This window comes from Centruroides vittatus, unplaced genomic scaffold, assembly GCF_030686945.1.
Source record: "Centruroides vittatus isolate TY-2023 unplaced genomic scaffold, ASM3068694v2 contig_990, whole genome shotgun sequence".
NCBI lineage: Eukaryota > Metazoa > Arthropoda > Arachnida > Scorpiones > Buthidae > Centruroides > Centruroides vittatus.
In genome coordinates, this window is record NW_027122659.1 from 1,055,614 (window position 1) to 1,343,971 (window position 288,358).

General features: G+C 31.7%; 5 protein-coding genes and 2 long non-coding RNA genes across 10 annotated transcripts; 3 read left to right on the forward strand and 4 right to left on the reverse strand.

The window, feature by feature from the left end:
• Nucleotides 1–25,124: 25,124 nt before the first annotated feature.
• On the forward strand, nucleotides 25,125–26,717 carry LOC136986069 (uncharacterized). Its single transcript, XR_010882423.1, has 2 exons — nucleotides 25,125–25,641; nucleotides 25,745–26,717. It is a non-coding gene; the product is annotated as an uncharacterized lncRNA (long non-coding RNA).
• A 553-nt stretch (nucleotides 26,718–27,270) lies between these two features.
• On the reverse strand, nucleotides 27,271–33,813 carry LOC136986068 (uncharacterized). The gene is made up of 3 exons (XM_067283524.1): nucleotides 33,600–33,813; nucleotides 27,505–27,682; nucleotides 27,271–27,426 (listed from the first exon to the last, which is right to left on the reverse strand). Exons 1-3 carry the CDS (start codon nucleotides 33,751–33,753, stop codon nucleotides 27,309–27,311), a joined length of 450 nt encoding a protein of 149 aa, XP_067139625.1. The 5' UTR covers nucleotides 33,754–33,813; the 3' UTR covers nucleotides 27,271–27,308.
• A 4,414-nt stretch (nucleotides 33,814–38,227) lies between these two features.
• On the forward strand, nucleotides 38,228–165,801 carry LOC136986091 (protein phosphatase PP2A 55 kDa regulatory subunit-like). Of its 3 annotated transcripts, none has more exons than XM_067283554.1 (10): nucleotides 38,228–38,530; nucleotides 90,412–90,477; nucleotides 110,879–110,976; nucleotides 118,146–118,311; nucleotides 128,743–129,033; nucleotides 137,077–137,241; nucleotides 141,573–141,834; nucleotides 157,598–157,721; nucleotides 159,792–159,972; nucleotides 165,153–165,801. In XM_067283554.1, the coding sequence occupies exons 1-9, from the start codon at nucleotides 38,461–38,463 to the stop codon at nucleotides 159,942–159,944; spliced, it is 1,395 nt and encodes a 464-aa protein (XP_067139655.1). In that variant the 5' UTR covers nucleotides 38,228–38,460; the 3' UTR covers nucleotides 159,945–159,972; nucleotides 165,153–165,801. The 3 variants fall into 3 exon arrangements, with proteins under 3 accessions (XP_067139655.1, XP_067139656.1, XP_067139657.1); XM_067283555.1 differs by lacking the exon at nucleotides 165,153–165,801 and adding an exon at nucleotides 164,992–165,092; XM_067283556.1 differs by lacking the exon at nucleotides 38,228–38,530 and adding an exon at nucleotides 90,089–90,280.
• A 15,357-nt stretch (nucleotides 165,802–181,158) lies between these two features.
• On the reverse strand, nucleotides 181,159–213,485 carry LOC136986087 (protein Skeletor, isoforms B/C-like). The gene is made up of 16 exons (XM_067283548.1): nucleotides 213,325–213,485; nucleotides 207,612–207,752; nucleotides 206,263–206,335; nucleotides 197,651–197,759; nucleotides 195,994–196,159; nucleotides 195,062–195,134; nucleotides 194,801–194,975; nucleotides 194,619–194,724; nucleotides 185,916–186,052; nucleotides 185,683–185,821; nucleotides 185,337–185,447; nucleotides 185,042–185,224; nucleotides 183,730–183,923; nucleotides 183,443–183,503; nucleotides 181,517–181,689; nucleotides 181,159–181,417 (listed from the first exon to the last, which is right to left on the reverse strand). Exons 1-16 carry the CDS (start codon nucleotides 213,377–213,379, stop codon nucleotides 181,277–181,279), a joined length of 2,037 nt encoding a protein of 678 aa, XP_067139649.1. The 5' UTR covers nucleotides 213,380–213,485; the 3' UTR covers nucleotides 181,159–181,276.
• Nucleotides 213,486–218,838: 5,353 nt separating this feature from the next.
• Nucleotides 218,839–237,566, forward strand: LOC136986093 (mitoferrin-2-like). Its single transcript, XM_067283559.1, has 4 exons — nucleotides 218,839–219,066; nucleotides 228,387–228,612; nucleotides 229,081–229,137; nucleotides 236,347–237,566. The coding sequence occupies exons 1-4, from the start codon at nucleotides 218,950–218,952 to the stop codon at nucleotides 236,877–236,879; spliced, it is 933 nt and encodes a 310-aa protein (XP_067139660.1). The 5' UTR covers nucleotides 218,839–218,949; the 3' UTR covers nucleotides 236,880–237,566.
• A 24,439-nt stretch (nucleotides 237,567–262,005) lies between these two features.
• LOC136986098 (uncharacterized protein PF3D7_1120000-like) lies at nucleotides 262,006–274,498 on the reverse strand. The gene is made up of 8 exons (XM_067283562.1): nucleotides 274,428–274,498; nucleotides 273,427–273,489; nucleotides 268,170–268,232; nucleotides 266,830–266,898; nucleotides 263,430–263,492; nucleotides 262,316–262,402; nucleotides 262,124–262,210; nucleotides 262,006–262,080 (listed from the first exon to the last, which is right to left on the reverse strand). The coding sequence occupies exons 4-8, from the start codon at nucleotides 266,833–266,835 to the stop codon at nucleotides 262,006–262,008; spliced, it is 318 nt and encodes a 105-aa protein (XP_067139663.1). The 5' UTR covers nucleotides 266,836–266,898; nucleotides 268,170–268,232; nucleotides 273,427–273,489; nucleotides 274,428–274,498.
• A 93-nt stretch (nucleotides 274,499–274,591) lies between these two features.
• Nucleotides 274,592–276,903, reverse strand: LOC136986105 (uncharacterized). Of its 2 annotated transcripts, none has more exons than XR_010882431.1 (4): nucleotides 276,868–276,903; nucleotides 274,946–275,036; nucleotides 274,824–274,871; nucleotides 274,592–274,648 (listed from the first exon to the last, which is right to left on the reverse strand). It is a non-coding gene; the product is annotated as an uncharacterized lncRNA (long non-coding RNA). The 2 variants fall into 2 exon arrangements; XR_010882430.1 differs by having other exon boundaries at nucleotides 274,593–274,648; nucleotides 274,815–274,871.
• Nucleotides 276,904–288,358: the final 11,455 nt, after the last annotated feature.

Consider the following 288,358-nt stretch of genomic DNA (forward strand, 5'->3'; position numbering starts at 1 on the left):
AAAGAATACTTTCCGTATTTGTTAACTACGATTTTATTTCTGAATTAATAATTCAGAATCAGTTTAATCTTCGAAAATCTTTTGTAGATTACAATTTATTATATAAAATCTGAATTTTATATTTTTGTTTAATAGTTCTTGTAACTGATATACGCCTTTTGAAGTAAAATTATTATATGAAAAACAATTTTACATTTAAATTCTTGATTAAGTTGAATTTTATTTTAATCCTCTAATTCAGCGTTTTCCAAACTTTTGACATCTGTGTACCCTTTGTAAAATTTTCTTAATGCTGAGTACCCCTCGTCAAAAAAATTGCATATACTTTAAATCAAAAATTAAAGATAACGAGGATATTCCATTTCTACATGCTGCTGCAATTGAAAAATCGAAACAGCCAAAATAGAAGACTATGTGGAAAATATTGTTCCTAGATATAGCGATATGGACTTTAGGTCTCATTTTCGTCTTTCTAGAAGCACTGTCAAAGTAAGTCTCTGCTAAAAATTGTTAGTTGTAGTAACTAAGCTACAGAAAAATTGGTTTATTCGGCATTTTTAGCTTTTTATTAATACTAAAGCACATAACAAACCTTTCCTGTTAGAAAAATCGCACAAAAGTTAAAAATACACACGAGCACATTGTAACAATTCAATGTGTAGATACTGGAGGTTTTTGTGTGACACTGTTGTCTTGACCATAGGATGGAGGAATACACAGAATCACAGCACCCGGCGAAACCGCTAAGAAGTAACGAAGTTTTTTATTATTTTTCTATGTTTGTAATCGAAAAAAGTAAACTGCTTGTTGACCAGAAACAGCCGAAGCACGGTGCAGCGTATACCCCCACTAAACTCTTCCCGTACCCCTGGGGGTACGTGTACCACACTTTGGGAAACACTACTCTAATTTAAGTAATGTTTAAATTTCAATACCTTGCTATATATACTATTTTAATACGTTTCTTGTTTTTAATTTTAGTGTTTGTTTTATATTAATTATTAAGTGGCATATCCAGCGGCATACCCAGGATCTGAATTAGAGGGGCAACTCATTAGTTTCGAGGAAGTGGGGAGGGAGAGAGAGATTTCACGACAGATGGCTCTAGTCTAGTCACAATATTCATTATTCAACCTGATACTAAAACGGTAAGTGTGCTGTGTGTCTGTGTGTCAATACTACACTTTAATTTTTCTTCTAGGGAGAGGCAGCTGCCCCTCTCTGCCCTTCGCTGGGTACGCCCTTGGGCATATCCCATCAAAGTAAACCGAAACCAAACTCGGTGCGAGCCTAGCCGAACCTACGATGATACGGTAAAAAGGCCCTGTAGTGATCGCACGGCGAAAAAAGTCAAAAATAAAAAAGATGCAAAACAATGTTTTATTTTTCTGTCTACTTCATAAATGCTGTGGCACAGAACAATTTAATTTTTTCGACTTTTTCGGCCGTTCTAAATTTTTAAGACACCAGTTACTTGTCTTTCTACACATTTAAGGCCTAGTACGTCGACGGAAACGTAAGCTAAAAATTGCGTTCGATGGTCTTTCTGCATCAAATTTACCGACAAACGAAAACAGAAGTACGAAAAATCAAAAAGATATGCCATCTGCTATCTATGATTTGCCTGATAAAAATGGTGCTGGAGAAAATTTGTGTCGTATTTATGGCATGCTAACTTCCAGAAATGTTATTGTCTCGGGCACGTTATTTCCATCATTACTAATCGGGCTTCCCATTGATCTAATTTTTACCCTTCCACTTTCTGCGACGGAAAAAGTTGAAAATTTTTAACATTGTATTCTATCGGCTTCGATGATAAACGTTTTAAGTTTCCGTCGTCCGTTTCTGCATGCGAATACTAGGCCTAACAGGGCTTTTTTGTCCTTCTCGTTATGGGTTTGACTAGGCTCTTAATACAACCGGTCGGATGGAATAGAACGGACCCGACAGATCCAGTACAGTAATTCGTTTGAGTTACCTTAATTAACTTAAAATATCAGCAAACAACATGTTTGAATAATATAATTAACTGAATATCCACGTGTTGAATTTGTAATTAACGTTCAAAAAATTTCTCTTTTCAAAAAGATATTATATATTCTCACGACACGCAAATTTTAGAAGGAAAAAAAAAACGTGAGTGTTAAACAGCAGAATTTTAATCATGCTTTTTAAATTAAAAAAAATGAATTAAAAACTATAAAATTTCTGTAAAATATAATAGCGTAGGCCTACAACGAAAAGAATTGAAGTTACATAAACAGTGAAAATGGTAATTCGTCTTTGGATTCGAACATAAAGCGTTTTAGAAAAACATAACTATCGAATATTTTGTGGAAAACATAAAAATATTTTCGGCATTTATTTAAAAAAAAAAAAAAAAAAAAACTTCTTAGCTAAGTCAAAACTTTATTTCTAACTACTTTAAGCTATGAAATCAGATAAATATATATGGATATATTTTTATGTTAATTTTTAAACTCTGTAGTAGTTTTGTTTTTATTTTTTATTTTCAAGAAACATTTAATGTAATTTGTTTGGGTAATAATTTAATCATTTATTTTCATAAGAAAACAAACACTATTACTTGTGTTTGTTAATTTCCTTTATTTTTTTTACGTGTAATAAATAAAAGTTATTGTGAACTTGTTTAAACATCAAATACTTTTTGTTGAAATCACAATGCAATAATTATAATAGTTTCGAGCAATCGAATCGGTCTAAAGCACGTATTTCTCAAAAGCATTCATTTAATGATTTTGAGAATGTTTTGATGATCCCGGAACCAAGAGATTCGTCAAAACGAATGGAAAATTATTCCGTAAAATTCTATCTAGTTTTAAAAAAATTAGCGATTTATATAAATTGTCACAATGATTTTTATTTTGCATATTTGTTTTATTACAACGAGCATCTTTAATTTTATTTGGGCATTACTAGTTTAAGGCAACGCGACACTTACGACCAATTACCAGTTTTCAGTGGTTTCATCCTCTCGACCACTAGCGAGCTCGAGAGGTTCTTTCTAATCATATCCATTGTGGATTTGGCCAGGCCTACAATAGAGACTGCGGAATGGCAAAACACGGCACCCGACATATCCTGGACGCGATTTTTTTTTTTTTTTTTTTTTTTTTTAATATAACCACGATAAGCAAAATCACCGTCAGCTCTCACTGTGATTGGTTAAGGGTCGATTTACACACAACAGTGACGTGCCGGCACAGTGACCGTTTGGTGCAGTAAGCATCGATAAATATCACACATAGCCAATCAGAGTTTCATCTACGACACGTGATCTGTATTCTGTCAATCATACAAGTGTCGTAGATGAAACTCTGATTGGCTATGTGTGATATTTATCGATGCTTACTGCACCAAACGGTCGCTGTGCCGGCACGTCACTATTGTGTGCAAATCGATCCTAAAATCTGTTGTTAAAAAAAAGCTCGAACTTCCAATAAAAAGTTCTAAAACTTTTTAAATTTTTAAATAAATAATTTTCCTTCTTCGTTCACAATTGTATTTTTTCAAATGCATCATTTTTTGTTTGCAAGAAATCCGATATTATCGAAATGTTTACAATTTTTAAAATATGAGATTTATGTCGATTTTTATATAAACATTATGTTTATGTTTTAATTGGCAAAAAGTTTACAAAATTTTAAAGATTTAGGTTTAAAAATAAAAGCTATTTTCAATTTTGTGATTTTATACTTGCACATTTTATACATCCAATTAGCACTTTTACATAAATACAAAAATGTAACTTTCCCGAATAAAGGAAAAATGGCTTATAATTTACATTATTTTTACTAGGTTTTATATATTTTCCAGTATTTTTTTCATAATTATATAATTTTATAAAGAAATAAATGTCTATCAAGTTTTTATCTGGTATTTATATTTATAAAGGAAACATATTGACGAATTCTTTTGTATAAATTAGTGATATATATTTTCATATTTTATATACTTATTTGCTGTTTTTACTATCTATAACCAGTCGTATATATAAATTTAAGCACAAAATACCGATGTATACTACAATAATTAAGAATATTCGCTAACGGTAATTGTCTCGTTTCGCACGAACAATGTCTCTAGTCTAAAATAGGCGCTTCGGTCGTGGCGAGTTTTGACCAATGGCAGCGCCAGCGGACGGTACTTCCGCTTAATTCCTGTGGGTGCTCTCCCAGATTGACTTTTCGGTTCCCGAGCTAAAGCCTACCGTTCTGGGAAAAGCTTGATCCTCGATATTCATAAAAATTTACGGGAAATGAATAACGAAGTCCACTCTGAATAAACTATTAAAAAAAAAAAAAAAAATGCCCGATCCATTTTACCATCTGAAATCTCTTTATATAGGCTCTTTATATTATTAACTCAGGTATACATCAGCCAGATGGCCAAGCGGTTAGGGTGTCAGCCGTGACTCTCGGGAGACCCGGGATCGAAAATTTTCAGGAGTTTTTCGGGAGTGATCCGTCCGGATACTTTGACCCCATCCCTCGCGATCCGGTGCCCCATTGTGGGCCTGTCTCGAACCCACAACAGACTTGCTAATAAGACCCACCACACACAATTTTAAATTTTTTGCCGGGAAAATTACGCAACTTGTTACTAAATTTTTAAAAATGTTATTAAAACTTGTTGAAATTTTTCAGTTTTAAAAAATTTACTTTATAACAATCTCACTTAATTATTTTTAATAGATATTATTATAGTATTATTTATTGAATCTTTTCCCATCTATTTTCTTTCTCATTTCTTTCTTTCTAAAACGTATTATAGCGAAAGAATTGACGTTACCGAGCCACATGTTTTCAAATATCTCTTCAATAGCTCGTTACTAACAAACGTTTCTAACGAACTATCGAGTTCTTTTAAGGCTATTCTAGTTTATAATGAATAATAGTTCATATCAGCCCACAACGTATACTGATGTAATTTGAGTCTAAAGAAAATTGATGTTAAAAACAATTTAAAGTTTATTAGAATATATCAATATATTATATGTTTATTATAAATATTTGACGTGGCTCATAATATTAAGAAAACTTTCCTTTCACCAAATAATAAACAGAAGTTTCAGAGCATAAGTTATAGTGTACTTAGCTTATATGATGTCAGCCTTATACGGTCGAACCTCAATTTAACGCCCCCATTTCTTCGAATTTAACTTTCATATTAACATTATTTTTATTGTAATAGTAATTAGTCGAGAGTTTATTATGATCTACTTCTAAACCGTTAAATCTGAAGTTAAATTACCTCTAAAATAATTATCATAAAAAAATAAATAAATATTTATTAAGGCAATATTGTTTTTTATTTTAATCGTTCGAATTATTTTTAATGGCCTAATTTAAAATATAAGAAATTATAATTTAAAAAAATGAATCATTTTCTATTTCGAGTTTGGCAGTTGGCATTGAGAAAACTTGAAAAAAAAGGATGTGAAGGACTATAACAAACTTCCTGAGCGAAAAACTCGCTATTAAGCAACCTTTTATCCGGTTCGACCATGGGTATTGTATTTGTTCATAGCGGAAACAAATCAAAAACTGTGACAACAATAATACCAGATATTGTTACTTAAAATAAATAAAACCAACACTCTGTATACCGCATTTTAATATCAAAAAAATTACTTATAAGTTTGAAGAACTAGTCTTATAAATTAGTTAGTTAACTGATTTATGCGGCTATTTCTTCAAAAATTAGCAAATTATCTCTCACGTATAAAGTTTAAATTTATGCTATTTCCAGATATAGCCTATATATAATCGATTTGTATTATTTCCTTAATCAAAAGATTTCCTTCTGACAAATGATTTTAACTACACTTAATCGATTTCTAATTTAAACTGTACAGTTAAATGTTAATTAATGTAAATATAAAGCGATATAACGAAGCAGAAAATTTTATCACCATCCTCGCGCGGTCATTGTCGTTGTTGTAGGGAAACGGTAGGGAACTAAGAAAGCGTATTTCATCAGTCTGGCCAATTGCCTGATCAAATGCAAATACATTTCATCAGTCTGGTCAGACTGATGAAATGCATTTAGCAAACACCGGTTTGCCAATTTCTGATTTGTAACATTTGTGAAGAAACTGTTCTTCAATGATATATCTTTATGATGTGATGTAATAATAAATTTATTTATTTTTTCGTTACCATTTCAGGTGCAGAATTCGATGACTACTGTACGCACAGTATATCTAACGTTAAAAAGCTACATTAGAATAAAATAATTTGTTTAAAAAAAGTGATATAATATACGATTAATCGAAGAAAAGAAATGACCGAATAATTATACATTTAACCATCTGAAAAAAACTTGGAAAATGAAAATTTGTTAGAATTTCTATACATTAAAATACATTTCACAGTAAATTTGACAGTTGTTATTAAAAGTGCTAAATATTTTATTCGGTTTTGCGGCATTAAAATTTCTATAATCATTTTATAAAGCGTGTTTCATTATTACAATATAAATGTTGAAATTTCGATAGTTTACTGATTTGGATTTGTCTTTCTCTAATTATTTTACATTGCAGACGTTATATTAAACCTATATTTGCAAGAATTTTTTTTTTTAAATTAAATTGTTAAGGATAATGTAGTTGTATTCCAGTATTAATTAAGTCAACTTTAGCGGTTAGGGTTTTTCAATTTCGACAATTTTGTTTGGATTATAAACCCAACGACGTTTCAAAGGCAAATTAGCAATTATGAATCCTTTTAAATAAATTTGGAATTTTGAAAAAAAATATATTAAGTTTTACTTTTTAATATATTATTGGAATTTCTATTTAAAGGGTCAGCCTACCAGTCTGGGGTCCCGGAATCGAATCCGGACAAGCAAGCGCAGGAATCTTTCGGAAACCAGTCCCAAAAACATTCCTTTCCCGGATATGTCTGGCCTCGTCTCTTGCCACGTGGCCTCCCCCATTGTGGATCAGGAAGAATCCACAATGGGTATTATTTTAAAAAGGCTCTCAATGTCACAGGACCAAAATAGTCGAAAATAGAAAAAATCAAAAATTTAAAATAAATATCGCAAAGGAACACACGTAACAAATACAAAGTTGTATTTTCTTTTCGAAATATATTGTCAGAGCCGGCGTAAACTTTTGCGGGGCCAAGACAAAAACGCATTTAAAACGCAAAAGAATTTTGGGACCGAGCGAGATGGCTTAAATATACTAAATACGTCTTCACCCTAAATAGTCTGTGCTGAAATGGAGCTACCTCTTATAGGTCATCAAATACGGTACTGTACATGTACAGTACAATACATTTTATGCTTAGAGCGTAGTAAAATTACGATGAACCTTTTCGAAAATCGCGAAGACTTTTAAAGCGTGGAGCCGGGTTCCGGAAACGTGCTAAATCTTCCTTCCGCCTGCCTTGTATATTGTGTAGGTATATATGTATATACAGGAAATCCTCGTTAGTTCGAAATTCAAGGGTCGAAATAATCGTGACTTGGAATTATCCGAGATTTACATATTTCTGTGCAATATGCCAAATGCTACGTAATTAATGTAATTTATTAAAGTAACGGAGTACGGCTCCATATATAAAATGTTATTTTTGTTAGTTAATAATTAATAATAATATAAATAAACTGCAGGCGAACCTCACGTGTCTGGTGAGAACCTCACAGATCGCCAAGGTTTTATAAACAGTAAGGCAGAATTCCTCGAAATGTAATCCAAATTATTTTTAAAGTTGCCCAAAAAGTAGTAAGTTATTCAAATGTAGTAGCCTAGAGCCTACAAATATCTCAATCTGCTTCTTGTAGCTCAATCTTGCAATCCCGAAAACCAGCCGCATTTTATGAGATAAGAGGCGTTAGAGATAAGTAGTTCGTGCGTTAGGGACACCCAAAAATGTATTATTGTAAAAGCAAAGCCATTTTGACCAAATTTGAATTGTTCTTGGTCTATTGTTCTCTTATTGCGTGGAGGCACTTCAATCTAAACGAATGTGTTAAAACATACGCATATCACAGTTCGTTCAGAATTTTCATTTCGAATTTCGAAGTAGCCATATTTCGAACTAACCGAATTCCTTAAAGTGTAAATCTCTATATCCTTGGCCGGGACAAAAGTACTGTTAGGATCTAACGAGATTTCGAACTATCCGAGTTCGAAGTAACAAGGATTTCCTGTATTAAGTTTAAGTCTGAGTTGAGCTACAGTCCATCATTTCGACAGTCAGCTTGGCTCTTGTCTAGAGTCCAGAATTGCAGATCGGCTTGGATCGCCGCTCGCCTGTTACAACCTCAACTCGGCTCGGCATTTCTAAATAGTTACGCTAATTTCAGCTTTGCTGAACTCTATGTTTAAATATGTATACAAATCTCGTAGATCTTGTATAAATTTTGTAGATAAATCAAAATTTAGATCAACATTTTTAAGGTAAATCTAAAAAGATCTAACAGTTTTTTCTAAAAGACTGTCTTTTTTTAGATTTATCTACAAAATATTTTATGAACAGATTTATTCCTTATTACGAAGATACACGAATCGCTATTGTACAGTACGTTCCTTATACGCTAACCAGATAGCCACGAAGTTTCATATCATTACCAAATTGAAAGATTAAGATTCGAACCTGATTCAACCTTTACAATTTTTCGCGAAAATTTGGGTTATAGTATCATTCTCCATTCTTTATTTCTGTTAATCGATTCTATTGATTTTGCCTATAATGGACAGAAATGAGGTCAGTAATGGAGTTGGTGTTTTCTGGAGCCAATTGTTAAAAGTAATCCAATTCATACTTCTCCTATGTGCATAGAAACATGAGATTATTCAAGTATTATTAAAAATGAAATTCTATTGTGGTTTATGTACTGTACATTACAATAATAACCAACAAAGTTGCTTGTCGAGTTTTCCCTGTTATGTGCTAACAGAAGCGGTACATCATTCGATCAGTCAAAGTGATTTCTCTGCAAGTCGAAACTAATTTATTTATTTATAATAAATCTAAATAATTGCAGTTTTTAAATTTTTGACCAAATAAAATGAATACGTTTAGTAAAAATTTTATTTAAATTCTTATTTTCGGGATTCGTAATGTTATTTAATCAAAAGATTTTAAAATATTCTGAATAAATATTAATAAAATTACATAAGAATAATGCTTATAAACTACTAACTTTGAATTATTATTATTATTTTAACATGTTTTTCAGATAAAATAAAGAGAAAAATGAAACGTAATATTAAAATATAAGGGAAACTATTGATAAAACTGACACAAATTTACAGAACGTTTGATAAGCAATATTTCATTTCAAATTATATCGCTGTAAAATTAAATTAGTCGAGTAATTAAACTATCGTCAATGTCATTTGGTTTAGATTATTACCTGTTACCACTTCCCATTTCTTTAATTATCTCTCGTAACAGATAAAAATTATAAATTTAGTTCTAGCGAAACGTTTTAATTATTATTTAAAAAATATAATAAGGAATAATAATTTTACAGTTTCGAAAAATTAATATTTTATAAGCATTCTGTCTTTATTCATTATCTCTGTATTAGACTACATAAATACAGTAGTATAGTATTAAATGCTATTCGAACGACGTGACGAATGTAAATCGAATCGAACAAATTGTTAATTTATTTTCGTCCGTTTAATGTTGTACGATTTCAATAATATTAAACTTAATTAGTTAAATTTAGTAACAGTTCTGCAAACCCAAACCAATCTTTTCGGCTAAAGCGAAAATAAATTTGTTTTGACGATAAAGTACGATAAATATTTAAAAGTTATTTTTCGTATTTAGAATATTTCGTAGACTTTATCTCATTTCGTATTATGTCATTGTTAATATCAATTGATTATAAATCTTATCTTTTGCAAAGATTTATTTTTGATAAATCGCTCGTGATAGTAATGATTTATCACTTTCGATAATTTATCAAAAGATTTAAATTATAAAAATTAAAAAATAATAATTTTATTGTATTTTGATAACTTTAGAATAACGTAATTTTATTATCCTGTTTTCTGTCTCGTGCCGTTAGGTAACCCCATATTAGTGAAGAACATTCAAAACTAAATGGAATAAACTACATAGTACTGGTTCGCGTATGTTATTTTAGTATCTAGTGTAGTGGCGATTATGGAGTGTGCCGGTAGTCTCTAGCAGCTATACAATAATAGCGTAATATCTAAGTGGATCGGAAGCGGGAAGTGGCTTCGTCGCAAAACCAACCGTCATGTTACGAGGAGAAGAAAGTTTGTTTCGCTTTTGAACTGGACATTGGAAAAGAGAAGGTAAAGATAAAGAATAACATAAAAACGACATTGGGTTAAGTCTACTTAAAGGAGGCAGTTCAGCCGCATTTCCTGTAAAATGTTTCGTCCGTGTGTCTCTGGTTTCTGGAAAACCCTTCCATTTCATTTTTCCCAATTTCTACTTAGCCGATCTCCATAATTTTTTTAATTCTATGCAGAAAAAGTAGGCAAATCTCGAATAACCATTGAAAAATTTTTGTTGTATTTTCGAGTGTGGCACTCGATATATTTATCCGGCTTTCTCCTATGAGTACATTTTCGTGCATTATCTGATTTATCAACCACTTTTTTCCAATGGTGATCTCTTATAAAAATAACTGCAAATATAAAAACCATAAATTATTAATAATTGGAGAAATAGATATTGATTTGCTCAAAAACGACTCGATCAGTATTAGTGACCTAATTAATTTTTGTCTGGCAGAAAACCTTACAATTTTAGCAGACTTATTACTGCCCACTAGATTTGACAGTCGAACTCACTCGTTATTAGACAAAGGGCTAACTATTGCAAGTGAAGCTAAATTTTTGATCCACCAACATCTTGTCTCAGACCATCTTCCTTTACTCATCTTTATCCCCAATAGAAACGTAGATAAAGGTGGAAAAGTAATTATAAAACGCTTTACGAAATGCTTTACTTTCCTGTTTCTCCTGGAATTACTACTACACAAATGATTTTTCTGTGGGTGAACTGGCAGATTATTTGCTATCTATGTTGTTAATATTCATTGATAAATGTCTCCAAGTAAAACAGCTGGAAATAAAAGATACATTTAAAAAGAAAACTTTCTTAAAGAAAATCATGACGAATGAAACTCTGGAGAAAATAAAACGGAAAAAGTTACTATTCAAAGAGTTAAAAACGAAGATACCGTCAGATTCTTGAAAGAAAACTGTATAACATTGGTCTAAGAGGAATTCCTTTACAATGAATAATGCCATATTTATTAAATCGTAAATATGTAAAAGTGAATAAAGCATGCTCAAATAGTTTCTTATCTAAAACTGGAATCCCCCAAGGATCAATAGTAGCCCGTTGCTCTGCAATATTTATTTGAACGATCTATTCAAAGCTATGCCCAAAGTTAACATTATTGTACTCTACATGCAGACGGCATTGTTCAATAACGTCCTGGCAGCGCAACTTGAATTGAATAACATTCTATCTAAGCTAACTGATTAAAGAGTTCAAATATGCTAAAAGTAAATACAAATAAAACGAAATACCGCTGTTTTGCAAATAAAAATAAAAACAAATTCAAATAGAAATAAGCGAAAAGAAGATAAACAAACAGAGTAAACAACATAAGATAGCTCGAAATTCTGATAGATGACAAACTCAGGTATGATAAACAAGTTTAACTAACACCTTTGCTAAGTTCACAGGAATAACAACGAAAATTCAGAATTTTTTTACATTAATTAAACATTAATATTGTAAAGCATCTACATCACATATGTATTGAACCAAAAATCCAATATGGTAGTATTATCTGGGGAACCGCAAAAGATTATACCTTAAACCGATTTCAAGTACAGAAAAATCGACTTATAAGAGCCATATATAAACGGGATTGTTATGAAACCATTTTCATTTATTACCATCAAGAAAAAATAGACAATATAAAAGCTTTATACGTAAAACAAACCCTACTTTTTACTTTCAAACGAATGAAGATTAAAACGAACAAGTGTTACCTTCTTGCTTGATATAATAGAAAATTACTGCAGGGGGGAAAAAATATATAGTCAGTGACGAATTTACAATTACTTAAAACCTACTATAAAACTCTCAATAGGACAGACCGCTTCAATATTTTAAACGATAAAATATTGGGATTAGTTTTTAAAACGAATTACAGGAGATAACTAATCAAAAGAAGTTCAAAACAACCGTCAAAAACAATCCTCTCACTCATATTTTTATAAGGTAAATAGAAAAGAAAGAAGCAAAATTAACGAATTAATGAAGCATTAAGTTACAAACGATTTTTTCAAAAAAATGCAGGTGTTATTGTGAATTGATAAAACACAACGAATTATGAGATCTGTAATGTTAAAGGAATAGTCATAAAGGAAAAGAAAAAAGGAAAAAAATGCAACTAAACATCATATGCAACGGTTGTGTAATATATTAATAATTTCTTTGTTCTTGTTCTTTTTCTTTTTCTGTTCTGTTTATTAAAAGATACTTGTAAAAGGCCAACGGCCGTAGTGTCTCAATAAATACTAATAGTAATTGAAGTTTGTATGTTACGCGGATGTTACGCGTATGTTAATTTTTTGATTTTTAGAATTTTTTGAGATACGAAAACTTTCGGCTATGCGACGAGATTTAACGTCGAAAACTCTCTTGCGACGTATAAATGTTTTTGCCCAAAACCTGCCCAAGCCAATTATTTACGTTAACAATTGGTTTTTTAATAAGTGGAGCGATTTCTACAGGCAACGCCACTTTTCGCCGTTCTTCCGCATTTAACAAATAAAAATAAAGACGTAAATTTACATATACAACGAGCAATTATTTATTGTGAGATCGTCACAATGCCGGGCTGCAATTTTTAATCATATTTTAAATTTATTTAATTTAAAATATATACTCTCCACCTGAAATTAGTAGAGTCTTGTCCCCGTACACCAGACTCTTCCTTTAGCAACAGAGTCGTGCCGGTCGTCTATCCAATTCAAATATTTGAATTGAAATAACGTGACTTCCGGTTTTCATCGAAAGTTCATATACAGTTAATCGGGGCTTCCTGCTTTAATTTTTCCATATCTGGTCTCGGATTTCATCTATCTAATTTCATTCTCGAGATTAACCCACCACTGCAACATCATCAGAAAGAATGCATATGGCCATCTTGAAGTCTGTAAAATGTTAATTTGTAACACAGACTAAATGTTTTTATATGCAAGAGGAATTCAATTCAATATGAAGAAATCGTACGGTATTTCATTTTAAATTTGGATAAACAATAAAAATTAGCTGACGTTGAATTGGAAAAGCATTTAAGAAAATATAATAAATGGATTTTTAATGATATACAGTAAACAATGCGTAGTTTAAATACTAAAAGTATAGGGTATACATCGTCTATTAATCAACAAATTTATAACTATTATAATGTATAAACCCGGCAATACTTTTGTGAAGAAATGTGACACAAATGAATAATTATAAGTATATTTTTTCTATATATTATTTACTTGCAATGTGTTATTACTCTGTACTTTTTGTGCAATATCACGCTATCGTAAAATTTTGCAACACGAAGATAAAAACAGATTAACCTACAATTACCTGGCTAATATTCGAATTAAAAAACTTTTATGTGCCGAATATTCTTATTTTCTTTTAGTACAATTCGATCCATTTTCAAGTAATTAAGAGTCGGATATATTAAAATCCGAAAATAAAAACAAAAAAGCCGATTTCTTCACGATGTATATCATATTTTATAATGATTCTAGATTCTAGAATAATTTTACGATTAAATAATGGACGAAAACAAAAAGAACAATACTTAAAAAGTTCAATACATATTTATTTGTTAATTTTCTTTCATAATTTAAAGGAATTTTATGTAAATTTATCTGATTGGAATTATTTCTACACATAAATGTGATTCTCTTCGTTTTAATTTCATCGAAAATATATTCATTTCTTGATTCGATTGTAAAGAAAATTATCGCGCGAAAAATTATTCGTATTTAAATCTCTAAATGCTATTGGGAGGATGTAAATTTAAATTTATATTCGAATATAGAATTTAGGCCTTCGGATACATAAATATAAAACGAACTTATTAATGCATTATTTTAAAATTTTAAATTAAGTGCGTTTCAAAATACATTTCCGGATATTTATTAATTCACAGCATCGAGTAATACTGATAAATAAAGATAATATAATGCAAAATAGAAAAAATATGTGTTAATTCTTTTAAAATTTAATTTTTTTCGTATGTACTACCGGTACTTTGTCCAGTCATGTAATTTTTCTACATTTTTCTTCCGATTCTTCTCTTAGAAATATTGTTTTTTTTATCACCGATTTAAACAATTGTGTTTAATTTGATTTTAATTTCTTCGACTGGATTTCTTTTTCATACTTTATTTTACATTATTATTTTCACAATTCACTATTTAAAATATTTACAGTGATGTATTTCTACTAACCTATATATTTGTTCGAATTCTTGGCTTGCTGATTAGACTCTTAATGCTAATATAAATAAGCATTATGAATTAAAAAAAGATATTTTAATTCTTTTCATCCCGAGTTTTCACACTAATTTAACAGTTTTTTAAAATATATAATCTTTTTTTAATGACAATTTTCATTAAATAGAAATTTTTATAAGTGAAAATTCTCATATTTTATTTAAATTGCTATTTATTTATATTATTTTTGTGTAAATAAATAACATACAAGATCGAGAAACAATTTTTTACTCAATATAATCATTGAATAATTAATATGACATAAGTTAAACAAATTGCTTCGTTCTATATGCAAATCCAATAATGTAAGCCCGAATTGAATTGCACGGTGCATTAATAAAAAATGAAACTGATCAATACACTGTTCAAGAATTTTCTCATAATACTTAATTCTTTATTTTTAAATCTTGTTTATTTGTGTATAAATAAATCCTTAAAAAATAAAAAAAAATTGGATAAAATAAATTATTTCTGTACACAGAATTATATATCTAATATATTATACGATATGAGAATATTACAAATACGAAAACATTCAGTGATCAGGTCGTAGGTCAGAGGGTGTGTATGCCCCAGAACCATAAATAAATAAAGAACCCACGTGATAAATGCTTAATGATTATTTATGTGATTTTCTAACAGCTTTATAAAGACGAATAAGTTAAACATTCCGATTTATGTACAAAAGTGCTCCTGGATACGCTACTCGTTATTTTCATTAATGTGTAAAAATTAATGAAAATGGTGCACTGAAATTCACGTGCGAATTGAATTACGGACGTAATAGTAAAGAATTTTAAATATTAACTCATTTATATTAAATAACGTATAATTAAAAACAAAAAGTTCCTTCTATCTAGAGCTTTTCCGGATGGACTTATTGCATATTTCAGTCTTATTTGTAGTTAAATGTACTGTACAATTGCTAGAAAAATCTTTTGTAGTTTCTGATTTAATTATCTTGTCTTTACTTATTATTATTATTATTCATTTATTTTGTACGGTATACACGTGTTAATACATAAAATAAACTAAATAAAATCGAATAATATAATATTCTTAGAATTAATTTATATATTATTTTTCTCTTTTAAAATTTCGTATGAATTTATCCTATTTTCACCTAAGGCTGTGACCAAACACTGTGGGTGTAATCAAACACGCCCATGTAACTTTATACTTGAAATCCATACACCCTCAAAATGTAACAACCAAGTAAAATATTAAAAAATATAATACTTTAAATTTATTATAAATGTCATATTTATAAGAATTAATATGAAATATTTTAGGGTTTTTCCCTATTTGTTTTTAATAATTATCAATTTACAGCTTATATAAATCGAGAAAATGTAATTTAAAAAACCGAAATTCGTTAGTTTTTTAATCATTTTCTTAAATTTTACTTATTTTATTTATTGTGTATAATTCAATATTTTATTTTTATCTTTTCTATGATTACAACATCGATACCTGTTTTTAATTACCGCAGATTTTCCTGCGAATTGTCAATTATTTTTATTAGTTTAAAAATTAATTAAATTAAAAATAATAAAATTTGACTATTTCATTCAAATTACAACCATAGTTTCAGTGATATCTGGAATTTTGTTTGAACTGTCAATACAGTAGTTATATTTATTTACTCTTTATTTTCATTCAATTACTTAGAAATAATAAAAGTTTAATTTCAGTATAATATATAAAGTATACTTTCCCCCTTTTGAGGAGTACAGAGGATATGAATAATTGAATCTCTCCTCTCTGAGAGCACAAGATATTCAAGAATAAATTTTAAAAATCATATTAAATATACTTTAAAACAAAATAAAGTATAATAAATTTTCTCTACTTTGTATGGTATTTTCTTGTATTATAAAGCTTACAAAACAAAAATGTAACCAATGCAAAGAGAAATATTCATTCCACTCGCTGGACAGATAATGTGATTATATTGCCATCTATGAAGAAAAAATAGCAATAAAAATTAATAATCGTGCCAATTAAGAATTATTTTTAAAATAATTATTTCACGTTAATTATTTATTGTAGCTGTATAATCCTATTAAGTAACTTATTAGAATAGGAATTATACAATTGATTTATTACAATTATTATAAATTAATGAATGGAAATTTCGCGTTATAAAAGAAATCACTCCTGCAGTTAGTTATTATGAAAAAAAATCAATATATTTATTATATTATATATAGATTGTGTACAAAAATATTGTTTTATAATGTCATATGTTATCCTCTTTTATATTATAAAATTTTATAGAAACTTTTTTACACAGTTTTTATATAACTTGCACCACTTTCAATCACGTACAAGATGCTTCGAAGCATGAGATAATTTGTATGAATTTAGTTTCACGCGAAAGGAATTACGTTGATTATGCAGACGTATGGTAGGATAGTGAAAATGATCGACCGAAGCAACTCGGTAGATTTTATTATCTGAAATGTAAGGAAATGTACTAAAAATTGTCTGGGAAAGAAATGTCTACTGAAATGTCCAGGAAGAAAATGTCTGGAGAAATGTACAGGAAAAACACGCATAGAAAAAAATTGAAAGAAAGAAATGACCGAGAAAACATGGCCACGAAATAGATTACCAAAGAAGAAAAGTTTAGGAAAGAAATATCCAAAAATCTTTGAATATTTCTTAAATAAATAATTTCATTAAAAAATAAATGTCCGAAAGAGAAGTCTGGAGAAAAATGTTCGGGAGAAAATTTCTAAATACGAAATGTTTAGGAAAGAAATCTCTGAAGAAGAAATGTCCAAAAAAGAAATGTTTGAAGAAGAAATGCTTTTAAAAAATGTCTCAATGTTTACGGAAAAAAGTCCAGGAAAAATGTCTAAAAATTAAATGAAAAACTTTTCCCATGAAAAATTTCTGGAAAAAACCCTTAGAAAAAAGATATCAACGAACAAAATTTCCAGGAAGAAAATGTCTGGGAAGAGTCGTCCAGGGAAGAAAGTGTGCAGACAAAATGTCCAAAAAGAATTGTCTAAATCAGTATAGTTTAAAAAGAAATATCTAAAAAAGAAATTTTCAAGAAAGAAATGACTGAAAAAGAAAATTTAAGAAAGGAATGCCCGAGTAAAGAAATTGACTAAAAAACATTGTACTGTACAGGACAAAAAGGTCTGAAGAATGTGAAAGAACGTTTAAGAAAAAAATGTCAAACGAAGAAATCTCTGGAAAGAAATGTTTGGGGAGGAAATGTCCAAGAAAATAAACGTCTGAAAATGAAATGTTTAGAAAAGAAATAGCTACAGAAAAAGTGTTTTGGGAAAGAAATGTCCGAGGAAGAAAAATTTAAGAAAAAACTGACCAAAAAGAAATGTCCGGAAAAGAAATACGCAGGACAGTTCTGGAGAATTGACAGGCAACCTAATAGACACAGAGCAAATTTTCGTCAATTTTCGTAACTTTTTTCCTCATTAAAAGAATTTTTTCCGACTCATTCTCCGCTTTTTTCGGCCATTAAACTGCGGATGATTTCTGGCAACATTGCGACAAATATGACAGCTGAAGAACGGAAATGCGAGGAAATGAAATTATCGTCATATTTTTAGTTTTTCCCACGTTTTATTAAATAACTTCATTTCTAAATGCATTTTATGCGTAAAGTCGTAACCGATTATTTGTTATCGTTCTCCATATGTAATATTCTCTTTGTATAAGTTAAAATATTGGTCCCTCAAATTCACTAATTAAAAAATTTCCTTTATGCATATTACGGCCGAAAATCGATAGTTTTTGATTTCGACAGAGACTCGAAATACCACGAACCGTTGGCGCCAACCTTTTAAATATATTGGGCGGGCTGGAAACGAGACTAAATTGGCCATAAAGCTTTGAAAGAAAAATAAGTACAAATTAATCGGATCTGGTGTTAAGTTCAATGCCGTCCAAGTATTCTACTACATAAATGGTACTAAATTACAAATAAATAAATTTTTCCGTATTTCCGAATTATTGGATGAGCTCGAGCTTCGTGGGCCCATGTAAGATGGCGCCACATCCTGGAACGTTCGATAGTCGGCAATAGGGTTTCTCATTTCCCGGTGTTTTGCTTGTCCCGGGATTCCGGGATAAAAGAAAACTGTTTCCCGGAATTCCGGGAAATCCCGGGATAGAATTAATTATTTTTAAGATACAAAAAACATCTTAGAATCAAATGATATAATTATTTTTCATTTTTTAAAGTAATTTAATACGTTCTGCAACCTCCAGAATCATATTAATAATGCTGTATAAGATATTTGCTAATAATGCTGTGTAAGATATTTATTAAAAATTACCTTTGAATTACGTAGAAATTTTCACAAATAGAAAAAATTTATTAAAGTTTGCTGGAAATTGCATACAACAACAACAACAACAACAAAAAAAAAAAAAAAAAAAATTGCTTTGAATTGAGTTAAAAATTAAAAAAAAGAAGAACTTAGATCAAACTTCTAACTTAGAAGGTAATTTTCGTTTTTTAAATAAAACACAATACAAATTATTATTGTAAATTTTTATAATAAGATTTAAAAAAGCAAAGAAGGTCAATACTCCAATCACTCGATCCGGTTCTTATTTTAATAATGAAAAGTCCCGTTACCGAGAATGCCCTTTCTAATTCAATTGATGTGGATAGAATCGTCTTTAATGCATTTAAGAGAAGACAGATGTTATCTGTTTTTTCACCTGTAGCCTGGAAAATTTCTAGTTCATTTTCGAGATTGTAGTACTTATTTTGCTCTCTAGTATTCTTGATTTGTCTACCTCGACTGCTTTAATAGAAACATCATAGCCCAATAATTCGGCAGTTCGTCTGTCTTTAATAATCAGGTTTATGAAGAGAAACTTCATACTCGCAGACTTCGTACTCGTTTGTATCCTTGCCCAATTTGCACAACCTGGAGTTACGCAGTTATTGAAGCTACTGGGCATGGTTAAAAATTAAGACAGCATAAGCACAATTATTCCAGATATTACAGGTTCTGAACAGTAAAGAATTTTTAGAGTCATGCCACAAATAAGCTACGTATCGATTATTGACCATTTGTGACGTGCCATAACGAGCAAAAATTAAAAAACTAATAAGTAGGTTTAAAATTAATAAACACAAATGTATTCTGACAGTTTATGAGTTACTTATACTTTCTATTTGCAAACTTTCTTCAACCTTAACACAAAAAAAAAAAAAAAAAAAAAAAAAAAAAAAAGTGAATTTTTAAGAAATTTGCCCGATTTTCCGGGATATTTCTCGGGTTAAAAATCAACCGGGATTCCGGGATTCCGTTTGAGAAACCCTAGTCGACAAGTTGTCGCCTATGGATTCCACACTCGCGTGTTCGTGCTTGCTGGAGAGTTTTCAATTAGTTTTAATTTAGTTAGTTTTTATTTTCAATATAAACCACGACGACTTTCGAGCTAATTTTATTTTCATCTAAATAATGTATTTCGATATCCGAATCCTTTGCACATATGCCACGAAATGCCATTTAAAATGCTACAAAATTTACAATTATCGATATTTTACGACCCCAGTGACAAGGGGCCCCAAAAATTGAATTATTATCATAAATTTTTAATACTCTTTCATTATATATTTCATATGTATATATATAATATACATATGAAATATATAATGATGGGCTTTATAATAGTTCATATTTTTTTATTCACACCAAATAACGTTTCTGCCTATTGTTTAGTGCTACAATAGGCCTATTCTTATTATAACTTTTAGCATGCCCAAAAATTTTGGTCGATTCGCTCCTTTCTGGTAAGTGCTACCAGAGTCGATAGATATACTGGTCCTAGCGCGGCAAATAGCTCTAAAGCTACTAATTGGTTTAATAAATATTTCTGCCACTTCGGACGCTTCGATCACGTGTTGTCCGCAAGGTCTGTATAAGAAGGTCAGGACACGCTCCCGTGATTCTATGCGGTAGCGGCGATGTTGGGGCATATCGATAGAGATCACCACACGTGGTTCCTGCGTGAGTCGACTATTATAACGTATATACGTACTCAAAACGTTACACAATGGGTTATTCTGTGGCACCTAATTGTAAAAGTAAGTCTACCGACTTTCGATTGTTTAGATTTCCTGCAGATAAGCAGAGGAAAGCGAAATGGGTGCGGAACTGCAGACGGGATAAGTGGCAGCCAACTGAACATTCTAAACTATGTGAGGATAGTGTATATTATATATTTTTTTATAGGTATTGTTTTTGAGATGTATACGTGAGCTCACATTAAATTATTCGTTGTTCAGCTTCATTTCGAAGAATCTCAGTTTGAACTGTTAATCTCAACTTTTCCGTCTGTGAGATTACATATTTTTGCCAGAGATATGAACAGTACTTTGAATGTAAAAAAACTGTATAGAAGCAAAAGCTCATTTATGCGTACTTCTGCTGACTTCCAAAAATGGTGTTTTATTGTATTTGTATATTGTGTGTTTACAGAGAAAGAAGTTATGTCTCAGATGAGCTCTGTTAAAAATATCATCATATTGTGTTTAATATTATCTTTTTTGATTAGATTTTATGTAATTAGGAAAATATGACGTTTAAGCTTTTGTAAAGTAAGAAATGTTCATTAATTAAACGTTAGTCCAGTATTTATTTTTTAATGCATTAATATTGTATTGGTAAATGCTTTAAAATAAAATTTTGAATAACTTATGTCATTGCATTACTTTACGAAGTGCTTATATATGTAATTGCATCAGTTTTAGCACCTATTTAATTAGTTTCATTCTCGACAGCAAATGATGTGGATGATTGTTTCTTTTAAACTATTTGATCGAAAAGTTACATAAAATTGGGGTTGCATAATCATCCGAAATTATTATTATAATTTTAACTGGAAATTACTGGATTTATGCAATTTTAGTTTAATTAATGTCGTATAAAACTGACTGTTTGTACAAGTTTGCTTAAAACATGCGACTCAAAATACCCCAAAATGGCGGCTCAAGAAATAGGTCACGCGTGTCCTGACCTTCTTGTACAGACCTTGGTTGTCCGAAGTTTGGCTGGAGCATAGAGAGAGTCAGCTGTAAACATTCGAAATTTTTTTAATATATGAAACTTTCTCGTTTTTAACTCAGATATTTCTTTTGTCTTTATGAAAGGACTGCTTATAAATACTATTTTAATCTGGTTTTGAACATTATTTATTCGTAAATGCCGTTAATATTTATATTTCTATTAACTGTCACTTTCACGCTTTTAGACTTTAAATTGATTAGACCGTTTGTTTGTTGCTTACAATTTGTGTTCATATTTAAATATTTTTTAAGGAGTTTTCGTTAAGGGCAAGAAAACGTAGTCAAAAAATTTAAAGTTAAGCCTGTATATACGTTATTAATATGGGATGTCTTCGGGATTCCCGAGAACTCTCTGAAGCAGGAAGAAAAGAGAATGATGAGAATTTCATAATCTAATTATGGGAATATATAGAAATGCTAAACCATGTGTTAAGATAGGAGAGATTTAAAGTGTTACAAAAACAGAGATTTAGGATTTAGGGTGGCTTTGGAGTTTATCGAAGTTAAGCCCATATCTTTTTTTTATTTATTAATATTAGGTAAATTATTGTAGTTTGCAGTGAGAAAAGAGCTATATGTTATTCACAGTTTATATTGTGTTTATTAATGAGATAGAGAGAGATTAAAGTTAAGCCAAAAAAAACGTTAGGAACAGGTTAGAGAAGGGGATTAAAAGTCAGTAGATTTAGTTCTTGGATTTTAAATATAGGCTGTTAGAGGAAATTCCAACTATTTAGACAACATATTTAAGATATCTACAGACACATAATAACTTAGAGATGATTAGAGGATGATGAGTTAGAGGTTGACAAATAAAATAGGTAAATGTAGGATGACAAGAGTTCAGACAGTATTATTAGATATTGACAGTGATGGTGATTAGTGATGACATGGAGGCTAAAAGAAAGACATGTTAATGATATTTTAAACCTATATAAACAACAGATAGGTGTATAAATTATTTAAAAAATAGTTTATCTGGATTAAATTTCTATGGCTATTTAAATGTATCAAAGGATAAGATATGGTTTCCCTAATTGTCATACATATGTAATAAACCAAGACAGTAAAATGCAAATATACTTACTTATTTTACCATTATCTATTTATTAAACAGATATATTATACAAGAACATTATGTACAAAACTTTCATTCACAATATGTAGCAATATAACAGTTTTAAACATTATAAAAGAGTTTCTTGTCTTGAAAATTGTTGAAACTAATATCTCAAATACTATAGTAGAGATAACAGAGACTTATCACAATGGTACTGGTAGCATTAAAATGATAGAAGATTACATTCTGATGATAGAAGTGTCATTTTTATGTTACCAGTAGCAGGTTGATAAGTCTGTTATCTCTACTATAGTATTTGAGATATTAGTTTTTAACAGTTTTAAACAGATCTCTATTTAAAACATAGATAAATTAAATCGAAAATATAGCTATTTTTGATTTATCCACATTGTCATCTGTAATTTAAAATTATGTTATTAATTTTTTTTATAAACCAAATATACTTTTTCTTTCTTTATACACGTTATAAAATTTAAAAAATGTAATTACAAATAAGATTTTTTGACAGATCAGTGGAAAAAGTTACAAAAATGCTTGAAAACGGGAAAACTACCTACTAACCAAATAGATAAACTTCTAGCCGTAGAGCGATTCTCACGCCAGCTATCGGCAACCTGAGTCATTAACTGTACTTGAGAGGGCAGCGCAAGGACCAGTATATCTATCGACTCTGGTGCTACTTTATTTCAATGACTGATATAAAATAAAAAACACAATATGACAGCACGACTTATTTTCCATTTTCCATTTTTGCCTCTATTTTAAAGAATGCTTTTAATCTTTGGAGTCATATCAACCAGAACCATTTTTAATTTTTATTTTCGAGTTTGGCTTGTGGATACTGAATGGGATACTATCATGTCTACTCACGACTCGTGAAAAAATTGGGTTTGCTCGCCCGGACTTGATCTCTGATTTCCCGAGCGTTAGGCTGACGTCATAACGCTCCATTACGTCGAATTGATGCCGAAAAATTGCAAACTCGACTATAAAATTCAGTCAAAATGACTACCGTCGGGTCTCGTCCAATGACATTTCGAAGTGGTCGACAAAGTAAACGCAAAAGAATTGCGCTGCTTTCTATGCCATAGTTAAACTTTAGGAACGTATAGCTTTAATGTGCCTGTGCCGGGGTCTTACGTTGAAGAATGAAGTGTTTTCAAATCGCTCGGAATTCGAAGATTATAAAATACCTTGCCATAGATTCCCATAAATGATTGACAAACGAAGAATCCTCTATCAAAATGCGTAGAACAAATAAAAGTAAGGCTACTTGTCATAGATTTAAAGCATTTCCATTTTATTATTAAATTTGTAATAAATTGGATTTCGATTGAGGGTAAGATGCCATTTCCCTTTCGATTATTGTTCGTACATCCACATGCACAGCATAAAGTAGGCATTTGTGGTAAAGTTTGCTTTAATTTTCTGAAATCAGCTAATAAATTTAATGTATACTTTAGGCTCAATGCTGTGTTCTATGCCACATGAAGCGTGTTTTCACTATATCGAGTGACCTTACTACGTCACGTGAAGATACCTCGTTATTGTGAATATTTTATTTAACTAATATTAATACCTGATTTTAATATAGCTTCTATATAAAGTTTCTAATATTGAAAATTCGGTTTTTTAAATTATGTATTCAATAGTATAATTCACCAACCTGGAGCCACGTTTTCAAAATCCGTAAACTTCGGATCAAACTCATACAGATGGAAACTATGACGAAGCAAGGCAATCTATTGTTTTGACGGACACCGCGCTGGCCGAATTTAACTCCTCTAGACTTTTACCTTTGGAGGATATCTAAAGGACAAGGTTTACGTCAACGACTCACATACCGAAAGAGAACACCGGGAACGAGATTTCCGCAATAACTCCCGAAATTCCGAGAAAATATCATAAGAAGAGCACGTGTTCGCAAACAAGAAAGAGGAAGTCATCCGACGATATGGTTTTCCACTTTTTAATGTAAAAATATTTCAAGATTAAAGCTTTCGTTTGCCGTTTAGACGGTTCATTTGTTTTATTTCTTTCGACAATTACAAAGAAAACAAAGCCATCAGCTTATTTTGTATCACTCTGTATAAGATCAAATTGCAGAAAGTCGACTGTTTCATTAGATGAAAGTAATGACGACGAACGTTAAATTCTGTCTAAAACGGCAGGATTTAATGCACACTTTAGGTCGAAATTAATTTAATTTTAATGTCGTTTGGAATGTTTGTTTACTTCGCCTATAAATGGCATAACACGGATCCACTTGTCGCGCAACTCGCATTGAAATATCCCGTGTCGAGCGAATATTATTAGGCCGCGACTCCACTAGCCGTAAAACAGCCGTAAAACCCCTCGCCGTAAAAGCTTTTAATCACGTGACTTATTTGCGTTTGCGCTCGGATTGCGGTGTTTTTACGGCGACGGTGCTGCCCCAAGTGTCGAACGTAAATACTTCTTCGCACGTGAATTGGTGAAAATGAAAGTATCGTAGCTTGATCGTTCATATTTGTCAGTGTATAAAATAATTTAAAATGGATCAGATACAAGCTGATATGATGTTTCAACTTTTTTCTGGACAATTTTTGTTGCTTTCTGCACTCATGAAACGAAAGCAACGCAAGCATCGTTTTTGGGTGAGGCCTTTATTTCGGAATAGAAGTTCCTTAGGTTATCATAATACACTTATGCGTGAACTTCGTTTTCAAGACCAGGAATACTATTATGAGTAAGTAATAAATCAAAATTATCGCAAAATCTTATAATGCATAAAAGTTTTATTAGTAGTAACGTGAATTTTGTTGACAGTTTTTTAAGAATGACACCTGATCTCTTTGAAGTGTTATTACAACGAGTAGAAAATCATATAAGCAAGCAAAATACACGTTTCAGAGAAGCAATTTCAGCAAGAGAACGCTTGGGAATAACTTTAAGGTACATTTTATACGATTAGAAGCTAATCACTGACTAGCTTAATCTGTTTTGATTGGATTAACAGTTCATTTTAACCGTTCATTTTATCATGTATTTTTTCTAGATTTTTAGCATCAGGGGAAACATACAGAAGTTTGTCATTTGCCTTTAGAGTTGGAAGACAAACAATAGCAAAAATTGTTCCAGAAACTTGCCATGCTCTTTGGACTCACTTAAAATCAGACTGCATGCAATTTCCATCAACGCCAAATGAATGGAAAGGTATTGCAGAAAATTTTTTAAAAGCTTGGCAATTGCCACACTGCTGCGGTAGCATTGATGGGAAACACGTGTTGATGGTTTGTCCAAAAAATAGTGGAAGTTTAAACTTTAATTACAAAGGAACATTTAGTAATGTATTGCTAGCAGTGGCAGATGCCAATTATAAATTTTTGTATATAGACTATGGACACTATGGAAGTGAGAGTGATGGAGGAATATTTAGAAAAGTTCAATTTGGTCAAATGATGGAAACCTGTAGATTAAACTTGCCCAATGACAATTACCTGCCAAATTCTGAAATTATGTTTCCTTTTTATTTCATTGGTGATTAAGCTTTCCCACTTAAAAGAAATTTGATGCGACCATATCCCAGACGCTCAGCTATTAGCCGATCACAACGAGTCTATAACTATAGACTGTGTCGTGCTCGTCGAGTAGTGGAAAATGCTTTTGGAATTTTAAGCTCTCGTTTTCGAATCTTCAAACGACCCTTAACATACAGTGAAGATAACACAACAAAGATGGTATTGGCAGCTTGCATCTTACACAATTTTCTTATAAGAGAGTCAGCTTCTTACATTAATGCTGGAGATTGTGATTCAGAAGATGAACATGGCAATCTTATCCCAGGGAGGTGGAGAGCAACAGCTGATCAAATGAGAAGTTGCACACAGGTAGCAAGCAATATGTACTCTACTGAAGCAAGAGAATTGAGGAATAAATTAGCAGACTACCTATGTACCACTGGGTCTTGCCATAGGCAATAGACTACCATTTTTTTATTACTAAGTTTCAATAAAGAATTATTTTTATTACTCTTGTGTTTTAAAGACATTGTAACAAATATAGGTTTTCAAAAAAATTTATTAATATAACAAAATTAATTACATAAATAAATTACATTGATCTATTACATTACAATTTATTAATTATTAATTCACTCATTCTCTTCGTCGTTCACTGCATCAATTTCGAAAAGAATCTCTTGAATCCTTTTCATCGCTATTCGTTGGTTTTTGTTGCTCATTTTTTCCAGCATACTTTCAACAAATTCACAAAATGGTTTGATGTGTGATTTGTTTTTTTGTATTGTAGCATTGGCTTGCTGCATGGCTTCAGCAGACATTTTAAATATTGCTAATAGTTCTTCCATTTGTGGATCAGATGATTTTCTAATCCGTTTTAAATGTGAAGAAGTGCTGTAAAGTACAAAATATATATCACAAATGTATTAACACTGTACAAACAAAAAGCTTTAGAATAGTACAGACTGAATGTATATACAGTACCTGCTCTCTGAAGCTTCCATATGTAATTGTGATGATGAGATGATGATGATGCAGGCCTATAACAGGTAAAAAGCAGGAGTAGGTAAAAAGGCAATCAGTGAATAACTATTGGAGTGCTTACCTAGAAAGAAATGTTTCATTGTCACTGGGACATGAAAGTTCTACCGACTCAGCATAAACAGGCTCAATATCTTCTGGTGGATCTGCTGCTACCGGTGATATATTGTTGAGGGTTCTGTATTTATACAAAATTGCATATAAAAATTCTTGCTTCATCCATAAAATGTATTCTTTTTGAACCTAAAATACTTACTCTTCGTTTGTTTGTGGACAGCGCCTCATAAACCCATCTATAATATCATATAGGTACCATTGCGATACATATACAGCATCACTCCCACTTCCAGTACGTTTGCTATCTTCCACCTTTTTACACTCTCTCGTATATCGATCCCGTTGTGTTTTCCAGCGGCTTTCAGCACTGGTAGCATCTGTAACATAAAAAGTTTATAGAAGTGTTGTACAACTTCTTCACTATTCATTCAATCACATGCATTTTAAGCACTAAAATACAATACAAAAATATTCCATATCATACTCAATTAATTTATTGCTTGATACATTTCTGACAACATACACACATATTGTCGTTGATCCGGAAAAAGTGGAGAGACACACAGACGAAACACATTGTAGTGATTAAAACATCTTTAATTGATCAAGTGATTAATATACGTATAAGTCCCTGCACAACTGTGGAGAGTAAAGTTCGTTCGTGTCGACAGATCGCAGTCGGAATAAAGAAAAGGGTTGAAGACAAAGAACCATAAAACATTTTATGGTTATTGGGCAGGTCCCACAAGTAGGTCAAATTGGTTTGCGTCGGTTGTACTGACACCCCCCTTCAATTTGATATTACGGTGGATATTTTATGGGTCCAATACCCATGTCGGTGATGCACGATCGATGCTTGTTCGAAAACAATGGTTTCGTTAGGGCGTCGGCCGGCATCTCGCTGGTCTGTAGATATTTGATGTCTACGTCTTTGCGTTCGAGAGCCTCCCGGATGAAATGATGTCGTATCCCGATATGTTTTGTGCGAGTGTGAAAAATCGGGTTTCTGGCAAGTTTTTGGGCGCTCTGGTTGTCGTTGTATATCGTTACGGGATGATCTGGGCTTGAGTTAACATTGCAGAGAAGGTGTTTAAGATAGATTGCTTCCTTTGCTGCTTCGGTTAATCCGATGTATTCGGCTTCAGTTGAGCTGAGTGCGACGGTACGTTGTTTTCGTGATTCCCAGCTCACTGCTGCTCCTGCGAGCATGAACACATAGCCTGTGTAGCTACGTCGATCATTCGGACATGCTCCCCAATCGGCATCCACATAGCCTTCTAGTGGTTTACCTGTTTTTTTGAATGTGATTCCGTAGTCGGCAGTGCATTTGAGGTAGCGGAGCACTCGTTTTGCTGCTTGCCAGTGAGTCTGATTGTAGCAAGTGTTGAATTGGCTTAACATGCTGACGGTGTAAGCAATGTCAGGGCGAGTACCAACGGCGAGATACATAAGTGTGCCGATAAGGTTTTGGTACGGAATTTTTCTTCGCTCACTTTCAGAGAGGCTTTCTTCTACACTCGGTTTTAGCAGTTTGGAATTTCCGTCGAGTGGAGTAGCGATGGGTTTGCATTCTTCCATGCCGAAACGTTTTAAGATGTCTAGAATGTATTGCTTCTGAGACATGGTGATTTCTTTCTTCCCCTCCTTTTCGGTCTGGGAGAATTCGATACCCAGAGCCCAGTGAATTGGTCCCATGTCGCGTAATCTAAAAATAGTGCCGAGTTCAGATTTTATAGTATTGAGCTTCGTCTTGTCGTTGCATGCTATTATCAAGTCGTCTACATAAATAGCTACTATAGTGATGTACTGATCATTTTTTGCTATGTAAAGGCAAGGATCGACGGTGATGGGTTGGAATCCCAGTTTAGTTAATTGCGAGTCCAGTTTTTTTATACCACTGACGACCTGCTTGCTTTAGACCGTAGATGGCTCTATTTAATTTGCACACTTTGGGTTTTCCTTCTTTAAGTTGCTGTGACCATTTAATAGCTCGTTCTCGTACTGCTTGGAGTTCAGAGTGGTCGTTTATAATGTTCTCGAGTGTTTCATTCAGTTGGCTTGGAATTTTCATGAGGATGTTTTCTTCTATATCACCATTTAAGAATGCCGTCGTAACGTCGAGTTGGTGGACTTCTAAGTCGAGTTCGGCTGCCAGTGCCATGACTGTTCGAATGGAGCTGAGTCGGGCTACAGGAGCGAATGTTTCTTCGTAATCTATACCGCCTTTTTGAGTGTAGCCTTTGGCGACTAATCGTGCTTTGCGTCGCTCTAACGTTCCGTCGGAGTTGAACTTGTTTCGTAGAACGAGTCTGCAGCCGATCGGTTTTCTATTAGGTGGTATGTCAACGATATCCCAAGAATTATTTTCGAGTAATGAGCTGATTTCCTTCTTGATGGCTGCTTTCCATTCGTCAGCTTCGGAGCTGTGTATAGCTTGGTGTAGCGGAATTTCAGCAATACCAGCAAAGTGATGAGTGATGCAGACTTGCTCATCGTCTACTTTGTCATTGCCATCTTGTGGATTGATTGGGATCATGTGATATTGTTTCGAGGGTCTACCGCGACTTCTAGTTTTTAATTTGAGCGGTCGTCCCGGTCCTCTTCTCATAGGTGGTTGTTTTTCCCGCATCACAGGAGCTTCTGCCGTTTGCGTGTGGATGTTGGCAGGTTGATGTGGGGTATCAGTTCCTCTGTTATAAACTTCAGTTTGCTATCTCTATAGAGTTAGGTCGATTCGTAGTGGTGAGAGAGTTATGTTTTAAATGTGAATCGTTAATGAAGTCTTCGAAAATATCGGCATTTGAAATTTTTTTTGTGAACTTGACATCTCGAGATGTGGTTACGCTTTTTTCACCATCGAGGATGACACGATATGCTTTTGAGGTTTCAGAGTAACCTACAAATGTGCAAGATTGAGCACGTGGATCGAATTTGCCTTTATTGGGATTTTTGTTTAGAATGAAGGCATTTGTTCCGAAGGTATGAAAATGGCTGACATCAGGAATTTTTCTTTTGAATAATTCGTATGGAGTCTTGCCATCTATGCTTTGAGACGGGGATCGGTTGCGAATGTGATTGGCTGTAAAAATAGCTTCAGCCCAATAGGTGGTAGGAGTGTGTGCATGGATCATCATGCATCGTGCCATCTCCACCAGTGTTCGATTTTTGCGCTCGGCGACTCCATTTTGTTGTGGGGTCCTCGCAGTCGATGTTCGATGCGTGATTCCCTGTCGCTTCAGGAAGGTGCTCATTTCCTTGCTACAGTATTCGCCTCCATTGTCGCTCTGGATGGCTTTGATTTTTAGTCCAGTCTGATTTTCTAGGTAGGCTTTGACGTCTTTTAGCGTCTCAAACAGTTCATCTTTGGTCTTTAGGAAACGTACCTCAGTCCATCGAGTATAATCATCAATAAATGTAACAAAGTAAAGCGATCCTCCAAGAGATCTCTTCCGCATAGGTCCGCATATATCTGTATGATTGATTTCGAGTGGTCGGCTTGTCCGTTTGACATGGGGATGAGGAAAAGGTAAACGTGACATTTTTCCCGCAATGCATGTCTCACACGTATCAAGCAGATCTTCTTTGTCGAATTTGAGCCCAGTGACCCCTCCTCGATCCAACAATTTTCTTAGTGCGGTAGCATGAAGATGACCGAATCTGTCGTGCCAGATTCGTAATCCATTGACTGGAGATTTTTCTTGGGAAACGTAGATTCGATCGTTTCGAGGTAGTACGTAGTAGAGGTTGCCAATACGATCTGCCACTGTGACTGTTGTTCTCTTTGAGTCGATGACTCGTGCTTTGAACTTATCAAATATTACTTTATAGCCTTTGTCGGTTATTCTGGAGACTGATAACAGGTTTGTGCGAAGTGATGGCACATGGAGAGTGTTAAGTAGGTCAAACGATCGTTCCTGTGTACCAGTATCAACGTGAATTTGGGCCGTACCAACTGCATCGATGGATATGGTCTGATCATTAGCGAGATCCAATTTTGTGTTAGAGGTAGTTCGCAAGTCTGAAAATTTTCTTTGGTCAGAACACATGTGTGATGTGGCTCCGCTGTCGAGACACCAGGCATCATGTGTCATTCCAGTGTGAAAAGTAGACTCACGTGTGAAAAACGTTCCGCTTTCGACTTTGCTGGATCTCGGTTGGTTTTCTTGTCTCTTCTTTTTACGACAATCTCGTTCTCTGTGGCCAGGTTTTTTGCAAAAATTACATCGCAGTTTTGATCCTTGATAACGGACGGTAAGCGCATCATTGCTTTGTGATTCGCGGGAAGATCGTCCTTCATATTCCTCAAAGATCTTGACTTTTAGGATTTCGAGCTTCGGAAGGTCGTCTCTCGTTTCAATCGCAGTGCGAAAGGTGTCGAAACTGTTGGGTAAGCTGTATAGTAATAACACGGAGAGGAGTTCTTCGTTCACTATAATTCCTAAATCGGCCAGCTTGTCCGCAGTGTCAAGGAATTTGGCAATGTGATCGTGCAGATCTCCTCCTTCATGTAGCTTCGTGAGAATTAAGGTCTTTATTAAGGAGGCCTTTTTTGCTGGTCCCTGAGACTGGTAAATTGATTTGAGTTTGTCCCAAATTTCTCTCGATGTGCGGCAGTTTCGTATATGTTTTAGCTCGGGCGGACTTAACATTAATATCAGACTTGATCTTGCCTTACGGTCGTTTTTTGTCCAGGCGTCGTGTTCCGATCGAGACTCGGGATTACTGGCGATAATGGTGGGAGAAGGTACCGCTCCGTTAGCGTATTCCCACACGCCATCCCTTTCGAGTAAAGCTTCAGCTTGGAGACTCCACGTATCGTAGTTTTCTCGATTTAATAGCTCGACTTTAAATGAATTCATCATTTCGGACGCGAAGATCGATGGACGAAATAGTAAAGGCAAAAGATACGAACCAAGATGTTGAACAAGTTGAACCAAGATTAGGTTGTTCAGTTCAGTTTCGGAGTAGTGTTAGTGCCTGGGCCCATAACCTGTCGTTGATCCGGAAAAAGTGGAGAGACACACAGACGAAACACATTGTAGTGATTATAACATCTTTAATTGATCAAGTGATTAATATACGTATAAGTCCCTGCACAACTGTGGAGAGTAAAGTTCGTTCGTGTCGACAGATCGCAGTCGGAATAAAGAAAAGGGTTGAAGACAAAGAACCATAAAACATTTTATGGTTATTGGGCAGGTCCCACAAGTAAGTCAAATTGGTTTGCGTCGGTTGTACTGACACATATAATAAAATTTAATTTTAGAACAGAATAATTTAGTATATAAATTTAACTATAATTGTATAATTCCAGTGACATACTTGTATATAGGTAAACAAAAAGAAAATTAAAAACTTGTAAATAAACACATGGCATATAAACCATAATTAAATATAATCATCATAATTCAGCAGTTGTAAAACACTAAAACTTAAATCATTGTGAAATAATAAAAGAATATAGAATATATATCATATAGAAAAAATAATTGAAAGGAAAAAAACAATAAAAAGAAAATATGAATATTTGGAACTAATTGAATTACAGAAAAAGAATGAATAAACGTTCAGGCACAGTATAGCAAAAAACGTGTAAATATTTGAATCATATTAGTTGTCCAGATTATGATAGTTAAGAAGAAAAAGTATTAATGGATTTCTAATAAATTAAAGTTAGGATTGTATGTTCTCATGAAAAAAATGTGTTAATTTTTAAAATGAGAGTTTGTTTTGAATAATGAATTATTATATTAAAATAAAATCAATTAAAAAGTTTTTGGAAAAGAATCAATAAAAAAGAGAATTGTCACAAGAAGAAAAATGTAATAAAATAGAAAAAATATTTCAACATTTCATAATTAATTTTTTAAGAACTGTATACTTTATATCATTATTTAAGTAGATAATATAGAAATATTGTTAATAATAATAATTCACAACTGAAGAGGGACTGATAATCAAATAGAGCAATCTAAAATGCATATTGGATATTAATTAAATGAATTAAAACTTGTAATAATATAAAAAAAAAAAAATTCTCCGAAACGTCCAGCGTGATTAAATCCAAATTTTTATAATAAAATTCTCCCATTTAACGTAAGTAAAAACTTGTGTATGTACAGTACAATATAAAATTGTATATGTGATACATCTTTAAAAAGACAATGATTATTATGGTATATTCTAGGATTTTTTACTATAATTACAAATATAGTAAAAATAATATCTTTAATATCATATTATTAAGATACTATAGTTAGCATGCTAGGCTTAGATTTTTTAATATGTACTCACCTAAATTGTAAGATTTTCCTATGGTCGTCCATATCGCATGTTTCAGGCATACATTCTTGTAATCACGATGCCTCTTGTCGTATAAACATGGATATTTACGAATATTTTCGATAAATTTCTCCAAATCAATTCGAGGTCTTTTCGCAATAGCCATGTTAGAAAGTACACAAAAGCTCTTTTCCCGCAATTTTCGCCCGGTGTCATGATGACGTAGTTCCACTGACTTCTGATTGGTTGAAGGTACCGTTTTACGGTCGTATTCGCATCTGCTCAAATCGCTTTTACGTTAGTTTTACGACCTTCTCAGGCATAAAATATCTTGGTCACGTGGTTAAAAGCTTTTACGGCGAGGGGTTTTACGGCAGTTTTACGGCTAGTGGAGTCGCGGCCTTGAAGAAACTAAATTTCGCTGGGTAATTTGATCTTTCGTTGCTACTAACTAGAAATTCCCTAAATAATTAAATAAAAGAAAAAATATTTTAATATATTTCTAAAATTCCTAATAATTATTTTTCATTTTGTTTGTGCAAGGAGAGTTTTATTACAATTATCCACCATGTTTATTATAATTTGTTTATAGTTTTCGGGGACTTTAAAATTACGATTTAAAGAAAGAATTAACTCCAGATTAATCGCCATTTAAATTTTTAATCTCCCCTTTAATTGTAGCAACGATTCCAAAACAAATATATTTATAAATTAATATGCTGTATAAAGAAACGTTGATTTTCCTAATAATAAAACAAGCGAAGTGTATAAATAATCCATTGGTTTAAAAAGAATTTGTAGGATTATTAATTGAAAGATCGTTTCAAAATTTAGTTTATTTAATAGAAATTTTAATTATTTGCGAAAAGAGAAACTATTTTACGATTTTGTTGAAATAAAGTTATATTTTTTTATGCAGTATCAGAAAAGGAGCTGACATTTATTATTTATTGTTACGTAAGAAGAAAGAATGTAAAGCGTCATAGGAGGAGAGGGAAAGACGTATGTAATGACGTCAAAAATTTGTGTTACGTAACATTTGAATAACCCCCCTCGTGTCTCTAATGACGAAACTAATTACTTTTTTGATTTTTAATGGAGTTTAATTATTACTAAACGATGTCCTACGGACTCATTTATATAAATAATATATCAGAACTTTTTCTAAGCTTATTTATATCATTAAGAATCGAAAATAGACAAAATGGATAATCCAAATTCTACTTAACGAAAAAATTCTTAAATATGTTTATCAAACTTATATAAATTTAAAATTATTTTATTAAAGAGCGAGCTCATCCTTCCTCCTTTTTGCATTTAAAGAAGAAAGAGAAGGGATGAGATGAAAATTTAAGAAAAATTACATCAATCGAATTTATTGTCAATCAACATCACGGTATTTTAAATAATATATAAGAAATATTGTTTAAAAACAGAAAAATATTTTTTTATACGTCGGTCAATTTGAATATAGCTTTCCACTTTATATACATTTCGGTATAAAATAAAAAATGATGTTGGTATTAACCAAGAATTTATGTTCATCAAATCGAGTAATCGGAATTCTGACAGATTAATAGATAATAAGTTATATGTTATGTACTACAGTACTGTACGTGCGCTTATATTCGTGTGTAGAAGTGTATCTTCCAATAAAAAAAAATAGCTGGCAACGTTGTTGCTAGACTTTTCCGGCATTCTTTATTTGTTTTCATCCTTAATAATTGCTAACGTCACTTTTATGTTTTCGAATTGATTCGGGAGATATTAAGGAGGTGTGCCATATCTACCGAACCAATGGTTCGATTTTCCTGAAAATTTTTGAAAACGTTTCTCCCTAAAACACAAACCTTCCTGCGAAATTTCAGAAATTTACGACAAAAGGCACGGGAACTATTAAGCATAAAAATGGGTGAACAAAACCGTGCCTCCCACACACACTAACATCAATACACACAGAAAAAAACATTTCTTGACGTTTCGAGATCCCCCGAGTGCAAAAATGTAAAAATCTTGGAGGGGGTCATTTTTTGACCGATCGCCGTTATTTTATTTTCCCTCTGTTATATATCAGAGGCAGGGCCGGATTTTCCTATAGGCTAACTAGGCTTCAGCCTAGGGCTTGAAGATCAAGAGGGGCCTACATTCAAATTGTTAGCAAAATTAAAATTACACTATTCTAAAAACAGTGAACACTAAAACACTGAACCGAAAATAAAGAGAAATTCTACGCATATGACTAATAAACAAACTTAAAAATAGGAGGTGAAAGGGCCTCATAAGTGAAATAGCCTAGGGCCTCTTTTCATCAAATCCGGCCCTGATCAGAGGGTAAGTAAAATAATGACAATCGATCAAAAAATAACAGAGAAAAAAGACTCGTCTTTCCTTAAATTTGTTTAAAATAAACCTTATATTAAAATACAACTATTATTTTTTAAATATCCCGAATCGCACTAATTATGGAAGAACAACGGCGAAACAAATGACTGGAGAAATGCATTTATTTAAATAATATATTATGTAATTATTCATTCTTAAAACTGTATTTTGTTTATAAATTTATCGTTTAACGTTTAAAAACCAAAACACAACTGAATTAAAAATTTAATATTATTTAATATAAAGAGAATATTTTTAGTAACTTTCTTAAATTAATTTTTCGAGTTTTACGATTGGAATAACGTTATAAATTCGTAAATTATATATTCATTAAGAGGAAATAACGTAAAGATGTTTTAGGAACCATCAAAATGCCCCCGAAGATACCGAATGGAAGAATATAAGAAAAGAATAGTCACTTAACACAGAATATTTCTCTTATCTGGAAACGGTAAGTGAGATTCACAGCTTTTATTTGGATAGGATCTCGACTCCTAATATCAGTTTGCTCGGCCAATAAAAACGATTTTCTCTGGACAATGACGCACTAAATTCTTAAGTGTACCCGTAGTTTTTACTATGGATACGTGTGGCAATCTGTCATACTTCCGATCTCTTATCTCGTAATGTTAAATTCTTACGAATTACGTCATACAAAACGCAATAAAAGTTGGACTTTCTTATTCTTTCAATTAAATCGCTTTGAGCAAAATTATATAAATTTAAAGAATTTATTATCGTCTCGAAAATTTTATTACGTGGGAGCTCCTTAAATTCGCACGTAACGTTAAAGACCTTATTTAAACGGTAAAACGAGGGAATACGATGCCGTATCGCCAATTAAATCCGTATTTTCTATCATTTACGGCTGGAAAACTTTCGACTTTAGCACGGAGCCAAATAGCCGTTTGGCTTCCAATTAAGATCTATAAACCAGTCTGGAAAATCGACCCAAGGTCGGTTTAAACGTCCTTGAATACGTGCGCCATCTGTCGAGCCGCGGAGCCACTAAAACTAGACACTACTATTATAAATGAAAGAAAATAACCGTACTTAAAATCACAGTCGTGTAGTGTTCTATCGAATCTAATAATGGATTCGTTAATATAACTCCTTTCTAATATATCAAATTTTTAAAATAATATTAGGTTTTTTATTATTTTAGCAATAATTGAGTTAGAGAAAATTATTTTAATGTTAATTAAGCCCTTCTATCATCGATATTAAAGTCGAAATAATATATTTTACATTAACAATTTTACTGCGCACTAAAACGTTATAACGTTTACCAACGTTATTTAATTTTTTTTATAAAAATTTTTTAAGAAATTTGGCTTTTTATACAAAAAAATCTGGTCTGTTGCCTTCACCCAATGTGCCAGGCATAAATTGTTAGAGGAGACATTTTAAATTTGTTAGTAGTGCAGACGCACAGATGATTATATACTAACTCCAGTATCCATGGTAACCGTGCAGACTATCTTCCCAATCCACCTACTTTGACATTTCGCTTACCCCTCTGGGTAACAATACAAATTTATTGTTTGCAATATTTTTCAAATTGTCAATTGATAAATCCCCAATAAATAGCAATGCCCTAGTTTAATTTTAATCTTAAATATTATACTACGATAAAATGCTGATGCCGGTGATATTTTAAATTCTGCTGAATGTCAAATCCGGTATTGTACCGTTTCTTTTAAGAAGAACTTAAATATTTATTTTTCTCTGCAGAATATTTCTGTTTAGAAGTAAAGTGTGAATTGCAGGGGCAGGTTTATCTCTTTAAACTCGGATGCGATTTAAATTAATTTCTTTTATTAGCTGCGAACGCTATAAAAATATTAAGTGAAGCTACATTTAAAATTAAATAAATTTAATTGTTTAATTTGCATTTATTTTGCCACCGCTTTAAACAGATTTGTAAACATCTGACTCCTAATCCGATGATTCATCAGTACAGGTGCGGTTTGAATTTTTGTTTTCAACGCTTGCTGCTGTATTTTAATCATTATTTTTAAAATTTATTTTTGCAACTATTATTGTTATTTGAAAATAATTTAATTATTATTTTTCGGATTTAAAAAAAAATAAATTTCTCAATTTAATAATTACGAAAGACGAATACGTAAGCGCACGCAACAGTTACGACATAAGGAGCGCAATAAGAAGGTTGCCAAAATGCATTTTGCCGGAAGAAAGCTTCCTCTTCCGACTGTCTACTCCTCGCCACGTGAACGGAAACGGCTAAGGCGCAGGCGCAGAATATAGGTAGGTATCGCCATCAGACGGGTCACGAGTAACAGCTAGGCTTAAAGTCGTATCGTTTGTACGACTTCTCGATGGCGTCGTAACCTGTGCCGACCCTTCCGACCAGCGCATATAATTACGTTTTAAAATGGATGTCGCCAATTGGAAACGTAGGAGTGATTGACGTCGGTTGGAAATTGGCCACGTCGTGCTTACTTTTCTACTTCTCATGTGGTAGCCGATGACCGATTTAGTCAGGCAGACAAGCCTTACCCGATTAGGGTACATTATTAATAGTCTACCTAGAAAAGGTAAGTAGGGCGCACCGTTTTACTATTATTAATTCTAATTTCGTGTATATTAAATCGACTTTTAAATATATTCGAATGTATTAATTTACCGGCGTTAATTACCTGCGCGTTATATGCGGTATTAGGTGATTAATATTTTCTATAACACGGAGACGTGATTAAAACGCGCGTATCGAATTGCAAATTTATTAATTATTTTTCTTTTTTAATGATATGGAAGCATCAAGTGGTGATGTTGATTTGCAACGTTATTGATTCGTTTATTTTCCGCTTAATAAATCTTCCTGTGAAACCGTTTTGGAGTGGAAGACGAAAATAAAACCATATTTTCAAATTTCCACCGCGTAAAAAAAAAACCGGTAAAAAATTATTTAATGATTTATTCCATCACATAAAAACAATTAAGATGTTTTAATATGTAAATGTAGGTATTAAGCGTGCGTTAATTCTACTCGTTTAATACCTTTGCAACTTTATAGAAGAGGAGGTGGAATGAATTTGTAAATAACTTTTTACACCGATTTAATGTAAATTTAAAATGGATGGACGTTCGTGTCAAATTAAAATATTGCGTCATGCCACGCCATGCCATTTTCTTTTTTTCCTGCTTATTACGACACATTTAAACGTCTTGATCAATATTATACTCTAGCTTTATATAATATAGATCTGCCCATAGAAGATCTATTTTGTCAAAGACGTAGAATGAGCCTGGCTGATCGATATCTGCGAGATCCAGGACTTTTCTACTCACAAATCATTCTTTATGTAACGATAAGAATTGCAATCGTTTTATGTAACATTCATTGCCAGATAAATGGTTTCAGCTTAATATTCAAAATTCTTAAGATTCTTATTGATTCTACCACCATTAGAAATTTCATTTCCTTTTATCGATTGATAAAATAAAATATTTCCAATATATAATAATAATAATAATAACCGCACAATAACAACAATACTTATTGTTATGCGCGTTAACAATTACGTTTGTACGCCTTTATTATTATCGCCGACTTAATTTTGTATCGTTTAAATAGTAATAATACTTTTACGAGGATATAAAGATGGTTTCGAAGAATATATTCGTTTCATAAGTGAAATTTTAAAAAGTACAACCGAAAATTATTTAGTTATTCGAGTATTTTAAGTCTGTACTTAACATTAATTTCTGTATTTTCTTTTTTTGGACAATTTTTCCGGTAAATATATTGAAAAATTAAGAATTTATTGTAAGAAGTCTCATTTTATTTTAAATTCGTGTTTAAATTAATTTGATTAAAGCCGAAAACACGTAAACGTCTCGGCGTGTGCTATTTTTCTGACGTATAAATTTATTTTTATCTTGTCAGTATTTTTGTTTTCCAGATAATTTTACAATTTATTATTAATTCACTATACTATTTATTAATTAATTGGCTTTACCGATACCTTAACTACTAAAAGAGATCATTTAATTAAGAAAATTTTAATAAAATAAATATATCGAATCCGAATGTACCAATGTAAAATGAATGGAAGTCGGAGGATTTGTCGTTTAATTCTTTACATTAATTTAAGCTTCGTGGCCAAGTTAACTAAAATTAAATCATTTATAAAGTAAACGACTGTCGAAGGGATTATTTTGCCAAGTAGCAGCTTCAAAGAGTTCTATATTAAGATTATAACTAAGCGATAACTTATTTTAATGAAGAATTTCAAAATGGAGGAATTAAATATACGCCAGCGATTTGTAGGCCCACGTTTTTTTTAAATATAATAAGAGTTACACGTGGTACAGAATAAATTTTTAGTGATTAGAGATTTAGAGATTCGGCCGTTACACTATAACACAAACGATAACCAATCGTTATTGATTTCTCCACCGTCGATTACGGGTTAGACGTGCTGATAATAAAATAAATATATTACAAATTATATTATTTGGATTGTTAATAAAAATTCGTAAATTATTCCCTTATACAAAAGCAATTTTTGGATGCAATTAATCCGGCGCAGTTCGATAAATTCCCAAAGTTATATTTAAACGGTATTTTACTGGTAGAGAATTGGAGGAAGCTTAAATATATTTGTTTTAAACTCTGCCATTGGATGCCGGAAGGATTTGTTTTGCGGAGGAAACGATTAATTAAAGTGGAGCAGGGAGAGTATCTCCGAAATCTACTTACACCTCCAGCACTCGTCAGTCACGTCTTTAGCGCCTCTTAATAACACTCCTTCCGCATTTTTATAACTTTCTTTTCGTTTAGACTTTGGCACGTCGTCGAGAAATTTTATATTTTTCTCTAACCTTTAGGAATTTCGGGATTTTTGATACGCATCAAAATCAACGGACTTGATTCTTCTGCATCAAAAATCGAGAAATTAACACCGCAATCAAAAGTTTACGAGTAAATTTTTGAAAAAAAGACCGTATTTATTTTGCGGCGGGTCCATAACAATTTCACTAGGTTCGTTTATTTTCGAGTGTCCAAAATTCTCTCGGATCAATCCGATAATCGAAGTCGGCTTTCTATTATTAACGTCTGACGTCGGTCAATTTTTTCCCTTTCGCATCGAAGACATTTCCTATTTTCCCAAAATGTTAATCAATCAAATTACAAATTAATCTTCTTATTATTTTTTTAACTTTAATACTTTATAGGAATTCATCGGGCTACAATTTCCTACCTATAATAGACCTATAAATTCCCACTGTCGTCCGCTCGTCTTTCCTTAATCTCGGAGTGAGTTAGGTGAAAGACGAGACCAGATATGGAAACCTTAGAGGCAGTTAGTCCGACTAACTATATACAAACTTCGATGCAAACCGGAAGTTACGTTATTTCGATTCAAAACTTTCCCCGAAAGTAGTTAATACATGACCGGCAGGACTCCATTGTTAAAGGAAAAGTATGATGTACGGGGGCAAAACACTACAGTACTAACTTGAGATGGAGAGCATATATTTTAAATAAAATAAATTAAAAAGAAGTTTAAAAATTGCAGCCCGGCATTGTGAGGATATTACAATAAATAATTGCTCGTTGTGTATGTATTACTAATATATACAATAGTAATATATTATATTAGTAAATATTATCATTAACAAAATAATAGTCTAATCTTCGATATTAATTACATAGGGTTCGAAGTTATTGCATTTAACTATAAATTCGACCCGCCTTCTATAAAGACTTATATAATAATCGTTCTATCTTCTCGGGTGTTCGAGTGTTGACCCTTGCACTAAAATTTTTCATTAATACTCGACAAATGCATTTGGGGCCATCGGCCCCGTTCGGTGCCATAAATTAATAAATGCATGGAATTCTGCCCGCCAACAAATTCATCGATCTTTGATATTTTCATTGTTTCCAAACGAAATACCAGATGGATTATTTTATGGAACGAGTGTCGTATCGTAAAAGTAAAGATTATTTTTCTTTCCCACATACGATTCCATCGATTTATTTCAAAATGTTTTTAAAGCAGTTAATGCATTATTAATCCGAACGACAAAAGAATCATTTCGTTTTTTTTCTTCTAAATTCATAAAAATTTTATATATTTCGAACTTATTAAATGTTAGATTACCACGACGTTTCTGTCCGTATGGGGGTAGGCGATGGTGGAGAATGATTCACTACATCCGAAACACAATAACATTTAAAAATAACGGGAATAAGCCACTAGATAAAATATTCCACGAATTTTATTAACCGAAATTTCGATTTCGTCGCCTCTATTGGAGCCGTGGTAAAAAGAAATTTCGTGTTTAGATGTTATTACTAGGTTGACTAGTAATAACGTCTAAACACGTTGCTCGAGTATATAAAAAGTCTAAACACGTTGCTCGAGTATATAAAAAGTCTAAACACGTTGCTCGAGTATATAAAAAACATAGCGACGAGTTGCTTAACTTTCCCAGCCATATTTGGTGGCTCCATCTGTTATCATATTTTCTTAATTATTTTTATATTTTTAACTTATTATTTATTTATTATTTATCAATTATTTATTTTTTCCGTTTTGAAATATGAATTAGACCTCGATTGAAAGTATTATGAAACGGCAAAATGCTTAATTTTGAGGGTAGGGATGAGTTTTATAAAAAAAAAAAAAATTGTAAATGCTAATAAAGAGTAAAATCGTCATTAATTTCCACCCAACTGGAGATACACCCAACTCCTGTATCTCCCTACCCTCTGCACCTTTAATCACCAAAATTTAATGACATCGATCCCTCTAATATACAAATCACTCTGCAAAATTTCCGAAATTTTCGATAAAAAGCACGAGTTATTAAGCTTCAAAGAGGGTGAACAAAATCGTGCTCCCACACACATCCATACATCCATCCATACATCCATACATCCATACATACAGAAATTACCCGGAATTTTTTTTTTTTTTTTTTTTTTTTTTTTTTTTTTTTTTGCATTTCTCGACGTTTCAAAGTGTCCTAAGTCCAAAAATATGTCTTGGGGGGTCATTTTTTAACCGATGGCCATACTTTCCTTCCGTTATATACAACAGTCAGGAACATAACAGAAAAGAGAAGGTTTATATTTCTATTTAATTTTATTTTCTTATCGAATGCCGTTTCGTTTTAGCAATTTCTACTTCGTATTAATTTTTTTTTTAAATTTAATTTTTAGAGACGAACTACCGAAACGTATTAAATATTCACCGGAATAATATTTAAAATTGTTTACGTATTTTCGATATTAAATAAAATAAGTTGTTAGTTTATTTCGCCGTTCGATTTTTTTTATTTTATTATTATTATTTCTTTTTTACAGGATCATATCTTACCGTCGGCGCATTATTATATCACTAGTGTTTTGAGCTAACGCTAATTTTAATAATGAAATGCCTCTATTAATCCTGTAAACAAACTTCGTAATGAAATTATATATTTAAAATATTATAAACGAGAGTAAAACCTCGCTCTGGGCAAATAAAACATTATAAATATATAAAATTTGAATGTATCGTATAAATTAAAAAATTTAAATAAAATATGATAAGAGATGGCGCCACCAAAACTTTAAATGTTGCTGGGAAAGTTGAGCAACTCGTTGCTGGTTTATTTTTTATTACTTTTAATTCGTATGGATTGGGACGAAAAGAAACGTAAATTTCTCGCGCTATAAGTGTTTAATTAAATATCTTGCGGCTATTTATTCCATGATATTTCGTCCAGAAGTGTTCGTTCTGTTCCCCTATACAAGAAATGCGACAATTATTAATATTGAAATATTGAAATATTATACAAATACGTGTACTCATTAACCCTTTGACGTAGAGAAAATTTTATAAATAAAAAATGTAGCAACGAGTTGCATAGCTTTCCCGGCTATTACGAGATTCAAAAAATTAACTTTTATATTATTAATCATAATAATTAAAAATTGTAGGAGCATCCGTTACGACATTTTGTTATAAAAACGTTCTATATAATTATTATATAAGGGCAAAAAGCTTACTTTCCAGGATAGTGAAGAGCGAAAGTTGACTTAAAATAAGGAAGTGGAAGGCAGAAACTTCAAAAATTTTTTCGAACTTTACAACGACGTAAGGAACAAAAATAAATACAATAAGGTTTCCATATCTGGTCTCGTCTTTCATTTATCCTACTATGTTCTCGAGATTAAAGAAAGACAGACGGACGGACAGGCAGATGACGACAGTAGGAATTTATAGCTTTGCAATTTTTTTCAAATTGCAGCCCAATTATTTATTTTTTCCGTTTTGAAATATGAATTAGACCTCGATTGAAAGTAGTGGCAATCTTAGTAAAAGTTGTTAGGAATTCGGCTCCTGTGTGAGATACGAAGTGCATTAAATCCAATTCTCTTTATCGTATTTATTGCCGTATTTTTTATTGATCCAGATTGAAATACAGTAGAGCGTCGATAAGTGGAACGTCGATAAGTGGAATGGCCGGAAAGTGGAACGATTTTCAGTCGGACTGTGTCGTGCTGAATCGAATGTTTTTGATACTAAATTTACTTCTAAAGTATAATTTTCATGTTTTTTTATATTCTTTAATATATTTATTTTGTTTGTACAAAATGCAGAAATAATTTTTAACGATACGATAGCCTCGATGATTATTATAAAAATTTTCGTTAGGCTTAAAATCGACGAAAATTCAACACGAAGCGACACGCAACGGAGAAAAATTCAACAGGAAGCGATACGCAACGGAGAAAAATTTGAACATCGGACAGGTTAATGTATTTTTTCGTACAAAGTCGGAAACTGGAACAAATCATTAACTGGAAGGACCCCAGTCCCCAATTGGTTCCACTTTTCGACGCTCTACTGTATTTGTTTTCGGAATCCGATTCTCTTATGAATTTTTTGACTTAACAGAGAAAGAAACGTCATAAGAGGATCCGGATCCCAAAAGAAATTAGTTATTGACATTTGTTATAATTTATTTTTGTATTTTATTCGAACGGCATTTTCCGGAGAATTTTTATCTAATATATTTCCTTTTTTTTTTTTTTTTTTTTTTTTTTAACTCTTTCCGCCCTGTGGGCACTAAGAGGGCCTCTTTTAGTAGGCCCATTATGGGTTCGGCCAGGCCCACAATGGGGCGACCGGGTGGTGAGGGACGGGGCCCGACATATCCGAACGGACCACCCCCCGAAAAATTCCTGGGGATTATTCGACCCGTTCGGATTCGATCCCGGGTCCCCAGAGCGGTAGGCTGCTACCTTGACCGCTCGGCCATCCGGCCGTCTAATATATTTCCTTAGAATAGATTAAAGTATTTTCATTTTTACTAATTTCCCAATAAATTTTATGCTTGACTTTGTTCTTGAAGATGTCGCCGAATTCAATCTACAGTATTTAATTGTATAAGCCTATGTTTATAAGATAAAATTCTGATTTTTTTCCCTTCTTAATCGATTTAAATAAGGAATGAATTATATAAATTCGGTAAAATTACGGCAACTTTATTACTTAAAAGCGTGCCAATTATTTTTTAGTATATGTCAGCCCCTGTCCCTCACCACTCGCCCCCCACATTGTGGACCTGGCCGAACCCACAATAGTCTTGCTAAATGAGGCTCTCTTAGTGCCCACAGGGCGGAAAGAATTAAAAGAAAAAAAATTTTGTTTAGTACCTCTACATGGAATCGATATGTTTATAAAATGGCAGTAAAGGTTTTATTTAAATATCGTATTTTAACGGAAGAATTCGGAAAAATTATTAATCGAAAGTCACTAAATGTGCAGAAGTGTGTAGGAAGTTAAGATTAAAATGGCTTTTACACCGGGATCGTGCCGATATTTTTCTTTGTTGTATGTTACCAGTGACGTATCGGTGACGTAGACCGATCGTCGCCGATTTACACAGTTATGTTTTACAAGATACAATCAGATTTTGTATAAAATTATTCGACAAATGTATAATTGTCATTCTTCTTACTAGATTCTGGAGACGAATTTAATTTGTCGAGTGTAAATGAAGATTTACTTTATTTGAATGTTATCCGTGCGAGGGAGGGATTCGTTCCAAAAATATAGCGGCAGAACTCAATTTCGCTTAAGGTGCTTTAAACAACGCATTAAGTTTAAGAGCACGAGATTTCTGTTTGGTTGACCACGAAAATGGGGATAAATGTCACCAGTGGCGCATTATAGGTTCATGGGGCTCGGGCGAATTAGGGGGCCCCCATACACATCGAATCAAGTAAATAAAATATATTTTATTATTAGACTTCAGACATTTTTTAGGGGGGATATTTTTTTAATAAAAGATTGGTTTGGGGCCCGCAGGCAATTGCCTTTTTTGCCCGTAGTATGCCACTATAGTTAGATTTTAAAATATTAAAACTTACGAAGTTTTAAGAGAGAATTTCGGGGGTTGGCCACAAGCAAGGTTTTACTATAATTTATTTCAAAATTTGTTTAATTAAAAGATGCCTAAATAATAATAAATGCCAAATTAAGTCTACTTGTCGCGGAATACATTTTTACATATTAAAATATAATAAATAGCCTATTACGGAAATTTTAAAGTTACTTTCATTATAAAAAAAAAAAATCTTTATTTTAATCGATTTTGTTTAAAAGAATAATGCTACGTCCGTAAAACGTATTTCCAATTGGGATTCGGTTATAAAAGAATAAGTGTTTTGTTTTTAAACTGAAATATTTCAACTCATTCCTCTTATCTCTTAACGTCTTTCCTATTGGACAACGGTGCAGAGCTGCCAACAAAGACTTCCCAAAGTCACAGCAAGTGTCTAAACTAAATTAAATACTAATAAACAAAGGTTTAAAATTTTCAATTCGTTGCATTTCTTTTCGTTCTTTTCTTTTTCTTGCTTTTATCTATTTATTACTCTTTATATATTACTTATAGGCTATCATTTTTATTTTTATTATTTTTATTTAGATTTTTATATCGTCCTAATAATAATATAAAAGGTTCTTTATTATTAAAACTTACATGTATATACAAAATTATGTTTGGTAAAATTATATATAATATCGAATCAAGTAAATAAAATATATTTTATTATCTAAAAATTATTATTAAGAAATTATGCGAAGGAACAAAACGTATTCTCCTCGAATCTTGCATCTCAAATTTCATCCGCTTCTAATTAAGATAGAAGGCCGAAACTTCGAGGACACCTAAATCGAATTACAATGTATTTTAATGATGTTTTAGAGGGATGCCCCGCCCTCCCCAACCCGAAGCCCCCGTAAACGTAACTAAATGTAGAATTTAATCATCGTGCGTGTGTATAAATACTCGGTAACGATGTATATGGTGATCCCACTCCCAATGGCGAAAAACATGATCAATAAAAGATATTTTTATATATATATTTTAAAATATCCATGTATATAAGAGAGTAAATATCAGAAAATGTCAATCATAATCAATCGGAATTAGTTTCCTATATAGCACGTGATTTATATACTGCCAATCATTCGAGTCTAACGTCGCACTCCCGCAAACCGTAAATTCCACCATAATTTCTCTGTAGCTTCGAAGATTTAATGGACGATTTCGAGTATTTAAAGCGTTAAAGCGTATTTTTATTTAAAATTGCGTCGTGATCCGCATATATTTTGATAGTAATTATATATCCATTGAATATTTTCCCTACTTATAATACTTTCGCGTTTATGTTTGTTTGAGACGAAAACGAATCTCATTCCGAACGCTAACAATGGCGGTACATTACATACGGTTTCCTCACCTTACAGTTTTATGTTACTTTTTAAAATTTACTTTCTTAATTTTTAAAGTAATTTCTAATTAAAATTGTTATATTTATATAAATTTTTTATCCAAGTATACGTCTCGCGCGTAGACAATCAATACAATTAATTTTAAATTATTCATTGTTTTATAAACATGGAGGATTCCCGCGAATTACGTAACGCAGATAATTGTTACGACGTCTTACAAGCTTACGCGGCAACGTTAATGCTGGGTAACAGATTCATTTCTGTTTCGTAAGAGTTACGTAGCCAACCCCATTGTTTACGTCACCGTTTCCTACGTAATTAATAAAATAACGTAACGTTGGCTACCTCATTTTGGGTATTATTCCTTAGTACATTTAAGCCAGTGGATCTGGGATACGCGTTACGTAATTTAGGGGGTGGATATGTGCTACGCGTTACGTAACTCCATACTTGTTTTGATGGGTAGTTGAAAAGTATAAAAATCGAATTACGTAATTTATGGACGATTCCTAAAGAACTTTATAATTATTTAACTATAACGAAAACAAATGCAATCCACATTGAAACGTAAAAGAAATTTAATTCAGACTGTATCGTGTGTATATTTGCGGGCCGATAGTATTCAAATCATTTGGTTACTTCCAAGTTAAATTTATTTGATATAATAAATCACTTTTGTAAGAAAATTTATACATAAAAGCATACAAGTGCTTCGTTAACGACGGTAAATGTTTATTGCAGACAATTGAAAATACCATAGTTGCGTATCGTATAACAATTAGCCTAATAATTTCACGAAAATTGAAAAATATTGTAAGCCTATTTGAATTAATCAATTTGCATAGAAGTACAGAATAAGAACCCCAATTATAACGAGCTATTTATTTTACATACATCACAATCCGGGCTGCAATTTTTCGTCACAATGCTCTCGATTTTAATAGTGTCTTCCCCCGTACGTCATACTTTTTCTGTTAACAATGTAGACCTAACTCAGTTCGGGAAAAAATTTTGAATTGAAATAACGTGATTTCCGGTCCAAACCGGAAATTCGTATATAGTTAATCCGTAGGATTACCTGACGTCCCGTTTTGACCGGGATTGTCACGGTTTGATGATGATGTCCCTACCTCCCGGCATGTTTGTCATTTTGTCCCGGTTATTTAGTAACATTTTAAAAGTGCCGAATATACAAGAAGTAAAAATAGTGCAGCCTCAGGTAAAATGGCGTTTTGGCAACTAAATAATCCCATCTGTTAAACTCACTGTTGTCAATATAAACGTTTAGTATCTAGATCTAAGTAGTTTTAATGTTGTCTGGATGTTTCCCCAAAATTTATAGCCTATGACCTAATGAATTTAGATGTTTTGTTTTTACATTCGAATATTTTTTCACAAAATTTACAATAGCATGTAGCCTATGAGATCCAAATATTTTTATTTTATTTTTTAGATATTTTGTTTTAATTAATGGGAACACCTAAACTTACACTGGCCACGTCATTGTTGCGCATCTTAGTCCGGTTCAAATTGGTAGTCGGCATTTGCGATTATTTTGGAGTGTACATTAAATTAATTTAATCTTCAAAATGCCAAAAAGAGACAGTAAAAATACTGTTTCTTTTTGGCATTATTTTGAAGATTTTAATAGTGTCTTTCCCCCAGTACGTCATACTTTTCTTGTTAACTTGACCTGTTACTTTTACTCGTTGTTTTTTGTTAACAACTTTTCATGTAGCCTTTTCAATCATAGGTACTTATCCTAGTAGGCTTTATTTTCTGTTGTGAGTATCTTCTCAAAATTGTCCCGGTTTGAGAAAAAAATATTATGGTAAGCCTATTAATCGGGCCTCCTTTTCCTAAGGTTTCTGTAACCGGTCTCGACTTTCGTCTATCTAACTCCGTTCTCGAGATTAAGAAGGACAGATAGATCGACGCCAGTGGGAATTTATAGGTCTGCAATTTTTGAAAATCACAAAAATAATTTACAAATAAGAAATAAAACCACCGTAAATCAGTAAGGAAAAATTTTACATATTTTCCCGAATTTTTTGTTATATCAAAATACAAAAACTGCGTACAGATTTTCATTAATTAATTTAATTTCGGGAAGTATATTTAAAACACGGACTTCGAAACAATTATAAAACAATATTAAACGATAAAATTCGACATTTTATGTCTTTATATTACACAAACGAAACCTTTTAATTTCGTCATTAGCCCTTATCATTTCTACGAACAGCGTACATCAATGTAACAAGTAAAATCGATTAATACATTTTCTCGATTGTATTTTTTACTTACGATATTCTAAAAATAGATACATCTTACATACACCAGGGACATTGGAGGAGAATGCCGAGTAACATTACACGCTGAAAATACAGAATCTTTACTAATGGCAATACAACAATTCTTCATATTCCACCATTACGCCCATCGATTTTTATTTTTCGTTTCCAATCGATTAACGCAATAAATATGCATTGTTGTGATTTTTTAAGAGTATCTTAACTTAAAATTTAATTAAAAACTAATTAAGCTACAAATTAGATCTGTCAATTCTCTGGAGATGCCGATTAAAAAGTCTACTATGCTCCCGTAATCACATCCTCTACGTGTTCTTTAGAGCGTATAGGATGAGGTATATGTTCTAAAGAACATACAGGCCTTTAAATACTTCATAAGTTACAGATATATTGCATAATGTTCACAGAATTAAAATATCTTATAGTAGAATTTAGAAAATAAAAATTTAATCGTAATTTTACACCATAGTAGCTCGAAAGTTATTTATGTGTAATCAGCAGTTATTTTGTCACATTGTCACAATGCCGGGCTGCAACTTTTAATCATATTTTAAATTTATTTCGTTTAAAGTATATGCTCTCCATCCCAAATTAGTAGCATCTCTATCTCATACTTTTCCTATTAGCAACAGAGTCTTGGCGGTCATCTAACTCTTTTCGAGGAAGTTTTGAATTGAAATAACATGACTTCCAGTTAGCATCGGAAGTTTACATATAGTTAATCGAGGCCTTCTGTCCCGAATCTTTCCATATATGGTCTCGGATTTTATCTGTATAGAGATTAAGAAATGACGGACGGACGGACGGACGGACTACAGTGGAAATTTATAGGTCTGCATTTTTTTTCAAATTGCAGCCCAAATATGACGAAGACGAGCGTATAAATGTAGAATAACGTAGAAATATCCATTTTGACGGAGTCCAATTTAAAATAAGGTTAATTTAAGTTGGATAAAACCCCGAAATGATGGTGGTTTGGCGTCATTTTTTCCCGCATTTGCCATATAAAGTTGGTCGAATATTGAATAAAATAGAAGAAATAAAAATAAAGAAAGGAGATAAAAATTAATTATTTATATTCTCTTACTTCTTATTTATCATTTTGATAGTAAGAATTAATAATTAAGCCATCCGAAATAAATAATTTAATGTTCCGAATCGGTCTAGTTAAAGAGTAATCATATCTAAACAACAGGCCTAATTAATTCGTAATCTCCCGGGCCCAATCTTTCTAAATCGAATATTCCAGGAAAAATATTACTTGTATATTTTTCAACTGTAAAACTCCGTTTTATTATTATTACAATCAGTAATTCGCTTTTTATTCTTTTTCCCTCTAGAAAAAGTGGAAGATGCGTGTAAAGTCTCCATCTAAAACTATCCATTAATAATCATAATTTTAATTTTCGTTTTTTATATCGGTGACTGCAGAATCTCCGTATATAATTTACTGTTTATAATTCAGATAAAATAAATCTGTATTAAAATTAAACAGTCAATATTATCAAAATCGTCGGGTGAAAGGAATTCTCTTTTTCTCGAGTAATTCTTCCAAATTAAATATTCGTCTTTCATTTTTACTCTCCCGACTTTTGTATATAACAGAGGGAAAGTATGGCCACCGGCCAAAAAATGACCACCAAATATTTTTACGTTTTTGGACTCTGGTCCCTTTAAAACGTCGAAAAATGCAAAAAAAAAAAAAAAAAAAAAAAAAAAAAATTTGGAGGGTAATTTCTGTATGTATGGATGTTAGTGTGTGGAGGGCCACGATTTTGTTCACCTTGTTTCACGCTTATAACTCCCGTGCTTTTTTCGAAAATTTCTGAAATTTTGCGGGGAGGTTTGTTTATTTGGGAGATTGATGCTATTAAATTTTGGTGATTAAGGGTCGAGGGGATGGGGAGATAATGAGGTTCGTGTGTATCTCCAGTAAGGTCGGAATTAATGTCGATTTCACTGGTTATTAGCATTAACAATTCTTTACAAAATCCGTTTAAATTAAGCTTTTTGCCATTTTATAGTAGTTAAAAATGTAAACATTTTAAAAGCAAAATATGATAACAGATGGCGGCACTAAACGTCGCCGGGAAAGTTAAGCAACTCGTTGCTGGATCTTTTTATAATTTCGTGACAGATTTGTATTTTTTTTTTTTTTTCAATCATATTTCATTTTCTCATTTTCCTTTACTTCTAGCTCTATAAATGCATTACGGAGTGACAAGCCATCAAAGTTGTAAAGTGTATCTACGAAAAGGAGTAACTAAAAAGAACCGTAAGAATAAGTTTAAATTTAATTTCTCATTTATGCGTTATTACGTTTTCACCTGTTTTGGTGGTTCCTAAAGAATGATTTGATCGAATTCACCTTTGGTATGAAAGCTAAATAAATCGTTATTATTAAGTACACACGTGACTCCTTAGGTGTTGGTGTGTAGAGGAGAACTGGTGTGAAGAAACTAATGGTTTCTACACACCAGTTCTCTCGGACAGATGTGTTACGTAGAAGTGTTTGCGCAAAATATATGTGGTTGTAAGTAGTGCCGTCTTCTATGGCGTACGGGTATCGATTCTATCGAGCTCTAAGTCCTTCGGATGTTGTTCTAGATCCCTCGGAATGACTCCTAATGCTACAACGTAATTGGAACTGTCCTCTTTTCCCGCAATCGTTCGATTTGTGCTCCTTATACTTAGTGACTTTCTCTAATTCTTTCTCCTCCTCCCTGCACTGCTACGTCTATAACTCGTAAATTTATTTTTCCTATTAACGTAATGTCTGGGGTGTTGCCAGTCGAATGTTTACGCGTCGGTCCTGAATATTTCCTCATTTTCCACAATATTCCTGCCGAGTCTGGATGCAAAGATTCCATTAAATCGTTGCTTCTACTTTTTACACAGTTGCCAGATGATCTGTGCAATCTTCTTGAAGAAGCTTACGTCGTATCTATTGTTGGGCTACAATTTGAAAAAAAATATTGTAGACCTACGAGCGGTTATTTATTGTGAGACCGTCACAATGCCGGGTTGAAACTTTTAATTGTATTTTTAATTTATTCCATTTAAAATATACGCTCTCCATCTCAAATTAGTAGTGTCTTTCCCCCATACATCATACTTGACCTTTAACAATGGAGACGTGCCGATCATCTATCTAACACCTTTCGGAGGAAATTCTTCCCCACGTGTTTTCAATTAACAAATAACACGTATTACATTTATTAAGCCATTTTGTATTTGCGTAGTTTATCTGAATGAGGGTAGATTTGTGTGCCATTTTATTAAACTACGTTCGTTTTAGAAGATTAAATAAAATTTTTTCCAAAGATTCTAACACCAGTTCGGTGTTAGAAGATTCCCCGAAATTATGGACGAAGTAATACGAAAAAATAATTATAAAATTATAATGCCAATTAAACTTATCGGTGATCGTTGCCGTAAATTATTCATTTCTAATGCAGTTTCGTATTTACGTGCAGTTAGAATAAATTTTTCCGCCACGTTTATTATTAATCCTAATTAATACATCGGATAAATCGAAATGTTTATATTTTATTAAATTAATATAACTGTATAATTATACCGTATTTATAGAATTAGGGGTATGGACTCCCCGAGGTCGAGTGAATTTTGAAAGGGGTCGATGGAACTCGAGGGGCCAATTGGATCGATGAAAAATTCAGATACCTGTTGTACTTTTGGAGAATTTCAGAATTTTCAAATTAGAATAACAATCGCGTGGGAAATTCGTTAATTGATTTAATAATTTACCAGATACATTACGAAAATCTCGGGAAATCAAATAAAAATTTGAAGGGGGTCGTTCGAAAAGAGTACAAGAAAATGGTTGGTTCCCCTGACGTAGAATTACGATTACAATTACGTTTAGTTTAATTACGAATAGAGAACATTTAAAGAGAAAAAACTACGAAATTTGATATAAATTTTAAGAAATAAATTGATTCGATGGAGCAATTTGCTCTCAAATTTTTCCAATTTATGTCACACGAAAAATAATTTACAAATAAATAGTCCAAATGCCAATAAAGCAAATTCTCTAATATTTTTTCAATACGACGAACAGAAATCCGTTTATATCGTTTATTTGTCCATTTATTTGTAAATACTACAATAACCGTCTTTTAACGAAATTCCCCGCAACGGATCATAAAGAAAACGGTAATCATTTATTCAAATTCTATAAAATAAACCGTTTAATAATAAATTCATATTTTACTCGTTAAAATTATGTCTTCGTGTACAGTATTCAGCTAATGCGTAACCAGAACGAATTAATCGATAATTAACGATTTATGGGTTGTATTTCGATTGGCGGTGTCTTCGATCCGGGACAGAACCTTTTTTGGGGGAAAAATGCTACGTTTGCGCGGCAGTTGGTACCAGCGAAAGGTTACGCACGCGTTCGACGGGCGGCTAACACTTCATTTGCATATGAAAATGCATCCGCGGACGAATAATTTACCGTATTATAAACATTTATTCTTTGGTTAATACGCCGGATTCGACTTTTTCCCCGTACAGTACATGCAAATGTCTAAATTTGCATATAAAATGCGCGCATTTTCTCACTTTTGCATTTTTTTTTCTCGTTTTATTAATAAAAAATTATCGTCTTTTTAACGATTTACAACACTTTCTGTTTATTCTTTGGACGTTTTTGGCTAGAAAATAATTCGATTTAATGATTTTTATTCAGTTATTATTAAATAGATTATTAATAAACTACCGGCATACCTGTTTGGTATACCGTTGCAGATTGTTTGAACTGAGCAAAACATTAAATTAAATTTTTAAAAAATCAATAATTTGAACGTAGAATGGCCAAAAAATGAACATTTTTATAAGCGTTAATTTCACGAAATTTTTGGCCATTTTTTATTAATCACGTGTATTTTATTCGTGACGTTTTCGGTTATTTTTACTTTACAGAAAATTAATTTTTAATCTTATCTATAACACAACTAAACGCGTCGTCATTCATTGTAATAAGCCGTTTAAATTATTTAGGAACAACGGAATTCTAACGAGATATTACAAGTTAGAAATCCAATTACCCGAAATGAAAAGACGTTTTCTGTATTAAATTGATGGAAGTGGCGATAAACCCGCTTACAATGTCGAAAGATTTCCTATTTCATATTTGTATACGAAGATTTTTCTCTCGGTTTACTACCGGATCGAAGGTTTAAATAAATAAATAAATAAATAAATAAATAAATCTTAAGATAAAATTTACGCCCACCGTTTTCGGCATTTAGAACTTTCGAGTTTACGCCGTGGAAAGCGCTTTGGCAAATATTTAACTTAGTGTATTCGCCGGTAGGAGAATGACGACACGCATTAAATCGGACCGATCGAGCTAAAATTTTGAATGGCGAATATTTATCTTCCTTGCTGAATACGCCAAAATGAGCATTAACCGTTCGTTTGCTTATCCAGTCGACCGATCAAAAAATTCTTTCTTTCCTAATGTCATGTTCAATGGAGACGTCACACGCGGAAATAAAAAATAAAAGTGATATTCGTTATAAAAACACGTGCGTGCGAACAAAGCGCATTGTCTCTCTCCTTTAGAATACTTAAAGAAATTGCTAAATTATTAATTGGATTAACGGCGGTTTGTAGAGAGATGTGGTTCTCTACGCTTCCCGAACCGGGTGGTTTCTCTCTTGTCTTTCGGATAGTTTAATTAATAATTAGAATTTTCCGAAATTTTAGATTACTTGATCGGGTGAACGTGAATAAAAGGATTGGCTTGTCTTTTAATCTGATCTGAAACTTTATTATTGATAGTTCGATTTATCTCTCCCGCTTTTTATGATTCAACCCGTTTATGGTCTTGTTCGCTCTCAAATTCTTCCATGTTTGAGGATTCAACCCATTTCTGGTCTTGTTCGCCCTCAAACCCTTTCGTTTATGGTCTTGTTTGTCCTTAAATCCTTCCATGTTTGAGGATTTCATGGGGTAAATAAGATCGTGGATAAACACATTGTCTGGCGAAACAAATTGACTCCATTGCGCATATACATTAACGCAAATGTTTTAAAAATTCGGTTAAATTTTTCAATAATTTTATTACTTCAACGGGCCTCGAACTCATTTTTATTTATTTATCTCATTTGCGGACGTTATTATAGTTACCGATTATAATTGGCATATAGTGTGATAATGCCGGGACTCATATTTTAATTTAAAAAGTTACATGATTTTCAATTCAGACCAGAAGTTCGTATATAGTTAATCAGGGCCTCTTAAGCTTTCCATATCTATCTAACTCCGTTCTAGAGATAAATGAAAGACAGACAAACAAACGGACGAACAACAGTGGGAATGTACAGGTCTACAATCTGAAAATTGCAGCCAAATAATATTTAATGTTAAGATTATTCATAAAATGATCAAACCCCGTTTATCAGAATACCGTTCACCCGGATAATACTGAGTAATTTTCATGCTCCTGCTTATAAAATTTTAATGTCCTTATTATTTTCGAGTCAGTAAAGCACCGAAGTTTACCCTTTAATTTCAATACCCCCTAATACTAATTTCGGTTTATCCGGATTCTCGTTAATCCGACGGGATCTGGATAAACGAGATTTAACCATAAATCTAATATTTATTATTATTATTTTTTAATACGTTGGCATATTTCGTTCCGTAATCAAAATTTAAATTAAATTGATTTTAATATGAATTTTTATTATTATATTCTAATTTCAATTAATTTAAATAACAATGTAATATTAAGCGAATGGAATATTATTTTGATGATTTAACAGGAAATTTTCTCCTGTTGTTAAGTGTTAATTAGTAACGTAAAATTCTTAAATACCTTTTAAATATTTTAATAAACTAATTTTTAAAAAAAGTGTTATTTAAGGAGAATTTCAGAGCCGGACACATTCCGTCCTTCATTTTAAATTAAGATTTTATATTAAATGATAATTATTTTACTATCGATTCATTTCACCGTGGGAAATTTATAGTCGTTAACTTACATTAATTAGATTTTAAATATAATTTACCAAGCGTTTAATTATTAAATGTTAATTAAAATAAAGGGAAGAAAGTATTTAGATTTACAAATGGAATTGATAGAAACCCCATATAAAATATTTATATCAAATCTATTTATAAAATAATTTTATTTGGCATTTATAATTAGTTAATTGCAAGAATAATTTTAAATGAATCGCGTGTATTTTTTTATTACTTCATACAGTACTGTCTCGATAATCCGAAGTTATCGGACGTGGTTCGGATTAACGAGGGCACGGTATTAAGGATACGGTGTTTACGCTTTGAGGGCATTTTTTACCGTTGTAAAATACTTCACAGCAGCAAACGGATGTTAGAATTGTCGTTAAGTCAAACAAGGTGACAGAAAGAACTTTTATTTTATACGTGTACGGTTGACAAGTCCATTATTTTACTTAGGGACATGGTAGCCGTTCGGATTAGCGCGTTCTGTATAAGATTTCAATGCCATTCAATAATTTCTATTTCTGTTCTTTACGTATTTGTTGTTTTTTAAATATTAATTATTTACCTTGCTTTATTTACTTGATAAATTGCTATTTAAATCTTAATTTAAGCTTTAAAAATGTAAATAATAAAAGGAACGATATTAAGCTTGAAAAATTAAAGTTTTAAGAATTGAGTGATTTATTTAATTTTTTTCCCCCTGTAAAGAAATTAATTCTGTTTTTTGTATGAAATTTTAAAAATTTTTATACAAATAAATTTAATGTTATTACAATGTCGTGTTGCTATAACCTAAGCAGCATACGTTCAACACGTTGTGTCATATGTTACGTAGAAGTATAAATTTATGAACGAGGAAAAAATTATTTTTGGCCAACTTTATTTTAAAAATGATATAAATTTAAATTCTCTTTCATTATTTAAAATTATATTTAAAATAATTTCTTTAATTATTTTGACTAATTTTGTTTGAAGCAGAAAATATGGCGCCATCTCGCGAGATTATTAGGTATTAAAGTTTCTTACACGACATTTAACTCGCCACCGCTTGGAAACTTTTCGGTTCCGGTTATTTTTGAATCGATTCATTTAACTTTGAACTCTGTCGACTGCAATAAACAACCGCATTTAAAGAATTCCGAAAAAAATGATGCAGTAATTGTAGGCCGGTAAACGATAAACAAAAACTTTTTTATCCCCCGGACGTTAAAGAATAAATTTTGCAATGAAAAATGAAAATGTTATTAAAGTTATCTTAGAACTTTTTAATTGTAAATTTATTTTATAAAATTCGACAGTTTATTTTCCGAGTGTATTCCTCTTCTTTCGCTGTTATTCGTGGTAATGCAGAAAAATATTCCGTAAACAATAATTAAAAATTTATTAAATGCCAGAACAAAAAAAAAAAAACTGACACTGACTCCTATTTAAGTCTCGGATACCCAGTTTTGTTCCCCTGTCCACGGCGGGTGTGTTAATACAGATACGCGAAATTTAATTCGTTTCTACAGAATTAATTACATTTAAATAAATTGTATCGATACTGAGGATCTTCGTGTCGTTACGTCTTCGCTTGGCCCACTCGATTATTCGTAAGAAAAATTTACTTGACGATTCGTGGTGCATCCGTTTCTTTTTCTTTTTACTTTCCCGGCTGTTATATATAACAAAAGGAAAGTATGGCCATAGGTCAAAAAATGACCCCCCAGATTTTTTCATTTTTGGATTCTAATCACTTTGAAACGTCGAGAAATGCAAAAAAAAAAAAAAAAAAAAAATTGGAGGTTTTTTCTGTAGGTATGGGTGTGTATGTTTGCGTGTGGGGACACGATTTTGTTCACCCTGTTTGAAGCTTAATAACTTCCGTGTTCTTGGTTGAAATTTTCTGAAATTTTGCAGGGAGATTTGTGTATTAGGGGATCGAGGCTATTAAATTTTGGTGGTTAAAGGTCGAGAGGGTGGGAAGATAAGGGGAGTCATATCTTATCTCGAGTAGAGTTGGACTTAATAGGATTTTACTCGTTGTTAGCATTTACAATTTTTTTTTTTTTTTTTATAAAACCTGTCCTAATGTTCAAAATTAAGCTTTTGACATTTTATAACAGTTAAAAATATAAAAAGTTTTTTACTGAAATATCGTAACAGATGGCGTCACCAAATGTTGTCGGGGAAAGTTAAGCAACTCGTTGCGGATTTTTAAATTTTTCTTTTATTTTCGCGATGGAAAAATGTATCGTGACGATTTTATATATTATAAATTATTTTTAAAAAGTAAACGTAAAATATTATCCATTACTCAAAATTTTTAAGACAATTAAATACATTGATAATACAGTAGAGAGTCGAAAATCGGCACCCTGGTAATCGGAATCGCCCGATAATCGGCACGATTTTCAGTCGGACTGTGTCATGCTGAATCGAACGTTTTTGATACTAAATTTACTTCTAAAGTATAATTTTCATGTTTTTATATTCTTCAATATATTTATTTTGTTTGCACAAAATAAAGAAATAATTTTTAACGATACGATAGCCTCGATGATTATTATAAAAATTTTCGTTAGGCTTAAAATCGACGAAAATTCAACGCGAAGCGACACGCAACGGAGAAAAATTCAACAGGAAGCGACACGCAACGAAGAAAAATTTGAACTTCGGACAGGTTAATATATTTTTTCGTACATAGACCGTAATCGGAACAAATCCCTAATCTGAACAACCCCAGTCCCCAATTGATGCCGATTTTCGACTCTCTACTGTAATAATTAATTCGTAAGATAATCACAAAAATGTAGTATAACAAGTATTATATTTGACCAAGTTAATATTTTAATTAATTTATTTAAACGTTTAGTGCTTATTAACAATTCAATTTACTCCACATTTATTAATTTGTTAGCAGATAAATTATATGCATTAGTGCATAAAGACACCCTTTGGAATCAAGAAAGGGAGAGTCATACAGAAAAGATTATAAACTACATCTTTCGATTTTGTATTTTGAATGTTTCCACTGTTTACAACAGGAGAATTTTGTTCTCTTCGTTCATGTGAACGGTTAATACTTTTATTAATTTATTTATTAGAGTAAATCCGGAGCGATGGTCAATGCGTGTAATCCGATCATCTCAGCACACGTTAAGATAAAAAATCAATTTTTTCCGATTTAACGAATACCATTTATTTAAAATTTAAAAAAAAGCTACGGCCATTTATCCCAGAATTACTCTATATTATATTATATATTATTTAAATAACTTAGAAATTCTTTTGGGTTAAACTTCCGGCGCTCGTTTGGCCCATTCACGTACGACGTAAACAACGAATCGGAGTAAACAAATGAACAGAATTAAAAACAAATTTATTTTCCTTTGGAATGGGATCTATCTTTTTTCCTCTTGACATTTTCTATCTTTTCTTTTTTTCTTACTTTGCTATTTATGGAGTTTTCTTTTACTGTATTTTGTATCTGTTTTTCTAAGTAGAAAGCGTGTTCCAATTTACAGCTACGTAACTCCACCAAAACCGAAAAGTGAATGAAAAGTAAAATAATATTTTGTATTTAATTTAACCCAATCGACCACGGGGGTTAATTATTAAATTTACTCTACGGAGAATTTCGCCGTATTTATTACGGTTAAATTAATACTTTGGGCGACTTAGTAAGCGCATTTAAGACCGTTTCTTAGGTCTTAATCGAATCCCATGCGTAGGAAAGATTGCAGGAAAATGGCTGACGGTCTAGTAAAACATTAATAACTTAATAAGAATTTCCGACGGAACGGACTTGGGATTTCCCGAATAATACTATTCGAAATACTTAAGTCACTACGTAATAACAGATGTCTTCTAGGCCCAGGGAAACTTTTTGTCTACTTAATATTGTAACATTGATTCTACAATAAAAAGTAAATAAATATATTAAATAAATAAACTCGTATTCCCTTTTTACAAATATAAATAATGTAGATTTATAATAGATTATCACAATTTCTATTTATAACGCTGGAAAGAGTGAGAATTTCGTACTTTAATTAGGCCTATTATATTTTCATAAATTTATGTTTAAATTTCGCTTTATTATATAATTATTATAAATCCAATCCTCGTTGTATTGTATCGAAATGTGTAATTATGAATTCACACTTGCAGAATATCACGAGGATATTTTCATAGAACTTTTAAGTATCGATGTAGAGCTGGCCAGAAAATCGGAATGAACTAATTCAAAAACAGAATGCGTAGGTAGTAAAATAATACTTCTACCCACGCGACTAAAATAGAAACGACGGTCGAAACATTATTTTATACAAACGTATGAAATGATACAAATTGGAATGTAAATAAGGAAACTTTATTCACGATCACTCTTCTATTTATAAATTTTGATGGTTCGTAATTACGAATTACGAATAGGGGATTAGCGAACATCGTCCCTTTTTAAATCCGGATAAATCCCGGATAATTTAGTTTAACCCGACGGATGCTCGGTTATAGAAAATACTAGATGATACGGTGGAATAAAAAGGATTAGATTATGGCCGAAGAGTCAACCACACGAAATGGACCGTCAACAACAACAACAACAACAGTCTGTAAGCTTAAATGTCACGGGCACCGTTGAATCGTCTATGTATTTGAATGTGACACGTCAGCTTTTAATATTGGATTTAGAATTATTGTGAGAAATGCTAGCGCATAATAGGTTATATATCCACTTCAAATAATTTCATTCGAATTTTCCGTCGTGGCAGACGGTAAAATTTTATATTTAAATCATACTATCGGCTGTTAAGCAAACTTTCAGAATACGAGACTTAAATCCTCCTTTATATCAATTGATATATTCTACTTAAATTTGAAACCTTAAATACTAATTCTTATCGTCTACCCGAAAAAGTCATAAAAACGGCAAAAAAAATTCCGTGGATATGTGTGTATAAGCTTCTATTTTGCTTAATATCTCAGGATTGGGTAAATACTTCGTAATTGAAACTTGGTACGGTGGCTTGTATATGAGGGGCATTGATGCTATTAAATTTTGGTGGTTAAAGGTCGAGGGTCATGTGTATCTCCAGTAGGATAGAACTTAATGACGATTTTACTCGTTATTAACATTTATTTTTTTTTCTAAAACTCATTCCTACCCTCAAAATTAAGGTTTTTTGCCATTTTATAGTAATTAAATATATATATATATATATATTTTTTTTTATAACAAAATCTCATAACAGATGGTGTCACACAATTACACTGTCTTGTTTTGTATCGGCTATTGGCATGAGCTTCTAGGCTACATCGCTCCGTGGTAAAGTGTGACGTTATTGTCATGTAATAGTATCTTTATACATTTATGATGATCGTTACGCGGGGAATAGTGCCTTCTGACGGGTTTTTAAGAATAATTGGCACCTATTCAAGAACAGACGTGAAGAAAATCCGAAAAACTCCACGTGGCCAGCCCATCCGTACGAGGCACGAACCCACAACCGAATTAACAGTGTTCAGGGAACGGAACCGATTGGCTACTAGTGAGGCTTATATTAAGTTATATTGTAATTAAAATTATAATTGTTATTTTCTAAATAAGATATCATAATAGCCGGAAAAGTTATGCAACTCGTTCCTCGATTTTTTGATACGGCAGTGTAGTTTGAAATACTTTTTGGCAATTGTATTCACGGTTCGCAGTGACATTCTTATCGACTATCGAACATCGCCTTATACATCGAACAAACCTTTAAAAAAAGGCAATCAAATTACTAATATACCAGAAACTTTTGTTACATGCTGTATATTTTAAAATATATTAATCGATTTTTGACTCATTCGCATTTTAAATCTAAGACCGATTTCATTAATTACGAAAAATTATGATAAACATCAAGACAATATTCAAAAATCTTCCTAAGTATTTTAATTTTTATAAAAATTTTATGCATTTCAACATTTGGCTAACTTATTAAATATCGACGCCCCGATGCAATAAACTTATAAAGGATTCGGAAATCTTGAGGGGTCAGAAAAGAAACAATATGCTTTACAAAAGTTTTTACTGTCGGAGGTGCCCGGCCTTACTCGGGAAAAACCCAAAAAAGGAGTCGAAAACCCCAGGAATTTTTCGGGAAGGGGTTCGTCCCAGATTGATCTCATTTGGACTACTAAATATCTTTCTAGACAACGATTATCCTGTATATCCAAAGATTTTAGTGACCTTTGACATTTTTTATACAATTCGATCTTTTTTTCGAAAGAAGTTTTGTATTTCGTCATTACAATGTTGTTTACCGCTATTATTAATAACTCACTCAAAATATTTGAAACAAATACTAATATTTCGTATTTACTTTAAAAAGAAACATAAACTTGTCGGGAGAAGTATCTAGCGAATGGATCACTGGAAATTGAAGGATGATTATTTAGAAATTGTCGGACTGAATTTCATGGGGGAAAAAATGGAAATATAAAAAATTTCCACGAAAAAAATTACGAAAAATTTTATGAAAAAAATAATAATTGCTTTTCGGCTATTGTTGCCATTTTTCTTTATAAATACAAATGATCTTTTTATAAAGAAAAAAATTGCTGCCGTTTTATTCGAGTGATGCATATTGTCTAATAAATACAGTTTATATAAGAAAGCCTATGGCAGCTCGTTTAATCTGAAACAGACTACGTCATTAGTTTTCTTATCCGCCTATATTAAAGACATTGCCGGGCAACGCTCCCATTAAGTATAGCTAATAATTTCGGCAGACAAGCACACTCGACGAACAACTAGAGCAATAAGCCACTGCTATTCGGGAATATTGAAACATTTCGGGTAAACTAATACATATTTCCACTTAATACACTCGTCCGAGTTTATCTCACGCTAAGATATCCCCGTAAGAGGCGAGTCTTCTCTTGCTTAGTACTTGTTCCCTCCCCCTCCCGGTGGACGAAAATGGAAATAGTCTACAAAATTGCTTGTATAATTTATGAAAAATATATCTTTCAAACATTCGATTGTAAATGTTCATCAGAAATTGAACACTTTATACATTTTATAAACAAATTTTTAGAATGCCAGATATAATAATTTAATATATAATAATAATAATATATAATAATATATAATAATATAAAGCGGAAGAGTAAAAAATACCGATTAAAGTTACCACAAAAGCAGGCTTTAATCCTAATTTAATTTTTGAGAAGCGCCCACTATCGAGATTATTGGTTTCCGATTAAACTTTTGTAGTGGTTAGACAGGATCAGAATTTCATCTTTGATATTCAGAATATTTAGGGCGTGTTCATTATGTACAGTACGCAATTATAATCTTCATTACGAACCCACGTTTATATACTTTTTGAACTCTCTCCGACCTGTGGGCACTAAGAGAGACTATTTTAAGCAAGTACATTATAGGTTCGTCCAGGCCGGCATGGGGCAGCCGGGGTTATTTTGGCCCGTCCGGATTTTTGGGGGTCAAAAAAAAAATCTGGAGAGTTTTCGACCCGTCCTGATTCGATTCCGGCTACCTCACCGCTCGGCCATCCGAATGTATTAGAATTTCCATCTTCAAACAGAATGTTATTATTATTATTTATTTAGTAAAGATTTAAATAAATTGCTACTGGAGTTTATACATTAAAACTTTTGGTTAATGTTACCTATGGTAGCGAACATGGCAGCGCTTCGATTAGGTTAGTTTCGTTTCCGTTAGATTAACTATATTTTTAGTAGACGTTTCCTTTTTTTTTTTAGTTTGTTCAAGAACTACCGTGAATCAATAACTAGTGACGTTAAACACACGGCGGCCTGCGGGCGGCTCCCCTCCGGGAGGAGTCCGTCGAGCGCACGAACAATCGGAAGGGCCGCCATGTTCGCTACCATAGGTAACATTAACCGATTCGCTATCATAGGTAACATTAACCAAACTTTTTGATTAATGTAAAATTAACCTTCAGTTAACATTATTTCTGTATTTCATGATATAGTTTTTAAAATGTCTGGTGCTAGAAGATGTGGAACAACAGATTCAAAGAAATCCACATTAAAAATATTTAATTACTATTTTATATTTCTTAATAAATATTTACAAGTGACACTTGTAATAATTCGATTATAACAATTAAGATTTGAATAAAATAGAAAATTTAAATTGAGGATACTTACAGTCGCTTTATTTATTTATTTATTTATTTGTGAATAAAGTGTAAAATTTCAGATAAAATCTTATTTAAACTTAATTTAAAACTAAATTTAAATTAATAAAGGCTCTTAAAATAAACAAGAACGTTTTAAACAGACGAATATATTTAAAATAAAATTCCATCCAATTAGTTTATTATTTTTTTTCTGCCTATAAAATTTATAATTTTATTTATTTTCTATTAAAATTTATATCATAATTACCTTGTTAGTTTCACCAGTAATTAACGTAACAAACAATTTAATCGTCGTTAAATTCCGCGCCGTAGAAATTCTGTAAAGCGAAAATTCGAATTTCTTGGAGTCGGTACGCGAATAGAACGCGCGTGTTCTTTCCTATTTCGGATACAGACAACACCTCAGTCGATTTTATTACGGAAATTCGAAGACGACCATCGACATTCCTAAAGATAAAACTAAACAAAATGGCGGATGATAAATCTTGCCTTTTCTACTCGCGCAGCGGTGATCTATTAACGTACGAAATGTCGAATTCGCCCGCTTCGAAAGAAAAAAAAATTACTGTTTTGTTTGTTAACTTTGAAATTACAAATGTTAATTTAATTAAAAAAGGTTCATAAAGTATTTTTCGGATTGTTCGGTATGCACCTTTTTTTTTCCTCTTTTACGAAGGATGCGGTGATCTCGAACAATTTACTTACACGTTTGACGTGTTGGAAGGTGCCCAAATACCTGGCATTTCCAAATATTAAAGACCCGACGACGTTCTTCTCTCTCGTTCGAATTTACGCCGGTATTTTGAATACGGGATTTACAAATTGACGAATTATTCGATTAATCGTCAAATATAATTCTTGTTTTAATTATAAAACAGAGTATCTCGGGTGATATTGGCTTTAATGGACTCCGTCACGCCGAACCTAACACAAGAATTTACGTATCCTGTTACCACACGAGTGGTATACTACTTATTACAGTAGTTGACATCGTTCACAAAGTTTTACAGATTTTTATAACAGAAAATAAATAGGATCGGCTTGTGATTTTAATAAGCATAATTTATAGGAGTTAAAATACATCTATTTCCAGTCATACGATATAATACTAATATCGAACGGGAGTAATGGAACAATCGGAAATAATCGAGCAATATTCTTGAGGAGGGAATAACTGATTAAATGCCTATTTACTAAATATAATGAATACAGATAATGAAAACAATCCTATCTAACGTATACTTTTTATTATTTTTATCGCGAATATAAACGTATTATTTAAACTTTTTATTAGAAAGTACTGTACGTCATTCTTTCTATTGTTATATCGACGTGTTACCGAAATAAAACGTCGGCCATTTTCTTAATGAAGTCTTGATTTATAAGTGTTAATCTATAGCGGAAAATGAACCAAAGCTTCATTTTCTTTGAATTTCAGAACTTTCCTTGTGTGTTTTTTTCCTAATCGTAGGTAATCTTTACTCTATCCTCTCGTGTTTTCTCTTAAACTTATATAATTAAGATAGTCTCAGTAACGTGTAATACTACCAAAATAAAATGTGTAATACTACCAAAATTCCATTTTACTTCATCGGAATTTACACATTTTCGAAGCCATATAGTTTTTAAATAAAATGCGATTTAATTATTTTTCTTATCGACAAAAGTTTTATAAATTTTTCTAATTTTAAAGAGTTATATTGATGATGATTCAGTAGTTTCTCTTACAATCGTTGGCATTCCTTCAGGCCGAAAGATCACAGATATGGAAATTCTTACGCAGCTGTCTCCGGCGACTCGGGTTTAAGTAAAAGAATATATTTACTTTAACGTGTAGGTCTGGTGTTTCGTGTAACGAATCCAAAGCCTAAAACATTTTTTTGCAGTTTTGACTTGTTCTGTCTTTTATAAAAGTTCTTGTGTGTGTATTAAGTAACAACATTTATTTTTATTCTATTGTTATACAGTATTATAAATTAACTTTTAATATACGACAATACAATTCCCTCTGAACTAGGTGGAATTTGACACTTTTCCTGTTACATAACGAAAAGTTTTGATAAGATTTTTTTATCCTAAGCCAAAGACTCGCTGTTTTATTCAGCAGACATATACAAACACAAACAAATGTAAACGCAATGAATAATGTAAACAGAAAGAAGAGATAACTTGAAAAAAAACTGTGTTTTGCAGATCTAACAAATCAAAACGATTATCGATAATGCATTCGATTTGTAAGATTTATTAAAATTTTTTAAAATAAATATAAACGGTTAATATAAATAAAAAGTACGCATTTTGAGTAAATAAATGAAAATGTAAAATATGCCTATTGAATATTCAGTTAATACTAAACGTTGTGATATACTGCATATGACAATTCAATAGCAAATATTGAATTCGTCGGTGGCTATTGAATGGCCACGTATAAGTTGTCAATAGTCAATAGTGACGATGCGCGCGGTATTAGGTATATGGTTAGCAGGGTCTGTAGTTATATGACGTGTGCAAAGTGATTCTCGTTTAATTTCACCCTTTATACTATGGATTTACATACGTTTCTAATGACTGAATTAAAACTGGTTACGTATCCTCTTAAAAAGCGCATTTTCGCTTAATTATTACGCTTAATCAATTTTTAAGGAATAAATAATTTTAAAGGCCTTTATATATAAGCATATATAGGCCTATAAAGGGCAAACAATACTAGATAGTTCGTTTTCTAAACTTTAATCCTGTCGAGTTTGATTGGAATGATTTAGATTTATTGCTAGTTTCTCAACATCTATAGAAGCTTAGGAATGCTTTAATAGAACAATAGATATTATTGCCAAGAATGCTTTTTGACACTCTTGTGGACAGTTTAATACATATATTTACGAGGCACGCGTTACTAACAGCGATAATTTACTTTAAATAATTGACTTTATCTTATTGTAAATCGAACATAAACACGAATGAAAGACAGTTTTTACAATTATAAATTATTTTAAAATATAGAATATTAAACATATATATATGTTACATATGTTACAGTCAAAACCCGTTTTTAGTTAGAACGCGTTCTAACTAAAAACGGGTTTTGACTGTAAGATATATATATCTATATATATAATCGAGACGAGTTGATAATAATAATAATAATAATAATCAGCGCAGAGCCCAAACGGTTAGGAGTTAAAAGTTGAAATTTGGTACACAGTTAGGGTACATTACGAAAACGCACACTAAGAAGGGATTTTTCGAAATTCTTCTCCACGGGGGAGAGGGACAGGATTAAAGCTTCTATATACATTATCGAGACGTGCCTAAACGGTTAGGAGTTGAAAGTTGAAATTTGGTACGCAGTTAGGGTACGTCACGAGAACGCACACTAAGAAGGGATTTTTCGAAATTCCTCTCCACGGGGGAGAGGGACAGGATTAAGTCTTAACATTTCCATCAACAATGGAAGTGTGAAGCAACAATGGAAGTATGAAGTAATGATGGAAGTGTCAACAATGGAAGTATGAAGTAATGATGGAAGTGTCAACAATGAAAGTGTTACGTAACAATGGAAATGTTAAGAGCCTAAACGGTTGAGTAGAAAGTTGAAATTTGGTACATAGTTACGGTACGTCACAAAAACGCACACTAAGAAGGGATTTTTTCGAAATTTCTCCCCACGGGGAGAGGGACAAGATTAAGGCTTAACACTTCCATCAACAATGGAAGTGTTAAGTATCAATAGAAGTGTTAAGTAACAATGGAGAACAAGAGAAAGCCACGTGCAAGATTTACGAGCGCTGGAGGAAAAAAAAATAGTAATATATTAGAACATATTCGATTTTCAAATTTAAACAGATTAATTCGGTTTTTCTCGACTTTTCTTCTTTAGAACATTCGATGAAAATCGAAGGATATAATCATAACACGTCGTGAAAATCGAACAATATTACAATATTCGATTTTCGAATTCGATTTTTTATTAAAAATATTTAGTTTGTTGATGAAATTACTCTTTTTCTTGTGTGACTATAACGTAATAATCTTAATTTTCGTTATCGATACTTTTGTACTTAGGCCCGGCGTTGCTCGGCAAATCTGCTAGTATATATATAATATATTATATATATATATATATATATATATATATAACAATATATAATTCTAAACATATATATATGTTTAGAATTTTATTCTAAATTTTAACGATTGTTACAAGTAAGTATCAATCGTCACGAAATGTTTTTATATCTTATACATTGCACGATTTTAAAAAAAAAGGAACACTTTATTTTTAAAATGAATAATATTTACGCTGTAGATTTACCTACTTTATCTATATTTTTCTATTTGTAATAAGATGAACGATGTTTAAATTGTGTGGCCTATATATTTCAGTTGCTAAAGTTTTGACCACGCGTGCCAAAATTTACATATTTAACTCTAAAAAAAATGATGCGTGCCGAAGCTTTAGATTTAGGCTTTAAACTTCGAACCAGAACATATAAAGTAAATTAATTTTAATTAAAAAGCTCATAAAAAAGGACGACTATAAACCAAATGAAAGTAAAGATAGAAGAAAAACTGAATTAATATTATAAATTAAAATTAACCACATAGTTTTCATGCCATTTATGTATCAATTATTTTGTCAGAATTAATTTTTTTTTCGAAGTTTGTATTAAAAAATTATAATAAAACAAAATAATTATTAATTATTACTGCAAATATTGTACGGCGAAAAATAAATTAAATCGTATAACACGTTGCGTGCCGAGAAAATTGTTCTAACGTGTCATTGTGGACATTTGTGTCGTCACCCTTACATTATATTTTTCAACCAATTACCGATATGTATAGGCTGAAATATAGCCTACATATTTAAATAAGTTCAAGTCACATTAAAATATCCTTTTTTCGTGTGTAAAAGCATTTAATTTTTATCTAGTACATTACTAAAATTTTTACAATGAAAAAAAGTATTAAAAATAAAATTGAGGGAAGCTTTTACATCGCATTATTGTCACGGAATTCGTGACGTCATATTTGTTAACTTGATAAGTACAACGTCACGATATTGTTAAGTAATATACCACGAAGACATTCAACAGATGCCATCGTTTGTGGCGTTGATTCGGCACACTCAAAGAACTGCCGAACAGTCACAGTTAATGATCGACACTATTGCTTGATACGAAAAGTGTAAATAAGACGTGACTAAGATATGTAAAGCACGTGAAATAATTAATTATTTATTTTAATATTTATCAAATAATAAGCACACGGGTATTGTTGTAACGTACCTTATCTCCTCTCGAAATTCGTCCTCCGTTAATTTAATCACGTAATTTTACGAATTAGAACGACCCAACAGCCAGAAAGAGTAATTTAATATTAAATATACAGTATTTCATAGAAGATAATATCTGTTTATTACATTTTTTATCATTTGCACCCCATTGGGTTACACATTTCTAATAAATCTATCGAATCTGTTCCATTTAGACACTGGTAGTTTGGTTTAAGATTGAATAAAATATATAGGCCTAATTATAAAAGAAATTAAGCGTGAAAAATAAATTCCTTTTAAAATATCGTTAATGCAAAATCGGAAAAGTTTATAATCTGATAAGCATAATTTACGGCCATATTAACAATTGAGGATCAAGAGTTAGAAGTTAACCAGTTAACCAACCTTTCACTTTACTTTAGTACGTGAACGCTTATTGGTTAACTTTTAACTCTAACTCGATCTGGATACGGCCGTTAAAGATTAAAATCGGGGCTTCCTGCCCTTAAGGCTTTCATATCTGGTTTGTCTTTCATCTATCTCACTCCATTCTCGAGATTAAGGAAAGACAGACAGACGGACGGAGGGGCGACAGTGGAAATTTATAAGTCTACAGTTTTTTCAAATTGCAGTCCAATAACGAGTAGAATCCTCCTTAAGTCAGACCTCGCTCAAGATAGGACACGCAAACCCCTCTATCTCTCCACTCCCTCGATCCTTAACCACCAAGATTTAATAGCATCAATTCCCCTAAAACACAAACTTTCCTGCCAAATTTCAAACATTTTCGTCTTACACACTTGCATACACACAAACACACATATCCATACATAAAGAAAAAACTCCGAATTTATTATTATTATTATTTTTATTTATTTGTTTGTTTGTTTGTTTGTTTTGTATTTCTCGATGTTTAAGGTCCCTTGAGTGCAAAAATGTAAAAATTTTGGAGGATCAGTTTTTGACCGATCACCATATTTTCCCTCTGTTAGGCTACTAGTATAATAGCTGGGGGGAGTAAAAAGGGTTTAAAAATTTAATTAAGAATGCAAGTTTGCCAGTTCTGACTACGTTTTCATAGCACGTAGAGAGCGGAATTTTTCGGTTAAAGGCTGTTAAATTTTACATCACAATGCTGTAACTCGCGGGTTGTATGGCTCAGTTCTTACTAACGAGAGTTTCAGGTTTTTTCCTTTGTTAAAATCGTAATTTCATTATCTGAAATGTGGCTGCAACAGTGCAATGCTATTGTCTCCTCTCTACTCTCAAGTAGTGTTTAAAAAAATAAAACACCGTATAAAACGGAAACCTGCGAAAACGGTATTATGTCGTTACGTTTTAAACAGGTTTTACTTCATCTTAATTATTAAAAGAAGAGTTAATAAATAATAAATTATTAATTATTCTTATATTTTAGAGTATTTTAATGGGCTTATTTCAAATAAATGGAGTTTGTATTGCTAGTGATGGAAAGTAAAGAGTAAATAATTTGATGCCAACAATTGTAAATTATGCGTAAATTCCAACTGAATTTTTTTAAATTATAAATTCATTTATATTAATTTATTAAAATATATCTTTTAAATCCACGTGAATTGTATTATAAACCAGCTGAATCTATAAAAAAAAATCATATTATACATCAAGTGTGTGTTATATAATTTTCTTCCAAATTTTCAAATAAGTTGCTTTTCTTATAATATTTAAGATAATTATTATTATCTTTTTTATAAAATGTTAATGCAAAACTTAAGTGGAATTCATATTTAGGAGGTAAATCATTATATGTGAATACACTGTATATTACGTGTAAAAATTTTAATAATAAATATTGAACTTAAAACTTTTGGAATTTCAAAGAAAAAATATTTTAGTAATTTCACAAGAAAAAATAAATAAATAAATACCGAAAATTGAAAATTTAATTTAATTTAATTCTTCCAATTTATTCATTTTAAAATACATTTTTGCAATTTTTTTTCAGCTTGTTTCTTAAATCGTATTATTAAATTGTAAATATTTCTACAATTTAAATAATTTCAAAACTTTCTGTTGTTACCTTTCTCAAAAATTTAACGATTTAAATAATCTTCGAAATATTTTTTTCTGTTATTTATCTCATTTTATAGTTAACAGAAAGGAAAATTGCTAGTTACAATGAGGCTGCAAGTATTTATATTAATAATTTCATTGAATATTAAATAATAATTTATTTATTCAAAATTGGATAAACTCAAAAGTAGGTATATTAAAAATATTTTATCTCTAATATATTTTTTATTTTTTAATTACAGTATATAGTTTTTCATGAAAAACTTTTAATTAATTTAACAAAATTTAATTTACAAGTTTTATTATTTTGATAAATTTCCTTTTTTTTATTATCCATATTTTCATAAAGTTTACGTTTTACACAGATAAAATGGCCAAATCGACGTGTTTTAAAACGGAATTAACGATAAAATAACCATATAATTATTTCATATATCTCAATGAATACCGGAGTGAGCGAGAGCGAGAAAAAACGTATTTAGTTTATATTATGATTTGAAGAGAGACGAGACGTGTCTGATTTTTGTCAGATATTTTGTTCTAAAATTAAAATCTAAAGCTGGAAATAATTATTTATATTACATTATTAACACTCGGAAGACTTAGAACGATTATTATTTTAAGATAGAAATATAAATGAACGAGAAGAAAGTCTATTCCTTCGCTTGCAAGATTATTATCGCTAGATGCAGGCCTAAATTTTCTTCATCAACAATAAATTTCTAACCTCGTTTACGAAACTTATATATATACTAGCGGATGGGCCTGGCGTTGCTCGGGCAAAATTAACGATAGTGAAGATTAAGATTATTACATTATAGTCAACCTTACCCGTTTTCACAGAATGCAAGAATTGGGTCCCCCTGTTTCCAGACTAATTAGAGAATTTTTAGATGGGTCTTCACAGAATGTTCGATTTCCCGCAAAAACAAAAAAAACTGCATCTGCGTTTTGCACGTCGCTTTCTCTTAACAATTCCATTGTTACGTAACACTTCCATTGTTGATGGAAATGTTAAGCCTTATTCCTGTCCCTCTCCCCCGTGGGGAGGAATTTCGAAAAATTCCTTCTTAGTGTGCGTTCTCGTGACGTACCCTAACTGTTTACCAAATTTTAACCTTCAACTCCTAGCCGTTTGGGCTCTGCGCTGATTTTTATTATTATCAACTCGTCTCCGTAATGTATTTAGAAGATTTAATCCTGTCCCTCTCCCCCCGTGGGGAGGAATTTCGAAAAATCCCTTCTTAGTGTGCATTCTCGTAACGTACCCTAACTGTGTACCAAATTTCAACTTTCAACTCCTTACCGTTTAAGCTCTGCGCTGATTATTATTATTATCAACTCGTCTCGATTATATATATAGATATATATGCCTTAAAGCTAGGAAAACAGTAGAAAGGTTTACGATGGAAATAACTAATGGCATTCATTTTGAATCGAAATTCATTGAAACAATAGATGGCTCAATACAATCGATTCTTTGGAATGTATTGTTAAAATCGAATCAATTCTTTTGTAGGAAAATAGTTCGAATTTTGATATTGCCTATAAAAATATTTTATTTACATTTAAATTTGGTCAAAATTAATAAAATAATACATTTTTATAACATTGTATAGATTGCAGGTACAGTACGTGTATTGTAGATTATGTATAAACGATTATAGGAGTAATTAAAGATGGTAATAATTAGAAGACACTGTAAAACTTTAAAAAGCTTATACGTAACCCGATAAAAAATTGAACTAATTCATAAATATCTATTATGTAAAAAGTATCAAAATTTCTTGTCTCTACGAAATGTCTGTGTAATTATTTCTTTGTTTTTTATCACATGATGTCGCAATAAAAATTCGATTAATGTGAGAAAACAGTTCCTATCTCTCAACACTAGAAAAAAATATATATACAGTATATATATTTTTTACAGTATATTTATTTAAATGTTGTTTATATTAGAATAAAATCTTAACATACATATTCACATCTGTAGGCTAAATAAGTGATATACTTGTTTCTTATAACAAGTAAACAATTACAGTTATGTATTTTAAATAATATGCCTTGTTATTTCGCATATGTTTTAATTATGATTTTAATTTTTTTATTATATATTTAAATATCTTCTCATGCAGAAGATTATAACGACCGAATATATTAAATATTTTATATTCTATAATTTTTGATGGAAATATAATCTAGTACAAAATGAAATAATTTCATAAAATATAGATATCCCTGAGAATATTTTGTGTGTTCGATCGATAAATAATGAATTATAAATCATTATCGATAAATCTTAATTGAATTCGGTCTTTATTTTCTAAATAGAGTTATAAATACAAAAGATACGTACAAATTTTATAACTTAGTTTCTTCCTAATAAATAAATATATATATAGTATATACAGTAGAGCGTCGAAAAGTGGAACCAATTGGGGACTGGGGTCCTTCCAGTTAATGATTTGTTCCAGTTTCCGACTTTGTACGAAAAAATACATTAACCTGTCCGATGTTCAAATTTTTCTCCGTTGCGTATCGCTTCCTGTTGAATTTTTCTCCGTTGCGTGTCGCTTCGCGTTGAATTTTCGTCGATTTTAAGCCTAACGAAAATTTTTATAATAATCATCGAGGCTATCGTATCGTTAAAAATTATTTCTGCATTTTGTACAAACAAAATAAATATATTAAAGAATATAAAAAACATGAAAATTATACTTTAGAAGTAAATTTAGTATCAAAAACATTCGATTCAGCACGACACAGTCCGACTGAAAATCGTTCCACTTTCCGGCCATTCCACTTACCGACGTTCCACTTATCGACGCTCTACTGTAATAATAATAAGTTTTAAATTTCGACATTTTAATTATTAACCGAAACGAAAATTTTAATTACAGTTTCCTTATTTGATAATTGGGACGTATAATAGCCAATTCGTATCGGAATAATTACGTTAGTAATTGGTTTCTTTTTTGTTAGAAATCGAAATATGGTAAAGGTTAAGACATAAAAGTTAAAGCATTTAATCACATTTAGATGAAGGTAGAGTTTAGAGATATTTTCATCGAGATTTTATCGGAAATACAGATAAACGTCCCTAACTTTCTTCTATTTAGATATCGGGACGTTTGAGAATTTGGGTCCACCAATGGTCGAGTGGGTCACCACCCAAAACGAATTCAAAGAACCCTGATACGAAACCACCGAACAGATTCGTGTTTTGTGCCCGATCAATGGGATAGTACAGATTTTTCGGGTTTCTTCACCTAACTAATACTTAAATAGGGCCCGGTTTCCCGTAGAAAGTCCTCCCGAAAGGCACCTCTCCTTGGCAAATTGCCCGTATGACTTAACCGATCCATTCCAATTCTGTATTGCTTCGGGTAGTCGGTCTATTTTATAACTATTTTTAAAAAATCCCTTCCAAAATTTATTTTAATTATTATCGAAATGTCCGTTTGTTCCATTGCTATCATCTTCCATATAATAATTAAATTGCTACCAATTAGTCTTTCAAGTGAATTATGATTAAAATTCGTATTGAAATCGTCCTCATTTTCGATTGGCTTTTTTAAAAATGACAGTAGCGAATTTTAAATACAGTATACATAGATTGATTTATATAAAAAATTGAATGAAATTTTAAAGTTATTTTGTCTAATCGGTAAAAAACGAATAGGAATTTAGATATCATTAACATTCAATAATATTTATATTGACTGCATCGAAGTAACTATTCTGAAATTTAATTAACAAAAACAAACAAAAAATTTTAAAGAGAGAGAAAAACATTTTTTAGTCAAAAATATAATTAAAATTTAATGAGTATTTTGTAAACGGCGCCATTTTTGGCAAGTTTGACGCTCGAATTGTTAATTCATAAATTCGTTAAGAAGAAATTCTTTAATGCATATATAAAAGTTTGCATTGGAAATATTCCAGACCTTTTTGGTTAGACGTGCAATTTTCACAGTTTTCCTTTTTTTACAACGAAATATTCCATGCACATTTCAATTTTTAAAAATAAAATTTCATAAATGCGAGATCGGAAATTTGCAAATTTATCATTGCAAATACGACGTAGAGTCGGGAAAACTTTTATGACTATTACTTTAAATAATTCGTACAAACGAGGGAAAAAATATTTAAAACATATCTTAAAAAATCAAGCTTGTCTATTAGATTAAGAATGTAGTGTTTTATCCACGAAAAATTCGATATCGGTGGCTCTAATTTTAGATAGTCGCTGGCAATGGCCATCCGCGGCTCCACTTAACTTAATGGGCTTATTTCTGGGTCAATATTAATAAGTTCAATTAAAAACGTCGGTAGATTTAATAGGTAGAGTGAACAATAAATACCAACTCGCTATTAATCTACGATTCAAAATTCTCTTACGGCTTCGAATTTGATTTTAAATATATAATTATTATTGTATGGTCTCGTCAATCTCTATAACTCATTACGAAAGCGTAAGCACGAAGTATAGATTAACTTCTGTCTTGTCACTCATTCTTTTAAATGGAATGCATTCTTATTTTATAGTTGTTGGCGCCGATCCATTCTTGGAACCATACCAAAATTTCGATATTTTTTCTATTAACACGGTTATTATACTTAATTTAGAAAAAATACAAAAGAAATTTGACGTTTATAATGAAAAACACAAATAAAATAGTTACATTACAAAGTTATTTGTTACAGTTTAGAAAATTCATAAATTTTATCTTCTTTTCGCTTTATTTTTCTTTTAAATTTAGATATAAAATTAAATGAGCTATAGTTAAATATATCGATGTAAAAGTAATAAATATAATATAGAATAGCGTGGTATAATACAATGTAAGGTAATGATGGCATATCTCTGGAAGAAATATTGCATTTTAATTACTTTTTATTTTATAATTTAATACTGATTTTCTATTTATTCTACATAAAATACTGATTATTTAACTATTGATTTTGGAAAATAATGAAAAATTGAAAGGTTTAGAACTTTCTATCGAAGATTTAGTGCACTTACATAAACGCTTTTTCTTTTTATTGCGCTATTGTTGTCTGCACAAAATTTGAACTCGATCGGATTTCTTTTCACTAAATTCAGAGTCCCAAATTAGAAAGCAAACTTATAAATAAGCGATTGCATCAATCGGTCGGTGATACGAAGTAGAAACTTCATTCACGTTTACTTAAGTTTTCGAAATATTAAATAAGCCACGTAACGAAAAACTCTTCTAGCATTTAAAAAATTCCTACAGGTACACGATATCAATTCTATGATGAGAATTTTTTTTTGTCGAAATTAATTAATTATAAACGTCTTTAAATAAGTTGTCTTTATTCACTTGGTCGGTGAAATCTGTAATTTATTTCGAACTTCAAAGTTAATTGTAAATCCTGTAATTTATCGACTGCATACTTATTAATTGCTATTAACTTCGTGAAATAAAATTAGAAATTTAAAGTGGAAATGAGAAAATTTCCACTTTGAATTTCAGATTGTAAATTACCAATAAGTAAAAATTAAACATTCTTTATAAACTGTAAATAACTTTATCGAGCAATATACAGTATTATGCGATAAAGTAGAAATATCTCCGATTTCTATCTTTCTTTGGAAATAAGAAATTTAATCTCTAATCTTTTGCACGTTTCCCGAAAGAGTAATAGTAGAAACAATGGGACAATTTTTATCCATGAAAATATAAAAGTTCACTTTTACAGTTGGTTAAATTAGAATGAACAAAATCTATTTATATCTATATTTTGATCTCGATATGTTATTATGTAAATATTTTAATTTGGATGAATTATGTTTAGCATTTTAAGCGCTTATTATACTCTTAAGTACGGGAAGGTTGCTACCTTCCCGTACTTAAGAGTATACTAAGCGCTTAAATACTTTAAATAAAAGTCTTACTTTCACATGCCTTATTTATCCTTAAAATCAACTCCGATACATATAAAATTACATATTTTTTAATATTTTAGTTGCGTGTAAGCTATAACAATCATAATGATATATTATAATAATAAAAATACAGTATATACGTATGTTAAAACGTTTCCAATTTTCAATAACGCGAATACTTTAAATAGGTCTACAGCCCGAGTTCATTTCCTGTAGACTACCGTAGATAGGTTAATTAGATTTATATATTACAATTTTTTGGCATTAATATGAAATATCGAGCAAAATTTTTTTTAAAAGAAATAATTTCTGCTCGTGAACCAAATTCCTACTTATAAACTTATTATTACTAGACTTTTTTTTCACAATTTCCAGCCGTAACTATTGCGAAGAATTCTAATAAGGCAGTTCGTATAACATCTAATCAAATATTTATTTAAAGACTATAATAAATGTTCGTTATTGATGTGAATAATTAAAATCTATATCTACATCTATAAGAGGAAGCTACTCCGCCCATATGATAAACCAAAAACTTATGCGCTTTCTTTAGCCAGAATTCCGTTCTGGGTTAATAATTTTTAATGTATTTTCTGAATGGAGAATAGATTCAAAACAATAATAATTGGAGAAATTTTCCTTGAACATTTATTTCTACATCAGAAATAGCGGACTGGCAGATGGCGGGGCGATTGAGATGTCGGCCTGCATTCTGGGGATCCGGGATCGAATCCGAACCAGAAATTTTTCGGAGGGTTGTCTATTCCTGGCATATCTATGGCCGATTCCATTGTGGTCTTGACCAAACTAATGACGGATGTGGTAAAAGTGGCCCTCTTAGTGTCTACGCGATGGAAAGAGCAAAAACAAAAAAGAATCAGACGTAGCAAAATTATCACAAAAGTCACGCGAAGAATTAATTAATTAACAGGAATATAACATGTTAAACTATATATTCTTACGGGTATTATTATAATAATTTTACTTTGACATACAGATGTCGGGGATCTAGTGACAGAAAGCATTTAACATTCACATTAACGAAAACTAAATTGGGTTAATGTTACCCTAGGTTAGGGATGGGGAACCTTTTTGAGTCCGCGTGCCATATTGTAAGCATACTTAGCTTTAAAGATGTTAATGCGTGCCAATGTCTTAGACTTTGAATAATGATATTTAAAGAAATTAAATGAATACGCTTTAATTCGAATAAATGTAAAAAATCTGATTGAAAAAAAAGATGATCAGGTGATAAACAGAAAGGATGGTTGAAAAAGACAGAAATCATATGATACATTACGTGCCAGATGATTTCTCTTACGTGCCACAGGTTCGCCATTCCTGCCCTAGGTATACAAAATGGTGGCTCGTCTCCGATTCCAGCAATCAGAAGACAGGGAACAGTGGGACGCACGTTCTAACCTAACCTAACCTATTCTAATAATTTGGTTGCTAATAATTATGGTAATTTATTAGAATAGGTTAGGTTAGGTTAGGTTAGAACGTGCGTCCCCACTGTTCCCTGTCTTCTGATTGCTGGAATCGGAGACGAGCCGCCATTTTGTATACCTAGGGTAACATTAACCCTAAATGGATACATAAACATTTCATTCTTTTCTAAAATAGAACAAAAAATTTCATATTAGAAACAATTTTATGATTTATCTTTACTTTAATATAAATTAGAATTTGTGTTGTTTAAATTCACACGAATATTTTTCTTTTTTTTAATTTTCTTAAAAAACTTTAAATTTCGAAAGATCGGAAATTTATCAATATTGTTAAATTCAATATTTTCGCACATTTTATTTTTAAAAAATCGTATCTCTCATTTGTATAGTACTAAATTTATATAATATTACATAATAGACAATTTACATCTGAGATTTTCAATAATATGATCCGATGGGAAATGGTTTCCGGCAATATTTACACGAACTGTTATCAAATATTAGATCAGAACAGTCATTTCGGAATTAAATCATTAATATTTTGTGCCTAAAAATTAATAGAGCTTACTTCTTATTGATTTTTAGTGCATATATTAAGCTATTCTAACAAAAATATATAAATTAAAATCAATTCTTTTTATTTAATTTTAATTCCGTATCTATAAAATTAATTTCAAAAAGCGGGACTTTTCTATTTATTCAACGTTATTATTGATATTATACACAATGAAAATATAATTTGTAAGGAGTAATGTCTTGTCACAGTATTTTTAATTAAATACTGAGAATGAATCCAATATAAAATTAAGATTATTAAAATTTATGAAATGTATATTAATTAGTATGATAAAGTTTCTAATGTTTTATTTATTAGTTAAATAAAGCATCGCCAAAGACTTAAACAGAAAAATACATAAAGATTGATTGAATGGCGGAATAAGGCCAGCACAAAAAATCTTTACTATAATAAATGCAGACTAAAACACAATAAATTTAATGTTATTGAATTACAATTGTCATTAATTTTATTTTAGGCTAATTAACCACAAAGATAACGTGCTACACAAAGATAAAGTTACAAAAATAGGAAGCAATTACGCATTCAATTATTTAGAATTTATTCAAATAAAGACGAAGAGAATTTTCGTTACTACTAATAATAATAATAGCCGATAATAGCCAATTCTTTTCCTGTTAAATTCGAATCTGTCGCCATTTTGAAAACCAATGCATTGTATTTCTTCATTAATCCAAAAGTTGCATATAGTTTGTGTTTATTATTTAAAGTTCTTTTGTAATAATTTTATTATCGGCACCGCTATCTATAAGTTGCAAAATATTTCAAAAATTCTTACGAAATACGAAAAACGTAAACTTAAAAATGAAATTCTTAAAATTTTGCCGAAATTGATCATTGCCGAATTTTAATAAATAGAAAAGAATGGAGAATAAATATCGAAAAACAGGTTTAAAGGCAATCATCCACGAGTTAATCTTAATAAATGAAGAAATTAAATCGATAAAGTAAATTAATTGAGAATTAAACTAATGAGGAAAATGCTTAAAATATAATACTTAATTAATTAAACATGTTCAAATAAATGTGACTTTGTAAGCAAACTCAATAATAAAATCGCGACAATATTATTTTTTCAATGGAGGTATCTACTTTTATAATTACACACTGCGAAATCACTTATTTTAAGTCAATCTTCCTTTACAAATAATACTATTATAGATCAATATACATTTTTTATTTATATCCAATTATTGCCTATTGTTTACATGTTATCAATAATTATAATTTTATAACATTGTGTTTCGTCAAAAATAATAATTTTTAAAAGTTATTATTAACACATTAGCCTGATATTTTTTCATTTTTTATATTAAATTTTTTCAGTGTAGAAGTATTTTATAATTCATTTTTAAAATGCTAAAAATGAAATTATTATAAGAGAAATTTGTAAGATAAACATAAAGTATAAATAATTTTTCGGTTATTGAAAAAATGCGAAGAATTCCTTTAAAAATAAAAGCATAAATTGTGTGTACGTTATTTGTAGAAACAACTACTACGTTTTTTACACTTCGTAAAGGTTAACAGTTAAATAATTTCATTTCTTAGCTTATAAGCTTGGAGTTGATTGTAAAGAAAACCACCCGATAATTTCCCATGGAATAATGTATAATACTGCATGCCATACATTACGATCGGAAGGGAATAAAGGTTTTAGAATATTTACTATTTTCATGGTTAAATTTCTTTATTGATAAGACTCGAATTAATTCGTTGAAAATAATTTCTACTCGTTGATAACGCTTTGAATAATTAAATTGTGAATATCAGTATGAAGTCGTTATTTTCCTGAAGCATCGAAATTTTCTTATCTCCATTTTCAGAAACTGTGACTGACAAACAACCAATAACTAGCGGTTTTACGATGTAAAAGTACATTCTGTTCTTATTAATAATGCCGAAATAAAAACTTTTGAATATTTTTCTCTAGAAAAAAATCACAGGGAAATAAAATAACAATAAAAAGGTACTGTGCAATTGAATGACAAAATGAAATTATCATAAATATTCGGAATTATAAACAAAAAAGGTAAGGGAAAAACAGAAACTTTAAGTATCGAAATTTCTTCAATATGTTGATGTGAAGTAAGTGAAAATTTTTCACACTATTCAAGTATTACAGTACAATATGCCTACTTTTATTCAAGTGGTTATTCTGATTTAATAACGCTGCAACTAGTAAGATAGACTCTTCGCCCATCGAGGAAAAAACAAACTGATTCCGAAAACAATAGAGAGGAATAATGCTTCCACCATTTAATAAAAACAAAAAGATATAAATTTTCCGAAAGAAAATTTTGTTTCTTGATCTGAAAATCCGAATCGAGTTAAATATTAGTCAGAAATAAGAATGATCCATTGAAGTAATTTATTACGAAACTCTTTCCCCAAAATTTTCTGTTCATAATACTTATGTAAGTATTCATTTTCGTATTTTTAGTAAAGGCTATATGTATTTACAGTTGCATCAATTTTTGTTATTGGCTGTTATCTGTTCAAACACGCAAATCGAAAATGAAGATAAGAAATCTTTCACGAACCAGAAAACAATCTCGGAAAATTTTGTTTCAAGATCTTCGTCTTACTTCGAAATGATCATTTGTTTGATTTATGTCTACGTTTTGAAATATTTTACGTGTGAAAGTTGACGTTACATTGATAGAGGGACTTCAACTTTCACATTAAAATATAGTAATTTACGAAATGATGCAATTAGAAAAAATGAAAATAGTAGTAGTTAATTAAATGTAAATTAATTAATTTTTAAATGATACAAAAGTTGAAGAAATAAATTCAACGAAATAAACAACAGATTTATTTTTCCATTGATATTTTAAACTTTGTTGAATATATGCTATATCCAACACGCACTTAAGCAATTTGAAATTGTAAAAAACATGTTTATATTGCATAAAAATAAGTTTTCGTTTCTGTATTTTCAGTTAATTTTTTTACAGTTTCTATAGGAAAAATCATATTCGTATTACAAATGTAAATCGAGAGTGATGTCATCGACGGCGTCATTAATCTAATTTTCCGATGATGAAGTTAATGACGTCATCGATGTTTTCACGCATCGCCCATTTTTGAATCAACTTATTTCAAAATTCTTATTTGGAAAAAAGCGATAATTAGAAGCTTTATTTTCTAACGTTAATATAAGGTATATATAATATTCAAATGTAATATATTATTATTTGAATTTTATGATTATATATTATATAGAGTAATATACAAAGATCAAGTGATAATATAAATATTATACATACGAATTTATAACAAAGCATTATATTTTATGGTGCTCCGTTATAAAGTGAATTGAATCTTCGTATCTTTATACCACTTTCATTACTCAAAGGGAAATTTTAACAGTTTCACTGCATTTATACATGAATATAACATAAAGATCTAATAGAGACAAGTTCTTAATATTTTACGATAAATATTTTCCGATCGGATGGTCGCGCTGTAAAAGAACACCCGAAGAGTTCGGAATTATTACAGAAATTTTTCTGTGGTGGATTCAAAATTGATTAGATCCTATCAAAATTCCAGGAATTTTTCGGGGAGGTCGGGCTCGTCTTTCGCCATCCGGCCACCCCATTGTGGATCAGGCCAAATCCACGATGTGCCCAATGAAGGTCCTATTAATGTCCATAAGGCAGAGAGTCAAAAATATATATATATACTTATATATTCCATTTGTAGTATTTTACTGGATAATTTGCCAACCTATCATTCTTCGTTCTTCATCCACATTGATTAACTTTATCATGGATCATAATCAATTATAAAACTTATCGTGAAATGATATGAATGAATGAATAGATAAAAATAATTAATCTATAATTATTTTAAGAGATTAGTCGGGACTCAACTGTAAAAAAATCTTTTAAATAGGTTTTATTATTATTTTTGTAATGTTTAAATGAAAAAGTTCGTATGAGGTTTCTGGGGAAGGTTTCTGAGGTAACTAAGTATTCAGGATGGGATCCGATGCCGCGCCGTATAGATGGCTGCAATTTTCGCTTCAAACGACATCAGATTCTTTAAATTAATCTATCTGCCTGGTTTTTATAGTTATGTAAACCTGTCTGCAATGAATATCTACGGCACTCCCAGCCTAAAACTGTCAGTAACCGAGATTCCGTCGAATATACTACAAGTGATCCGAGACTTTTTTAAATTTAATATAATAGATGGCGCCTGTATTTTGTTTATTAATCTGTTTTTCTGGAATGAAATGTAACGTATATTAAAATAGGGTTCGTTCCTACCGGAAACTTCCCGATTTCCCGATGGGTTAGTCTAGTTAGTCTACATTCCTTTGAAGACGTCTATGTTTAAATTATTTTCATATTCATACATTTGGCAATACAGCATCGTTCTTAGAACTTTTGAATGTTCCATGTATACAGAATGTTCCATGTAGACACTGATTTATTTTTCTAGTTCCCAGCAAATCTGACCAAAATTTTTGAGCGTGCTGAAACTTATAAGAATAATAATAGGCTTATCTCTAGCACTAAACAATAAGCAGAAATATTATTTGGTGTGAATAAAAAACTATGGACTATTATAAAGCCCATTATATCTACACATAAAATATATTATAATGAAAAAGTATTAAACATTTATGATAGTAATTCAATTTTTGTGGGCCTTTGATACTGAGGGCCCAGGGCTTAAGCCCTATTAGTCCCTATGTGGTTCCGCCCTGTACATAATACATGTATGCTGACTGGGTACCGCAAGCTTTCGATACAATCTGGCCGTGTTAAATGCTTCGAATGACGTCATGCGCGCGCACTTGTTTGCCGCGCAAACCTCCACACGAGCAAGCGATCGAGTTCCCGAAAGCATCGCACTGACTTAAAACGGCTAGCGATGGCTGTCAATGTAAAAGCAAATCACAAACGATAAGAGTTTACACGTTAGAATAAACTATTATTGGCATATTTGTTCTCATATAAAAAGTATATTGACAGTCAAAACTTTCTCTTAAGCGTGCGGCGTATGCTAAGCAAGCCCAGAGAATTCGCCCTGCATATATATATAAAACGCAATTATAAATATATATAATTGGCGGGATTTTTTAATTTATATAAATTATATATAAAGTAAAACACTGCCAATTCGGACAATTTTTTTCGAAAAAAATATACTGTACAGTAATTTATTCACCTATAGAAAAATTATAATTATAATTAGGTGAACAAGTGCTTTCGGGTATTTAGAAGTCTTTGCTATATCGTGTATTAAACGGTATACTGCAGTCGGTAAGTTACTAAAGATTGTATATTGTACTTCATGAAAGTTTTGAACTCATTTTCTGTAATAATAAATTTGGCAGCATAGCCTGCCAAATTTATTATTACAGAAAATGAGTAAATCAGTAAAACTCTGTATAGAACTGATCGTAATAAATTACCATGCTGCATATCCGCTTTCTCGTTTCTCACTCGTCGGAGAAGCCAGCCGTTAACTCGGACTTTCGTAAACCCAAACATTCTTTACTCCCTTAGTCCGAGTTAGCGGGGATTTACTATATATTTTTCCCCTCCCTGAGGCACTAAGAGAGTCATCATGCCATCGTGACTTAAATAATATTTAGACCGCCATGGCAAAGTAGTAAAAAATTGTCTCGAAGTTTGTTCACGGTAATGGATTTTCTTATTGCATTGAAAGATCTCGATTTTAATCTAATCTGAATCCTCATAATTGTGAAGAGTTTGAATCGATTCATTATTTTCTATTATTCTTATCCGTTGTGAATCATATTTATCTGCTTGCCCATATTCCAAATTAAATCTGGAAATAATGGATTCTGATAAATTAGTTTCTACTGTATAATTCATTTTGCATGATGTCTCGCATAATAAATAAAGCTAGTCTAGTTTTATAATAATAATTTTAAAAAATTGTATGGCTGCAAACACCGACACATTCAGAAGAATTTTTGATTGAAGCCTAGTTACATTTATTAAATTGAATATTAACAAGAATTTATTGGATATTTTATATATAAGTATCTACATTATATTCGTTTATATCATCTTTTCTTCATTTTTTCTTTAGTGTGAAATAACCTCAAACCGAAAGAAAAATATTATTTCTAAGTAAATTCTATAATGTTCTGGCATTTATCAATAAAATCTCGACATCTAGTATGTGAAAAAATATTTTATATATATTTCGAATATTATGGAAAATATAAAAATAATACTAAAATAATATAAAAATAATATAAAAATAAAATATAAAATAATATGGAAAATCATTTATATGATAAATGATATTCCATATTATGTCTGAATTGAATTTCAAAGTTTATTTTAATATTTGAAATAAATTTGATTTACAATTTAGCTATCAAAATACTTGCATTAAACAATTAAATTTGCTATATGAATTTTATATTTGAAATTCCTAGAAATACAATTTCAGTGTTATTTAAAAAACGTTTCATTCAACAATTATTTAAATATTTTGAGTTCATTTTGATTCACAAACACCAAACAAAAATATTCCATTTTTCAGATTACAAAGCAGACAGCAGCTTTACAATAACTACAAACAATTGAACGTAGAAAACATTTAATATCGGTTGGATCATTGAAATAAAATGTTATTCAAATGGAAAGAAAACTGAAAAAATTATTTATTATTTACTCCTCCATCGTGTGAACACTGATTTATTTTCCTATATTAATTGCGAGTTCGATCAGGCTCACAATGAGAGTAACTGAGTGACGAGAGTTGGGGCCCATCATAATCGGGATGTATCACTCATAAAATATTCCTAGGCTTGCTCTCCCAGATTCGATAGCTAGTTCCCAGAACGGCAGCTGATGCATTAATCGCTCCAGCCAGCTAGATCTGGCCAAACTCACGATGGATCTGAAAATAACCTTTTTAGTGCCCATAAGGTAGAAAGAGCAAAATAAAAAAAATAATAAACGTCGCGACTACTATATAATATTGGAAAATCCGTTGTACCTTGGAACACAGTTCTTTTTAAACAAACCATTAACAATACTTTTTTGTCATAGTTCCCTTTCATTTTAACAGAAACAATCATATTTATATAATTTACCAAACACATTATTCTTGATGTGGGAAAAGATTTTTGTTTATAACTTATTTTTAAAAATGTTCCTCGATGCAACATGGTCATGTACTGTACCTTGAAGTATACCTCTTTTATCTTGAATCATTAATGTTTATACGATAAAAATACTTCAGAAAAATGCATTAATTAATTTCAAACATAATTCCATTTTTCTGGATACTTTTTATCATTTGCAACAACATTGTAAAGCCTGGATGAATCGTGCTGACTGCAGGATCTTGAACGACTTCGGTGTCCTTCTTCGAGGCTTCTGCATCTATTGTTGCCTCTTGATACAACATTTACTGCTTGGAATTTTTGTCTGAAAAATGATGGGACGTAATACTTTGAGATATTGAATATGGACAATGTTTTAATGTTCAGGATGCTTATGCGTTTTAAGATACAAAAGCATGCATTTGCGAAACAAATAAAACTTGTTACTTCTAATTCATGTTGAAAACTTGAAGATACCGTTACGTTTTACTTACCTCCATCTAGTCCGTGAACTAATACCACCGATTTTTCCCTCTAACTTTATCTTTGTTCTCAAGAAATTAAATGTCGACAACATAATTTTACTATGACAAAAACTATGACAATTTTACTATGACATTTTAACACAACGACATCTACAAAACACTGGTTACCACTCTAACAATTTGATTAAACATCCACTTGTAACAATGTCATCAGATATTTTGACTGTTTCCCGATAGATGCCACAAGAAGTATTAATCAGGAAGATGTTTCAAGGCACTACACTCTGCTCCAGGTACGATGCATAGTAGAGTAAGATTACGAAAAAGTTGGACAATAGTCGAATTTTCGAAACCATTAACAATACTTTTTTATGGAGTCACGAATTAATCACTGTTTGGAACCGTACAATAAAGGATTTACCTCGTAAAGGATTCATCACCACTATTTATAATTGATAGTGTTACATATTTCTCCAAAACTATTAAAATGCGAGTGATACCTGAGATCTTGGTGATAATTTCGGTCGAGGTTTGTTTCTGTTAAAAAAAATGTATGCCCAAGTGATATAATTAATAGAAATTACTTGATACGGATTCGATTATCCCTATATATCCCTAAAATATACCCGAAAGTCGAACTGTAAAGGTGATTTAATGTTTAACTTTCGGATTTCGTTTCCAGAAACTTAAAATATACGTACACATTCTTATTGAGGTAGGATAGTTTATTTTTTACAGTGAATATATTGCAATACATAAAACATTACTTTGAATATGAAAATCAGGGCCATCGAGAGCTTATTTGGACCCGAGAGTAGAGTGGGTCTATTTTGTCTTTTGTTTATTGAACAAATGCAATACGTAGAATGTTCATTTATTAATAGAAAAACAGTCTTAAATACTTTTTCTATTAGTAAAGAGGTAGGAATCACTATCATTTTAAAGAGGTAGGAATCACTACGGGCCTTTAAGCTTTCTTCCGGCATGGGAGAAAACTCCCAGCTCTCTCTTCTCTTGACCACCCCACTAAAATTATAGATTAAACAGTTAAAATTAAAATTATAGATTAAGCAGAAAATAGAGAATAAAAATTAATTTTCACAAATGATTTTGCTGTAACCGAAACTAAAACTGCATACAACAGTTTTAGTTTCGGTCACGGAATATTAGCTTAAAATGTTTGTCGGCTGAAAATGTAAGGCACAGTACACGAATTTAGAGTACAAAAACGATTAAGCGCTATCACAGTGTTACATACGAAAGCGCGAATTGTCTATAGTTGATTGTGTTGTAATATGAATTTTCATGTTACGATCGACATATTTTTTCCTCTTTTATAAATACAAATTAATAAAATAACTTCAATATAAATAATTTCAATATACAGTAAAATATGCTAAACTTAGTAAATTAAAAAATAAAATAAAATAATTACAACCACCGACTACTACACTGTAGTGGCGCTTCGATCTGACAACGAAATTTAACATTGAATTGCTAATGTTACTCTACTACGAAGCGTACATTTTTCTTTTTCGGATTTGACGTTATTATTTACAACACGAGAAGCGTATAAATTCTTAACTGCCAATTATATTTGTGAAGAAATTATTATTTAATATCGTTTCGATCAGAAATGAATTTATTAATAAAAAATAACTAAATAAATATAGAATATCGAACTTGAAAATAACTTATGGGTAACCAACTTATGTATTATTTCACACGTATATAATATATATACTTAATTTTAAATATATAAATAGCAATTATAAATATAAATTTACAGTGCAATTTAAAATGTTTCGCGTACGCGAGGACGAAATAAATCTTACTAATCGCGCAAGTTTTAGACGATAATTTAATATTAAGTATTTTTATCTCATATTGCTTCCCGTTATTTTAATTGCGATTTATTTTTTTTAAATAGAAAAAAATTTAATAGTATTTTTTTTCCCTAAATATAATTTACGGTAAAATCACGTGTTTTTAATTACCCACAATTCCAAATGCACCGGTTCCGTGACGTCATCGCGATGCCCGGTTCGGCGGCGTTCGCCATTTTGGAAGGTTATCTGTTTTGTGTTTCTAAATCGAAAGACATCGATTGCGATTAATATTATAATAATAATTATCCGTCGAGAGAAAAAATCAAAAATAACCTACCTTTTGCTCTCTATGTGCATAATTGCACGGAAATGGCAGGTAAAGTGTAGTTTTAGAGGTCCCTCAACCTTACTTCCATCTTTATGTTTTTAATTTTAAAATATATATTATTATTACTTTAAATTCTCCAAACGAAAATAAGTTATTTATTGATATTATTGTTTTAATAGGAAATGGTGAGATACAATGGAGTTTCTCACAAGTGAAAGGTACTTTGGATGATGACATTACAGAAGGCAAGTCTTTCAACTCTGCATTTATTTTGTTTGTTTAATTAATTAAATGAATAGAAATTAATTTTAACCAAATATTAACCATTTAGCCACTTTTTACATTAGATGTAAGATAGTTGAGACTATTGAAAGAAAAGATTAGTCATTACTTTAGCTACTGATCAAATAGAAAAACTCAAGAATCTACCATTTTATTCATTATAAGAAATTTTAAAATTCTTAAAATGAATTATCTTTTCTTTCTTATGTACAATTTTATTTCTAATTCATTAATGTTACTTTAAGTATTTAAAATTATTTAACATATTAATAACATAGTCATTATTGTCAGATACCAAACAATACATTTGAAAATAAGAGTAATGGAAATAATACTTTTTATGTGTATTTTCAATTAGTTCTGTTATATTCTTTGCTGGTGTATAAAGCTGAAAGTTTAAAGTAGATTAAGTTTTTGTTTTTAAAGTTTTATTTCTGGAAGACGAACTAATTAATATAAACCATTTTAAATTATTGTTGAACCATACCGTAATGCTTTGAGGATGTATCGACTAGGTTGTTAATTAAATTTGAAGTAATTTGTTACTAGAAAATAGCCTTTCTTTAAATTATTATTATTATTATAGTTACGTGTTTGGAGTGGTTGATAAAATTATTTTTGCCTTTTGTTATGATACATTATTATTTAATGGTAATTTAAAGGTAGTGTTTTTATAAAGTTTAGTATGCAATACAAAATGAAGTAATTTGAAATTTGACAAGAAACAAATAAAACATTATTTGATAACTTGATTTCGTGACGATAATGACTATGAAATTGTCTGTGTTTGAAATTGGCACCTGTGTTTTTTAAGTTACTTATTTTAATAATTTTTAATGTACACAGATAGGATTTGATTTTCTGTAAAATTAATAAGAATGGCACATTAACAGAACTAACTAAATTTTTTTTTTTAAATATGGCAGCAATTTTATTGGATTATAAGCAGAAACTTCTCCATTTAAATTTGATTATAAAATATTTGATATTGTTTAAGAATTTTTAAGAAAAATGCAAAGTTTTCTTAAAAATTAGTTTATTTTGATTGAAATACATTTTGACATTTATATATTTTAATAGCTTGCAATATCTGTTGTGAAAATAATGAATTGTTCTAATATAACATAACAAAATTATTTTTTGAGAATACATTTTGTTTTTGATTCTTATGGATAGAATGTGTACTAAATAAAAACTTCTAATACTGAGAATTATTTTTATTGTTATTTATTCTCTTAAATTTTGTATCCTAGATTAATATGTAGGCCTATATTAATGATTATTTGTTGTAACAAGATAAGCCTCCTATAAACAAGCTTTTATTTTAAAAAATATAATAATAATTTACATTATTTAATAGCACATGAAAAATATATAATTTTCTGATAACAAACCATTATTCAATTTATTAATACTTATTTATATTCTTAGAATTTTTACAAAGAGATTTAAATCTGTTTGTAAATGTTTTGTACAATTCTTTTATACTGAATATGTTTTAAATAGAAGTACAGCTATACAGATACATCAACATGTACTGTACAATATAGTTACATTGCTTATTTATACTTACATGTGTATATGTTTTTTATTTTATGAATTGCATATTCAAGAAGAAACTATGAACATTAAAAAATAACTTGGTTTTTTTTATTAATTAAAAATCAAGTATTGTATCAGTTTTTTTTCTATGTTATTTTGATGTTGATTAGATCATGGATTATTATTTCATAACATTACCTATTTGTGCCAGTTACTATTAATTAAAACAATATTGTGTTTATTTTCTTTTAACATTTTAAAAGACAACAAGATTAAAATATATGCAAAGAATGATCAATCTTCTGGTATTTTATAAAATTCATATAAAACGTTAATATTAACCAAAAAATAAAAGGTTAAAAATAGCAATGGGATCTGCTTTCTTCTAATTTTTTAAAATTTGAAGTATCTTTTTTTTTTAATATTTAAAAAACACTTCCGATAAAACTTTCCTTTTTTTCCTATGCCGATTTTGAGTTGAGTCAATTAAAATCTGCAATACAATATTAAAAGAAAAATGCTTTTATTGTTTGTAAGTGAAAAATTTAGAGGTAACAATAAACATTTTTCTGTTAATATTGTGTTGCTGATTTTAATTGACTTACACAAAATTGGCATAGTAAGAAAAGGAAAGTACTTTTCGGAAGTGTTTTTTAAATATTTTTTAAAAATATTTCAAATTTTAATAAGATTAATATTAATATATAAAAGATAGTTTTGTTCTTTATATGAATAATTGTTAATGCATAATTAATATATTTCATTTATATTAAGATTGATCATAAATTGATCAATCAGTTCGTGTATGAGTAAGATTTAATAATTAAAAACTTTGAGAAATGAAATGACTAGAATTTACATTATTTTTTTCACAATGTTTTATTTAGGATACTGTTTGACTAAAGTGGAATTTTCAATCTTAGAAGAGTGAATGCATTGTTGATATATAATTCAGAGTTTACTGTTACTGAAAATGCTTATTCTGTTTGTTTTAAAGTAATACAAATGTAGAGTAAAAAAAGTTCATATGCATTTGTTTTTCCTGTTACAAAAACTAATCAATTAAAATGATGAGATATGGTAATGATAAATAAGGAAATTGACTTTTGCATTATATAATTCAAATACCAGAACCAATGTTTATTTTTTTTCATTTATTTAATGGTTGTGCTTATAAGATGATACTTTCTAAGAAAACATTACATATTTTATAATTGTTTAAATCACTGTTGAAGTGAAATATTTATTTTTCTGTAAAACTATATGTAAAGTGTTTAATTTTTAATTTAAAAAAAAAATTAAAAACTAAACTACTATTACCTCAATTTTTAATAAGTTTATTTGTAACAAAATGTAAGGAAAATATTCTTTGATTTTTTTTTATTTAATAAAAATAATAAATGATTGAAAGATGTAATTTTGGCAGATTTTTTGTTTATTATTATTAAGGTTAGAAATTGAAAAGTAACATTTACGTTTTTACTGCTTTCTTGTAATTCATACTACTAAGAGTTGATGAGAATAGTATGAGTAGTCTGAAATATATATTTATAAAACAAGGTAGAAAAAATTCTAGTGCTTGCATAGGTTTTACAATGTACTGATCTTATATTGTATAAGATCAGTACATTGTAAAATTGAGAAAGTGCTATATCAGCACCGATTGTGCTACGTGTTTTTAAGATAGTATAATTATGATTAAAATCTTAAATTTAATTATGCTTTAAATAATACTAAAATTTTACATTTATAACAGAAAGTATTATGAAAATAAATACATATATGTGCTTGCATATGATTTTTATTTGTTCATTTATGAAGGTTATTTCAAAAATTTATGGCCCGACCTGTAGATTGCAATAGTATGTCAAATATTTTGGACTTATTATATCTTTGTGCCTGTTTTATGAATAAGTGTGAAATATCAATTTGAAGCATCATACAGTTTTTTTTAAATATGGACATTTAAACAAAGCCTATTTCAGTATATTGTTTGAAATAGATAAAATTGAACATTGTGCAGTGTTAAAGTTTTTGTTAAAAAAGGTTTAATGTTAACGCAAAATTTTAATGAGATAAGATGGATGACAGTGTACCTTTATTTACAATGGCAAAAAAAATAGACTGCAAAATTTAAGCATGGGCATACAAGCTTGGAAGATGATCCCTATAGTGGGCATCCAAGAAGTGCAATGACACCAGAAATCATTCATAAAATTCATAAATGATATTGTTTTAGAGGATCACCAATTGAACATATCCAAAGTATTTATATGGTATCATTTTTAAGCTTATACATATATATATATATATATTAATGAATTTAGTCATATACAGCAGTGGTTCCCAATTAGTTTTTCCTGTGTACTACTTCAAGAAAGAGCTCAAACTCTTGTATCCCTTTAGGGTAGGAAAAATTCGGTGAAAAAACTTGCTCGTGATAATCGCTATCGTTGATCGTGACCATTGCAAGCATCTTTTTTGCTATCAATTCTTTTCTCCCAATAATTTTTTTTATTTCAAGAAAAAGATTCGATTCTAGCCTGATTTAGAAGCGAGATGTCACAACTGATTATTAAACTCAGTGAAGTCTCATTATACTCTGTGAGAAGTTGTGTTGTCGCGCGCGAGAAATAACAGCGACAAAAATTTTCAAAATTAATTTCACGAACACAAATTGTGTTGATTGTACAATTTTTGTTTCTTGCGTATTTCATTTAGGTATTGTCATAAATGCATTTTTTTGATGAAATTTCGAGAATATTTTTAGTTATAAATAAACGAATTTGTGCATTCGACATCATGTTGTAAATTGCCAAATTTTTGATGGTCCACTCATTATTTTTTTGATTGCTTCGTCTTGTGCATTTAAATTTTAAATTGACCAATTTTAGATTGCCATGCATAGCCCTGGGGGTACATGTACCACTAATTGGGAAACATGGATATACGGTAAAAGCATTATAATAGACCACTATGGGACCAAAGAAATTGGTTCATTATAATGAGGCTATTTTTTCACGATTACTCATTATTATGAATTTGCCCATTATATTGAAAAGTCCATAACTATACAGAATCATGTTACAACAAATCTCAATAATGGATACCTGGAGAAAATATCTGTAGTTTGCAGATGTTTTTTCCAGGTATATATTATATATATAAGAAATAGAAACTTTATATATTTATGATATTGTTTTAGAGGATCACCAATTGAACATATCCAAAGTATTTATATGGTATCATTTTTAACAATTTGTAATTAAAAATTGAAGAAACTTGTCTGTTACCATATATCAATATTGTGGTCAAAAGTCAAATGTTTTATTGTTTTATAGCAAGTTCCTTCCTTCCTTTGTTGCAGTGTTCTGCAGTTATCTTAGCAATTTAATTTTATATTATTAGAAAAATTAATTATATGTTATTTTTGTATTAATTTTTTCAAATAAAGTAAATAAAACAACAACAATGACAAAATAAATAAAACAGTGACTTCTTTGAACACTGTCCTTCCATAATAATGGAAGGACAGTGATCTATGGGATCTGATAAATAGTTGATAGTAATGGAAGTCTTATAAAGTAGTTACAGTGAATGAGTTTACTTGTAAAAATTTTGTTCATTTTCATATAAAAAAAAATTTAATCAAAAAAACAGATGCCAACTCAATGTATTTTTACTTGTTTCAGCAGTTCTGTTAACATGAATATAAGGGAATTTTACAATATATAGTAATAGAAACTTGTCTGTTACCATATATCAATATTGTGGTCAAAAGTCAATTACTTAGTGGACAAATATTTCAGTTGTGAAGTATATAAGCCATATTTTTAAGAATTGTTCTAAGAAAAGCCTGTTGTAGCTTTTCTTTCTTTTCAACTTTCTGAAATTGTCTGTTTGCTCAGAGACATTTCTTTTTCAATATCAGCTTGAGATTTTCCATCTTTAATCTGATGAATTATATCTATTTTTTTTATGTTCAGTTTAAACCTTTTCTTTTTCTTTTATCATCCACAGCTTTGCTTTATACAACAAATTCAAGACTCATCACTTTGATGAAACAAAAAATAAATGTAATAAAATCTATTTTATATTATTAGAAAAATTAATTATATGTTATTTTTGTATTAATTTTTTCAAATAAAGTAAATAAAACAACAACAATGACAAAATAAATAAAACAGTGACTTCTTTGAACACTGTCCTTCCATAATAATGGAAGGACAGTGATCTATGGGATCTGATAAATAGTTGATAGTAATGGAAGTCTTATAAAGTAGTTACAGTGAATGAGTTTACTTATAATTTTCCAATACTTTTGGCCAGACTGACATCAACCATCTGTAATAACGTGAAGTCTGTAATATCAAGCTTTTACTGTATAAGAATTGATTTTTTTTTACATCTATTACATGGCTATTACATGGCATGTATAATAGTTTCAAGAATAAAAATGTTGTTATAGTTACATTTTAATATGAATGGTTTGTCTCACATTGAAGCTAAATGACAAATGGTAACAAAGAAGTTATTTTGTAATAAGTTATGTTTTATTGTTTTATAGCAAGTTCCTTCCTTCCTTTGTTGCAGTGTTCTGCAGTTATCTTAGCAATTAGAATTAGCTACTCACTTGGTACAGTTGAGATTAAAATTACTACAGTATATACATACTCGGTGCATCTATATAATCGAGACGAGTTGATCATAATAATAATAATCAGCTCAGAGCCCAAATGGTTAGGAGTTAAAAGTTGAAATTTGGTACACAGTTAGGGTACGTAACGAGAATGCACACTAAGATGGGATTTTTCGAAATTCCTTCCCACGGGGAGAGGGACAGGGTTAAGCCCCGTTGATGGAAGTTGTTATGTAACAACTTCCATCAACAATGGAAGTGTTTAAGAGGAAAGCGATGTACAAGACGCAGATGCAGTTTTTTTCATTTTTGCGGGAAATTGAACACTTTTTAGACTTATCTAAAAATTCTCTAATTAGTCTGGAAACAGGGAGACTCAATTCTTGCATTCTGTGAAAACAGGTAATGTTGACTTCAACGTAGTAATCTTAATCTTTGCTATCGTTACTTTTGCCCGAGCAACGCCAGGCCTACCTGCTAGTTTATGATAAAACTTTTATAAATTATAAGAAAAGTAGTATATTCACTTATAACTGCCTTGGATAATGTGGAATCTTAGTTAAGAGATATCTTAGAGTTTGGGTATTCAGGGGTCTACTGAATATTCTAAGTTAACTCTATCTTTTCTTTCCTTGTTAATAAGAAAACATTTTCTTGAATACATATGCTGTAGACTGTTTTTTCTCTCAATATTTTATCGAGCATCTTCCTCTAAGCGTTAATTTTGACTATTTTTAAACTTGTTTTACTTATCCTGATTTTCTTCCAGAAAGTACTATTTTTCCTACTTTTTAAGCATTAAAGAACTGTAAATGGAATGGAAAATATTTTTTTTTAAATGGTTAAATGGTAATTCACAAATCATAGATTTTGATATTTGTGATATTTTAAGATAATTTAGGAACCAACTTTCTTGTAGTAAGAGTGTCGTTTGATATTTGATCTAAAGCTATAATATTTGTATTAAACATTTAATTAACTATTCTTGAACAAAAGAAAAGATTAGAAATTTTATTGGATATTGAGCAGCCAAAATAACTAATAAATAGATAAAGAAATAAAAGAAAGACAATGATGAAAATAATACACAATAGTAACTCGATTTAATATTTTTCAAGCAATCAACAAAAAATATGTTAAATCAAGAAATGCAGAAAAGCCAAACATCATTAGAAAACATGCCAGAACATAAAAGTTCCATACACGTGTACATGCATTCAGAGTAGTTGAAGTGAAGAAAACACATAATATTACTAGTATAAAGCTTTGACAATAGTATTTCTCATACAATATAGGTTAATTTATAATAATTGGCATCTCTAGACTTGTTTTACAAAAAGATGATAAACTGTTAAGCTGTCCTTTGAAAGTAATCAGGAATACTGTTTGTTTCCTGTTGAGGATTTGATTGTTTTTATCATTGCAGTTTCTAAGTTTAAAATATAGAGACATTTTTGACAATATCTTCCGTGCTATTATGCATTAAGTACTGCTTTTTGTATTTTGTACTTATTGCCATAAAGTGTAGATTTAGCTGCACATGAATGCTGTACCCGACCGAACTTTGCAATTTATAGTAAACTTTGAAAACACATTTATATTGCTCTATTCTGTTCTGTCAGTCTCAGAGTCCAGCAGTTGCTTCCAAGGTGCCAATCTATAAAATGTGGTGGTGTGTCACTATTACAAGGTGGAAAAAAAAGCAAAAATTGGCAATCAGAAAACACGAGAGAGATGTCCATATAAATAAATGTTCTATACTTTTATTAGAATATACATTGAATTGACACTGACTATCATTGTTAGATAGATGATAATTGAAACATTATATCATAAAGTTATGCTCTAATTCAAATATTAGAATGTTGTAAACAAAAAACAGTATAAATTCAAGTTTGCTTGGTTCACTGTTAGTGTTGTGAGAGGTTGACTGGCCTTTATATAATTAAGTTTTATGTCACTTATTCCACTGAATTATCACAGATTCTTACAATTAAGCTTTACAACACTTATCAGTATAAGATGCTTCATATCACTTGAAAAGATGTTTCTCATAATTGAATTTAGTTTTAAAAGAATTATACGTAACTAAATATTAAAATGCATTAGAAAATTATTATAACTTTTAACTGTCATCATGCAGTCTCATAGACTGCTAATTCTAGACCAGTTTGCTCACTATTTCTAGACTGGTGATCTTCCATTTTCACATGCCATAGTGCAGTCTCAGATACACTTTCTAAAATGGCTTCTCTCCCTGGAATTTCTAAATGAGTTTGATATGGAGATTCAAATTGTGAGGAACATCTTTTCAAGTGGTATAAAGCATCTTGTACTGATATAAGTGGTGTAAAGCTTACTTGTAAGAATCTGTGATAACTGTGTGGAATAAGTGACACAAAACTTAATTATATAAAGGCCAGTCAATCTCTCATAACCCTAACAGTGAAACAAGAATTTATTAGAGAATCATTACTTTGTTGATTTACAAAATACTAAAACAGTATAAATCAGATTTGTTGAAAAATAGAAAATATGGTTGAATTTGAGCATTTACAAAAAGCTAAATTGAAGCTTAGACTTGAAATATGTGTTTATAAAAGTTTTAAAATTTACATATTTCTGTATACTGTTTCATTGTTTATATATATGTTACCGGCCAAACCCGATTTCAGGCCAAACTAGTTTGTCCTATGCGTGTCAGGATATACTAGTTTAGCCTAGGACAATCTAGTTTGGCCTAGGTCGAACAGGTTTAGAATTATTATTCAAGTATATTAATGGTTAAAATAAAATTAAAAGGCAATTAATTAGATGAACAATATTTATTCAAACTTAGTCTACTTAATTATAAAAAAAACGGTATTGATTAGAAGTGACACGACACTTGTACAAAACTATAAAATAAAAATAAGCTAATCAGTACTTATCAGTTTGTATTGTTTTAATTAAGCCATGCACTTTTAAAGGTTTATAAATATAAAGGTATAAAGGAAAATATTTTTGAAAATTCAAACGAAATAATAAAAATAACGGTTAAAGTGTACCTAGGTAACTCTAATGGCAGCACTTCAGTTAGGTTGGTTTGGTTAGGTTAACTATATTTTCAGTAGACTTTTTTTTTTTATTGTTCAAGAACTACCGTGAATCAATAACTAGTGACGTTAAACACTGGGTGGCCTGCCAGCGGCTCCCCTGCAGGAGGAGTCTGTCGGGAGCACGAACAGTTGTAAGTGTTGCCATTGGGGTTACCTAGGTACACTTTAACCAAAATAACTTTTAGAGTCAAACTAAAATTAAAAATGAACTTATTTGTGCTTCTTAGTGTAACATATAAAATATTTAATTTTATTTATTTTTACAGGGTGTACTGTGGTGGCATTTCGAGTTACACAAAATCATTTTTTTTTTACACTGGTACCTATTTGTAGTACATAAATCAGTTCAACCTAGGCCAAACTAGTTAAGCCTAAAGTATTTAGGCCAAACTAGATTGTTCTAGGCAAAACTAGTATATCCTGAAAAGTGTAGGACAAATTAGTATGGCCTGAAATCGAGTTTGGCCAGTATATATATACATATACACAAACACATACAGTGGTAGCCTTAGGGGTGGCTAGCAGGGAAATTGCCCGGGGCCTTGCACAACAACCCGAGTAGAAAAAGGTTGATATTTAAAACTTTTTATTTTATCCTTAGCTATTAGTTATAACAATAAAATAAATTTGATTAATTCATAGTACAGTATATATTAATATTAATAAGTGCATAAATAAAATTTCTCATTTAGATTTGTTCAATCTCACATTCATATAAAAAGTAAGATTAACAATATCAAAATTAATTAATTTATTGGTGAATAATAATATTTTTTGTAATTTGATTAAACATATTTGAAAAATTTATCATTATTTGAATCCTGTGCCTTTTGCATTTGAAAACCCACTTGAACATGCTGTTTTGTTACTTTCATGATTCATCATGTTTACGATTTACACTCGGGGAATCCCCGTGTTTCATTTTGTTCGTCAACTCTTGTCACCTGATGCATATTTTGCTAGCAGCTGTATGCATTACATAATCGTTTGTATTGCACATATCTTTCAGTAGGTAAATAAACATTAAATGATATTAAGTTTTAGTGAAACTTACATTATTAACAGTACTTATTGTAAAGAGTGAATTGTTAAAAAACTGTGTAAAACTACTTGTAAATTATTTCTGAATTAGTTATATGTGCGAAACAAGATTTATGAAATGAGGTCATGTGATCGTGACGCCGGTAGAAAATTTGAATCGGGTAGTTCAAAAAGGAATGAGCTATCAAAAGAAAGCAGGTAGAAGAAAATCTACATGGGTCTCTATATAAATATATAAAAAGTGATGGTCGAGAAAACTAAAAATCCTTCATTGACTGAAAGTGACACATTATTGCACTGTAACCCTAACCCAGCTGAAATTATTCCTTCAACATCGTCATGGGTGCTGCTGCCACCTAGTAACAATAGTGAGGATAATGAGTCAACAACATCATTGTCTCTTACACCGCCGCTGCCGCCGCCATCAACACTATACAGCCAAGAATACATATTTGAGTCTATGTCTACATCCATGACTGCGGAATTGAAAATCTGAATCCTCAAAATGACCAGGTTTGTGGCCATTAACAATTACTGATGTAGACCAAACTGAGATTGTATTAAAAGGTCTAATCTGGGTTAAAGTTGATTTTTTTTCCCGTAAATGATAATGGACAGCGATTTAGCAAATATCATTACAGTAAAATATTAGCTAATGGTGAAAAACTTGACAGGTGCTGGATGATTTATTCGCAAACAAAGGATGCTGTTTACTGCTTTTCATGTCAAATGTTCAGACTAGAAAATACAAGAATTGGATCCAGTGACGGAGTATGTGATTGTAAACATTTGGGTGATTACCTAAAGTCTCATGAATCTAGCCGACTGCACAAAGATTGTATGTTGAAATGGTTAAATTTAGAGAACAGGTTAAAAAGCTGTACCACTATTGACTCTAGCCCAGATTCAAATTGAACAAGAAAGGCAGCGTTGGAGAGCTATTTTAGAAAGACTACTTGCAATTGTAAATTTTTTGCATCTCACAATTTGGCCTTTAGAGGTCGTAAAGAAAAATTAATATCTGACTCAGATTCAAGTGAGACTAACAGCAACTTTATAGATTTAGTAAAGTTAATAGCCTGATTTGATCCAATGTTGCAACTTCACCTAAAACAAGTAACAGACAAGATGATTAATGATCACTATCTTGGAAAAATATTCAAAATGAGCTTATACAATTAATTGAAAGCCATGTGAAGACTCAAATTGTTGACAAAATAATAAAGAATAAATATTACTCGATTATTCTTGATTGTACTCATGACATTTCTCGTGTTGAACAACTGTCAATTATTATAAGATTTTTTAATACAAATACAGCTGACACTGAAGAACATTTTATCGGATTCTTAGCCATCGAATAAACCACAGCTGGGAGTTTGACTAATTATATAATCACAGAGCTAGAACAGCTGGGTATATCATTGAAAAACTGCAGAGGCCAAGGATATGATAATGGAGCCAACATGCATGGAGAAAAAAGTGGTGTCCAGAAATGTATACTTTAAATTAATCCACTTGCTTATTTTTTACCTTGTGGGAGTCACAGCTGGAGTCTCATTCTAGGAGATGCAGCATCATCTTGTGTTCAAGCAAAATATTTTTTAGGTTTGCTACAAAGGCTGTACACTCTGTTTGCTGGCTTGAGTCAGAGATGGGCTATTTTAAAAGCACATGTAAAATCCTTATTGCTAAAACAACTTTCCAAAACTAGATGGGAATGCAGGGTAGAATTGGTGAAAGCCGTTAAATACCAACTAAGCGATATATATGATGCTTTGAAGGATTTAGCAGAAAATGCAACAGATTGTCAGTTGGTTAGTGAATGCCATTCTATAGAAAAGGAAATAACTATCTATAAATTTGTAGTTACTCTCGTTGTATGGTGTGACATTCTTATAAAGATAAATGTTATAAGTAAAATGTGGCAGAGTGAAAAAAATGCACCTAGATATACACCATATGCGGCTATACAACACCTAGACGCATTTACATATTAGCTTGATAATTATCAGGAAAATGGTTTCCAATCATCCTTGGTAATAGCAAGAGAAATAGCTGAGGAAAATGATATTGACAGAAAGTTCAAAGTTGTGACAAGTAGACGTAAAAGAACGAATTTTGATTATGACAGGGAAGATGAAGCTCTTGAATTGCTTGCAAAAGAGGTTTTCAAAATAAACTGTTTTTATGACATTATCGACAACGTGTGCGCAAGCTGCCAACCTAGATTTGGGGCACTTAAACATCATGAGAGCATATTTGGTTTCATCTGCAGAAAGGAGTTTTTTGAGGTTAAAAATTATTAAAACATATTTGAGGAATTCGATGACACAAGATTGGCTTTCAGCCCTTGCTATTCTTTCAATTGAAAATGACATAGCTCATTCGTTAGATTATTGTGCTTTAATTAAAGATTTTGGTCTTAGGAAAAGCTGCAAACATCATTTTTAAATCCCTGCGTATTCTTTTAAGGCATTTATGTACTTTAGTTTATCATCATTAATAATTTGTCGTCTTTATGTTAGCTTTTATAAATCTTCTAATATAATATTTTAAAACTCTAAATTTATTTATTTATAACTTTTGCATTTCTTGTCAATCATTCGAAATACCTACTTTCAATTCACATACTTTGCACAAAGGACAAGGGCTTCGCAAAGATCTGCCATCCGGAGCCTCTCAATGGTTAAGGCTGCTGCTATATATATATATATATGGTCTGTCACTAAAGTAATGAGACTTTTTCTGTAAATATCTGTATTCATAATTATAATTAATCTACAAATCAACTCTGTTACCTTCAAAATAGTCCCCTTGGGAAGCGACACAGCACTTGAGACGTTGCTTCCACTTTTCATAGCAGTGCTGGAACGCAGAAAGTGGAATGGCCTTCAACTGGTTGGTTACAGCCTGTTTTATGTTTTCATTGTGCCAAAATTATGCCCTTTGAAGTGTCATTTCAGTCTGGGAAAGAGAAAGTAGTTACATGGGCTTGTGTCAGGCAAATATGGGAGCTGAGGGACAACAGGAATATTTTTCTGTGTCAAAAACTCCGTAATCAAAAGCGCTGTGTGACAAGGTGCATTGTTTTGATGCGCCACTCAGGTGTCTGATGTTTGGCCTCACATGAGCAACATGTTTTTACAGCCTTTCAAGAACCTTACGGTAAAAATGCTGATTGACAGTTTGTCCTTGAGGCAATTCTTTATGGACAATTCCATTGCTGTCAAAAAAGCACATGAGCATGAGTTTGATCTTCAACTTGCTCATTTTTGCTTTTTTCAGCCATGGGGATGTTGATGTGTGCCACTCCTCACTTTGGCAAGCATTTCATTGGCATTGTCTCTGAGTTTGAAATAAAACTCGATCATACAATGGTGTTCATAACTATGTTTGCTCATTTTCAGGATGCACAACAAAATATCACTTTGCAAAGTGTGCATTCACAGCCACTAGTTAATGTGACAAGGTTTTCACTTGAACTGAGGTTATATGGTACATTGTCCTTACAGCACTGGCAAGAACCCCACAGTGTTGCCAGATCATTTGCTATGAAACCAGTCTCGTTACTTTATTTACAGGCCTCGTATATTATAATGCAGGAAAGGGTGACAAATATATTAAACACTTTTATCCATTATGGTTTTTGTTGTAAAGCTTAAAATATGCTACGTTTCCAAACACAATTTGTTTAACAATTTTAGGTATTTCAAAAAGTTCTGTATAACAACAAAGAATTTTTTGAGATGAATGAGAAATTGTTCAACAGGTAACATTTGGAAGAAGAACAAATTTTAAGCTTAAAGAAAAATTGAAAGATATTTGTTATTTGAATTAGTAATAGATTATATTACTGATTTCAATATATAAAATTTCAAAATGTAATAACATACTAAACTGCTTTAATGGAGTAACAAATAGAAATAAATTTACTGAAGACAGTGTTTTTGAAACATTTCTCATCATCAGATTGAGTTAGTCCAATCTTCTAAATTATATATAATAACTATATATATAATAAATTATATATATAGTTGTAAAGCATTGGTTGAATTAATGTTATTTCTAGGGAAGTAAGAATTAGTATTATAAACTAATTCTTAAATTGCATTAAAAAACCTTTTGTAATTTTACAAAATTTTGAGATTAAGACATTAATTTTTTCTCTTCTCAACCATTTTCAGAGTTAAAGTAGAAAATCACAATTTTTTACATTAATAACATAGTTCAGATTCTTTTCCTCAAAATTAATCAAACTTTGCCTGTTTTGATGGTAAACATGTAATGTTGTTATTCTTTCTCTCACTAGTGCCTGTATATTGCAGTTTGTGGCTTTTCTTTTTGAGGTAAGCAGAGCAAAGTGGAATTCCTCTGCTCATCTCTCTGTCACTCATTAAAAGCTTAAGAGATTATTTTTTTTTTTAATAATTGTATATAACAACTCATAATCCAATTTAATTAACTGCAAATGATTGTCCAAATAGTAGCACAATAGTTTGGCAGATTGTTAGGAGTTAATTTTTTATAACCATGTGTAGATATACTTACTACTGTTTTCTTTCAAAAATTTGAAGAGAAAGGCCTTGATGGTCATATTGCCAAGGTGGTTAAGGCCTCAGCCAGACACTCTTGAGACCTGGGATTGAATCTGGATGAGCAACTCCATGGGAATAGCATTCACCTTCTCCCCTATCCATTTTCATGCTTCTCCCCTCCCCACGCCCCCTCTGGTTAAGTATGCATACCACGATTCCTGTAATTTTTGGCCGAAATTATTATACAACTTTTATATTTTAGTTTATTTTTAGTAAGTGGCATCACTTGTTTTTATCTTATTAGTGTGCAAATTTACACTATCCTGAACTGTCATATGCATAACCCATTAGTCTAATAATTTTTAATGAACCATTTTTCACCTGTCTGAATTGCAGAATTGAGAGTTTGCTGAAGACAAAATTACATTCGAAGATTTTTATTAATTAAAACATTTGAGATTATTATTTCTTTCATTAAAATCTTCAAATGCCATTAAAAATTCGAATACACATTCAACTAAAAGTTAAACTATTATGATAACATGTATGATTAAATATGATCATTTTTAGGGATATGATAAATAGCTTTTTTATAATCTGGCAGTGCTGGTTGTGCTACTTGTTGTATAAGCATTATAGGTATCATTTGCAACAAGAGAGAACCATTATAATTTGTTTTTCTCTTTTCTATGATCTGGCAAAAGTCACTAATCTGGCACACCACAGGTCCTGATGATGCCAGATTAGTATTGATCAACCTGTATTTGATTACTGTAAGTAAGGAAAGATCATATATTTATTTATCACTTAAAATTTTGATTAATTGACTTTTATGCTAGTATTAACCAGGTAATTAATATATAGCAAAATTGTTGATATTATATCTCTAAATACCAAAAATTAATCTGAATAAAACTTTATGCAACTTGTTGTATTGGAGTCTTATAATTTCGAATAAACAAATTTCATTTTCTGTATAGTGAAACACATCAAACTTCAAATCAAGGAGCCCTTTTTCTTTTCATTTGAAACATTTTGTGAATTTACCTTATCATCAGTGATTCCAAACATTTTAGTGCAATAATAGATTTTTAAACATTTCTAAATCCTAGCAATATTTAATTTGTTTTTATTTTTTCAACATTCATTTTTAATTTCAATTTTCAGTTTCAGATAGGTTCAATCTACTTTGTGTTTTCCATTCCTACAAAGCCAATTATCTCACTGTTTTTATTAGGAATTGAAAATGCAAAGTAGATTGACCCTTTCTAAAAGTCTACTAAACATTTAACAGTTTTAGAATTCTTTTTTTTATTACCATTTTCCATACTTTGGACAATTCTTCCTCATCATTTTAGTTCACTATTCTATGATCCTAACCTCGTGCACAAATATAAATCTGTTCTTGTATTGCTTGCCTAAAAAGAACCAGATCATCAAAGGTAAATTTCTGTAGTCAAATGATCTGGAAATTGTTTATTTGATGTAAAATTACCAATTCTGGCAACTTGATGATGAAATATGAAAACAAATAAAATGTGACAGATAAGCAAATTACACCAAATTGTGTCTGTGAAATGGCATGAATTTCATTTGCAATGATATACATTATTATGGATATTTCTCTCTCATTAAAGGCTAGTGTGGCACTGCAGGGGACCTGTATGAATACTTCAGCCAAATTCAAAGAAACAATATTATTAATCATTGATATTGATGAAAGTTTATGGAACTGATTGGACATATCACTTCTGTATACGAATTAAAATTTAGATTGAGCTTCTCTGTTAAATGTTGCCGTGAAGTCCCATTGTACATGCTTTATACTCTTCCCAGTTTTTGTCACTTGTTTATAATCGATCAGCGCAAATCGCAACCGTCAATCTCGTAACGGTCAAATCGTAACGGTCAACTCTTTGATAACAGGTGCGTGTCTGGGAATTGTAACGGATAAGTTACGGCGGCGCTGATCGATTATAAACAAGTGAACACATCATTAGACCCTCCTGTACATGCTTTATACTCTTCCCAGTTTTTGGATGTTGATGAGTCCATTTGACATTTGTAATATATTTGTTGTTCTTCCACACTATAGGAGCTGATCAGCCATCAGAAATGAACGATGAAATATAAATATACTACTATAAATAAAAATGAGGGCAATAAGACTTTTAGACTACTTTGTACATTATAATTATACATGAATATCTCAGTGCAGTTAAATGTAATCCAGAAAATTACAGCATTAATTGAATCTACACTAATTGGAGAAAATATATAATAGAAAAAGTGATTCATATGAAAATGGTTTTTCCCATCTTAAAAAATAATTAAAACTAACTTAATAATAAGTTATAAATCTATTAAAAAGAAAACTACATTATGATGAAATAAAACAATGTTATAACACCAAAATTGTCTAAATTTTTATTACATAATTGTTAAATGTTTTAATAATAGAATTATCCAATATATTTTAACTTGTTACCCCTTTTCTGCGTGAAGTTCCAATAGTACCAAATGCCATTTTCTAATGAACTTTTGCATTAATTTTATGCTTTTCATTACAATCATTATCCAAAAGTATTTGCAGAAAATCCCAAATCTATCTGGCATTAAAAAGTAATAGGAATGTGTGACTGAAATGAGTGTCACTAGCCATTTTGTCAATTTTTTTCTGTTCAAATTGGCAACATTACAGTAGTGTTGTTATTTCAATGTTTTTAATCACTAAATAAGTATTAATTGCAAATATACATATCCCTGCTTTTCTGCTTTCAAAGAAAATAAGCAATGTTTTTTAATTAAAATAAATTTATAAATGTATTTAAAATGATTCATTTTTACTTTCCTGGATGTTATATATAACAGAGGGAAAATATGGTGATTAGTCAAAAAATGTCATCTTCAAGATTTTTACATCTTTGGACTTGGGACTGTGAAACATTGAGAAGCTTAATAACTGTGTCTTTTGTCAAAAATTTCTGAAACTTTCCATGGAGTTTATGTATTAGGAGTTTGATGCTATTAAACTTTTGTGGTTAAAGATCAAGTTGATGGGGAGATAGAGGGGGTCATATGTCATATCTCAAATGGGATTGGACTTAATGAAGATTTTCATTGTTACTAGTATTTACAATTTTTTATAAACTCATCTCTATGCTCAAAATAAGGCTTTTTGCCAATTTATAATAAATATTAATATAAATTTTTTAAGTTACTGTGGTGTGGTGAGTGGTTATTTATTATAAATTTTTAAATAAAATTTCATAACAGATGGTGTCAGATAATTTTAATTCTTGTTGAGAAAGTTATGCAACTTGTTGCTGGATTTTGTTTTATTGTTTAGTTTGATTTATTTATTTATTTTTTTTCTTTTAGTTTGTTAAAATTTATTTTTGAACTCAAAATTTTCTTATATTAAATTGGCAGTGATTGCATTGTTGTGAATCATTGTATGATAATTGAATTCTGTAGTGCATATTATAAACTTTGCTATAACGTGTTTCTGAATTAACATTTAAGTAATTTATCAAATAAATATAATCTGATAACAAATATTATTATAAAGATTTTTTCTTTTAGAAGATATATTATATCTATAATAATAAAACTTTTACTTTACACTTGAGAACCTTAAAAGTCCAGTAATAACACTTAAATAGAAAACTAACATTTTTGACCATACTCTGATCTTCCTCAGGTTTGTAAACCAGTAAGATTCGAACTTGGAATGCAAAGAACAATATTTACAAATTATTTTTAAAACCTGTGGAATGTATGGAACAATCTAAGCATGTGTATAAAACTTTTATCCATGCATGTTACCATGGCAATAGAACTGTATCAATGCCATAATCAGTAAATAATGTGATGTAAGTAAAGATACAGAAAAAGGTTGCTAACTGCTGCTGATGTCTGTTTTTTCATAACAGTACCTCCATGCGTAGGAAACATTAATGGCATCACTTGTGTTAATACAGTTGCCATGTAAGCTGGCTTTGTAAATTTCTAATGCCTCAATGTTTTGAAGATGTTCAATTCGATGTGACAGTCTGACCAGTTTGGCTTCATGGAGGCCAGCCTGTATATTGGGGTCTGTGGCGTACGTGGAATAGTCCATAATAACACTTTAATAGAAAACTAATGTTTTCTATTAAAGTGTTATTACTGGACTTTTAAGGTTCTTGAGTGTAAAGTATATGCATTCCAGTATTATGTAAGAAGTTGTTTTAAATAAAACTTTTATCAATAAAAATAAACATCAGCAATTTCATGGTCAAACAACCAGAAAATTAGTGATACATTAAGGGTCAAGAGGGTTGAAGAAAACTAAGAAATGTTAAATCAGTTAATATTTCATAATGTTATTAAATTATTAATTTATAAAATATGAAAAGAGATAAATATATAAATAATTCAAGAAAATTGTTATAAATAAAATAATTTTCTCAATAATAAATTTTCTTGTTACTAAAAAGTTTTTTATAATAATTTATCAGTGTTAAAATGACTTACTTAACAATTATTTTATTTTGGTATTAGTGAATGGGAATAACTGAAAAAATTATTCTTAGAATAACAAATGCAATTTTGCATCTCACTCAGTTTTTTATGAATCTATGAATGGGGACATAAATTTACAGTATTTTATAAAAGTATGGTAATTTTACAACTATTTTATACTACTATTAATAATAGATTTTTTTATTGCATAGAAAGGAGTTGTCTTGTCTAGTTCATTTAATGAGAGAGCTTCTTATACAATAGATAAGATAAATCTATCAAATTTAAATTTATTGATAAGTTTGTTAATAAAAATATCCTCTAGATTTAAATCTTTGATTAAATGAAATATTATTCTGGAGTTTGAAATTTATTATCCTATTTAAGTGGATAGTATTTTTGATTTACATTAATTACTATTGAATTTGTTTTAAATAATTTATTGTAAATGAAATTGAAATTTATTACCATGCCATTTGCTCAGAGAGAACTTACTTACGTTTTTAATTATATAATATAGTTATTTATTGTAATCACCTTTCTTCACACATTCTTTAGATAACAGCAGTATTAATTTTTTTTACTTCTATTTTATCAATGTTATAAAATGAATGAAAAGCATTTCTGTACTTATCTAACAAACAAAGTTTGTTATCAGATTAATGTTTATACTCAAGTGAGATTTTATAATCAGAGTTAGGAGTTAACTAGTTAATATTCATTTTATTGTAATTACACAAATGATATATTGATTAAATTCCAATTCTGACAATTGATCTCGGTTATGAATATAAATGTTTCTCTAAGGTAATGTAGGCACTACTTTAATTATAAACGAATAGATTTTATAAAGTTTTTATTGTAATTCATGAAGAAAATTTGCATGAATGTTTGATGAGCAAGATTTTAAAGTTAAAAATTTACAAATTACTATAAAAGACAATTTAAAAAATTTATTTTACAGTATTATATAGTTTATACCAAAACTTTTTTATTACAGCTGATATTATTTCTTGTGTGGAATTTAATCATGATGGAGACCTCTTAGCTACAGGCGACAAAGGTGGAAGAGTAGTAATATTTCAAAGAGATCCAATTGTAAGTCTATTACAAACAATTTAAGATAATGTACCCATATCAAATAGTTTAAGATATTGACATTACTAAGACAAAACATTAAGTAGAAGAAACAAATTTGTATATTTTAAGTAATAATTTTACATCATATGAAAGATTTTTATGAAAATATCTTTATATATTATAAAGTTAATGGAATAGTTGAGTAATAGAAATGTTGAAATTATTCAATGAATGAAGGGGGAAAAAATGAATGAAAATCATTCCATTTATATTAGATGTTACAGCATGATGAATACAGCAAACATTGATGATAAAGGGAATTTAAAATTGTTATTTTATTAATATATATAAAATAAAAGGTGACCCATTTAATAAATATATGGAATATTCTGAGAAATTTGCATCCTATGAAAAAATGTTTAGACAAAATCTACTGTGTCAAGTGGACCACAAACTGGCACTGTTGGTTTCCTCTTACATAGTGCTGTTATTAGTGAACATGAGATCAACTTATTTTTCTTAAATGGAACTCCTTTTTTTCATATTATGAGTCTACATCAAAAACAAAAACTTTTATCTAAAACATTTTTTTTTTTTTTTTTCAAAAGCTACACTTATCAGAAGTTGAGTATTTGAGGTTTTACTCAGTAGCCACTCTGTGTGCATGTGAATCTGTGGGTAGCTGTGAAATTCATTAAAGAAAAGGATGAAAAGTGCTTTAAAAGATGATTAGGAAAGTATTATTTGATGGAATCATTCTTTTCTGCAAATAATGACTGTTGCGAAACTTGTGCCACAATGTATTAAGGCTATCAAGCTTGTAATAAAGAGAAGATGTTGATTGTGATTCCACCAAATAATAATAGTTTCCTAATGATTTAAAGGAGTCTTCTTTCTTTTTCAATGAAATGCATGATGCATATCTATGGATTCATTCATGTATGGTGTGATGGCTACATAAAATTTCAAATGATCTTAACTTTTGATAAGTGCTTTTTTCAAAAAAGAAAGTTCTAGATAAGTTTGTTTTTAATGTAGAATCATAATATGCATTAAAAAATGTAGGTTTCATTTAAGAAAATGAAGTTGGTCCCAATTTGACCAATGTAAATTTAGAAATGTTAATATATTATAATAATTAAATATCTAAACAATATATTAAATTATATTTAGACTTTTACTGCTCTAACAAATATTTATTTGTTGTTTTCATTATTTTATTTATATTACAGAATATTCTAAATAATATGTATATGTTTGAAATTTTAAGATTCATTATTATTTCTGGAGACATTATTTATGATGAAAGTGCCACAATTTTATGTGGGCAATCCATAGTTGTATATAAACTTTTACTAGTATAAACTGCCTACTTCTTGAGTAGCTGTTGAGAGCAGGACATTTACTGATATGCAGTTTAGAGGATACTATCTCATACATTAAAATTATACATTGTACATTTTTTTTTTTTTATTTTTTTTTCACTTTTGTTAACAATTCATTCTAGATATAATTATAAAAAGTAAATGAAATGGAAAAATGGAATATTGAGACAGAACTTTCTGTGCTGTTTGTGTTACAAAATACAAAATGGCTGCTGAAAAACAAAATATTTTTTACCATATTGCTTCACTTTTTATTTTTGAAATAATGTTAATATGTGAAATAAAATATCTTACAAAATATATAGTGTAATATAGTTCGTTAACATTAACAAGTGCAAAAATAAATTTGGAAAAAATTAAATAGAAAATATTTTAATGTTGATAATATCTAATGATATGGGTTTAATAGCTTATTTACTCAGTTCTTATTTGCTGTATTGAACTATATCTTACTCAACAAACGATGAGTTTCCTTATTATCCTTTTTCACATCAAGATAATGACGACACTCACTTTGAACGAAAATGAGGCCAGGCTGTCACTATATCCAAATATCATCATTGCATCACCTACTCTATAGGTGAAATATGAATGCTTTGATTGTTGATATTGAAATTTGTCAGCTTTTTCAGTACCTGCTGTTCAAAATATAGTTGCAAGTATATCTAGTGCACCACATTGTACCAAAAAAAATCATTATAAATTTTTATGGAATGTTTTCTTTGTGATTGTCAAGATGAATTAATGTGTGTTCAAGATGGTACAGATAGTTAAAAATATCAGACTATGTTAAAAATTTTGGGAAAGTTGGAAGAAGCATATGTTATATAATTTGATAGTTGTAATTTATCTTTAAAAAATTGCAATTGCAGTTTGTTAAACAAACATCTCCCAAACCCAATAAATTTGTATTATGCCAAACAACTACTGGATCCATCAGGGTATTCATCTGTGTTTAAATGTAATTAATTTCTAAATAATTTGTCCTACAGGGAGGTGCCATTTCTTATTAAATTTAATAATTTTTAGAATATTCTGGAAAAAGAATTGGCCTGGAGTGGGACTCAAACTCGCAACTCCTGCTTATCATGCAGATGTGTTGCCAGTTATGCTATCTGGATCTCCAGTCCAATTACCTCTTCTATTTAACTATGATATAACCATTCCTGGTTACTTGCAATGCTAACTGAGAATGTCATCAGCACCCTCGTCCTATAAACTCCTATTCGTGGCAGTCAGTCAACCATCATACAACCTCAGCCTGGTATACATAAACAAACATCTCTCAAACCTGATAAATTTGTGTTATGCCAAACAACTACCAGATTTCATCAGGTTATTTATTCACTCTTCTAAATAATTTGTCATAGACAGAGATGTTAGGCACATCTCTTATTAAATTTAATAAGATTATAATTTAAATATAGATAAATAGCCCGATGGAATCCGGGAGTTGTTTGGCATAATGCAATTTGTTTTCTTTTTAATTAAAATAATGGATTTATTATATTTAATGAGATCAGGAAAGAAATTTCATGTAACTAGGCCTATTAGATATTTCAAGAAGTACTAATAAACAGAATTATTAATTAATAATAATTATATAAAATCTTTTGAATATCTAACTCTAGATTCACCCATTTATATGTTTGCTCTTTACATTTTAAACTTGAAGATTTTCAACTTTAATTGGGTGAGAGAGAAAACAAGTTTCCAGTATTTTTTCTTGGAATTTTTCAATAGAAACAGCTGAAAGAAACAGATGTGAGAGAGGTGTTACAAGTGTTTCAGATGCATATTGTATATGAGAAATTTTATGAAAAAATACTGGGAACCTTTTTTTTCCTTTCTATTTGATGTATGTTGGGTTTAAAATGTAAATGGCTGAATCTAGAGAGTCAATATTAACATTTTTTATATAAATATTATTAATGGCAAATAAAGCAAAATAGTAATGAATAATCTTTAGTTTCAAATTCATTAGCAAATAGAAGGAAGTAATGCTATTGTGTGTAAACAAGACAAAACATTGCTCAATTAAAGCTAGGTCTAGTTTTAAATGTATATAATTATTTTAGTTGTCGAAATTCATTTTATATTAATGAAAAAAAACCAATTGAGTCTATTACTGTAGGACAGGGATGGTAAACCTATGGCATGTGTGCCCAAAGTGGCATGTAGGAATAAATCATCTGACACATGACTTATCATACAATTTTGTTTTATTTTCTTTTTCAATTATTCTTTTGGTTTCTCACCAGATCATCCTGTTTTCAATCTTCTTCACTTTTACTTTAATTAAAGTACATTCATTTAATTTTTTAAATATCATTATTTGAAGTCTAAACCTTTGGCACTCATAAATATTTTTAAAGGTTCTTACTATATGGCATGCACACTCAGAAAGGTTCACCATCCCTGCTGAAGGACGACAATCATCACATGAATTTTAATTATCTACGAGAGTGACTAACCACTCATCAGAAATGAACATGAAACTTTCATTTTTAATTGGACAGATCAACAGTCAGTTTATAAATAGTTCTCTGAAATGATATACATTTCATTAGTGTTCTTCCCATGCACTCTATCCAGCTGATTTTTTGACTACCAGGCAAGTTAACCTGGCAAATTGGCATGTCAAAATAATTCCAAATTTTGTTTCATCTGTGAAAAATAATGTGGAAACAAAAATCAGACATATTTTCTCTGTAGCAGTGAAAAAAAAGATCAAGAAAATTAAATTAAATTTTGACTTGCTGCTGCTGTCAGCAGAAATGGGAATTCGATAGCCAGAAGGAAACAAGAATTGTAACACCCGCTGATCAATATTGCAGACAACAAAATGAAATGTTGATTGCCGTTGGAAATGTGAATATACTGTTATATTAGAAAATTTTTTGATCTCCATCAATATTTAACTTTCAAAAAGACATGGTTTGAAATCATCATTCATAAAAAGTTTAAGATGACATATGACTACACACACTTACAATGGCCAAAAGTAGTGCAATTAAAAAGTTTATTTTCAAGTCCAAGCATTGATTGCTTTTTAAAATAGCACAGTACAAGTATTAAACGTTAAATTTAATGCTGTAATGATTAATAAACATACTATATAACAGTAACTGGCATAATCAAGTTTCACTAACACTTGTATTCACATCACTTCAGAAAACAAAAATGGAACGGTCTACAGAGCTGTTGGATCTGGATAATCATTTTAACTTTAATTTTATAATAAGGTAATTTAAGGGAATTAACAATAGATAAAACAAATAGAAATTAAGAATAAAAATTAATTTTACATGCAGATTTTATCATCCCTCAGCGTGTTTCTTTAAAAGTGATTTGGCTACCTGCATTTCTGTGGATCTTTGTTAATAAAAATATCAGTTAATTAATTAAAATATTAAATATTGGTTTGAAATTCAATAAACCTAAACATCATTTCTACATTGTATTATGGTACAGTACATATGCATAGTAACTGATTACAATAAGTAAGCTTATATAAAACTCATCCAATAAACAAAGTGTTAATTAGAAATACATTGCACTAATTGTATAATGCTTTGCATTATAAGGTTAGTGTGATGAATGAAATTTTATACACCAGGAGGGTATAAAATTCGCTCAAAGATAACAGATTCAATAGAGACTTTGCATCTACAAGATCACTCAAACAACGCTTCTGTGAACACAAAACAGATACTGAGAAGAAAAGCACTATCGCCTTAGCTATATATGCCATTGAAACAGCATTACACCCAAACTACAACAAGCAACCATGATCTGGCAAACTCATCATATAAACCAACTTAGGAATTTGGAGCCATTATAGATTTTTAAAGCAGACTGCCAGAGTCTTTCGGTCAATTTTAAGAACAAAAAACAACCTTTGAAGGTATGGAAGGCTATTTATAACCCGGCATTATAACAGCCGATGCAGGCACACATTATTAGAAATTAAAATTTTAAAACGTAAATTCGCAAATAAAAGCATTTGAAATTAGAACACATCGGAAAGTAAATGGAATGCTAATCACACTAGAAAGAATTTTTTCTAGAACTCCACCTAAAGAAGATTCTAAGGTGGACTGAAAACATTTGTGTTACATTCCAAAATAACTGCAAAGCATTATAAGGTTAGTGTGGTGTATTTGTAAGCTTATATTTGACTTACAATGAAATTATGTCATAAGTCAAGAACTATTTGCAATTTGCTATATCCATCTTTCAATTCTAATATCATTTCAATAGTATTAATAGTAAATATTATTTTGGACATTCTACATTTTCAGAAAACAGAATTTTGTATCCTTTAAAATATTAAATTTATTGCTGGATATTTTAAAGGTGTGATTTTTTGTAACATCTTTAATTATTTTAAGAAGAAACTAATAACCATAGTAATGAAGACATCAAATTAACAATACAATTGTTAATTACTTTGCCTATGTGGTTAACTTCTGTCTGATCTCAAATGTCTGATCTTTCAAATGTACTTCAATATCAGTTTATATGGATTATTTATGATAATAAAGAAGCAAACCATGTATGAGAGTAATATACAAATATACAGTAGTATAAAAATAAAAAGTATGAGTTTACAGTATGTGGCCATTATAAATATTTAGGAATGAAATTAAGCCAAGGTAGGGGAGACAATTGAGCATTAAGAAATAGACAAAACAAGAAAAAGTGGTTAAAGAGGCAGAATAGAATCTGGTGGAATGCTAAAATCTGAAGCAAAATGGAATATATATAACAGCATGGTGCGAAGTATAGTTTGTATTACATGGAGCCAAATTGTAGGAAATATCAAAAACAGATAAAAACTAGCTAGCTAATTGTAGTTGAAATGAATGCACTGTCAACAAGATTATACAGATTATCATTTGTGCACAAAATTAAAAAGTTAAAGAAGTGCTGAATATTAAGGAATCAATTATTGATCAAATAAAAAGAAAACAGTTAATATGATAACATGAGGATATAAGTTGCTAAAGATATAGTCAAGGAATAAAACCACAAAAAATGAGAGAGGAAGATAAAGACAAATGGAGGCAAGAGACATCAAGGAAAAAATATACAGGACTAGAAAATGATAGAAAAATTGTCTGTAGATTGTAAGATAACACATTGTATATGTGTGTTTGTAGAGAAAGAGTGGTTGTGTTTACAAATAACAGAAAATTTTCTAACATCGAGCAATGATTTTTTTTGTCCACTTGGCTGCTATTTCATTCTATGTAGCTAGTAAAAACTTTCTGGGGAGAACACTGCATTATATTCAAGCTGCAAGTTCAAGCAAGAGTGTCAAATAATAATAGTGTGGAGTGATGCACAGAAAATAAACTATACTACTGGCATGGATTATGTATATGTACAGTGCCTTTGGTACTTTGGGAAAATCTTGATGGAAGCTGAATGTGTGTAGTGCACAAAGGATTTTAACATTTCTAAGACTGTTTTTTTAACTTTAGACAAAAGAAAAGCTGAGTTCAAAATTGAAAGTTGTAATTGACAGATATCTTAGACTGTATCTGCTTTCAAATTGACTTTTGAACACTGTTAAAATGTGAATTATCTGCTTGAAATTATATTACTTGGATTCTGTTTTTATTTGTTTTCTATTTTTTATGACCATAAGATCATTTATTGTATATCATTTTTCTTGTATTGTGTGAATTTATCACAGCACAGAAAAAGTTATGTTTAAGTTGCGCTTAAATTATACTATATGTACTATGTATGTTGTTTTATATGATTATTTATTAAATTGTTTCTTTTATTTAGTCAAAGCATTCAGCTCCTCGTAGAGGTGAATATAATGTGTACAGCACCTTTCAAAGTCATGAGCCAGAATTTGATTATCTGAAAAGTTTGGAGATAGAAGAGAAGATTAATAAGATAAGATGGCTAAAGAGAAGAAATCCAGCACACTTCCTTTTATCTACAAATGGTTAATAATTTTTATTATATTATTTAATTATAAATTGAAGATTATGAAAAACTAAATTTTCTTTTAGAAAATATTTGTGTTTATAGAAAATTTGATTAGAGTTCTATATATTTAAGATATCTGGAAATTTGTTTATATATATAAACAAATATTGTTATATATATATCACATAAATGATTATGGTTTCTAAAAATTTCTTACAAGAGAAGGTTTTCTCATGTCAGTCTTAATAAAATATATATTGTTTGATAGAGGGAAAAAATAGTATTTGTTTCTTTTATCTGTCAGGTCTGTTATTTGCAAGAAATAGGTTTCTAAAATGTTCTAATGTAATTCATCTAGAAATATGGTACTGGTGGCATAGTAGAAGCAATTGGGACATTCCAATTTTCAACGCAAGTGTTGAGTGTTGAAGTCAACAATTTGACGTCATCAACGACGTTCCAACTAGAGTACAAAGTACTTAGTTCCCATAATTCCATTCTTAGCAAGATGGATTTTATTCAAATGTTTCACCAATTACTCACAATTCATTGGAAAGTAGCAGTCAACATATCTGTTGAGTGCTGAGTGTGTTGAGTCAGTGTTGACAACAGTGCCACTTCAACATTGAAAAAAGGAAAGACTTTTAACGAATGTTGAGATCAGTGCTGAGTCAGCGTTGAAATTGGAATGTCCTGATAGTGTCCAGACTGGATTGATTCCTGTCATGCCATGTATTGATTCTGCTTGAGGTTTTTACTTTTTATGATTTAATGTAATTATAAAAGGAAAAATGCAATGTTTAAGATAAATTAATTGTTTACAATGAGCATATGAAATGAAGGCATTTCTATCATAATTTTCTAATCAACACTGTTTTGGGAAATTAAAATTTATATTGATAACATTAGAAAAACTTGTGATGTTCTCTTCTGTCACACATTCCAACTTCTGCTATGCATATATTAACATGTGTTAAAAATAAGAGAACATAATTGGTGTTATTTAATTTAGAAATGATTGCATTATCAACTTCCACTAAGAAGAAATTAACCTGAAGAATATCTCCTTATGAAGATATGTAGATCTAAAATGCTTATATTTTATCTGCATTTAAACTACACTGGAATTTCATTTATAAGGTTTATAGGTTTACTTTTTTTTTTCTCATCAACTTCCACTCTGATCATTTTCTGTATTATTCTGTTATAATCTTAAAGTGCCTAAAGAAATAAATATCCAGAGGCTATACACACTTTGTTGCTTTTGGCAGGATGGTGAAAATACATGCTCTCTTTCTGTCTAGCAAATGTACAGTGTATAATACATAATTATTTTGCCATCAGTAACTCTGGAAAGGTAGTTTTTTTGTCCAGTTAACAGCATTCATATTTCTATATGAATTACATTAGAACATTTTAAAATATTGCAAATGGCTGATCTGACAGATAAAAGAAAAAGTATAGGCTGTCTTATATTTTTCCCCTCTAGTGAATGATATGTTATTAAAATATAAGACTGACATGAGAAAACCCTTGTTAGTAGCATGTATGCAAGATTTATTTTACAGAAATTTACTATTTACAGTTTTACCAATTAATTGGTTAATTAACTTACATTTAGCTTGTAATTAATCAATAACACTAATTAGGACATGATATAGAAAACTAAAAAAAAAAAAAAAACAGAATAGTCATTTAATTGAATATTGTAAGGATTATCATTTCTTGTCAACATTTTTTAAGAAAGTTCATTTTAATGTAACTTTGAAACAGTTTTTAAAATTGAAATATGTTAGGCTTATCAGTTTTTTCTTAAATAAATTGTAATTTTTTTAAATGCTAGTGTTAAAAAATAGCCAAATATATTTTTATTTATTTATTTTATAATAGTTAAACATGTACACTTGAAATTTTTTCTGTTCCTTTTTCTCTACTTCTTCCTACAATGATAAATTTCTCTTTTCAGAAATATCATATTTGAAGATTATGATAAAATAAAAAATTTCAAGATAATTTTATATTTGAATTTGAATTTCCTGTATGCTTGTTCTTTAATGTTTTGCAAATAATAATACAAAATTATTATAAAATATATCCTAATTTAAAATACTTACATATATTGACACAGGACATTTGGAAAAATCAAATTATGTAAGAAATTAGAATTTATATTGATTTTTCTAAAATGTATATTAAAGATACAGATCTTTTATATACGTGTAAAAATCAATACATCTCTGCTGGTTCATGATTTATACATTTCTGAGGGATTGGAATAAAAATGTTTGTTCAAATGTCCTATTAAAAGCAAACATAAGAGCAGTTAATTTACAATTGAAATTTATTGTATAGAAATGTTTTATTGGGAAAAAACTGATTTTGTTTTGTTTTTAATTATTTTAAGTTCTGCATACTGAAATTAATATTGTAATTTGAATTGAAAACAAAATTCAGTATTGAAAATGTTTCTAAAAGAAATTCAGTTAATAAATTTTAAAAGTATTCTTTATTTTTTTATTCTAGGATTTATTAAGTATAAATAGAATTTTTAAAATGTTTAATTTTAATTGGTTTAAAAAACGGTTTAATTGTTCCATATAAAGTATGGAGTAAATAAAATAAGCAAAATGTGTGTTTTTTTAAGATTATATTAGCACTGAATTTTAAAGTTTAGATTATTATTATCTGCAATTATTAGATATGGTATTTTTTACTTGGAATTTTTTAAACTGTGAAACAAAAGAATATCATGTTTATATTCTTTAATAGCATTTCAAGTGGAGTTTTTTTGGAGCTTCTAGCCTGCGTTGCTTACCTAGCAAAAATGGCTCATAGCCTTGTGGGAAAAAAGGTGGGGCTTGGGAGCACAACCGAGCGTATGCTAGCTCCCACTTCCTGTACTTTGCAGCGGCTCTAACATATGTAAGATCTGTGTTTCTCAACCCAAAACTCGTCGCGGACCGGAAAATATCTGCTTTTTTTATGCGGATCGATGACAATATTATTTTTAGTGTAAAAAAATTCTCTGTTGCAAAATAAAACTACAAACTACATGGAGCAATAAATATTTCTTAGTTATTTACCAGTACATTAGTATACAAATCAATGTGATCGCTGCTTTTTTTTGTTAGTAAGATTGTCAATTCTTGGATTTAAGGTGGTAACTGCAAGGCGTAAGGAGGAAGTAACACTCAAATGATTTTGTTGTTTCGATTTTATCATTGCCATTGCTGAAAACGTTGATTCACATAAGTACGTTGTTGAGAAAGGTAGTAACATCCTAACTGCCTTTTCATGTAAAACTGGATATTCAGTTTTAACTTTAATCTAAAACTGTGTTATGGGCATTGATTCAAACAATGTTTTTAATTCCAAGTCTGAACTTAATTTGATTAGTTTTTCTTGTTCAAAGTTGTTCAATCTATTAGTTTGCTGATCAATAAATGGATTAATAATCCACATATTTCTTATTTGTTGATCTTCTTCAGGTGGATAATAATCATTGAATGCACAAGAAAGTGCTTGCAGATATTCACAGACCATATGATTTATGCATTTTATATCCAGATCTCCTGAATTAATAAAATCTGATAAAGAATGGAACATATCATAGTTGTCTTCTTGTATTCATTTTTTCCCATGGTATTAACTTTTTTTAAATGCATCAATTTCATTGTATAAGTTAAAAACGGTAGTGTTATTTTCCTGAAGGCTTAAATTTAATTCATTAATAAGGGAAAATATATTTGATAAGTATGACAGTTTTGCAACCCAATTATTGTCGTGGAAAAATTTGGATAATTGAGAGTTTTTTTGATATAGAAAAAATTGAACTTCCTCTCTTAATTCAAACAAGCATTTCAAAACTCTACCTCGCAACAACCACCGCATTTCTGCATGAAGTAAAAATATTTATTCTCAAGATTCCATTTCTTTACACAAAATTGCAAACAATCTCAAATTCAATGTGTTACACCTAATAAAGTTTACAATTCTTACACATTGGGAAAGTACGTCATTTAGTTGGGAAGACATTTTTTTTTGCTGCCAAATGCTCCCGATGTATAAAACACTGAGTAAATATCATCCCATCTGCTGCTACTGCTTTTATTTTTGTTATAACTCCAGAATGTTTACCTGTCATACATACTGCTTCATCGGTACATACACACTGCTCCATCGGTACATACACCAACACAATTTTTCCAGACAAGGAAATTATTTTCGACATAGTTATTAGTAGCATTGTATATTTCAGTACTAGTTTTATGAATTTCGTATTCCAGACAACAAAGTAATTCTTCTTTTCCATCGTTGACTTCATAATCAATGTAACGGACATAGCATAAAAGAACGGCATTATTTGACACATCAGTTGATTTGTCCATTTGAATTGCAAACAATATTGATTCTTTTCATTTTTGAATTACAGTAGAGCATCGATTATCCGACCTCTGATTAACCGACTTATCGGTTAACCGACCGCATTCTAGTCAGCAAATTCAAATGTCCGCTAGTGATGTGGCGCTACAATATTTGGTTATGTCTTAGCTACTTTAATATTATTTTTGTTAAATTTTTGCATGTTTTAGCTGGCAGCACTGGCTCGACCATGAAAAGGAGGCTAGTATTTAAACCAGGCCTAATACACTATTAGATATTATTATTAATGTATTTTTTCATACTTTTTGGTTATCTGACCAACCCCAGTCCCCAATTAAGTCGGATAATCGATGCTCTACTGTAGTTGATATTCTACATCAGTCGATAATTTGGAAATTCTGCATTGAATTGTGTCATTAGATAGAGAAAGAGTTTTCATTTTATCAGCAGCTACAGGGTCTAGCAATTCTGAGCACACATTGATTAAGCATGGCTTTACTAAATCCTTGGCAAATGAGTAAGGCTTTTTGCATTTTGTAACTCGTAAAGCTACTAAATATGAAGCTTTCACAAGTGAATTTTTAACTGAGAAAGCATTTTTTAAAAGAAGATATTTGTTGTTTTAATTCAAGACTTTTTTGTTCAAAAAAGTTATTGGCATGTTTTCCAGTTGTGGATGTTTAGATTTTAAATGACGTAAAAGTTTAGCTGGTTTCATGCATTCATTTGACAGAACGTCTTTACAAACAACAAACTGTGGTTTTTGCACATTTTCTTCAGATTCTGGCCAAATAATAATGCCAAATTTTAAATAATTTACATTATAGTAATGTACAAATGCACACTTTTGTTTTGTTTCAGGTGAACGTGTTTCTTGATCGTTAATATTACTTGTGCTAGTACTAGTATCTGCACTTGATTTTTTTTAAAAAATCAATCAGTTTTTGGCACTTTCTCCTTACTCATTATTATGCAAGGGCTGAAAAAAATGGCATTTTAACAATTATTGTTATTTAAATTACATTTTACCATTTAAATGTAGCAGATAACAATACAAATACACATTCAATATCAGAGAAAAACAAAGCCGGAATATATATGCATATGAAATTCATTGAAACGCATTCAAAGGTTCACACAGAATAACAACACTGACGGTTAAAAATTCATCAATTATCAACACGTGATATGAGAAATATAAGTAAACATGTTTGGCCTTTTATTGAATTAAAAATTTATCTAAATATGTATAACTCATTCTTTTTCAACATAGATATCGCTACTAGATCTTGATAAACACCAATCTATTCCCTGTGTCATACTAATACACACACACACACACACACACACACACCACACACACACACACACACACACGTGCAGTTTTCCTTTCTCCCAACTTATTTAAATATATATTTTCAAAGTTTTCACAGACTGGTAAGATTAGAGTTGCGGACTAGCGGTTGAGAAACGTTGTGTTAGATCACATTTTTTTAGGTGGTACCGGAATAGGTGACATGAAAAATTTTAAAATTATGATGACATAAAACAAAATTTTATCACTCTATGCTACTTACTTAAGCATTATTGAACTTATATATATACGTGGGTCATACTGAAAGTCATGAGTAACAATTTTTTATAAATCAGATTAATTTATTTTTGGAAAAACAAATACATTATTTTTCAGACTACTTACTTTTTCATGTAATCTCCATATTTTTGGATTCATTTTTCCTACCATTGTGGAAGCTCGAAAATTCTTTTATGATCAAACTTTGTTCCAGCATTATGAAAAAACTGGCAGTGATTTCTTGATGTTCTCCACTGTTTTGTAGCATTGGCCTCTCATGTTTTCTTTTGCAGTACTGAAAAGATGATGGTTGGTTGATGCTAAATCAGGGCTGTAGTCATGATGCGCAGAACTTCCACCCCATTTTCAAAATTTCTTCTGTGGTGTAATGAGCAGCATGGGACACCAGGATGTTTATCATATAATACACAACAGAGCTTATGAAATGTCATGACATATCAAGCAGCATTAATGGTTTACTCATTTCAAGAAATTCCACTAGAATCACCCAATCTGCATCTTAAAAAACAGAGTCCATAACTTTTTCAACTGATGGCACTGGCTTTGCAATCTTTTTTATTAGAGAATTGAGATGGCTCCCAAAACCCATTCACAACTCAAAATTCCTGGTCTTGTTTATAGGTAGAACAATGTCACCTTAAAAAATCCTGAGTTATTGGTCTATACTGATGGCTCAAAGTGCATGGAGGCACTGGCTGAAACTTTTTTATATATGAAGATAAACTTGAACTGTACTCTTAAAGATACAGACTTCATTCCAACTGCAAGGTAGTGCAGGCTAAGATTCTGACCATTCTCCATGCTATTCAACAGACAGCCACCAGATACAACAATAAGAGTATATCTATTCTCAAATAGCAAGGCTGCCATTAACTTAACCTGAAAGCAAATTTCTCACCCATTGGCCATTGAGATTCATCACACCCTTGTTGCATCTAACAACATGTACTCCATCTCCTGAAGAAAGGCACATGTCAGGACTGTTGGCAATGAGCATGCCGATTCTCTTGTTAAATCTGCTGCAAATGATTCTACCCTAGAAGTTACTTACAATAAGCTATCAATTTCTTGGGTCAATCTCAAGCTGTGGGAAGAGCTTTTGAATAGATGGCAACAAATCTGGGACAATGATTTTAATGCTATTACCTATGGCTTTTTCTCCAACATCAGGGCTCTCTACTGGACTAAATGGATAGTGCCAGACTTTTATACCATTTAGTTTTACACTGACCATGGGTGGTTTAACGGCTATCTGGCTCACTTCCTTGGTGACACAAACTGCTACTCATATTATGGTAGCAGCAGTCAGCATTATACTTTTTGATTGCACATTTCTCAAAAAGCTTAGGCACTTACTCAGGACTTACTGTACTGGATAGCTGGGATAACTGGCCTTGCAACTGCAAGCAGCTGGTTTAAAACAAATATACCTATGGACACTTATACAACCTAATAAAAGTTTACAATAACCTTGCTACAATGACATAGCACAACACCTAGTGCTGCTTTCATGGACTCCTTGCTTGTGATTATACATCAGTTTGGTATACTATTGGGTTGAACCGAAAGTTTGCTTGGATATTTACATAATCGCTCATCTGTTGTGCTTATCAAGTTTTAACTTGTTTAGGTTGATATTACAAATATTTGCATATTTATTATGTAAGTTTAATTACAGCTATTTTTTAAAATTTTGTTATCTGTTAAAGAAAAAAAAAACATTAAAATGGAAGATAAGAAGGCGCATTTTCGACATCTCATTCTCTATTATTTCTGAAAAGGAAAAAATGTGACAAAAATGATATGGGGAGGATGCAGTTACTGATTGAACATGCCAGAAATGGTTTTCAAAATTCAGGGAGGGAAATTTTTCTTTCAAAGATGTACCTTGGTCAGGACGGCCTTCAACCATAGAAGATGAGTCCATAATAGCTTTAATTCAAAATGATTGGCATAAAACAACACAAGAGATAGCCAATATCTTAAAAATATCCCAAACATTTGTTGTCAGACATCCCATTATGATGTTTGGGTTTTCCATCAATTAAGTGAATGAAACCTTATTGAGTGTGTTTCTATATGTGATTCACTTTTAAAACACAATGAAGACGATCCCTTTTTAAAGAGATTAATAACAGGTGATGAAAAATGGATTGTTTACGACAATATTCAATGCAAGAGATCTTGGAGTAAGCCAGGTGATCCTCCAGTGCTGCAACCTAAAGCTGGTTTGCATTCCAGAAAAAGTAATGATTTCAGTTTGGTGGGACTGGAAAGGGGTTCTTTATTATTAACCCAACAACCAAACAATTAATTTCAATAAGCATTGTCTCCAACTCTCTCTCTAGGATATCAATTTCCTGGAGATATCCTCTGGGATCTTATGAAGAAACTCTGGCAGCAGGAAAAGATCCCAGGTGAATGGAGGAAGAGCAGTCTTGTGCCATCTTTAAAGGTAAAGAGGTTGACAGAATTGCAGAAATTACAGAGGTATAAAGATATTGTCCCATACTATGAAGATTTGGGAGAAAATTGTAGAAAGAAAGATCAGGCAGGAATCTGAGATTGGAGAGGAACAGTTTGGCTTTTTGTCGGAAAGGAGTACAACTGATGCTTGCTATCTTTGCTCTAAAACAGCTGATGGAAAGGGACAGTATAAAGTTTATAAAAGCATTTATTTAGTTCCAAAAACTGGTGAAAGCCAAGTTTTTGGAACTAAACAGCCACAGCCATTGCCAAGGCTGCTGTAAAGGGAGTGTGGGTTCGAGAAGCTTGACCATTCACTCTCCAAACTGGACCTAGCTTCTAGTGATTACTATGTTTCCAAAACTCAAAAAAGACTTTTGAAAAAATTATGATGAATTTCAGAAGGCAGTTGAACATTTTGCAGACTATTTTTTCAAGAATATTGAAATGCTAATTCCAAGATGTAATAAGTGTGTTGAATTGCAAGGAGACTATATTAAAAATGGCATCATTATTCTTATATCTATGACATCTAAAGCACCGGTCGGCAACCTTTCTGACCTCACGGACCACTAAACTCACAATTTTGAATCCCACGGACCACTATCATAAAGTTTTTTAAACGATACAAAATGTGTAGTATAATAATGATCATAAAAGTTCAATTTTACTATATTAATATGAAACTGGCGTGTTTAATTATAACAAATTAATTCAAGCCTAAAGTTCATTGCTGCTTGTTTGAAATAAGTTTATGGATTCTTAGCCCTTTTCCACAAAAGACAACTATTGCACTCACAATATTATTTATTGTTCATTATTTATTGATGACAATCACTTCATATTTGGTTTTAGATTCGAATAAAAACCTCCAATGAGTGAAAAAAGCAACTAAGCATTTTGCATTTCTTTCGTAATACTTTACATAACCTTCAGTTGATCAATGTCCAAATTTCTTCACAGACCACCAAAATTTTCTCGCGGACCACCAGTTGCCGACTGTTGATCTAAAACATAGGCTGGAAACTTTTGGCACCTACCATATATTTGTGTTTAAAGTAAATGCAATTTTGAAGAAATTGTAATGTTTTTATGGTTATAGCAGTAAATTGTTATAAATTAATTAGCCAATTAGTTTCAACATTAGAATTTTTATTAAAATCAAATGACTTAATTTTGTTTAATTTTATTGCAGCTATTCAGTAAAATTGAATTTGTCATAAACTACAAAAACAACTATTCATACCTTTAAGTGCAGTGCAAATTGTAATTTTTCAAATGTTTTCAGTTGTTTTATTATATAAATGTCTACTGGGACATACTGTATTAGTAGGACTTATTATACTGGTGTCCGGGTTCTACGAATTGAGGAAACTTATTCAGAAAAAAACAATCTTTATTGTTCACCTGTTTCACCTGTACACACTATGTTTGTGTTTCGGACCTCTTGGTTTTTCATCAGCAGATTTACAGACACTAGGTGAGTTTTTTGGTGGATAATTACATCAAAATTTAAAAAGATTAACATAAAAATTTGTATCATGTTTTCAAACAATAAACATATCATTTACATTCCCTTGGTTGTTCAAGTTTTCAGTTGTTTTAAATACCTTTCCTCGGGATAAAAACCAATTGCAATTTAAAAATAAGAATGAAAGCTGCCCTCTGGAACAATTTGTATATTGAAATTTTAACATTTTAGAATCCCATCTGTTTAACTACACCTGTCGGACTTCTACATAGAAATCCGACATGCAGTTAAATGGTTGGGATTCTAAAACATTAAAATTTTGAAATACAAATTGTTCCAGAGGACAGTGTTTGTTCTTGTTTTTAAATTGCAACTGGTTTTTATCCTGGGGAAGGGTGTTTAGAATGACCAAAAACATTTGAAAAAGTAAAATTTGCACTGCATTTAAAGGTATGAATAGTTTTGTATAGATTAATTTTATTATTGCTTAAACACAAAAATTACTACATTAAAATATTTATTTTATGAAATAGATAAGACAATTAAACTATGGAAGGTGTCTGAACGAGACAAGCAGATAGACGGATATAATCTGAAGGATGACAGTGGCCAGTTACGGGATCCAACATCAATAACATCTCTCAGGGTTCCTATAGTCAAGCCAATGGAGCTGATGGTTGAAGCTAGTCCCAGGCGAATTTTTGCTAATGCTCATACATACCACATCAATTCCATTTCTGTTAACAGTGATCAAGAAACGTATTTGTCTGCTGATGATCTTCGTATTAATTTATGGCATTTAGAAATTACTGATCAAAGTTTTAGTATCCTTTATTATTTACTAAATTTTTAAATTTCTAGACTTTTAAGTATTTAATATAAGAATAAACTATATATATATATAACTTATAATACTGTAATATGAATGACACTATTTCATTATAGATTAGTTAACAAATGCATATTGATTTAATATCAATATATTTATACAAGGCATGAAGCAAAAATCTTGAGCTGCAATCTGCTACCTTCAGATATTTAAATTAACACTGGAAGCCAAATGTGCAACAGATACTTCCATCTATTGAAACTCTAAGAAATTTAGTATTAATTTGCATTTTCACCTTTATTGTAGACATAGAGCATTATGGAAAAGTGAGTGACGTTGGCACTTTGTTTTCCAAGTGAAATATAACTGATTAATTTCCTAAAGGCAAAACCATTAATTTCCTTTATTATGTGCAATTGTTGAAGCTGAGATGAATCCTGTGTGACAAGCATTCACACAAACACACTATCCTGCAACACAACAATGTGCATCCTCACACAGCAGGCCACAACTTAGATCATCTAGGACAGGGATGGGCAATTTTTTTCTAAGGGCTGCAGTTCAAAACTTGAACTGACAAGGGCCGCATACAAGAGAAAAGAAATGCCAGTAAACCACAATTATTTATTCATATATAATTATAAATTAGCATAGGTATACTTAATTTACCTTCTGGAACTGATGTAAACGTAATATATCGAAAATATTTGGTTACATATTAATCACTGCTAGTTTTAAATTACAGTAGAGCATCGATTATCCGACTCAATTGGGGACTGGGGTTGGTCAGATAACTGAAAAAACAGGTAACCGAAAAGTATGAAAAATATATTATTAGTATAGTATATTAGTATAGAGCTAGTGGAAGGAACGGTGAAACTAGATCGAGGCGCCTCTAGCGGTGACACCAGGTAACAGAATCAGGGCTACAAAGGTTGCACCAGCAGGACCAGATTTACATAGGGACATTTGGGGCTGGTGCCCAGGGCCCCCACAAAACTATGTTTAAACATAATGTTTTTTTCCTATTACTGCGACAACCTAGTGTGGCCTAATCATGAGGGCCACAGGCAAAGAAAACCAAACCCGGGAAAAAACCTATGAAACATCGGAAAATTTCAGGAAAAAAATTTTACATAGGTATTTTTCAATTAAATTAAAATAGTTTTACACAATAAAATATATGTACGGTATGTTTACAATAATCTTATTTAAATGAAATTTACAACTTCCTAGTTGAAATCTAGTTGAAAGTACAGTATATTGTGTAAATTTTCTAAATCATCAAATTTGCCTACTCTTAAAGGGGGACCCCCAACAAATTTGTGTCCAGGGCCCCTAAATTGGTAAATCCGGCCCTGGGCACCAGTGCTGTTTCACCTAGTACTTTTGTACAAATCTAGTATCTTTTTACTTGTTCTTGTACCAAGATACCAACACCATTTTCCCAGTACCATTCGTGAAATCCTAATACTAGGGTTTCTCATTTCCCGGTCTTTTGCTTGTCCCGGGATTCTGGGATAAAATTGAACTGTTTCTCGGGATCTCGGGAAATCCCGGGACAAAATTAATTATACTAAATATCGAACCTGTTACCGGTGTAATTTGCGTGAAAAAATCTTCTTTCCACAAACGTTTTCGAGCTTTCCAAACAGCTCTTCTTCAGGTAGAGAAAAAAGTTCCGACGAAACACTTCGAAAAAGGAACGTAGACATTTAAATAAAAACCGAATCTAAAAATAGAATGCAGATGTTTAAACAAAAATTACGGAACTCGCATATCAAACGAACATTAAGGTGGACATGCGCATTCGTGCGCCGATGTTGCTATTTATAGATTGTTGTTTATGAGGGCCTGCCACGCTATAGAAAGATTAATCTCATCCTTCCGATTTATACATGTGGTCCGGTGGTTAGCCTTACAGATGGATATAGCTTCCCGCCATTTTAGTTGCTCCAGGTGGGGCGTAGTGTCGATGATGTCAGCTTTGTCGAACTCCGGTTCTATATCGGGATCAGATGCAAAGGTGGTTAGGGCCGTGGTGTACCGCCCGTGCCGAAGGTCCGCCTGATGTTCTTGCACTCTGGTATTTAAAGATCGCTTGGTTGAGCCGATATATACAAGGCTCTCGTTACATCTGTTATCTTTCAGCGGGATAGAGTACACGCCAGGAAGCCTGCCACGGACTGGACTGCCTTTTTCATTTCTGAGAATGTCGTAGATTGTCGGGCCTCTTCTATAGGCTATTTGTAGTTGTTGTTTTCCAGCGATCTCAGCGTATATCGCTTTAACATATGGGTTAAAGGTGACTGGGAGGCGTGTACGTTCATCCTGGTCAGTGTTGGTCTTCGTATGCGTAGTGGGTGCGTATTGTGAGCGTTGAAGTCGCTCAATTAGACGGTGTGTAAGACCATGGTAACCGTGCTTGGCTGCTATCTTCTTGATATAATTCAATTCGGTGTTGAGGGCTTGCGTGGTGGACGAGTGGGAAAAGGCCCTTTTAATCAAAGTATTAAATGCTGCAGCCTTGTAGGTGAATGGGTCAGATGAACCTACCGGTATGTATATAGGGTCGGCATAAGGTTTACGGTATACCGACGTGACGATGGCGGATCCTTCTACTTTAATGTTTATATCCAAAAAATGGACCTCAGTATTGCTAGATTGTTCCATTTCCAGCGTTAGGCCGTAGGGATTACCGTTAACGGTTTGTACGAAGTTTGAGATGTCAGGTATTGTCTTCCACATGATGAGGATGTCGTCCACATACCTCCTATAGAGTAAGATGTTCAAGAGGAACAGCGGAAGTATTTTTTGTTCCAGTTGCCTAACGACCATCCAGCGTTAGGCTGTAGGGATTACCGTTAACGGTTTGTACGAAGTTTGAGACCGTAGGGAGACCTGGTCGTTAGGCAACTGGAACAAAAAATACTTCCGCTGTTCCTCCCGAACATCTTACTCTATAGGAGGTATGTGGACGACATCCTCATCATGTGGAAGACAATACCTGACATCTCAAACTTCGTACAAACCGTTAACGATAATCCCTACGGCCTAACGCTGGAAATGGAACAATCTAGCAATACTGAGGTCCATTTTTTGGATATAAACATTAAAGTAGAAGGATCCGCCATCGTCACGTCGGTATACCGTAAACCTTATGCCGACCCTATATACATACCGGTAGGTTCATCTGACCCATTCACCTACAAGGCTGCAGCATTTAATACTTTGATTAAAAGGGCCTTTTCCCACTCGTCCACCACGCAAGCCCTCAACACCGAATTGAATTATATCAAGAGGATAGCAGCCAAGCACGGTTACCATGGTCTTACACACCGTCTAATTGAGCGACTTCAACGCTCACAATACGCACCCACTACGCATACGAAGACCAACACTGACCAGGATGAACGTACACGCCTCCCAGTCACCTTTAACCCATATGTTAAAGCGATATACGCTGAGATCGCTGGAAAACAACAACTACAAATAGCCTATAGAAGAGGCCCGACAATCTACGACATCCTCAGAAATGAAAAAGGCAGTCCAGTCCGTGGCAGGCTTCCTGGCGTGTACTCTATCCCGCTGAAAGATAACAGATGTAACGAGAGCCTTGTATATATCGGCTCAACCAAGCGATCTTTAAATACCAGAGTGCAAGAACATCAGGCGGACCTTCGGCACGGGCGGTACACCACGGCCCTAACCACCTTTGCATCTGATCCCGATATAGAACCGGAGTTCGACAAAGCTGACATCATCGACACTACGCCCCACCTGGAGCAACTAAAATGGCGGGAAGCTATATCCATCTGTAAGGCTAACCACCGGACCACATGTATAAATCGGAAGGATGAGATTAATCTTTCTATAGCGTGGCAGGCCCTCATAAACAACAATCTATAAATAGCAACATCGGCGCACGAATGCGCATGTCCACCTTAATGTTCGTTTGATATGCGAGTTCCGTAATTTTTGTTTAAACATCTGCATTCTATTTTTAGATTCGGTTTTTATTTAAATGTCTACGTTCCTTTTTTCGAAGTGTTTCGTCGGAACTTTTTTCTCTACCTGAAGAAGAGCTGTTTGGAAAGCTCGAAAACGTTTGTGGAAAGAAGATTTTTTCACGCAAATTACACCGGTAACAGGTTCGGTATTTAGTATTTCATCCCCGGTGTCGGAGTGAAGAGTAATTTTACTTAAAATTAATTATTTTTAAGATATACAAAATATCATGAAATCAAATGATATAATTATTTTTTGTTTTTTAAAAGTAATTTAACAAGTTCTGTAACCTCCAAAATCATATTAGTAATGCTGTGTAAGATATATATTAAAAATTACCTTTGAATTACGTAGAAATTTTCACAAATAGAAAAAATTTATTAAAGTTTGCTGGAAACTGCATACAACAACAAAAAATGACTTTGAATTGAGTTAAAAATTTAAAGAAAAATGAATTTAGATCAAAGTTCTAACTTAGAAGGTAATTTTTGATTTTTTAAATAAAATATAATACAAAATATTGTAAATTTTTATAAGATTTTAAAAAGCAAAGATGGTCAATACTCCGAACACTCAATCTAATTCTTATTTTAGTAAAGAAAAGTCTTGCTACCGAGAATGCCTTTTCCGATTCAATTGATGTGATTGGAATCGTGTTTAATGCATTTAAGAGAAGACAAATATTATGTGTTTTTCATCTGTATCCTGAAATATTTCTAGTTCGTTTTCGAGATTGTAGTACTTCTTTTGTTCTGTAGTATTTTTGATTTGTCTACCTCGACTACTTTAATAGAAACATCATAGCCTAATAATTTGGCAGTTTGTTTCTTTTTAATAATCAGATTATGAAGAAAAACTTCATACTTGCTGACTCCGTACTTGTTTGTATCCTTGCCCAATTTGCACAACTTGGCATTACGCAGTCATTGAAGCTACTGGGCATGGCTAAAAATTAAGACAGCATAAGCACAATTATTCCAGATATTATTACTGGTAAAGAATTTTGAGAGTCCTGCCACAAATAAGCTATGTATTGATTATTGACCATTTATGACGTGCCATAACGAGCAAAAATTAAAAAAACTATTAAGTAGGTTTAAAATTAATAAATACAAATGTATTCTGACAGTTTATGAGTTAATTATACCTTCTATTTGCAAAATTTCCTGAACTTTAACACAAAATAAGAAAAAAGTGAATTTTTAAGAAATTTGTGGGATTTCCCGGGATAAGAAAAATTTCCCGGGTTAAAAAAAAACAACCGGGATCTCGGAATCCTGTTTTAGAAACCCTACCTAATACCTTTCCTTTCGAAACATTCATTTTTATTCTATTTATTTTGGCAATAAATAGATGTTTTTATTGCTTCCTCATTCAAGTGCAGCAGTTGAACGTATTTTTTTACAATTAAATTTAATAAAAACTACAAAATCTAGCTCTTACCGATTCCTGTGAAGCACTGTTATTTACAGAGGTGCTAGTGAAAAGCAACAAAGATAAAATGTTACACTTGGAAACCACTATGAAGACTACTAATTTTACTTGGATTTTCATCCAGTCATCTGTCTGATTAAATTATGACTACAGGCTTTATTTAATTGTTAATTTTCATTATATTGTCAAATTCTTTCAGCTCCAATAGGCACTCAAAATCTGCGGCATGGCTAGCAGCAGTTGATTTATCGTGTTTTCCACTTCTTATGGCAATATAAGTTGGCCCTGACTAACTCACTGCTTCAGGATCTCCCAGTCCCTGTGGTCTATTAATCACTATACCTGCCTAAACTGATTGAATCAGCTTGTGTCTTTCTGATACAATAAAATTGTGATTGGGAAGCTTTACTTGTACTCTACGTGCATTAGGATAGGCAATTGTTTCTTTGCCACTTTTAGACCGACAGGCACCTGTGCCTCGTCATCTTGTGAAATAAATGCAACTTGGTTCGGTTCAAGAGCAGAAGCTAGCAATTCTAAAGCACATATTGAGGTTGTACAAAACTGATGTTGGGATGAGCTTTATGGCTGTCATTTTGAGCTCAGCATAATTTCACAGGAGCAGTTGTTAATTTCTTTTTCCTTCGATGGTATTAGAATTTCACAGAAGTCGCAAATATCTAGAACTTCTAGATAAATCGAAACGTTCTTCCAAAAGCTTTGTATGCAACTTGTCAAGAGTTTTACATGCTCTTATTTCATCTATGCGACGATGATCATGCATTCCTCCTCCGAAAGAAGCTATTTCCGTAATAGTTTGTAACAAAGTCGGCTACTCTTCTTCAATGCACAGTCTCCCAGCATTTTTTTTTTTTTTTTTAAATTTCAAAATTGAAGCTGCAACCACATTAGATTCACATATCAATTTCAGCTTGTTTTTTCAAGTAGCTCTGAATTTTTGCTGGTAATTAGCATTTTTTTGTTTTTTTTTCTTTTTCATCAAATTCTGTTTGGCTATACCTAGTTCATTTTTGGTTTTTTTAAAAATATTATTTAGTGACGTGTCTCCTCCTAGATTGGCATCTCGAGCTAAAAGCTGATTGTTCAATTTATTTTTTAAACTTGTAACTTTTTCAGCAGTCTCATCTTGAGATGGAGCTTTGTATGTTTTTTTTTTATAAGCTTTTGGTGAAGCTATACTATTTTCAACAGTAGACTCAACATCAATGTTTTTTGCAGTATAAAGAGGAGTGTTATCATCTTGGTTGGGTGCCAGATTAGTTATTTTTTTGCAATGATTTCAGACTCTTTCTTTTGATTGACTAGGTTATAATGATTCTGTTTCATAAAAAAAATAAAAATAATTATACATACATGAAGTTCATAACACTTTATTAATAAGAAAGCAAAAAGGTATAAAAAGTAACTTAATATACAATGATAAGCCTACTTTTCTATTTTTATCTTGAATGTTGTAATGGTTTATTTGTTGTTGTATAAAAGTAGTGCACTCTTTCATATCAGTGTCATATTGAGTTTTTGCTTTGCAAATTTAAGATTTGCATCTTTTTGAACATTATCACCTTTTTTGTTGGCATATGCTTTTTTATCTGACTTTAAGAATCTTTGTTAAACATTATCTAAGTTTATTTTTTGCATTTTTATGTTTAACGATTTAAAAGACTGTTTACTATCACAAAAGGATGCGAAAAACTTTAACAGATCAACTAGCTAGTACACGTGTAAACAGAAATGTCATACAAAACAAAACAAGAAAAGAGAGAGAAACCACCACATGGCCTTTCTTCCATGATTAAAAAAAAATGTGTAGAGTATGAGTCTGCTAGCGTTATTATTCTATCATGTTACATGAGATGTCGTCAGTACAACGAGCATTCTTAATAGAAACTGCCAAATTGAAGCCAAATTCAAAACTCCATCACTCAACAAGATCAAAAAAATAAAAATAAGAATATTACATAAAACGAGATCTATTACTCCCTACCCCGAGTAAGAAATTTTTGACCCCCAAAAATACCTTATGTAATTTATGGACAGCCCCTTAAGAAGATTTTATTGTGTTGATTTTAGTATTTATTGTCTTTCCCAGACAATGATAGGCATCTGACTCAAAAAGTATTTTGTTTTCATTACTTACTTTGAATTTGTAAGCTCATTTAATTAAACTAATTTTTTAATAATACATTTTAAATGCTTGCATATTTTACATGTGAGAAAAATGGAAGCTAAAATATTTAATGAAGAATTTTCATCAAAATTATTGTCTTTAAAATTTTATCAATGCATACATAAATCTAAAAATTCTAATAATTCAGTAATTTACTGAGGATTTACATTTTTATTCATTAAAAAATGTTGATACTTGTTGAAAGTACTATGAGTAGCTTTAACTGATATATAAGCAACAATTTACTCTTATAGCCTCTCAGGATTTTTATTTGATATTTTGTGATACTGAATGGAATCCAGTTCATGAAATTTTCTCAATAATGATACTCAAAACAATATTGTCTGTAAATCAGATATGTAGTTTTTGAATTGATAAAATTATATATATTCTTAACTTGATATTTAGATATTGTTGATATTAAGCCAACTAACATGGAGGAATTGACAGAAGTAATAACGGCAGCTGAGTTTCACCCGTCTCAGTGTAATGTATTTGTGTATAGTAGCAGTAAAGGAACAATTAGGTTATGTGACATGAGAGCAGCTGCATTATGTGATCAACATTCTAAATGTAAGTATTGAGCAAGAATAGTCAAGCAGTCATATTTATGCTTTGGTAAAATTATTTATTATTTAAGAAAAATAATATATCATAAATTTTATAAATTATTTTGATAACTTTTCCATTAATTAACAAATATTTTCATATTAGGTATATTTTATCCAAGTGTTTTTTTATTTACACTAAAGTATAATTTTTCTTTTATAATTTTTACATAATAAGAATATTTACGAACTAAAATCACTTGCAAGTCAGGATTGCATATGTATAAATATGATTGTTTTGCTATACTTAATTAAAAGAGAAATCACATATGAGAATTTAGCATAGTTATGTAAAAAATTATATTCTGTGCTGTTTTAATCTGTATACAATGCAGGATATTATAGTTTTTAATGTTTAACTATTTCATTGTTATTTCCAGTATGACTTTAAGACATTGATTTAGATTAGAAATAATAATCCTATTTTTATAGTTATATGAGGTGCAGTTTGACCTTGTGGAACAAATTCTCAAAAAATAATTCTCTCCCTATCAAAAAAACAGCAATGAGCATGCTCTTGAGATTGCATCTCACTTAGAGTGCTTTCTTTGGTTGGGATGATCCATAATTTTTTTACTGAGTTGATTATTGTCTAGTCTCAGGATCATAGCCATAAATCAATGTTTTGTCTCTTGTAATCACTTTCTTTTCTGTTGCAGTCTTGCCAAGTTTGAGCAAACTTTCACACACATGCTGTTCTTTAAAAAACTCATTTTACAAAACAATGAAAATTGCAAATCAATGAAAACATAGATCTTATCTAAATAGCAAGAAACAAAAACTACATAGAATAAGAGCACAAAATTTGGCAGGAAGATAAATAACCATGTCTATTAAGCATTCTTGTTCATGAAAGTTCAGCATGTTGCCAATTGTAGTGCCACATCATCAGCCTGGAACTTTTTGACTGCACTTCATAAAAGAAAATATTGGAACTATAGATACCAGTTTAACTACATTTTTATCTAAACATACTCATTGTTATTATTCCTATATGCATTTTTGAGCTTATGGATAAATTTTTGATTATTGGACTGCAATTTTCAAATTGCAAACTTATAAATTCCTTTTGCCTACCCCTTCTTAATCTGGAGGACTGAGTTAGATAGATAAAAGTTGAGACCAAATACAGAAAACTTAGGGCAGGAGGCCCTGATTAACTATGTGTGTACTTTCAGTCTGAACTGGAATTCATGTTATTTCCGTTCAAAAATTTTGTACGGAACAGAGTTAGATAGATGACTCTTGTTGACAGGAAAAGTATGACATACAGGGGCAGGACACTACTAAAATCAAGATTATATATTTTAAAATAAATAAAAAAAATTTGCAGTCTGGCATTGTGACAATGTCGTGATAATTCTGTTGATTTTTGTAATTACACATTTTGAGCCTTGCATCAGATTTTCATCATCTTGTGTTAGGTCGGTCTGTATTTATTTACTTAACTTACTTAGTAAACTTAAACATTTGTGCCAATTCCATTTATGTATATTTTAATAGAATTAATTAGTATTGCAATGCATTTACTCCATTTATCAAAACTTTACACTAATAATAAAGCTTGTGAAGTGAAAAAAACACACAAATATACTAAAAACCAGTAAAATTATTTAATGATACAAATGTTTTCATCCATTACCCACAATCATCATCAGATATATATTAAGGATCAGATATTCATTAATATATACCTGGTAGTGTTCATGGGTAATGGACCAAAATGTTTGTATCATTAAATATTGAATAATTCTACTGGTCTTGTGAACTGAATAAATTTTGCAGATAAAAAAGTGTTGGGTAAAAATAAGTAATATAATTTGATTTTTTATGCAGTTGTTGATAAATAAATATAAAAGATTTTAAAATTTTAAAAAGTTTTATTTTTAGATTTAAAAGATGAAACAAATTCAGCATTGAAACAGTTGTAGAAGTTTTCGAAAAAGGCTTCTTGAAAAAACAAATACCTCTGTCTTTATAAGAAGCTTTGGGTACAAAATAGAATAAAATTAAATTGAACTATTTTGAAAAATAACAGAATTTGAAACAAATATAAGATTTGAAAAAAAAAATAATAATAATAATAAAATGTCATTTAAGATTGTTAAGACAATAATTAAATCTGATAAGAATCTAAAGTAGATGGTCTTTTTTAATAATAGCAATAGCTAGAGTAAATACCATTTGAACCATAGGTGGAATAATTATCTGAATTGTTAAGGTAGCAAGATTCTTCTTCTGAAGGTTCTTCTGTTGGCGATTCCTCTGTTGCTTTGGTGTAAATGACTTCTGTCTTGAAATTCCAATTTTGTTTGCTAACAAGAAGAAAGTAATTTCATAATCAGTCTAGATGATTGCTACTTGTAGAGGCTGTAGCCATTCCAATATTTTTGACATAATTATAAGACAGAAAATAATTTTCTGTTTTCTGATTAAAACATTAGATACAAATTCAAAATATTGATCCAAATTTCTCTCTAGGCTAAATACTTTTCTTTGACTAAATGCTATACTTTGATTACATATTGATTTTAGGCATATTTGTATTCATCTGTCATAATGCTTTCAATTTGTGCAACATAATATGAATCATTAAATTTCAGGAAATAGGTAGTGGTATTAATAAAATTCAATAATTATTTATTTTTTAAAACCTTAATTTTTTAGTTTGATAACAGAATATTATGACAAATTATGTTTTTGTGAATAGACTACAAATGCTGTTAGGCCAGGAACATATGCATAAAATCAGATGGCAAATACAAAAAAAGAAAAGAAGTTTTTCTTTACTTTTTCAACCAGGTGGATTACAGGTGTAAAATTTTTCAAAAACTGAACCTAAAATATAGAGACAACTTTCACCATCTATAATAAAATGCTACGTTTAGTACACAAAATAGTGGTTTTTGACAACTTTCTGTTTAGACAACGATGATTTTGGAAACTAATTTTAAAAAATTCACATAGATTTTGCATATATGGCTTACCTGTCATATTTAATTAAATCATTCCTTGGTCTTCAACATCAGAGACACTATATGATAAAATAAATTTTGTTTTTGACATTACAAAATTTAATAACTTTAAAATTAATAGACTCTAACGATGTTCACAAGCACCTTTGGGAACTAATTCAGTTATCATCATCAGCTGAAAATTCATATTCAAACAGAATTTGGAATAGTGTAAGATCAAAATTTTCAATTCTGTTCAATTATGAATTTTTCACTTGAAACAACAGATGTGAATTATCTCCTTGTGAAAATCATTAAAGTTTGTTAATTTCAAACTTATTAAATTTTTGTTAACATTTAAAAACAGGAGTTTATTTTATCATACACGTATCATGTTAAATTTGGATCCTATTACAATTTGTACTGTACACTGTGTTTGAAAGTAATATCTTCATACATTTTATGTCCTTGTCATAAAGATATACATGTTGCTGTATATATAGAATTTCATAAAATATATACAGCAACATGTATATCTTTTATATCTTTATTATATTAATAGCGAGGTTGAGACCGAAGTTTTAAACGCAAAAACGTGTACTTCGGACGTTCAGTGCTGCTTTCCTGTAAGCCTAGAAGTTTGACAATGGCATTTGGAAAGTCAGTGGAATCATGCTTGACATTCGAAACGCCATTGTCAAGCTTCTAGGCTTACAGGAAAGTGGTACTGAACATCCGATGTACACATTTTTGCGTTTAAAACTGTGGCCTCAACCTTGCTAATATTAAACACACTTGAAACCAAACTTGCCACCATTATTCTAACTGTGGGTGGTCATGTAAAGTACCACCTATGTGACAGCATTGCATCATCAAAATTTCAGTTTCTCATTGGTTGGATCTTGGCTGAAAATTTTTCAATGCTTAAAAAGTTGGAATGTGCTCCATTTGATTTTCAGTTCAATTTTGGCAAAAATATTTTTACATTTTTGGGTTTAACTCACATTTTACACTCAATTTTACGTGTGTGTTCCTGGCCTTATTCTTCATTATAACATCTAGAACTAGTTTCATAAAATATAGATGCACATATAAATATGGTTTTGTTTATTATTGTATTAAGATTGATTGTCAAAAATTTATTAAATTGATTTATAACTTATAAAGAAATAATTATTATTGAAAGCAATTTGTAATTGAAGATTTACTATATTAAATTTTCTGTTAATACTTGCAAGTCATTTTAAATGAAATTACTTATATTTAATTTTTTTAAAATAATTTCAAAATATTTTAACTTGAATATTTATTTAGTTAGTTGTTTATTATTTAATTTTTTTAGTATTTGAAGAACCTGAAGATCCAACCAATAAAAGTTTTTTCTCTGAAATCATTTCCAGTATATCAGATGTGAAGTTTAGTAATAATGGACGTTATCTAATATCCAGAGATTATTTATCTGTGAAAGTTTGGGACTTAAATATGGATACCAAACCTGTAGAATGTTACCATATACATGAATATCTACGATCAAAACTTTGTAGCCTTTATGAAAATGACTGCATATTTGACAAGTTTGAATGTTGTTGGAATGGCTCTGATACGTAAGTTTCATCTTAATTTTATGATATTGTTTCTTATGATTTGAAACAAAATTATTTGAATAATTAACTTGTTAATAGCTGTGCATACTTGTGCACTTAACTGTTTATGCATTCGATTTTTATTATATTTGTATTGGAAAAATTTTAAGGTTCATACTGTACACTAAATCACTAAAACTTCAAAATATCCTAGAAGCTGGAACTGAGATAGCTAATAATTAAATCCCCTAGTGTTTTAACACTACTTCCAACAATTTTTCTTTTTTTTGTTTTGTTTTTTCTGTGCTGCTGAGAAGGGCTGCTGCTGAAGAGGTCAAAACATTTGTATTATTAAGAAAATAACTGCTGGAAAAAGTGTTAAAGCACTATGTAATTATTAGTTATTAAAACGTTTTAGTATTTATTATATAACTATATAATATCTGTAATTTTTCTGATTCTATTGCAGTATTCTTTAATAATTTTTGAACTAAATTTCAAAAGGATTCATGGCAATTAATTGTATATTTCCCACAAACAATGATTGTAGAAATTTATTTTTTGTCTTCTGAAAGGATGTGACTGAGGGAAAACCTTCACATCTCTAAATCTGTTTCTTGTAATTAGTAACATTTATGTTTTAACCTTACTTTTTAAAAACTTTAATGAACAATAAAAATTAACACTTTATTTTATTCTAAACTAGCTTTGGCTTTGCACAGGTTTATAAAGTAATTGTTGAAACCAGAATTATTAACTGTAAATTTCAAAAGTGTATTTGGTAAAATCCATTTTAAGATCATTATCAGAATGCATATAAACTACTTGGGAAGTATGTCCTCTTAAATAGTGAGTTTATAGAAAAATTATTAGAATTAATTTGGTTTATTTGGTTACGGCAATGTGACATATGGGAAATCTGCTAAGGGATCCCTCTCGGCAGATTACCCATATGTCCTCCCAGCAAGACTTTTATGGGAAACTGACTCCTGTTTAGATGTTTCTAATGTGTAGAAAATCCAAGAAACTCCAAGTGGCCAGCCTGTTGGTGCATTGCTAACCTGTGACCAACTATCAGTGTTTGGTGGTTTTATCACTTGGCCACTGGTAGGCACTTATTAGAATTAAGTAAGTACTATTCAGAAATGAAAAAACTCAAGTTGTTAAATGTGGAAAATTAAATACTTACATAGTTTTCAGTGTAACTTTTTCGACTTCTCACGGGTGAGGTCTCTGTGCTACTTGTTGCAATAATGAATAGCACATCTACTTCAGGCTATATCATTGTTGCAGTAATTAAGTGAATTTTTTAAAAATTATATGTTTTTTTTGTATTATATTTAGTCTATTATTTGTTTAAATTTTTTGCAAAAAAATGGCACTATGTATAAAGCCAGCAAATCAAATGTAGACACAAATTAATTGACGTATAAAAATTCAATCAATATTTTGGATGGTATGTATGACATTATCTAAGTTAAAAGTATGTTAATGTAACTGCTGAGTTAGGAGTGCATAGTAAACAAACAAACATTCTCATTTATATATAAGGGGCACCAAATGAAAACGAGACAGTCTATATAACGAGCGTGGTATGGAAGTTGGTAACGTAGGTAGGTATGTGTATAGAAGTGCCTTCTATTGAGAATCAGGAAGGAACAGCACAAACATTCACCACTGTGCCATTTGTCTGTTAGACATACTTGAAGTGAGGTCAGTGAGTTGTGTGTGCATCCAACCTCACTGTGGAGGCTGGAAAAAAGGAACAGCAAGGTGACTTTCTAGAACACAGCACCACAATTAACGCACAGTGGTATGTGGAAACTTTGAAAAATTGAAGTGCGCCATCAAGTCCTAATGCCTACCCACATGTTGTCAAGATTGTTTCGAGTATGCTGCAGAAGTTTCGGTAGGAAGCCTTTACACATCCTCCATACAGTTCTGATCTCTCCCCATGTGATTTCCATATTTTTGGAGCCCTGAAGAAAGACATTTGTGGCCATTGATTTGCTTCAGATGAAGGGGTGCGCACCTGGGTACAATCGTGGTTCTGTAGGCAACTGCAAACATTTTTTCATGATAGCATTGACCGTCTTGTCATACTGTGGGATAAATGTATTAACAGTTATGGCGATTACTTTTGAAATAATAAACAGTTTACTTACTTTTTCCTCATCTATCTCGTTTTCATTTGACTGCCCCTTATATATAAAACTGCAAAATTATGAAGATAGTTTAGAAAATATAAATGATTTGAACTTTTATATTTTGTTAAAATTTTGTTTTGAAATTATAAATACAGGATGTGGCAGCATTAATAGCATAATTTGACTCGTGTCATGCAATGACCTAATGCATCAGTGTGTGTCAAATGATGCAGTGTTCTTTTGTTAAAGACCTACCATTTTGTTTATTTGTTTGATGTGAAAAGGTGGATTGCTGAACATCATTCTTTCACTGTTGAAACTTATTTCAAAATAACAGTTTTATAGTTGCTACACAGTGTATGTTCAGGTGATGCTTTAACTTGGGATGCCATGAAAAAGTGCTAGATAGTTGCACTATCATAAGATGGGTCAGTTCCTTTAGATTGATAGCATCTACTTCTAATCATAAACCAGGAGGGAGTGAAAGGACTGTCCAGACACCAGAAATGATTGAAAATGTTTGTGCTGTACTCTTGTGGAGGAAAAAAGAACTTCTTGGCAACGCACTACAGCTTTTCATATTTTCAACCATTCAACCTTTCAGGAGAATATTGCATTAAGATCATTATTTCCACCCTTATAAACTCCAAGTTGTGCAAGAAATTAAGTCTCAGGGTTTGGCTACTCACAAACAGTTTTGAACAACCATGTATGATCTCGTTCAGGAAAATCCATAGATATTACACACCTTTATTTTGTGAAAGAAGCACACTTTGAGTTACATGGTTCTGTGAATAAATGAAATTTGCATTACTGGAGTGATATAAAACTGTATCAAATTCAGATCAAGCCATTGCACAGTGCCTATATTGTATGATGTAGAATTGTTTTCTTTGGAAATATTGGACCATATGTTTTTAGGACAATGGGGGTATGACTGTCACTAGTGAACATTATCTAAGGATGCTGCAAGACTTTTTTCTTTCTCAGTTACGGATGCTGAGTGTGGATGGTTTCAATAAGATAGGATGATCATCCACATGGCCAGAATTTGCATGGATTTTTTGTGTCAGACCTTTCCGGAGAGATTAATTTTTCATTATGGTAGCATCTATTGGCTGTCTCTGTCTCCAGATTTAAACATGTATTGATTTTTTCTTATGGAACAAGATGTCTTCCAGACATGTACTGTACTACCATGCTGGAATTGAAGGACTGCATCAGACTTACCATCACCAATATCCCTGGCAATAAGCAGTGTTGGAAGCTTGTTATACAACAAGTAATGAACAACCTCCAACACTGCTTAAAAGAATGTGATTGCATTGCATTTGATATATTGTTATAAAATTCTTTGCAGGAATTGGAAAAATTGCACTTCACTTTTAATACAGCCTTTAAAGTTTCTATGCTCAGTTGCATTTTCACTGCAGTCCAAAATTGGTTTACAATTGGAAAAACTCTTTCTGTTGAAGCATTAGTGCCAGGCAAGCATAATGTAAATTCAATAATTTTTTTTTAATATTGCTGAATGGTATGCTATTTATTTCAAAATAATTAAATATTTCAATCCACCTTTTATCAGTTGGAATTTTTTGGTCATTCCAAGTACTTAATTTTGTATGATCAACATACTTTTTACATATGAAACCTCATCAAAAAGATCCCTTTTTTCTTTATCAGCATTGAATAATTTCATTTTATCATGAAATTTTTTAATGTATTCAGATCTTTTTTGCATATTATCCCAATGAACCCCAATTTTAAGATTGGCCCACTTAAAACAATGTTAAAATCAAATTGTGATAAGCAGAGTGCTAAGTACTGGATACATTTATTTTAAAAATTAGTGGTATTGGCTTTGAAGAAATTGTTTTGGTGGAGCACTCATTTTCTTCTAAATTTCTTATGTGAGTGTGTACAGATTGTAGTAGGTACTGCATATCCAATCTTTCTTTTAATTTGAATTTTAAATTGTCTAGTTCTGTAACTACATCCATAATAGTATTTTTATCCTCTTCTTCAATATTTGTCATGGTACTATGAAACAGTGCTGCCTGACTATGCATAAAATGCAACCATACTTCTGAGGTATCATCTTGAAAAATGTTTGCAAAAATCCTTGGACAGTTGTTAATGGACAAGAAATATGATTTTAAAGAGGAATACAATTTTAAAATTCTTTCAATTGCAAGGCATCAATACCAACCATCTAGTCTTGCTGTATCCAAGCAAGCACTTGTATTCCACCTCTGCATCTTCACAGAATTCTTTTAATGATTCTACCCTTATTTTAAATATATGAAAATGACCGTAAATTTTAATTATGATGCACTCAATATCAATTGGAAGTTGATCTGTTGCTGACTGTATAGTGTTGTGTACTATATGTGCAGCACATCCTACACCAAAAATTGGCTTCTGGAGATGTGTTTTTAGCCTATTGTACACATTATTTGTTCCTCTTGTAATAAGACCACCAAAATTTCTATTTGCATTATCGGCACAAAGTGCTACAACTTTTTTTTCTAAATTATTTTTCTCAATTATTTCAATAAGTGAGTTGGCAATTATTTTGGAATTTTCTCTTGGAAGAGATACAAAATCTAAAAGCTTTATTTGTATCCCTAGTTTGTGATTAAAAAAAAAACAAGTTAATTCTGGAAATAGTTTAATTTATTTATGATTTGATGCATCTGTAAATATTGTTATAAAATCAATATTTTTTAATGTTGTCAAAAGTTGGTCATTTATATAAGGAGCAAATAATTTTTTACAGTCGCTTCAGTTTTTGTGCAAGCGCAAGTAAACTTTGGCTCGAATAATGTATGAATAAGTTTGGATATACAATCTAGCGAATGAAATGTTTGATTATGTATGATATGCAAAGACTGCCTCGGCAATTTCCAATTCTTTTTCTTTAGATCCAAAATTCATACATGCTCGCTTTTTTGACATGGCTATCTAAAATTAGTTTTTATTTATTTATTTAGAATAAACCAAAAAATTAATTAATTAATATTAAAAATTTATACACATCCTCTGTTCCACATTCACTAAATATAATATAAATAAAATAATCTTAAGTTTGTTTAGTTAACTGCCAATATCAAATTCTAATTTTATGTCTCCACTACACATTTCTAAACAACATGACATGACAAGTTTTAGCACAAACTTATCATGCATAATAGCGCTGTTTGTATATCTGTCACAGTATGCCTAGAATGGCCACTAGGAGCACCCTAGATATTATTTAAATTAACAATAAATTCAGTATAATAATATTGCAATAGGAATTTATTATTTATACCACGGAATGACACTATTGCTGCTAGAATGCCCATTAGGGGGTGTCCCGGGCTACTAGTAGTAAAAGAAAACGACAACTTTGTGCTCTTGACGACTTGCAAACATGTTGAAAATGTTACATGACCAAATGCGGGACAGTGTTCAGTGTTCAACAACCCAAATCCGGGAGTCTGGTCACCTTAAACTAACAACTGTAAATAGTAAATCAATACTTTTCTTACAATTGTCTGTTTAAAAATATGCAAATAATTTTAATAATTACAAAATAGTATTTCTAGGCTAAATATATTTTCTAAGAATTCATTGGATTGCATACTTCAGAAAAAATTGTGAACAAAAAGTAGGACAAACACATGTTGTTGAACATTTCAATCTGGTACCTAATTCACTCACCCAAGCTTACTTATTACAATTTGTTTTAAAACTTGATATATAATGCACACTGGAAAGCTTAAACAATGATTTCTTGTAAACCACTATACATAGGCATAGGTACATTACCATGCATCAATGGAAGGAATACAGGTATACCTCGACTTACGTCCCTCTCGAGTTACGTCGTTCCCGATTTTACGTCGTTTGTTCAAAAAAGTATATGGAAAAATAAAAATCAAGTTTAAGTCAGTTTATTCGACTTTAAATCTGTCTGCCATAAACATTGAAGTCGTAATATCACTAGAAAAGCGTTGAAAGCACATAAAATCATATTAAAATATGTACATTTACAGTAAATGTTAATATAATCATCATAAATCCTAGAGAAGGAAACACGAAAACATCTGTGTTGTCGTCTTATTTAGCGGTCTTTAAGTGCTCATTATTGGTGTTTCCTCCATTATTGGTGTTTAGTTACGACGTAAGTCGAAACTACACAAGTATATTCAACTTACGTCGCCTCTCCTGGAACCAATTACCGACGTAAGTCGAGGTATATCTGTATATTAAAACATCAAAATTTAAGAAAAATCCAGGATGTCAGAGCTTGAATCTCCCCTTGTAAGACAGCTTTTCATTAAGCTGTTGGCTTTTGCCACAGAATCTGTACTGATGAAAATAAATTTGAAAAAAGTGGTTTAAAGCTGTTGATCATGAATGTCCCATTAAAATAACAGTGTGGAGTTGAAGCAGAGATTATTTCGGGAATTTTATATTAGTTCAAATACAGAGAAAATATATAAACAGGATTTTTTTCCTTTACTGTGGATTACTATAATGTTAAATTGTTGTAATCTTAATGTCTATTTGCAACACAATGCTTTTCTAGTTAATTGAACAAGGCATGGCATGTTTAGAGCTTATAAATTTATTCTTATCTAAATTTGTTTAGATTATAATGTAAGTAATCATTTTGATTCTGTTATAGTTCTTGTATCCTTAATTAGATTTTTGTTTTCATAGATGTTGATTTTATCTAAGCATGAAGTGGTTGCTAAACTGATTGACTGACCTTTTTCAAAATTCACAGTAGAAAAATTGTTTGCATAATATTAGGGTAAAAATATGCAAGATTCCTACCCATCTAGAAAGTCAGTGAAGTTTCTTCCTTGGCTGTCTTTGTTTTGTTTTTCCTGCCTGCAGCCATCTGTAGCCTGCAAGAAATAATACAGTGCAATGCAACTTATGAGCTGGGATGCAGAATATTCTCAGGATCCAAAATTTTTCCCAAACATATACAAAAATTTTCCCAAAAATTATTGCACGCAAAATAAAACCATAATTTATAAACCAATTAATAATTATTATTACATAGTTTGAAAATTCAAATTAAATCATATGTATAATTAAATAGGCCTATTATGCAATTTGCTGTGCAACACTAAACTGATGATTTAACATAAAAATATTTTACATTAAACAAATGCTTTAATTTAAGCACTTATCATTGTCATAGGATAGCATATACAATTATAAATTTCATGCAATGTGTTTTTTAATAGAAATAATATTGAATTCAGTGCCATGAATGATTATTTTTATTTTTAGTACAGGCTGTAATTAACAGGCTTTTTGACAATCAAAAATGCAAAATTTATTTATGACAATGACTTCATAACAAATTTTTATAAGGTTCAAAAATTTTAATTAAGGACTAACTTCAAGTATTGACCACTAAAAACTTCTTTTAAAAGGAAAATTTGAGATTTGGCAAGAAAATTTCCATATTCTTGAAATTATTTTCCTACTATGGCCATTTTGTCTAACTTCTAAAACATTCCTTTGCATTATTTAAATTAAATTATTTTTAATAGTTAATAGTTAAAAAGTTAATAGGAAAAATTACACTTACAATTTAAAAATTTTTTAAAATTAGTCTTGCAATATAGTAATGCATGTTACTATATTCTAAGAAATAATTTAACTAAATTCCTCACAATTACCATTTACACTTTCAATTTGAGGGCAGGTGTTAATGAACACCTGCCCTCAAATTGAACTGATAAAAAGAATAACAACAATGTACCAAAAATGATAGATAATTTTGATTTAAATGGTATTTTTCCTTTTAACTTTAATTGCATAACAAAACAATTTTTGATTTTTTGCAGTTTATTAATATTTTATAAAGTTCAGGAAATTTATTAAGGGATTAAATTTAATAAATATATACTTTTAAAGATGGATTATGCAGGATTTGTTAGTGAATAATAAGTGAATAAGGGCTTTTTTCAAAGCATGTACTTTAATAAAACATTTTATTTTTAGTTCTAATAATTCAGCAGTCATAAAAAATATATAACTGTTAATTAGGAAAAATAACTAATTAAAAAGTTGGAGACACACTAGCATATGTGCATAGTAAGTCAAATACTGTTTTATTTTGTCAATGTACCATACTGTAAGGGATGTGAGGGTCAGTGAATTTGTACAAAGTTGGTCAAGGAAAGTCATGGAATTTAAAACAAAAATTTGAGTAGGAACCCTGAATATGACAAGTAATTAGGTTGATTGAATAAGATTTTGTGTAAAATAAATAAATATAATTTATTCATAAATTAAAAGATGAAAACAAAATCATTTTTTGCTGGATTTTCATTGTAGTATTATTTACACTATATGATATGATATATATATCATATGTTGCATATTAACAAAAAATAAATAAATAAGAAAAGAGGGCAGAGCAAAATTATAAAACTACAGCTAAGATTTCTTACTGAAAACTTTCATATTCTATTTTATTAAAATTTAGTGTTTTCAAATAACTTCAATTATTAAAAATACTAAAAGTATTTTTTAATACCAAACATTTAAAAATATGAATAAAATTTCCAAAAACTATTGTTTTGAATTTTACATTCAGATTTCTAACTTTTCTGATACTCTGTTTTGTGGGCTTTTGAATTTCCTTAATAGTAAACATTTAGATAAAATAAACATAGGTAAAATGTATGAGTTGTTTATGATTTATAACTAGGATTCTAAAACTTCTTACTTTTAGTATTAATTAACTGTTCATATTTTTATTTCCTGGTAGATTAAATTTTAACACTTGATTCATTTGATTTCAGCCCACTAATTGTAAGTATATTTTTGTAAGTTTGCACTCTTTTTTTTTTTTAAATTCATTTAATCTACATTCTTTATATTCATCCTGTGTACTTCTTTTGATATTCTATATATATTTTATGTATATGTGTTACTGTTCAAAGTTTTGTGATATGATTTATTTTGTATTTATCTAAATTTTTAACATAATAAGGAAACTCGGGGAATTATTTAATTTGGTGGAAAAAATTATCAATTTCCAATAATTAAGATCAGGTAACTCTCCATTAATCTAAGAAAACAATTTAATCTGATATTTGATTTACATAATATGCTTACAATCAATAATTAAAATCAAATGAGAATTGATAAAGATAATTTATAAAAAAAATATATCATTTAGAAATATAAAAACCTAGAGATGTAACCAATACTGATATATTCTTTTACAAACTGATACTCAGATTTTTTTCCAATACAGTGGGTGATCGGTTAACGAACATAATCTGTTCCATGACTTTGTTCGCTATCCAAATTGTTCATTAACTGATTATCAATTTACCATAGGTTTTTATGGGAATTTGATTAATTCATTCTGGAGACCCCAAAAAATAAAAAGTATATACTTTCTTACTACATTTATTTATATGTAATAATAAAAAAATATATATATATACACACACACACAGTCTTGTATTTTTATTAGTCATGTTTTTTCCATTTGTGGGGTTGAAAAATCTCTCTAATGTCGATTGCTTTTCTCTCTTCTTCAGGATTTTTCAGAAGTAATTAATAGCATTGTAATTGTAGAGATCCCTGAGCCTATTAACCTCAACCAGGTTTGGATGCCATTCTAAGACCATTATTCTGACATCTTCCCACTTCTTCAAAAGATCTTTAATAGCAGATATTGGCATTAATCCTCTTTTTCAGAAGAAAACACATTTTGCTGAGTTTCTTAGTGTTCTTCATTTAACAGTTCTTGGCATTCTTCTGTTGTCAGATCAGTTTCAGGTTCCATTATGAGCTCTTCAATGTTGTTTATTTCTCAGGTGTGATTTTTGTTACTCTTTTAGCTGCTTGAGTCTTCTTGATTATTCTGTGTCTTTCTTAGATTTGAACTGTGGCCTACTGTAGACCTGTTCAAACCATACTGCCCAGCAACATCGGACATCTTCTGCCCACTCTCTACCTTTGCTACTATACTCTCACCATTCGAAAATAAAAACTGACACAAAACTTAACGAGTGCCTCCCCGACAGTCTCGCGAATACTATAAAAGAATTGTTTCTGTCAGAAAAATAAAAGACTGGAATTACAAGGGAAAGTTTCAAAGATTAGAGGAATACTATCCAATCAGTATATACTGGGTTGAGCATCGATGTTTGACATCTCCTGTGCTCCGAAAAGTTTCAGATTGTTGCCTGAAGACAAGGGAAGACCAATCGATATTCATTATTTTATGTTGCTTCTTCTTGTATTTGTTCTGTGAGGTGTTCATTGTCTGAACATAAAAATCTTTTACAAAAGTGTTTGTTATCTGATTTGTTTGTTAACCGATCACCCACTGTATATATTTACATCATTTTGCCACAACAGGCATTCAAACAAGGTGATGGACATGATGTGCTGTAAAACTAACCCATAGTAGACAGATTGTCCTCACTGCATATGATTTGCCATCTACAGTCATATGACATATGATTGTTCTCACTTTTGGTGACTGTCAACTTGGTCGGGAGTGCTGCTTTGCAAGTTACTGTGTGCAGATTTTCTTATACAGTCAGGATAAGCAAAAGTACTGTCAGCTCATGTTATGATTGATCAAAATTTGTCACGACTGCACGACATTCAGTATCATCAGCGTTTGTACAACCGTGTTTAAATTCAGCATACCAGTCAATAATAGTTGATTTCCCTAGTGCAGTCTTCATAATGCTTATCAAGCCACTGTTTGGCTTCAACAGTATTTTTTCACATCAAAAAATAATGTTTAATCAACACACAAAATTCTTTTTTATCCATTGTTTTGAAAATTACAAAACGGGGTCAGTAAAACCACTGTAACCTGTAAACTAATTGTCAGAATGTCATGAAATTTTGACACGTATCGTTTGAAGGTTGGTACTATCCAGAAATCATATGGGTCTGTCAACAGTGTTGCCATATGTGTGTCAGATCAGAAACTTAATGAGTGATGTCTTGTTATCAGATTTCTTCAAGGCATTCTTTTAAAAAAGAAAGGCAGCTGTCCACAAATCACAATGGTGCAATCAGTTTTTTTTTTAAATGGTTGCCAAATAATTAACTTTTTACCAATAAATTTATAAATAAAATAAATATTAATATAATATTAGGTAAACCAGAAAGTAATGTCATGTCTGAACATGTCAATACTTGTTTATCATTTATCAGCTCATTGTGTACTTCAAAGTCGTGCGAAAGACTTTTAAGGTTAAAGTGACTTGTTTACTTGTAAATAATTAAATCTTAAATATTTTTTGCAATTTTGGGTGAAATGACCAGCCAAATACCAGAAGAGGTACATATTTGACATTGTATGCTTTTTGAGTTTCACAAGGATAGTAATGCAACAGTTGCTACCAAAAACATTTGCAATGTTTATCCAAGTGCATCAGATGTTCGTAAATGTCAAAGGTGGTTTTCTAAGTTCAGATCCGGTAATTTTGATCTTTCCGACTCGTATCGATCAGGAAGACCAACAACTTTAGACAATGACGTGTTAAAAGGCAGAAGTGGAAGCAAATCTGTGTCAGACAATCAAGGAACTGTCAAACCTCTTAACAAACCTTGCTCGACCATCCAAGAACATTTGCAGCAGATTGGTAAAGTATGCAGAGCAGGTGTTTGGGTCCCGCATAATCTGTCCGAAGAAAACAAAGCTAACCGATCCACCATATGCAACTTATTGCTTCAACGGCACAATACAGAAGCGTTTTTTGATTGCTTGATCACTAGAAATGAAAAATGGGTCCTCTATGATAATTCAAAACGCAAAAGGCAGTGGCTCTCTCCGAATGAATCATCACAAAGTACTGCTAAGCCAGGTTTACATCCCAAAAACGTGCTTTTGTGTGTTTGGTGGAGTATACGTGGAATCATTCATTTTGAAGTGCTGAAACCTGGACAAACTGTGAATGCAGACCTTTACTGTGAACAATTGGATTGAGTAAATCAATCTTTAATTGAAAAGTGTCCTGTGATTGTCAACAGAAAAGGCATTATTCTGCAACATGATAATTCAAGGTTGCACTGCGCAAGATAAACCCTGGAAAAAATTAATGAATTGGGGTGGGAGGTACTGCCTCACCCACCATACTCACCCAACATTGCACCATCGGATTTCCATTTATTCCGATTACTACAACACTTTCTGTGACAAAAAATTTGAAAATTTGGATGATATCCAAAATGCCATCTCCAGGTATTTTGTTCAAAAACCAATTGATTTTTATTGATCCAGCATTGAAAGTTTGTGCACTAGATGGCAAAAGGTTGTTGATAACGAGGGTGATTACATCATTGATTAAAAATAAAAATAAGTTAAAAATTTATTTGTTTGATTTTAATGTAAAAAAAAACGACATTACTTTCTGGTCGCCCTAATATAAATAAAAATTATTTTGAAAATTGTGATTTATTTCCAAGCAAAAATTAGTTTTTCTAGGAGATGTCAAATTGCTGCAAGCAACATCAGATGTTCTGTCTACAGTATATTCAATTTATTTTAATTACAGTGAAAGAAATAAACTTCCTGAAATATATTATTTTTGATCTAATATGCCATTTAACATATAAAATTACTTGTAACAAAGCTTAAGAAGAATGTAAAGTATTTAAAATTCATTTGTTAAAATTTTGTTTTTAAATTAAGTATTTAAAATATTTGAAGTTTGCACAACTTTTAGAATGATAAATGTACTACTTTGCATATCTTTTGTAGCTGAAAGGAACTGTAATTTGAACTTTTCATTCATTTATTTATAAATGCTAAAGAAATGGGACAACAGAAATTTCTTGGTGACCATTTGGTGAAATTTCAAGTCTCAAGTAAATCTCGTTGCATATTTTTGCATCAGGTGATTGCAACATGTTAATTATATTTTTGTTAATAAAAACTAATAACAGTTGTGTTACTGCATTGATTTTAGTTCTTGAAAGAGTATTGCAAGGTCTAACCAGAAACACCTGATGTTTTTCTATGTATTCCTATAAAATGTTACATTACTCTTAGTAAAGATACATTCCTGTTTTATTGGAGAATTACACTGCTGCTTGAAAATCACATTACTTAAGCATTCACCATTGTGATTAATGCACTTATTTAGTCTTTCCAGAAATGATGACATAACTCATTGCAGTATCTCAGAATTTCCTGAATGCACTTGCAAATTTTTTCAGCTTATCAAATGCCTTGCAAACATTGCTGGAAACTTCCTGCTTCAAATAAACCCATATAATGTGTTGCAGTCAGATCAGGTGAATGGTTGGGCCAATGCTAGTTATTTCCAAAGCCAGAAATATTTTTCCCAAGAAACATTCTCCTGAGAACTGCCATGGATTCATGCATGGTGTGCGGTGTTGCTCAATTTTGCTGAAAACATTGTTGATGTGGATTAATCTTGTGCCAAAAATGTTTCCAATGGGATTTTGTAGCACACTGAATTCACTGTAACATCATTGTCCTCCGATGTTACAGTGTTAAAAAAATATTAGTTCAGTGATGTTACAGTGTTAAAAAAATATGGTCTGATATTGTCATTGGATGAAATGCAGCACTGTACACTGTACTCGTGCAGCACTATGTAGAGGTCACTGCTGAAGTTCATCTGGATTTCTTTTGGCCTACTATCAAAAGTTTCATTTGTTTACATATACTGACAAATAGAAGTGGGCCTCATCTGTTCAGGATATTTCCATCAGCTTTCATTAATTCCAGAAACTCATTAAAAAACTGAAGGTTTTTTTCCTCTTGTCCTATACACTAGGATATTGGGTAACTTGTATTTTGTAAGAATGATAATACAAATCTCTGTGCAAAATTCTGTAAATACTACTCTCTGACAAACCAAGAGACAATCTGCTCTGAAAACTTGTTTCACAGCAGACTGCAAAGGATGGCATATTTTATGTAATTTTTGTTTTCTGCAATTACAACTAAACGACAATGTCCTGGAGGTTTTGTGTCCTTCATACTTCCTTTTTGACATCATTTTGACATCCATAGTAACACATATTCAGACTATGTTCATTATGCCAATCAAACTGTAGTCAGAAACTGCATTGAGTTGTGATTGACTCCATCTTTATAAACATCTCCACCATGATGATGTGATGTTGCATGGACCAGTGCTCTATTTCAACCAAATTGCAAAGCACAGGAAACACAATGGTGATTAATATTACAGTGACATCCAATTAAATAACTCCACAAAACCTTCAAAAACACCAGCACAAAAAATATACTTAAAATAAATACGTTGAGACAAACGTTTTTGAACCAATTACGTTCTGCTTCAGGTCATTAATGTTTGAAAGAATTAGAATGCAAGACATTTGAATTTAAATATTTTAAAATCATCAGAACTGTAAACCCTTATAACCTGTATACAGCAAAAATCACACCTAGGTGTTAACATTGACCTTAAAACTAAAATAAAAATTAACCAATATATATGCAAATTAATTGATTTCCTATTTTTTAATGTTGCCAGGATCGTTGAAAAAGGATTTCCAGGCATGCAAGATATTAGCCTCCTCCTTAGACACTCTTTGCTCTCTCATTAATTAATGCTTCCTTTGCATGGATCAAATCAAAATTCTAGAGGCTCTGGAAATTTTTAAAGCCAAACTAAAGGGGGGAATGCATCAGTTTTGAGGAGGCGGTGAATATCTTGCATGCCTGGCAAACCTTTTTCGACGATCCTGGCAACATAAAAAATAGGAAATCAATTAATTTGCATATATATTGGTTAATTTTTATTTTAGTTTTAAGGTTAATGTTAACACCTAGGTGTGATTTTTGCTGTATACTGGTTATAAGTTCAGACAACTTTAAAATATTTAAATTCAAATGTCCTGCATTCTAATTCTTTCAAACATTAATGACCTGAAGCAGATCCTAATTGGATCGAAAAAGTTTGTCTCAACATATTTCATTTAAATATATTTTTGTGCTGGTGTTTTTCAAGGTTTTGTGGAGTTATTTAAATTGTTTATAACCAGCTTTGTAAAGATTTAGAAGTGACACCCATTACACATGAAACAAAAGCAATTTTAAAACCACTAGGTTTTTCTGGCATATCCTGTATATGTAAATTATATATAGATCTATATAATTATAGTAGTAATTTTCATTATTAGAATTTGTATTTTACATAACATTGTCATGTTTTCCATAAATAAAATGAATTTAAATATGCATTTAATGGATATTTTCAATAGAATTCATATTTTTAGATAAGCTAAAGGTCAAAATAAACTACAGTATTGTAATGATATGATGCTTCACTGGAATATATAAACATTATTTAATTTAATCTAGTATTTTTTGGCTTTCTTGCCATCTTAAAAGAAATGAAAAAGATATCACTTAAATTGTTTAATTTTTCAAAATTTTAAGTTTTCTTGTTGAATAAAACTATGCATGGTTTTGAACTTGTGTTTTGAAAAAAAAAAGTTTTTTAGTAATTTTAATGTATGTATTTTAGTAATGAAGTTATGTTATTTTCTTTGTGGTATGGTCATTAAATTAATATTTACTTTGCTGATTATAATAAGTATTATAACAATAAATTGAAATAATTTTTTTATTTCAGTTATATCATGACTGGATCGTACAACAATTTCTTTCGCATATTTGATCGTCATACAAAACGTGATGTTATGTTAGAAGCTTCCAGAGAAATAGCTAAACCAAAGACTGTTCTTAAACCCAAAAAGGTTGTTTTTCACTTTATATTACGTCTTAATTAATAAATAATAAACATGATTTTGATTTTGATTTTTTTTTTTTTTTAATGTTAGGATTTGAAAATGTTTTTATTCTCCATTTTAACAATTAACACATCTACAACAAATTTTGTGGAATTAAATATTTTTTGTTTCAGAAAATTCCAACTACTAAAATTTTGAATTAATAATTATTAGTATGAATTCCATTACATTATTTAGAAAGTTTTTACATTCTAATTACTTCTTAGAGTACAGTTGAAATGATAAGAACTTATTCATTATTTTTATTGTTAATACAGAGTTTAAATAATGAATAGCACTATAGGTTTTAAAGTTTTAGCATCTTTATTGCATATTTTGTATAACAATATAAAATTATCATACATAATTTATTGCGTATTGTTTCCAGTTTCCCTGATGTCTTGGGAGCCAAAGTGGCAATACATAAGCAATATAACAGGGCACATTTTTCAACTTTAACATTGGTCACAGTGCTTATGTTGTTATCATTGTCGTTGGTAATGCATGCCGACAGCATTTACACCAACTCAAAAAATTACACTGTTTCTTAAAGTTGGTACTTTGATAGCTCTGATGACACTAGACAATTATCAATAGTTGAGACAACTGATGTGAATGTGTTGGAAACCAAAAGCTAATAGGATTGGGAGATTTTCGATAAAAATCTGTAGTTTTTCAAAAAATGTTCGTATTTTTAATTGCTTTAATAATGGAAAAGAATGACAATTGAATTACAGTATTAAATATTGTACTTCAATTGTAATATTAAATATTGTAATTAATAGATAAATAAAACTCACTTACTCGAGCCTCTAACTGGTGTGAAAACTAGGGAACTATTATCGTTTGAATTTGTTTTAAAATTTTGTAACAGTGTTAAAGAATAAGGAATCCAGCCGTTTTACCTGAGGAAGAATGCAGAAGGTGTTCAGAAAATGTTTGTTTCTTTGATTTTGTTTTTGTTTTTTTTTCCACACTGGTTAGAGGCTTGAGTAAGTGAGTTTTATTTATCTATTATATGCACCCTGGTGTACGTGACAAAGTAATATTGTAATTAGTTTTTAGTTTTAAAATTAACTTATTGCTTGTATTTTAATGAATTTTTATCTTTAAATTTGTAAAGTTTTATGCACATCCACCTTCTGGATTCAATTTTTAATTACGTCAGCCTGTTATATCCAGTAGTTTTAATTGTTATTCTTTGTTAACTCTTAACTGAAGTCAAAACATGAGCATTGATTCTTTCTTCAAGGAACTTTATCTCAATAAAGTGTAAGTTTTAAGCAACACATAAATTCGGATATATTTTAAAATAATTAAATAAATAAATAAGGTAAAACATAGTGAAATAACTGGGGTTATATATGGGGTGAATAGCTTTGCCATTCAATGGCATGCCAGCTGATTTTTTGTAAACTTTGCTCATTAATATATTAGAGTGCCAAGTTTTAAGGTGTTTGATTATTGGTGCAAAATTATATACTTTTTGAAGATTGTTACTAAGAGAGTGTGAATTTCTCTCTATTTTTAGTGTTAAATTATTTTAATCAATAATTTCTGTTTTAGCATTAAAAAAATATACGGAAAGTTCAACATTATCAAATTTGTAGGTGGATATTTTTATGATGTAGCTATATTTATGAGAGTTAAAAAAAATTATTTATTTATGATAGGTCTATCTGAATAAAATGACAGAAAAGCCCATCAAGTTTTCTATTGATTAAAAAAAGTGATTGATGGTGATTTGCAAGTGTAATTTTTGAATTCAGGAACAATTATTTACATAAAATCTTTTTTCTATTATGAGATTATTTGGATGTTAAAAATTTTACTTGGGGAGTAAACTTTCCATCACTATGAATTTATTATAAGATTAATTGCTTTATCACAAAAATATTACAGCTACTATGAGGATTGTCTGCTTATTATCTATGTAACATTTATGTCAAATCTAATTATAATAATTGTGTATTACATTTATTCCTTGATTTTTATATTGAATTTTATATTGGTAGTAAATCCATTCTATTGATTTAGGTGTGCACAGGCGGCAAGAGGAAAAAAGACGAAATAAGTGTAGATTGTTTAGATTACACTCGAAAAATTCTTCATACAGCATGGCATCCTCAAGAAAACATAGTTGCCGTTGCTGCAACTAATAATTTATATCTCTTCCAAGAAAAGTTTTAATAAATGAAAGAAGGTACAGATGAATCAGGTAATTTTATAAATTATTAAAATAAAATTTGAAATTCAGTTAAAAAACTCAAAAGGACAGATGATTAAAATCTATTCAAATTCCTCCCTATTGATCAGAAATTTGAATTCTTGAAATTTAAAGGCAGCTTCCATTTGTGGAATGGATCTGTCACTCATCTGACAGTTGGACTATCAGATTAAATTCATCTATGTGAGTAATCTTCATTCCAACTGGCAGTTCTTCAAAATATTTGATAATTCATATTTGCACTTTAGAAATAAAATCCCTAAATACAGTCAAACCTGTTTTTATGCGGGGGATAGGAACTGCATTTAAAAAAAACGCATAAAAAAAATCACACGAAACTTCACGAGGGGCTATAAAAAATAGTTTTCGCAACACAATTTAAAAAAAATATTTTTTTATGCGGTCAATAGGGACCGCATAAAAAAAGTCTCACATAGAAAATAACTCAAAACCGTACGAAATAGAATTTATTGACAACAGATGTCAGCACTTGACTGCATCGTCTGGTCTATCGTCTGTTTTACATATTTTTGTCCAGGTGGTGTTTTGTTGACTTAAAAAGTAAATAATTTCATTTTTCGCATATTCATGCAATAATATTACTATAATAAGTGCATTTATGCTATAATAAGTTTATTTAGCTATAATAAGTCAACGTGAGACATGACGAATCGCACGAGACTAGTCGCCAACTATACCGCACAAATAAAAAATCGCACAAATAAAAATCGCACATAAAAAGAGCGCATAAAAACAGGTTTGACTGTATTTTTCAATTACTAACAATTGGCTATTTCTGTTGGTTTTCTTTCTAAATATTTATATTGAATAGACGTCACTTCTCAGATTTATATAGTTTCTTCAAATTTTTTGTGTGTTAGATTTATATTTCTGTAACCTATGTCTTAATCTCGATAGTTATTTATTTATTTATTTGTGAAATTTTCATCTGTCATTACATATACAGTAGCTTTCATCTAACTAGTTTGCTTGCTACGGTATTATAGTAGATCGGTATGTTTTTAAGATTTTTCAGTTTATTTACATATAGTAGATTCTCGATGAGTTGAACTTAATTTGAAATTCTTGCTAACTCAAATTTTATTTTTGTCTTGACTTAACCTTCATAAACTCAATGCTAGTACTATAAATCTAGCCTATGTATTATTTCTAATAATAATTTTTTTTATGAAATTTATATGCGTTTGTGTAACTATTTAAAGCAGGGGTCACAAACTGGCAGCCTGTGGCCCATTAAGGTTTCATATAAGGCCTGATGCCTTCTTGGTTTTTTTTCTAAAAATCAATGTTTCTAACATCTTGTGGAGATTAAAACAGCAGTGGCGTGCTGTCATTGGAAGTGGTGGAAGCACTGCTTTCCTTGTATTTTCTAAAATATAAATTCATACTTGGTGATTATTTTCATATTTTAATGTACTTTGAATTAATTAATGCAAAATGCAATTTGTCTTCAGAAAATTAATTAAACATAATTATCGCCATCGGACGAAAATTAACAAATTAATTAATGCAGTTATAATAAAATATTAATTTTATGTATCTTATTACAAATTTTTATACTACATGTGAAAAAAACAATAAGATTGCTATTGTATATTCGAATATCAGTGGCGGAATGGAAGCGCTGTATTGTCAAAACCTGGTCAGCTTCCATGGCAAAAATAACTGAATGGTGTAAAACAGCCAGATTATAGGCATTGGCACATGCGCTTTACAGAGCACCGACCTCACCTGGTTTAGCTAGTGGAAGCTACACACCAAAATATCGTATAATGCTTTTAACAATGCATTATACGATATTTTGGACATTATACCCCTTAGCCACTGGTAGGGAACTATTTGACTACGTGGATTGTTTAAGATTTAAAAAGTGAAGAGTATCCAATGTTATTTTTATGTATGTTTCTTTGCAAAGTTATATTTAATTACAATTTTCTTTTAATTATACTGTAATTATATTGATAGATTTTCAGACATAAAATCTTTAGAATTTTTATTACTTTTAGATGTTATTAACTTTAATATTATGAAAAAAACAATTTTTTCAAGCGTGTTTTAATTCTTTAAATTAAGTAAATTTTATGGAAAATTTTTTGATTTATCTAAATTATGTTGTGAACTGCAATATTTATATTTGTGTCTGGACTATATTGACAAGTAACTCTTAAACATAAAAAGTATTATAATTCAAAAACTTCAAGACACACTGTAAATTATCAGACTTACTTCTACTCAAACCGAATAGTGCTAATTATAATTAATCATTAATTATAACCTATTATAATTAATGACAATTCAAACAAAGATGTACTAAAAGAATTATATGATTTAATATCATTAATTTTTGCAGTACCATCTACCAGTGCGTCTGTTGAGTGCAGTTTTTTGACCATGAAGAATATTCATACATTGGCCAGGAACACTCACTCAGTCAGAGGAAAAATTGTTGTCACTAGCATTGCATTTGATAGAAAAAGAGCTTTCAAATACATTGATGGAGTTGACGACCAGTGACTTTTATGATAAAGTAATTAATGACTATTTGGCAATTTTTTCCACAAAGAGATAGTTTATAAAAAATTTTAAAAAAAAACAAGTTTTTCTATTATTGTTTGTATCATATCAATTTGTATTATGTATGTATTATTTGTATTTTAGAACTAAAACAAGTAAAACGGCAAGGCTGTATTTCAGACAAGACTATGTCTCGGAGACTCACTACTAAGTGGGATCACTTCGACGCTCAAGGCGGGTCTCGTTCTCATTCTCCATCATCTTTGGTATCACTGGTTTTGAGTGCAATCATTCAAACTTTGCTGGCCAGAGCCACGACCATGAGGTCTTCCACGATGCATTTTCATTGAAATTAACCTATCGAATGATGAAATTTCTCTCTGTTGCATGATATTCCAGGTTGAATTTTTGTCAATGCGAAAATTTCCCGTTTTTGAAAAAATAATGGTGACTGTTGTATAATTTGCAATTATTTTTTTATTTTGCACAAACGAAATATATATATATTAATAAATGTAAAAAGAAAACATAATTCTATTTTGGAAATTAGTTTTAATATAAAATTATAATGACGTGCCATCTTGTTTCAAAAAGTTCCAATATGAAATGAAATATCTCCAGTCAATCGGTCGAGGTTAGCATGTGGTGACCAGAAAAATGTGGGGAATAACACAGGACAGGTAAATGGGTTTTTTTTCAAAGATTTGCTTGTCAAAATTCGATTTAGCAACATTTGCTTTTCAAACTTCCCAATGCATGTGTTTGTCAAAATTCGATTTCACAATATTCATATTTCCAACTTACCAACTAGCAATGCATGCACAAATCTCGCACTACTGCCTGTTTGTAGAGAGTGTTGCCATTTTGTATTTTATTATGTTTCGGTTCTCGGTCCTCTGATCCCCTGACTACCTACGAATCTTTTTCTTATGCGTGCATGATTTGGGCACCTAATATTCTGTGCCAAATTTCAACTCCTGACATTACTCCTTCATACCTGTAAGCTGATAAGACAGCAGGCAGTGCAATTTTATAAACAAGACATAGTCTTGTCAATACATAAATTGTTTATTTTTGTCATTTCCAGTATTTGTTTAAAACTTTTATGGAAATGTGATGTACTGGACAAGTCTGACCCGTCATGAAAGACGCAAAAAAATGGTTAATTTAGAGAAAAATTTATTAGTTTAGTGTAAGTAAAAATCATTGTAGTCGAACACCTATTGTTTATATCAGACTGCAATGCAGAAATCATAAATCGCAAAAGAAAGTCATCCTATGATCAGTGGAATATCGAATTCATCTTCGATTTTGACTTTTCTTGTGTTCCAGGTAAGAGTCTCATTATGCTTAGTAATGAGGGACCAGCCACTCGGGAAGTATGATTGAGGGAGAATGACCAATCAAATTGGATGAAAGAAAGAACGGAGATTGATATAATCCCCAACAATCAAGGACACCTCACACTTAATTAATGTTCCAAATAACCAATGTGTGTGTGTCAATGTGCAAAAGAAAAATAGTTTCTCGTCTATTGTGCCAACCTGTAACCTGTGCCACTTCAGACTTAGACTGTGTCCCCAACGCCAACAGACGAAGTCTCCCTGTGCCTTACAGACTTGTCAACGCCACTGTCCCTGTGCCACCTTTGATCACCAACAAAGAACCACATCAACGCCCAGGACGTCTGAACGGCTGATTGTCCTAAAGCAAAATATTTTGTACAGATACTTGTTGATGTTGGTTTTGTCAGATATTTGTCGTCTTTGTCTCTTCTGCCACCACGCATGTATGAATGGACCCTAGACACATCACTGACATGCAATTAACTGATTGCTCCTGGAAATTTCTTACAGAAACACAGCTTCCCTATCATCAAATGTCACGGCACACCACTGAAACAGAAAAAAAATTTCAAACTTATAACTGTTTATGTAAGTCATAAAGGCCTGACAAAAAAGTGTGTCTTTGTTCGAGCTATGTTTTTTTTAATGCATTAAGGTATAAAATCAAAAGAAGAAATTTTTGTAAAATTAACTTAACAAATGAACAAAAGATACATTTTATATTGAAGTAATACTTTTATAGTAAAGAACATAGCAGAAGTCTGAACAGCTCCATCAAAATTTCCAGAATTACAGTGAATTTTATCTATTTAAAAGTATAAAAGACTTGAAGTAATATAAATTACAATGTTTTTATGTAAAAATTTTATAAAAGTAATCTTTACACAAACAATAAACAAAATTTTATAAATATAATTTGGATTTTTGTGATAAATTTTCTTCTTTGAATGACAAAAGTGTACCCTTTAAATTATATTTTGTAGTTAGGAATAGACTTAGTTTCAAATTTCACAATTGTTATTTTTTGGTGTAAGGATACCTTCATCTTTCCTATTTTGAAATGGGAATTTTGGTTTAAGTTGAAAAATAGTGTCCTTGATTAAGAATCATTTTGTTTTTTATCATTCAGTTGGACATAATGAAAGAAATAATCTTGAAATTGATGATGATGATTTGCAAATTTTAGGGAGAAATAAATATGATTTTTTTTTTGTAAGTAAGTATAACATAATTTGACATCATATTAGTTTTTAAAATGAAAGTTTTAATAAAATTACTTTTATTTTTCAGTTTTTCATCGCATACTGGCAGATATCAGGTTGGAGAACATCGATTTGAACACAATTCCATAAATCTGTTATATTAGCAACAATGGACCCAATACTTCTATATTGCTGATGTGAAAAGTCTCGGAGTTGCAAGAAAATGCAACCGGTATAGTAATAATTGTTTTAGTTAATGCAGCTGGTGGTCACAAGTGTTCAAAGTGAATTGTGAAGAGAATAATGCCTCCATCAATGTGATTATTTGTAACAGATTGTCTTGTGGATCTTTGGGCTATTCATCCCAACTTACCTTCCTGTTATTCCTGTGCCTTCTGCTCATATTTTAGGCTTCACAGGGTTTGCCCATTGATCTTCAGCAGTTGTGTCCACTCTCAGCAAGCCAAAGTCACTGATGCCTGCCGGAGATACTCTGTGATTATCTCCTCCCTAACCTAGTTTGCTGCCTCCCTTGTGCCATTTGTGTATCACTTCTCGAATTGTGAAAAATTTGTAAACAAAACGTGTGATGATGTAACTATTGATACAAATTTCGGAGAGAGTGTTGCATATGAATGTATGTGCAGAAGTGATAGGATTTGATTGCGTGATTGCAAGAACACATCAAACTGTAAAAAATGTAAATAATAAAAAGAAAGCTTGCATGATTTTTAAAATGGAGCATTTTTTCCTCGGCCTCTCACATGCAAAGTTCGAGTGAGTATCCGACGTTGCGAGCACAATGAATTCTATTTTGGGGCCATAGCTTAATTACGAGGGTTCCATGCCAAGCATTGTGGCATTTGGAGGGAGATTGATTCTTGTCAGGAAAGAAGCCATAATGTTTTGTCTTCCAATGTGTTCATACCAAGTCATTTTAGAAATAGTTTGTCAACCATTATCATAAAAATATCCAGACAGGAAAATAAAATCGATTTCATTGGTAAAGGCAGTCCAAGAATGTAGTTACACATCTGTTTGACATTCAGGCAGTTATTTTTTCTTGTATATTTATGCAAATGAACAAGCAGTATGTCAGATAAATATTAGGCTAAAAGTTTAAGTACAAGATGTCCAAATAAGTACTTTAACCCTCTGATGCAGTAAACATTTTAAAGTGTTTCTTTTTCAGAACCTTCAAAGCACAAAGTATCTGTTATATTAGGGTTAAGTGGACTTTATAAATAAAAAGCTACACATGTATAGGCAATCATATTTTTAAGTTAAAAGATTATAGTACAAAAATATTTAAATTTATGGTCACAGCATTCCATTTGAAAAGAAAAATTATACTTCAAAATTTCATACAATTATAGTGAAATGTGTGCATCAAAGGATTAAATTATATGCTGGCATTATTATGAAATTTATAGTTCTTATATGGACTTCTTGTATAAATAACATTCAAGATCTAAAATGTATTTAAAATTTTATATTTTATAGAACATTGTAAATTATAAAAAGAGAGCATATTCATAAATCCATCATTTTAGTCGTAGAAGAGTGCAATAATATATCTTAATATAGAACGTTTAATAAAGACTTAGTATAATTAACTTTTATTTCATGTTCGAATTTATATGAATTTCATACGTCATCGTCACGTTCTATCATCGGTCCAGGATACGAAATGCCGTGTCCGTTTAAAAGAAACAACAGTTTTCGACAGCTTATTTATATCGAAATTTGCACTCGTTTTTAAGACGGAACATAAAGTTCCCAATATCGAGATATAAAGTATCCACGAGTGGAACGGCAGCTACGTAAATGATCTTTACACGATACATTTGTTCCCGGCCGAATCTGGCATTTTATTAAAAGCATATTCACCTGACAAACTTCTTGTTATAATCACTTGGCATTTTCAGAAAAACCGAAACAGACTGTCGTTATCAACCGTGTCCAAAACTATGTGTTTCCTAGGTTTTTTCAATTCTGTACCTACATTGCATACATTACCAATGTTTCACAATCAGTCAATTTCTGCTCAATAGCAGTTCATCCTGTGACAATGTATAAAATATATCATTGTTGTGTTATAAATCAGATGCAAGATAAATATGAAAAAAATTATGAAAATAAAACTTATCCCATACAAAATTGAGTATTTTTCTTTTTTTAAGGATGGCACAACTTAAAAATCAAATCAGATATACTTAGAATATGCTTTCAAACAAAGGGGGGGGGTGAAGAAATTTTTCGTAAACTTTAATATACTATTCAGTTGTGGAATGTACAGTATTATAAATCGTAAGTCATATTGGTTATAGTTAATTGGACTTTATTCCATACTTTTGTTTATGGGTTCTACAGTCAGAAATATATTTTGTACATGTACTGTACATGCTGTGCAAAAATTATTTCGATCCCGAGATAATCAAATTCACAAAATAATTATATTTGCCAATTGTTGAAAGTTCAATAATAAACATATTAAAGTATTTACATTCTAAACGTAAAGATAGATGCATAAATTAAAAAGTTGAATCATTTTAAACAAAGTAAGATTGAACAAAAGTATGGAGTACTGATGATTAATATTGTGTAGGGTTACCTTTGCAACTATTACAGCCATAATCCTTCATGGAATCGTAGAAATAAGTTTTTCATAGTTCTGGATCGACCTCTCTCCGTGATTCTTTGACTGTCTTCAATAGTTGTAGCTCCTCTTCAGAACAGTCCAAACATTCAGGGTCGTGCGGTAGTCTCAGTATGATGAAAGTGTTCGAAATGCCGCCCCTTAAATGTTTTTTCTTTAAAATAACCTTCGATTGTGATTTTAAAAAAACCTGCACAAAATGTACGAATACTATTTTTATTTTGAAAATATGAACTATATACTATAAAGTATTGATATCAACTACAGTTTTACTCTTCTAACTTCAGCAAATTCGTTAATTATGGATGTGTAGTTTAGACTGGCAGCCAAGTAGATTCAATAGAAATTAATGATAGATTTCTAAGTTTTGTTTGGCTTATTGAACTTCGTAAGTAGTGTTTTATTAATCTTAATTACAAAGTATTAATTACTCATACCATTTATCTTGGTTCCGAGGCTGATCACCTTAAGCAGGTTCTACTGTATTTCTATTTTCATATAAAATTTCAAATTATATGTCTGCAAACACTTCAAGTTTATTAAACATTAACTAAATATCTGATGAAAAATATGCTTCTTCCGAAATTCGTTAAAATTTTATTTAAAAAATAAGTTAATTAGTTTATTTAAAGTAATAAATTTTAAGTAAAAATAATTAATTCTTGCTGTATTCATTAACATTAAGATAATTAAAGGGGCAGGATTAACTATATACAGGGTTCCTACTCAAATTTTTGTTTTAAATTCCATGACATTCCCTGACCAACTTTGTACGATTTCTCGGACAGTACAGCACATTGACAAAATAAAACAGCATACCACTTACTATGCAAATATGCTATTGCTTCTTTGACCTTTTAGTCAGTTATTTTTTCTAATTAACAGTTACAGAATATATATAATTGCCGAATAATTAAAATTAAAAATAAAATGTTCTATTAAATTAATCCACAGCCATAAATCTATGTGGCTTTAAAAAAAGTAAAAAGCCATTATTTATTGATCCACGTACAGTACAAAAGTATATATTTATTGAATTTATCTCTTAAGAAATTTCCTGGACTTTATAAAATATTAATAAAATCAGAATTGTATTCATAACAAAATCACATAACAGATGGCGCCACATACGATTCTATTTATTATATCGTAGTTAAAAATAAAAGTTATTTTCTAAATAAAATCTCACGACAGCCGAGAAAGTTGCGCAACTCGTTGCCGGGTTTTTTGACTATAAAAAGAAAATTAAATCGTTCGTTTCGAGCAGTAGGCCCATCACTTTTCTCCATTTCCATACAAGAACAACTATAATATTTTGATTCCTTGGTGTATAATACATACACGATATTTTTTGAGGAGTAGGTAAATTCATAAAATTCGCTTATTTAATATACAAATCACTTTGATTAACGGTTACGTAACTAAACTATAACGCGCATATTTCATTTAACCAACGTCCGATGAGGTCAGGTAACCGCTTTTAAAATGGCGTCGGATAAACGAAATATTACGAAATTTAGCAAAAATTGCGCTGTCGGTCAATCGGAGAATACTGGACCAACGAGAGGAATGAGTTGTAGTTTTGGGGGTGGCGAGGTAAAGATGACGTTCGATTATAGAAAATCTTGCTTCTAACCCCTTGTGGAGAATGGAAACCGAAAGCGGAGGGTGGTAGGAGTCTCTCGATCCCAATCCGTCATCATTCCAGGGATAGAAACGTAAAAAAATGCAGATATTAAGCCTTAAAATTCAAAAAGAATCCATTATGTCAATTGCATTCGAATTCGTTAGGCGCTTTCTAATCTCCATAGAAACGGCAATTGTTGCCGTTTCTATTGTTGCAACACGATTTTGCGTCACTTTGCACGTTTTTCGCTTGCTGGACGGACGTGTGCGCTCTTTGCTCCTGTTTTCGCTGTTTTTTTGCCTTTTTTCAGTGTTCTTTGCTACCCGAAGTGGTTTTAAGAAGACTTGTGGACGCCGACATTACACCAGGTAAGATTTTAATTAGAATTTAGCTAGCTGTAAGATTTTATTTTCGTTTCGTTTAGTCCAAATTTTGGAGACGACACGGTCGGCCGTATTTGCGTTTAAACCTGCCGTCGCTTGTGAACTAGGACTTTTAAACGAGCCGCCACATTGGAAAGCGACCAAAGTGCAGTAAACATATTAAGTATTTGCTCATTTCGTAATTAATTCATTTATATTTTATTAACACGGTCAAAGAATAAGGATTATGTATAGAAATTCAATTAAAAATTATTTAATACTAACTTTAAATACGAATTTTAACTAAAATATACTCTGGTAACTTTGATGGAGGGAGGCCGTATTCTGAAGCATGGGTTGTCCTTCGACAGGTCAAAGATTTCGCCCTTTGACTTCCGACTGTTCCAAGCAATTTATGTATTAGTTACAACGCTTTTCAATAGCTTATTTTGCCGACGGCCGGATGGCCGAGCGGTCAAGGTGGCAGCCTACCGCTCTGGGGGACCCGGGATCGAATCCGAACGGGTCGAATAATCCCCAGGAATTTTTCGGGGGTGGTCCGTTCGGATATGTCGGGCCCCGTCCCTCACCACCCGGTCGCCCCATTGTGGGCCTGGCCGAACCCATAATGGGCCTACTAAAAGAGGCCCTCTTAGTGCCCACAGGGCGGAAAGAGTTAAAAAAAAAAAAAAAGAGCTTATTTTGCCAGAATTAAATTGTATGCAAACACTTCTAATACTAATACACTTAGCAGTTATCTATACAGGCTGGACACAAAGAATTCTTTTCCTTAAGCTCTTTGTCTCTTTCCACAAGGTGCAGTCTTTTCGGAGTGCAGTCGATCTTCCACACTTACGTAACCTTCTGTCAATGCTTTCTGCCACTTAAACGTTCGTGTCTCGAATGGCGAGTTGGGCTGTGGGCACGTTTCGCTTTTTCGTACGTTTGTCTTGTGTTTTGGTCGACTCATTGGCAATTTCTTTGCACGAAACCCTTTTAAATGCCGTCGTTGCGTTTATGTGACGTACACGTTAGGGTAAATTGCTCTAGAAGGAAACACTTGTTACGACTTGGGCTCGAGTGCCTTTTCCTCGTGGCTACGTGCGGCGTGTCTTTGATTTACTGTCGTACAAATACAAATTACACGTAAGAGAGTTTCTTCGTTCCGGGTCAGTCGTCTCTACTGCAAATACAGTTGGAACGTTCTAGCAATTTCCGGTAGGATCTAACGCGAGCTATCCGAATTCCGATTCGTAGTGAGTATAATCGGTCCCAGAAGACATCTCGGCACGTCGTTCGATGGTCAGATTCGAATCTTTTAGATTTAAAAAGGCAGCTGCGGTGAGCATTTTGCTTTTTTCGGAAGAATTTAGACATTAATTTAAGCTTTTGTTTTAATCGACTAATTGCAATTTTTTTTTTCAGAGTGAAGATGTTGGAGTGGTTTCGCCGGAGGTTTCGACGGAGGAATGCGGTGGCGCCGGAGGGAGGGGTTCTTTGAACGACGCGGAACGTGTCTGTCGTTCCGTGCCGTCGGAGGAGCGGGAGCTCGACGAGCGAGAGGCAGCGGGTGAAGAAGACCTTCCCCAAGTGCGCGTGGCGTGGCATCCTCCCGGAGTCGGGATCATGAGACGCTACACCCTGGGTCCAGTGCACTTGGCCAAGGTCTTCGGGAGTCATCCGGCCACAGACCTTGCTGTGGAGGATGTAGAAAATGACAACTCCTCCGAGTTGACATTTTCTGGTTGGTCGCGTTCTGCCCATTCGTCCGCGACGGCGACGCCACAGCCTTGCCGAAGTCGGAACGGGGAGGAATCGGAGGAGAGAGCCGCCGAAGTTGAGGGACCGTGCTGTCCGTGTCCGTTATGTCGCTGCGGACGGCTGCGGTTCCCTTGGCTTAGGCGGTGATCCTCTTCGATTTCCTCTTTGACTTTCTTATCGGATTCGTCACTTTTCACCCGGACTCGACAGCTTTTCCCGGACGTGACTTCTCTTACCCGGTCGTGACCCGTGGACTTGTCTCCCGAACGTGACACTCGGCCGACGACAACGGATTTGACTCCCGATTCTGACCATCCGGACGTGACACGTTTCTTCACCGACGCGACATTCGGCCGACCTTTCTTCCCAAACGGCTGTTATGAGAATTGGGCTTCCGGTTAGGGTAGGTTAGGTTAGGTTAGGCTAGGCTAGGTCAGGTCCTTCGCTCTTCTCATAACACTGTTCGGGAAGAAAGACTGTCTGACAAAGGTAATAATCTTCACCTTAGGTAATGAATGAATCAACTTTTCCTTTTCTCACTGTCTTTGTGTTTTGTAGGAACATTTGGGAGGAGATTCTTCTCCCTCCCCAACTTTACCCGAAGAGGACCAAGTGGACATGTGAATATTTTCCGAAATCTTCGATGGTAAGAACTCTTTCAATTCATTTTTTAACACATCTTATTTTCGTATTGTAATTTACTGTTTTTCTGTTTATAGACATGCCGAAGACGTTCTTCGATCACACACACACACACGGACACAACATCACTGTACACGAAGATATACACCGTTTAACCTTCACTCGAATTCTCGCACTCACGCACTTACACGTCAAGCGTCTCGTTCTCTGTAATCCGACACAATGAAACAACCCGAACACTCGCTTCCCACAAATCCAACCCCTGGGTCCTCGTCCCGGGAAGTGGAAACGCCAATTTTAAAGATTAAAACACTTTAAAATTGGTGGCTGAAGGGGCTCTGGTAATCACAACTTGCATGGATTAAATGGAATTTCATACATTCGCATCAATAATCGCTTTGTGATGAATTTTTCTGTTAAATCTCTGTAAAATTATTATGGTAAGAAATTATCTGCGCACAAATTTCATATGAGAGGTTGCGTATATATATAATGTATTTGTACATCAATAATACATCATAGTAATTGAGTATCACAATTATATCCAGTCCAAAAGGATAAGCTTTACAAGTGCTAAATTTTATGATTCGGTTGCAAAATATCTGTTTAGTTATTCAAAGTTTATGTATATACATGACTTTTTTTTTAAACTCTTTCCGCCCTGTGAGCACTAAGATGGCCTCTTTTTAGAAGACTCACAATGAGGGTCAGGGCCCGACATATCACCCCCCCCCCCCGAAAAATTCCTGGGGATTTTTCGATTCCGGGTCCCCCAGAGCGGTAAGCTGCCACCTCGACCTCTCGGTCATTCAGCCTCTGTATATACATGACACTGCTCATCATAATGAAGCTTTGTAACCGATTGTGTATGCTATTCAGCGATAAATTTCTCAACTGATGGCGCAGTTAAGGAACTTACACTTCCTGTTGTTGCCAGTGTGAATATTTCTAGAAATATTGTTTATGGTGTTTTGAGATAATGAATGAAAATTTACATCCCAAGCAAACGCTGAACAGTATATTGTGTTAATTTCATAGGTCAACTATCCAATGACCCCAACAGTCCAGAGTGAGAAACACCATTACTTTCTCACAAATTTCAAGAAAATATAAAAGATAAAATAGAACGATACAATCGATATAAAAGACGAAATCCAAATAACTCTTCCAAAAATGTTAAAAAACAAAAAGATAGCTGAACCATCATGTAATCATTCCACAGAGGAAAGAAGCACCCAGGAACCAGCATATCACTTACAAAATAATGCAACTGAAACCCCGTTCTATATTTATTAATAATATATCAAAAGAAAAAAATGCTAGTGACATCCAAACAATAGCGAATGTAGGGAAAAAATGTTCAATTGCCGAATTAATGTTTAATGCCCGAACAGATAATAAATAATAGTTAATAAATAAATAAAGATTAATTTCTTATCATTTTACAGGGGATTAATAAAGAAGTGAAAATTGTGGTGCGTTGAAACGACTGATAAAAGAAAAACAAGACAGATTTCGTGTATATTTATGTATATTTATGATATTTTAAAAAATAAGGACGTGTTTACCAAACCGTTAGTTTATTAATACAACTACAAGGTAAATTTCAACAGAGGAAACATTAGTTTATGCTGATCAATGAAACTAAAACAGGGATTTCTTAATAAAGATCTATGTTTCCAATTTGAAATCGATGTACAATATCTACAGTTGTGAGGATATTTGATATTTCGGGACCGGCGTAATTCTATTATTGTACCATTTAATTGTATATATTGTACTAACGAATACAAATAAATGGCTACAAAGAAATATAGTTAAAACAAATCTTGCCAGATATTTTCAAGACCCAATGTTTACAAATATTAGATGCATTATTGACTAATTAAACCCTTCCCAACTTTTATATGCTTTAAAAGCGTTTGTGTAGGTGGATATACGTAGTTTGCGTTAGATAAATCCAAATGTCCAAAAATCAATGACGGTCCATTTTTTAATTGTTTAAAAACGTTATTTCTGACGTATTCGTCTAATGGATCTGGAAATTCCAAATCTTTAAATTTGTTTTTCTTGATACTTTAATTTTGTTTCAATATCTTACAAATTAAAATAATTTTCAGGCATCGTTCACTGTCCGTCGTTTAATTACGACTAACCGGAAGACACAAAGCGGAAGTCCAAGCAAGTCTTTTATACAGAACATGCGCGTGTTTTTATTTCTCCACCAATGTAGTGTATCAGTATATTACGAGGAATGATACATGTAACGATAGAAATCTGTAAAATTCAATTTGAGGTAGGAACTTTTTTTATTTGTAACGTAATCGGAAAGGTACTTTTAATTGTGCTTTAATTGTACTTTTAAAGGTACTTTAAAATGGCTGTGTTTTTAAAATACATTTAAGAGTTAAATAATTATAACATTAAGTTTTTCTCCATTCCTTTCAACAAACTAATAAAATTTTTCCATTTGTGAAAATTTCTACGTAATTCAAAAGTAATTTTTAATATATATTTTACACAGCATTGTTAATATTATTTTGAAGGTTGCGGGACGTATTAAATTACAGTAGAGCATCGATTATCCGACTCAATTGGGGACTCGGGTTGGTCGGATAACTGAAAAGTCGGATAACCGAAAAGTATGAAAAAATACATTATTAGTATAGTGTATTAGGCCTGGTTTAAATACTAGCCTCCCTTTCATGGTCGAGCCAGTGCTGCCAGCTAAAACATGCAAAAATTTAACAAAAATAATATGAAAGTAGCCAAGACATAACCAAATATTGTAGCGCCACATCACTAGCGGACATTTGAATTTGCCGACTAGAACGCGGTCGGTTAACCGTAGTCGGTTAATCGGGGGGTCGGATAATCGATGCTCTACTGTACTTGAAAAATAATTATAAAATAAATCTTGAAATCGACTTCACTCTCATCATGAACATAACACCTGCACTCCAAATGTAAGTTTGTATTTAAATAATATAAAATGTATAACTGTATATAAATATATATTTTTAACAATTGTATTAAATCACAAATTTTTTGTTGTAGTAACTGTAACACTCCTGTTAAAAATACGGGAAAAAATTTATAAATTGTACCAACTTATAATAACGCATCAGTTTTATAATATGTAAGTTTCTATGTTTATTATTTTCCAATTTACGTGATCATAAATACTGTCGGAAACCTCAACGTTTTTTGTAATTTCCTTAACAGCACTGAAGAGGGGTTGGAAAATAAACCAACCCGAAATGCATATGGATAAATAAACTAAGTTTCCCTAACCGTTTGCTGTTGGAGCGTCTACCAATTTCATTACTTGGTTTACAAAGACAATTCACACAAGATTAATTTCACAGCATCCACACCTTCTACGTTAAGGACTAAAATATTTTTGTGTAGTGGTTTATATAGTGTATATCCAGATTACAGTTGAGTTGCTGGTTTTCCTGTGTTATAGGGGCCCCAGCTCAAGCATACAAATGCCAAATTTTGCTTTGTTCTGATTGCCGTGAAAAATTTTTCGGGTCTTTTTTTCTTATGATTTTGGGGCCCCCGTGGGCCAGGGGCCCGGTGCAGACCGCACCTACCGCACCCCCCTAGCTACGCCACTGGGGAGGGATACGATTTTCTTCACCATCTTTGAAAGCTTAATAACTCCCGTGATTTTTGTCGAAAATTTCTGAAATTTTACACGGAGGTTTGTATATTATGGGATCGAAATTAGAAGCTATAAAATTTTGGTGGTTAAAGATCGAGGGGATAGAAAGATAAAGGGATTCGTGTGTCGTATCTCGAGTAGGATCGGACTTAATGACGATTTTACTGGTTATTAGCATTTACAATTTTTTATAAAACTCTCCCTGCCCTCAAAATTAAGCTTTCTGCCAATGTATATTTAAAATATATTTTATTTAAAAAAATTTTTTATATCGGATATTAGCACTATCAAAATTTTAAATATTGCAGGAAAAGTTAAACAAGACCACCCCTAAATACTCTGGGTTTTTCGACCCGTATCGTCGATCCTGGGTCCCCAGAGCGGTAGGCTTCCACCTTAACTGCTCGGCTATTTGACTTCATGGGGCCGGTAGTAGAGCGAGTTCCCCTTTTTTTATCTTCCCAGATCCCTTTTCGAGATATGTGTAAGAGTACAAATAAAATGCATAGAACGTTTTTTGGTGCCGGGAGGCGGCCGATTTCTCGTTCCTCCTTTTTGTCGGCTAACAGGTCCGTGAGACCTGCCCACGTCAAGATGGCGGTTCGGAGGAGTTACGCGTTACGCGAGTGGATGCGAGTGGAGGAAGTGAATGGGTTCGACGGTAGAGCGGCGGATGATGACATTCGAATAAAGGACATTACAACGGATAAAACAATAACAATGATTTATTGAAGCTAACAGGACAATTACAAAAGGGGCGCGCGAAGGTCGCCTATTTCTGGATTCGCGGAGGGAGAGTTTACATAAATTCGGGTCATACCTCGTGATCCGGGTCGGTCTTCGTAGTCGACAATATTTCGTCGATTATCGGCGGTTCCCCTCGATTTCGTCTGCACGCGCACAGGCCAAAAGACAAACGTAACCGACCCCCCTTTTCTCCGTCGTCGCCCTTTTATTCTCTCGATCACGAGTTCCAGATTCGCCAACCCGCGTTTTTCGACTCTGGTTCCTCCTGATTCATTTTTTCTTTCTTTTGACTCATATCCCTTTTCCTTCTACTCGCGCGGAAAGGGATGTATCATTACCGGCTAAATTCCGGTGGGTCCGAATTCTCACACCACCTTGGGCTTTCTAAAATCGAAGCTGTCCCTGAAGGGCAGGTTCGATTTTTTTTTTCTTTCGGGGAGGATGGCTATTTTAAGCGCGCTGTCTCTCCCTGATTGGTGATTTATAGGCGACGTTAATTAGTCGCGACACTGATTTATATGGCAAATTTTTTTCACGATTTACCTGGGACATTAACAATCTATTGATTTCGCGACAATCAAAGATTAATCGGGCGCTCGTTACAATAAGTTGTTATGTTAAACCAACCACGGTGGGTTTGGTAAACAACAACGGTGTTCCCGGAAGTAGGGTTGTTTCCTAGCTGGCACGTGGTGCAGACGTAGTTTCCTTTCGTCACTTGGGCACGAGAGTAAAGTTCAAGGTCTTGAGTGTTCGTTATGTCCTCTTGTTGATGGGAGTTCGTTGACTTGTGCTACCTGGTTGGCGTGTTCGCTTGTTGTGAAGATCGAATTTAAACAGGACCTTGAGGGCTGGAGGATTCCGGTGAGTGGTGTCTTGATGTAGTTTGTTGTAGTGTGGCGGTGTCGTCGTGCGTGGAATTTGGTGCAGTGATTAATTTTGGTGGAGGGTCGTCATAGTCTTAGTCCGTTGCGGCGAGGGTGTCGTCCTATTGGTACTCACAAAAGTTAATTACAAACAGTCATTTGAAATGAGAGGTCTATTTAAGTTCGGATCGAGGTACATATTACAAAGAGTTAATAAATGGGGTTACTCTCCCTCAGGTCGCTAGGATGATAAAATCCTAACTTAAATCTAAATGGGATAAGCTAATACGTTCTTATAATTCGAAACGTTAAAATTCGATTAAATTCGTTAAAATGGCTAACTAAAATTCGAATATATGGAATATTTAATATAATAGATGATATATATGGTTATATGATTATATTATAGTCAAAACCTTCGAACGAGAAAAGTTAAACAAAAAGGCCTTAAAATGGTAGCGTTAATACGTTCGAACAACGGCACGTGGAGGTTAGTTGTGTTATATCGCTCCGGGGAGTTTCCTGTAACGGTGTGTTACTTCCCGGAAGCGGGTTAGCTTCGCGTTCTTAGTCTAATTCTCGTCAGGGGATGACGGTCGGCTTGTCGCGGGGGAAACGAACCGCGGGATGCGACTACGATTTTGGTTTGGCCGCGTCATTACCCATGGCTGTTCGGGGACAGGGCCGCGGCTACGTAGCGCGTATGGAGGCGTACTTTCTTGTTCCTCGGTTTCCGATTGTTCGCGTTCTGAGTCCCCCGTGCTCGGTGTCCTCCTCCTCTTCTGCTTCCTCGCGTTCCCTTTTTGGTTCCGTTTCATTGCTGGGATTAGATTGCTCTTCTGTTAGTGAAGGGAGCACGGTCGTTAATGCGTCTTCGACAGGTGATGCCTCCGATTGATCGACGGTCATGTCAGCGTCATTCCGCTGTATTTTCGGTCGCTTAATCTTCCTATGGGCCGTCTTTCTTCGGCGTTTCTTTTTCCGATGTGTCATAGCGTCCCTGGGGAAAGGCGCTCGGAGCGTTCGTATTTGACCTGGTTCGGGAGGACGTCTCTCTTGACTCTTGGATCCTTTTATCTTCCGTTTTACGGGTTTGGAAGGTGAACAAAAGTGAACGACCTTTCCATCCGGTAGAATCACCTGGCTATTATGGAAATCGAGATTCAATCGCAACGTTTCGAGAATGTCTCGCCCTATTATGCCGTCACACGGAGAGGTGATCTCTGCTCGAACGATTCTGCAAAACTGAGGGAACTTGTGTCCCCTTAATTTAAAGATGGGAACCGCCGTGCCTACGGTCGGAACGGAATTTCCCTGTGAACCTGCCATCTTCCCTTTGATACCAAATTTAACGGGCGCTTTACCCTTCAAGTTGTTTGCTAGATTAGTTGATATAAGCGTGCCTTCCGCTTCGAGATCAACGCGCATCTTCACAGGAATATTATTAATGTAAACTAAAATGATAGGTTTAGGTCTGGAAGAGGTTCTCGTTAATCCGATCCTGCCTTTCCACCTCGTCTCAGGGTCATCGGACAAATCTGTTTGGGGTGGAGAAAGGTTCCTACTCGATTCGGTAGAGTGTCGCTGTTGCTTGGGTACAGGATAAGGGGAGTAATTATATCGAGGTCGCTGACCTTGGATGCTTCGAATAATACCTGTCCATCCGTTCCGATTTTCTTCCATAGGTTGCGAGCTATTTTGATCGATTTCGCTTTCGCGCCTCCTGGGAAGTTCATTTCGTTGACGCGTAGGAGAAGCGTTACTATTAGTATCTCTGCGATCGCGGGGGTTCCGGTTCCTATAGTTTTGACTAGTATTAACTGGGTGGTATCCTCCTCGCTGGAGAGGCGGATCATTCTGATTCCCTCGATTAATTCGTTTCCCTGGAGGGGTTCTAGCATTATTTGTCGATGAGGTTCGGGTTAGTCTTTCCACTCTGGCTGTAAGTTCCTGCATAGCCGACATTAGTTGAGCTATCTCGTCCTGTGAGGGGGAGTCTGTCACCCGCTCGCTATCTCTGACTGTTCGCACTATTCCCCGCGGATGAGAGGTGAGCTGTTCGATCGTCTCCTCACTGATCGCTGCGTTGAGCGCCTCATCAAAAGTTTCAGCCTGGCGACTCATTACTCTCTGGCGGATCCTTATATCTATTCCGTTAAGAAATTGCGCCTTTAACCGTTCATCTAACTCCTTTCTTTGAATGCGCTGAATAATAGCGGCTTCTGCGGCGTCTGCTCCGGGCTCCGGCGTGATCTCGATTTCCATCGCGAGCGCTTGCAGTCGGGCGGCGTACGTTTGTACGTCCTCGTCCCGTTTTTGGACGCAGGTATAAAATTTACTAAGCCTAAACGAATAAGGTTCCCTTTCGAACCGCGCGATCATTAAGCGCTTGAACTCGTCAAATTCATCAACCTCTTTAATTCTTCTATCCTTCCGTACGAATTCTCGAGCTATCCCGGTGAGTTTGAGCTTGGCTACGGCCAGCATTTGGGCCTTTGACCATGCCGCGACTTTCGTTACGTCCGCTAACGAGTCAAAAAAATCCGTAACTCGGAGACCTCCCGTTTCTCCGGAAAATGCGGGCAGGAGTGGAACGATTCCGCCTAACCCTCCTAGGGTGAGGGGATTCGGATTCGCTTGAGCTGGTCCTGCCGCGGGTTGCGGATTGCCCTCCATTTTTCGCAATAGGTCTAATTAGTCCTAATTTTTCTTCCTATAATCTAGGTCTCTACCTCGACTGGAATGGTCCCTTTTTATTCGAATATAATCCTTTCCGCTCTATCGATATTTCGAAGGAGTCGAACCCCACTCCTGACACCAATTTGTGGGTGCCGGGAGGCGGCCGATTTCTCGTTCCTCCTTTTTGTCGGCTAACAGGTCCGTGAGACCTGCCCACGTCAAGATGGCGGTTCGGATGAGTTACGCGTTACGCGAGTGGATGCGAGTGGAGGAAGTGAATGGGTTCGACGGTAGAGCGGCGGATGATGACATTCGAATAAAGGACATTACAACGGATAAAACAATAACAATGATTTATTTAAGCTAACAGGACAATTACAAAAGGGGCGCGCGACGGTCGCCTCTTTCTGGATTCGCGGAGGGAGAGTTTACATAAATTCGGGTCATACCTCGTGATCCGGGTCGGTCTTCGTAGTCGACAATATTTCGTCGATTATCGGCGGTTCCCCTCGATTTCGTCCGCACGCGCACAGGCCAAAAGACAAACGTAACCGACCCCCCTTTTCTCCGTCGTCGCCCTTTTATTCTCTCGGTCACGAGTTCCAGATTCGCCAACCCGCGTTTTTCGACTCTTGTTCCTCCTGATTCATTTTTTCTTTCTTTTGACTCATATCCCTTTTCCTTCTACTCGCGCGGAAAGGGATGTATCATTACCGGCTAAATTCCGGTGGGTCCGAATTCTCACAGAACGTTTTTTAATAAAAATCCAGCAACGAGTTACGTAACTTTCCTGGCTGTTATAAGATTTTATTTTAAAACTTTTATTATTAATCATAACAAACAGAATTGTGTGTGGCACCATCTGTTATCATATATTATTTTGAAATGTTTATATCATTTATTATTATTATAAAATGGCAAAAACCCGTTTTCTGGGTAGTGAACAGTTTTATAAAAAAAAAAAATTGTAAATGCTAATAACCAGTAAAATCATTGTAAGATTATATAATTTTAAATCAAAATAACACAGACATGCATTATTTCAAAAAATAAAAATTTTATTGGATGGCAACATTTTTAAATTAAAAAAAAATTAAAACATTTTTTAAATAACATTAAAATAAATTAAGAAGAAAAGGTAGAGAAAAATCGAATCTAACGGTATTATTTACACAATTTGTTACTAAATTAATTTACCACTATCTTAATTTCATCCTCGAACATAAAAAATAAATTAAAATTATTAAGTAATGTACTTTCGAAGGACGAACGGAATTTGCAGAACTTATTATATAATCCACAACGTGTATTTTCCACCCCATGTTTCTCTGGGTGTAACTCTGAAATATAAAAGTCCGTGTTTACATTTTCTTAGTATTGTAAACGATAGTATAAACTGTAATTAATCCTTTTGAATAATTACAGTTACACGTAATTACCTGATAATACACGACGTCGGGAACAGACGAATCCGGAGTCCAGTTCAGAATTGTGGCTTCTCCTTCCTCGCATTGAAATAGTAAAGAATTCCTAAACTTGGCAAAGTTGACGAAATTGTCGGCTTTTCTCGGTTCGGAATTATTGTTGTAAACCCAAGAACACAATCTGCCCACTACAATACGTAATATTAAAAATGACACATTAGTGTTATATGGAATAATTGGAGGATTCCTTTATACAGAGGAAATTATATTTTAAATAATAATATTTATGAAAATTTCCATTTATTACGTTTAAAAATAAGTGTTTTGGTTCCAATGCAGTTTAGTGAATTTCATCTTTCCATCGACGATTATAATTTCATTCAATTATATACCGTTTTTATTTGTTTTCTACCTAGGATTACAGTGTAAACCGGCATTACTTCCATTTATTACAGTACACTAATATTTTATAGAAATCAATGAAGATAAATAACATCCTTTTATATAATATTTTTGCTTTCTTATAATTACTTGCTGCAAACATTTTACAAAATCCAAAACTGAAAAATAATAAATTTGTTGGATGTAGACAATTATTTAACCAAAATACTAGCCATAAACCTGGTGTGATTGTTGCACATTTATCTTTGTAATTTTTTAACTTTTTCTTTGTTACTTTTCGTTACATCTAATAATTTTTTTATTTTGTTTATAAATCTTTTTGTAAATTACTTTTGAAATGTTTTTTAAAATGTATTTACCATAAGAGAATCTTAATATGCTTATAGTATTTTATAACAATTAAAAATTTTGTTTAAATTTCTGTATCATCATGAATTTGAAAGGGCTAGATCCTAAGTGTCGGATGGCCCGGTGGCATATCTGGGATTTTGAGAATATGGGTGCCGACCGAGGCAGATTTGGGAGGAACCGAGTTGCGTGCCTCTTTTGTATTTTGGAGAACGTTACTCAATTACCTTAGGATTATTTTAGTTAGTTAATTTTACCTATAGTAATGCGTATTGCACGACTTTAAATATTTTTATTTTGCAGTAACAAAACTGATTTCTTTGCTGTCGACGGGGTGCCGTGGTACTGTAAACGTGTCCTTGGATATGCCCTGGGAGGATCTTTACGGCATTTTGCTTAAGGAACTAAAATTTCTAGTTATGCCACTGACCACAACTTGCCAAAAAAATTTTTGGCCATAAACATTTCAGTGATCATTAGTGCAGAAATGATTCCAAATATAACAAGATATGTGAAAAATGTCAGAAGTTATTATGGTTGGTTGGTAGGTTGGTTGCTGTGTTTTGGCACAAGGGCCCCACAGGCCATGCTACATCACCAGAAGTTATTATCAAAGCCCTAGAATGGTTATATATAAGAATTGTTATGCTAAGCAACGAGATAAAAATATAAATGACTAGACTATGTAAGATGACATATGTAATGAATTTGTATATTTTTGCATATTTCTAGTCAAAATAATTTTAAATATGCACATTAAAATCTGACTCCTCAATCTAGTTGAAGAGATCATAACGGACTTCACCACACCAAATATGCAATTCTCAGCAATGCACCAATACTGGGTTAATTTTACTAAATTTTCAATGAAGAATACAGAAATCCATTTTTCTTTTGAAGTTTTGGAAATATTAAAAGATATTAAAACACAGTTATTGCATAGATTCAAGGATATCGTTCAAAGTATATTAAATACAAACCTGACTTGAAATATTAAACTTTCTTGTATAAATAGCAGCATAATGATTTTATAAATTAAATGAAAGACCCCAACTAATTATAAATGTTATTAATAATATCAAAACAAGAACATTTTTGAAATTTGAAAATTATTTTTTAAATGGAAACTTCAACTGTAAAATAGTTCCTTTAGATTCTCATGTTATTTTATTAATTAAATTTTATAGTTACCTGCAGAAGGATGTGGGCGTCCTCTTCTGTCAAACTGTACACCTGCATAAACTTTAACTTTCTGCAAGTTACAATAATATAACTATTTAATTATCATCACAAACTTTATATTTTAATACAATTTTCATTCAAAAAACTTATCACATAATTTATCTAATTACAGTTAAAATTATTTATACAAGAATACTTTAACTTTAATTTCAAATAGTTTCAATAAAATTTTCAGTAAAAGAAGTTTACTTTATATGTTACTTCTTGGAATATTTAAATATTAAAATGATAAATACCTGTCTTTGTTCTTCTGTGTATCTTCCGTATCCACCATGTGGATCATCCGTGATATATAATGGATGATAGTATCTTGCATTGTATGGATTATTTCCTCCTTCGACTTTAAATGTGTATTTTTTGCCACGCTTGACATAAATTTCAGGAGCTAAAAGACCATTTACATACCAAACTACTCCTGGAGTTGGTTTACCTGCAAAATTAACATTAAATTTTGGGGGAAATTAATTTACCTCTAAATACCATAATGCAACTATTATATCTGTAGCTGATGAAACTTCAAATGCACTTTGCTTATGTACCCAAAACACAAAAACAAATCAGTTTCTGGATTATACAAAATTTCTTTTATCTGAAAGACCACTTGTCCCATCAAGTTCAGATAATTGAGTTTCCACTGTATTTATGTCTTAAAAACACAAATCACGGATTAAATAATTTAATGATTTATAAAATACTGCTGAACATGATCTTGTTAGAAAATATTTATGTACAGATGCAGTTTTTTTTATTAAGCCATAATAGAAAAGTGGCTTATTAGAAAAGTTCCAGCTTTTGGAGGAATCTTACACTTGCTTATATCATTTTCTCTAATAAATATCATTTTTAATAAGTATTGGTACATGACTCAGACTCCTGACTCTTGGTCTAGAGGTTTTGATTTCAGTTCAGATCAAATCCTTAAAATTTTTTACAGATGGTTTGACCTGCTGTTCCTTTTTTCACTACTCAAATTTCAGGTATCAGAGTTCAGATACTATTCACTGTTATTTAATATATAAGCTAAAGTAATTTAAGGTAAATTTAAAACATATTTCAAACGAAGATTGATTTGGTGATGTTTATTGAAAAGCAGACAAATAGATCAATATTATATACCATTCACAAGTATTAGTGAATGGATTCTTGGACACTTGGTTTTTGCATCTGTCAAACATAAACAATGGCAAGATACTCAGTCATGTTTTATCATACAAGACTTCTTCAGACAAAAAGTAAAATGCTTTTTCAGAGTGGAAAAATTATCACAGATTATATTCAAAGATCTATAATCCAGACCACCAAAGTCTGAAGGTTTCTTAATACAGTTCACGGATTACAGGCAGGAAATTAAGGAAAATAAAGTATTTTAGACATGCATTTGCTTTCTGATGTCGTCGGATTAATCATAGTATCAAATGATTGAATTAATTCATGTAATATGGGGAGAAAAAAGCAAGAACAGATAACAGTAAATAGAAACGATTTCATTATTACAGTACTATTAATGTTCCTATTAATTAATATTTTCAATAAATTAATAATACACACCCGTTATTCCTAAATAACCTTTCCAATCAGCTGGAGGACCAACTCTCATAATGAAAGTGTCAGTTTTTTGGTCACGTAACTGCATTATTTTCCAACTAATTTTCTTTTTTTCCGTTGGTGATTTTGTAAAAGCAAAACAATTTTTCACATGCTTCTTTCTTCCTAACTGATATTTAATTGTGCCTATTAAAATTATAAAATTTTATTAAATTTTAGTATTCTATTCTTTGAAATATTTAAATTTACATGCTGAAAATTTTTGAATAAATATTGGTGATTATAAAATCCATGTTACCTTTTGGATAAATATGATGGAATCCAGGTTCTTTAAAATGATTTAATTTTCCAATAGCCCAAACTAAATATGTATCACCTTCCAAATTATAAATTTTATCTCCATCATCACCTAATAAAATATATATTTGGTAAGTTATTGATACTATTATAATATAAATTATTGTTATTTAAAATATGTTTTCACGCATGATTATGACATTTTACAGCTGCAATTATAATAAATGAATTAGCAACTAATAAGTTAATCTATAATTATAAATAAAATTAAATAAAACACTAACAACAAAAAATAAAAAAGTAATATTTCAAATACTGTATATTTTATTCTATTAATTAATACTTACCGGTGTTTATCAGATTACGGCGAAATGTTATGGACGTAATTCCATTTTCTTTATAATGAGAATGCACTTGAAAATTATCTACCGCACCCAATTTTAAATCGGAACAGACACCTTTGTTGAGTCCAAGAACGTTTGTGCACTTTGGAAAAAATAAACATATTATAATTTAAATTTTTAAAATATATATATTCTGCAAATGTATTTATTGAATATTTATAAAACATTCTCCTTACTGGATACTTTCCGGTAATGTTATAATCAATGGTTAATGGTAAAAATCCATCAACATAGGCAATAACTACATCTGCATCTATCATCTGAGATGAATTTTTAGAACCACTGATCCCAACAGACATATAGTCATCATCATCTAAATGATAAATATTACATTAAGGAAAATAACTATTGAATAAAAAAAGTATTATATCATAACAAATATTTTCTCATTAGATTATTAATAACATCAAATCAAATATTTACTATGATTTGTATTTAAAAATTTTAATATAATAATGAATAAGACTTCTTTATGAGTTACTATCAATGGTAAGATTCAGTCAGTTTGCACCACTTCCTAAAATATTTTTATTTCAGCAAACCAGTTGTTAGAATTATACTTATAATATTTGTTTAGGCAATTTATCACACAAGTCTGCATTTGCATAATAATGCTAACTTTTTAACAGCTCAATGCAGACTGAATTGGAACAAATGAGAATAACTATGCCAGGGGTGGCCAACAGTTTTTGCCCCCAGGCTGAATTGGAAAGAAAAATTTTTTTACGGGCCAAACAAAATATTAAAATTAAATCATGTTAAATACAAATACGCTGCCCTGGGCGGCAGGTCAGGTTTGTTTGAACAGAAGTTCCTGATGCATATGCAATGTCATTTTACAATGTGAAAAACCGTACAAGCAAAAAAAAAAAAAAATAAATAAATAAATAAAAGTCGATACGCAGGCGGCACTCTGCGTCACACGTCAGCATGAACAGAGTGACATGGTGGAATCGCAGATGAGTTTCAGTAAGTGTGGGGTCTTTCGTTCTTCAAATAGTGTAAATTTATAACAGACAAATACAAAAGTTATAAACCTCTACAATGGAATTTTTTTTAAAATGAAGTATCACAAATGATCCATTAGACCAATGTTTTTCAACCGGGGTGCCGTGGCACCTTAGGGTGCCACGTCGCCACAATTGGGGTGTCGCAAAGTTTAGGACTGATAATAAGACTAGATTTAAAAAAACAATAGTGAGACCATTATTTTACATGTAGGTATTTCGACAAAATTCAATGGACTTAAATTTTCATTTTAAACATGTAGAAATGCTTTTTTTGCATTAAAATGCTACTTCAAACTGTCAATTTTTAAAATTTTTCTTTCCAGGGAGAGAGTTCCCTCCCCAGACCCCACCCCAGCATTGCACATAATATTCGTTTATGCGAAAGATTCATCTGGCCCATTAGCCTCCCTTATTCAGATTCCAGATCTGCCGCTGGTCAAGGGTGTCACAATTTATTATTTTTCAATCAGGGGTGCCACTCAATGAAAAAGGGTGAAAAACACTGCATTAGACCAATTATTGGAAGTTAAGTAGCTAATATTAAAAAATTAATTGCAGGCTGTGTAAACCCATTACGCAGGCCATATATTGGCCACTCCTGGACTATGCAATAGAGAAGTAAGTGCGAGTGAGAACTCATCACTGCTGCAATTGCAATTGATTATGACCAGCTACCACATTCAAACACAAGACTTTTTCTGCTCAACTTGTGGGTACAAGTAAAAAGCTCTAGGCATGTGTTCAGATCTGGGAAATGTAGGACACTAAATATGTTTCTGGACAGTTTTGCATATCAATATTAGGATAAGGATTAATAACAAAGCTGATGACCCTCAGATAAAAGTGAAACAAACCACAAAAGATGCTAATCAAGAGGCAATATGGAAATATAAAATCATAATTTTATTGTTGCTTTTTGTCAAAGATATTTAAAGTGTTTTATGGAATATTTTTTATAACCTTTTTTGTTTTGTTAGAAAATACTTTTAACCAATTGTTGGATAATGTTGATTTATTCTCATCCAGATATTCACATCTGATGGATACATCAAGATGTAGCCATCTTCAATATCAGTTTTAAGACATTACATTGTGTGTTATAGTTTATTTTCACTACTGTTGTTATTATTTGGTATGTTTTTTAATGTGCAGGGTGCACTGGTATGAAAAAATACCATAGGATTTTGTACATAAAATTACAAATAAATACTTTTTTTATAATTAAAACAGTATTTAATTGTTGTCACTAGTGCAAAAACCAGTTATTAAATTATTTGAATACCACAAATGATTATTTCATATATAATATGAAATAAGTATAGTGTAGTGCTCCATCACTAAATTACTATTTTGGTTTTTGTAGTTATGATTTGTGTATTGGGTTCGTTTCCATATCAGGTTTTTATTGTCACAATGCCTGTTATTTGTAAAACATTCCAGTGTCGCGTGCTGCCTTCTTCAGCAACCACTCGCTCACAGTTCGTCAGACTGACACCACATGACTGAAGTGTAAGCCCTGGATGGCAGGCAAATATAAAAGGATAGTACGACGTGTGCAGGAACCTTTTTTCCTTGGAGAGGACTCATCGAGAAAATACAAAAGAAAGCTTTGAGGGACCACATGAGGAGGCCTTAGGTGGAAGGGTTAACAGCGAATGACGTGCGTAGTAGGTGACGATAGACTGTCTCTTTGTTCCTCGGAATGAAAGGGCAATCCGATTTCATCGAGAGGAAGGTTGTGACCAGAGCAAAACTTTTGTTGATTAAGGAACGAATTTTAAGGGAAGTGGACGTACTTGTGTATAGTTCATTATTATTTTTGTCGGATTGTGCGAGATTCAATTATTTATATCAGTGATCCCTGTGTGTTCTCTTCTTGTATATATATTGTAAATATTGCCATTAGGTTAAGTGTAGTTGTAATTAGTGAACTAGTGTGTCAATTGTAGAATCTTGTAAGACATATAAATATTATTTTTCACTCCTTGATTGTATTTTGTACATTTTATTCTTGTACAGCCCTTGTATTCCTCACCAACCTTGGATCTGAATCTTTGCAATCAATATTCACAACAATAGAAATACAGTGGTGTCTCATATAACGTACGCCTCGAATAACAGACGCTGCAAACAACGGACTTTCTGTTTGGCTGTTACATGACTCGAGCAACAGACTGGCTGCGAACAACGGACTTTCCGGCATAATTGGTGATTGCTCCATGGGTGCGTTCTTTAATGCGTCTCTGCTACTACGAGAGTGTGCTGCTGTTTGTAGGCATTTAGAAATGACAGTGAAAGAAAAACAGATGACGGCGCCCGCACTATCGATAGTATCGTGATGGAGGAATCTATAATTCTAAAACACGAGCTTTAAAAGGCAAAAGAAGGGCCCCAATCGTAAAATTTAACCATAAAATGGATTATTTGTTGAAAGAGCATTCATTTTGAATGCTCTTTCAACAAATAATCCTTCTTTGAATTTTTTTTGGGGGCTATTTTAGCCTCGAAAAAAATTCATAAAGACACTTACATCACCGCATGTGCTAACTCACGCTTTCACAATTTCTAAATTCTCATTCATAAAACCACGTAATGGACCCGGAAACGAAACTATCTGAGCCATGGAGGACGCCATGTTGCTTTCCACCGTAAACTACTGCTACAAGCAACCGTTTTTGCCGTTCGACGGTGTGCACTCCCACCGGAATTTAGGAATGCGTTCCGCAGGAATTTTTAAACGGATGTCGCTCGCGCAGAGTTACGCGGAGGAATAAAAGAATGCACCCCATGTTCATTTTTTATGATACAGTACAGTTATTTTATGCTGTGGAACGAATTAGATGTTTTAACATGTATTTCTATGGGAAAATGCGTTTCGTATAACGGACATTTCACTTAACGGACGTGCACCTGGAACGGATTAAGTACGTTATATGAGGCACCACTGTACTAATAAATAATAAACAGAGCACTCAGTAAAGCACAAATTTAGAGCTATAAACTAAAATCAAAAATTATCACATTTTGCAATTAAGTTCTATTTGAATCCAAAGGAAATTCTTGTGTTTCATTTGAAAAACATGTAATCTTACTCAATGTGATCTTGAGATGTATAATTTTTGCTTGTGTTTGAAATATTTTTAAATTCATTTAAATTTGTTTCTCCAATGTCCTTAACACATGTGTCTTTCTGCTTTTTTGAGGGGATCAAAACAAAAACATAGTAATTTCAGGTTTTCCAGTCTATCTTCGGTGACACCAAAACTGGTTTGATGAAAGCACGAAATGGATTCTAACATTATATAAACGCACGTCACTATACACTTCTTGCTAACAACTGTGTCACTAATTTTATTGTTATATGGTGTTTAATACAATTTCATACCATTTTCCTTTAGATGTTGATTTGATTTTGAGAGATAAGTAATAGTAGTACTATGCAGGAAATATGGGAATAATCAAAAAGGTTAAGAGAATAGTTTTTTTCTATCTTCGGAAAGAAAAAACATCATTTATTAAAAGTCATCAACAGAAATGTCAAACTGTTAGGGAATACTAAACTAAAGCAAGTGTTGATATCACAAACTGTGTACGAACTGGCAACATCCGTGCAAGACTGCTCGAAACAAGAAAAGATCTGTCATTCAGTTGCATGGCAAGTTATGAATGAGTGTACAAGTTCATGTATAGTCTTAGATTAGAATAAACTTTAAATTTAAGTTAAAGGACTGCCTCATCATTGTTCTAACAATGGTTATGGGCCCAGAAACAAAAAATTAAGTATCAAAGACTAGAATTACAGGAATTAAAAGGAAATATAATTACAAAGCCTACAAAAGAAAAATGGCAAGTCAACTAGCTATACAAATAGAACCACTGTGTAAAGAAAACTTTGATACATGGAAGATACAGATGAAGGCAATCCTGATCAAAAACAATTTGTGGGAATACGTCAGCAGAAAAAGAAAGAAACCAGAAATTATACTTGGAGATGGAAGTACAAAAAAAGTGGCAGAACAATGGGACACAGCAGACTCAAAGGCAATGTGTGATATAAAACAGACAAAAGGATGTGAAACCTCACACAAAATATGGAATAAGCTACATGAAATTTTCAAATTGAAAGTCCCTTGCAAGTAGGCTATGCAAGTACCTATTTGTAGAGCCTACTTGTATAGCCTACTTGCAAGTTGTTTCATTTTTCTTCATCAAGAAAATGAGGGAAGGAGACAACATGGCAGATCACATAAGAGACTTTTTCGATATAGTAGATAAGTTAAAAGAAATGGAAATCTCCATAAACGAAGAACTATTAACAGTACTACTGCTATTTAGTATACTGGACTCATTCAAACAATTTCGAATCACTATCAAAACAAGAGAAACTTCTTTTGCCAGACACACACAAAATAAAGCTAATAGAGGAGTAGGAGGCATAAAAACAAAATGACGATATCAATGATTCAAAGAATTCGGGTGCGCTGTATATAAGTAAACAATGGATGAAACAATTGGAAAATAAGGGGTCATTCAAATTCAAATGCCATGATTCTGGCAAAATAGACCATAAGGAGAGAGTATGCTTGGACAGAAACAAGTGAAAACCATAGAGTTATGACTACAAGCCTAACATCACGAAAACAAGAGTCAAATAATGCTAATATTATGACAAATGAAGGGAAAGGAAATCTTAAATGGTGTCTAGACTCAGGTGCTTCATCACACATGTGCAATGATAAAGCAAAATTTTCTAACGTTAAAACATCCCACATAAGTGAATTAAACTTGACCAACTCATCTACAATGGAAATCAAAGGGAGTGGTGATGTAATAATTGAAACAAAGGGCAGATTTCAAGCCAAATTAGAGAACACACTCCTTGTATCACAACTAAGGGCCAACCTACTGTCAGTAGGGATGATAACTGATCATGGATTCAGTGTACTATTCCAAAAGAATCAGGCAACTATTATAGATCCGAAAACTAAAAGTGTACACATGCGAGCATTTAAAGAAGAAGGCTATACTAAGTGAAAGAAAGGTGGGAGGAATCTAAACTCTCTTGAACAAATGTTAACAAAATGAAAAGGTGGCATGAACGTTTAGGTTACTTAAACAAAATGGACGTATGGCACATGGCCAACAACATAAAGGTCAGAGGACTAAATATAAAACAAAAAGAACAACTTGACCCTTATAAAATCTGCATAAGAGGAAAACAAACCAGATCATCATTTCTGAAGCAAAACAAAAAGAGATGCAGAGAAATATTAGAACTGATTCATACCGACATTTGTGGACCAATGAGAACCTCATCATTGTGTGGATTGAAATATTTCATCACGTTTATTGATGATCATTCTAGATGGTGTGAAATATATTTCATGAAAAACAAAAGTGAAGCTCTCGAGAAATTCATAACATACTTAGCCTTTGTAGAAAATAAAACAGAAAGAAATATAAAGACAATAAGAAGTGACAACGGAACCAAGTATATTAATAGAGAATTTCAGAACTTCCTGAAACATAAAGGGATTAGGCATGAGAAATCCTGCTACACAATCCTATCTCAATCCTGCTTGGTGTAGCCTGCTACAAACCGCAAAATGACATTGCAGAGAGAAATAGAATACTACTGGAAATGGGAAGATGCAGGCTACTACAAGCAGGATTGAGAGCTTTTGGGCAGAGGCTGTATATACCATATCATGAATTAGAAATAGATGTCCATCAAAGAGCCTGAAAGGCAACACACCCTTCAAATTATGGACTGATAGAATGCCGATGTTAAAATATTTTAGGACATTCGGTCAGATGGCATTTGCACTAGAAAAGAAACCAGAAAAAGGAAAATTCCATGAGAAATCCACCAAATGCATATTTATAGGCTGTTCTAACGAAACAAAAGCATATCATCTATGGAACACAAAGACAAAAAGAGTTATAACAAGCAGAGATGCCAAATTTATCAGCAAATTCCCAAACAACTCAAGAGGCAATATAGAAATGACTGAAGATGACAGATCCCACGGAAGAGAAAGACTCGATAATAAGGAAGTGGTATTAGATTGTGATAACTGACAGCAAATGGTAATCAAGGATTAACAAACACACTTTGTTAATTTACAAAACTATACTTTTATTCACTACGCTACAAGGTTCTTTTACACTGGATCCCAACGTGTAGGTGCAAAGTCCAGAATACATAAAACAATACTACTAATATTACAAGGGTCCTTATCTATCTTAAACCTACTTACAGACTATAAGAATGGAAGAAAAAGAGAATATAAGTACAGAAAAGGGGGAAGGTGGAAATACCCATGATTTCTGCTCTGGGTGCTCCGTGACACTGGGTGGGGTTACTGATGCCTCCGATCATCTACTTCAGTAGGTACCTCTCGTTCACTTTGTCGATAATCCACTGTCAAATTCGTCCAATAAGATTGGCAGTTCATCAGGAAGTTCTTTCTCTACTTTAACACTAGATAGCTTCTCCGTCTCGACCTCACTCGTCGAGCTCCAATTCTTATCCTATGTCGTTCCGACTTACAACCTGTGCTCCACGACTTTTCTCGTCGAGAGCCGAGATCCCTTGTTTCTTTCTTTCTTCTTTTCTTCTCTTCTTTGTTTTTTATTACTTTGTTTTTAACAACGCTGTTTTTCATCGGAGGCATCACTCCCCATCAGGTAGTAAAACAATTAGATAGTAAAGTGATTAAGAAGGAAGTCTTTTTTTTTTGTCAACAGGAAAGGGAGAGAAACAAAAGAAATCTTAAACCTAACTTAAATTTATAAATTTATCAAATACAAAAATATACATTACTATGGCCAACGGTCACAAGATATTATTGAACCTACTAAGGAACAATTACAACCCAAAGAAAATACTTCATCTGAAAATGATGACAAAAATGAAATGAACGAAAGTGAAAGCGAACAGAATAATGAACTGGTAAGAGCAAATAGGAAGCCACGAATCGCTCAAACAGGACAGAGGGGAAAACCCAGAAAGGAATATAAAATGAAAACCATAAAAGAATCTGCCACAATTGATGAAAAGACAGTCAAGGACAATGTAGAGCCTTTGACATATAAAGAAGCCATGGAATCGAATGACTCAGCTAGATAACAGGCTGCCATGGACAAGAAATGGAGTCCCTGAGAAAACATAAGGTATGGAACTTAATGGAACTACCAGAAGGGGTAACAACTATCAAATGTAAGTGGGTCTACAAAGTTAAGGAAAACATCACAGACAGAACAATATGAATAGAGTACATGGATACTAAGAGCAACACTTCTGATCCACTGTAAACGCATAACCAGCGAAGAGATCACTAAGTAAAGATAGAGTCTCTTCAAGAGGTGGGATTGTTAGGGAATATTAACTAAAGCATGTGTCGATATCACAAACTGTGTATGAACTGGTAACACCCATGCAAGACTTCTCAAAACGAGAAGAGACCTGTTGATCAGTTGCACACAAGTGAGCAAGTTCATGTATAGTCTTAGATTAGACTTTTATTCTAAATTAAAGGATTGCCTCATCATTGTTCTAACAGAAACTGCATTAAATTTTTATGATGACTTCTTCAATAACCAATGGTTTTATGAAAATAGATTTATTACAAAGAAATTGGCAATTATAAATTTAGGAAAGAAAACTATTTTTATGAGCTTGAAATAACTCACAAATGAATAGTTTACTTTTGCTTTATAAAATACTTCTCTCTAGAATCTGTCAAAAATTACATGTTTTATATGTTTATATTAATGAAATATATCTTTATTTTCCACTTTATTCTATAATAATATGTCTTAATGAATAATGGATACTAAAATACTTTACTCAAAAATTAAAATTACCTATTTGTCCAGATAGTTCAAAAGTAATTTGAGGACCAAAGACATCCCAGTTTAATTGTAAATTTCTGTGTAATTGCTCACAGTTTGGTAGCTGACTTTCAAACTTCTGAAAATAGGTATAGAAATTTATGAGGATAATTTTTAAATATTATTTTAATAATGTTAACATTTATTATGCTTACTAGCTCAGTTATCAGAGATGGTGGAATATTTAATTCGTCTGGAATTATAATAGAGCCTAGGTTTTCACCTTTCTCTTCATCCCATAGACTTAACCACGAAATCTGAGAAACCGTTAAATTTCCTGGTAGTTCCAATGTGATATTTTCATTTTTATAACTTCCCAAAGGATTTAAACTAAAATTGTAAAATGTTTTATTAGAATTAAAATAAAAATATATTGATATTATACAACGTACAAGTTGTTATATCAAATTACTTACTATCCTTTTTCATTTGGAATTTTCCTACCAAAACTATTTGGTTGTGGTCCTCCTCCAACCCAAAAGTAAACGTCTGGAAAAAAGTAATTAATTTTTCAACAAATACGTTAAAGTAATTATATTAATATATAGAAATTTCTTTAACACACAACACAAACCAAAACGAATTCTTAATAATAAATATTCTTTAATTAAATAAATATTTTATATTTATATTAAATTTTATTAAGTCTTGCCACAAAAAATTTATGTATAAATTTTTAGGCTACGGGTAAGTTGAAATTAACTTTATAAATATTAAATAAATAATAATAGAAAACAATTTTTGGAAAACTGCCATTAATAAAAATTATATGACATAACTTTCAATTCATTTAGACATAAAGTAATGTTTAAAATTATTTTAATACATATTTTAAATACTAAATTCATAATATGTTGTATATTTTATTTTCATTTTTAGTAACTTCATAAAGTTTAAATCTATTCAACAAATAATCTCTCTTCAGCTTTATTATCTATTAGGAAACATTCTGTACATGTGCATATGCGTGTGTGTATATTCATATAAATGCATAGTCAAACTCTGCTATCACATTGTTTTATGCAAAATGCATTAATGCAAAATAGATTTTGCAGTCTCACTTAAAAAAAAGGATAGGCATTTCAATGCTAACAAGTTCAGTTAATACAAATTTTTTTAATACAAAATGCCAATTTTTGACTTTGTGTTAACAGGGTTTGAATGTGTATATGTAGAAATATATAATATTTTTTATGATTTTTTAGTAATCACTATAAAAAACTAATAATGAGAAAAAAGATATAATCATCCATATAATCACACACATAAAGCAAAATCTGAGCATTTAAAATAAAACAATCAAATTTCTAATATTACTTATATCTTATTTATTTTGGAGAAAACTTACTTTCATTCTTCCCATCATAATTAAAGTAAGGAATAAAAATTGTTTTAGAATCAATAATCATAACAGGATCAGAAGAAACATTGTGTCCCAGTCGAGAAAATTCTGACAGACGTTGCGGTGATGGTGGTTCGAAGCCTTCGGGAATGTAAATGTCCGCAAAATTAGACTGCAAAAAAATTCTCTCTTTAATTTTTATTGCTTTAAATTAAATTAATTTCATAAAAAAGGACAATTTCAGAAAATAAAAGAAATTATTAAATTATAAAATATGCATATTTTCTTATATAATGATGGTATTTCTAGAGAGTAAACCATCAATTATTCTAAAAGGAAATTATCATTTTTGAAATAATTTATTCATTTTTTACTTTTGGCAAGAAGAAAAAAACATTATGATTTAATTGAAATTATAAATGGAAGATTTAATGATATCTTAAGATATAATTACTTAATCAAAACTTTTATTCATTAAATGTTACCCTCATAATTAAAGATGGCTTTTTGACTTTTTAAAACCTTTAGTCAGTCCTCAATATTTAAAATTTTCTTATTATGAGTTTTACTATAATTTCATATTATGATTATAGTTTGTCCCTTCCTTTAATTAAAATGATACAATGTGCTTTAATGAAAGAACTAAAACAGAATGACATACAGGTAGGCCTCCTACAACGCGGTATCTTTACAACACGTTTTCGCTCCAACGCAGTTGGAAAAACGTGGAAATTTTCTTACAACGCGGTTTAGGGTATTTTGAAATTAATTATCTTTCACATAACAGAAAAATCACAACAGATCACATGTGCAGTGAAACTTGATGAAACAAGCTCAGATCTTGAAATAAGGCCAGTCAAACATTCTCGAACAACTATAATAAGTGACGATGAGGACTGAATCTGTGAGCATAACATTATGTTTCTTTTAGATTTTGACTTGAAATCATAATCTATTTAGTTTTTATATGATGTTGAATTTTATTTAAGCTTTTTATGTACATAAATTTAAAAAATGATGAAAATGTTACACCATAAAAGGCAGTTTTTCTCTTTTTAGAACTGAATTCCATTTTTGTATTAAGTTGGTGTCTCCTATAACGTGATTTCCCACAACGTGGTATTTTCCAGGAACGTATCTCCCACATTGTAGGAGGCCTACCTGTATTTTAAAATTATTACTTACATATCAAAAATTATCATCATCAAAAGTAAGAAACTGATTTATTGGAACTCAATTTATATCAGCTTTTACATGAGTTATGAACATCCAATTATATGTATTGACAAATTTTTATGCCAGTTTTTTGTGTATTATCTGATTATAGATCTTTCTATCTAAACACATTTTTGGGATGTTATTGAAAAGTGAAGTGAGTTCAAATAAAATAGTTTATCTTTATTATTATTTTCTGAGAAAAAACATTCATTTTTTCCACCATAATTAAAGTAAGGAATAAAAGTTGTTATATGTATCAAAACTATATCAAGTTCTTCTAATAACTGTATTTGAATTAATGAAATAATGTTTGTAAAGCAAATACATTTAAGTTTGTTTATTAAACTTAAACATGTTTGTCTAACAAAAATTATTTCAAATATTAATAAATATTAAACTCACATAAAATAACTTTTATTTTTGTTAAAAAGTAATAGAAACTTACATGTTCTCTTAAATCCCAGACTGCTAGCCATCTAATACTCGTAATTTTTTTATTATCTGGTAACACTATTGTCAAGTCCCTATTAACGTAACGTTGAAGTTTATTTGTCCTAGAAAATATATTATATTAAATTATTTTAATATTTTATAATTATAATCAATATTGCGATTATTATGGAATTAAAAATTTTAAATGTTTCTAATATTCAATTATAGTAATCAATGTAAAGTGAGTGATTATATTCTCAAAGGTTTCTGTTTTTACTTTATCTACATTTTAAAAATGCAGTTTTTCTATTAATAAATGGAAATCATGCTAAATACTCATATGACTAATTTATATTTGTGAATGGAGCTGAAAATTTAGTTTAATTTAAAGTTTAAATTTCTATTTTAGAAAATAAGTGAGAGAGAGAGAGATATACACAATCATCTAAATCTCTTTGTGGATGAGGCAATAAATGTTAGGAGAAAGAGTTGCTGAAATAAAATGACATTTAATTTGTTTATTTTTGTTTTACTTAGGGAAATAAGCCGATTATCTTATTTAATTCATTTTATAATTATAAATTATTTCTCTGATTTTTTTTGTGTGGTAGAAGCTCTGTATTCACATATATTTTTCATATTTTTAAAGCTAAAATTTACTTATTTGTAGAAAGATTAATAAAACAATGGGACAATTATATTTATTATTATTATTATTATTATTATATATTTGAATTAGATTGAGATTAAAACATCAATTTATAATATAATTGTGAGATCTGAAGTTTATTAGGCTAAAATATTGTGAGAAACATATTAATTATCTAAAATAATATTTACAAGAGAGAAAGGGACATTAGTTGTTTTGAATAAAGAAGGAAATCCACCTCCTTTCCCACACGATTTATCACTATTTCATATAGCCATATATCAGTTTACCCTCTGCACTTGTTACATATCCCGTGCATTCCTCAGACTCTGTTAGGCAGGGGTCCCATTAAAAAAGAGAATTTTTCCACCATTCCAGGCAGTTAATCGTAAGTGATATTGCCATAAGAGAAGCAGTTCAATATTAGTTGAACGTGCCATATAACCCTGGGCAGAATGCCACAGTTGAAGGTGCCGTATAGAAGACAGAAATATATTATACTGTGTGCAACAGTGGCCTTAATGATTGCGAGGCTCCAGGCAGCAGATCTTTGCGAGGCCCTTGTCCTTTGTGCAAAGTATGTGAATTGAAAATAGATATTTCTGATGATTGACGAGAAATGCAAAAGTTATAAATAAATAAATTTAGAGTGTTAAAATATTATATTAGAAGATTTATAAAAGTTAACAGTCATAAAGATGACAAATTAGTAATGATGATAAACTAAGGTACATAAATGCCTTAAAAGATATATGCAGGGATTTAAAAATGATGTAACTTTGTGACTTATAACTAATAGCTAAGGATAAAATAAAAAGTTTTAAATATCAACTTTTTTCTACTCAAGTTGTCGCGCAAGGCCCCTGCAAGAGCGAGGCCCCGAGTGATTGCCCTGCTCGCCACTCCCTAAGGCCGCCACTGACTGTGTGCATAGAAGATTGTTCCTCCTGTTCCACAATCTCCCGAATATTTATCAACACGTAGACCTATCAGAAGATCAAACCTCAAGTGAAGGTAATATAATATTCTGATCTGATTGTAAGCTCTCTCTCTCTCTGGTATAACATTCACGTGAGGCATAGAGAACATAGTTTATATAGAAACCATTATATAGATATTGTTAAGTAGATAAGTTACTTTTATTATTATATTGTGGCCGCCAGCGCCAGAGATCCCGAACACTGCCTGGCAACACTTGCCAACGAGATGTTGGCTGGCAACTTGTAGAAAAAAGAGGTGCGAAAGTTCGCGGGTTTTTGCCTGGATGTTGGCCGAGGATGTCGGTGACAGTTCTCACCTTTTTAATAAAGTTTTTTTGTTACTGTTCGTGTTTGTCTGCTTAGTTCTAAAGATCAGTAGGATCGAATGACAAAGTGGTGACCCGAACGTGATGCTATTAACGAACTATCTGGACTTTCGACTGAATTGGATAGTGAACAACTCTGTGTCTATGAAGGAACATTTTTAACAGGACATGCAGGTATGATCAGTTTCTGAATCGTAAATTCAATAAGACGACTAAGAGTGCGTGACTCGGGCTAAGCCTAATCAAAGACTATCCCGCTTTCCTTGTACCCGCATAGTTAGGCGCCCGAAATGGCGGAACAGAATGAGTTGGAAATTGGACGTGTACAGGCAAAAATGCCTATCTTCACTAAAACCAACATCAAATTATTTTTTGTGCAGCTAGACGCAGCTTTTGCCATTAATTGGATTACAAGTGAGAACACTAAGTACAACTATTTAATCAATTCCCTGGACTCCGAGATTCTATCTAACGTCAGTGACTTAGTATTTGACCGTCCAGCCGAGGCTCCGTTTACTAAACTCAAAGATCAACTCCTCGAAATTTTTCAGAACTCCGCTGCTAAAGAGGCTAAAATTCTGCTTGAAGATCTGGCGTTAGGGAATCAGAAACCCAGCGTTTTACTCCGTAAAATGAGGGAGCTTTCAGCGGGCAAGATTACCGAAGAATTTCTTAGAAACTTGTGGCTCCAACGTCTCCCCAAAAATATTCAGACAGTTCTGGCTGTTAGCGGTGATGAACTAGACAAGCTAGCCATCCTTGCTGACAAGGTTGCTGAACTTACAGAACCAACCCAACTGGCCAGCATCAACTTAGAAGCCGACAATCCTGTAATCAAAAATCTCGAAATGCAGATTTTAGAACTCACAACGAAGGTTGCAGAGCTTAATGTATCGCGTACTGCTCGTCCCTATTATCGTAGTAGAGAGAGAAACCAACTTGACCCGAATTCGAGGTATCGTATTAGTTCACGCCCTCGAGGAAGAAGCCTCAATCATCAGGGATATTGTTACTACCATGATAAGTTTGGATCAGCCGCTAGGAAATGTCGTTCGCCGTGTTCCTTCGACCGAACTGCTGATCAGGGAAACGAGCGCAGCCAGCCGCAGTAACGGCCTGTGGGTCCAGCCTGGCTCCTAAATATAGCCGTCTGTTTGTGTATGACAACAAAACTGGCCTAAATTTTTTAATTGATTCTGGAGCAGATTTATCGATCATTCCCAATCGCACTAAGAATCAGCCTACAAAGGTTGAATTGTATGCTGCCAACGACTCTAAAATCTCGACGTATGGAACAAAGGTGCTAGAACTTGACCTCAACTTAAGACGTTCTTTCAGATGGGAATTTACCATAGCTGATGTGCAGAAGCCTATAATCGGTGCAGACTTTTTGGCCAACTTTGGACTCATTCTCGACATACGAAACAGATTACTGGTCGACCCCCTGACTTCCCTTACTACACGAGGAAGATATTATACAGGACCACCTACTTCAGTCAAAACTATAATCAGCAATTCCCCAATGCAGGATATCCTCAAGGACTTTCCACATCTCACTCGTCCTCGACCGTTTTCAGATAAAGTCAGGCACAACACAGTGCATTATATCGAGACACACGGTCCACCCGTATTTGCTAAACCCCGTAGATTGCATCCGGCTCAGCTGCAAGTAGCAAAGCAAGAATTCCAGCACATGATGGAGTTAGGTATATGCAGACCATCAAAGTCCAACTGGGCTTCTCCCCTCCATATGGTGCCGAAGGGCTGTAACGATTGGAGACCTACTGGAGACTATCGTGCCCTGAATAGGATAACTGTTCCCGATCACTATCCAGTGCCACACATCCACGATTTTGGTCAAAGTCTACACGGAGCCCGAATATTTTCCAAGATCGATTTGGTTAGAGCCTTCCATCATATACCAGTTAACCCAGATGATGTGCCAAAGACAGCCATTACAACGCCATTTGGGCTATTTGAATTCGTTTTCCTCCCTTTTGGTCTCTGCAACGCAGCCCAATCATTCCAACGATTCATGCACGAAGTTTTGAAAGGCTTAAACTTTTGTTTTTCATACCTAGATGACATCCTCATTGCTAGCACTTCGTGGGAGGAACATAAGATGCACATGCGGCAAGTGTTTCAACGCCTTGACAAGTACGGTCTGCAAATCAATGCATCCAAGTGTACTTTTGCTGCTCCACATGTATCATTCTTAGGATACATGGTGTCTTCCCCACGGCGTTATGCCACTTCCAGAACGTGTATCTGCCATAACTCAACAGAAGCGACCACAGACCCTCAAACAACTGAGAAGGTTCTTAGGCATCTTGAACTTCTATCGTAGGTTCCTACCCCATGCGGCCCATCACCAAGCTCCTTTACACGACCTACTTAAAGGAGCAAAGAAAAACGACCAGCGCGAGATTAAATGGACTGACAATTCGATTCAGGCATTTGAGTCATGTAAGTCACAATTAGCAGATGCCACCTTACTACATCATCCTTCACCAAGTGCTACCCTTGCACTTCACGTCGATGCATCCGATTCTGCTGTGGGCGCTGCCCTTCATCAAGTTACAGCACAAGGTCTCCAGCCACTGGCGTTCTTTTCCCGCAAACTGAGTAACTCTCAGCGTCAGTATTCTGCATATGACCGAGAACTTCTGGCTGTGTATTTGGCTGTGAAACATTTCCGGTTTATGCTGGAAGCACGACAGTTCACCATTTACACAGACCATAAACCATTAACGTTTGCCTTCCAGCAACGACACGATAAGTGTACACCCCGTCAGTTGAGACATCTTGATTTTATAGGACAATTCTCAACAGACATCAGACACATAAAGGGGATCGATAACGTTCCAGCTGATGCTCTTTCCCGTATTGAATCAATTAGTAGCCCATCTATAGATTATAGCAAAATTGCAAAAGACCAACAGCAAGATCCTGAGCTCCAGTCTCTCCTGACTTCAAGTGACTCATCACTTGTACTTAAGAAGTTTAAACTTCCTGATAGTGATGTCGAAATTTACTGTGATGTATCGACAGGTCGCATTCGTCCATACATTCCGCCTAGTTATCGTCGCACTGCTTTCAACACTGTCCATAACCTGTCCCATCCAGGTGTAAGGAGCTCAACCAGATTGGTAAAAGCAAAATTTGTTTGGCCATCCATCAGTAAAGACTGCCAGACATGGTCTCGCACCTGCATTTCTTGTCAACGGTCGAAGATCCAGAGACATGTCGCTAGCCCTTTGGGAACCTTTCCTGTTCCAGACGCTAGATTTTTAAATATTCATATTGACATTGTTGGTCCATTGCCACCTTCCAACGGCTCAACATATTGCCTCACAATCATCGATAGATTTTCTCGTTGGCCTGAAGCAATCCCGTTGCCAGATATAGCAGCTGAAACAGTAGCTTCAGCCCTGTACTCAGGCTGGATATCTCGCTTTGGAGTGCCTGCCCAAATAACATCTGATCAAGGACGGCAATTCGAATCTGGCTTATTTAAATCCCTCACTCAACTTTTTGGTACCCAAAGAGTTAGGACAACAGCATACCATCCAATTGCAAATGGCATTGTTGAACGCTTTCATCGTTCACTTAAAACTGCCATCAAGTGTCACTCTACTGAAAGATGGACGGAAGTGCTACCTACAGTCTTGTTAGGATTGCGAACTGCGCTCCGTGAAGACACCAATACTACCGCGGCTGAGATGCTCTATGGCACCAGCCTCCGACTGCCTGGAGAGTTTTTCGTCCCAGGTTCTCAGGACATCAATCCATGTTCTTTCGTCGAAAAACTCAGGACGACGATGGCAAACTTAAAACCAGCGCCTGTGGTGCACCACTCCTACCGCAACCCATTTATCCACAAAGAACTGCAGTCATGTTCCCACGTATTTCTTCGCAATGATGCTGTACGGAAGCCCTTGCAGCCTCCATACGATGGACCCTACGAAGTCGTGTCACGTGGTAGCAAGACATTCACTCTATGCATAAAGGGAAAAGAAACTGTAGTTTCTATTGATCGACTGAAACCGGCTTTTATTCTCGCAGCGAGTGAGTCGGACCAGTTACCCCCAATGTCTCCAATGCCAAGACCAGCGCCAACTAGACGTACCACAGACAATCCAGCCCCAACGCGACAAACTACCACACGCTCTGGCCGACATGTATCCTTTCCTGCTCGTTTCGTGTCGCAGACACTGGTGGGGGAGTAGCTGTGGCCGCCAGCGCCAGAGATCCCGAACACTGCCTGGCAACACTTGCCAACGAGATGTTGGCTGGCAACTTGTAGAAAAAGAGGCGCGAAAGTTCACGGGTTTTTGCCTGGATGTTGGCCGAGGATGTCGATGACAGTTCTCACCTTTTTAATAAAGTTTTTTTGTTACTGTTCGTGTTTGTCTGCTTAGTTCTAAAGATCAGTAGGATCGAATGACAAAATATATTGTATGTAGAGTCTTGTAGTATATAGCTTATTCACTTAATCTAATAAATAATACGTGTTATGCATAAACTTCAATTCCATTTGTTTATTGTTTTTGAATTATTCATTGTAGAATAGCCCTCTATAGAATATATATATATATATATATATATATATATATACATCGTGAGTTAGGACGCGAGATAAACTAAATTTTATCCTAACTGGTGTTGGGAAATCCTGACAGGAGACTGTGATTATACGATCATCTTGTCTCCACATATTCATCACTCATTAAACGCCATCCTAAGAGGCCAGTCTTGACAACTACATTGCCGATTAAGTGGTATACAGAGTGCAATCCCAACTCTATACCCCTGATTGCCCTCACATAATAATAATATAAAATGAGTCTGCAAATCTACTCTAGTAAATTGTAGATCACCTCCATGTTAAATATAAATATGATTATTAATTAGATATGCTTATCAATAATTTTCCAGATGTCTTGTTTTTCTTTAACTGAGACAGCAATTGCATTTTTATTTTCTATAACATTGCTGTATTTCTGAATTAGTTCCAACAAAACTTCTTTTTCGAATAAACTAAAATGCTTTCAAATACTTTCAACTTCTTGTGCCATTTTATCTATTATAACATGTGATTTATCAGTTCCTGTTAGATAGCAACAACTTAACAACTCTCAACCTAAGTCGTATAACAAGTAAACAATCTTTGAGTTCAAAAACTCTAGATTAGTGAATATGAAAATGAATAACTCTTCATGCTACCCAGGGTTGTTATATATTGGGTTGTTCGGAAAGTAATTTCGTTTTTTTATTACTAGAGGAATTTGATGTATTTTTACCAGCTAATTTTATTTTAGACCACATTCTCATTATATACTTTGACAGCTGACATTTTAAGGTTTGTTTGTTAAGAATTTTGTGTGATTCTGTACAATTGTTTTTTTTTTGGTGACCCATCAAATATGGAAAATCGAAAGCATCATTTTTTGGCATATTTTGCTTTTTTATAACTAAAAAATCAAAATGCTATTCAAACAAGAAAAAAATTGTGGTATATGTTTGGAGAAGATGTGTTGAGAGAAAGACGGTGCCAAAACTGGTTTACAAAATTGCATTCTGGCAATTTTAATATCGAAGATACACCACATTCTGGACGGCCATTTGAAGCCAATGAAAACAAAATAAAGGTACCGATTGAAGCAATCTGCCGTATAACAACACGTGAAACACTAAGAGATTAAATCTGTTAAACTGAACCGTTTATTATTACTTAAAACAAATTTGTTTTGTTTCAAAGCTCGATATATGGGTTCCACACGTTATTAAAGAGAGATGCTCTCTACGGTGGAATTTTAAAGAAATTTTTTTTTTTTTAGCTTTTATCAGGCAATTTAACAATTGATTCGAAAGTGTGCTGCCATCAAGTAAACAAATTGAGTAATATCATCAAACAGGAAAGGCCAGAATTGATCAACAAACAAAGTGTAGTGTTTTACCATGATAATGCCAAATTTCACACAAATTTGGTAACTCGTCAGAAACTGTTATAGCTTAGATGGGATGTGTTATCACACCAACCGATTATTACTTGTTCCGGTCTATACAAATTTTTTTTAACTGTAGGACATTTACTTGAAATGACAATGTCAAAAATCACTTGGATCAGTTTTTTGTAAACAACGATCAAAATTTTTATGAATGTGAAATCATGCTACTACCAGAAACAATGACAACAGGTATTTGACCAAAATGGTCAATATATAATTCAATAAAATATTTATTTATTATAAGAATATTGCGTTTATTTTTCTATGGTAAAAATGAAATTACTTTCTGAACAACCCAATAATATGAGTATGTCAACTCTCAAAATAACTTGTGTTTCTTCATACAAAAAAGTGTTTATTTTCTAATAATATTTTTTCCAATCTCATAAATTTATTTCTTAATGAAAAAGTATTTTTCTTTCTTATATTTGCATTTTCCATATTTGTGGAAGTTTTGCTGTAGAAGTTCTGTATTTGCAGGAACAAATACAGAGCTGCTTCTTCGTACAGTAAACTTATGTGTAATGGAGATTAAGTAATACAATTTAAATATGTAGTTATTTAATTTTATTGAATTTTTAAAATTATTTTATTTAGGTGCATAGTAGTTTATTATATATAAAACTTTATAATACAAATGTTTTAAAATTTCAAATTACCTTGCTTCTTCATCTGGAACAATAAAGCCAATGTTACTTGGCCTGACTGTAGATCCAGCCCAGAAGAATGTATCTGTAAAAATATTTGAAATTGCTATTAGAATAAAAAATTAAAAAATTCCGTTTTCAAATAAATTATTAAATTAATAAATAATTTCACACTGTTTTCTACAAGTATAGTACACTTTAATACTATAAAATTGCATTAGTACTTTTGAGCTAGTCATCTCATCTTTGAACATTTGCTGCCTAGTGTTCAAAGAATTCAAACACTTACATAAAATTCCACTAGTTCAAAAATTGTAAGCATTTATAAACACTAGATTCAAAAATTAAATGATATGATTTGATCCTATGCTCCACTATATAACTCATCTTGCCATAAAATCTGTCCATTTATGTGCTTTTGATGCTATTTCCACGCATTAGAAAGGATTTCTGCATCTTTAACATTAACTGCATAGTTGTGCAGACATTTTCTAAAATCCATAATTCCGTGTAGTATAAGGTCCTCATCCACTCTAACATGCTTCCTTCCTTTAGGCTTTTCTCTAATAATACCAAAGTTCTCCCTTTCTTTACAGCATCTTCATTAAATTATTTTCAATCAATTACAATCAAAATTTAAGACTGATAAATATTTTCCATATTTATTCTTAAATATTTAATACATACCTACACCATGAAAATGATTATTTATTAAACCCACTTTCTAAAATTGCACTTTTTTCCCTCATAATATTTATTACAATTCTATATTTTGAATATATATGGAAAAATTTCTGCATTGAACATATTAAAATCTAAAATGATGGATAAGAAACAGAAGCAAGCAAAGTTTTTCTTTGTATATACATAATATTTTTATATTAATTAAATCTGTATAATGAACTTGATTAAACTTTTTATTTAATAATTTTATTTTTTTTTGTGCAAAAGGAATGTATTGTAGTAATCAAAATATATGTACATAATTCAATCAATTTAAATTACATTAGAATTAAAATAATTTGAATGGAACTTTTTTATAGTTATAAAACAAATTTGAAAGTTAAGAATTATTCTGAAAGCAGAGATGGCTTATTCTGAAAGCAGAGATACATATGTATAAATGTATTCACAAAACAGTTTTGAAATTACATTGTTTCTAATGGAATTAAAAAAAGTTTCATTCCTGTCTACGATAGTTTAACTGTCATTAACAGTTGCAATAAGTTCTATAGAATGTTGTCTGTCTACATATTTGTGAAATTTTATTAATTAAACAAGTATTTTTCTTCTCTATTAATGTTAATAACAAAAACATTAACATTAACAGAGAAGAAAAATACTTGTTTAATTACACTCACCTTGACCCAATCCATCGTAAAAGAAATGCTTGATTAAAAATGTATATTGATCTACGGCATATACTTCTCCAGTCACCTGATGAGAATACGTATGGAATTTTCCTAAATATAGACCCTGATATTCTTCACCTTTTATCAATACTAAATGAAAAATAAAATTAAGTTCAATATATTATCATCTAATGAAATCAATACTAAATTTTCAAATATTAAAGAATTTATTATAGAGAGAAATATATCTACATTTGTAAAATTTGTTTTCTCAATAATTTCTTAGTAATTAGACTTCGATAAAGAATACTGTATTTCAATAAAAAACCTGATATATTTTAAGAAAAGAGAAATAGAATCTGTAATCAACTCCTCAAAACTGGATGTACTTTATAAACATAACAAATGAAACCAATTTACAGCACAAATTTATAAGAAAGCAAATGTTTTTGACCATGTTAAACAGGCATGCATCTTCAGGCTCAGACTAACTGACCTTTGCAGCTGTTAAAACAAGGAGATTACCATTCATGTGTTAAGAAGGGTGACATAAGAGAGAGTGAGGAGAGAGGGTTGTAAGGTTAAAGATCAGTTAGCCTAAAAATGCCCATTTAACATGGTCAAAAACACTTGCTTTCTTATAAACTTGAGCTGGAAATTGGTTTCATTCATTTTGTTATATATACAGGATAAGGAATTGGACAGAGCATAGGTGTTTTGCAGCAACTCAATTTAAGTTGTCCATGGATTGAATAAGTTTGAGAATTACTGATATAAACAGAATTATATTTTAGAAGTGAATTGATCCATTTGCACCTTTGTCTTTTGTGTTCAACTTACATTTAGATGAAATTTGATGGTGGATTTCCACATTATTGATTCATCGAGCAGTCACCAAATATAAATAAGAGGTTCTGAATTACAGATAAACAGAAAAGAGAAAAACTAGTTAAACTAGGAAGACTCGATTCAGTGAATTAAATATGTGGGGTGAAAGTTCTGCAACTCCCACACGAGAGCACTGAACTCAATACGAGACAGCAGAAACACTAAGACTTCAGTTGGAAGTTGGACTAAGGAAAGTAGTTTGCCTTTCTCGAAGATTAGAGAGGAGTCACTCAAGAGCGACTCCTATGCTGTAGCCAGTCCTAGACAGGATAGCATCTGCTACAACTGATTTTAGATTTTCACTATTATTTCTAGTTTTTATGGTGGAAAAAAAATCAAAGTTTAAATTACCATTTATACTTTACTTCATGAATTCTATTTGTATTCTGTATATCTATAAGTAAAGTTGTTGTCACCATGCTTTTTAAAAGTGTATTTATCAAACCTGTAACATCTTCCAAGAGATTCATGCTTCATCTTGCAACTGAATCACTTTGAAATTATTTTCACAGAATGCCTTATTTAGAAGGCAAATATCAGTTTCACATTCAATATAAAAATAGGATTTTGAAAGAAAATTGTAATATTTTCAGCCTATAATGTTGAAGAAATTTTTGTTTCTTCTTTTTTTTTTTTTTTTTTGTTAAAACTGCAGTGTTGCCTTAATCTATGGGAATACTTGGCCATGGCTGGAGGGCTTGCCTTCACTTATTTCTTATATTAATATATTTGTTCTATAGCTTTGTTTGCATAATGCCTCCAAAGAAATTAGGTCAAAAGCCTCAAAAATACTTAAAACGGCACCAATTATCCATGTTTATCTCTCAAAATACCGTATTAATTATAATATTTATGGTTCGAAAACAATATTTGGGATTACGTCAATAGTACAGTATTTGTCAAAAATATAATTTTGAATGGCTGGATGCCAAACTCCCACTCCGGGGGTTGCAACGTTCAAGTTTCGGCCTTGGGTAAATTCAGATGTCAGATCCGATCCTATATTATAAATAAAAATACAGGCATACCTCAGTTTAGAGCAATTTGCAAATAGGGTTCTTTTCAATTATGTTCATGCTTATTATTTGCCTGGCTTTTAAGGTTTTTAGATTTTTTATTTTTATTTATTAGTTTTACTTTTGCATGGGTTTTGGGACACTATTGTGTACTTAATATAGTGTAAATATATTTTTAGGCTTTTATATGCTTTATTTATTTGGGTGCACTTGTTGACAAAAATGACACCAGTTCTAAAGAGATTCAAAGAATAAAATAATAGTAGATAAGAATATGCTAATTTCTTTATTATTATAAATGAAAAAGAAAGAAAGAAAGAATATTTCTGAGTGTGTTTGAAAGCTCACATATTTAAATTGTGTAATAAAGGACATTTTATAAATAATTTTTTTGTCTTCAAAAAAAAAAAAAAAACAATTAAAGGATAAGAAGTTTGGAGAAAATCAAGAAAACGAGACTGCGTTTGAAATTTTTTTCTGTTAAGTTGATTACAACGTTCTTTAGATAGATCGTTCTTCGAATGTAGAATTAGTTTTAATTTGCCGTAACGAAAATAACCCGCCGGTAGCCGAATGGTTAAAAATAAAATACTGTAGTTTAAAAATTAAACATAAATATATATCGAACTTTGAATTTGTGTAATGACCGACGGATGGTTTCAACCAGGTATAAAAATATTTGTTTGATTTATTTTAAAGGTTTATATACTAACAATTATATTTGTCTTATAATTACGCGAATTATGTCTGAATACGGGCCAGAGAAAAAGAATAAACGGAAATAAATTTTCAAGATTGGAATGAGAAATATATATATATATTTTTTATTTTAAGAACAAATGATATATTTGTTTGATTGGCGGTTCGACGGTCGCTGTTGGAAAAAAGTGCAACGTAGAATGACATTTTACAACGGTTCATAAAAAAATAAGATGTTTATTATCTTATTAACAGCAATTTAAGAAAATCTAGAGTGAAAGAAATGTAAACCACATTAGTTGCCCAACAATCTATTTTATTAAGTCCGTGACTAAACGAGAGCTGCTACAATTTCTTCGTTTAAGATCGCACGTATACTTGCAATGCACAAAAAAACCCTTTGACGAAGGCAACATAAAGAAGCGACCTGAAACTTTTAAAAATAAGAAGGAAATTATATCGGCTATTGAAGATGTTCAATTATCACGAAATTCGGTCACTGGTAGAATAGAAGCAATGTCTGAAAATAGCAAATTACAAAAAATAATAACAAATAAATAAAAACGCATTTTTCTAAATAAGTTTACGATGTGACGAATCAACAGAATCTGCAATATTGCTCAAATAAATATTTTTATAAGGATGGTCTTCAATGATCGGTCGGTAAAAAAAGATATACTCTCAGTTTTGCCACTACGAGAAAATATACATGTACTGTACCAAGTTATTAAAAACTACATTAAAGAAATTAATCTGTTCCTTCAAAACTTTGTGTCCGTAACAACCGACGGAGCACCTGCCACGATTGGTTCTGGTGTTGACTTTATCACATTAGGTAAGAATGATGCCGAGTTTCCAAACTTTTCATTATCACTGCATCATTCATCAACAGGCCTTACGTACTGTACAAGTGTTGCATTATGAACATATCGTGAAAGTTGTTCTAAAAATTGTAAATTCTATTCGAGCAGCCAGACCACTTCAGAGCAGATTATTCAAAATACTGACCAATGCACTCGATGCTGAGTACGGAACTTTAATGTTACATTCTGAAGTTAGATGGCTTAGTAAGGGAAAAGTCCTAGGATTTGTAGAACTTCTTCCAAAGATAAAACTGTTTGTAGAATCCAGAAACGAAACTTATGAAGAACTTAACGATCATGGCCTGTTGTCAGATTTATCCTTTCTTACCGATATAACAACCAAATTGAACTTCGGGGGAAATAAAGAACTCTTTTCGAATTAATAGCAAGTTAAATGCATTTCAGTCAAAATTAAATTTGTGAATATCCCAAATTAAAGAATATAACTTCGGCCATTTTCCAAATTTAGAGAACTATATTCATAAATATAAGGAAATTGAATCAGATAAATATTCTGAAAATCTGGCTGAACTTAAAAATAAATTCTTAATTAATGAGCTCGAGATAGACTAAAGATTGGGCACCGCGGCTCTATCCCATCAAATCAAATCGTAATGAAAATCTAACCAATGACGAACCACGGTCGAATATTGGAACTGGCCCAAAAAGTAACGTTGCATTTGCTATCTGTAGCCTACATGAACGGAACTTCTTATATACGGGGTGGGCAAGCAAGAGTTGGAGAGCCGAAATGTAGGTTTTGCGAAATGCATGGGAGCCGCGGTTCTGCACTGTCGTGGCGGATAGTATGGTAAGGCGCGCGATTTTATTATATAATATTTGTTTTATATTATATAATAAAATCGCGCGCCTTACCATACTATCCGCCACGACAGTGCAGAACCGCGGCTCCCATGCATTTCGCAAAACCTACATTTCGGCTCCCATTGAACTCTTGCTTGCCCACCCCGTATAAAAATTCAATATTTGTTTTATATTGAATTTTTTAATAAACATATTTTCATAAAATTATAAAAATAAAATTGTAAAAATAATAATAAAAAACAGAAATTAACACTTTCAGCAAGAGCCGCATGTATAGTACTGTACCTCAAAAAGAGCCGCATTTGCCCAAGTCTGTTATATAGTAACAGGAGTCAAAAACCAGAAATATAAAAAGAAATCAATAAAAAACGTGAAATTCGTTCGATTGCGTAAGTACAGTACATATCGAAGTTTTTATATTAACATAACTTTTGCTAAACACATTGCAAATGCCATCTTTACGCATCGAACGATATCGATTAGAGAATTTTTACAATAAATAATCGGAAATAATTGTAATATCGTATGAAAATTAGAATATGGGAAGATGACAGATAATTAAATTTTTCTAAGGGGAAAGAAAACGGGAAATAAAAACACTCGATTCATATAATTTTGCTTTAGAAAAAAACAAATATATAACGAATAAAGTATCAAATCGAGAATATATCAAAATGTTTTGCATAATACATTAATAAATGTTGAGACGAATCAAACGCGATGTGACGTAAAGCTATTAAGTTTTTTCCAGTTTCTTATACAAAACTTACGCCTTAACTTTCTAATATATTATTAACTTTGATATAAATTATATACCATATTTTTTCATATAATTATTAAAACGGTAAAAACTTATAGAAATATAAGAAAGTGATTAGGTTATAAATTTTCTGGTGTATCCAATTTGTACAAGGTGACCAAACTCGAGATCTCGACTTTAATGCACGCGATAGAATAAACAGTAAACAAATTTTCATTTGCATACAATATTTATATAGAAAAATTAAGTTTGAATATTGTAATCAAGAATATTTTTACCTCTATATGAAATATCAGTCATAATCCTTTTTAAAACCGGATATTCAATTTAATCTTAGGTATGACTTAGTTTTGTTTATAATTGACAGTTCATAGTTTGACCTTATTGCATCCGCCATTAATAAATAAAATGTCATACTGGTTCTATGACTTTACCAAATATATTTTGACTTTTTATGACGGATGAATAAATGTATTATAAAGTTACGGAAACTTTTTCCACGTGGGATGGAAGTTTCGGCGTATGTGATAACAATAAAATTTAAAGTAAATTGAATTTCGACAGCGTCGTAACTTTACGAGTCTTTTGTTTACGTACATTTTATCTAATGTTTATATAAGATCTTTTAGAGTTATCCTTTGTTGTTTTTAAATTTACGGAAATGTACTTACCCGTAAAGAAAAGCAAAGGCGATAGAATTAGAAGCCGTCCATATTCACCTTGCATATTTCCAACTGCCACGACGTACCCCGTCAGGTGGGTCGAAATTAGGTCGTCAAGCAAGGTTGAGGAGGCAGCCACCTCCGGCGATTACTGACCCAATTCGGAATGATCTTACTTCTCGATACAACTCCTCGGCTACGTCAAGTCAAAAACCGGAATTTCAAATTATGCAAATTAAACGTTTGGAAACGATTTTAAATCGCCAATCACGTTTCTACACTAATTTAAAAGAGGAAAATTAGTAAGGTTGGACGCGACATTGAACTTTTTTCTGGCACGTTGTTACCGAAAAGCGTGAAAATTGTCATTTATTTGTGTCTTTATTTTATTTTCTTTAAATAGGCATCAAATAAGATCAAAAAATTCATTCGGCTAATAAGAAAAAGTAATAAAATACTTTATTCGGAACTTATTTCGGTTGAGATATTTTCCAACAGATGGAAGCATTGTTTTCTTTCAATACTTCACTAAGGGAAAAGACCCGACGCAACCACTAATTCATAGACAACGTAATAAATAAATTCAATACGAGAATTCATTGCTCATTAAATCACTCGCCCGCCGAAAGAAAACAAAGCTAAAAAAACTTTTAATATAAAAGTAACGCTTTACAGTAATACAATTATACTTAATTATATAATTTAAAAGAATAATTATTCTCTTGCTAATAATCTAACGATACAGTACAATTCGAATTTATATTCAAGTACAGTATTACAAAATTTACTAAATTTCAGCTATCAGGCTATGTCTTTAAAGTAAACAAGAAATGTTACTGTCAATAAATCAAAAAATAAAAATTATTTTTGCTTGCGCGCAAAACAGACATTCCTTTTAACCGCATTAACTTAATTCGCATTCAGAAAGTGTTTTCACCAAATATCGAAAACAAAATTTCACGTTTTCAAGGATAATAATTTATCACGGGACGAATCGAATGTAAACCAAAATTAAATTAAAATGTAAAATAATTTTTTTGTCCGTACGCTACTAGTTTAAAATATCAAACGTAATCTCAGTGGCTACCCAAAGGTTGTACGGGGCCCGGGTCCCTTTGCCTTTTTTTAAATAAACGAAATATAAACGTCGAGAAATGCAAAAAAATTCGGGGGTAATTTCTGTATATATGGATGTTTGTGCGTGTGTGGGGGGTGACAATTTTGTTCACCCTCTTTGAAGCTTAATTCCTGTGCTTTTTGTCAAATATTTCTTTAATTTTGTAGGGAGGTTTGTTTAGTAGGAGGATCGATGCCATTAAATTTTGGTGGTTTTTTTTTAAACTTTTTCCGTCCATTGGGCACCAAGAAGGCTTCTTTTAGCAAGCCCGTTATTGATTCGGCCAGGCTTACAATGGGGTGGCCGGGAGATGAGGAACGGGACCGACGTATCCGGTCAGATCACCCCCCCCCGGAAAATTCCTGGGATTATTCCACCCAGTCCAGATTCGATCCCGGGTCCCCAGAACGGTAGGCTACCACCTTAATCGCTCGGCCATCCGGCTGTCAAAATTTTTGGTGGTTAAAGTTCCAAGAAAGTCGGGTGTATCTCCAGTAGGGTCGAACTTAATGACGATTTTATTGGTTGTTAACATTTACAAATTTTTATAAAACCCGTCCCTACCTTCAAAATTAACCCTTTTTTTTCCATTTTATAATAGTTAACAATATAAAAACTTTAGAAACAAAATATCGTATCAGATGGAGCCACCAAATGTTGCCGTGAAAGTTATGCAACTCGTTGGTTGTTTTTTTTTTTGTTAGTAAAAATAGTATTAATTTATGGATAGGCCCATTACGGCCCTCCACTTTTCTCCGAGCCCGGGAAAAATCCCCAGCTCTCCCACCCTCTCCAGATAATTACATTACGAATTCTATAAAAGTATTACCAAAATTTCAAAGGATCGCGAAGAATGGGTATGTGGTAGAAAAACATCCCGGAGGGGGAGTTAATTTCTTTTCTTTAATTAATCTATCCCATGTTGAAATTTTTCTCCGTTCTGTGTCGTTTCGCGTTGAATTTTCGTCAATGTCGAGCCTAACGAAATTTTTAAAAAAATATTACAGAGGTTAAGGCGCAAGTTCAAACGTTAAACTTGTACGGCAAACAGAAGTACGCGTTCGACGTTTTAAATCCAAGTAAAAATCGTTGAGGCGCCCGTTCACAACATCGATGCGCGACGTTCACTGAGTCACGTGACTCACGGGAAGTAAGTTGATAAAATGGCGGAAACATTTGGCATGGAGGATTACCAGCAAAGGTAAATAAATTAAACTGTTTAAAAGTGTTATAGGACGTTTAATAACACTGAATAATTATTTTTTTTACTGTAATTAGCGTCGTGTTTCCTCCGCGAAACATTAGGAATGTTCCAATGCGTTTTTCCTGTTATCACGATATACTTCCTTTTGAGAGAAGTAGAGGCTGTAAATCCCTATGCGTATGAAAATCCGAAAGGTGCTTGGAAAAGTATATCTGAAAATTTACCGACGTATTAGATTGTCGACGGTAGAAGATGCCCGTGAAGAACAACTTTACTTCTGCATTATTATGACAAGGTAGTAGACAGCCATCTTGCCTCCCAGATATAGTCTGTTACAAAAGTATATGAACACCACAAATTTCTTGATTTTTCAAAATTAATTTAATTTTTTTTTAATTAGAAAACAGTTTTTTACGTTTTAAGTTGTATTTATAATTACCGTTAAATTTTTTCTCGTCATTATAGTTATGTGTCGCGCAAGTCTCTAACAACTTATTAAGATTAAATTAATTAGCCTAATAAATATGGCCATAATAAATTGGAGGGCTTATCACATCAGGAACTGACTGGAGCAAAATAGACTAAAGTTTTACAAAAATTAGCCTTTAATTAACTACAGAAGAAACAGGAGATGATCGCACAGCGACCGAAGAGACGGCCCATCCGGGAAGACGGAGGAGAGGTCACGGACGCGACCAAAGCCGGCCTTATAGGAAACGGCCACCGCGAGAAGAGATAGAAATGCCTTCCGGGAGGACTTTGGGGAAAGCTGGCCCTTATTCAGGGGTAATTGGCAAGGAGGAAAACCCGGAAAAAACTCCCGCTGCCAGCTCGTCCGAGTGAAGCGCGAACCCCCGATCGAACTCCGGTGTTTAGGGTCTGGTCACTGCCGTTATGAGCGGAGACGGAGTCCACTCGGCCACCGGTGGGCTGATGTTTTTTCAAAAACACGATTTTGATCGCAATTTCCGACTGGCGTTCTCATAATTATCCCATAAGTACCTTCTTTTTTCTCCTGGTCAGCGACGGGCAGTGGGCAAATGGGAATATGCAAACAAGGCAGGGGGTAGCTTTTTCCTCCCTGTCGTGTCTCCACCTTGTCTTGGTGGGGAGGCTTGGTGAACTGTGCTGCAGTGTCTCGATGGGATTTCTCGTCAGAGTGTTGCGGCCGGATCCAACTAAGAGAGACACACGCCAATGCCGAGCAGGAAGGCATGGTGCAGAGGTAGCTTCCTGCCTTATCTTTGAGTACGCCTTGTCAAAAAATTCACGTGGCTGGTGACAACCACTCTTATAGATGTTCAGTCTTTGGTCCTCGGAGTCCTTCCAGAATATTCTAAATGTCTCTGTGTAAACAAGCATCAAGCACATTCTAGAAGCAAACTCGAAGCATTTTCTAGACATCCTTGACACTGTCTACCTTTTTATGCTCTCTTTGAGCGGTAAAGGGCCTAAAACCACAAAAAAAAACCTTTTTAATCCAGCCCAACCTATTTTGATATACAGATGCTAAACATAGGGAAAAAGTTTGGAATACTGCAAGTAACAAATACATTAGTTAATTTTAATACGTAAACGGTACAGAATTTACAAAAACCACACCCTTCAGCAACCAATATGGCGATGATTGTTTTGTTGGGCGGAGCGATGACGTATATCACGTGACTGCATCCTCTCTATTACGATCCCGTCATATTTTTACGTCACGTGTTACGAAAAAAAACATTAATAGGTTTGAAATATTTTAAAAAAGATTTTATTAAAATAATATCCATTAGAAACAGGATCAATTTCAGTTTGTTAAGTTAAAATAATGTTTTTTTCTAATACTGTAAATAAAATAGAAATGTCGACTCATTCATTTATTCTAAAGTAATGTTATCTGTATTTTTGAAAATCCAAAGAGGAATTTGTAATGATTGTCGCCCTTTGCACCCCAGATAATGCTACCAGAATGTCTCAATTTACAATTTCAGAAATTTTCGACAAAAGGTGCTTAACGTGGCACGCGTAGCGGCAGGAGGTACTGTACCCGAATTTGAAAAGAAAATAGCCGGCGACTCGGGATACGGTGTCTAAAGTAGCCAAAGAATCGCTTCTGACTAAACATTGACGCCGTCGGAATATATCATAATTTTTGGCAAAACGAAATGAATATTTTAACGCCATTCGTCTAAAAAGATCCGGGTTTTCAAAAAAATGTCTCTATTTTACTTGCCGTATCTGTGAATTAATTGAGAGGTTTTGGGTTGTTCGACTTAGTTTGAGTAAACGACAGGGGTTAAAAATATGATTCGGGTGCCAAATTAAAGCTCTTATCCCGTAGACGATGCCACCGAAGAGAGATTTCGGAAAAGTGCAACGGTTCGGGCGTGGTAACGTGACAAATGTACTATAATGTTAAGCCTATGGAATAAACGTGTCGGGGTTCTACTCCCTGTTAAGTTTATCCCCAGCAATTTTTTTTCGGTACTGAAGGTTTGATCATTGCAAATACCGCGATCGATAAACGTACAGTACAGTACATTAGTTACTAAGACCGTTGTTTTATCGGCCTCTCTCGACTTGACTTCACCCATCCCCACACTCTCGAAAGCTCGTGCACTCCGGTCATACGCAACTAGTTTTGTTTTCTATTTACAAATATGTACTGTACTTGCGCAATAAAAGAAAATCTCGTCACATTAACTTTAGAGGAAATAAATTGTCCCTAGATGTTTGTCCTCGAACATCAATCGGATCGATTTAACGTGAATTCGGACGTTTGGTAGAATATCGGAAAAATCCAATTTTATTTGATTTTTCTGTTCTCTTTACGCTTATTCGAGGCAGAATTTTCTGCTTTTTCGCTTTCGGTTCCGTTCGGCTGCTCAATTTTTTTTTCTTTTTATAAACACCTTCCGATTTATAAATCTTATAAATGTAAATATAAAATTTAAATATTTCTATATTTAATTTACATTTTAGGTTTAAAATTTTTAAATTTTTCAAACTGAATAAACTTTCGAAACGAATTACCGCACGCGTAATATAAATTAACGTAACGAACGAATCAAGTTTAGCGAGAATATCCAGTCTAATTTTTTTTTTATTTGTAAGTAGAAAATAAAAAGTTATTTTAAAAAATTCCACACTAACTTAAATATTTTTACAATAGAAATTTAAGAGTGCATTAACTTAAATATCGTCTGGATTTATCGAAGACGTTCGATTTCGTCACACCAGGGGATGCGTCGCTCCGCCATGTTAGTGGACCGCCGGCTACGTCCGGAATAAAATTTATAATTATAAATTATGGATAAAGGGGAATAAGATGGATTTCGAGGAATACGAATATTTACCGACGTCCTCGACGGCCGTCCACATGTTGGCCGGAGCGGGAGCCGGCATTATGGAGCATTGTGTCATGTATCCTTTAGATGCAGTCAAGGTGAGTAAAGTGTGATCGCCTCAAGGGTTTTTTCCATACATTTACTTCCGTTTTCTATCGTCCGACTTCCCAGTCGTCCAATCTTATCGATTCTTCTTTTACCCTTTTAAAAGTTTTGAGTGACGACAAGAATCCCGCAATTTTTTTTTGCCGCCGAAGTAATTTATCGACAAACTTTATCTCCTTCCCAATCGTTATATCATTTTTCCTCCCCAGTCTTACTGATAAATATGATGATGAAATGAGAAGAGTTCGTACAGAATACCGAATACGTAACGTGTACTGTACAATATTAGTTTCATTTTCTACTAATAAATGGTTACACTTTTCCATCAAAACAGGAAACACGAGTTATAAATACTTTTATTTTAAAATTATATAATTGACTATATTACGCTACCTACACTTGCACGGATTAACGGTTTGTACTGTTTTCTAATTTGGAAATGGATGGTTAATATATTTTTATGGATAAAAAATATATTGACCGCTGATGTTTTTTTGCAGTTGAACAAAAAAATTTTAGCTGGAAAAAACAATAATAATAAATGGTCTCGTCGGAGATCCTCGTCTGCCCTTTTTAGCCGACGAAACCGAGAAAATAATTAGTCGAGACTGTCAAAAAAATACTATCTTTTTCCTCTTTCCGGCAAAATGTTTATTGACGAAACGAATGTGTTTTCGGCCTGATTTGTGGTCTGGTTTCGGGCCTGCTGTCGACCTAATATAAAAAACGTTTATAAAAAAATAGAATTTTTAAATACAAAAATGCTTATTTGTTTTGTTTTGTTAATAAACATTTTGTTGGAAATAGGAAAAGATTATATTTTTTGATACTTGCAATCGGGTTTGGTTTTATTTTACATTTTCTTATAAATTAGTTGCTTGGATGCTTTCTTTGCAAAGACTTTTCGTTTTTAAAACGTTTGCTATAATATATTAATGTGAAAAATCTGGTGTCGGAACTAGAGAGAGATATTTATTTTTGGATTAAGGTATCGAAAATTATCAATTTTTTGTTAGTATAATCAAATAAAATATTTTAATATTTTATGGACAAATGTATTGGAGAATAATTCAGTTTTGTTTTCTTCAAGATATTAATTATTGCAATAGAATTATGATTAGTATCTTTGGGTGTACTATAGATTACCACCTATGGAATTTTAGGACTTTGATTATATATTTGAACTCAGGGGACCAAGACGAGTTCAACAGGTACCCTATTTTTGGACCGGAGACGAAAAATAAAAAAGTTACCATACTTTTTTAATGCTCTTATGAAGAAGGCACCATAGTTGCTAGTACTGCCATCTTGCGGTAAAGTCTGCAAACCATGATGTCGGACTACGGTCATCTCCAGTAGGGTTAACACGCGATACAAGAGTGGAGAGAGCGACGCGACTTCCGATCATTGCGCGATTGCCATTTCGGTTAATGTTACTTATGGCAGCGAACATGGTGGCCATTCCCACTGTTCATGCTCCCGACTGACCTCTGGAGGGGAGCCGCCGGCAGGCCGCCATGTGCTAAACGTCACTAGTTATTGATTCATGGTAGTTCTTGAACAAAGTAAAAAAAGAGGGGGAACGTCTACTAAAGGCAATTTTAACGGCAAGCGACGTGACTCCCAATTGCGATAGCGAGGCCGACTTAGCGGAGAGAGCAACGCGACTTCCTATCATTGTGCGATCGCTGGAAAAAAGTATGATAACTTTATTATTTTTCGTCTCCGGTCCAAAAGTAGGGTATCGTTGAACTCGTCTTGGTCTCCTGAGTTCAGATATATACTCAAAGACCCGAAATTCCATAGGTGGTAATCTATAGTATCCCCGTATCTTTTGCAAAAAAAAAAAAAAAATTTTTAAATATCAGAACTTATGAGTACATTGCTTATTTTTGTCAACTGAGAAATGTTTTTGCTTTTTTGAAGTCTTTCTCTGCTACTGAAGTTATAAGTTACATTTTCTAAAATGGAACATTTGTTTGAAAGTATATTAAACACATATTAACATTAACACTTGTAAACATTATAAAAATTAAGTGGCAATAAATATTATACCTTCAAAGTTGAAGCAACAGTAACTAGCATTAATTTATATTAAATTAATATTAGTTATTGTCTGTTATGGTATGAAACATGTATAGGAAAATTTTTTATGTAAATAGAATTTATTCTCACTTTGAAAATGTTATGTTATAATGCAAATTTATTTATACATGATATTAATTGATCAATAGTGATACAGTAATGTTTTACTCGATGTGATTAGACAGTTGTAACAAGTTTTAGTAAAAATTTTAATATCTTAATTTGCTGATAAATTCTTTTAAACTTTGTAAAAAATATTCTTAAAAATGCTGTAACTTTGTAACAGTATTTTTAAGAATATTTTTCCCATCTTCAAAATTATTTGATTTTTAATAGAACATTGCTTTGAATGGTCTTAATTTTTTAATTAGGTTTTTGGTTGACGATTGATTTGAATGTTCAAATCAATTAAGTCAAAATCATGATCTTGAAGATCTTAAAAGAATGGTTTTCAAAAATATTAAATACTTTTAAAATTTGACTCTTATAAGAAAATCTAAAATGATTCATTGATAAATTTATTTATTTAGTTATTATGGAAAAAAAGAAATATGTAAAATATAATGTGCCATATGATATAAAACCATTATTATTAGTTTTACAAAATTGAATATATTCAACAAAATTATCATTGATGTCTAAAGCATAAAACCAATAAAATGAAATATCTATCATTGTATAGCAGATGAATATTTAATTGCTATTTGTTAAGATACTGATATAATATCGGTTGGCTCACAAAGTCTTGTCTGATAACTGAATTTATAAAAAAAAAAAAAGTCTGTTTTAAACTTTATTTAATGCTTTAATAGAAAAAAGGAATTAAATTGCTTAAAATGTGAAGAAGAGTTAAGGGGTTTTTAGAACATGTTAGCAGGGCTGCGGAGTCGGTACATTTTTACAGGACTCCGACCAGGGGTGGACTTGTTAACAAAGTAGTCCCGAAAATTCTGACGTCATCACGTGACCTCAGAATATTAGCATCAATAAATATAGTTCTAATAAAAATAGAATGTAGAAACTTTTTTTATTCCAAAGCTAAAATATTCCTCTAAGTAATGAGTCAATAGGCTAATTTTTACTTTTCTGTTGTTATATATAACAGAGGAAAAGTGTAACGATCGATCAAAAAATGATTCCACCCCAAATTTTAGCATTTTTTGAACTCGCACCTCAAAATGTCGAGATATGCAAAAGATTGAGTTGGATGGTTTAACACAGGAGTTAAGCTTGAAATGTTGAACTAAATCGGTTGGTACACATTCTAACATCTATTTGCACTTCTCTATGTTTTGAAGCTTTCCAAGTCCAAGTCCAAAAGAGTAAAAATCTGAGAAAGTCATTTTTTGACTGATAGTCATTCTTTTCCTTTGTTATAGGTCTATACTGCATAACAGTTGGGAAAGTAATAATGAGGACAATTCTGATTATTTTTTAAAAAAATACAAAATGAAACTGTTTTTAAAAAATTAATTAAACATTAAAATTTGGCACATCTACTGAATATATAAGTTCACATTTATTGACTCGTTTGATGATGGCATTGGTATTTGGTAAGCATGTATGAATAAAAATAGTAAATACGTTATTAAACTAATTTGTTTGTATAAGAAAAATGTTATATATTACCCAATATACTCGTATATTATGTACAAGTATAAGTACAGATACATTAAACTAAGTCAAGAATGAGAAATATAACATTTAAACTGGTAAAAAAAAAGTTGCTTATTTTGCCATGTTGATTAATTTATTATTTTTCATCTGTTATAAACTGAATTACTCCTTACAAAAAAAAACATCACTTCTATTAAGTCAGCATTCACTGAAGCTCTTAAATCGGATTTAATAACTTTAAGAGCGGAAAATAAACGCTCTACCGAAACTTGGTTGGTGACAATGCTGTGACAATCAATGTTGTATTTTGGATAATGTCTGGATAGTGCAGTATTGCCGTTTTAACGTCCAAACTTGAAGAGTGGTCAATGTGAATTATTATTTCCAGCGAATAGTAAATATTATCATCAAATTTTGTAAGATTTCCTTTTCTGTCTGTACTCATATTAGAAGTCAAGCTTAATTTTGAGGGTCAAGATGAATTTTATATTAAAAAAAAACTAGCAGATGAGCCAGATGTTGCTCACGCGAAAAGTAATGATAACGAAGATTAAGATATTTAGATTATAGCCAATTTAACCAGTTTTCACTGGGTGCAAGAATTAAGTCCTCTCTCTTCCGAGACTAATTAGAGAATTTTTAGATGGGTCTAAAAGTATGTTTGATTTTTCACAAAAATGCAAAATACAGTGTCTAAAATAGTACGGTAGAAACGGAGTTCTTCGGGGTAAGCCTTAACCCTCTCCCACTTTCCCCTGCGAGAGGAATTTCAAAAAATCCCTTCTTAGTGTAATTCTTATGATGTATCCTAAACCAAATTTCAACTATTAACCGTTTGAACTGTGAGCTTATTAATAATAATAATACTGTAATAATAATAATAATATGTTGGGTTTAGTGGGTTATACTTGGTTGATACCAGTGGCTGTGTACTAAGCCGGACCGGAGTCAAAGCATAGCAACCAAAACAAAACTAAAATTAAATAAGTGTGTCGGTTGTCAGTATTCAGGAATTTCCTAACAATGTGGCATGTATTCAATATAGTGGCCTTCTGAAATGTGATGTATGTATTTCTATTCAATTGTAATGTTCCCAGGCTTTTGTGTAGTGTGTGCGGTATCATACCTGTAGAGGAGAGAACAAGAGATACAATAAGCACTTTATTCATCCTCCACAGATGCCTTATTTCCTGGACGAGTTTTGTGTTATTATTATTATTATTAACCTATCTCGATTATATTTAAGATTGTGAATGCTAATAACGAGTAAAATATTCATTAAGTCCGACCACATTGGAGATATGACACATGACCCCCTCTACCCTTTGGATAGTTGGATTTGTATTTAAGCAAATCGCTCAGGCAGGTCAATTTTATTCTCGAGGGGACATCTCGGAAATCATGGAAGGAAAAAAAATTTATCATAAAATTAAGGCTGATAATGTGTTATCTGTTAACTCTGCTGTTTCATTGACCCACCCTGTATAATGTTTTTATTAATTTTAAACTAACATTTATTATTGTCAAAACCAATATTAATTGAAACATATGAAATCAAAATAGCCATATTAGGGTTGTGGGCCCTCCTGCAACAGCTTCCCCATATTAGATACCACAAGTCATCATCGTTAGATGCTTTTCTATTTCTGTTTTAATCAGAAATGAGATGTCAGTCAAAGGAAATCTAAATGGAGATGTTTATAAGATTCCTGTAACATACAGCAATAGCATTACTACATAACTAGCACTTTTTAGATCATTAAAGTACAGAGTAAGGAACAGCAAATATAAAGAATTATAAAATTACTATTTAAATTAAGATTTTTAAAGCATTCAACACATCCACCTGCATTAATTTGAGGGACGAAATTGGACTTTCAATGGCCTAGCAGGCTATTCTACACACTGAAAGTTAACATTCTATTCTTGATTTTTATGAAAACTACAGGAACACATGCGCATACATTATGGATATTACGTCTTGCACACGTGCATGTATATTTTAGGAGTTCTGACTTGTTATGACAACCATTTGCATAATGAAAGTTAGAACATATTTAAATCACGTCATGTGAACAAAAGCGCAGAGGAATTGGACATTTGAAATTTCCATCATTCGATTTTGTTCAAAATCTCATATTTATTTTAGAAAATCTAGCTGATTTTCCTGAGGACGAACCAAAAAGGGTTAAGAAAACATTCGATTTTTAACATTAGTCATATTACGCATTGGTTAAAGGTTCAAATGAGTCCATTTTTTCTCATATAAACCCTGGTGTGCAGTTGCAATTCATAGAATATTTTATTATTATAATTTTATCATAAAACCAGAAAGCAAATATTTTATTTTTTTTAATAGTATTTATAGCAAATTTAAATTTTCAATTTGTATTATTTGTAAAGTAATATTTTTCTATCTTAATTGTTTTGCTATTCATTTTAGGTTTCTCAAGTCTTATCACTGTTTATCTGACACATTTTTCATTATTAATAATTCATCTGTCAAAACCATCTTGATATCATCATCTTTAAAATGAATTTTATAAGGTCACCAATCTTGACCCTTATATCTTATTTATTAGATAGTTAAAGTCCAAAAATTAATAAAATGACTTATTAACAACAAATTTTAATGTTCACAAAACTGCAATAGCAACTTTTCATTAATAGTCTAATTATAAACTAACACTAATAAGTTAAGTGATATAACTAGTAAAAAAATTACTTAGTTCTGAACAAAATATTGGATTGTTTGAAAAGTTTTTTTTTATGGGGGAAAAAACAATTTTCTTATAATACATAAATATTTTATTGAATTATATATTTACCATTTTGGTCCAATACCTTTTGCCATCTTTCTGGTAGTAGCATGATTCCATGCTCATAAATTCTGATCTTTGCTTACAAAAAACTAATCCAAGTTATTTTTGACATCCTCATTTAAAGTGAATGTTTCACCATTTAAAACATTTTGTAACGACTGGAACAAGCAATAATCTGACGTTGCAGATCTGGTGAATATGGTAGGTGTGGTAGCTTATCCCATCCAAGCTGTAACAGCTTCTGGCGAGTTACCAAACTTGTGATGTCTGGCATTACCATGGTGAAACACCATACCTTTTCTATTGATCAATTCTGGCCTTTTCTGTTTGATGGTATCACTCAATTTGTCCAGTTGACGGCAATACACTTTTGTATCAATTTGGAATTGTCTGGTAGAAGCTTAAAAAAAAATCCCTTAAAATCCCACCAAACAGAGAGCATCACTTTTTTTTTTTATGAATATCGACTTTGAAAGTGCTTTGAGCCAGCTCATCTCTTCTACTCCATGATTGCTTACATTCGACATTGTTGTAAACAATCCATTTTTCATTACTAGTTATGATTTGGTTCAAAAATGGATCATTTTCTTGACATTTGAGAAGCAAATCACAGATGTCAATGCAATGGAGCAATTTTTAAGAACATGTGGAACCCATATATCAAGCTTTGAAACAAAACCAAGTCATTTTAAATGATCATAAATGGTTGAATTTGACAAATTTAACCTCTTAGCAATTTCTTGTGTTGTTATTCGGTAGTTTGCTTCAATCAATATCTTTATTTTGTCTTCATCAGCTTCAACTGGCCTTCCAGAATGTGGTGCATATTCAATATCGAAATTACCAATTGATGGATGATTTTCTTACTGGAAAAAAATTAAAACATTGTTTACAAATGGACATATAGAGAAGAAAAGGATGCAGATTTCTCTTCAGTGAAATATTGGTTGATGGAAAAGTGGCTTTAGCTTCTTTTTTTAATTTTAATTTTTTATCAATGTTTATAATGCTAATAAAATTGGCCATTATTTTCTTGCTATGTCTAAATGGACCATTTGTTAAAAAATAATTGTGCAGACAGCTGTAAGATTTCCAAAGAGTGAGTCATGTTGTGTAAGCACAGCAGGAGAGGAAGGGGACTTGATGGTAATTGGAATAAGTAAAAAGCCTTGTAGTTTTAAGGGGATGAGAGCATTACTGGTTGCTCATTAGGCTAGCTTTCAAATTGCAGACGTGTAGCTTCTCTCTGTCATCCATTTGTCCTTCATTAATCTTAAGAATAGTTAGATGAAAATGGAGACTATAAATGAAAAGCTTAGGACCTCTAGCCTCTATTAACTATATTAAAAATCACATAACTTTGATCCAGACCAGAATTGTGAATTTTTTTTTTTTTTAAAGAATAAAATAGGATTAAAAATTGCAGCCCAGCATTGTTTTAGTATTGGATAACTAACAGCAACAATTTTTAAGGACTGGTTTCTGGAGTAAGAAAGACCAAAAATGGAAGTGCAAGATTTTTCTATTGATTAACAGTTCTGCAGTGCATCAAGTGACAAGCACTTTACTTCACATAAAAGTCACACACATTTGTTACCTGGTACAATATCCTTCATCCAACCTTATGATCATGACATATTCTGAACTATGAAATCATATTAATTTTAATATATAATATATAATTAAGAGAACTAACTTATATTAATGGAAATAATTTATTTAATTCTATGAAGATGTAAGATTAACAATGCCACATTTCTTTGGTTATACTTCTTGATTTTTGATTGAATTACGTAATTTAGATCTAGAGAGAAAAAATGCTATTATGTCAGACTTCTAATTTAAATTAATTTGTGTTTGACTTGGGATGGACGTCCTCCACTCCTGCTTACCAGTAAGGTACATTAAATTATATAGTACTAGTAGTCTGGGACACCCCCTAGTGGGCATTCTAGCAGCATTACAAATTCCTATGAGGCACGTTTGATGCACGTAATATATATATATATAAATGTATACAACTCTTTATCTATAAATGTATACAACTCTTTATCTTAAAAACTAAACTTAAAAAATCAATACACAAACAGCAAACAGTATTTCTATATTAGAAAGTGAAGATATTCTTTATTCAAAATAGTTCGAATAAATAGAATTAATATTTCGTAATGTGCACTAGGGGACGAATATTCATTATTCGTCCCCTAGTGCACATTACTGGCATTCCGTGACAATAATAAATTCCTATTACAAATATACTGAATTATTTATACTGTTATTGGCCAAATGAATAATAATACAGTAGAGTCCTGTACAACGTGGGGGATTCATTACTCATTGTAGGAAATCGTATTATCGAAACCTGCATTATCACATGATTTATGAAAGTTTAAACCTTGGCCTATAAGTTGAAAAAAAAAACGTATACCTCTGATCGACAATATTCGAGGGTTGTTGCTTGCTTTATTTGCGTGTCGTATGGGACTCTACTGTAATTTATATTGTTAATTTAAATGTTTGAAATATGACACACGATAGGGGTGCCTCTAGTGCCCGTTTTTGGCATAATGTTACATGGACGGGCAGAGAATCATTCAATGGGTTATATATATATATATAAGAAATTGATCTGAATACTAACTATAGTATTTCTCACATAACCATTATAAGTCAATTCATCAAATCTTGCTTCTAAATAGTTTAAACTTAAAAAATTTCATTTTTAAATTTTCTTTTTAGCCATTCTTAATTTCTAAACTTAGTTTTTTTTTTTTTAAAATAAATTCTAGACACGAATGCAGAGCCTGAAACCGAGTCCCCATGCCGTTTATAAAAATGTTCCGGAAGCCTTATATAAAATGGTTCGATTTGAAGGTATATTACGTCCAATCCGTGGAATGAATGTTGTAATTGTGGGTGCAGGACCAGCACATGCTCTTTATTTTTCTTGTTATGAAAAGATGAAATATGTTTTTAATAAAAATGAAAGAAATTCTCATAGTCATCTTGCTCATGGTAAATTTGATTTTGAATTACATTTAATTTGTATTTACAGGATTTTAAGATTAGATATGTATTTTTTAATTTACTTAAATTAATTTTTTGTTTATTTAATCAACTAAACAGAATTGAAAAATTCTATTTAAAAAGTTTAACTTTTTTTTTACTCATAAAATTAAATTGTTTTTCTTGTCCTGGCTAAAATTTAGGGATTTCAGGTTAGAAAAAGTGATAGTAATTAGTCTAAAATCATTTTTAGTGTTATATGACCTGTTATGAGAAATTCATTATTTTTATTCGTGATTTAAAATCAAAGTGAAATGTTAAGTTTATTCAGTTTGTTAATTTTCAATAATCAGTGTTTTTAGACCTTAAATATAATAAATTTTATTATTCAAAATAAATATAAATTTTATTATATGTCAAAGATCTAAACTGTTGTTAATAAAAAAAATTAAAATTCTATTAATTTCCTATTCTTAGGTGCTGCTGGATGTTTTGCAACTCTTCTTCATGATGCAGTAATGAACCCAGTGGAAAGTAAGAAATTTATTTTAAAATAATTTAACTTATTTATGTACTTAAGATAAGATCACTATATATATCAAAAATTAAATCTACCTTTTTCAATGCAAACATTATATTAAAAAACATTATATATATACAGTCAAACCTGTTTTTATGCGGGGGATAGGAACCGCATTAAAAAAGACGCATTAAAAAAAATCGCACGAAACTTCACGAATGGCTGTAAAAAATACTTTTCGCAACACAATTTAAAAATATTTTTTTTTATGCGGTCAACAGGGACCGCATAAAAGAAGTCTCACATAGAAAATAACTCAAAACCGTACGAAATAGAATTTATTGACAACAGATGTCAGCACTTGACTGCATCGTCTGGTCTATCGTCTGTTTTACATATTTTTGTCTAGGAGGTGTTTTGTTGACTTAAAAAGTAAATTATTTCATTTTTTGCATATTCATGCAATAATATTACTATAATAAGTGCATTTATGCTATAATAAGTTTATTTAGCTATAATAAGTCAACGTGAGACATGACGAATCGCACGAAACTAGTCGCCAACTATACCGCACAAATAAAAAATCGCACAAAAAAAAACCGCATAAATTAAAAATTCGCATTAAAAAAATCGCACAAATAAAAATCGCACATAAAAAGAGCGCATAAAAACAGGTTTGACTGTATATAATTTTTTAATGTAAACAATAATTTTCTTAATTTTTATGTTTGTTTATTAAATATTTGATTCTGAATCCACCAATGAACTTTTATTAATAACAAGCAATTATTAAGTTTTTAATCATTGAAGATATTGGAAACTTAGAATTATACAGTTGTAGTACAAGACTAGTAATGAATAAAACAACTCTAATTTCAAAACTAAGCATAAACTTGTCAAGAAATGTGTTGATTTTACAGCAATTATCTCAGTGTGGTTGCTGCAGAAATGGACAATTTGCTTATTTTAGCTTATAGATACATGAATTTTTCTTGTATGAATGGAAACATTAAAAATTAAAAAATTCAGGAAGTTAAGACTTAGTTCTTTTATTTTAATCCAAGGATATTAAATAATTGCAATTATTTTACAGTATTACTGTAAATCAAACATATGTGTAAATTTCATTCATACTGGTATTTTATCTAAAATATATTGGTGCTAGTCTTGTTAAAAAAAATTATAGATGATAACTTCTTGAAAATTTTCATTCAAAACTTATGAGAATTGTTGAATTGTGTTATAAATAACTTACATTGTTCAATAACTAAAATTTTCTATATTAGTTCTTCTTCATTAGTTCAAAAGTTAAAATGATTCCTTACAATTGATTCTTCAAATGTAGTAATCATTTTTGGATTTACTATTTTTGATTTAGTTTACCATAGGAAATGAAAAGCTTTTATCACATTTCTATGAAAATAAGACCTTAACATGTTCATATGTGCTTGTTTTCACATTTTAATGCTTCTGATATTTAAAAAATAGATTTCTTAATATCTTTTATAAGTATTTTGCAGAATATGTTACTAATTTTCCCACATACTTAAAACCATGCTTTCTTATATACACAAAAATATGACGTGTGCAATATTGCATTCTTCAAATTTTGTTTTAAATAGCAAATATAGAGGACTATTTTTAGTTACAGTAGTTGTCAACTTTAAACTGAAGGAATTTGTTAGAAAATCTAATTTCAAAAAAGTGAGAAAATATTAATTTTTACTAAAGGGTTTACAGTTTTTAAATACAGTCAAACCTGTTTTTATGCGCTCTTTTTATGTGCGATTTTTATTTGTGCGATTTTTTTAATGCGAATTTTTAATTTATGCGGTTTTTTTTGTGCGATTTTTTATTTGTGCGGTATAGTTGGCGACTAGTTTCGTGCGATTCGTCATGTCTCACGTTGACTTATTATAGCTAAATAAACTTATTATAGCATAAATGCACTTATTATAGTAATATTATTGCATGAATATGCGAAAAATGAAATAATTTACTTTTTAAGTCAACAAAACACCACCTGGACAAAAATATGTAAAACAGACGATGCAGTCAAGTGCTGACATCTGTTGTCAATAAATTCTATTTCGTACGGTTTTGAGTTATTTTCTATGTGAGACTTTTTTATGCGGTCCCCGCTGACCGCATAAAAAAAATATTTTTTAATTGTGTTGCGAAAACTATTTTTTACAGCCATTCGTGAAGTTTCGTGCGATTTTTTTTTTTTTAATGCGGTCCCTATCCCCCGCATAAAAACAGGTTTGACTGTATATAAATACTGAAATTTTATTGAAAATAAATTGTGAATTCTGATATACAGTAATTTAAACTTGTCAGTTTTAAATTAATTTTAATAAATTTTTAAAAATTATTTCTATAATTTTATTATATAATAATAAACTTTTAATTTAAATTGAAATTTTAATATTTACATGAAACTCATTTGAAATTTCATATGCAATAACAAAGCAAATTCTACTAAATAATATGTTGTTATATGACACAAAAAAAATTATGAATTATCATTTAAAAAACTTTATTGTTTAGTAAATGAGTTATTAAAAAATTTAACATCTATTGTTATGGCTAACGGGAATCTTAGCCAAGTACAAGTGTCGATACTCGAGAGTCCGTACCCCAAGGTTCAAATCTATTCTGGGGTATATGTTCGTTCTTGCTCCGCACTCACTAACGTCCTAACAACCAGGGACCAAGTAACAAAGTCTATCCACCTGCCGTTCCTCTCGTACCGCTCAGGATTACTATCGTAACGACCTCCGTTGCCGCAGCTGGGGGTGTTCTGCCTTAGGGGTGTTTAGTCGTAATCCCACCACTTCAACAAACACATGTACGAAGTGTCTGTTACAGCACACTCCCCTTCAAGACAAGATGTCTCGGCTCATAACAATTTCTCTTAAGGATATAGTAATTATGATTTCCGAGGACAAAGATAATATCTCTTCTTTGTTCCTGGGATCATCGGTGCTGTAATCTGCATCTTGCAGGTCATCTGGTTCTGGTTCTTTGTCGGAGTCACTGCTGTCTTGTGTCAATGTTGATTCCTTGTCCTCTGTTTGATCTAGGGACTTCATGATGAACTTCGGTGTGTAGAACGGTTTCAGGCACTCTACATGGACCACATCATGCCAAGGGCTACTATGAGGTTTAGAAACAATAGCCTCTGTTTCATAGTTGTTGTCGTTCAGCTTGCTTACAATTCTGAAGGGCAAACCTATAAAATATAAAGGTCCCTTCAGAATTATAAGCAAGCTGAATAACAACAACTATGAAATAGAGGCTATTGTTTCTAAACCTCGTAGTAGCCCTTGAATTCTCATATAACACTGCACAACAAAAATAAAAGGTCCTGTTGAGTTCTGTAACTATTATAGCACTTAACATTAAACAGGGTTGTGGAGTCAGTAGACAAAGTTCAATTTTGACTCTCAGAATTTCAGGCTTGACTTTAACTGCTGCCTCTAAATAAAAATTTAAAATGTACTTTGATTATATTAACCCAGAATGGCATTTCATTGCTACCAAGTGAATCATCAGGCATTTTTATCAAAACTGAAAGTTCTTATTCCTTTTTTACCTCTATATCTGTATTCTTATAAATCTGTGTGTATATCCCGTCTACTTGGACCTTGTTTATTATTAATAGGACTTATCATACTGGTGTAGTTTCCAATTAGCAAATAGAAGAGAACAGATGAAAATAAAGATATTTTGTTTTGACTTTTGACTAAGTTCTCTTCTATTTGCTAATTGGAAACTACACCAGTATAATAAGTCCTAAGTCCTATTAATAAACAAGGGTCCAAGTAGACAGGATATACATAGAAATTTGAAAGTAAAAAAAAAAAAAAGTTTTTTTTGAGTTTTTTTTATTATCATCACTATCATCACCCCCCACACACAAAATCAAAATGTTATCCATCTGTGATTATAGTAAAGTATTTTCCAAGATTTCCATAGATTTCCCTAGATCTAACCCAAGCCTTCTTAACCATTTTGTATGGATGGCCGAGCGATCAAGGAGGCAGCCTGATTACTCTGCCATCTGGGGATCCAGGATCGAATCCAGACGGGTCGAAAAAGTCCCAGGAATTTTTCGGGGGTGGTCCATTCAGATATGTTGGGCCCCATCCCTCACCACCCAGTCACCCCATTGGCCGAATCCATACTAGGCTTTCAAAAAGAGGCCCTCTTAGTGCCCATAGGACAGAAAGAGTTAAGGAAAAAAAAAATCCATTTCATATGGGTATTTTGACAATGAAAACTTAGAATTAGCTAACACAGAATATATTTGAATATAAATTTCTGAAAAGAAAATCAACACTAATTAGTGAAATGCAAAGATCAAGAAGTAGAGGAATTATCAAAAAAGATCTTATATTACAGGATGCTCCTACAAGATAAAGTAGGAGGTTAATGCCCTTGTTAGGAGCTTAATATAAAGTACATAATAAAAACAAACGGGTCATTCTATTACCAACTCAGACTCCTGTAGTAACAAATTTGCATCTGACTTCAACTCACAGTACTGGTAACAAAGTTAGACTTCTTAAATGTATACATACGATTACAAAAAAGTTTTCTGACTATTGATTAAAACTATATCATCATTGATTGACAGTTTTCAGCATTTTATTTTACATTTCATTTTTATAGTAACCATTTTCAATGAAATAAAATATTCTGCTAATTGTAATTTGTTTATTCTAATGAAATAATTAGCATGCTCCACTATAGCAGTGAAGTGCTTATGTTAGGACTTTTGTATGTTTGTCAGACATTCTATTTATTGTGTATGTACATGCGCAATGAGACGGTTCACTTTCATTACCTAAGTTATGTTCTGTTCAATCCTCATTCATTGCACATGTGTGTGGACATGTGCAAAAGGGAACTGAACATTTTCATTTATGGTCACTATAAGCTATAGTAAAAACTACCTGGTTCCTCTGGAATCTATAAACCACATCCCTTACTGTATATTCAGTGAAAAATTCTTCTGAAGATTTTTATAAATTCTTGGAATTAAGTATTTATTTTAAACAAAATTAATATTTGATTTGCTTTTGTGGAGCATGCTATCAGATTGACTTGACCAACCTTGTTCAATTTTAGTTAATTATAAAATATAATCAAAAACTTTCTATTCAGGATTATATATAAAGACTAAGGATTATGTAAAATAATACTTTAGGTCATTGTTTTTGTAAATCATGAGTACTATAATAATGTATTTTATAAGTTTTATAAAAAGGGTTGTTAAGTCAGTCATTTTGCTGACTTTTTCTAGCTGAAAGTTTGACTACAAATAAAAAACAGAATATATGTATAAACAAGCAAACTTTTAACTATTTTCATACTAGATGATTAAGTGAATGCCACAAAATATGTCCAGCAATGGCTGCTATTTTGGAATCATCCATAGTAGATGACAGCAGAGAGTTATCAGGTTTTTTGGTCTCAAGGTCAAAATTTCATTGAAATTCACATGCAAGTGATGTTGGCATATTGTGAAGATGCTTTTTCACTAAGAACTGTACAGTGGTGATGCAAAGAATTTTGAGATGCCCAGAAAACTGCTTGTGACAAAGACCATTCCAGCTGGCCATACAGTTCAGTGACTCTAAACATATTGATGAGATTATTAATGGGAAGATTGTAGTCATAGATGGTAAGACATATCAGAAGTAAACATTAATGTCTGTACCATCTATAACATAGCAATATTGAAGAGTTTTGGTTACAAAGTATCATCCAGACAAACCCCAACAATGTTGATTGATGACAAATAAAGGCTGGACTGCTGCCTTAAAAAAGTTGCAGTGTTACTGGAAGGAGAGAGAAAGGTTTTCCAATGACATTGTGACAGATAATGAGTCCATAATCTGTCATTATATACCTGAAATTAAGCGTCAAAACTTGGTCTAGAAGCATATTGGTTCTCCTACACCAAAAAAGTTCATAACACTTCCTCCATGAAAAAGGTGATGCTTATCCTCTTTTGGGATTCCAAAGGGGGTGCTCCTGACAGAATTTTTGCCATCAAGAAAGACAATCAATTTCAGTCTATACAAAGAAACTTGAAACATCTGAGAACAAAATACAAGGAATGCAACCAGACATGTCTCTCCATGCCAACAAAATTATCCTCTTCCATGACATATACAGTTGCACTCATCATTGACATGCTTCTTGGTGTTGGGCCATACTTTGTCACCCACTGTATTCCCCTGATTTGGCCCCTTCTAACACAATTTTGGCAGTCTCAAAAATAGTCTCAGGGATGCCATTTTGATCAATGAGGCTTGAAAAAAAAGCAGTGTGTGGCTTCATTGGCAACCATCTATTTTCTGTTGCACTGGTTTATGAAAATTGGTACCATGTTGGAACAAGTACCTAGACAACTTGGGAGACTGTGTTGAAAAAAGTTCAATGTATGGTCTTTCATATGTATATTATAGTTGTTGTTTATATTAAAATTCAGCTTGATAAAATCAGCACAAAAACTTTTAACAATCCTTGTAGTATTTTATTTGATATTCTGTAGCTACCAAATTATACATTAAAAAATGTTTCTTCTATTTCACTCTGTAAAACAAAATCCTTACAAAAGATGAGAAAAGTGTTAGAAAAATTTCTTGTGGTATGTACTGTACTTAATAAGTTATCTTATTAACAAAAAATTGGTATAATCTATTAATTTATAATCCATGTTAAAATCTTACTATTAAGTTAATTTTGAATATTCAAAAATTAAATTCCTAATTTTAAAAATTAAAAATAGTTCATAATATATTGAACTTTTTATGTTTTGACAAATTTTAGTTTAATTGTTTACTACGGACTGTCATAAAATTCAGCAACTAATTTTTGTTGTAATATATATTTGGAAGAATGATCCTACTCTAAAAGTTTAAAAAATTGAAAATGTATTTTTCTTAATTAAGCATATGAAATTTCTTTTTTGAATGCTAAAATCTCAGAGCTGAAAGATGATTTTGAAGATTATTTTATTTGGAATTCTTTCTTCAATGTTGTTGGAGGTAATTAAACATCAGAGATTGGAGCAAATGGTAAGCTGTTAATGTCAGATTAATATTTCAGCTCACTGAGTTTTTCAAAAATAGTTCATTGTGTTTTCAAATTTAAAAGTTTTATGATAAGTTAAGATATTACACAAATTGATTATGAAATTATTACAGTGGTGAAACAACGAATGCAGATGTATAACAGCCCGTACAAATCGTGTCTCGACTGTATTCACAGAGTTTGGAAAGTGGAAGGAGCCAAAGCGTTCTACAGAAGTTATACTACTCAACTGACGATGAACGTACCTTTCCAAAGCATTCATTTTATGGCGTACGAATTCATGCAAGACACAACAAATCGCGAAAGGACGTACAATGCTAAAGCACACGTAGTCTCTGGTGCTGTAGCAGGTGCATTTGCAGCGGCCGTGACCACACCTTTAGATGTCTGTAAGACACTTCTAAACACCCAAGACGGAAGGACATTTATCGTTTCGAAGCAATCACATATCAATGGGTTGATGGAGGCGGCCGTAACTGTGTACAGAATAAGTGGCCCGACAGGATATTTTAGAGGTCTACAGGCCCGCATAATATATCAGATGCCATCTACGGCAATTGCTTGGTCCGTTTACGAGTTTTTCAAATATGTACTACAAAAAAAACAGAGACATTGGCACACCTCAGAATTGCATCATTCAGTTTAATTTTATCAAAATTACATGCAAGTAATCAAAACATTACTACAAAATTAAAATGTGTGTACCTAAAACAATTATCGCTATCACATATTTGTCACTAAAAATTTGTCAGTAGAAAATTTCTATTGATATAAATTTTGATTTGGAAAAGTTATATTCTTCATTACAGTTAGAAATACTGTTTTTCTGGTATTTACTACAAGAAAACAATTCAATAATGATTCTTGCCGATTTTTAAAATTTCATTAAATTGGCAAATAATTAAGTGTCAATATCATCAATAATACCTATCAAAATCACTTTTTAGAAGTGATTTTCTTAATAGAAATCGTCATAAAATACATAATGCGGTTGATTGGATAACACGAAAAATGATTTCGGCATTAATCACCAGAGAAATATTTGACAGATTTAAGTGACAAAAATTTATGTATTTTATTGTAAATGCTTTATAGATATATAAATATATTGTTTAGATTGAAAATGTTGGACAAAGTTGTTAAAAATTGACATAAATATCAAAATGAATATTTCAGTTTGAAAAATTGAAATTTTCAAGTTAAATTGATATCCATGTCAAATTGAATAGAAATTTAATTTCAAATTAGAAAAATTGAAAATTATTGTAAAATAATTAAATTATTAAATTTTATAAATATAAAATAAAAACTGGCAAAATGCTTTGAAGTGGTATTTTTGTATTTTCTTTAATACAATAATTTTTTATTCATTGAAACATTTCACAAAATAAAGAACATTTTCTTATTCATTTTTAATATAGTAAAAATCTAAAGTATGTTACACATGTTAAGCATTCATGCTTAATTGAAATTCTACTTTGACGTAACTTATTGAAATTTGTCTCCTTCACATACATTTTATATCATCTAATGAATAGACTTCTTGATATTTTCATTTTTTTAAATTTAAAACTATATGAAATTTAAAGTTATAAAGCTTAAAATTAATATTCATAAACGTAATATTAAGCATTAAAAGCTCAAAAAGCATAATGAAATTAAAATTATGGGGAACACACGAAAGGTAAAATGACAGTTGAGAAGCATAAAATCCAGCATAAAGTATTTTCAGCCATTGACATTGTTACTAGCTTACAATAACATTTGCTAGGCTGGCATTTTCTAATATTCGCATCATTACTGGTCAGGAAATTTCAAGATGTCAAGTTTATATTAGTATCTGCAAAATTTGTCGAAACGTGTAATGGTGAAATGCAGAAATGGCCCTTTCAAATTTAGCGTTTACATACATTCTGATAATACTACAAGCCGTACAGATAATCAAATGGCACGAAATTTAAGCCAGATGCTTCAATTTCGAAACAATTGCTTCAATTTTCAAAAACAGACCGAATACAAGATTTCGGGGTTAAACTTACCTACGGTGCCAAAATGGCGGCGCTTCCGGTCGCCATTTTCAAAGCGATTTGAGATTGCATAGTAACCAATAAGGCAAACGCACGTTCTAACCCAGGGATCGGCAGGAGCGGCTCTTTGCATAGACGTTTGCGGCTCTTCGGACATAAACTCCAATTTCACCTCATCTCAAGCAGCCTTATAACTTATGAGTTTACGAGATAGACCCGCCGAACAAACTTCGACTCGTACGGCATACTCTCTTACCACTCTTAAGCCCGTCCGCACATGACCACACACTCATTGATCAATATAAGTCGCATGCGAGTGGTAGCATTTCCTTTCCTTTCCTTTTTCGCTTGTTTGATATGGAGAGAGTGTTAGCATTTGAAGCATATCTATATATATAACCCATTGAACGCGTGTCCGTCCGTGTAACGTTATGTCAAAAACGGCCACTAGAGGCGCCCCTGTCGTGTGTCGTATAGAGCCCTCTATAAACAGAGTATGGTCAACTAGGGGGTCAAAATATGATTGGCTACAGCCGATCACGTGGTTTGTGGACGCCATTATGAGGCCAGTTCCGATCCGCTTATGATAAGTAAGTGTCAATCAGCTATTTATTACGATAAATAACAGGATTCGAAACTTTATATACAAGGTAGTTCCAATCTAAAATAGATTCTAAACATGGAGTTAGTTCTTACTTTGCTATACTGACGTTAGAAATTATTATTTTAGCCTTTAGATCTATCGATACATCTATATCGCTCTTAAAGCTACCATATAAAAATAGATCATGCCGGGTCGATCAGCCATTAATTGCTCAAAATAGAGCTCCTAAATTCAAACTGCATCGATTTCCAAGTGATAAAGCTAGGAAAAAAAGCATTGGCGATTAAAGTAAACAGGCTGGATGAAAATAAGAAATTATGGATTCCTGGAAAACATGCATTACTTTGTCAGAATTTTTATGAGAAAGAATCAGAATTTTATGAGGTAAGAATCAGAATTTTTATGAGAAAGGACTTCTGCTTTGCCTACCTATTTAATTGTACAGTACATTGCACATTAATAAACTAAAGCTAAAGAGTATTAAGTCTGTTAATACATTTTAACCTTTATAAGTATATTGGTTTAGTGATGTGAATATTTACAATTAACTCTCATAGGTTCATTTTGAGAAAGATCAGTGTGAAAATTACAGGAAGGATGGAAGAAGATTGCTGAAGCTCGATGCCGTCCTACACTTTTTTCTCACAGACCTGCACCTAAGAGAAGATGCTCTGAATCAAAAACAGGGCATAGAAACAATTGTGATCCGACCTTGGACCACAGTTATGCTACAAATTATCTCCTATGACATCTATGCAGCCCAGTACAGGTATATCTATATATATAATCGAGACGAGTTGATAATAATAAATAATAATCAGCGCAGAGCCCAAACGGTTAAGAGTTGAAAGTTGAAATTTGGTACACAGTTAGGGTACGTCACGAAAACGCACACTAAGAAGGGATTTTTCGAAATTCCTCCCCACGGGGGGAGGGACGGGATTAAAGCTTCTATATACATTATCGAGACGTGTCCAAACGGTTAGGAGTTGAAAGTTGAAATTTGGTACATAGTTGAGGTACGTCACGAGAACGCACACTAAGAAGGGATTTTTCGAAATCCCCCCATGGGGGAGAGGGGCAGGATTAAGTCTTAACACTTCCATCGTTGATGGAAGTGTTCCGTAACAATGGAAGTGTTAAGAGAAAGCGAAGTGCAAGACGCAGATGCAGTTTTTTTCGAAATCGAACATATTTTTAGACCTATCTAAAAATTCTGTAATTAGTCTGGAAACAGGGAGGACCCAATTCTTGCATTCTGTGAAAACGGGTAAGGTTGACTATAACGCAATAATCTTAATATTCGCTAAAACGGTTAGGAGTTGAAAGTTGAAATTTGGTGCACAGTTAGGGTACCAGATATAAGTTCCAAAGTGTTAAGTAACAATGGAAGTGTTAAACAGATTAGTTCGGTTTTTCTCGACCTTTCTTCTTTAGAACATTCGATGAAAATCGAAGGATATAATCAGAACACGTCGTGAAAATCGAACAATATTAGAACATTCGATTTTCAAATTCGATCTTTCTTTAGAAAAACTTAATTCGTTGATGAAATTACTCTCTTTTTTTGTGACTATAATGTCTATAGTGACTATCTTAATCTTCGCTATCGTTACTTTTGCCCGAACAACGCCGGGCCTACTTGCTAGTTTATAATATAAATTTAAAATATTTTTATTAAATATTCTATTTATTTTTTTTATTGCATACTTTGATTCTTTTTGAAGAAAATGCTGAAGAATGTAAAAGCACGAATGAAGACGAAGACAATGAGACATCTGGTGCAGTATTTCAAGACTCCGGTAATCTTGTTAGCCAGCCACTGTCACCAAAATCAAAACAAATTAATGAATTGTAATCTCAATTGCATAATGCATTACACAGAGTTAAAAGAGTGCAGAAAAGAATAAGGATCTCTATGAAGAGATAAGAAAATTAAAGTCTAGAGTCAACACACAGAGTACAAACACAAAATTAATTTTCAATCCTGATCAAATAACAGCCCTTGGAAACGTATCAACACGGAAAATAAAATGGCAAAATAATACAATAAGAAAGGCTCTGCAGTTAAAATTTGCTTATGGAAGATCGGGCTATGAAATGTTAATTGAACAAGGCTCGCCTCTTCCCTCTTTACGGACATTGTAAAGACGACTACAGAACACCCCCCGTAACAGGGAAATTACCTTTTTATTAATAAATGATTGATATTTAGTAATTATCTGCATTTCTTGCAAAAAATGCAGAGAATCACTATTTGTTACTACGTTACACTATGTTACTCGAGTTTTTCTTGTTGAAAAATAAACTTTATTGATTTTTTTTATAATTTTTGTCTTTAATTATTATATTTTTAAATTTAAATACATATTTTTCAGATTATTTATATTGCAATAGTGCTGTGAATAAATGTGATCCACTAAATATAATTTTTTAATATATTCACTTTTTTGCTTCTAGCCCTGTTATTGTTATACAGTATATTTTGTCCATCACTTATAAACTACAATTATTCCGAACATAATTAAAAATTATTTCTAAAAATGTTTAACTTAATATAACTTCTTTCTGAATCTAATTTTTGTTTTTAACTAACATTGCTCATTTAAATGCTAAGCAGTACTGTGACACTGCAACTTTGGCCTCAAAATGGCGTCCATACGTTAGAGTGGCCATACTCTGTTTATATAGGGCTCTAGTGTCGTATTTCGCACATTTATATAGGATATGTATAGGACCTATACATATGTATATTACATATATGCGGCTCTCTGGTACTTTTGTTATCCTGTTTCCATGACAATTTGGCTCTTCTCACTTGACAAACTGCCGACCCCTGTTCTAATCTAACCTATTCTAATAAATTACCATAATTATTACTTACATTATTGATCATCTTTTTCTTTTTTCCGACGTTTCTTCCCCACCGAACTTGACTTCATAGTACATGTTGACGATCTTTTCTTCCTATTATTAATCGCTTTCTTCGCTTGGTTAATGTTACACTAGGTATACAAAGTCTACCTAGGTACTAGGTAGTTCTGACTCCAGCATACAGAAGCGAGGAAACAGTGGGGACGCCCCTTTTTCTAAACCTAACCTATTCTAATAATTTAGTTGCTAATAATTATGATAACTTACTAGAATAAGTTAGGTTTAGAAAAAGGGGCGTCCCCACTGTTTCCTCGCTTCTGTATGCTGGAGTCAGAGGCGAGCCGCCATTTTGTATACCTATGGTAACAGTAACACTTTGTCTTGTTGAACTCGTCTCGGTCCTCTGAGTTCAAATATATATTCAAAGTCCCGAAATTCTATAGGTGGTAATCTATAGTACACCCATTTTTTTCTCTTCTTAATATTAGAAACAGGAGCAGAGGGAATATTCTCAGGTTCTTTCCATTTCGGTGTCTTTCCAGAACCTGGATATATCATACTTAAATGCTTCACGATAATTTGAACATAAATTGCACACATCCTCGATAAGTTGTAATCCTAACATTACAGCAAATTTAAAAGCATTATCAATCCTTGGATCCAAAACTATTTCCGAATATTCCGATTCCAGTAATTGATAAAATTTACGGGTAGTACATCCGGACCAAAATTCGTCGGAATTAATCTCTACATAACTCATTATTAGCTTATTACTATTAACCAAACACTAAAATTAACAATGAATGTATTGTTTACAAAAAAATTACAAATAAATTTCACTTAAATTACTTAATTGTTTGATAATTGAAGAGAACACTTCCATAAAGGTTACACCATTTCCACGACAAAACTTCACTAACGACGCAATACCTATTAATTTGCATACTTACACATGAACACATTCCACGGTCAGATTGATAAAGTTACATAATTCAACACGTTATTAGACAGCTCTCTCTATTAACGTCATCACTAAATACCCTGATTCGAGATTACCGGAAGCGCCATTTTGGCAGCATAGGTAAATAAATATAACCGATTTCAGATATGTGGCAGCTCTCAAACCATAATTCACACCCTCAAACCGACGCCAACAGAGGAAGTCTTCCCGTGCCCTACAGACTTGTCAACGCCACTGTCCCGGGGCCACCTTTGATTGACCATCGAAAAACCACATCGACGCCCAGGATGTCCGAACGGCCGATTGTTTTAAGCAAACTATTTTGTACATAGTATATGTTTATTTTATGTTTCTTTTTTGTCGGTTCTTGTCAGATACGTCTCTTCCGCTACCACGCAAGTACGAATGGACGCTAGACCATCACTGACGCGCAATTAACTGATTGCCCCTGGAATTCGGCTTCTTACAGAAACATAGCTTCCCTATCATCAAATGTCACGGCACGCCACTGCTAAACACTACGCATTTTATTTCTAGTAAAATTCACTCGTTTAAATTTATTAATGATTTATTTTTTTAGAATTTTATTCCGGTATCTATTACTTTATTTATATAAATTATTAATAGAAATCGATTAAAATACATTTTAATGAGTCATTTTAAGTCTGTTAAAGAAGAGATTAAATATTTAAACGTAATTTTAGAGGTAGGCGATTAGGCCGTCACCTGATGATAATTTTCATAATTATAATAATTTAATTTTAATTTCAGATTCTTGTCGTTAAATTGATAAATTTAATTCAGTTAAGTTGAATTTATTATAATCCAGACAATCCTTATTCGATTCATACATGGGTTATGAAGGATCATTCAATGATTCAAAGAATGGATTTCCCCCTTTACGAATCCTTATGCCATTCATATAAGGAAATTCATTCTTTGAATCATGAACAAACTCAATTCGTTATCAAAATGCGAAAATTGACACAATTGGGTTTTATACAAGCTTTTAAGATAAGTAAAATCTTGAAACTTTCAAATATCTGGGAAATGTCTGCCATAAAGATTGTAGCCTTCGAACTAATCTGTACAATTGACGTGTTTCCAATTTTATCTTCGTTTAATACGACAGTATCACGCGAGATAAATCGGCAACGCCGTATACCGCAGTACTAATTACTTCCTAAACGTCATTTTCGACGTAAGAAGTGATATTTTAATCGCATGAATTTTATTTAAAAATTATAAGAAATATGCTGTCTGTTCGTTCATACATCTTTATACACCTGTACGAGCATCTTTATATACTTGTATCTATCTCTACGATCTACTCGTCCACACCGAGCACGCTCTTACTTTTTCAATAATGAATTTTAACGAAAATTTAAACCCGTATATTCCTTTAAAAAGTATAATAAACAGGAAAACAACAATAAAATTTGTAAAAGTTTAAAAATAAAACGATCAAATTAGAAAAATATAAATAGTAAAACTTATACTGAAGATGTTACATTTGGTTCTATCGAGAGCATTGCCGAAATGGTTTACTTTTAAACTCGAAATAAACGAAATGTTCTTTGTTCGCCTCTATACGTGTTTATTTGCATTTTTTGTTTAATACGCTGAAAAATTAATTTTTATTTTTGATAAGAGATGGTGGTATTTTTGTCCAGTCGACGGGTTCGAAGCTTTTCTGAATTTATGTCACTTAACAAAACTGAATCTTAAATACAGTAGACCCCCCTATAACACGGTATATATGTCCCGTGTTATATGAATCCGGGTTGTACGAGTCAAATACATGAGCCAATCACAGCCCGGCACGTGTGCAGTTTAGGGGCTACGGAGGTTTGAAAGGTTTTCTGCCATAAAATTAATCAATTCTAGACTAATTTGACTCGAACATTTCCAAAGCACGAATAATTTTTTGGGAATAATCCATATAAACTATGCTATTAACAAAAAATTGTAGGATTACTTACCGAGTGTGCACCGTTCGAAGACGCCATTGCCTAAGCTTGTTTTCGTCGCAGAGCGGCTCATCGAACGGCGGGCGCGTTTCCTGATAAGTTATTCTTTCTGCGAAGAATTCGCTGAACTTTGGAGACATTCATTAATAGAAATATAATTTTTATGACCGATTGAATAATACTGTAAATGTTTTTTCACAAGAACTGTATAAAAATTTATCAATACTTTCCCTCCTAAACTCTCCGTATATACTTGGCGCTGGACGGCGGCAAGTAGTTCGGCTGCTCGTCCACTATTAGTCCGGAATCGACCAATCCTGTCTCGACACGAGTCAGAGATGACGTTTTACCGTGTTATACGAGACTCTTTTAGCGTATTATACGAACACGATAACAATTTTTTCGCCGTGTTATACGAATCCGTGTTATATGAACCCGTATTATAGGGGGTCTACTGTATTTAAATAAATACTTGACTTTGGCAAATTAAAAAAAATAAAACAGATTAAATCTATTAAGAATAAATTTTCTTAATTACATATTATGTCTGACATAATGATATTTGCTGCTGCTAGCTGTTTATCGAGAAATTCAATATATAAACAATTATTACTGGCGGACGTATCATTTTCTGTAATATTTATCGAAGCAAATGAGCGAGATCGTTCTATATATATTTGTGCTTTTTATGTTCAAACATCAGCTTTGACATTGTCCCACACAAAATTACTGGCATTTCAAATTTTAAGCAAAAATTCTTATAAAATTGATAGCGTCTCTGTTCGTGTAGAGCTAGACAATCGGGAAACGTTTTGCCAAATCTTAACGGTCGAACAACTCACCATCGGCTACACTTACGAGCTTTCCGAATTCTGATTTTCAAATAATCTTTTTCCATGTGAGAATAGATGAAAACGTATATCGGCTCCCGTTTGGCTTTGAATTGCAATTTGAAATGTAACAGAAAGCTTTGCTTTTCATATTGCTATTCATCTTTACTGCTGACAATGTATACGAATAATTCAAATGACCCAAATAAAATAGTTTTGTTTCTCAGGAAGCGAACGTATGCTACGTTTCCTGTAGAAAACAAGTAATCCGTAAAAACCATTATAATCACAACAACTAATTTTTATTAAATAAACTGAAAACCTGGAAAAAACTTGTCACTTCAACACTCTCACTATCCAGCCAGAAAGAGAAACCAACCAATAAAGCCAAAGGTAACAGTGCTGATCCAATAATAATTATGCTGAAGAATACAAAATACATAATTAAATAGCCTGCATTGTTATTGTCTGGTTCTCTGCTCCTCTCATTACTAGTGACTGCTACATCACTGCTCCCTTCGTTACTAGTTACTGCTGCATTCTGCTGAAACATAAATTCATTGCTTATTAAGAAAATTAATGCAAACTGATATATTTTTGTTTCTCGAACAACACACTGATTATCTTAAATAACACAAAAGAAATAATTACACTGCTTGCATTCTCTTTGTCTGTTTCGTTGGTCTCTTCATCGCTAGTCTTTACTGTGTTCTGCTATAATAAAAATTCATCGTGTATTTTAAAATACTACTGTTAATCGATATACTTTTCTTTCTCAAGCATTACACAAATTATTTTAAGAAATACAAAGTAAATGATTTGCACTGCTTACATTCACGTTGTCTGTTTCTTTGGTCTCTTCATCGCTAGTCTCTACTGTGTTCTGCTATAATAAAAAAATTCATCGTGTATTTTAAAATCTTACTGTATTAATTCATATACTTTGTTTTTCAATAGAATTACACGTCTCAAATTTATTGTTAAGTTTGAAAATAACACAGTAGTTATTTTATACAAATAATGGAAATTATATTATAATTTATACAAGCAAGAACCTAACAGTATAAGAGCTCATGCTTCGGATCGCACAACGATGTATTCGCTATGAGATAATACGATATATGGCTCATGACTCAGTCGCTGTAGATAACTTTGGATAAGTTAACTAGGTTTGGTTTACTATATGACTTTATATTTTTTTGATAATTTCTTCTTATTCTAAACTTAATATATAATTTTGTGTAATGCTTGAGAATCAAAAGTATAACATTGATTAACAGTAGATTATAAATCAGTGTTAATATAAGATACAACATGAACTAATTTGTATTATATTATAGCACGCATACCAGGTAGATAAGACTAGCCTGTTATAGTCGCTATCTCACAGAGATTCCACAAAGCAAATATAATTCAGACAACGTGAAATTATAGGTAAGATCAAGCATGAAGAAAGGTGATACGACAAATCATTAATAACTTTTGCTATTTCCTTTGCATAATTCAATTTTTGTCTTTAGGCTAGTTGTCTTTGGTTTTCTTTTAGAAGTCATACTTCAATAAACGCTATGAGTCTCTATGATACTGTAAGTCGTAGTTGTACGTTATTTTAATAAACTATATAATCATCGTGATATTTTAAAAATACATACTGTTAATCAGATTACCTGACTGTTTGATTTCTCTCATATGCAATTTTACATAGCAAGAAACTATTCATGTTTATAAGAAGACTTAACAAAATAGACGTATAGTTATTGACAGCTAGAGCTCTTATTTAGAGGTTCGTATTTCTTACAGTTGTCTTGTAGATCCTCTTTGAGTCTAAAGACTTCATCGCTAGTCTCTACTGTGTTCTGCTATAATAAAAATTCATCGTGTATTTTAAAATACTACTGTTAATGATATACTTTTGTTTCTCAAGCATTACACAAATTATTTTAAGAAATACAAAATAAATAATTTACACTGCTTTCATTCACGTTGTCTGTTTCTTTGGTCTCTTCATCGCTAGTCTCTACTGTGTTCTGCTATAATAAAAATTCATCGTGTATTTTAAAATACTACTGTTAATGATATACTTTTGTTTCTCAAGCATTACACAAATTATTTTAAGAAATACAAAATAAATAATTTACACTGCTTTCATTCACGTTGTCTGTTTCTTTGGTCTCTTCATCGCTAGTCTCTACTGTGTTCTGCTATAATAAAAATTCATCGTGTATTTTAAAATACTACTGTTAATGATATACTTTTGTTTCTCAAGCATTACACAAATTATTTTAAGAAATACAAAATAAATAATTTACACTGCTTTCATTCACGTTGTCTGTTTCTTTGGTCTCTTCATCGCTAGTCTCTACTGTGTTCTGCTATAATAAAAATTCATCGTGTATTTTAAAATACTACTGTTAATGATATACTTTTGTTTCTCAAGCATTACACAAATTATTTTAAGAAATACAAAATAAATAATTTACACTGCTTTCATTCACGTTGTCTGTTTCTTTGGTCTCTTCATCGCTAGTCTCTACTGTGTTCTGCTATAATAAAAATTCATCGTGTATTTTAAAATACTACTGTTAATGATATACTTTTGTTTCTCAAGCATTACACAAATTATTTTAAGAAATACAAAATAAATAATTTACACTGCTTTCATTCACGTTGTCTGTTTCTTTGGTCTCTTCATCGCTAGTCTCTACTGTGTTCTGCTATAATAAAAATTCATCGTGTATTTTAAAATACTACTGTTAATGATATACTTTTGTTTCTCAAGCATTACACAAATTATTTTAAGAAATACAAAATAAATAATTTACACTGCTTTCATTCACGTTGTCTGTTTCTTTGGTCTCTTCATCGCTAGTCTCTACTGTGTTCTGCTATAATAAAAATTCATCGTGTATTTTAAAATACTACTGTTAATGATATACTTTTGTTTCTCAAGCATTACACAAATTATTTTAAGAAATACAAAATAAATAATTTACACTGCTTTCATTCACGTTGTCTGTTTCTTTGGTCTCTTCATCGCTAGTCTTTACTGTGTTCTGCTATAATAAAAATTCATCGTGTATTTTAAAATACTACTGTTAATGATATACTTTTGTTTCTCAAGCATTACACAAATTATTTTAAGAAATACAAAATAAATAATTTACACTGCTTTCATTCACGTTGTCTGTTTCTTTGATCTCTTCATCGCTAGTCTCTACTGTGTTCTGCTATAATAAAAATTCATCGTGTATTTTAAAATACTACTGTTAATGATATACTTTTGTTTCTCAAGCATTACACAAATTATTTTAAGAAATACAAAATAAATAATTTACACTGCTTTCATTCACGTTGTCTGTTTCTTTGGTCTCTTCATCGCTAGTCTCTACTGTGTTCTGCTATAATAAAAATTCATCGTGTATTTTAAAATACTACTGTTAATGATATACTTTTGTTTCTCAAGCATTACACAAATTATTTTAAGAAATACAAAATAAATAATTTACACTGCTTTCATTCACGTTGTCTGTTTCTTTGGTCTCTTCATCGCTAGTCTCTACTGTGTTCTGCTATAATAAAAATTCATCGTGTATTTTAAAATACTACTGTTAATGATATACTTTTGTTTCTCAAGCATTACACAAATTATTTTAAGAAATACAAAATAAATAATTTACACTGCTTTCATTCACGTTGTCTGTTTCTTTGGTCTCTTCATCGCTAGTCTCTACTGTGTTCTGCTATAATAAAAATTCATCGTGTATTTTAAAATACTACTGTTAATGATATACTTTTGTTTCTCAAGCATTACACAAATTATTTTAAGAAATACAAAATAAATAATTTACACTGCTTTCATTCACGTTGTCTGTTTCTTTGGTCTCTTCATCGCTAGTCTCTACTGTGTTCTGCTATAATAAAAATTCATCGTGTATTTTAAAATACTACTGTTAATGATATACTTTTGTTTCTCAAGCATTACACAAATTATTTTAAGAAATACAAAATAAATAATTTACACTGCTTTCATTCACGTTGTCTGTTTCTTTGGTCTCTTCATCGCTAGTCTCTACTGTGTTCTGCTATAATAAAAATTCATCGTGTATTTTAAAATACTACTGTTAATGATATACTTTTGTTTCTCAAGCATTACACAAATTATTTTAAGAAATACAAAATAAATAATTTACACTGCTTTCATTCACGTTGTCTGTTTCTTTGGTCTCTTCATCGCTAGTCTTTACTGTGTTCTGCTATAATAAAAATTCATCGTGTATTTTAAAATACTACTGTTAATGATATACTTTTGTTTCTCAAGCATTACACAAATTATTTTAAGAAATACAAAATAAATAATTTACACTGCTTTCATTCACGTTGTCTGTTTCTTTGGTCTCTTCATCGCTAGTCTCTACTGTGTTCTGCTATAATAAAAATTCATCGTGTATTTTAAAATACTACTGTTAATGATATACTTTTGTTTCTCAAGCATTACACAAATTATTTTAAGAAATACAAAATAAATAATTTACACTGCTTTCATTCACGTTGTCTGTTTCTTTGATCTCTTCATCGCTAGTCTCTACTGTGTTCTGCTATAATAAAAATTCATCGTGTATTTTAAAATACTACTGTTAATGATATACTTTTGTTTCTCAAGCATTACACAAATTATTTTAAGAAATACAAAATAAATAATTTACACTGCTTTCATTCACGTTGTCTGTTTCTTTGATCTCTTCATCGCTAGTCTCTACTGTGTTCTGCTATAATAAAAATTCATCGTGTATTTTAAAATACTACTGTTAATGATATACTTTTGTTTCTCAAGCATTACACAAATTATTTTAAGAAATACAAAATAAATAATTTACACTGCTTTCATTCACGTTGTCTGTTTCTTTGATCTCTTCATCGCTAGTCTCTACTGTGTTCTGCTATAATAAAAATTCATCGTGTATTTTAAAATACTACTGTTAATGATATACTTTTGTTTCTCAAGCATTACACAAATTATTTTAAGAAATACAAAATAAATAATTTACACTGCTTTCATTCACGTTGTCTGTTTCTTTGATCTCTTCATCGCTAGTCTCTACTGTGTTCTGCTATAATAAAAATTCATCGTGTATTTTAAAATACTACTGTTAATGATATACTTTTGTTTCTCAAGCATTACACAAATTATTTTAAGAAATACAAAATAAATAATTTACACTGCTTTCATTCACGTTGTCTGTTTCTTTGATCTCTTCATCGCTAGTCTCTACTGTGTTCTGCTATAATAAAAATTCATCGTGTATTTTAAAATACTACTGTTAATGATATACTTTTGTTTCTCAAGCATTACACAAATTATTTTAAGAAATACAAAATAAATAATTTACACTGCTTTCATTCACGTTGTCTGTTTCTTTGATCTCTTCATCGCTAGTCTCTACTGTGTTCTGCTATAATAAAAATTCATCGTGTATTTTAAAATACTACTGTTAATGATATACTTTTGTTTCTCAAGCATTACACAAATTATTTTAAGAAATACAAAATAAATAATTTACACTGCTTTCATTCACGTTGTCTGTTTCTTTGGTCTCTTCATCGCTAGTCTCTACTGTGTTCTGCTATAATAAAAATTCATCGTGTATTTTAAAATACTACTGTTAATGATATACTTTTGTTTCTCAAGCATTACACAAATTATTTTAAGAAATACAAAATAAATAATTTACACTGCTTTCATTCACGTTGTCTGTTTCTTTGGTCTCTTCATCGCTAGTCTCTACTGTGTTCTGCTATAATAAAAATTCATCGTGTATTTTAAAATACTACTGTTAATGATATACTTTTGTTTCTCAAGCATTACACAAATTATTTTAAGAAATACAAAATAAATAATTTACACTGCTTTCATTCACGTTGTCTGTTTCTTTGGTCTCTTCATCGCTAGTCTCTACTGTGTTCTGCTATAATAAAAATTCATCGTGTATTTTAAAATACTACTGTTAATGATATACTTTTGTTTCTCAAGCATTACACAAATTATTTTAAGAAATACAAAATAAATAATTTACACTGCTTTCATTCACGTTGTCTGTTTCTTTGGTCTCTTCATCGCTAGTCTCTACTGTGTTCTGCTATAATAAAAATTCATCGTGTATTTTAAAATACTACTGTTAATGATATACTTTTGTTTCTCAAGCATTACACAAATTATTTTAAGAAATACAAAATAAATAATTTACACTGCTTTCATTCACGTTGTCTGTTTCTTTGGTCTCTTCATCGCTAGTCTCTACTGTGTTCTGCTATAATAAAAATTCATCGTGTATTTTAAAATACTACTGTTAATGATATACTTTTGTTTCTCAAGCATTACACAAATTATTTTAAGAAATACAAAATAAATAATTTACACTGCTTTCATTCACGTTGTCTGTTTCTTTGGTCTCTTCATCGCTAGTCTCTACTGTGTTCTGCTATAATAAAAATTCATCGTGTATTTTAAAATACTACTGTTAATGATATACTTTTGTTTCTCAAGCATTACACAAATTATTTTAAGAAATACAAAATAAATAATTTACACTGCTTTCATTCACGTTGTCTGTTTCTTTGGTCTCTTCATCGCTAGTCTCTACTGTGTTCTGCTATAATAAAAATTCATCGTGTATTTTAAAATACTACTGTTAATGATATACTTTTGTTTCTCAAGCATTACACAAATTATTTTAAGAAATACAAAATAAATAATTTACACTGCTTTCATTCACGTTGTCTGTTTCTTTGGTCTCTTCATCGCTAGTCTCTACTGTGTTCTGCTATAATAAAAATTCATCGTGTATTTTAAAATACTACTGTTAATGATATACTTTTGTTTCTCAAGCATTACACAAATTATTTTAAGAAATACAAAATAAATAATTTACACTGCTTTCATTCACGTTGTCTGTTTCTTTGGTCTCTTCATCGCTAGTCTCTACTGTGTTCTGCTATAATAAAAATTCATCGTGTATTTTAAAATACTACTGTTAATGATATACTTTTGTTTCTCAAGCATTACACAAATTATTTTAAGAAATACAAAATAAATAATTTACACTGCTTTCATTCACGTTGTCTGTTTCTTTGGTCTCTTCATCGCTAGTCTCTACTGTGTTCTGCTATAATAAAAATTCATCGTGTATTTTAAAATACTACTGTTAATGATATACTTTTGTTTCTCAAGCATTACACAAATTATTTTAAGAAATACAAAATAAATAATTTACACTGCTTTCATTCACGTTGTCTGTTTCTTTGGTCTCTTCATCGCTAGTCTCTACTGTGTTCTGCTATAATAAAAATTCATCGTGTATTTTAAAATACTACTGTTAATGATATACTTTTGTTTCTCAAGCATTACACAAATTATTTTAAGAAATACAAAATAAATAATTTACACTGCTTTCATTCACGTTGTCTGTTTCTTTGGTCTCTTCATCGCTAGTCTCTACTGTGTTCTGCTATAATAAAAATTCATCGTGTATTTTAAAATACTACTGTTAATGATATACTTTTGTTTCTCAAGCATTACACAAATTATTTTAAGAAATACAAAATAAATAATTTACACTGCTTTCATTCACGTTGTCTGTTTCTTTGGTCTCTTCATCGCTAGTCTCTACTGTGTTCTGCTATAATAAAAATTCATCGTGTATTTTAAAATACTACTGTTAATGATATACTTTTGTTTCTCAAGCATTACACAAATTATTTTAAGAAATACAAAATAAATAATTTACACTGCTTTCATTCACGTTGTCTGTTTCTTTGGTCTCTTCATCGCTAGTCTCTACTGTGTTCTGCTATAATAAAAATTCATCGTGTATTTTAAAATACTACTGTTAATGATATACTTTTGTTTCTCAAGCATTACACAAATTATTTTAAGAAATACAAAATAAATAATTTACACTGCTTTCATTCACGTTGTCTGTTTCTTTGGTCTCTTCATCGCTAGTCTCTACTGTGTTCTGCTATAATAAAAATTCATCGTGTATTTTAAAATACTACTGTTAATGATATACTTTTGTTTCTCAAGCATTACACAAATTATTTTAAGAAATACAAAATAAATAATTTACACTGCTTTCATTCACGTTGTCTGTTTCTTTGGTCTCTTCATCGCTAGTCTCTACTGTGTTCTGCTATAATAAAAATTCATCGTGTATTTTAAAATACTACTGTTAATGATATACTTTTGTTTCTCAAGCATTACACAAATTATTTTAAGAAATACAAAATAAATAATTTACACTGCTTTCATTCACGTTGTCTGTTTCTTTGGTCTCTTCATCGCTAGTCTCTACTGTGTTCTGCTATAATAAAAATTCATCGTGTATTTTAAAATACTACTGTTAATGATATACTTTTGTTTCTCAAGCATTACACAAATTATTTTAAGAAATACAAAATAAATAATTTACACTGCTTTCATTCACGTTGTCTGTTTCTTTGGTCTCTTCATCGCTAGTCTCTACTGTGTTCTGCTATAATAAAAATTCATCGTGTATTTTAAAATACTACTGTTAATGATATACTTTTGTTTCTCAAGCATTACACAAATTATTTTAAGAAATACAAAATAAATAATTTACACTGCTTTCATTCACGTTGTCTGTTTCTTTGGTCTCTTCATCGCTAGTCTCTACTGTGTTCTGCTATAATAAAAATTCATCGTGTATTTTAAAATACTACTGTTAATGATATACTTTTGTTTCTCAAGCATTACACAAATTATTTTAAGAAATACAAAATAAATAATTTACACTGCTTTCATTCACGTTGTCTGTTTCTTTGGTCTCTTCATCGCTAGTCTCTACTGTGTTCTGCTATAATAAAAATTCATCGTGTATTTTAAAATACTACTGTTAATGATATACTTTTGTTTCTCAAGCATTACACAAATTATTTTAAGAAATACAAAATAAATAATTTACACTGCTTTCATTCACGTTGTCTGTTTCTTTGGTCTCTTCATCGCTAGTCTCTACTGTGTTCTGCTATAATAAAAATTCATCGTGTATTTTAAAATACTACTGTTAATGATATACTTTTGTTTCTCAAGCATTACACAAATTATTTTAAGAAATACAAAATAAATAATTTACACTGCTTTCATTCACGTTGTCTGTTTCTTTGGTCTCTTCATCGCTAGTCTCTACTGTGTTCTGCTATAATAAAAATTCATCGTGTATTTTAAAATACTACTGTTAATGATATACTTTTGTTTCTCAAGCATTACACAAATTATTTTAAGAAATACAAAATAAATAATTTACACTGCTTTCATTCACGTTGTCTGTTTCTTTGGTCTCTTCATCGCTAGTCTTTACTGTGTTCTGCTATAATAAAAATTCATCGTGTATTTTAAAATACTACTGTTAATGATATACTTTTGTTTCTCAAGCATTACACAAATTATTTTAAGAAATACAAAATAAATAATTTACACTGCTTTCATTCACGTTGTCTGTTTCTTTGGTCTCTTCATCGCTAGTCTTTACTGTGTTCTGCTATAATAAAAATTCATCGTGTATTTTAAAATACTGCTGTTAATGATATACTTTTGTTTCTCAAGCATTACGCAAATTATTTTAAGAAATACATAATAAATGATTTACACTGCTTACATTCACGTTGTCTGTTTCGCTTGTCCCCTCCTCACTTGTGACTGCTATATCCTGCTGAAACATAAATTCATAACTTATTAAGAAAATTAATTTGACGTATTTTTGCTCTGTTTATATTTGCATATTTGGCAACAGATATATTTTTATTTGTCAAATATTACAATGATTATTGTCAGAAACAGAAAATAAATAATTATACTTTTTGTTGGAGTTTTTTTTCTAATTGTTGTCTAACATGATTTACGTATTCGTACAACTGCAAAGTCCTATCTCCTTCTTCCTGGAATAAATATAAAAAAATCTCTTCTATCTGATAAACATTAAATATTAAGAACATTGAATAATATTATATAAATTAGTTATTATTTCATTCAAATATCGTGTCACTGCTTACTAATTTTGACTGTTCGAATTTAGAATCCAATTTTCTTAATTCTTCACTTATTTCATTTTGTAATGATGAAATCGTACTTTTTAGTTCCTGAGATATACAAAATATATTATTATTCGTTCACTTTAGAATGTTTCAGTATTTATTAATGGAAATATTATTTCATTGTTTACTGATTTTGCTTCCTGGAGTTTTACTTTCAATTCCTTTAACGCAGTTTTCTGTTCCAGCAATTGTGAAATCTCACTTTCTTGTTTCTTTTCAGAGTATAAAAATAATTAAAACATATGTACATAAAATCTTTTTTTAATGAATGGAATATAAAAGTGTTTTGAGTTAAAATAAAATTATAAGGACGGTTGCCCTAACAAGGCCCAACCCCTAATAAGGATCAGATAACGTATTAACATGGTGAAAGGCAGCATATGATATTACAGTATTACAGTAACTCGTCACAGATAGTTGCTGTCTAGTATGAAATATTTGCCTGGAAATTTATTTCTAGCAGATTTAGGAGGAATTATAAAATATCAGGACTGTGAATGAAATTAAGGAAAGGGCAGTCGTTTTTGTGTAAAGAAAAGAAGAATTCGTTACAGATAAAATGTATTACTGTTATTTACGGCACTATGAATGTTATTAATAAGACCAATCTGAACAATAACGGACCTTATTGGAAGCGATATAATATTTGAAAAACTTTCAGATAAAATTTATTCTTCCAGATTTAACTATGACTCCTACAGGAAAAATTAGATTGAACTGGACCCTTGAAGATAATATGGCCATGGCCTTAAATGCTATAAAAAAAGGAGAGTCGGGAAACGTAGCTAGCAAGTTTATCATTTTTGATATAACTTTAGGAAATAAAAACAGCTAGAACGGATATGAGAATAAGGAAAAGACCACTGTCTGAAAGCACTAAAACAGGAATTGAAACAATAAATTCTGCATTTTTCAAATATTGGCGTTTCTCTGGATCCAAAAAAATTTCCGAAAATCAGTACTATACAAACTTTCTCTAATAAAAATAAAAAATGGATTCACGAAGAGCAGTAATTAGCCTGAAGATATAAGTGTATTTATTTGCCCAAAGTAAGACGAAAATTATTGTCAAAATTTCGTTAGTTGATGTTATTTGGCTTCTAAAAAGACCCAAATAAAAAGCTTTAAAAATAATATTTCCGTTATTGGCTGAATAATATGCCACTGAAATATATATGTTTTGTTTACACACCGTTCGATAAATATCCGTTTTAATCATTGTTATTATGCAGCCGTATTTTTTCTTACACATTTAAATGTGTTAAGTGGGCCTTATTTCAGCAACATACCTTATAAAACATTATTAGTTTTATATACGTAAATGTTGGCTCACTGATCCTAACTGTTGATATTTTGAATGCAAATTTTTTATTTCTTCATTCACCCCATGTAATTGAGTTTTTTGTTCCTGAAATAAAGGCGTTCGATTAGTTTTATAATAATTTTAGATAATGTTATTTAATTTAATTTTATTATTATTATTATTATTATTCAAAAGTTAACTTTATTGCTTACTGATTCTGATTGTGCAAATTTTAAATGCAAATTTGTTATTTTTTCATTTATTCCATATACTTGAGTTTTTTGTTTCTGAAATAAACGCGTTCGATAAGTTTTATTGTAAGTTCGAATAATGCTATTTAATTTAATTTTATTATTATTATTATCATTATTATTCAAAAAGCACATTATTACTTACTGATTCTAACTGTTGAAGTTTTGAATGCAAATTTTTTATTTCTTCATTCACTTCATGTAATTGAGTTTTTTGTTCTTGAAATAAACGCGTTCGATAAGGTTTTATATTAAGTTTGAATAATGTTATTTAATTTGATTTTATTATCATTGTTATTCAAAAGTTAACTTTATTGCTTACTGATTCTGATTGTGCAAATTTTGAATGCAAATTTGTTATTTTTTCATTTATTCCATGTATTTGAGTTTTTTGTTTCTGAAATAAACGCGTTCGATAAGTTTTATTTTAAGTTTGAATAATGCGATTTAATTTAATTTTATTATTATTATTTTGGGTTAAGTGAGATATACTCGGTTAACACCGGTGGCTGTGTACTATGCCGAACCAAAGTCAAGGCATAGTAACCAAAACAGAAATTAAAAAAGTGTAGCAGTGTGTGTGTCTGTATTCAGGAATTTTCTTACAATATGACATGTATTCAATATAGTGGCCATCTCTAGTGTGATGTATGTGTTTCTACTCAATTGTAATGTGCCCAGGCTTTTGTGTAGTGTATGTGGTATGACACCTGTAGAGGAGAGAACAACAGGTACAATAAGCACCCTATCTATCCTCCACAGATGCCTTATTTCCTGGGCGAGTTCTGTGTACTTGCTAATTTTTTCAGTGCATGCGTTTGTATATTGTGAGTGTTTGGAATGAATATGTCTATAATGTATGTGATTTTATTGTGTTTGTCAATGAGTGTGATGTCTGGTCTGTTGTGGTAAATTGTTTTATCTGTGATTATGGCTCTGTCGTAGTACATTTTGTGCGTGTTGTTTTCCAATACTGCCTATGGAATATATTTGCAGTATGGTTCGTGGATGTTTACTAATTTGTGTTTCTTTGCAAGCTCTTGGTGTATTATATTTGCTACTTGATTATGTCTGTGTAAATAATCTGTCTGTGCCAAGAGCTTGCAACCAGAAGTGATGTGTTGTATAGTTTCTGGCATGACGTGACATTTTCTGCATGTGTCATTTGTGAGTGTTGCATCTTTGAGTATGTGTTTTCTGTAGTTTTTAGTATTTATGACCTGATCCTGTATGGCAATCATGAATCCTTCCGTCTCCCCAAAGAGGCATCCCCGAGCTAACCAGCTGTTTGACGCAGTTTTGTCAACAAAATCCTGGGCCAGATCATAAGGATGCCTGCCATGGAGTGCCTTTCGAGCCCACGATTGCTTAATGGTGTCTATGCTTTTTATATGTTGTGTTGTGTCCATATGATGTGAGTGTAAGTTTAATGGTGTGTTATTTGAGTCTGCTAGAGTTACTGCTTTATGTAATTGTGATGTTTCTTGTTTATTGTAGAAAAACTCTCGCAGTGACTGTATTTGTTTGTAGTGAAGGTTAACTATGTCAATCAGGCCACGTCCGCCATCTTTACGTGGAAGGGTTAATCTTTCTGTGGCAGATTTAGGATGATGTTGTTTATGCTTAGTAAGTGTTGTTCTTGTTTTCCTTTGGAGTTGCTCAAGATCTGTGTGAGTCCAATGTATAACTCCAAAAGAATATGTAAGTACTGGAATGACATATGTGTTTATTGCTTTAACTGTGTGTTTTGCATTTAATTGTGTTCTGAGAATAGCATTTAACCTACTTTGGTATTCTTTAATTAATCTTTGCTTTATTTGTGTATGTTCTGTTCGTTTGGCCTGTTGGAATCCTAAATACTTGTAGAACTCGCACTCTTCCATGGATCAAATAACATCTCCATTTCCAAGTGCAAAATCTTCTTTCTTCAGGATTCTTTTTTCTATGTGAACTGTTTTTCATTTATCTATGCCAAATTCCATTTGAATGTCCTTGGTGTATGAATGTGTGATTTGTAGGAGTTGATGAAGTTGTTTTTGTGTGGATGCATAAAGTTTTATGTCATCCATGTACATGAGATGTGACAGTCTATACTGTGTTGTTTTTTCATACCTGATATTGTAGTCATATTGCGTGTTGTTTAACATGTTGTATAATGGGTTCAGGGCTAAGCAGAACCAGAGAGGACTCATGGAATCTTCTTGAAAAATTCCTCGCCTAATTATAATTTGGTTTGTTTGTATGGAAGTGTTACTAACCTTGAGATGTAGTGTTGTTCTCCAGTGCTGCATAGTGTTTTGAAAGAATGCAATGAGTGATGGATGTATTTTGTACATGTGTACAATATGTAGCAGCCAACTGTGTGGAACACTGTCGAATGCTTTTCTGTAGTCTATATATGCCATGTGTATGTTTCTGTGTTGTTTGTGTGCTTGCTGTAAAATGACTGATTCTATGAGTAACTGTTCTTTGCATCCCCTGTGGTTTCTACGACAACCTTTTTGTTGTTCTGTTAGAATGTCGTGTTCTTCAACATGTTTGTATATTTTGTTTGCGATACAGGATGTCAATAATTTGTAGAGTGTTGAAAGACATGTAATTGGTCTGTATTGTGTAAGGTCTGTGGTATTGTTGTTTTTAGGTTTCATGTAGGTGATGCCCTGAGTAAGAAAATTTGGCATGTCTTGTGGATTGATGATGATGTGTGTTAGGTGTTTAGCTAGTTCCTGGTGCAGTGATGTAATCTTTTTGTACCAGAAATTGTGAATGTTGTCTACACCAGGTGTCTTCCAGTTGTGTGTTCTGTTAACAGTGTATTGGAAATCATGTATGTTTATTTCAGCACAGGGCATAGTTGGTATGTTGTGCAAGTTTCTGTTCTCCTCCTCGATCCAGCCTGCATCAGCATTATGCGTGACAGCACTGGACCAAAGAGAAGACCAATATGTTGTGAGTTCTTCTTCTGTTGGTGTGCCACTGTGCTGTGTATCAGTGTTTGCTTTGTTATTAATTTGTCTGTAAAAGAGTTTTTCATTGTTTGTAAATAATTTATTTTGTTGTTTTCGTAGTGTACATGTTTTGTATCGTTTGAGTCTACGTGCTTTGGCAGCAAGTTTTTGTTTTAGTGTATCAATGTATTCTGTAATGTGTGTGTTGTGATGTTCATGTTTTGTGTGTGTTTTTATTTTCTTGAAAATGTTTTTGAGCTGTTTCCTTAATTTGGGTGTTATGTTGTTTTTAGTGTATTGTGTCAGCCTGCCTAATTGCTGTCTAATGTCATTTATTTGTGTTTCTATTCTTCTCTGCCAGGCAGGCTTGTGATAGAATTGTGTTTTCTGTGTATTTGTCTGTGATTGTACTTTCAGTCCATGGTGTGTCACTACTGTGACTGCCCCAGCATAAACTAATGTATGAATGTCTGCGAGTGTAGAAATTGAATGATTGTAGTGTGGTAGTAAGTGAGTGTTTACATAATTTAGTGTTTTTCCTACTTCCTTTGACGTGTTGATTTTTGGTATTCGTGGTCGTTGTGTGGGATCTGTGCCTGTATATTTAGTGAGTGTTTCCTGAAATATAAGTGAAGAGCGTATTAACTAAATCCATGTCTATGTTATCAGTGATGGATGAGGAAGTGTCTGTAGTATCATTAGTGGTAATTGTTGTATGTGTGCTGTATATCAATGCTTGTTGCTGGATTATCCTGACAGGTTACATGATCTTCATTAATGTTAGATGTTTCTGTCTCTTGATGTATTTGATCAGCAACCTGTTGTTTGATAACTTCAAGTGTTGTTTGTGAGATAAGGTTGTTGTGTATAATTGTTCTTTTTTTGGTCAACAACTCTTTGTTCAGTAACAGTGAGGTGAGGATATTGTTGTGTGAATTTATGGTGTAGTTGTTGTCTGTATGCTGTCATGTTTGTTTCGAGTTTTGTGATGGTGTAATAAGTACGGATGATAAACTCGTTCATTTCCGTTGTCCATTTCATCCGTTGGCGTGGTTTTCCAGCCTTTGTGGTCTGTGGATGCATTGCCACAGAAACACCAAGGCTGGGTTGGTTCCTCACATCTGTTGAGGGCATTGCAGTAGCCATGCTTGGGCCGGTGCTGCTTTCGCCACCGGTAACCAAGGGAGACTGTGGCCTATTTTTCGAACGTGAGCCTCTGCCTAACCCACGAACGCGGACCTTGTTAACCCGGGCGACGTCCGAGCCGGTATCACACTTTAGATCTGGTTACTACCAGTGATACATATCTCCACAGAATGTGGGTTGTGTAGTCACTCTTAGCTTCATTTCTCCCCATAGACCTTACTGGCATGGGTGTCCCTACCAGGAGCTTGTGCTCCAGCCTGCATTGCCCTATGGATCAGTAAAATTACTGGGCTCTCCCACCACGACCAGGTGGTGACCACGGGAGAGTTATTATTCTTATTATTATTGTTATTATTTTAAAAAATCACATTATTGCTTACTGATTCTGACTGTTGACATTTTGAATGCAAATTTGTTTTTTCTTCATTTATTCCACGTAATCGAGTTTTTTCTTTCTAAAATAAACGCTATTGATGAGTTTTACATTAAGTTTGGATAATGTTATTTAATTTAATTTTATCATTATAATTATTATTCAAAAACATCCCTTTATCGCTTACTGATTCTGACTGTTGAAATCTTGAATGGCAATTTTTTATTTTTTCATTTATTCCATGTAATTGAGTTTTGAGTTCCTGAAATAAACGCTATCAATAAGTTTTATATTACGTTTGGATAATGTTATTTAGTTTAATTTTATTATTTTTCTTATTATTCAAAAAATCACTTTATTGCTTACTGATTCCTACTGTTAAAATTTTGAATGCAAATTTTTTAGTACTTCAGTTATATTATTTTGCAGTTGCAAAAGTTTATTTTCGTACTCCTAATGAAATATAGTATTTTAAATTATTATATTTATTGCTTACTGATTTTATATTTTCGGATTTTTCGTTCATCTTTTTAAATTGTTGATTCATTTCATCTTTGAATTGCAAGATTACTCTTTTTTGTTCCTTAGAAGTATTTAATCTCGTTAAATAAAGTCATATTTCATCATTCAAAAATATAAAATGAAAGAACATTCGTTTAATTTATTAAAATGGCATTGCCTTGCTTACTTCTTTTGTCTGTTGAAGTTTTTCGTTTAATATTTCTAACAGTTCGTTCTCGTCTTTCTGCCGTAGTAAAACGTTCGTGTTCTCTTTCTAAAAAATAAGTCGTTGTTAAATGAAATATGATTTAAGATAACTTGTTTGTTTATGTTTAATTTTATCTGTTCAGTTCGGAAAGCAAAAATTTTAATAAATTAGTCGCTTTAATTTATTGAAAATGTTTATCTTCAGTATACAAAAACGCACTTAACAACATGATATGTTAAAAAATACAACTTAATTTTTCGGTTTAGATTATACATCTAATGATTTTAAAGATTGAAATAAAATACAATTTAAATACATTTAAAATAAAAGTAATGTAATTTCAACTCGAATTAGAAATAAATGTGAAATATGAATATAAATAATATATAGCCTATATATAAATTGTAATATGAAACCACACTCAAAATGCCAATAAATTATATAATAAAAAAGTAAAGAAAAGTAAGTATAAACGTTTGGAAATTAAATTTTATTAAAGGTAGAAAATAGCTAAATGTAAAGATGTACGAATAACACTTTTCTTCAATTCGAATATTAATCAAATTTCGGATAATCGTTTAACCCGAGTATTTAGCGAATTTGATTATCTTATTTAATTTATTTAATTGATAACTTTATTTCATATTTTAATGTATTAAACAAATTGATAAAGTAAAATAAAAATGATTTACTAAATTCTAAACATCAAACTTTTTATTTTGATTTTGAGTTTCAAAGTAGTTTCTTTGCAATATTTTTATCTCAACTACAACAGTATAATCAATAAGTGCTTTCATTCTGTTTTATTGCAAAATTTTATTTAAGAAAATAAGAATTCGAACACATTCTGACACTTCTCTTCTTGACACAGATTAAACAATTGGTGCTGAATGCTGAAGAGGCATTGTCTGCACGTATGACGCAATATTGGAGGTACAGTATCATAGTATTCGAATGTCTTTTTATTGCCAATGTATTCGAGATTTTGAATCTCGAATTATTCCTAGTATTCACGTATTCGAGGATAGTATTCGTTCATCTCTAACGCTAAGTTTTTATCTACATTAAGGTATTTAAATATATCAGTGCTTACTGATTTTGCCTGCTCGAACATTGCATCCAGTTTTTCTAAGTCTTCTTTCATGCTTTCGTGTTCCTAAAAAATATAAAAGCACTTTTTTATTCATTAAATATACTATTATGAGTTTACCCTGTCCTATTACAAAATTTTATCAATCTTTTTAAGTGCACGTTCAAAAGTCGAAATGATGCAAATTTTCTCACGTGCCAAATGTCTTACGTATTATTTTAAAAATCATAAAGAAAATATCTTTATCATAAAAGAATACCTTTTACCTCTGCAAAACTTATTAAATGTTTTAAACTCCGTTTATAAAATTCAGAAATATAAAAATGAAGTTTAAATTAAAATTAATGAATTAGTTTATAAAACAATAAACTAAATTATAAAGTATCAAATAGAATATGCTAGTTTAATAGGCATTTGGACAACACGAACAAAACTTTGAATGCTGAAACGATAACAAGTCCGTAAAAATTTTAATTAAAAAAAAAACAAAAAACTGATGTGTATTAAATCAGAATTTGTAATGTTACTCTTACAGTTCAAAGTCGAACAACTTCACTGTAAAAGTCATTGTCGAGGTGATGGAATAGTCCAATTAAGAATTAAGGTGAGGTGGAAATGGGATTACAGCTGGACAAGTATTTGCTAATACAAAGTTCTTAACAGGGGGGTCTCGGCTCCCTGGGGGTCCATAAGAAGTTTTCCGAGGAGCCGCCAAATTATGCAAAATTTCCTTCAGAATATAATAAAAAGAAAATTGATGTATAACCGAATATCGTATTTAAAAATGAAATAAAAATGATAAAGTTTTCTTATTTTAAAATAATTAGAAAAAATAGTAGGCTTAGTAGTAGGCTTTAAAAATTTAAATATTTTTGCAAAAGATATGCAAAATCTTTACCACAAGTTGTGGGTGTTTTAGTTTAGTTTTAGCATCGACTTTGGATCGATTTATCGACATGTTTCTTATTTTATTTTCTGTTAAAAATTAATGAGTTTTCATGTTTAATTGTGAAGTTTGAATGTTGTTTAAAAAGATAATGAAATAATAAAGTTATGATTTGCATTTATTATATAAAAAAATAAAGCAATAATTAAAAAATCAATTTATGATAGATAATTTAACAAATATAAATTATTATTAAAATATGGGGGTCACAAAAAAATTATGAAATATTTGGTGAGCCGCGAGTATAAAAAGGTTAAGAACCACTGTGCTAATAGACTAACCAGATGAAAACTACAAAGACGATGTCCACAAAGTTGTAGAAAAAAATACTTGGTGTCAACGATACAGAAGACAACTTTAAACACAGTATATGATAGTGTTTTATAACAGATAATGAAATAAATCTAGAATTGTTAAGACCGATATCATAAAAGAAGTCTGACTGCATACGAAATACAGTAGAGAGTCGAAAATCGGAATCAATTGGGGACTGGAATTGTTCCGATTAGTCATTTGTTCCGATTACCCATTATGTACGAAAAAATACATTAACCTGTCCGATGTTCAAATTTTTCTCCATTGCGTGTCGCTTCGTTTTGAATTTTCGTCGATTTTAAGCCTAACGAAAATTTTTATAATAATAATCGAGGCTATCGTATCGTTAAAAATTATTTCTGCATTTTGTACAAACAAAATAAATATATTAAAAAATATAAAAACAAAAAAATTATACTTTAGAGGTAAATTTAGTATCAAAAACGTTCGATTCAGCACGACACAGTCCGACTGAAAATTGTTCCGATTACCGGCGTTCCGATTAACGACTCTCTACTGTAAATCAAAGTGAATTCTCGGATTTGAATAAAACGTTTAATGTTGACTGGAGGAATGTAAAATAAGAGCAAGTGTGTAAAATTAGTTGTCGTAAACCATTCGTGGAGTCTAAAGCCTTATAATTTGTATTTTCTGCAAAGTCTTGTATTCAGGTGCAAAACTTTTCAGTAAATGTAATCTTGTGCAAAATAAAAGTAATAGAATATCGTTCAGAAAGTCTCGATTTGAAAATAAAGCACGCAGTTTCAGTAATAATTTGGGATGTCATATTGCTCCAAGGTTTTGATCTTTGATCCTATGTCAAAACGATTACAACGAGAAATAACACGATAACGTGGAACGGAAGTAGATGCTGATCTCACCAGACTATTTTGGAAAGAAAGAATAGATAATATAGCAAGATCTGGTTAAACAATAAACAATATTCTGATTTTTTAAACTTATTTGTAAATGAACATCGGTGCATTATATATCACATCTTTGTGTTTAGATCAAAAATGTTTACTAAACATACAAAGGAAGCCTTCCAACCAGACATAAAATAAATCATATTTCAAGTGTTAGATATATTTTTTCCAGAAAAACGAAAATGAGGTTTATTTTTACTTCGGCTTCTCCGAGGGTCAAAAAACTGATCTTAAAAAATAATGGCATATATTTATTCATACCATTTCAATTGGAATAGATGTCATGACATACTCGCAATTTCCTTCTGTGTAGTGTCCGTGGTTCAAAACATAATTTAAAAGAAATTTAATTTTCATAATAACTTTCAAGTTTTATTGTATTTAGGTGGTTGGTTTTTACCTATTCTCAGAATTTTGTGCAATAAAAAGGCAATAACCGTTGTGCAAGTTTCATAAAGTTTTTGTTTAATTTGATGATGATTAGACTATCTACGCTTTTCTATATTATAACTTTCCACTAAATTGTCTGTTCGTGTCAAGGGCCAATATTTTATCGTCCTAAACTTCAATTTTTTATTACAGATGCAATTGATATCAACAACATATTAATCGTTATTTTTAAGGCTTTCCCGGAATTCAAACTACAAAAGTATTTCAAACCCTCAATTTAGGGTTCGAAGTAATTTTGGAAGAAGAAAGAAGTTTTATAATGAAAATGTTGAATATTACCCTTCATATAATACGCAATTTACTTGAACGAATAAAATTCATATTATATTCTGTAAGACTAGCTGGAAAAAACTATTTTATTCTTTAATATCAATTATTACAGTTTTTACAATTAATTGCTATAGTTTTTATTCTTCACATTTAACAATAGTAGAGATGATAACTATTATCCTAGAGCAATGGTATTCAAACATTTTAACAGTGCGACCCCAATTTAATTTTCTGCAACCCCAAATGGGGTCGCGACTCATAGATTGAATACCACTGTCCTAGAACATGTATTGGTATTTTTAATCTTACAATAAAACAGCTCATTCAACTATTTCACGCTTTTGAGCAAAAGTGTAGTATTAGCTTAATGCTAGTTACTATTTAGATGTTAATTTATTAAATTATTGCATGTAATATTTAATTTAAACATCATTCGAGGCTTTGGCTCTAAAGCATTGCATGACACTTTGATTAAAGTTTTAAAATGCTTACTTACAAACATCACATCTTTCGACTGTTGATTGATTTGGCTTTAACTAACGTGTTTACATTTCGTTAGATACTCCTATAATATATTTACCATTGTTAAAATTAAAGCTTTGAAATTCAAACTTAACATAAAATATTTATTGGTTTTTTTTAATAATTTAATAAAGTATAATTTAAAAATAAATTTGTGTGTTGGTTTTGTCAGAAATGTTTTTTTCTACAAACGGAAGGTTCGCTAATAAAGGATAACTATTTGAATCTATTAAGTTCTTCATATCTAATTAACTTATACATGATTATTAATATCATCTTTTATGTTGTTTAATACGTTACATAGACCCTACGACAAACAGAACTGGGAATTTTATGTTAAATTCACATTAATAGTTATATATATATATATTATATATATATATCCATATCTCATGAATCCTTAACACTGCTTTCTAATACAGCAATCAACTAATAAACATAGAATAAGTTCTTCGGATTCCGTTTTTTTTTCAGAATTAAATATAGACGGTGAATTATATAACGAAAAGATATAAAACAAAATATTTTTATAGATATTAGCATACAAAACAAAAATTAAAAGAAGATATTTGGCATTTCCTCTTTGACAGAATGTATACTACCATATAATCTTCTCTCTATATATAGCCTATATTTATATATTTCAAGCTAATTACGATTTCAAGCTAATTATATATATATATATATAATTAGCTTGAAATCGTCATGACACATTTTTCCGTTAAGAAAAAAGCAATAAAACGGCGTACGAGAATCCATAAATTTTGAATTGTCACGAAATTTTTAAACAAGCGGGAGAAGCAAAGGAGAGTAGCCCAGGGAAAAGTCGAACCGTCACAAAATTTTGTTACGAATAGTCTATATTGTCTACCGCCATATTTGATCGGTTATTCCTACTTCTTTATGCCATATCCGGTCATTTCTGACTTCGGCAAGCACCCGGCGCAAGTTAGTTAAGGATTAGTGGTGCACCAAGATGTATCTTGGGGAAGTTAAGATCAGAGTGGCACCCCCTCGTTACCAGCTCTGGCTAAAGGTGTTACGCGAGAAAAATGATGCCATCCGGGAGGTCTTTTAAGGGAAACTAGCCCCGATTCGGGCGTTACAGAAGCGGAGAAAATCCGGAAAACTCGACGAAGCCCGTCCGAGCGCGGCACGAACCCACGACTGAGCTCCCAGTGTTTAGCAACAGAACCGCCAGGCCACTGGTGGGCCCAGTTATTCCTCTGGTTTGAAATTTTAAAAAATCGTTTAATTTCAATAATAAGGCATAGAAAACTCGAAATTATTTTGACACGCTAATAGTATTATTACCTTTAATTTTCTTTTCATTTCTTCCAGGTTGTCCTCTAAGTTCTTTAGTTTCTTTTCCCAATTCTACAATTAGGATTAAATTTTACATCTTTACATTAATCTCGAAAAATATGTTTTAATTCGATGTAACGTAAAATATGGATAAATATCGCAATAAAAGTTATAATTTAATATAATATTTTAGAACCTTTTTCGGAGATGTGATAATGACATCTAAATTTCTTAAAATTAGGATCTGTTACAACATACATAAGACATTCATTTTGGCGCAAACACCATTTTACACCGAAACGTAGAAATTTTCCAAAATCTGCTTGTTTTATCGTTTTTTGAATCGTTCACAAAACTATTTCTGACAAATTATTTTTCTCTTTTGGCGTAAAAATCGATGGCGTAAAAGGTGTTTAAGTACAATAAATCTTTGCATATTTTGTAACAAAGCTTGACTAATACAAACTCTTAGACACCTTTTTACTCACAGCCGTTTTTTGATATAATTCAAACGTTTTCGGTTATTTTTAATAACCTGTTTCAAAAACCGTTACAGTCGAATGCGGTCGTAATTTGAACAAACGTCGCCAATCGTACTTTGGCGACGTTTGTTCAAATTACGACCGCATTTGACTGTAACGGTTTTTGAAACAGGTTATTAAAAATAACCGAAAACGTTTGAATTATATCAAAAAACGGCTGTGAGTAAAAGGTGTCTAAGAGTTTGTGTTGTAAATAACGCAGTCATAGAAGAGCTTAAAGCTTGACTAATAATTTGATGTTTATTAATTTGTTTATAATCTGTCAGCGCATCAAATTATCTTTGATTGTGTACTTGAATACATAGTTAAGAAGATTTAAATATGAAATATTTAAAGCTTATGTCTGGAAATGTAATAGGAAACAGTGAATTGCTTGGCTTATTCAGGGTGCATAGGAAAGTCCCTTTAACCGGAAAATTCTTGCGAACGGAGTGAGCTACAGCTATGCAAGTGAAATAACGATATAGTAAAGCGACTATGCCCGACTAATGCAAACGACAGCAGCGCCCCTAGTGGCGAAATTTGGAAGATAGGCAGTGCAAATCGAAAACGAAAACAGATAGAGCAAACTTCCCAATTAGAAAGTTTTAGAGCATCAATTAGTTAGTACGAAACGACATGTGGTTCACACGGATAAGATAAATTGTCGCCTGTATACCCAAAAGTGTCCGAAAGCGATGCACGCCATTTTGCGTGACGTTTGAAAGGAATAGCAATAGGTATGAAGAAATACGCACAATTTATTGCATAAAATACGTACAAGTTTTTGAACATACTCGACATTAATTAACTTGTTATTTCTGAATGACAGTTTGCCTTTCCATTGTTTTTTTTGTGTGATGTTATCAACTGTATTGACATAAGTACGTATTTTATGCAATAAATTGTGCGTATTTCTTTATACCTATTGCTATTCCTTTCAAACGTCACACAAAATGGCGTGCATCGCTTTCGGACACTTTTGGATATACAGGCAACAATTATCCGTGTGAACCACATTCGTTTCGTACTAACATTGATGCTCAGAGCAAACTTCCCAATTAGAAAGTTTGCTCTATCTGTTTTCGTTTTCGATTTGCACTGCCTATCTTCCAAATTTCGCCACTAGGGGCGCTGCTGTCGTTTGCATTAAGTCGGGCATAGTCGCTTTACTATACCGTTACCTCATACTCATACTATACTATACTAACAATATACGACGGGTCGAAAAATCCCCAGGAATTTTTCGGGGGGTGGTGCATCCGGATACGTCGGTCCCCGTCCCTCACCACCCGGCCGCCCCATTGTGGGCCTGGCCGAACCCATAATGGGCTTGCTATAAGAGGCCCTCTTAGTGCCCACAGGGCGGAAAGAGTTACAAAAAAAACTAACAATATGCGAATATATGTGGGTAAAAAAATGTAGCGGCTACGACCGCAATAGTGTATCCAACTCTCTGTAAAGCATTGAGCGAAACAGAGAACGTCTGAAAATAAAGTGGAGCACCGGAAGCCTCACATTTATTGCCAGGTAGAAGGTCTGCTCTATTACTAAGTACTCATACTATACCCGTTACCGTAGTGTTACCTTGCATAGCTGTAGCTCACTCCGTTCGCAAGAATTTTCCGGTTAAAGGGACTGTCTTATGCACTCTGTATATAAACTTTATGTTATTGTCAAAAGCTGAAGTAGGGGCAAATCTAAGCTCTGTTGGGCAATATGTGGTTTGTCGTAATCGTTTTGGGCATTGTCCGAAAATTACGTACTCCGACATTTCGTCTTATCTTGTATTTGACAGCAAACGGATTTCGGCAGTAGAAATTAATATATCATCTGCTGAAATGCGTGTGATGTCAAAAACGTGTCGAGAAAACTCAGAAATAAACGAATAACATAATTTGTTAGAGATGTGAAATTAGTAATTGGAGTAGAATGGCGAAAATAAATGATAATGAATTTGAATGTATAATTGAAATGAAGAAAAGAATAGTAAGCATTTTGTATTCAATGAATTACATGTCAGAGGATAAACAGAAATTCCTAAAAATTGAATATAGATATTGTTGAGACTAAAGTGCATTCGTTTTGTCTACATAATTTATAATTTTACGTCAAGCTCACGTCATTATGGTAGTTTTTCATAACTATAAGAATGACGTGAAATGACATAATAGTGTACACTATTCCAGAACAAACATGCTTAAATTAAAGCCAGAATTCGTTTTTCAATGCTAAGAATTCCTAAAACGTAATTTAAAAAAATATATAAAAATAATTTATGGAGCTATCAATGAGAAAAATTGATATAATTTGAAAATGTCATTATTCCAACTCTTGCTGCATTAATAATTTTGTTGTTGTTGTTTTTTGTATAATTTCATACAGAAAATACAGTAGACTCCCTATAGCACAAATTCATATAACACGGATTCGTATAACACGGCGAAAAAATTGCGATCGGGTTCGGATAACACGCTAAAAAAGACTCGTATAACACGGTAAAACGTCATCGCCGACTCGTGTCGCAACAGGATTGGTCGAATCTGGACCAATAGCGGATATTGTACAAACCGTTGAGTTTAAACGAGCACTGGACCTACTAAAAAACATTTATTATTCAACGGCCATAAAAATTATATTTTTATTAATGATGTCTCCAAAGTTAAGTTATTTTTTTGCGAAAAATTCGCTGATCAGGAAACACGCGCCCTCCGTTCGATGAGCCGCTCTGCGACGAAAACAAGCTTAAGCAATGGCGTTGTCGAATGGTGGGCACTCGGTAAGTAATCCTACAATGTTTTGTTTATAGCAGTTTATATGATTTATTCCCAAAAAATTATACGTGATTTGGAAATGTTGAGTCAAATTAATCTAGAATCGATTAATTTTACGGAAGAAAACCTTTCAAACAGCCGCAGCCCCTAAACTGCACACTTGCCGGGCTGTGATATGCTCATGTATTTAACTGACTCGTACAACCCGGATTCATATAACACGGAACGTATCTACCGTGTTATAGGGGGGTCTACTGTAAACGGTTCTAATTACTCTTTTCCTTGATGTCTTGACTTTTTAATCGGTTTATAATGCGTAACTTTATACAAATTGTTTTTTACATTGAATTTTAAAAAAGGATTTAGTTCTACAAGCTTTTAACCATTTTTTAGTAATTAGTTTCAGCTAGGATTTCTCAAACGGGATCCCGGGATCCCGGTTGTTTTTTAACCCGGGAAATTTTTCTTATCCCGAAAAATCCCGCAAATTTACTTTTTTCTTACTTTGTGTTAAAATTCAAAAAATGTTGCCAATAGAAAGTATAATTAACTCATAAACTGTCAGAATAAATTTGTATTTATTAATTTTAAACCTACTTATTAGTTTTTTAAATTTTTGCTCGTTATGGCACGTCACAAATGGCCAATAATCAATGCGTAGCTTATTTGTGGCAGGATTTTGAAAATTCTTTACTTGTCGGAACCTGTAATATCTGGAATGATTGTGATTATGCTCTTTTAGTTTTTAACCATGTCCAGTAGCTTCAATAACTGCGTAATGCCAGGTTGTGCAAATTCGGCAAGGATACAAACGAGTACGAAGTCTGCAAGTATGAAGTTTTTCTTCATAAACCTAATTATTAAAGACAAACAAACTGTCGAATTATCGGGCTACAAGCTTAATACCGCTATTAAAGCAGCCAAGGTAGACAAATCAAGAATACTAGAGAGCAAAAGAAGTACTACAATCTCGAAAACGAACTAGATCAGGCTACAGGTGAAAAAACACATAACATCTGTTTTCTCTTAAATGCATTAAACACGATTCCAATCACATCAATTGAATCGGAAAGGGCATTCTCGGTAGCAAGACTTTTTATTACTAAAATAAGAATTAGATTGAGTGATCGGAGTATTGACCATCTTTGCCTTTTAAAATCTTATAAAAATTTACAATAATATTTTATATTGTGTTTTATTTAAAAAACGAAAATTACCTTCTAAGTTAGAAGTTTGATCTAAATTCATGTTTTCTTTAAATTTTCAACTCAATTCAAAGTCACATATTTTTATTGTTGTATGCAGTTTCCAGCAAACTTAAATAAATTTTTTCTATTGGTGAACATTTCTACGTAATTCAAAGATAATTTTTAATACATTTCTTACACAGCGTTATTAATATGATTTTAGAGGTTGCAAACGTATTAAATTACTTTAGAAAATGAAAAATAATTATATCATTTGATTTCAAGATATTATGTATATCATAAAAATAATTAATTCTATCCCGGGATTTCCCGGGATCCCGGGAAACAGTTCACTTTTATCCTGGAATCCCGGGAAAATCAAAAGACCGTGAAACGAGAAACCCTAGTTTCAGCTAATTAACATAAAATATGAAATAAATACACATTTTCTGAGTTTTCCTGATAACATTTCGGAAAGAAGGAATTAAAATTATTTTCGAACATTGCATCGACTGTTTGTAAGTTATACGTAAGTAGCATAAAACTTAAGTTTGTTGCCACATATGAACGGTATCGACAAAGTTTTATTATAATGTAATGGAATGAAATTTTTATTCTGAAATTAAACTGTGATGCTCGAATATTCTCTCGGATATTTCTGTAAAATATATAATCTCCCATAAAAAAGCATTTATAATAGCTTCAGAATTTGAGAATTTTAAAATAATGTAAATAAATTAATTATAAATTAGGATGGGTCATAATATCGTAGCATTTAACTTACTTTGTTTTTTTCTAATAGCTTCGTTAGTGCCAACTTAAATTCAACATTGTTTTCTTTTATTTCCTGATAAATAAAATTATTTTAGAAAAATTGTATAAAACACTAATAGACAGACCATATAATCATCATTCTTCGTAACAATATTGATTGTAATCTAAAAATAATATCATATCATTATGCTTTATTAACATAGAATACGCAATTCTAAATACAGACAAATTCATTTTTATCATATTCTTTCTAAAATTTATCATCCGTAAAAGAATATATTGCTAAACAAATTCTAATAATATATATATATGTTAGGCTCAAAGACCGAAATCCCTCATTGAGCGAAAAAAAGGCCACAACGCGTTGTGGTCGTTTCAAAGCAGCCACGAAGCGAAATTTGCGTCGTGACATTTGTAAAACGGCCACAATGCGATGTGGCTAACTCAAAACGACCACGAAGTGAAATTCCTGCCGTGGTCGTTTTGAAACGACCATAACGCGTTGTGGTCGCTTTTTTTCGCTCAATGACCGATTTCGGTCTTTCAGCTTAACATATAGACTAATATTATAATATATAATACTAGCATTTAAGAAATAATATATAAACAAATTCGGTTTATTCTATTCATAAACGAATATTGGGAATTTACTTTGAAAAAAATTGAAAAAAAATTGAAAAAAAAAAAAAAAATTAAAAGGATGCGATTATCGAGTAGTTGGAAATGAATTTGTTTCAATAAGACAAATTATAATTTAAACTGTAACTTACTGGACAAACCGGAAGTAATTGGCCGAAATTATTAGAAACATTTAATACGATTTATTAAATAATTTATCGACTCTAACTAAACAGAAATATCGATTGAGAGCTACACACAAGCGACTGTTATCTAAATAATGTATTTGAACACGATGTTTAATGAATAAATACGTGTAAATAATTTTTATGCTTTTAAAAACACTTAGAAAGCATTTCCTGAGTACTTTTATAAGTATTTATAAGTACAGACCTCGTACGATTCTTCAATTTCCAATGAATCGTGGCTTAATTTCATTTCTTGTTTGATCAAATGCTTGGAAAATAATTAAGGAATAATTAAATAGTTAGAAACGAGATTTTATCAAAATTTTCTCTTATACAATTCGATATTGACTGTGCCATAAATCGCTTTATATTTCCTCTAAATAATGTTTGAAATCTTTTTTCTTTTACCACAGTTGTGGTCGCCATCTTAACAATTTCAAAACATGATAATTAATAATTAAAATTTTAATTTAATTTCAGAAAATTGAAAAAAAATTGAAAAAAAAAAAAAAAATTAAAAGGATGCGATTATCGAGTAGTTGGAAATGAATTTGTTTCAATAAGACAAATTATAATTTAAACTGTAACTTACTGGACAAACCGGAAGTAATTGGCCGGAAATGTTAGAACAGGTTATCTCCATCGGTTCCTATGAAATTTTTAATAATAAACAAAACGATAATATATTTTAAAACGTGTACAAATTATTTGAAAAATTATTACCTGCGTAGTTAGGTTTAATCTGCATTCTTGACAAATATAACTACAAGAGCAGGTATGGCAAGTCGTATCTTCTAAAAGAACTGTTATGTAACTGTAAATAAATAATTAAATTATTAAGATTAATAATGTCGAAATATAATATTTCAGAAAAACTCGGATCCGAGAGCAACTGTGAAAAACTGCAAAGGTTCAAGTGATTAATTAAAAATTTATTTTGAAGAACTTTCCAATAAAACTTAAATATATATAAGACGATGCATATTAGTAAAAAATACTACAAATAATAATTTGAAGCCTTATCAGCGGCCGAGAGGATAAATCCCGGCGGCAACAATTGGTCCCAACACGCTTTATACTTGGTATGTCTAACACTTAAACAGGGGTCGAGACCCCATAAAAAAAAGCCTCTTCGAAGACACCCTCTGGGCAAGTGGCTTTGGCGTTGCTGGCCTTATTCCAACCAACCGACCTTACAAATGCCCTTTACAACTATTGAATCGTCATTACCATATGCCGGATTTGACCTTTGAGAAATTTTTAAATAAACAGTTTTTACAAGACTTAATCAGTTTGCATTTGTAGCGGTGGAGAAAGGTACTAAGAACCTAGATTTTTTAGTGCTCTTTGAGGGAAAGAAGCCTATGACCCATATTTACAAACTCCCTTCTATCTATGCTACAAATTTATCAGTGAAGCATCTGAAAGTATTAATACATCGATCACCTTAAATCATGTACGACACGCACCGAAACTGTTTTCCATTGTCAGCGGCCACTGACAACGAAATGAGATTGTTTGTTTAAATGATTCACTAGGTTTCATACGAACAATATAGGCAACTTACCCGCACAGTCCGAGTAAGACGCCTAATTTGCACGTTGGAAGAAAACAATATTACAAAAACGAAACTTTATCTTCTGTTGTTCTGTGCTAATAAGTACTTTCGAAATATCTTTCAGAATTTAATATTTGCATGGCAACCAAGCACACAAATAAGACGAACCGGGCATTTCCATCAAAAGCGAAAAGTGTGGCATCTTCACCGGTTCACTATATTTATCTCTTTTCATAACTGATTGAACGAATATTTAATTCGGTCTCGTTGCTTGGAATTCGACATTACACTAAAATCTTATAAGAAATATCAAACAATTTTCGGGAAATTTATTAAATATTGCAATTTTTCAATTAATCCTTTAAATTATTTTCTACTAAAACTTTTTCAGAACCGAAGCTAAAATTTTAATTATTAGATTTGAAAATATGATTTCTTACTTCTCGCATTAATGATTTAATAACCGTAAGTAAAATGTAAGAAATCGTAAAGTTTGGCTATGAAATAATTAACATTAAATTAAATTAATAATTAAATTTTTCATTATTTAATTATTAGTTTTATTATTCTTTTAATTAGTTTCCTAGTTAAAGCTATGTTATTTATCGTTTTATTCGAAGTAAATTTACAAATATTAACTAAATAACGTAGATACAATAGAGACTCGTAAATCGGAACCCTGGTAATCGGAATCGCCGGTAATCGGCACGATTTTCAGTCGGACTGTGTCGTGCTGAATCGAACGTTTTTGATACTAAATTTACTTCTAAAGTATAATTTTCATGTTTTTATATTCTTCAATATATTTATTTTGTTTGTACAAAATGCAGAAATAATTTTTAACGATACGATAGCCTCGATTATTATTATAAAAATTTTCGTTAGGCTTAAAATCGACGAAAATTCAACACGAAGCGACATGCAACGGAGAAAAATTCAACACGAAGCGATACGCAACGGAAAAAAATTTGAACATCGGACAGGTTAATATATTTTTTCGTACATAAACCGTAATCGGAACAAATCCCTAATCTGAACAACCCCAGTCCCCAATTGATTCCGATTTTCGGTTCACTACTGTACTTACCTACTGTCCTGCATAGGATTATCCATATTTATAAGATTCTTGCTATAAAGTTGCCAGAAAAGTTTTCATCTGTAATCAAAATATTACGTATGAATTTATGCAAGGAATGGAAAGAAAAATATGTTTTCAATAAAAAAAATTAATATTCGTACCAATTTATAAATATTATTTTAAACTTATTGCAAATTTTATTGTATCGATAATGGAGGATACACACATGCGGCGCGGCAAGGAAAAGCGGCAGAATGACGTCACTTTTTCTCGCAGCAGAAAAAGTGACGTCATTCGCTTTCGATTTTGTGCCGCTTTTCTCGTTTCGCAAAAGTTGATTGAGTTGTATTTTTTGCGGCGACCGCCGCCAAGAGGCGTTTCTATCAGCCAATAAAAGTTCGTCTTGTGGTCACGTGAGAAAACACAATCACGTGGTGTTTTAATTAATGGCGGAAAGTTTGACGCGGTTAACCGAGATAACTAACATCAGAATAAAGAGGAAAGAATAATAAATTTAACACAAATTCTACACAAATAATCATATATAATTTAATTCAAAGAACAAAACAACCGAATCTAACTCGAAATAGTATTCTTTATCAAGAGATCTTGATCGAGGAATAAGCCTATTTTGTACACCAGTTCTTTCTCGAGCCAAGAAAATATCTCTAATCCAATATCTTCGTTCGAATCTTCGACAAATTCTTCTAGCTAAATAAAGCAAGCCGTACAAAACGAAATTTGTAAACACGTGGATAGCGGCAGTATCGGTATCATTTGCCATCTTGAGTACTGAACGCATGAGCCGAAATGTAAGCGGACTGCCGCTTGTGTGGTTGTGCTCTTAAAATGGAGAATGATCAGATAGGAGTTGAGTTTACTTTTTTATTATTTTACAAGTATTATGTAAAGTTAAATCACTTAAATTTATTAAAGAATACAAGTGATTTGATATTACTTTATTTTTGTCTAAAAAACTGAAGTTAAATATGGTAGGCCCTACTCTCTCTCAAAGTAACAACAGTAATATTCTATGTAATATAGAAGTACTGTAGTAATGATATATGCATATAACTAGCATTTCTACATTGCTTCTTTAATACTGTAATGATTTTCATTTATAAGAAACCCAACGACAAAAAGTTTTCAATGCTGAAAATTGCGCATTTAAGAGTTCGAATCGAAACCAAGATTTTTATAATGAACATCATAACGACAAAAGTAATTTGGAGTCGGTAGCTTTTAAAGAGTAATATTATCTAATCGAAATCTAAACAAACAGGAAACTGCTATAGTCATTTGCATTAACGATTCCTTGCCGAATGTTATAAATAACTGACTATATTTTTATTTCGTTCTCTATTTGTCTACGTGTTACTTAATGTTAAAATACTCTTTTTATGTCGTTTTATTAAATAGAAAATTTATTCTGTGATGTAATTTTATTTTTTACGTTTTATAAAATGTTTGTCTGTTCGCCTCCCGGAAGAAATTCGAAGATTTCGGGTGTCCTTTCTGTACTCCAAGGGGTTGCAGCGTAACGAATTTTGCGTACGCTTATTATAAAGCTTTTTCGAGTTTACTTTACAATAAAGGTTATGTAATTGTAAAATGCTTCTAAACTCGTTACATTGTATATATCATATAAAATTTATTAAGAATATTTTCTATTTTAGTCAGTGACGTTTGTGCGATATTCTTCAAAACGAGCATTTTTAAAGCTACAACTGTTTTGAAAGAACCAACACTTTTCTGTATCTAATGACTTTGTGCAGGTACTTCGAAAATGGTATTTATTATTTGTATTTGTATTGATCTTTGTCTTTCGAAAACTAATAACGCAATACGAGAAATTTTTATATAATTAGCCGAGATGTAAATGGAATTTTCCGACTCATCAGTACGAATAAGTTATAGAGCCGATCTCAGTTTTTGGCTATTTCTGGCCCTCGGTGGATCTCATTGGAAAGAGAAAATACGTAAAAACGGAAAATATTTGTCTTTCATGTTTCGGAAGGGTACTTTAACCTTAGTTCCTCCTTCGATAATTGATACTTTTCCATTTTATACACCATTTATTTCCCGTTCCGTTATTTATTTACAACCATAGCGTGTCTGACAGTCGGCAGATAGCTATGCATTTGTCTACCTTCGGATTGGATTAGTACTATAATTCCATTTTGGTACTGGGCACCAGTACCGAAAGTGCGGGATGGCATAAATACCTGAAATACTATTTTCCTAAATATTTTCTTCTGAAAAGGAGATGAATCTTTTATATTCATAAAATACGGTAATTTGTAAAGAGCATTTCTATTAATAAATGTAATCGTCATTATTTAGAAAGCGAGTGACTGGCAATTCTCGTAATATTCGAATTTAGGTTCTCTAAAAAGTCTCGATTTCTGAAAAACGTGTCTCGGATGTACTGTACAACAAATATTTCAGTAAATATTTAAACTTAACGCAAAAAGTAATGTAAAATATGTTCATTAATATTATTCTACAACGAAAATTAATTGTTTTAACTATTCGGCGCTTTGTTCAATAAATGAAGAAGTGGTCAACGGAGAATAAAGCAAAACAAGAACAATATACATTCGATTGTACTCGAGAAACACTCTCTGGACTTCGCATATATTACCTTATATATCGAACTTTTAAATTAATATAGCACAAGAAAGATTAATTACAAAATATTTTCTTTTATGTACTTTTAATAGGAGAAACCAGACCGAAATACAGATTTAAGATATTTTAACCGAAATGATAAACACAATTCTAGATACAACTTATGGCATGCGAAAACCGAAAACTCGAAAAAACCGAAAACCGAATTTCGTAAATAAAAATGGTATTTTGTAAAACGAATAATCGGAAAATTAAATTTACGTCTAGAGAATCTTATCACGGCTTAAATGTTTAAATGGTACAAATAATTGGTACTTACTCGGTTTTAATAGCTACGAACAATAAGCAAACTCAAAACATTATCTGTAGACTTTGTACGTTCCTTTTAATGCATTAATTAATTTATCAGAACAATAAAAAGCTTCGTGATTGGCTACTTTGAAGTAGAATATATTAAACGTATTTTATACTCCGATTAGTAACAACAAAATAGATCGTAAATAGAAATAATAAAATCCCAATGTTTTTTTTTCCTATTGCACAAAATTGTTTATTCACAAGTAATATATTATAATTATATATATATATATATATTTAATTTTATTTATTTTCCTAATTGATATTTATTACAATTAATAATTTTCAAGTGTTATATTATAAATTTCAATTATAATCTAGAATAACGTTTCTAACGTTTTACTGGATGCATTTCTAAATCCACGAATAAACGACGCAGTATACATTATTCCAAATACCTGTATTAGCGAAAATAAAACATCCTCTGAAAATAAGACCTAGTAAAGGTTTTGCTGAATTGCTAAATATAAGGCCTGCCCGGAAAGTAAGACCTAGCAAACTTTTCGTTTGGAAGCATGCCCACCGAACAGAACATCAGAGCATGCACCTGTGATTCTTTTTAGCCTGCCGCCGTTATCCCGTACCTTCACCTTCCGTTGCAAAGCAGCTGCATGCAGGACATGAAGACCGTCACTTACCACCAACCCTGATGTTCCCTTCCGCGGCAGTCACTTGTAAATGTGTACGCAAGGCATCAACCGGCCCGTCGCCTGCCTCCATACTGTACGCTGTCCCTGCTGTGCTGTACGAGTGTGCTGTGGTGAGCTCCCTTGGTGGCCGGAAGCCGCCATACTATTCGAAAAATAAGACAACCCCTGAAAATAAGACCTAGCGCATCTTTGGGAGCAAAAATTAATATAAGACACTGAATTATTTACGGAGAAACAGGGTATTAGCAAAATAAAGGTATTTAAATACAAATTAATTTTAGTCACTCTAAATTAGCATTATTCGGAAGCTGTAGCGCATTTAATCTGAGAGATTTTTTAAATATTTCTTAATCAAAATTAACAAGAAATGTCGTCTAACTGATATAAATAAATTAAAATTATTTTAAAAAATAATTATTATCCTTTCATACCCTCCTTAGTTCTAAGTAGGAAGTGAAAGATACAGTTCAACTTTCAGTTTTGGATTTGAGTATGAATCATTTTGGAATATCAAAGTGAGAAAAAGTTGTTTTTCTCTAACATCTGTTAAATAAAAATTAATTTAATTTATGCAAAACCTAATTTAGTTTGAATTCAGTTATATGTAATGCGTCATTGTTTCATTAATTACGAAAATAATTAATTTTAAAAATTAAAGAAGAAAGCTAAATAAGAAGAATAAAATTTAATATCATTAATGATAATTTTAATTCAAAAAGAATGTTATCAGTTTTTTTGAAACTCAATGATAATTTTAAGTCAATAATAGTATTATCGTTAATGTTAAAATATATTATTTTCCCTCTTTTTTTTCACAGCTTTCGTACCAAAAATAACAACTTTAACGGAACATCAGATGCATTTCGGATCATCTGAATTCAAAATATGTTTTACAAAACACGCGAGAGATGTCTGAGAGGAAATGAATCATTTCTATTTTAAGGTACTGATTGATATGCAAATACGAAACCAAAACTGCATTCATCTTATCTTTCCTTTATCCATAAATACGATAGACGATATCAATTTTATGAAGAAACAAACAATTTATATTTTTAAAACTTAAATTTTAAAAAGGTTTCGTAGTGTTTATTAATTAAACTAGCGCAACTATTCTTATTTAAAATAACGAGTTTCAGTTTCGTAATTCTTTACGCAATATTTTCTAAAATATTAATTTTGGTTAAAAAAGTATTTAAAAATTCGCAATGTATACAAATGCCGTTTTGAATAATACTGTTTGCCTATAAAATTTTTATATTTACATTTTGATGTAGACGGGTTCGTGTTTTGGCCCAAACGTTTGTTCCTGTAGAAATTCTATCCTTAAAATATAATTAATTGGCTTATTATATCCTAAGTTCTAACTGAAATTAATTATTGGCCCTTCGTTTACTTCTTTTGTTGAAACAAAAGCTTAAATTACATGACTTACGAAAATGATAATTGATTATGGCGTCACCATTTGTGCCCATTCGCCGTCACTCGTGTTCCAACGTTTTATAATTATTACATAGCGACGTCGCTAAATTGTTAGTTTTGAGAGTTGTGCGATAAAAATAGCCGATTCTGTAACTAAAATTTGTGCACTTTATTCCGTATTTAAAATAACAGTAGCGAAGAATTTAAAAGTTTTAAAAAGAATATGGCTACCAGTCTACATACACTAACGAGTTATTGAGTTTAAACTATTACATCAATTTATAAATTAAAAAGACAATTCAAATGTTTAGAACGTAATTACGTAATTAATTAAATATATTTATTCACAGAGTTATAAAGTACTTACGCGCCTGTTGACTGACCTGTAACGGTTCGTGGTTGTATTATTTAATCATTTCCCGACTGCGAGATTTATTTTCCGACTGAAGTCATTATTTTCGATTATTTGATAGATGACCCATTTTCCATACCTTCAAATAACGATGCTGATGCGTATCTTTGTATATATATAGTGTATGTATAGAAGGGTGGAAAGCAATGAAGAGTATATTCTAAATATTATACTATACAAATCAATAATTCGGATAAAATCGATATTCTCTTCTAATAATTATCGACTGACCTCCAGAGGACTAAAAATTCCAAGAAATCCAGCAACGAGTTGTGGCTAAACTTTAAACTTGTGTCTGGCGTCATCTGTTACGAGATTTTACTTTCTATATTAGTAATTATTATAAAATGACAAAAAGCTTAATTTTGAGGGTACAGACGAGTTTTATATACAAAAAAAAAGTTAGTGCTAAAAACGAGTAAAACCTTCATTAAGTCCGATCTCATTCGAGATACGACAAACGAACTGTCTTCCTACCTCTGTCTTCCTACCCCTTCAACCTTAAATTATCAAAATTAAAAAGCTTCCTCAATGTTTTTTCTTTGAATTTTTTGAAATTTCAAGGTCTCAGAGTCAAAGAATGTAAAAATCTTCGGGGGAGAGTTATTTTTGACTGATGACCATACTTTCCCTCTGTTAAATACAAGGAGGAGTGCAAAAGTAGGTACAGTAGTGGCCAAAAGTAGAGCTACCCTTGACATATGTTTTAAAAATGCAACCTCTATTTTGTTTACCGCCTACTACATAATTAATATTGTGGTAGTTGAAAAGAGCACAAAAAAAGTCAAAATACTCAATTGAATCAAACGGAATTTATTTAAAATCTGATTTACAAAAGAGAAAAAACGAAGTTTTTATATTTTACACTGTGACAAAAGTAGAGCTACCAAAGTAAGTATGCAGATTTGTCTAGTATTTTTAGGACAAAATATTAGTATTTTGTGGCATAACCAGAGCTTCTGATCACTGCATCACATCTACAGGGGTTGGACAAAAATATGGAAACCCCTCATGAAATGCATAGTTGAACGTAAATGTTGATTCTAGCCAAGCCTCTAGGTGGCGCTCTTGTGTTTTATTATTAATGACACCACTGCAATCTCCTCAATACATTGCACATGTCAGTCATTGTTAGAACTGTGTTCTGTGTAGGTGGGAGTGCACAATGTCAGAGCTAAGTGAATTCGAACGTGGGCAAATTGTTGGTGCTCGTATCGTGGGTGCTTCCATAACCAAGGTGGCCGAAATGTTTGGTGTGTCAAGAGGCACCGTATCAAAGATTTATACTGCATACAGAACAAGTGGAAAAGCATCATTCGCTAATCACAATGTGGACGAAAGTGTGTGTTGAGTGATCGTGACAGACGGTCATTGAAGAGGATTGTGACAAAAAGTAAGAAGACTACAGCTGCAAAAGTCACTGCCGAACTGAATATGGAGCTCACAAATCCTGTCAGCACCAAAACAGTTCGAAGGGAGCTCCATAAGCAGGGAATTTCAGGGCGAGCTGCAATTCCAAAACCATTAATCAGTAATGCAAATGCCCAGAAGAGAAAAATGTGGTGCCAAAGCCATAAAACCTGGACTATGGAGCAATGGAAAAGAGTCATTTGGTCGGATGAGTCTTGTTTTACATTGTTTCCAACCTGTGGCCAAGTTTACGTCTGGCGAACGCTGTCCCAAGCTTACCATACAGACTGCTTGCTGCCAAGAGTGAAACATGGCGGGGGTTCGGTTATGATTTGGAGAGCCATATCGTGGTATTCCATGGGCCCCATGATTACTCTGCAAGGTCACATTACTGCCAAAGATTATGTAACCATTTTGGGCGATTGTGTCCATCCTATGGTACAATGTTTGTTCCCCAATGGTGATGCTGTGTTCCAAGAAGACAGGGCGCCTGTTCACACAGCTCACTTCGTCCAAGAGTGGTTTTGTGAGCACGAGGGTGATTTGTCGCATCTCCTCTGGCCACCACAGTCACCAGACATCAATATTATTGAGCATTTGTGGTCTACTTTGGAGAGACAGGTGCGTGATCACTATCCACCTCCATCATCGTTACCTGAACTTGTCACTATTTTGCAGGATGAATGGTACAAGATTCCTTTGAAAACCATACAGAACCTGTATTTATCCATTCCAAGAAGACTGCAGGCTGTTTTGAATGCCAACGGTTTTCCTACACCGTATTAGTGCTTAGTAATAGGTTTCTTTTTGGTGTTTCCATATTTTTGTCCAACCCCTGTATGTTTCATTGAATCAACTAAGTTGTCAAGCAGTGATTTGGGAGTCTCATATCATGCTTTTTGCATGGTAGTCCACAATTCGTCCGGATTCGAATATGTACGCTGGCATATACGGCACTCAACTTCATCCCAAAGATTCTCTATGAGGTTTAGGTCTGGCAATTTGGCTGACCATGTCATAAGATTCACCTTTTTCTGTTAAAACCATTGCGTTACCAAATTTGCTGTCTGTTTTGAGTCGTTGTCCTGTTGTAAGATACATTTACTTGGCATTGAACGACGTGCATGAGGAAACATTTGATTCTGCAATGTCCTGATGAACGATTTGATCCATTATTCCATTAATTCTATAAATTGAACAAATTCCCTTTGCAGAGAAACATCCCCATACCATTATGCAGCCACCGCCATGCTTTATTATAGGAACTATGTATTTTGGGTCATATCTCATGTTCATTGGTCGTCTGACATATCGTATACCATCTCTAGAGAAGACATTGAATTTAGATTCTGTAATATATGTTGATGATTTAAATAAACATTAAATGTAATTGTGCAGGTGCCGAGATGGCAACACGGGTTGAAAGAGTTGAGATAGGGATGTGGCAAAAACGGACAGCCAGGTAACGGACAGCTCGGGGAAACCAGCTGAATGTACGTACAAGTACATTCAGCTTGTACGTTTTGTTATATTAATAAAGAGTTATTCGTATTATATTATCTGGTCAGTTGAGTCATTTATAATACAGATTCATCACTCCATAACACCTTAGACCATTTTTGTTCGGTCCAAGTGATGTGTTCATGTGCAAACTCTAATCTCAACTTTTTGTTTTTTGCAGAGATAAGTGGTTTCTTTGCTGGTTATCTCCCATATAATCCAAAACTAGTCAAACGTCTTCGTACAGTCCTTAACGCGTTAAGTCCCTAGCCCGAGTATACTCGGGCAAGACGCGCGCTTACGTAGTTCTTCGCCCGAGTATACTCGGGCAACAATTAAAAATCTCTCGTTAACGTTCTATGCGCTATATTACTCGGGAAAAGATCATTTCGTATTCTATTGGATGATTTTTATGACCTCAGCAAATTTTAAAATTAAACATCCAATAGAAGTGGGTTTTTTTTACCATTTTCTTGGTCCCCTCCTATAGAAACATCACAAATGACCGAAAATTTCGTCACCTATTTGAGTATTCACGGTAACTGAAGCACATCTGGCTAGAAACCGGTCTTCCCCTGAAACTTACTTGAGAATAACCCGCCAACATCAACAACCAGCTGTTTTCAAGGACGATAAGCTTATTACACCGAACTGTGGCGCGCGTCACGTGATCCGCTGCGATTTTTTGTTATGTGACAGATAATTTGTTTCTAAATAATACGTAACCAAGGAAATAAAATTTTATATTAAAATTTTTTAGAAATGTATTTCATAATTTGGTGTATTATTAATTTTTTTAATATTTTTGGGTGTTTTTCCTGTAAAACACAAAAAAACAAAATGTGAGGTTATACTTAGCATATAATATAAGTAATAAGAAGAAACTAGTATAAAAACTATTAGAAAATCACGAAATACATTCGAGTAGTTACAGTAACTCGTTCAGACTCGTGTAGAAAAACCTACTCCCCTTCAGGCAATCTTGGGAACATCCCGCGAAAGTTTACAATCAGCTGTTCTCAAGGTCATCCAGCTGTGTATCTATATGTGAAGCTAGCTAGAAGCCTGTGTCAAGTGTCTTCTTGCCACTTTTGTTTTATAAGAAAAACTAGCTGACCCGTCCACACGTTGTTGTGGCTCAAAATGTATCTATTATAAATGTATAACACTTCCCCCGTGAAGGAAATTTAAAAAAAAATCCCTTCTTAGTGTACATTCTCTTGACGTACCTATTAAAACGCAATTAAAAACGCAAAAAACCGCATGCAAAATAGTATAAATAGAAGCCGAGTTCTTCACAGTAAGCCTTAATCCTGTCCCTTTCCCCAGTGGGGGGAATTTCGACATGTATATTATATAAAAAACACGTGCGTATTCGAATGCAACGTTGTGTCAAAATTTCAAACGAATCGGTAGGAACAAACGAACGTTATATTTTATTTATATAGATAGATAGAAAATGATCTGGTTTAGTCCGTTCTCACAGAAAAACAATGCCTCACAGAAAAGCAAACTTAGGTCGTCGGAAGTTAGCGCCATCTGTTGGACATAAAAGCCTTAATCCTAGATGTTATCTTTTATGCCAAATATCCCCTTGGGGGTAGAATTGATCAAAATCCTTTCTTAGCGGATGCCTACGTCATAACATCTACTTGCATGCCAAATTTCAGCCCGATCCGTCTAGTGGTTTGGGCTGTGCGTTGATAGATCACTATGTCAGTCAGTCAGTCACCTTTGAGTTATATATATTTAGATAACAAGTTTCTAAATAATACATAATAAAATAAATAAAGTTTTAAACTAAAATTTTTTAGAAAATCATTTCGTAAAATGGTGTATTATAAATTATTCTGATTTTTTGAGAGATATTTTTGTAAAGCTTGTATGTCAGCATATAAAGCTAGAAACGAAGAATTATAGAACAAATATTACTGTGATATAAGAAATTGTTTGTATTTGTGTAAAAATACACATAATAAAGCTTTTATAATAAAAGTTCTTTGGAACACCTGCCAGCAATTATGGAGGAAATCAAAATAACACACTTGTCTAGCCTAATTTTTTCTTATCTTCCTATATCGATTGTTCTGTACAGATTGTTGAATATTTTCTTGCAGTTAGTATTTTTATACTTTATTTTCATCTAAACACATTTGATGTAATTTTATTCATATAACACAAATTTACAATAATATTTACATGTTTCATTTTCGAAAAAATCATAAAATAAAAATAAATCAATAGATTTTATTTGCAAATTTTATAATGTAAAGTAATATGTTCTCTTCTGTAATAAACGAACTGCGCCCTTGTATAGCCTCATGGTGTGAAATATCATTGTTTACAATATACTATTTCTCTCTTCATGACAAACTCCAGGAGGTAGTGCGGCTCAAGCAATGTAGGACAGAAAAAAACCTTTCTCTGGTAATAAGCTAATGAAAAATATTCATATACAGAGTTTTTATAAAAACTCTGTGTTCTTCTATCAAAAATACAATGTTTTGCAGGAAAAGCACTTTTACGGGTGCAAGTATTGTTTCAAATGTGCTATCTCGTTTCAAATTCGCGCTACATTCAGTCTCTTTTTCTTTTCCAGCAAAATCATATTACAGTTTACTGTAGTTTTGTAGTTTGTTTATCACGAATTTAAAATTATAATAATAAAATTTTAAAGTTCCAAAAAAAATGTATTTATTTATAGAAAATCGCTATAATATCGTAAATTCATTACTCACACACGTGTTCTTTGAAAACCACAGCTTTCTAGCTTCAGCAAGTGAGAAGTTATTGTCATTTTTCACACTACTTCTCTAATTACTCTCCTAGGAGGGGAGTGGATGAGTCATCGGAGGGTCGAAGTCAACACAAGTTTTCTTAGTGATAATGTATAAGAAGCATTATTTTTATAATATTTCGACGATTTTTAAATAATCAACTATACTATGCAATTTTGCATGCTATTGTTTACATATTTTCTCATATTATGTAATAGCAAGGAAAAATGTTCACTTTCCCAAATAATTTATAACTTCACAGTTCTAAAATAATTCTTACTCACCTAAATACTCCCTAAGAACAATAAATTGTACATAGAGCTAAAAAAAACGATAGAAAC

Excerpts from the sequence above, each read along its gene's own strand:
- LOC136986093 (XM_067283559.1), top strand. The coding sequence starts at position 218,950 with ATGGATTTCGAGGAATACGAATATTTACCGACGTCCTCGACGGCCGTC. Across the intron at positions 219,067-228,386 it reads ATCCTTTAGATGCAGTCAAG|ACACGAATGCAGAGCCTGAA; the intron begins GTGAGTAAAGTG and ends AATAAATTCTAG. Across the intron at positions 229,138-236,346 it reads AGTAATGAACCCAGTGGAAA|TGGTGAAACAACGAATGCAG; the intron begins GTAAGAAATTTA and ends AAATTATTACAG.
- LOC136986091 (XM_067283554.1), top strand. The coding sequence starts at position 38,461 with ATGACCGATTTAGTCAGGCAGACAAGCCTTACCCGATTAGGGTACATT. Across the intron at positions 118,312-128,742 it reads CTTCCTTTTATCTACAAATG|ATAAGACAATTAAACTATGG; the intron begins GTTAATAATTTT and ends TTTATGAAATAG. Across the intron at positions 129,034-137,076 it reads AATTACTGATCAAAGTTTTA|ATATTGTTGATATTAAGCCA; the intron begins GTATCCTTTATT and ends CTTGATATTTAG.
- LOC136986087 (XM_067283548.1), bottom strand. The coding sequence starts at position 213,379 with ATGCAAGGTGAATATGGACGGCTTCTAATTCTATCGCCTTTGCTTTTC. Across the intron at positions 194,976-195,061 it reads ATTCCAAATGAAAAAGGATA|TTTAAATCCTTTGGGAAGTT; the intron begins GTAAGTAATTTG and ends TTACAATTTTAG. Across the intron at positions 185,448-185,682 it reads CCGTAATCTGATAAACACCG|GTGATGATGGAGATAAAATT; the intron begins GTAAGTATTAAT and ends ATATTTTATTAG.
- LOC136986098 (XM_067283562.1), bottom strand. Across the intron at positions 262,403-263,429 it reads TGTTCGAGCAGGCAAAATCA|AAAGAGAACACGAACGTTTT; the intron begins GTAAGCACTGAT and ends CTTATTTTTTAG. Across the intron at positions 262,081-262,123 it reads AATCCGAAAATATAAAATCA|GAGTACGAAAATAAACTTTT; the intron begins GTAAGCAATAAA and ends ATATTTCATTAG.
- LOC136986068 (XM_067283524.1), bottom strand. The coding sequence starts at position 33,753 with ATGGCTATTGCGAAAAGACCTCGAATTGATTTGGAGAAATTTATCGAA. Across the intron at positions 27,683-33,599 it reads AGGAAAATCTTACAATTTAG|ATGCTACCAGTGCTGAAAGC; the intron begins GTGAGTACATAT and ends TTTATGTTACAG. Across the intron at positions 27,427-27,504 it reads TGTCCACAAACAAACGAAGA|AACCCTCAACAATATATCAC; the intron begins GTAAGTATTTTA and ends GTATAAATACAG.